General features: G+C 41.3%; 1 protein-coding gene and 1 non-coding gene across 7 annotated transcripts; both read right to left on the bottom strand.

Annotated features, from left to right (window-relative positions):
* Positions 1–96,284: 96,284 nt before the first annotated feature.
* TBC1D4 (TBC1 domain family member 4) lies at positions 96,285–275,031 on the bottom strand. Of its 6 annotated transcripts, XM_036011289.1 has the most exons (21): positions 273,801–275,031; positions 165,554–166,141; positions 163,806–163,895; positions 160,618–160,722; positions 153,883–154,015; positions 148,149–148,240; positions 147,760–147,870; positions 145,813–145,932; positions 138,409–138,483; positions 136,670–136,896; positions 134,726–134,890; positions 123,537–123,697; positions 120,938–121,147; positions 118,637–118,639; positions 117,356–117,514; positions 113,965–114,123; positions 110,776–111,020; positions 106,629–106,788; positions 104,169–104,338; positions 100,537–100,713; positions 96,285–98,548 (listed from the first exon to the last, which is right to left on the bottom strand). In XM_036011289.1, exons 1-21 carry the CDS (start codon positions 274,293–274,295, stop codon positions 98,315–98,317), a joined length of 3,879 nt encoding a protein of 1,292 aa, XP_035867182.1. In that variant the 5' UTR covers positions 274,296–275,031; the 3' UTR covers positions 96,285–98,314. The 6 variants fall into 6 exon arrangements, with proteins under 6 accessions (XP_035867182.1, XP_035867184.1, XP_035867183.1 ...); XM_036011291.1 differs by lacking the exon at positions 134,726–134,890 and having other exon boundaries at positions 273,801–275,026; XM_036011290.1 differs by lacking the exon at positions 118,637–118,639 and having other exon boundaries at positions 273,801–275,023.
* On the bottom strand, positions 112,962–113,068 carry LOC114508984. Its single transcript, XR_003685561.1, has one exon. It is a non-coding gene; the product is annotated as a U6 spliceosomal RNA (small nuclear RNA).
* Positions 275,032–288,358: the final 13,327 nt, after the last annotated feature.

Here is a 288,358-nt window from a genome sequence, read left to right as displayed (position 1 = left end):
CAATATCTGGGTTACATTTGTTGCAAAGTTACCCCTTTCCATTTTTTATTTGAAACAACTTGAAATTTTTGTAACGGCTCCCATCATTCGACAAATGACTTTGAGAGCATAGTCCTAACAGGCGATATAGCAGGAGCTGAAGAAACACGCCAGAGAAGTCCTTGCTCTCATGCAGATCAGTCCACAGAGAGGGAGACAGGCAGTAAACAAGTAAACAAATAAACAAAGAAGCCACTTTCAGGAAACAAAGTGCTGCACACAGAACCAAGTGTGGCGGCTGAGGAGAGGTGGAAGAAGCGCGCTAGGCCGAGGGAGCTGGCCTGTGGAAGACAGAGAGCAAGGGTAGCTCACGCAGGAGGACAGCAGATGGGAAGGCCCGGAGGTGGGAACTGGTGGGCAGTCGGGCAGTCTACTGGAGGTAAGATGGCAGGAAGGCTGGCGTGCCCAGGGAATGGTGGGAAAGCTAAGACGGGAGACTGGACAGGCCCACAGGTTTCATAGTTCCCTTCAACCCCCAGGTCCACTGAAATCAGAATGCCAACAGCACTGTGGCTGTGGGAGGCAGCTGGTTACTGCTGGGATCTGAATGGTGTCCCCATCACCTCCCCCCAAAATTCATATGTTGAAGTCCTAATCCCAGTGTGACTCTTTAGAGACAAGGCCTTTAAGGAGGTATCTAAGATTAAATGAGGTCATGTTTGGGCCTTAATCTGATAGGGTTTGTGTCAGAGAGAGAGAGAGAGAGAGAGAGAGAGAGGTGGGGGAGAGGGAGAGAGAGGGAGGTGGGGGAGAGGGAGAGAGAAGATGTCTCTTTTTTCTGCATTCAAACAAAAATAAGGCAATAAAAAATAAAAACAAAAGGCATCTGTCTGCAAGCCAAAAGAGAGAGGCCCCACCAGAAATCAGCCCAGCTGGCACCTTGTTCACAGACTCCAGCCCCCAGAACAGTGAGAAATTAAATTCAGTCGTGTGAGCCAGCCAGTCTGTGGTACTTTGTTGTGGCAGCCCGAACATAACTATACAGTTGCCATATCTCAAACAAATTTTACAAGATAGTTTTCACCCATGTTTATTCAGAATCACACCTGATTCACTTAGAAACAAATGGCTTTGGTAGCAAAGAAGCCTTAGGGATCACCTTTCAAATCCACTCATTTTACAAATAAAGGAAGTTAAGATTTAAAGTAAAATGATTAAAGAGGCAAATCAAATTAGTATCCACAAGTCCCCAGCAAACCCCGTGATGCTGCTGGCTCATTACCAGCTGCGTCTGGACCCTGATGCAGCCTATCTTCATGACCGCAACAAAACCGCAAATTCAGTTAGAAACTACACTGCATAATCACCTCTGCAATTAAAAACAAAGCCCAAAAATGTGAAAGAGTAATTACAGATTAAAAAGTTGCATTAACTATCACCTATTAAAGTTTCTATTTAACACATAGAAAATACAGATATATTTCGACAGACTTCAAACATTCAAGGAGAGAAAGATGCCACAGCTAATTCAAATATAAATAGAAAAATTGTATGGGAAGACATTCCACCAAGATGGAGAAATTAAAATGAACACAACTTCAAGAAATAATTTTATACTGTTAACAGAAACAATTTTAGACTACCTGGTATTATTTTAGTGAAACTGATACACTGAGTAAATTCTGGTGAAGTTAACTCAACAACCCCTCTGAGGAAAACAAAATAACAGCATGTAGCAGAAACCCTAAAGATATTTGTATCGCTTGTGTCAGATTATTATTCCTGAGAATTTCAAGAGAAGCAAAAAGATAGAAGCATACAGAAGTTCACTGCAGAATTGTGATGTAAAAATAGAAACCTACCTACATCTTTAATATTACTGAAATAGTTTAAGAAAACCATTATATACCAGAATGGTAAAATGTTATAGGGTCACTAAAGGTTACAACTAAGAATTTTTGAGAAAGTTGGAAATGATACAACATAATGATTGAACACATAAGTGTTGAAATCAGATAAACCAAGGTAAGAATTTATAGTTCTGTCCCTGCCAAACACAAATTACATGGACTAAACTTTCACAACTGTAAAATGGAGATAACAAGGTACCAGTGAACATTAATTGAATGCTTGCTGTGTGCCAAGTAAGGTTCTAAATTAATTATAGCCGACCTTCATTATTCAGAGATTCCGTGCTTACTGCTATTCAATAACATTTATCTGTAACCCCAAATTCAATACTCCTGGTGCCTTGAAGGCCATTTGCGGACATGTGCAGAGCAGCAAAAATAGAAGGAGCCTGAAATGCACAGCTCAGCATTCTTGTCGGCTCTCTCGGAAGGAAGCAGGCAGAGGACGGGGACGCTAGGGGGCAGTGTGAGGTGGCTGGAGAAGCCCCCACTGGGAGTCAGTGGGAGGGGGTTTGAGTCACAACCCTAGCAGCTGTTCAGTGGGGTGGCCCTAGGGTAAGTCAAGGCAAACCACTCATATATTTGTTCTTCATTTTCTTTTTCGTAAAATAAACTAGAATCTACTAGGAGGAATTATTTTTAGGAGTTAAGATTGTGGTCCACGTGAGAGAAGTGTGCTGTGTGCATATTCCCTCCAGGGGCAATGGTTCCGTATTTGCTAATTTCGCGTTCCCACGATTTGGTAGAATCTACCGCGCATTGTGAGAACTGGATGTTTGTGTATTGACTCATTTAATCCTCACACAAATCCTCTGAAACAAAACTGAGATAAAAACTGGAGGAAACAGCTTCCTCCCTGAGACTGCCCTTAGGTAAAGGAAGAGGAGCAATTGCGGAAGCCTGGCACCCAAGAGCTTGGAGGGGGTGCTCCAACGGGGCTATCGCCCAGCTACAGCTGCCGCCTCTGCACACCTGGAGCTGGTCAGGGGAACAGCAAAAGAAGCTGGAGGCCGGGGTGCTCTAACTGCCACTGCTGTGGCCAGATTGTCAAAAACATAAAGAAGGCGGGGGGGGGGGGGGGGGGAATCTTTTCTCCCAGCTTGTTTTTTCAACTTCCCATTGCCCTCCAGGCTTCCTATTGGCAGAAACTATTCGCAAACTGGCAAAGCCGTCTGGGAAATGCAATTTGCAGAGTCCCATCCCCAGAATCTCCGGGGAGAATGAAAAGGGAGGTGTGGAGCTGAAAGGTTTATGAGTATGTATGTTTATTAGCATGGGTTCCTCAGGAACCAGAGCCCGAAGCAAAGCCTTCCGTGGCTTTTCATTCTGCTCTTTTCTTAGAACCTTCAATCCCAGGAAACAAGAGTGAAGGAAAAGCAGAATGAAGCAGGAAAAAGGGGAGAGTAAATGGCAGCATTATCATCAAGCTGGGCACCACTTGGTATCATGTGCACTGGTCACTCCATCTCCTGCAATTATCTGCCAAGAATCTTATCAACTCCTGGGTCTCAGAGGGCAAAGAGGCGTAGAATGGATTTGCTCCTGTCCCTGCACTGGTCCATACTGGGCACATAGATAACAACATCCCGCATTCCACACTGCCTGTGCAAGGGGGCCAAAAGGGCTCTGCCAAGTCTCATTCCTCAAGTGCAATGGGGAGAACTCAGAGCAGGAGGGGAGAGGTGGAAGATGTGGCATGAAAGGCACCGTTTGGTTGCACTCAAGTAAAATCAATTGCTCCACATGCAGCCGGGTAGCATCACACGCATTTGGCTTCACAGGTGGCTGGGAGACCAGGTGGCCAAAGGCTCAGAAGACACCTGAAGCCAAGAGAACACCAGGCAGGGTGTGAGAATCATCTGATAGAGATATTGACAAAGAGTGAGTGTTCGCACAGGTGTACGCACCGCCACATCTGGGTGCATCTGACAGCAGGCAGGGTTCCAGGACTCACGTAACTCACAATCCAAACGAGATTTTTGTCTAGGACAAATGCTCAGACAGACGGGGCTCCGGGGCAACTGTCCAAATTAGACCACCAATTTGTTCAGTGCCCTGGACACACTAGGAGGTCTGTTTTCTTTAGGTACAGCTAGAAGAACTACATAAAAGTTAAATGTCTATTTAGAGGAGGCCTAAGAAAGAATTTTTATGAAAATATTTATCATTTTTTCTATAAAATTCTTAATTTTAACATTGAACTTAATTTTGAAAAATCAGTGGGAAAGTAAGTTATAGAAATGATAGGCCATATTTATAATATTACATATTTATAGGCACTTTGCTGTGGGCATAATTTAGGTACTGTCCCTTCTCTCACCTCCTGGTGATCCTCTCTCTTAGCTCTCATTGTACTGAAGTTCCAGCTGTTTATGAATCAGCCAAAGAGAAATGAACATTTCTGCTCAGGGCACTCCTGAGTGCTTTCTCAAAACATCCACCTTTTCACCTTTGCTCATTATAACTAGGCACAAAGGATCCCAAACAGAGAGCTACATAGTCGAAAAAAGATGTCTAATGTTAAAGAAAAAAGTTATTCTTATACCTGTTAAAAGGGTAACGAAGACTTTAGTTGGGACTGCTGCAACAGGGGAGAGAGACTGGGCTCAACTCCGAATGCAGTAAGGACAAGTGGGGATTTACAGCCAAGATGTAAACTGAGGGATCAGTAGATGGAAAGTTACTAAGAGAAGACATCCAGGGAGATTTTTGCTAAGCCAACTTAACAGGATTCTTGTTGAGGGCAGGCCAAAGGGACCAAATATCAAGATCAAGGGTGGAGATTGAGAGATTTTTCTCAGATACAGAGGGTGAGCAGAAATCGGGGGGGGGGGGGGGGGGGGCACGGGCTGGGGGAGTTCTCCCTCAACTGACTCAGCAGGATTCCTGCTAAAACTGGACTTGGGTCGGACAGACACAGAGGCCCAAAGTCAAGGCCCAGTCAAGAGGAAGTCTTAAAGGAGCCTAACTACAAGTTGGTCCAGAAAATAATCCGTGTCACTCAGAAGGTGTTATGGTAGGGACCCATAATGCATGGAGTCCCTCCTCCCCATGTATATCCACCCTACTCCAGGGTGGATACTAAAGGGCTGTGAAATTATGGTAGGGACCCCGTCTTTATTAATACCTTCCCGTCCTTAAGTTCATTCTTTTAAAGGATGTAATTGGCCTTGCATTTTCACGGGCAGGTACTTCTGACATGATTTCAGAAAGCGCAATTCCCTTTTTAAGGAAAAGAGGAATGTGATATGCGAGAGCGCTAATGGGTTTCAGCGGGAAGCCCATCACCCAGCATTCCGCCCGAACAGCACTCAGCTGGACAGCACTCACGAGCCCAGATGCCAAGCCGTGGACAACTGTCTCCGGGCAGCGCCATCTGCTTCCATGGGAATCTCCCCAGGCATTCGGCTGGCAGCTTCGGCTTGGCCTTGAGGTCGGCCATGTGGGGAGAATGCTGCTGGGAGGCTGTCTGGCTTTTCTGAACACTCCGGAGCTCATTTCCTACCACTTACCAGAGTTAACATTTGATTAGATTTTCTTTCTTTGAAGACAATAGTAGACCATTGAGTTCTCCTTAGCAGGAATTTAGCAAAAAGTAAAACTGACCTCAGTTGTACCTCATTACTGTTGGGAGAACTGTGTTTCTTTCTTACGACAGCCAGACACAGTGCTTCTCAAACAGTGTGTTGCAGACCTCAAGTTTGCAGAAGAAAAGAATCCAAAAGTCAAATACCATTTAGAATGGAAGGGCAGCTAAAGTGCTTCCCAGACAAGGTAAAGCTAAAGGAATTCATCATCACCCAGCTGTTATTACATGAAACGTTAAAGGGATTAATTTAAGAAAAAAAGATCAAAACTATGAACATTAAAATGACAACAAACTCACAACTATGAACAGAATCTAAAAAATAAAAACAAACTAAGCAAACAACCAGAACAGCAACAGAATGATAGTATGGGGATCATTTGGAGGGTTATCAGCTGAGAGAGGATGGGAGAGAATGGGGGAAATGGTGCAGGGATCAGGAAGCATAATTGGTAGGAACAGAATAAACAGGGGGATGTTAACAATAATGTAGGAAAAGGAGAAGCCAAAAAACTTACATGCATGACTCCTGGACATGAACTAAGGTAGTGGGATTGCTGGAGGGAAGGGGGGTACTGGGCAGAGAGGGGCAAAAGGAAGAAAAATTGGGACAACTGTAACAGCATAGAAGCATTAAATATACATAAAAAAAAGAAAATGCTGTACATCACATCTCTTGAGAGATTCATTATGCAGTGAGTAGTAATGCCCCTGAGAAGTCCTACAGAAAAGCAATCTCTCTAACGTGGTTTAACCCTGTTATTTCCCAAGTGTAAGAGAACAGAATTTCCCTTTAATTCAGCTACATTGCAACCTGTAAGTTGTGTAACTTGCTCCCAGGAAAGGGATCATCAGAATGCAATGAGGCACAATCAGTCATCCAAAGAGCTTGGTATTCTTGAGAAGCCAGCGTGGACTGCACGAGGGATGACGAAGGCCCTCCATTTTATTTTATCGTGTGCGCACACGTGTGTGTGTGTGTGTGTGTGTGTGTGGTTGTCAAAATACCACATGTATTCCAAGATGAGCAGAATTCATTTATTCTTCTTTTCCTCCATTCAACAAATAGGGACCATGCCCCAGCTGACCCGGGGTGCCAGGTGAAACCAAGCCAGAATCCCTTCTGGACAAAGCCCCCACCACCCCCAAGTTTCTTGCTTGCAAGAGACCAGACCCTTTACTTACATTACCTAAATCCACTTTCTCAGACATAAATCTGGGTCTTGGGCACTAGACCCCCCTCTAGAATTGCAAATCACATGTTGACACATACCTTGTGTCGTTTTTACAAACCTCCACCATTTACAGAAGGGCTGACTCTCATTGGCCACCATCACATCTATGCCCACACCAGCAGGAGAACTGATGACCAGAACTCCTAAAATATCTGTTACTCCAGCTCCAACCAATCAGAAGATGCCCAAGAGCTGATCTTGCACTGAAGACCCCTAACCCAGTTTCACCCGTTAAAACCAACTGCCAGCAGGCAGAGAGGGAGTTTGAGCTTTTCAGCATTCATATTCCCCTTCTCCTTGTGTATCATCATCAATAAAGCAAATCTAATTTCTCCATTGCAGTTCGGAGTTACATAAGCCTATAGAAACAATCCAGGTAACATTGTCCCACTTAAACTCAAACCAGAAAGATGCACGTTAGAGAAGTGGCTACAATGAAATGCAGCGGGTTACCTTAGAGTCAGGACTTGCCTCTGGGCATTTTCTCTAGAGCTCTCGTTGATTAGCAAGGGCTTACCTGCTCTGGGGAACCGGTTTCGGCCTCTCGCCAGGAAGCCCCTTCCAGCCCAAGGATCCAGCAAAGAAGTCCATCACGTGGCAACACAGAACAAGGGCAGGGTCCCTGACAGGAGAGATGAAAGACAGGAACAGGTCAGGAGTGCTCTTTGGGAGTTGGAACACAAAATTCCTGGCAACTCAACACAATTCTGCACAATACTACAATAGATTATTTTAAGGCCAGAAACCATTTCAAATAGCTATTTATCCTCTTAATCACTCAATTGTGTTGGGCACACAGTAGACACATTGTGAATTTTAAATAAAGTATCAGACTGTATTTCACAAAGGTACTAGTAATAATGCCATAGTCACACAACAGGCATTCAGTAACTGTTTAGAGGGTGAACGAGAGAAACATTTCATTTTCATACATCAAGGACCACTCACAGTTTTGCAACTTTAAGGAGTTTAAAATAAGAGACATACCTCAGCATGTTTTCAAAAATTGAGAAAGTAAAGAAAACAGCATTTGTTGAGCCTCTTATTCGCCAAGCAATTTTTTTAGAATTTAGACATTTATTTAATGTGTGCACTCCCAGAAGGCAGTGGCAAGTTTATGCAGATTGCCCTGGGTAACCCTGGTACCTGGTGCTGTGCTAGTGCCAGTGAGGACAGGGTAAATGTTTGCTGAATGGAGGGAAAGGAAATAAATGCATTTTGTCCACCTCATGATTTAATCCTCAAGGTAAACCCGTAAGGAAGATACCACATTCCAGAAACATTATCAGGCAAATATCGCTTATCCTCTTCCCAAGAGACCTGGTCTTTGAGACACAGGTGTGTGATAATCCAGTTAGTGCTCCTCTTATTCTAAACCGCCTCTTAGATGATGGTTTATTTCACATTCCTGCTCTACATGAATGGAGTGTTAATAAGCACATCCCTCTCACCTTGTCAGATGTAGTTTCCAATTCCTAGCTAACAATTTGAATTCTTGGCAAGGACACACAGGATTCTAAGTTACATGCATGCGGCATGCTGGCCTCCATAGTTAGTCAGGAAAGCGCATCTCCTCTTTGTGCCAGACCTTATGTAATGTCCCTCGCTTTCTTCCCTGGAGCTGGCCTTGCTCCAGGGACTCAGACAGGCTCAGTGCCCCTTCAGTGACTTTTTCTCCTTCTCTAGCCATGCCCACCCCAACCCCTTGAATGGCCCTGACTCTCTTTATATGTGTGAGTGCACACATACATACACCTTGTCCTCCCGAGCTGTTGTATCGTAGGCAAGTCCTTCACGTACTTTGACTCGACAACTTAGAATTGGGGAATTGTAAAGCACAAAAATAAAAACAACCCAGCAAATGAGTACAGTAGGTATCCTGCTATACTGCTAGTTCATTCTTTTGGTTTTAATGTAAAGGCCCCTTGACCATGTTTACTTTTATTTTTTATTGAATTTATTGGGGCTACATTGGTTAATAAAATTATGAGTTTTAAGTGTACGATATGATAATCCATCATCTGTATATTGTACTGTGTGTGCACCATCCAAAGTCAAGTCTCCCTCCATCACCATTTACTTCACATTTACCCTCTTATACCTGCAGCCCACCCCAGCCCCTGTCTGCCAATCCCCATACTGTTGTCTGTGTCTAAGAGGGATGTACTTTTTTTGGCTTAATTCCTTTACCTGTTTCACCCAGCACCCCCAGCCCCATTCCCCTCTGACAGCTGTCAGTCTGTTCTCTAACTATGAGTCTGTTTCTACAGTATTTTGTTTATTTGGTGAAATAGATTCTACATATAAATGAGATCACACTGTATTTGTCTTTCTCTGAGTGGCTTATTTCACTTAGCATAATACTCTCTAGGTCCATCCATGCTGTCATAAAATGTAAGATTTCCTTCTTTGTTACTGAGTAGAATTCCATTGTGTAACTGTTACCACAGCTTTTTTTTTTATCCACTCATCTACTGATGAACACTTGGGCTGCTTCCAAATCTTAGCTATTGTAAATAATGCTACAATGAACATAGGAGTGCACATATTCTTTCAAATTAGTGTTTAAGGTTTCTTTGGATATATTCCCAGAAGTAAAATCACTGTGTCATAGGCAGTTGCATCAAATTTTTTGAGGTATCTCCATATTGCTTTCCACAGTGGCTGCACGAATCTGCATTCCCACCAGCAGTACAAAGGTGTTCCCTTTCTCCACATCCTCACCACACTTGTCTTTTGTGGATTTATTGATGAGAGCCATTCTGACAGGTGTGAGGCGACATCTCATTGTGGTTTTAATTGTCATTTCTCTGATGATTAGTGATGTCGAGCATCTTTTCATATATCTATCGGCCATCTGCGTGTGCTCTTTGGAGAAGTGTCAATTCAGGTCCTTTGCCCATTTTTTAACTGAATTGTTTGGGGGTTTATTTGGTTTTGAGTTCTTCATAAATCATAGCTGTTAACCCCTTATCAGATGCATCATTGGTAGGTATGCTCTCCCATTCAGTGGATTGTCATTTTGTTTTGTTGATGGCTCCCTTTGTTGTGCAATAACTTTTTAGACTGATATAATCCCATTTTTTCTTGTTTCTCTTGCCCAAGCCAATATATTAGAAAAAAATACTGCTATAAGAAATGTCCAAGATTTTACTGCCTACATTTTCTTCTAGGGTGTTTATGGTTTCGATTCTAACATTAAAGTCTTTAACCCATTTGGAGTTGATTCTTCTGTACGTGTAAGAAGGTAGTCTAGTTTCATTTTTTTTTTTGCATGTATCAGTTTAATTTTCCCAACACTATATATTGAATAGACTGTCTTTACCCCATTGTACATTCTTGCCTCCTTTGTCAAATACTAATTGACTATAATGGTGTGGGTGTATCTTGGAGCTCTCTCTTCTGTTCCATTGATCTATATGTCTGTTTTTATGTCAGTGCCATGCTGTTTTGATGACTACATCCTTTCAGCATAGTTTGACATCAGGTAGCATGATATCTCCAGCTTTGTTCTATTTTCTCAAGATTACTGAGTCTATTCAGGGTCTTCTGTGATTTCCTATAAATTTTTGGAGTATTTGTTCTATTTCTTTGAAATACACCATTGGTATTTTGATAGGAATTGCATTGAACATATAGATTGCCTTGGGTAGTATTAACATTTTAATGATGTTAACTCTATCCATGAACACAATACATTTTTCCATTTGTTTGTATCTTCATCAATTTCTTTCTTTAGTATCCTATAATTTTCCCAGTAGGTCTTTTACTTCCTTGGTTAAATACATTCCTAGGTACCTTATTTCTTGGTTGTTGTGATTGTCAATGGGATTGTTTTCTCAGTTTCTCATTGTGATAGTTCATTATTGGTATATAAAAATGCCACCAATTTATAAAAATTAATTTTGTATCCTATTACTTTACTGAATTCATTTATCAATTCTAGTAGTTTTTTATGGAATCTTTATCTATCTATATATATGATATATATATATAGTATCATGTCATCTATAAATAGTGACAGTTTCACTTCTTCCTCTTCACTTTGGATACCTCTATTTCTTCTTCTTGTCAGATTGCTATGGCTATAATTCCCAGTACTACATTGAATAAGAGAGGTGAAAGTGGACATCCCTGTCTTGTTTCTGATCTTAAGGGAAACACTTTTAGTTTTTGCCTATTAAGTATGATATTGGCTGTGAGTTTGTCATATATGGCCTTTATTACATTGAGGTATGATAATTCTATTCCCATTTTGCAAGAGCTTTTGTCCTAAATGCATGCTAGATTTGTATACTTTTAGGGATTTATCCATTTTGTCCAGGTTGTCCAATTTGTAGGCATATAGTTGTTCATAATATTTTTGTACAAGTGTGTGTATTTCTGTGGTGTCAGTTGTTACTCCCCTTTCATTTCTGATTTTATTTATTTGGATGTTCTTTTTTTTTCTGTAAGTCTGGTTATATGTATGTCATCTTATTTATCTTTTCAAAGAAACAGTTCTTGGTTTCATTGATCTTTTGTATTGTCATTTTTAGACTCACTTCATTTATTTCTGCTCTGGTCTTTATTATTTTCTTCCTTCTACTCACTTTGGGCTTTGTTTGTTGTTTTTTCTTTCTATTTTTTAGGTGTAAGTTTAGATTGTCTATTTGATATTTTTCTTGCTTCTTGAGGTAGGCCTGTATTGCTATGAATTTCCCCCTTAGAACTGCTTTCTGTGTGTCTCATAGATTTGGGGTTGTTGTATGTTCATTATCTGTCTCAGGGTAACTTTTGATTTCTTCCTTGATCTCATTGTTGACCCATTCATTGTTTAGTAACATCTTATTTAGCCTTTGTGTGTTTGTGTTTTTCTTCTGACTGATTTCTAGTTGTATACCATCATGCACTGTGGTCAGAGAAAGTGCTTGATATGATTTAAAATTTCTTGAATTTTTTAAGATTTGGTTTGTGTCCTAACATGTGGCCTATCCTAAAGAACGTTCCATGTACACTTAAAAGGGATGCATAATCTGCTGCTTTGGGATGAAATGCTCTGTAAATATCAATTAAATCCACCTGATCAAGTATGCTGTCAAAGACTGCCACCCCCTGTTTGATTGTTTGTCTGGAATATTTACCCATCGATGTCAATGAACTGTTAAAATCCCCTACTATAACTCTATTACTGTCCATCTTTCCCTTTATGTCAACCAAGGTTTTCTTTATATATTTAGGTGCTCCTGTGCTGGGTTTGTATATATTTACAACAGTTATACCTCTTCTTGCATTGATCCCTTTAGTACAATGTATTGTCCTTCTTTGTCTCTTGTTATGGCCTTTGTTTTTAAGTCTATTTTGTCTGATATAAGCATTGCAACCTCACCTTTTTTGTTTCTTTTTACTTGCATACAGTATCTTTTCCATTCCTTTACTGTCAGTATGTATCTTTTATTCTGAGGTGAGTCTCTTGTAGACAGCATATATATGGGTTGTGTTTTTGATCCATCTACACTACGTCTTTGATTACTGCATTTAATCCATTTATACTTAGAGTAATTATTAACGAGTATTTGTTTATTGCCATTTTATTTTTTATACCTCCTTCTCCTTCTCCCTTCTCCTTCTTCCCCTTCTCCCTTCCCCTTCTCCCTCTCCCTTCTCCTTCTCCCTTGTTATTCCTTCTCCTTCAAGAAGGCCCTTTAACATTTCTTGTAATATTTGTTTTGGTGGTGATGAACTCCTTTAGCTTTTTCTTGTCTGGAAAGCTTTTTATTTTGCCTTCAATTATAAATGATAGCCTTGCTGCATAGAGTAGTCTTGGTTGTAGGTCCTTGCTTTTCATTACTTTGAATATCTCATGCGAATCCCTTCTGGCCTAAAGTGCATCTGTGGAGAAATCAGCTGAGAGTCTTAAGGGAGTCTTTCCCCTGCTTCTCTTAGATTTTCTTTATTCTTTAACCCTTGTCATTTTGATTATGATGTGTCTCAGTGTGGGCCCCTTCGGGTTCATCTTGTTTGGGACCGTCTATGCTTCTTGGACTTGTGTGTCTCTTCACCAGCTTCAGAAAGTTGGCAGCCATTATTTCTTCAAACAGATTTTCAATCCCTAGCGCTCTCTCTCTCCTCTTCTGATACCCTATAATGCAGCTATTGTTATACTTGATGTTATCTCAGGGGTTTCTTAGACTTCCCTCAAAATTTTTTAAACTATTTTTTTCCTGCTCTGCTTGGGTGTTTTATCTTGTCCTCCAAGTTGGTGATTTGACCCTCTGCTTCATCTAACTTGCTGTTGATTCCTTCTAGTGTATTCTTCTTTTCAGATACTGTGTTTTCAGTCATTTTTGACTAGTTCTTTTCTTATGGTTTCTATGTCTTTTTAATGCTTACTATCCCTTTGTTTAAGTTCTGAGATCAACCATTCTTCCACTAAGGTCCTTGAGCATTCTTATAACCGTTGTTTTGAACTCTGCATCTGGTATCTTTTTGGCCTCCATTTAATTTTTTCTAGGGATTCCTCTTGTGCTTTCATTTGTGGCATGTTTGTTTGTTTCTCTATTTTGTCTGCCCTTTTGTGTTTGCCTCGGTATTTTAGGCAGATCTGCTATTACTTTGAAATTTGTTATGGTAGTTTTATGTTGTAAATGTCTTATGGGGCTCAGTGGTACAGTTTTCCAGGTCACATGGGCTAGGTTCTCCAGAAATGTCTCTTGTGTGAGTTATGTATGCCTTTTTCTTGCAATTGAGTCTTTCATGCTGTTGGCCCATTTGTGGGTGGGGCTAACCCTCAGGCTAGCAGACTATAAGGTAGATCCTATATAGTACATGAGCCTCTGTATGGGGGCTGCCCTCTGAGGTGGAGTTATTTCCACCAGGGTCTGATGTCTGCCTTTGGGTGTGCCACTTGTGTGGTTAGCTAGGTTGAGCTCTGATATGGTTGGAAGCCCACCACCATTGTATTGGTTCTGAGTCCACTTGCGTGGGGTTCTGATACAGGTTGATGTCATACACTGCCTATAACCAGCTTGGGATACCCATGGGAAGCTACCATGCAATTCACAGTTTGTGGCTGCCTCTCCTGGGCCTGGGTGTACATGAGAGGGGCCAAGCTGTGTACAAGGGTCAGCTTCCTCCAGCCCCGAGTCAGGGAACAGATCAGTAAAAGGTCCAAGGCACCCTGAGGTCCACCACTCTGAGGTTGCCTGGTCTTCCTCAAGAGCCTTCCAAATAAAGACTGTAGAGTGGGCTGAGGCTAGCTGCACCGCCTAAACACTTCCACAAGGAGGATCTCTATAAGCAGGGTGATCAGGGTCAGGAGGACAAGGCTTGTGAGTCTCCTGCTTGTGGGCAGCATGGTCAGGCACTAAAGGGGAGAAAGCGGCCCCTACTTCAGAGCGATAGAATCAGTCTCTGCCTGAGTCTCCAACCCTAACTACCCCAGAAGGAGCTCACCACAGGTACAGGTTAACTCCAGTCAGCCAGCCCCTCTGCAGAAACAAGCTCAGCAGGGTGTGCCTTCCCAGCAACAGAGGGACAGGTCAAATGAGTCTCTCATTGGGAGAGCAACATGGGCTGAGCTCACAGAGTAGGTAAGAATGGTCCCCTGTGGCAGAGCCACACAACCCAGAGCTTGAGTCCTGGACTGGAGCCTCCCAGGGAGTTATGCTCCAAAGGTCCCAGCTCTGCACAGCACTCTGACCTCCCTGCACCCCCCACTACTTCCTTCACCTTATTTACATAGCAGGGAATCTCTGTCATAGTACATCTGTAATGAGGTTGCTAATGCTGCAGATCCAATGGAATCATCCCTTACTGAACACACATGCCTGACAGGCCAATCACTTCAGGCATTAAAAAGGCTTGTACCCTCAGTGAGGAAAGCTGGTCTTTTAGTCCTAGAAACTAAAGTCTGCATCTCAAGCTTCAGAGCTTTTGAATGCCACAGTTAGAGATGGATTACTTAGCAGATACATTAGAATTCTTGCAAATAATACAAACCAGTTAATTATGCTGAATGCTGAATCATAGAAAGCTGATTTTTTTAAATCTCTATGCAAACAATAATATATGAGGTACAGAGATTAAATGAACATCTTATATCAGTATATACATCAACTATCTTGAAAAGAGAGTAGAGATGCCTGTGTCTAGTAAAATCTTTTATTTTCTCTGTTCTGTACGAAAGAGAAGTGTTAATGAGCACCAAAATGTCTTGAAGTGAGGCACTAAAAAGGAGGGAAAAAATCAAAGAGTCAGGATAACTCTCATCAAGATTATTCTGCTCCCGAAAAAATGAGGGTTGATGTTCAATATGAAAGGTGAGCTTTGAAAGGAACAGTATTCTTTCCCACACATCTGTATACGACTGCTGGAGATGAGGCAGATTGGGACCTTCCTCCCTCTCCTTTGTAAGGAGGGACAAATGAGTGGTGTAGGAGTCCCCCTGACTCCCTCTCCATGACAGGCAGTCATTTCCTTCTTTGAAGCAGGTTTAATTCTGTGAAATTTATCCTTCGAAGAGCATAAGGCAAAAATCCAAATTTCCTAGAAATTCAAAATATTATGTCTTTTGTTAAAAGACACTGATTAGGGACCTGGCTGGTGTGGCTCAGTGGACCGAGCATCAGACTGAGAAGCAAAGGTTCGCCAGTTCGATTCCCAGTCAGGGCACATGCCTGGGTTGCGGGCCAGGTCCCCAGTAGGGAGCACATGAGAAGCAACCACACAATGATATGTCTCTCCCTTTCTTTCTCCCTCCCTCTCTCTCTAAAAATAAATAAATAAAATTTTTTCAAAAAAAAAAAGACACTGATTGGGTAGAGGCCGCAGTCATCTGTAGCCACCTCCATGGGTTGATTGATGACACCACGGTGTGCGTGGCTGGTGGTCCAGAAGACAGGCACATTGCTGAAAGGAGTCCCCAAGCTCCAATTGTGCAGCACCTTGGAGCGACACAGATTCATGGGTAGAAAAAATCAGCAGCAATAGAAAATGGACTGATTGTTGAGACAAATCAATAATGATTTTAAGAAAATCAAACCCTGGCGGAAAAAAGCAAAAATCACCTTTTAAAGCTCCAAAACTCTAAGGAAGACCTAAATTTAGGACTCCTGGAGCGTTCTCCCCATCCTCGGTGCTTTGGTCCCTGGACCATTCCCTAACTCCTCATCAGCTCTTTATTTCAGACGACAGGGTTCCTGGCCTTCATTGTACAAACAATTGCTTAGGCAAGTAAATGGGGGTGGACCCAGGCTGTTTTTACTCACATCTGTGGGTTCTGAAAGCACTGCTAAGTGAAAGTCCTGGTGTTCTTTCAGGGCCCTAGCACAGGAGCACACAAAACAGCCCAAAGACATTTTTAGGAAAGAAGGAATGGCACGAATCATAAGTATCATGATTAAGAATATCCCCCCTCCGTGTTTGTGACCACCCATTATCTAACATGTCTCCATCGGCCGCCAACTGTCTATGTTTAAGACAGACACGCAAATGAACAAAAAACCAAGTCAGAGGAATATTCAACTCTTAAGACCCTGCCTGACTGTATATAAAGGCTACTTATTGATTATCACGCTATTTAATTCCAGCCTCACAAATTAAAGCCTACCTTTGTTTTTATGAGAGCATGGCAGATTGTGAGGGATATAAATCTTTTCTATTGGAAAATTTCTCCAGTGTTCCATCTGGCTCTAGAGCAGAAAGTGGTGGAACTCCTAAAGGCATGTAATAAAATATCCCTCCCTCATCGACCTGCCCATTCGCAGAGACCCTCTGTCAGAATGTCTGAATTTGCCCTGGCTGGTGCACAGTGGATTGAGTGCCAGCCTGAGAACCAAAGTGTTGCTGGTTCGATTCCAAGTCAGGGCACATGCCTGGCTTGCAGTATCCCCAGTAGGGGGTGCACAAGGGGCAACCACACATTGATGCTTCTATCCTTCTCTTTCTCTCTCCCTTCCCCTCTCTTCAAAAATAAATAAATAAAATCTTTTCAAAAATAAAATAAGAAGAATGTCTGAATTTGTTCTTAGCTGTGTTCACAGCAATGCTGGCTTTATCTGTGAGAGGCTTGGAACTACACTGGTAGTAAGGAGGGTGTGGGAACAGGACAAAAGAGGGCGTGAGACTGAAGCTTTGAAGAGGACCCTCGTATTAATCAAAGTGCATACATGCATGACCCATGGACATGGGCAATGGTGTGGAGATTGACTGTGGGAACGGGGTGGGCTACGTGGAGGGGGGCAAAGAGGGAAAAACTGGGACACTGTCAGAGCATACACAACAAAATATTTAAAAGGGAAGAAGAGACAGCCTTGGCCCCGCCGATCTGCCCTCTCCAGGTGTCCTACTGAAGGAGTTCAGGACTGGCCTCCCCAAGCTGTGCTGCTTCTGCCTGTGGATTATTTTGAGCTGAAGTCAATCAAGACCCCATGGGCTCCAGAGGAACTTTTATCTCTCCCTTAAAAAATTTAAATTAGGGGCTTTGCCAGACCTATCTGTAGGGCACAAAATTACTGAACATTCTAATTATTGAACATCTGCTCTTATTAGCATCCTGTGAATGACCTTCCCTCTGAAGGCCCAAGGCGCCCTACCTCATCCTTAGCTCAGAATGTCACACGTACCTCATATTCCCTTTCTGTCTCTGAACCTCTCACGCGGGTTCCTATATGTATGCTTATAATTAAATTTGCTTTTCTTGTCAATCTGTTTCATATTGATTTCATTACTAGACCAGCCTGAAGAAATGGTAGAGAAAAATTCCTTCCCCACATTACACCAAGGCAAACCCCTCAAACAGCATGTGATGATAACCAACGGGACCTTGTATTTGTTTGGTTTTGTTATATGCAAAGCATGTCCATTCCTATTATTCAACTGATGGACACAGCAATCCTATGAGGTAGGTGAGACAGGTACTTTTGGTCACCAGATAATTTAGTGTTTTTTTTTTTTAAATGCTGTATGATTTGCCCAAGCTCTCACAGAAAGAAAGAGGCAGAGTTTGTGTGAGAACTCAGCTCTGATACTTGGTCCAGTGTGGTTCTGTTACAGGCTTGCTTCCCATAATTCTTTGCAAGAGGAGGCTTAGATCATTTTCAGGAAATGCAGAGAACTTTAAAATCATCCCCAAAAGAGGGGCAGATGGACTCAGTTTCCCTTTTATTGCCTAAGAGAGTTCAGTGGTAATAACACAAGCTTTGGCTCTAATAAGAAACTCGTCATGTGGTAGACTGAATAACAGCCTCCCAAAGACATCTATCTCCTAATCCTTGGATCCTGTGAAGGCTACCTTACATGACAAAAGTCACGTTGGAGATGTGATTAAAACTCTTGGCTGATGACGGATCCAGTGCAGTCACAAGGGTCCTTAGAAGAGGAAGACACAAAGATCAGACAGTGAGGTAGCCCTGAAAGCAGAGGCTAGAAAGAAGTGTGAGAGACTGGAAGATGCTACTCTGCTGGCTTCAAAGATGAAGGACAGTCATCCTGAGCCAAAGAACTCAGGTAGCATCAAGAATCTGGAAAAGGAAAGAACATGGGTTTCCCTAGAGCCCCTAGAATGAACGTAAACTTGCCAACTGAAGTCCAGTAACATCTGTATCAAACTTCTGACCTGCAGAACTGTAACACAATACATTTGTGCTGTACAAAGCCACTAAGTTTGTGCTAATTCATTCCAGCAGCAGTAGAAAACCAATACACCACCCCCCTGCCAGCTTGCTCTCTCATAGTCACAAAATATTTTTCCATAGAACTGAACCCAAAACTTAAGCCATTAAAATCTGAAAACTGCCAATGGCAATTATTTGGGTTTACAAAAAAATTACAGTCGATATTCAATGAATGCTTAGTATGTGCCACGTCATGTTCTACATCACATGTGTGTACTCATTTAAGCTTCAACAGAGCCCAAATTATTTAACTTTCCTGTGTCTCGTTTCTCCCAACTGCAAAATAGGCACAACAAAAGGACCGACTTCATATTTTGTTGTGGTACCCAGCCTTCAAGTTAGCCTACAGTAGTCACTTGTGATGTTGTAATTTATATGAAGTATATATTTTGGTCTTAGTCTATATATTTTGTCATGTAGCTCTCAAAACTTTTGGAACTTACTAAGTAGTTAGAGCAATAAGGGCACCTTTTTAAAAATAATATTTGGGTATTTTCCTCAGGTCCTGAAATACTTCCAAGTGATAAAGGTGACAGGTGTCAAAATTGTTATTCATAACAAACCCCTTTCACCCACACCTGAGCCCCTACAGATGGAAGCTAGTTGCCAGGGTGACCAACCGTCCTAAGAGGGTTGGAACTTTCAGGCAGCCCTGCCCCTGGTCACTGAATGAATCACCAATGACTGATGATCCAATCGAACATGCCTGTGTTGTGAAGCCTCCAAAAGAATCCAGGAAGATGGGGTTCAGAGAGCTCCCAGGGGGGTAAACCTGCGACAGTGCTGCCAGGGTGGCACCTGGAGAAGACCTGACAGCTCTGTGCCACGCCCCTGCCCCCACACCTGGCCCCATGCATGTCTTCTGACTGTCTCTGAGTTGTATCTTTTGATAATAAATCCATGATCAGCTAAGTAAACTGTTGTTCCTGGATTCTGTGGGCTACTCTAGCAAATTAATGGAGCTTGAGAAAGGGGTGGTGGGAGCCTCCAGTGTACAGCCAGTCAGAAGCACAGGTAACAGCCATCTGGACTCGTGATTGGCAGACTAAGAACTGAAGCCTCCTGCCAACAACCAGCAGTAACGTCAGGCTGGGGAGTGAACCCCTTGGGAAGCTGTTCTTCCAGTCCTGCTCAGGGCTTCAGGGAGCTGCAGCTGCAGCCAACGTGACTGTGACTTCAACCTCGTGAAAGGCCCTGAAACCACACCACCCAGCTGCATTGTTCCCAATTCCTGACCCTTGGCAACTGTGTGAGACCACCGATATCTGCTATTGCTAGAAGCTCCCAAATTTTGGAGTCATGTGTTATTCAGAAATTGATTATTAATACAGTTGTTGTGAGTATAAAAATAGCTACTATTTTAACTAATATAGAGAGTACTTAAAATAGTGCATGGCACATAGATACTTAGGTGTTTAAAAAATAAACTCCTTCATTAGAAGTATGGATACTAATCACTGGATCCTGACAGGTAACAGCATCACAAAAATGACACACCCATGATCCCCACCACAAATAGCTCACACTTAGGGGCGGAGAGGAGAAAAGAACACACAGATGCAGAATTCCTGTGTTTTATGCAGCACAGCTACAAGAGCATGAGGAAAGAGTCAAATGTATGAAAGGTTTAATAAGCCATTACACTTTATACAGTTCAACAAATTTATATCACTATGAAATGTTTCAACAATTAAAATGAATGTGCCAAGTGGTTTAGTTTTTCTGTAATTGGTATTCTCTCACTTCCACTTACTTGTTCACTTAAATTATATGCCAAATAAATTAAGAAAGGGTGCTATCTCTATATAATAGTAATTGTACTTGGTGTTTTCAAGGAGCTTTGAATATTAAAATTGCTATTATTAATTTATACTATTAATGTTTGCACTCTCTTTTTGGGCCTTGTGTCGAAGCCTTTAAGAAAACATCCTACTTTTTTTTTCTTTATAGCCATGTAGAATTCCATGGTGTAAATGTACCACAGCTTTTTTAATCACTCATCCACTGATGGGCACTTGGACTGTTTCCAGACCTTGGCTGTTGTAAACATCGCTACTATGAACATAGGGATGCGTATATTCTTCCTGATTAGTGTTTCAGGATGCTTTGGGTTTATTCCCAGTCCTTTGTGACAATATGGATGGACCTGGAGAATATTATGCTTAAGTGAAATTAGCCAACCAGAGAAAGGCAAATACCATATGACCTCACTCACAGGTGGAATCTAATGAACAAAATAAATTGATGAAGAAAATAAAGTCAGAGGCATGGACACATGGAACAGACTGGCCGATCTCAGAGAGGAGGGGTAGGGGGTGATGGGAAGAGATTTGTCAAAGAACATATGTATGCCCATGCAGAGCGCACGGACACAGACAACCATGTGGGGAAGGCCGGGTGGGCGGTGGAATTGGTGGAGAGGGGAAATGGGGAACATGTGTAATAGCATCAATGATTTTTTTTAGAAATTTAAAAAGAAAACATTCTAAATCACTCAAAAGGTAAAATAAGCAATACTTCAAAGAGAATTGAATTTGTTCCTTATTCTCTCCTTATCCCATGAGCACTCAGAAGAGAATCTGCCACACCAGCCTCTATCAAAGTGATGCTGGAAAACAGAGACTGTCTATTTTCTGTGGAACACGAATCAAAATGATCCCTATGAGTCTAAATGAGAAAGAAACCCCATGTCCGTTCCTCCCTGCCCTTTTCTGTGGCCGGGCACCCAGCAATTCAGAACACTGATCAGCACACCCCTCTTTCCACAGATCGTCTATTTTAGCTTCTGCTACCGAGGTTCTCATTACATTTTTTCAACTTCCGAAGTTGACGGAGCCAAAACCAAAATATCCTTTCGGCTGCTAAATAACATAAATTTAGCATTTATTCTAGCATGGAGGAACGCTCTAAGAGAAACAAGGGCAGAGAGAGAACACCTGTGATTCTACAAGGACAATCTCGGTTTCATGGAACACTGAGGATGTCAGAGCTGTCGGCTCCTATAATACCTGCCTGCAGTTAATTTGATTTCTCCATTCAAGTTAAAATGAATTGCATAACTGAGCAGCCGAATACTTTCCATCTTATTAAACCAATGAGGACGTTATACACTGTGCCCTTGCCGTCATCCTAACGGAGCTCTCCACTCACGGCCCAAAGGTTTTAATTGCATAACCAGCTGTTATTGTCACTTGAGGCTCTATGTGGAGTAATTAGTGAGAAGACACTAAGTCTACCCAAGAGAATGCTGGTAGAATTACATTCTGCCCACAGATGTGCAAACCAGCGTGTGTGTGTGTGTGTGTGTGTGAGTCTAGATAGTGACAGAAATACAGCTTTAGCCTCTCAAATCCCCTACATATCTTCAAAGCTGTTTATTTGGGCCTGGTGTCAATTCTTGGGCAGAAAAAATGAGTGTTCCAAATGATGGGGCCATTCACTTGCACGAGGAAAAAAAAGGACAATAAAGAATTGTGAAACAATCAGGTGTATCTGAGAATAGCAGGAATTCATGATGCACTTAAATGGCTGGATCCCAATTTGGATTTAATGGCAAACCACAAATGTTTAAGTGTATGTGTGTGCATGTGCACATGCATGCACACACATGCACATGTTGGTGAGCAGAACATTAGCAACAGGCACACTGGGAAGAGAAATGGGAATGTACTATCAGAGGTGATAAAGTCTTGAGCCAAATAAATAACTGGCAATATTATGTAAGTTAATACAAAGAAACTTTACATAAACTCACTTTTGAATAATAGAAATAAATAGCTCTTATTAAAGTAAATAAAGTAGAGCAATTAGGAAGAAAGGGCAGAAAGAAGGGAGGAAGGTAAGTGGAGAAAAAGAAAGAATGGAGAGAATTTCTAAAATTCAAAATCAAACGTACTTGGAGGCCAATTTTTGTGAGAAGGAGTGAAGAGCCAGGAGAAGGATGCCTGGATAATTAGCCTGCGACTCAGTGGAAGAGAGTGCGGAGGTGCCCTGAGCAGGCGTAGCTGGGTGTGTGTGGTCTGTGACTGGCGATGTGGTTCTCTGGCTTACGAGAGGTCGCAGCTGAAGACCTGGTAGTCACCAGAATACAGAGCACTGTGTTCAGTGAGCGCTCATTCCTTTCCAGGAACTCTGCCGTGTGCTTTACACGCGTGGTCTCATTTAATTTAAAAAATCGTTAATATTTTTTTAAAAATTACCTTTTACAAATAAAAAATCAAGATCCGGGAGGATAAGTAAGCTGCTCAAAATCATATGGTTAGCATGCAATTAAGCTAGAATTCAAAATCAGTAGATATTCAGTTTAATTTCTGCTGAATCCATCTCAGTACTTTAGAAGATCTCTTTCAGGATGAATAATTGTTGATTAAAGAAGGGAATCATTAAAAATGGTTGCACTTAGATCTTATTTTATTTTAACTTGAAATATATATGTATATATTTTTTAAGTTAAATGTGAGTGTATATGTGTGTATATAGTTAAATGTGAGTGTATATGTGTATATATATATGTGTGTGTATACAGTTAAATGTGGGTGTATATGTATGTGTGTGTAAATAGTTAAATGTGTATGTATAAGTATGTGTGTGTATATAGTTAAAAATGAGTGTATATGTGTCTGTGTATACAGTTAAATGTGCATGTATATGTGTGTATGTGTGTGTGTGTGTGTACAGTTAAATGTGTGTGTATATGTATGTATGTGTGTGTCTCAATCTTTAGATGTTGGGCCAAGATCTCTTCTGTCAACATGGGTTCACTCATGAAGACATGTACCTCCATAAACCACATGCATAAATTATATACATCACTTATTGCCTATTTTGTCTACTTTGTATTTCTTAAGATGAAATAGAACTTAAACATATTTGTGAGGCAATGAGTGCACACAGCTTTCTCAATATATTTGTTTGCACTGCCCACACCTAATTTGATAGCAACTTTTAGGAACTCATTTTTATCAAATTTTTCTAAATCATTCAACTTAAGTTTTATAAGAAATACTTTTTTCTTTCTGCACTCAAAAGTTTAACAGTTTATTTTATATTTAAATAAATATGTCCTAGTAAATACTTGGAGTGACCTGACTTTGAAATCAGCACAGTTCTCTGGGTAAGAAAACAACTCGACTACTAGGAAGCAGAAGCGTGCTGACACGCGTCAAAACCGCGGCCTGCAGTGCACAGGGACACCCACTATCGCCTGGGCATCGGCACTTCTGAGCCACAAGAGGATGTGGGCGTGGAGCTATCTGGTCAGACAGTTCAGCGAAGATCTGTTCAGAGAGCTCTACTCTAGCCTCATGTCATTGATGAGAACTAATACTTGGGATGATCATCCTAACTTGTAACTATTTTGAGCACATAACCATTGCGTATTAAAAAAAAAAAAGCAAGACCTTGTTCTTGGCCCCTGGACAATTTAAAATCTAGTCATTGAAATTAAAAAAAAAAAACCCTAAATCATAAAACAAATATGCATAATGCTATCTGTTGAGTGCTCGTGAATGCTCCCAGGCATTAGTCTAACTGTTGTACATGTATTATTTCATAATAATCCTTGAGGTGGGTATTATTAAGATCTTCACTTATTATGCAAGGAGAATGAAGCACAGAGAGGTAACTATCTATAATTTGCAGAAGGTGATCCATTTGTTAAAAATGGGTAAATTTCAAATCCCAAATTTCTTATCGACACAGCCTAAGCTATTAGCCACCATCATATATCAGTAAGCGGCCACGTGCCAGGAAGGGAACGGTGCCATTCACATATATTACCACATTTTGATCCTCAGATAACACTGCAGGACATATATTAACAGTCCCCTCTTATAAATGTCATGTCACAGAGCTGTGAAGTGGCAGAGCTAAATTCAAATGCAGACAATTTAACTTTCATTTTCACATTCTTTAATCTATGCATCACTCTCCCACAATATTATTTATAAATAACCACATGCTAATCTGTGTGAAAAAGCCTGAAGAGAGCAAAGAAGCAAATAAATTATATATATATATAATCTCCAACTCTCAGAAAACAGTTGGGTGGCTTCATAAAATCATGGGGCGCCATAACACTCAGATTACTTACCAGGATTCTAAATCATAGAAAATTATTTTCTCGCAATAAATGAATAAATACAATAAATGTAGACATTTTTTCCGATATGCTTACTATAGAAAAAATTAAAAATCGAGAAAAGTGAAGAAAGTAAAGACTATTCATAATTCCACCATTAAATATAATTTGTGAACATTTTCTTACATTACTGTCAAAGTTTTTGAGAGCGTGCACACAGGAGTTTCTCCTACAGATGATTTCTCAGATGTGACTCGGTGATGATGTAACTGAATGATCAGGGAGCTTCACTGTATTGTGTGGAGGAGCGTCTGGTTATTCTGTGCTTTGTTTATCATCCTTATGGGTGATTAATGCGATGAGAATTCGAAATTAATTCTTATAAAAATGGGAAACATATCTTGGCTTTCCTTTTATCTCATTCTGGCTGCTGCTGCTTATTTTCTTTGGCACGCTCCTCCTTCTCTGATAGCCAAACGCTGGTTTGCCGCAGGGCTGCGAACTGAGCACTCAAGTCTGCTTACTCTCTGTTTTCCCCAAAGTGATCTGATTCACTCCTGAGGTTTCCACGTCATCTGTGATCTGACAGCTCCCTCGTTTGTATTTCTAGCCCATCCCTCTCTTCTTATGTTTACAAACATCTCCGTATCTGTTTGGACATGTAAAATCCAGCTACAAAGTCAGCCCTTGCAATACCCCTAACATCACATCTATTCCCCTTCTTGTCTTTCTTCCCCCACACGGTTCATGAAACCAGAATTTCCAGAGGCATATGTGGCCTCATCGTGCCTCGGGATAGTAAGTAATAGTTTTATGTTTTACTATGTCCACTCTTAAGCCCTAATATCACTTTTACACACAGAAACTAACATGATCTTTCAAAAAAAAAAAAAAAAAACAGATCAAGTCATTCCATTTCCTAAAATCTTAACATGCTTTCCCATTGTACCCAGAATAAAATTCAAGCTCCATAACATAATCTATAATGTTTTGCATAACCAGCCCCTCCTACTTCTCCAACCTCATCTTACTCCATACTCAGTTCCTTCCTCTTAAAATGTCTCTTCCAGTTCCTAAAATACAGTAGACCATTTCCAGGGATAGAGAAAAAACATGGTATTACAAAAGTTGAACAGTGACTTCTGGTCTACACAAGAAGCCATAGACTCGCTTCTCCCTGTTTTTTCCCGCTAGACACTATATATATAAATCCTGGAACTAATGCGAAAGGCAACCAAAGGGGGACTCTGAAAGGTGGTACGAAGGCAAACTTGTCTGGAACCCCGGCACTGACGAACAACACAGAGGCAGGGTGTTGTGTTCCTCTTGCCAACAGAACTTCCAAGTCACCCAGATCCAGCATGTTTAGACCTGCAGCCCAGCAACAAAAGCCCCCCTGGGAAGGCTCCTTCCTCCCCCTGAAACAATGGGACCCCCTCTGACAACATCAGGCAAACCCAGAAGAACTGACAAGAGACATCCCTCAGGAGCCCCACTCACAATAAGTGGCCTGGGGAACCACTCTCCTCTCCTGTTGGGACTAAGATGCGCCTCTCCCACTGAAAGATGAGAGACAGACAGCTGCCCAGCAGGGCTGGAAGAGGGAGCCAGGCACAGCAAACGTCAGAGCCCAGGAAGCCCTCCGACCTCACAGGCCGGAGACTCCTCTCCCTAGCTGGGATCCGCCACCCAGTGGCCCAGCCTGGGGAAATCCCTCCAAGCCCTCAAAAGTACCAGCAGGTACAAGTGGGAGCCCCAGTAGCAAAAGATAAATCAAGTAGACTTAAATAACACTGCAACAGCTCTGAAAATTAGGCTGTCATTGTGACAACAGCCCAAACAGTAAGGTTAGGATATGCATGTGAAGAAGGATAACAGCCTGCTAAGGTAAATATTAATCAGGACCCAGAGACTCAACACAATAGACAAAATTTTGAAGATACAACTGCATCCCTTGGCTTGTGGTCCCTTCTTCCATCTCCAAAGCAAGCAGCATAGCATCTACAAATCTCTAACTTTCTGATTTCTGTTTCTATCATCCTTTGTATGACCTTCTCTCTTCCTATTGTAATAACCCTTGTGACTAAATTCGGTCCACCCAGGTAATACAGGATGATCTTTCCATCTCAAGATCATTTGTTTAATCACCTCTTTAAAGTCCCCTCTTTATGTATTAAAATTAATGTATTCACAGGTTTCCAGGATTCAGACATGGACGTCTCTGGGGGATGGGGAAACAGCCTGCTTTCTATACCAACAGATTGTGATGAGCCATGTGGCACATATAACCACTATAAAAACTATAAAAGATATACTTAGACACACTATAAATAATTCAAGATGATATCCTAAAAAAATGTTTAAGTCATCCACAAAAAGAAAAAAAAGAAATAAAAGAACAAAAACAAAAAGGAGAGAAACAAATAAAGCATAAAAATGGCAGATCTAAGCACTAATATATCAATATTACTTTGTATGTAAATGGTCTAAATGCACCAATCAAAGACAGTAATTGGTAAAGTGAATTTTTAAAAAATGATCCAAAATATGCTATTTGAAAGGAAGTTATTTTAGATTTAATGACATATGTTTATTGAAAGTAAAGAAAGAGAAAAGTTATATCAAAGATATGAAATCATGCAAACATTAAACTTTAAAAGCAGGAATGGCTATATTAATATTTGATAAAGTAGATTTTATAGCAAAGAAAATTAGTACAGACAAAGAAGGGCATTATATAATAAGTAGCAATGCACCAGGAAGACATAACAATCCTAAATGTATACTCACCAAATAACAAAGCCTGACAATACAAGAACCAAAAACTGAGAGAGCTGAATGGAGAAGTAGACAAATTCACAATTATAGTTGGGAACTTCAAGTAGTTTCCCAATAGCTCAAGAAACCTCCTCCCAGAAACAGATAGACTCACTAGAAAGAAAATAAGAAAGGATATAGAAGATATTAACAATACAATCAACCAACAGAATCTAATGGGCATATGTAGAACACTCCACACAACAAAAGCAGAATACATATTTTTTAAGCACCCACGGGACAGCCATGACCTTATACCATATCCTAGATCATAAAACAAACTCAAGAAAAAAATAGAATTAAAATTGAAGAACATATTTCTAAATAAGCTAGGGATCAAAAAAAATGTCTCAACACAAATTTTTAAAAATACATATAGAATTGAATGAAAACAAAAATATATGTTGTTGCTTAAGCAGTGGTGAAAAGGAGATTTATAGCATTAAATGTTTACATGAGAAATGAGAAAAAGTCTTAATGATCTAAGTTCCTACATAAAAAGAACAAAAGTAAAGAGCAAAAAACTAAAGTAGAAAAAAGGAAATAATACAAAGAATAAAATTAAAAATGGAAATATAATAAAGAAAGGAAATGAAACAAAACTAGTTCTAAATCCAGAGGTATCACACTCCCTGTCTTCAAATTATACTATAAAGCCACAATAATCAAAACAGGATGGTATTGGCAAAAAAAACAAACACACAGACAAATGGAACAGAATTGAGAACCCACAAATAAATTCACATGTGTATGGGCAAATAATTTTCAACAAGGAAGCCCAAAATAAAATGGAGAAAAGAAACCCTCTTCAATAAATGGTGCTAGGGAAATTGGAAAGCCATATACAAAAGAATGAAACTAGACTGCTATTTATAAAACCATACACAAAAATTAACTCAAAATGGATCAAAGATATGACACCTGAAACAAGAAAATACACAGAAGAAAACATAGGTACCAAACTTGTGGATTTTGATTTAGGATTTTATGAATTTGACCTCAAAGGCAAAGGAAGTAAAACAAAAATAAATGAATGGGACTATATCAAACTAAAAAGCTTCTCCACAGCAAAAGAAACCATCAACAAAACAAGAAGGCAATCAACCAAAGGAGAGAAGATATTTGCAAGTAACACTTCCACTAAGGAGTTAATATTCAAAATACATAAAGAACTCATACAACTCAACAACAAAAAAATCAGATTCAAAAAAAAGGGCAGAAGACCTGAACACCTCTCCCAAGAAGACATTCAAATAGTCAACCAACATATTAAAAGATGCTCAGCTTCAATAGCTATTTGGGAAATGCAAATCAAAACCACAATGAGATACCACCTCATACCTGTTAGAATGGATGTTATCAGCAAGACAGGAAATAGCAAGTGTTGGAGAGGTTGTGGAGAAAAAGAAACCCTCATTCACTGCTGGTGACTAGTACAGTCACTGAGGAAAAAACAGTATGAATGTTCCTAAAAAAATTAAAAATAAATTGACCATATGACCCAGCAACCCCTCTTCTGGGTATCTACCTGAAAAATTTGAAACATTTATTTGTAAATATATATGCTCCCCTATGTTCACTGCAACATTATTCACAGTGGCCAAGACATGGAAATAACCACAGTGTCTCTTCATAGATGACTGGACAAAGAAGACATGGTACATATGTACAATGGAATAGTACTCAGCCGGCCCTAAGAAAAAGTGAAATACTTCAATTTGCAACAACATGGATGGATCTTGAGACTATCATGCTAAGCAAAATAAGACAGAACAAGTCAAGAACCATATGATTTCACTCAGATTTGGGATATAACACTGAAAGCAACAAAGAAATGAGTAAGACAGGCAAATGAAACCTCCGACACAGACAACAGTATAGTGGTCACCAGAGGGAAAGAGGGTGCAGGGAAGGCAGAAGAGTTATAAAGGGGTCAGATATGTGGTGATGGAAGGAGACTTGACTCTGTATAGTGAACACACAATGCAATATACAGACGACATATTACAGAATTGTACACGTGAAACAAATACAATTTTATTAACCAGTGTCACCTCCAATAAAGTTAATAAAATTTTTAAAAGCTAGTTCTTTTAAATAAAACTGATAAACACCTAGAAGCACTGACAAAAATAAAGAGGTAAATGACATAAATGACCAGTACTGGGACAGCATGACAGACCCTGCAGGCACTAGACGGGAACTGGGGAATATTCTGAACGACTTCATGCTCATAAGTTCAATAATTTCAGAGAAATGGACCAATTCCTTAAAAAACATGAACTTTCAAAACTCAGCCAAGATGAAATAGATACCAAAACAAAGATAGTAAGAGAGAAGATTGCAGACCAACGGCGCTCATGAACATGGATGCCGCAGTCCTTAACAAAACAAGAGCAGCTCAAAGTCCAAAAATGCATAAAAGGATTATGTGCTGTGGCCACGTGGGGTTTATTCTAGGTATGCAAGAGTGACTCAGCATCAGAAAATCAGTCACTAAAGGGGACTAAATGGTAATGGAAATTAAAAAAATACAGGAAAGATTAAATTAAAAAAATAAATGAAAAAGGAAAAAAGAAAACCAGTTGAAGTAATCCATATCAACAAACCAAGCAAAATTATAATGTCAATTGATAGAGGAAAAGCATTTGATAAAAATGTAACACCATGATAAACCTTTCAGCAAGTAAGAAATATAACGCTGTTACATAAACTTGATAAAGCCAACCACAACAAAAACTAAAGATAACAACATACTTAATGGTAGAAGACTGAATGCTTTCCCAGTCGGTTTGGAAGCAAAGCATGAGTGTCCACTCTCATCACTCTTATTCAATGTGCTATTGAAAGCCGTAGTCACTGCGACAAGCAAGAGAAAGAAATAAAAAGCATACAGACGAAAAAGGAAGAAACAAATCTGTTTCTATTTGCAGGTGACACGACTGTTTATGTAGAAAACCCCAGAGAAGCTACAAAAACTCCCATAACTAATAAATGATCACAGTAAGTTCACAGCATAGAAGATCAACACACAAAGTCAATCATATTTCTATGCACTGTCAATGAACAGGTAGAAACAAAAATGAAAATATACTATTTACTGTATTTCCAAAAAAGATGAACTTCTTAGATATACACTTAAACCTGTACAGAATCTATGATAAAAAATTACAAAATGAGAATGAAAGAAAAAGACCTAAATAAATAGACAGATATACCATGTTTGTGGGTTGGAAAACTTAATGTAGTATAAGTTGTCAATTCTTCCAAAACTGACCTATGGGCTTAATACAAAGTCTATCAAAACCCCAGCAAGGCTCTTTGCAGCCACAAACTTATTCTAATATTTATATGAAAAGGCACAGCTCCCAGAAAAGCTAAAGTGATCTATAATCTAGATAAAGAAGAATAAAGTGAGAGGGATTAATCAATTGTAATAGGTTGACTATTAGCCCCCAAAATATAGGCGCATGTCCTAATGCCTGGTGCCTATAAATATTATATGGCAAAATAGTAAATATTATCTTATATGGTAAAAAAAATGTGGTTAAGGTAAAAAAGTCTTGAAAGGAGGAGCTCATCCTGGATTATTGGGGTGGCCCTAATTACAATTACATGTATCACAGAGGCATGGGGAGTTTTGGTAGGGACACAGAAGACATATACAGAGGAGAAGGTGATGTGAAGACAGAGTCAGAGATTGAAGTAATGCAGCCATAGTACAAGGAAGCCAGAGCTCAGCAGTTGCTACCAAAAGCTGAAAGAGGCAAGGAAGAATTCTTCCCTAAGGCCTCCAGAGGAAACGCAGCCCTGTCTGTGCCAGGATTTCAGAAGTGTAAGAGAATACATTTCTATGGCTTTCAGCCACCAAGTTTGCAGTAATGTGCTGTAGTGGCCCTAAGAAATCAGTACATGATATTAAGAGAACTTAATACACTAATACAGCTACACTAATCAAGACAGTGTGGCAGACATGAATCAATGGAACACAGAGAACCCTGAAACAGATTCATGCAAATATCCTCAACTGGTTTTTAACAAAGGTGCTAAAGCAATTCAAGGGAAGAAAGCCTTTTTCAACAAACAGTGCCAGAGCAATTGGACACCCATAGGAACAGGAATGAAAACTTAACCTAGACCTCATACCATTAACAAAAATTAAAATGTATTATAGGCTTAAATGTAAAATATAAAGTATAAAACATGTAGAAAAATAAATAGAAAATCTTTTGAGATTTAGGGCTAGGCAGGGAGTTCTTAGACTTGACATCAAAGACCCTAGTCATAAATGAGTGTGCTTCTTAATCATGATATCCATAAATTGAATCTTATCAAAATTAAAAACTTTTGATCAGTGATGGCTCATGCAAGAAAGATGAAAGGGTAAGTTACATGCTCAGAAAATATATTGGTAAACCACATACCCAACAAAGGACTAGTATCTAGAATATGAAGAATGCTAAAAGTTTAACAGTTAAAAAAATTATAGCATATGTAAAGTCATGCATGGACATTAAATGGAAGAGAATATATTGATGACAAAAAAGCACATGAAGATATTTTAACATCATTAGCAATCAGGGAAATGCAATGAAACCCGATGAGACATAACTGCAACATTACTACACATTTATCCAAAAGGCTTAAGTAAAAATAGTAGCAGACCCACATGTTGCTGAGGATGAAGAGGACCCTGGTCATTCATGCATTGCTGGCGGCAATATAAAATGGTGCAGCCACTCCAGAAGAGATTTGGGCAGTTTCCGATTAATCTAAATACACAATTACTATATGACTCAGCAACTGCAATCTTAGAATTTTATTCCAAAAGAAATGAAAACTTGTATTATACAAAAACCTATACATGAATGTTCAATGAAGCTTTATTATAACAGCTGAAAGCAGGAAATAGCCCATTACTCTGCAACAGGTGAATGGCTGAACAAACTGATATACGGAGTCCATGGGATATTGCATAGAAACACAAGAAACTATTGATATATGTAACAACTCTAATGAATCCCCAGGGCTTATGCTGAGGTGAAAAAGAAGCTAATCCTAAAAAGTCACACACTGTGTGATTCTATGATGTGACATTTTCAAGTGACAACATTTTGGAAGTGGAGACCAGATTAGTGGTTGCCAAGGTAGGGTGGGGGTGGGGCCACGGGGGCAGGAGGAAGGTAGGTGTGGTTATAAAAGGGCAGCAGTCGGACACTCAACTGAAAAGATTATAATCTTTATAAGATCATAAATAGAAACTGCTATTGTTAAAAAAAGAAAAGTATGCTGGATAATTTAACTTTTTAGTGAGCATTTTTAAGTGATTTGTCAATCCACAATTTACATAGGTAAATTTTATTAGACTATGAGAGTGAACTACCATTTTGTTTTGTAGACAAAGATTGAGTTTACATCAGTTAAATTCCTTTCTAATATACATTTGTTTTCAAGTAGAGAAATCTAAAATAAGTGTGGTAAAGGATCTTCTGAAACTCTCATAGCATTTACTTGTGAACATTAATAGTGCGTATGTACTTTACTACATGATTTTAAAAGTTCACTTAGAATCAGATCCAATAAAATGCCTCTCATTTTTGCTCCTCCAACTGTGCAGTGGTTTTTGCAGATCTGAGAACACTCACAACTGCTGGACACCCATTGCTCCTCACACTTGACACGGGGAACACTGGTTCGCCTTTCCCCTTCCATGTTTTTTAAATTACTAATGACCATCAGTTACATCGACACCTTGAATGACACCAGTCCGAACAGCAACGCACTGCCTTCATTGACAGGACTACTGCGGGTTTGTGAGTCTGCCACGACTGTCCCAGAGGTGAGGGCCGGTTTAGAAAGTAGTTATTTAACTAGGTATTCCTCTAAAATGGTAGTATTTTAAGTCTTTTATTCAATGAAGTTTTTGTTCTCTAATACAAGAGCAATAAAGTTTCACTGATGAAAATGGGTAAGAAATTAAAATGCAAATAAATCCATAAATTTTCCTACCCACAGAAAGTCACCTTTAACACATTTGGTCTCTATAATTCAAGATTGTTTGTATGTCTAGATATATAGTACCCATGGTTATTTTAATAACAACACTATAATGTCTGCCTACTTGTATATTTGATCATTTGTTTCAAAAAAACATTATAAAACATCTTTCCATACAAAGAAAAGCATTTGGGTACCATCTGAATAACTTTTTATAAAGTGTTTCATTATGTGAATGCATCTTAACTTACTTAATCAATCCCCAATGATTGAAACTTAGGAGTTTTTTTCAATAATTTGCTACAATTAGCAAAACTAGAGCTAAATATTTTATACACCACTATTTATTTCCTTAGGAAAATTCCTGAAAGTAGAATTGTTGTATAACCTATTGGCATAATAACTAGCAGAAAGAGTTCAGCAATCTGTGACATTGCCAATGACTTTTCAGAAGGGCAGGCCTCGGGAACAACCCTGTCCTCACCTTCCCTGTTACCTTGCTGTCACTAGTACATGTTCTCTGGTAATTTGCAGGCTAAAAATCATATGTTGTTTTTACTTTCTTTAATTATTGATGATACTGAACAAATATTCTTTTCACCTGCGTCTTGGATTTTTTAGCACTTTTGTGATTTGTCTCTGAGTCCTTAAGCTAGTTTTCCGTAATGACTAAGTAGTTTATATAACAAAGACTTATGGATCCTTTGCCACATGTTGTGAATATTTAACTTTCAATTTTATTTATACCATTTGGATATTTATTGGATATACAGATATTTTTCTTTGGGGGGCTATCAAGTCTATCAAGCTTCTTTCAATTTCTTCTTCGGATGAGAAAAGTTCTTCCTCATTTCTAGGTTACATAAATACTCTCCTGTATAAAATCAGGAACTGGAAGCTGCACTTAGCTATTATAGGGTTCAAACCCACCATTTCATAGTTAAGAAAAATAAGATTCTTGAGAGATGTCATGACTATACTGTGGCCACACCATTAATTTCTACTACTGCCATGATTAAAATCAAAGTTATTTTACTCCCCTAACTCCTAGAGAATTAAGCAGATCAATGATCTCTTTTCCTTCTGAAAGGCCATGAATGAGATGCTTTGGCTGCAGACAATTGCAGGAAAGTCTCCATGCTCACTGCACACACTGTCTGCCCCGGTTCAGGCTATGCCTCCCAGTCCTCTGGTTGGGGCGCGACTCAGAGACCTGAGCATGCCGTGAAGCGGCTGTGGATAAAGGAAGATGGAATCTCCTGGTGGCCCCTTGTGCTGGTAGCCATGGATGTGTGCGTGCAGAGTTTTATGGATGACCACTGCAGCCTCCTCGGTTTGAGAAAAGAGAAGAAAGGGCTTTGCTAGTAGATGATCAACAGTTATTTGCCTTAATGTCCAACGCAGCGACTTTCAACCCCTGTGCCACAAGGATTTTTAAAATTTGCAATACCTAACTATTTAGTCAGGGGCACTAACCTCTTTTCCCTGAGATTGTCAAATTAAAAAAAAAAATGACAACTGCCAACACAACAATAGCTGACAAATGTGAACAAATCAAAATCAGACCTATTTTTGTCAGGTCAGCAAAAAATAATATAATTTTTAGTGTGCTGCAGAATTTTAGTAATTAGTTTATGTGTGCCATGAGATGAAAATTTTGAAAATCGCTGGTCTCATGGATGAAGACAACATGGTAGAAAAAGCAAGGGAATGCCAATAGGGAGAAGGGGGTTTATAATGGAAGGATCACAGTAGTTCTGAGAGACTGGCAGAACTCCATGTGCTTCCTCAGCCAACATGCGCTCATTTGCGTCTGGCAAGCTCCTTCTCCCAGATTCCAAACCACTGAGCTTCCTTAAGTTTGGCCCACAAAGAAGTGTTTCCAAGTCCTCACGCTTTCCATGAGGCCAATAATACTAAGCCTGGAATCCCATTCTTGGAATTCAGGAATTAGTGGAGGCCAACCTTCCTCTGTTGTCCTTGCCAACCAGCTGCACAGTGAATGCCAAGCAAGGACCATGTGGTATTTTAAAAGCAAGACACGCATAAAACACCAAGAACAGTCCTAATTTTCAACCCGCACCTCCCCACCTCATCAGGCAGCATGGCTGATTAAGATTCGTTGACTCTGCTTTGCAGTAACTCCTTCAGAGAAGACAGAAGGAATGTACAGATGAGGCAGCACTGGCAGTCACTGTGGAATCTCTTGCTCACTGAAATCACCCACTAAGGCCCCTATCGCTGTGTCAATGCTCTGCGGAGAAAAAGGCTCGGAAGGTCGGGGCAGAGCCCCTTCCAGCTTGTCAGGAACAGCAAACACTGTCCAAGAACCTGACTTTAAAGGGCTCGATTATCCAGCCAGAGAGGTAAATTCTCCAAGAGACTCAAGAGAGGGAGAGTGTTTTTGCTGTGACTTGGTTAAGAACAGAGGCAGAATGAACGCCAGACAAAAGGAGTAGGGGAAAGTCTGACCTTGCGATAAGTTATTGGAAAGAGGGATGGGGCCAGGTAAATAATATTTTTGGATGAAATAGAATAAATCAGAAACTTTCTTATTCATTCACCCTGTTTGCTGGCGGGGGGGGGGTGTTTTTAAACATCTCCGAGTCTCTGAGCCAAACCAAAATTAGTTTCCCTCTTCCCTTCCCCCCAAAAAATTGCATTGGGAAAAAATCCTTCTCTGAACCATCGATGCACGCCTAATTATAGCATACACTACTTAGTGCTGTGATAGTAACCATTTTAAGGAGATGAAGATTCTCTTTGCTCTGTAGGGGAGGCACAGAAAGGTTTGATTTTTCAGGAAAATATAGATTGCCAAATGAATGTGACTTGAAATAAAATCAGCTTTAACTCTGCTGGAAACCGACCCTGTGACCTCCTGCTTTCCAGCCTTCCCCGCCACACCCACAGGCCTGCATTTCATGTATCACCCTGGCGGGTCCCCAGGATACCAGGGCTACAGATCTCCCTCCCATTAGCTGCAGGATTCCAGAATATCCATGGCAACCAGTCTCTAACCCCAGGGAGAAGGCAGCAGAATTGAAAGGCTCCATTCTGTTTCCACATCTACAGCTCAGTGAATTGACAGCTCGGTGGTGCCCTTAGTTCCAACAGATTAGGATCCACTTTTCTCCCTTCCTTTGTGTCATCTTTTTACCTATGTAGGATTCAGCCAAGGTTAAGGAATTTTTCAAATGTGCATCTCCCCTCTCCAGCTACTTCTGCACCCAACCAGAAGTATACTCCTTGAACATTCCTGGCTGTGCCACACTTTTTCTAAACAAAACAAAAGAAAACAAAACATAGTTCTGATACTGGTCTTTCTACCTTCCTACAAAAACGTTCCACATTTGGTGTGCTGTTCTGCAAATTACAATGGATATCTGATTTCTAACAAACTGAGTCCTTTGTGTGACAAGATCATATAAAAACAGGCAGAGAGATAATAAACACATAATTTTATCATGAAATCAAGTTGTGGCGTCAAATAACTATAATCATGTTTAAGTGATTGTGTGTGCCACAGATATTTAGACGGGGTAGCAGATTGCAGTGCTCTCGCTGTTTGCCAGGGGAGCCTGAATAACTAATTTGCACTCCATGCCCTGTGGAATGGCAGCTGAGTCCCCAGTGGGTACAGGGGGAACTTAACAGAAGCAGACCACTTGGTCTACAGAATCAAAACAAGGCAGAAGTGTTATGTCATGTACACAATTTAGATTCATATGTTGCATCCATAGTTGCCTAATAATAGGGTTGTCAAAGGGGGTCAATCTGCCAGTCAGGCCAGGGTTTTTAACACTCTTGAGTTAAGAGGACCCCTTATAAAGCCAATGAGAGCTGGAGATGCTCCTCCTAGGAGGATGTATATATGTGTGAAGTGGAAAGTTAGACATGGCATTCTCTGTTGCTCAGAATTTTCACAGAAGCCACAAAGGATGAGTATACACAGTCAGCATCAGGGCCCCCCACCCCACGGTCAGAAATGGAGAGGTCGCTCCCAAAGCAGTTGCTACTGGAGTCACTACTTGGTGTACCTGGAGGTATGCCAAGACTTCTAGAGGGGCACAAGGCCACAGATGGTTTTATAAAACTAATGTTAGATTATGCAAATGTATATATATTGAATTACATATATATACATTTTAATATATTATAAATAATTTTATACATTTAATAATAAAAAGATGAAATACTCCAAGTTTACTGACAAAAGATTAATACTATCTTTGAGTCAAATAGAGTATTAATTTTCTTGAACATTTATTTAGATTGTTAAGAGAAATAATTTAAACTTTTGCCAGAACATCACTGAACAGTCTAAATATCTATTTGATTTTGCCCTGGCTGATGTAGCTCAGTGGACTGACTGAGCACAGGCTGTGAACCAAAGGGTCATCAGTTCGATTCCCAGTCAGGGCACATGCCTGGGTTGTGGGCCAGGTCCCCAGTACAGGGAGCACAAGAGGCAACCACACATTGATGTTTCTCTCCCTCGCTTTCTCCTTCTCTTCTCTCTCTAAAAATGAATAAATAAAATCTTTAAAATAAATAAACAAATATTTGATTATTACTCCTTACTATCATTTTTTAACCTCTTCTCTCCTCAATTGCTCCCTGTTAGCATGTAATTTTTTTATTTAGATTTCCTTAATGGGAAGGCATTATAGATGTCAGTGCAAATAATGTCATTAAGAATTGTAATGAATCTTTTGCAATCTTACTTCCTCAAGGCCCCATACTTTCTTTTATTGTTGCTGCTGATTTCCACTGAACCCTTCCTCATCCCTAAAACTGGAAGAAGGGGAAAGAGGTGCAGGAGGAAGAGAAGAAAGGCCTCATTTCTCTTTAGAAAGCAGATTTCTGATAAAGTTTACTTTTACAGTCAGGAGGTATTTATCAAAACTTACAATATTTTTTAGGCTTTGACCAACTTAGTATCAATACTTGTAACACTTCAAAAGAAATTTCCTAAATAGAACCTTATGATTACAGGAAATGAAAAAATTTAATTTAAATATGTATTTTTGTTCAAGAAAAGTATAATGAGATTAAAAAACTGGAAAGCTTCTCAATATATCACATAAGGGCAAATTCTTTGGATGAAATGAAATAAAAAGAAGAGTTCAAGAAGGAAAAAAGAACAATGAAAAATCTCTGACTATTAAAAGAGTTACTTATTTTGCTGTGGAGGTGGTGGTGATTTATTTAAAAGATGATAGTGGGCATCAAATTGCTATGGTATTTGAGTTGTTGGCATATTTAAAAGAGTAAACATTTTATTTGAAAATATTGATATTTATAAGAAGTAAAAAAGTACATCCTTCGGTACTACTTAAATTTGTCATTGAAATCTTAGACAGCAGCATAAAAATGTGTAGAAAGAACACGGTTCAATTTCAAAGTAAGCCCAGGTGGTCTGGCCTCGGAGAGTGGGATGACCAGTGCCCTCAAAGGGACCGCCCAGGTGTGCCAGCCCCTGCCCAGGAGCGACTGCCAGGCTCTCCGAGGAAGGAGAGAGGTCAGGGAGGGAGGCTTTCCTCAGCGGGATTTCAGTGGGATGGGCTTCATTCCTATCACCCACCATGGGGGAGAGTAGAAGACATTCCTCACCTGAACTCGCAAGAAGCTGTGGCCCCAGCAACAGCAGAGGAAAGACAGGGGCAGTGCTGGGAGTGAACACACTTCCAGAATTTGGCAGAGCAAATGCTATGGGAATTCTCTGCTCAGCAGATGTCCACCCACAGGAGAGGGTTGTGGCGGGTCATCCTGAGGCAAAGCCTCCCACAACAACACTGGGAGAATGACACAGAGGGGCAGTCACAGGCACTGGGGGCCACAGGGTCCGGGGGTGAGCGTGGGGGTCACATGCGGCTGCCACAGCAGGTGAGCCTGGAGTGAAGCAAAAAGCAAGTCGGCAATTACCAGCCACAGGGCAGTCTCCGAAAACACATAAATGAGCCCCAGGAAAAAGAGTCAGTTTTTGATATCTTTCACAGCCAGAGACCATGAACACCAAATAAAAACTGAACCAGGAGTAAATCGCATTTTTCCCCCACCTCTTTCCTTCCCTTCGAAAACAGCTGGCCAATGAATGAAAAATAGAGAAGCCACTATTCCTTCCTCCCACTGCAAGATTTCAAGGTTTATTACAAGGCTCAACAGAAGATTCCAGTCTTTTATTCCCAGTATACTTTCCTCCAATAAAATACATATTTAAATTTAATTTTTTTCTTTTTTTACACTATTTCTTTTTTTAATTTTATTTTCATTGTTGTTCAAGTACAGTTTTCTGTCCTTTACCCCTATCCCAGCCCCCCCCAGCCTCCCTACCTCCCTCTCATTTCCACCCCCCACCCCTAGTTTTTGTCCATGTGTCCTTTATCCTTGTTCCTGCAAACCCCTCCCCTTTTCCCCTGAAATTCCCTCCCCTCTCCCCTCTGGTCACTGTCAGCCTGTTCTCTATTTCAGTGTCTTTGGTTATATTTTGCTTATTTGTTGTTTAGATTCCTGTTAAAGGTCAGATCATATGGTATTTGTCTTTTACCACCTGGCTTACTTCACTTAGCATAATGCCAGTAAATAAATTTCACTTTTAAAAAAATATTTTATTTCTTTTTAGAGAGCAGGTAAGGGAGAAAGAGGGGGAGAGAAACATCAGTGTGTGGTTGCCTCTTGCATGCTCCCTGCTGAGGACCTGGCCTGCAACCCAGGCATGTGCCCTGACTGGGAATCAAACCTGAGACCCTTTTGGTTCGCAGGCCTGCACTCAATCCACTGAGCTACACCAGCCAGGGCTAAATTTTACTTTTATTTCCTGTGATCATAAGGTTCTACATATTTAGAAAATTTCTTCTGAAGTGTGTTTTCATAAGAAATTATTAATATTCATTTGATCAAAGCAAATCACTAGGGAAGGGGAGAGCCAAATTGGATTGGAGGTTTTTGTTATGTGATTAATAAGTTGGACTGGATTTTTTTATTATCTCAATATAAACAGAAAAGTCTTGAGTCCTGGACAAAATTTCTTCTAGTGAGTAGAGAATAACGAGGAGAGAGAGTGGAATTGAATGGGGTATGGTAAGAAGCTTTCTGCTTTCTTAGCTGGAATAGGACATTTTGCCCAGGGAGAAATCGTCTAAAGACGGGAAAAAGTAAGGCATGTGTAAATGCCGATAGGAAAGAGGCGGTATGGAGAAAACGCCGTAGGGTACGTAAGAGATGGGATCCTGAATGAGGCAATAATCCTGAGAAGGCAGCAGGGGACTGACCTCTAAAACAAATGAAGACAACTCGCCTATCGGATGAAGGCCACTTCTCCCATTAACAAGAATTAAGGAGAAAAGATGGATGTGGAAAAACATTAACTGTGCAGGGTAAGAGTGGGTAGAGAGTCGAGATGGCATCTAATTTCATTGCACAGAGGGAAGGGAGACTACTTGATAAGGGCCAGGGGAAGGAAAGCGAGGGCAGGAGGGGAAAGGGATTTGGGCTCATGGAGGACTTTTTTTTTTTTTTTTTTTTTTTTACATACTCTAGAGAACCAGGGAGAACAAGTCATATGAAAGACAGTGAGCAGCATCGAGGACCGAACTGAGATCGGAGACCATAAAACTGTGTTGCAACAACATTCAGTTGTGTGAGTTTTCCCAGCTCTGCTCCTCGCACAGAGGTACAAGTGGGGAGGCCAAGTTGGGGCCCCACTAAGTACACAGGGTGGAAGATTAACTAGGGAAGGACTGAGGGTATTGGCAAGAAGTACTGAATCCAGTTTATCACAAATGTCAGAATTTTACCCTTGCCCTTCAGTTTTCCTATTACATTGGCTGTCTTAGTGTGTCTATAATACACTAACTCCTTTATTTCTTATAACAACCTTGGGATTATTACTTTATAATTATTTTACATAGATAAGGAAATTGAAACTCAGATATTACATAATTTAACAAGATCACCCAGCTAACAAGTGACAGACTTGGAACAGAAACCTGTGTCATACAATTCCAAGTTCAATGGACTTTCTTCCTACCACATCCCTGTTGCTCCTTTCTTCCTCCCTCCCTCCCTCCCTCCCTTCTTTCTGTCCTTCCTTCCTTCCCTCCATGAAACTCCTCATTTTAAGGTTAAGATTGCCTATAGTAGAGATTTTCAAGTAGGAAATCTAAGTTCCTTAGCAAAACATAAAGGTTCCAGCTAGCAATTCTAATTTCTTCCCTACATTGTATGAAGCTAATCCATCTAGCCATTAGAACAGAGCTTAGCTGATGCCCCATTCCCTTCCCCACCCCTCTTTCTTATGCTTGTTGAAGAAGCAGAGAACACATTGAACCGAGCTTTTTAGGTCATCGCTTTCAGCCACCTGTTTTAGCTAGGACAGCTTCAATTAAAGAATCAAGTCAGGTGGCCGGGTCAGAAACCCCCCAGCAGCCAGGATGCTCTGCGTCACCAGATTTCAGGGGCACTGCTCACATTCTACATGACTGGTGTTCCCCAGAAGTATGCAGCGTGCACCCACCCTGCCGATGTCCCTTGGCGTGAACGTGTCATATTGCCAATGCTCAGTTGTTGACAGTGTGGATAGAAGATGCCCCAGACTGGGCAACTCAAAAATTTTGTATTCCTCCAATCCTGGAATCTCCATGTCTTTTTTCCTTCTTTCCCTCTCATAAGATTTACCTGAACCAAAGTCCTTTCCCTCTTTCCTGCTCTTCTAGCCATAGAGCCTCAGACAGCTTTCCCTTCCTTAGGTGATCCCAAGATGTGGTAGAGACTGCTGGTGGCCTTTCAACATTCAGTCCCTTTTTTTCTCGCTTAATAAAAAGGTTGGGCTCCCCCTGTTAGGAATAGATTACTGATATTTTAGCTGAGCACAAGGCCTCCAAGAATGAAATATTAAGTTACCAATCTTCCTTATAGATAGGTTTGGTCATATAACCAAATTCTGGTCAAGGAGATAAAAGTAGGATTGTAAGCACATTTCAAGTATACTTAAAGGAATCTGACTCAGAGTAGCCTTTTTATTTCCTCCTGCAGGGAGGTGAAGGTGATGTCTGGATCTCCAGCAGCCACCTTGGATGCTAAAGTAAACTCAATATGATGGTGCCAAAATGAGTCTGAGTCCCTAGGGGCTTTATAAAACTTCCTACTTAATAATTATTTTTTTTGCAAGAGAAAAAACCCTTGTGTTTTGAACCCACTGTAGTTCAGATCTCTATTACTAGCAGGTGAATGTACTTCCTAAGTGGTACAGAAGACAGATGGTGAATTCAAGGCTAGATTTCTATTTCTTTAATACTAAATCGATCTTGTTTACAGCTATTTTAAAAGTGAATCAAAATTTAAAAAAGCAAATGTGAAGCAAAAACCAACCAAGGTATATAGAGGGGAAAGTATTTTCAGGTCATTTTATCTAATAACATGCTATTCACACAAACACCAACCCTGTTGGCTGTTTGTCCTTCCTCTGAAATCTCCCAGCTTCAACATGGCTGAAGTTAAAGTTTCTCAAGCACACACTGAAATTTGATAATCTCTTCATTTGTTGCAATTTAGGATGCACAGTTCAATACAGAAAGTAAACTGGGAGGGAAAATACTTCTGCACAAAGAGTGGCCATCCTTTCAGTTCATTCAGAACCGTGTTTTTCCCCCCATCTTTGAGTAAAGCAGTCAAACCAGTTGTTCATGCCCTTCACAATGGATAAAGAAACTATATTTTTGGATACAAACTTTCACTAATAAAATAAACAAGTCCTGTACAGCATGTACTGTACAGCACGGTGAGTACATTTCACAACATTGTACTGCATACCTGACGTTGCTAAGACAGTAGGTCTTAGAAATTCTCAGCACAAGAAAAACGTAACTATGTGTGATATTGGATGTTAGCTAAATTTACTGTGGTAATAATTTCATCACATATATGTATATCAAATCATTTTGTTGTACACCTACTACTAATGCATACAACACCAGGTCTCAATTATATTTCAATTATACCGCAATGAAAAAAAATGTGTTCGCCAAGCTATAGGTTGTTCTGTCATGGACATCAGCATTAAAAAACTTACTAAGGTCGAGAGATTGGAACACTACTCAGCCATAAGGAAAGATGAAATACCGCCATCTGTGACAACACGGATAAACTTTGGGCATACCGTTCTAAGTGAAATGTCACACAGAAAGAAGTCAAGAGCCATATGATTTCACTGACATGTAGGATATAAAACTGAAATCAACAAAGGAACAAACAAAAACTCACAGACACAGACAACAGTATGAGGTTACCAGAGGGAAGGGAGATATAGAAAAGGGTAAAGGGCATCAAATATGGTGACAGAAGGAGATTTGGCTTGGGGTGGTGAACACACAATGCAATATACCGATGCTATATCACGGAACTGGACATTTGCAACCTATTTACTGGAATAAATTTAATGGGGAAAAAAAGATTTTTCCCTAGGTCACCCAGTAATTTACTGCCAGAACAACACATCTAGGTATTGAATGTCGGAGTTCCCATCACATACCTGTGTCACGGCTCTCCTAGACATAGTGTCCAGGTAATGAATGAGTATAACAACGTTTTCCTGACCTGATCCCCAAATAAACAACACTAGCCTCTCACTTCTCCTGCGTGCCTGGGGCGGTAGAGGGTCCCTGTCTTCAGATCACTCCCACTAGCCAAGCTTACCCACAGCTGAAGGAGAGAAAAGTCACTCTAGCTACTGGCAGCCCACACAACTGCTGAAAAGTCTGCAAGAGGACATACGCGTCCACCCCCTTGACACCAAGGGACAGCAGAGGCTGTCGCTGATGAGCATCAAAGCTGTGCTTCACCCCCACGTTCCTCCCTAAGAGCTCTCACATGTACCAGCTACCACTTCCCTTCCCAGTGTCAGTGTTCAGCCCTCGAACTTAAATGTTTCCAGGCTCCTCCCGCCTCTCCACCTGATTACTAAAACACTGTGTCCGTAAACCATCTTCCCTCTTGTCTAAATCTAAACAACCTAATCTGCCACTAAGGGTCTTCATGGTCTGATGCCAAAGTCTCCTAGTTTACCTCTCTCATTCTCCAAAACATGGCTAGGCTTTGGTGGAACTGAGCTCCTCCCCTCCAGACTATGTCTGCCCCGAAGACTGAAGCTGTAGCTCCCCCTGGCCGGGAATCCCCTGGTCTCTCTTCTACTCACTGTGCTGAAAACACTGGCTACGCTGGGGAGCACTGCATACGTGAGAGGAAAGCTGTACTTTGTTTTGTTTGAGACTATTACAGGCTAGAGGGGAAACCCTGGAGCTTCCCCACCCACCCCATCTGAGTAAATCTGCTCTCCCCCACGCCTGTTTCACTGTCCGGCTGCTGAACGGGGCTGCAGTCTCTGGTGCAGCAGAGGGCAAGCACAGCGACTACCCGGGTATTGTTGAATTCCTACTGCCTGACACAGTGCTTGACATACTTGTGGAATGAATAATGTTGAACGTCTGTAACTACTTAGTAAGTTGCAGAAACAGACTTTAACCTAAATCCTTGACACCGTTTCTCGGGATCTCTTTATCTGTAAAACAGGAAACCGTTTTTCCTAGAACAAATCCAACTTCTGCATCCAACCTGTACTTTTCTTCCTGAGATTTCCTCGTAATGTAGTAAAGTGTCTTTGCTCACCAGGTGGAGGATGGCAATGCAGAATAAATACTGAGGTTGTTAAGCACCTAATACAGCTACTGGTGTACATAGGAACTAAATAATATTAGGGGAAGGAATATAGGTGAGAAAGTAAAAAGACGAGATTAATTAAGGCCAAAAGGAAGAAAGAAGCAACAGAGACTACTGATGATTCCCCATACCGATTCTTCCCATTCTATAATTATAAAACTTTTATCTGGGTACGTGGTTAGCCACAAGAAACACTAATTTTCTAGCTTCATTGTAGGTAGATGTGACTATGCATGTAAGTTGTGACTAATATGTAAAGGCAAGTTTTGTGGAAACTTCCTCCACGAAACAGCTAGCTTATAGCCTTTCCTTTGCCCAATCCATCTTCATCCTGTTGCGTGACAGGTGGTGTCAGCACCCTGGGCCACATCCTAGGGATGGCAGTGAGGTGAACTGAACAGCAACGGAATCCCTGAGGACTTCGTGAAGCAAAGCCGCTGTATCAGACCTGCCACTTACCGCAGGCCTTTCGCATGACAGGAAAGGAAACTTCTACCTCATTTGAGTCCCAGTTAAACCTATATCCTCACAAATCAGGAAGAAAGGGAGCTCTGGCCAGTGTGGCTCAGCTGGTTGGAGTGTTGTTTTGTAACCTATAGGTTGTGGGCTCGATTCCCAGTGAGGACAACACGCTGAGGTTGCAGGTTTGATCCCTGGCCTGGGTGCGGGAACATACAACTCCCAGTGCAGACACATATTTAAAAAAGAGAGAGAAGGAAGGGATAAAGGTGGAAACAAATGAAGAGAAATAGGCAGTGAGGCAATTTTTAAACAGAGCAATAGGAAAAACAGTAGGATGGAAACAGAGCACCGATCTGTGAGCTGAAGATTAAATTGAGAAACTCTTCCAGAAGGCAATTGGAAAAGACATTTACCAAAAGCGACCTGGATGGCCATGTTAATAACTTGACAAAAGGTTTATCTAATGTTACACAAAAAGTGTAGCCCCAAACCAGGACTCGGGGCAGATCTGCTGGGCCACCAAGTCTAGTTTATGATCCTCTGTCTATGTTACAAGCTCCTTTGCATAAAACGTCCAAAAGAGGCAAAGATGAGAGAGGGATAAGCGCAGTTCTCACAGGTGTGCCCCATCACTTCCGCACATCCTGGCAAAATTTCAAGGTACAGTCAGATGTTAGGACATTTAAGTAGAGGCAGGTTGTCATCATGAACTCCTAGCCATTTGTTAGTCTGAGGCCTCAACACCCACTTTGACAACATCTCGGAAGCCGCCATTAGGCAAACCACCTCTAAGTCATCCATCTGATGAGACTAGGGAGGAAGTGTCTTCCTTCCCTCTGCAGCTCCTGCCTGTACGGATGCGCCCTCACGGGGAACGCAATGCACTGTGATGTGCACAAGACTGAACAGCCAGCCAAGGACAGGGGCAGTGCCTGGCTCATAGGAAATAGTCAGTAAGCGAGTTAAATTCAGCCACAGCACATGCAGAGAGGTTGTTACATCAAAAAGCATTGTTGGGGTGTGAAATATTCCTCTCCATAGAACGAAATGTAAGTATTCTAAAAGAAGATAAACGGACCCAAATATTTAAAAACGAGGACTGTCACACAACATGCAGAGGGAAGGCTATCTGGCACAGCACTGTGAGCACAGAGGATGCAGTTGGATTCGAAGCATAAGTCTAGACTACCACGTGCTTTCACGGTAATTCACCTGAAGCATTTTTTCAAATTGAACCAAAAATTAAACTTAGCTATGAAAGAAACCCACCGACATTACTGGAACTTCAACTTTCATTACACTGTTCTTTTCAGACGCCAGCAACATGAGAAAGTATTTTGCTCACCTTTCAAACATTGACCAAACAGTCACCGAGGAAAACCTACTTCAAAACAAGAAAAACTCACCACTTAAAAGTTTCCAATATCCACACCAGTTCCAACAGCTGGACATCTGTTTTCAAACACATCAAAGGGTTGACTCAGGTCTCCCGACTTGGGCATGGCTGATGGAGCCATTGCTTACGCTGGGGAGTCTCTCCCCGTATCAGCACGAACTCTGTGTTTTCCCTGCTGTCATCAAAGCCGCCTGCGTCTGAAAAGGAGCCGCTCCTGCCTAGAACCCGACTTCTTCCACTGGATGCTGCCGTGAAGCCATCGGAATCTTGTTTTTACGCTGCCACGGTCTCTTGCCATGAAAATAATTGCAAAGTCATAACTTGGGGCTTTCAACTTTACAATGGGATCAAGGAGGAAACGACGATGAGGGTGTTTGAAGGGGATGGTTCAAGTACTTCTGGAAATCAGCTGGAGAGGGTAAAATGCACAGGGTAAATGGACAGAGGAGTCCAAGGCCTTCGATTTCAGCCACAGGGCTGCCTTGCACGCTCCCTTTGAAGGCTGTAACATGTGGCCCCTCCCCCATGAATGCCTGTGCACCCACGGCAATGCCAGTGGACCCCCACCCACCCACCCGCCCTCCCTCCGTGAGCTGCAGCATCTGTTCTCTGAATTCAACACTAACACCTTGGACCCAAGTTTGAATTTATGAGAGAGTCACTAAACCTTTGACAAGAGAAGGGCTTGAAACGTTGCACTTAGGGCTTTTTTCCTATCTCCTTAGAATATTCTTTAACCTCACTTTTAGCAGAATGTACTGCTGTGAAGAAATACAATTTTGGAGACCAAAGGAAAAAACATTACTCCCAGATTCATGAACCTTCAGAAGCAGTTGTCAGGCCTTTCGCTCTCTCTGGTGTGTGGAAACAGGCCCTCCTTGTTTGATATTACCATTTTCATTCTTATGTCCTTAGATTTGTGTGGGGGTCATGGAACATTCTTCACAGGGATAGTGGGAGAGGCGAGAGTTAACCTGACAGAGAACAGATGTTCAAGAACGGTAAGTGCCTCCCTGCCTCCTGGCCTTCGGTCTCGTGCCCCTTAACCTCTGCAACACCTTCCAGCTTCTGAAGGGCTCAGCGATGGCTTCATTCATTGCCTGTTCTCGTCTGGCCGACCATTTAGATGTAACGTCGTGAACTTCCATGAACACACTTTCTTGGCTTGGGGTCATGTCTTCTCTTTTCAGGTTCGTTCTTCCCTATGTGATCGGTAAGTACGGAAGTTCCTCAAGGCTCTTCAATGTCTATGGAAGTCCTCATCTCTTCTGTGTACACTCTCATTCCCAATCCACACCTGCAGGTACCAGCTAGATAGTGATTGATCAAAAATGTATTTCCTGGCCCAGCCAGGTGGCTCAGTGAGTCGGAGCATCATCCCTGACACCAAAAAGGTGGCGGGTCTGATTCCAGGTCAGGGCACATACCTGATCTTGTGGGTTCAGTCACTGGTCGGGGAACGTACAGGAGGCAACCAGTCGATGTTTCTCCCCCACCCGCAACACACACAATTTAAACATATCCTCAGGTGGGGGGGTTTAAAAATGTATTTCCGAACCCAAATGTCTTCCATGAGCTCATGACTCATCGACAGAGACATATCTCACATGGCATGCCCATCTGGGTTACTCAAATGTACGGTACATGCTCACGTAACAGCATCAATCGGTTCTTGGAAACTGCGACTTTAAGCAAAATAATGAATAATGGAACCAGTTTTACTGTAGGCTAATTGATATAAACAAGAGCTGAGTTCCTGTGGTATATTTCTAGTCACAAAAACATCACTGAACTTCCAAATACAGACTCAAAACACTTCTAACATGATTCCCAGAAATAAATGTGAGCTAACTACACATTTAAGAAAGATGAACAAAAACAAGTAAGATCGTTATTTTCCAAACCACTTATTCCAATCATGGCGATCAGAGGCTAGCCCAGCAGCTTGGGGTGCAGGGTGGCAGCTCCCCCTGCACAGGACGCCCTTCTATCACAGGGGCATGACACCCACAGGGGCTTGCACTGGCACAAGTGAGACGCCAGTTCACCACTCGCGCACGCCTGCAGACGCGGGAGGCAGCTGGAGCGCCTGCAGAAAACCCTGACTGACCTGGGAGAGCATGCACTTCCCACACAGACAGTGGACCCTGCAGCAAACCTTTCTCTTTTTAATTAATGTTATAATGAAACAACACTGAACCAACAACATTATTCGAGGGCCTGCTGCCCCTCACACACAACTTTTCAAAACCGAATCTGGCCTCTTACCCTGAACTTGGCCCTGCGCTAGGGGCCTCTGCATCAGCAAATGGCACTGCCGCACAAGCCGAAATGCCCGACTCCTTCCGCACTCACACCTACCCACCCACCTTCAATCCCTGCCCGCTGTCTCTCCCAGCAGCTCCCAGACCCATCTGTTTGATGGCATCACCTCACACACCGTCACAGCTCACACTGGACACGGCGGTGGCCTCCAAACTGGCCTCCACGCCCATTCTGATTCTACCCCCCGCCGTGCTGCAGCCAGAATATACGCTCTGCCCGCTTCCAACCCTTCGCATCCTTTAGAAATAAAGGTCCAGCCTGAACCTGCACGACCTGATTCCCGCCTCCGTCTCCCATCCAGCCACCCAGTTTTCTAGCTCGTCAAACGTACATGTCCCTTCACCTTGGGGCCTTTGCATGTAATGTTCCTCTTCCTGAAATGTTCTTCCATCTCTGCACCCCCAACCTTGCACCTGGTTCACCCCCATTCATCCTTAATATCACACCCCCTGGGAAGCCTTTCCTGAGTCCAGGCATAGGCAGTTCACTGTATTATAGTCCTTTGCAGAATAGCATTCCTTTCCTTTAAAGCATATATATCGATGTACAATTATTAGAAAAGCTATGTGATTACCTATAGTTATTTAATGTAGTGCTAAGCTACAAAAAACAGGCAAACTGACTTTTTTGTCTCCATTGTATCCTCAGCTCCTGGCACAGTGCCCAGCACATAATACATGCTCAAGATATTTTTTAAACTTATGATTAGTATTCTGATTGCAACTGAGATGTTATCACAAGTGACACTGCAAAAACTATTTTTTTAGAAAGGTAAACATACATCCACCTACGAGACTACCCACCATTCCTGCATTCCTGCTGTTACATAGTCATAATAGTTTTGTTCACAATAGCACAAAAAAATTCATTGCAAAGCTACAAGTGAATAAACAAAATGTGAAATATTCATATAATAGTCCACAGTAACAATATATGCTCAAAAATGTCTTATGCTCAATAGATATTTTTAAAGAAATTAAATATTGATACACAACACAATGAATCTCAAAATCTTTACACTGAGCGAAGAAAGCTAGACACACTAAAAAGTATATGCTGCGTGATTCCATTTTTATGAAGCCCTAGAAAATGAAAAGCAAACTATAATGACAGAAAACAAGTCAGTGGTCTCCTGGGGACAGGGGACAAGGAGGGATGACTGCAGAGGGGCACAGAAAGACTTGGGGGGACAGCGGAAATTTGTCATCTTCATGCGATGGCCCTTTCCTATGTGACCGTATATGTCACACACCAACCACCACACCCTTCCACCTTGTGCATGTTATTGTGTCAATTATACATTAGTCAAGTTGCGAAAATGATATAAATTCAATAGGAATAATGAAGAGCTAAATGCAATTGGTTCAGACTTAACAAACATATTATATATTAAAGATATCAGAGGAAAAGTATTAAAAAAGACATTAATTCCAGGAATGTGTTATTACTTCATTATTTAATCACTTCCACAAATATGTTTTATTTCTAATAGAAACTAGGAAAATGAAACAACTGAGAAAGTCTAGAATTTGTAACTCGGAAGCAGCTCTAAAAATAACATTCCCTCTCAAAAGCTTTTGGGTAATTTAAAGATAGCAAACAAAATATTTTACTTAGATATTTATTTGCTGTGGGTTGCCACAGAATATCATAATTTGAGTTTAAGGGTCTTTGGTAATATATTATGTACAATGGCCTTGGCTGTTGGGCATGGCCGGAATTTAAAATAAATTACAAGAAGCGTAATTTTTAGGAAGGTAGTATTTCCAACGTCAACAATAATAAACAACTCGCCTACTCTTTAACAGCCTTTCTTTTTGTTTTCACTGGAGTCCCGTCATGTGTTTAAGTAAAAGCTCTGAGCGTTTTTTAGCTACAGGCAAAATTTTACATTCTCTTAGTTCTGGGATACAGAGGCGTCAGCCCTTTCAAGTTTCTGCAGACCAGATAGAATATTAATGGCCCTAATGATTTTTAAATACTACTTGCAAGGTTGTTGAAAACAACTGTGTCATAGCGACGATCAATAGGATAATGAATGCGACGACACTGTGCCCGCGGTAAACGGCGACCTGGACGTAAGGGAGAAGGTGAAAATACTCGATTTGTTCATGTGGAGGAACAGCATGAATGGCAAACAATCACAACCTCTTTAGGCAGAGGAAGTGTTAAAAACCAAAGCCAGACTAGCCTAGGTCACTTCGCAAAATGGAAGTCCATGGTCAGTTGTTTTAAAACAGGGGGAGCTGGTTTCCCAAACACAAAAATAACCCATCCTGAAAATAGGCAACGTGTTGAAAGGTCGGACACAGAACGTCCCATCGTTATCTCGGCTGAGCGGAGCCGAAGTCTGGAAGAGCGCTCGTCAGAATGCTTCCCTGGAACAGTTCCACAGGGACGGAGGGCTTCGGAGCCAAAGCAGTCCAGGCCACTCGGAGTTCAATGGAGTTTAAAGGGCTGTTAGAGAGTTTCCATGAACTCCAACAGGATGGTAATAATCACATGAAAGCAAAGAGAGTATGGACAGAGAAATACATTGTGCAGTCCTTTCAAACTCACTTGACGACAGAATTACCTTGTCTCGGAGCCTACCGTGGGCCTGGGAAAGGGCTGCCGTTGGAAATGGAGCAGCAGCATGTCCTGCATGCACGTTCAGAGAAGCAAAACCTAAGAGGCTGAGAGACTGGTTTCCCAGAAATGCCTGACTCACATAAGACCAAAACTTATCTCTAGACCACCAAGCACCTGCCAAGAACCTCCCCCAGTTTAGAGCCCATGAACTCACTGCGTGGCGCCCGGCCTGACTTCCCCCTTTTAGTCCTCCTGACCCATAAAGGCAACCCACCCTTGGCCCTCACAGACTGGCCTGTAGCTCACGGCAGTGTGCATGTCCCCAACTGCCGTTCCTCCGCTATTCCCAAATAGACTCTCCTTCTGGTAACTGGAGCTTGCCTCAGTTTAGCTCTTTTCTTTTAGGTCAATGGGTCTAATACAATCCATCTTTAACTAGAAACGCCATGAGTTAATGTCATAGATGCTTTAGGAATTCAGGAACCCTGATGAAGATCAGAGCGTACAAATCTTGCAAACACACAGTGTAACTTGGACTGGTGTGGGGGAATGAGAAGATTGCTGATTATCAGAGTTCGGCAGAGAACAGGCTCTGCAGCAGGATTGGGTAGCAGGGAAATACGGGAGGCGCCTGCACCTAAACGGAAGAGCAAATTGTGGGAATCAGTGTTGCCACTGTGTTGGCCAACTGACTTCTGTTTTGTGAAACCCAACCTGTGCGACAATGCATAGCTCCAATTAAAGCAAATTTCAAAGGGCAGGATATAGTAAGAATTCAAGAATCCAGGGACAGCTACAGCTACGTATTTCTCAAAACAGGTATTCATGGAGCGCTGGCCACCTATGGAGTTTGTGACTCTGTCCTGCCCAGTCCCCAGGGGGCTGTATGCAAAGCAGCTGGTTCCACCCTCCACCAACCACTTTCCTCAGCACTCGCCACCTCCTTCCGTGGCCTGGGAAATCTCGGCCACTTTCTCAACACCACACTAAAACAGGCGGCTGGGGGAAGTGGTTCTCAGCTGCAGGCTGGGGTGCACAGTTGAACCAACCGCTCGTGCACTGCGCAAAGACCTCTAGCCAGGGAGCAAACGGCGAGAAGTCCAACCCGTGTTACACTCACCAGACTGTGTCCTGGCATTGCACCGTCTCCATCTGGAGGGACAGGGCCTTCAACTTTTGCAAAAAGGCACTAGTCGGATGGCCACATGGGTCCCTACCACGTCCACACAGAGGGGGTAACTTTTTCTAATGCTCACAAAGCCACCAGCTCAGCCTGTGGCACCCTGCCCAGGACCATCAGCTGGGACCCCTGGAGCAGTTACTGCTACTCCACTGCCCGGGAAGTGCCTTGCGGCTCTGCGGACATGAATAAAGGGCTTTCTCCCGGGCGGGACACCCACCTGAACTTGTCAGCCTGGCGAGGCCAGAAAAGCTTTTCTACTCTCCCCCCATGTTCCTGGGCAAAAATAGCAGAAGGACTTCAGAGAAAGAAACAGGACTGCTGAAAAGTTAAAATGCAGTAGGGTGCATTTCAAACATGAAATCCCAGGTACAGAACCTATTGGCCTGACCCAGTCTTTGGATGAGACATCCCTGCGCCAAGCGCCCACTGCTCTAGCCAGGCAGCACGGCCAGGAGAGGTGGGCAGAGCTGTGGGACGCAAACAAGGCTGGCTGCCGGCGGTGCGGAGAGGGCGGTTCGGGCTGAGAGGCAGTGAACAGAGACAGTGGACGGGTTCATTTTCTACGTCTCTCCCACTCCTGTTTTTCTCCCCAAACATAACTAAGTCGGTGTATGTGCTTCTGGCCCCTTCTCTCTACATTGAAGTAAATAACAGGTTTGTCCTAAAGCTATTTTTCTGCTTGTTGCTTTTCCCCATTAACACCTGTGAGGGCCCTTCCATGTTAGTACATACAGGTGTGCCGCACTGCCTTTCACAGCTGCTTCGTAGTTGTGATTTGATAGAGCAAGTTGTAATTGCATTCTCACGGATGGGGCAGCCACACCATAAGGAATCTGCTACTACATCTCTTCAGTCTTAAGAATAAAAACAATTCTTATATAAATTAAATAACCCTGCTTCCTTAACGGACCACATTGGATTTTTATGTCCCAACCCTTTGAATTGTAACTTGAAGTCTCCTTTTAGGTGCTACACAGAGTTCTTCTATAAGCACTTTGGTCAAGATATATATCAGAGAGTGACATGGTGAGTGGCCATGGTGTGTGCCCATGTCCAGTTCCTGGCGGCAGGGACAGCCTTGAGGAAAGCATTTTCACACTGATGACTGCCCACCCCTGCCCACGGGAAGTTTCATGGAGGAGCAGCTCCCTCCAACACCCTCCCACACTTCCCTGCCAGTTCCGTTCAGTCTGCACCAGGGAATGGTCTAGACAAGACTTTGCCTCTCAGCACAATATTCAGGGAAGGAAAAACAAACAAACAAGCAAAAGATTCCGTTAGACACTGACAAGATAAGCAGGCTTCCTCTTTCCCAGGAGAGTGAAAGGACTAGGAGCTACACGCCCTGGGGTCAGGAACCACCCCTCACGGGCCTGCTCGAGGTTGTGCAGGACGCTCTGACTGAGGGGAGGGGAGAAACGGGAGGGGCTGGAAAGAAAGAAGGAAAAGCAGCTCCGGTGCCCACTGAGAACCCGCTGCACGGAGGCCTGTAGCAGCGACTCCCCTCAGCCTTCTAAGGATGGGGACGGGTCACCGACACCAGAGAAAGTGGGGCGTCACCAGGGGAGACAGTGGAGCTCCCACAGTGCACACAAAATCAGAAAAGCCTTCAGCCCAGGCTGGCGCCCTGGGAGTCCCAGTGCCGTCCCTTTAGAGAGAGTTCCCCACGCTCATCCCTCCCACGTCGGAATTCACCAAACGCTCACTTCTTCTGCCCTCTCTGCGCACCAGGGTGTTTTCCATTCACCTCCACGACGTCCTGCTATTCAAGGAAGGTTTCGCTGCTGGAAAAGGAAGCAAACGCCAAGACCCACGGAGGAGCCGGCAGGACCCCCAGGCCTCATTCTCCCGGAATGCTCAGTAGACGTCTTCCCATAGCCCTGTGCAGACCGTTTGCAGCTGGGTGTTTGGCTAGCTGTGAAAGAAGATCGTCTTCCCAGCAGCACAGGACCTATCTGATGATGAATGATGACAGAGGGCTAAGGTGGACGCGGATTTTGATTGCCTTGATTGCAAGAATCTAGGCGTTTAAAAGTGACCCGGACGCCTTAACCCCTTCTTCTCTGTGCTACACTCAGTGATGGCACAAGAGCAAGAAGCCACACATCCGCTCTGACTCAAAGCAGAAGACAAAATAGGTTTCCTCAGTGTGTAGGATCCCATGTATTGTCACTCCCTAAAAACTGTTTTATTACATAAATAATTCATGAACACATTTCAGAAAAAAAAAAAAGATTCGAGCAACATCCAAGTACAGAAAGCCACATGGATGAGTTCATTTTTTATGCCTCTCCCACTCCTATTTTTCTCCCCAAATGTAACCAAGTCGGTGTATGTGCTTCTGGCTCCCTTTCTCTACATTGAAGTAAACAAAAGGTTTGTCCTAAAGCTATTTTTCTGCTTGTTGCTTTTCCGCATTAACACCTGCTAGGGCCCTTCCATGTTAGTACATACAGGTGTGCCACATTGCCTTTCACAGCTGCTTCGCAGTCGTGATTTGATAGAGAAAGTCGTAATTGCACTGTCACGGCTCGAAAGAACTTTGAAAAAGAAGTGTACGATTTGCCCAGTTTGCCCAGCTTTGTAGTAACTTTTGGAAAAATTAACTGGTAGGTGGCAGAGCCATGCTTAAGCTGCTAAACCCTGAAAAAAATGTCTGCAAAATGAACCACAGAATTCACGGCTGCCAGAGGCCCCTTAGCACAAACCCACCTGCCTGGAAACCTAGCTGGTCGGGGGCAGGGCAGGGGCCAGGGGTGCAGGGGGTGCCATGCAGGTGAGCAGCACTTTGCAGTGCCTCCTTGGAACTGATGGAGTTCAAGTAATTTCCAATCCTGACAATGTTTTACCTATGACCTGTATTTTCCCATGACCCCGTGAGTGCTTAACACAAGGAGAAGGTTGTTAGGTGGAGAAAAAGGAAAACAAGAACCAGGAGAAAGGCAACTCTGATTTGTTAGGGTGATTTCCCTGACAGTCCTCACTTGCTTCCCATAAATCCCAGAATGGTTAGGCGATCTTTCATGAAATTGGGAGTTCTTGATTGGGTTACTCACCTCATTACAACATTGGCCTCTATTTTTCCCTGTGAATTATTACTCTCTGTTCTGAGCAAGTTAAAGATTCTTTCACCTTTCAGGTAACCAAGTTTCAGTTACTGCCACAGAAATATCATAAGGGATTTCATAGTGTCTTCCTTTTCTTTTTAAGAAAGTAAAACAGGCCTTGGCTGGTGTGGTTCAGTGGATTGAGTGCCAACCTACAAACCAAAGGGTCGCGGGTTCAAGGCAGGTCAGGTCCCCAGTAGGGGGCGCACAAGAGGCAACCACACATTGATGTTTCTCACCCTCTCTTCCTCCCTTCCCCTCCAAGATAAATAAAATCTTTTAAAAAAGAAAGTAAAGTGGGCCTGAAGTTTAAGAGAAAGAAAAACTAATTGCATCCTATAACACCTCAGGATCCTACACTTTTAAGTGAAAATATATTTTAGTTTCTCCCCAGGAGCTAATACATTGGTCATTTCATGTCAGCGGGTAATGAATTAACACAACTCTTTGATCAATGCTGTCAAAGGCTATCAAGAGTACCAATAATATAGATGTGAGAAAATTTTGCATTGATTTAATGCCTGATATCAATCAACCTTTCACCATTCGATATCTCTTCCACTGGCCTTGCAGACGCAGATAACATTAAGACCCTTATTCTCCAGAACCTTCTATAAAGAGGGGCTTGGGATCCACTGGAGAGGCTACTATTCTACAGCTTCTGGATTTGAACCCATCCAAAGCTAGAAAGGGCCATCTTACCAACAACAATAAGAAACTCCTCCTACAGGGAAATGTCAACACTCAAGTGGTCGTGGCACTTCAAGATGGCCTTACTTAGAGAACTTTCTACTTTCATATCTCTGGCTGTCCACTACGATGACCCCAGAACCATGGTCCGCGGCAGCAGCCAAGCCGGAGCCGGAACGCAGCTCAGGCTCCCCTCCACATTCCATTCTTCCAAGTAACTTTTCCAGGGCTCTGCAGTCAGGCCAATTATCTTAGAAACAAGCAATTATAACCACATTCACAGCTCCCTAAAAGGGTGAGTGCATTCCAGTAACAATTTCTCATGAAAGAAAACAGTAATTGAAGGATTGGCAAGGCAATTGCAACAGAACAAGACCTCTGGAAGGACGTTTAATAGCACATGTGCACGCCTACACACACGCAGATTACTTGCTTTCCCACCAGAGGAATTTTTCCTCTCCATCCAAATCCATTAACTATTTTCTGGGGGGAAACACAGGTAATAGGAAGCAAAATGGATGGCATGATGGCTAGCATCTGGGTTCTGGTCACGAGTTGTTATTTTTTCATCTCCTGCTTACGAATTGCTGAAAGTTAAGTCTCCACAAAATCTTTGCCAAGTGTTATCTTGGAGATAATACACGGCAGACAGGCTTGTTCTATCAACCTAAGGTACATTTAGTCCTTTCCAGAGCCTAATTAACATCTTTGTCCATATACCGCAAGACTCACTCAATCCAGGCGTGGTGATTTGAGCAACGAAATCATGCTGCTTATCTGGATATATAGCTCTAGGTGGAAGACAGCTGCCAGACCTCGATCTGACGGGAATGTGGTCCACACACCAATGTGCACAGGCAGCCTCGGTGCTCGTGTCCAAATCCGTACACACAGCGCCCTGGCTCTAATCGTCCAGAGGCTGTGTTTCTAGGACTATGTGGCAGAGTCCTCGAGGGTGAGAAGGCACTTATCTGAGGATTCCCCACAACACAGATGCAGGACTTTGTACATCCCCCGTCAGTACCCGGTGGTTCAACTGATGACCTTTCAGACTGTGGTGATAATTTTTCAGACACTGGGCCCCTGAAATGGCATGCAAATGTGCACTGAGTAGACAGGTGAAAATATTGTCCAAACGCATTTGCTTTTGTCCAAAGAAAAGGCCTATGTCCCTTTATTTATATGTGCTGGTGTATTTCTTCCCGCTGGACAGAAGTATGCGTTTGTGGAATATCTATACACAAACACACACACGTTTATATTTGGGCAGCAGGCCTCTCGTTCCCTCCGGTCCTGGAAAACAAGACAGACCACTGTGAAAGAAGAAGGGGCTGTCTGACCTTGCTGCTCTGTTTTTCCTGCATTCAACCAGAGTATTAGGACAGAGGGGAGACAAAAGGTAATTGAGCTGGGATTCTGGGGAAGCATTTTGTAAGTGAATAAAAGGCCACGGTGATGAGTTCAGTTGCAGAGGGGGTTTCCAAACATATCTCCAGAGAACCTGGAGTGAACCTGAATAGAAAGGCTTTCTTTCTCAAAATGCACAAAATGCTATGTTTAATATTCGCCTCTTGCCTGCGTAACACCGGTTTTCACTTTGGACCACAGAGCCCAGCCCCGAAGCCTGGGCCACCTGCACGGCTGAGTGGTGGCGGAGCGCCACCTACTGGCCACAGGTGGGAGGAGCGCCCCGCATGACAGCAAACAGACCTGGACCATTTTGTCAGTAGGGCTTTTGGAACCCAGCTGCTCAAAGTTAGGATCCAAAGAAAAATGATGAAGTGCAGACTCTTTCAATAACCCCTTCCCTCGTTTTCCTCCCCCAAATATCCTAGGGAAGAAAACGCAAAGAAAAAGAAATGGAAATGTCCCTTTAGAAAAGCAGGGGCTGGCATAATGTGGCTTGTCTGAGGGCAGGGAGAGAATGGGGCTGGTTTGGGCTTTGGAGGCCAAGCTTTAGAAAAGGTTTAACTGCGGGCTGGGCACCATCCCCTCCACTTCAGCCAGTTGGGCTGACCAATGAGAGCGCTGGTTACCTGGGGGCTCAGGAGTCACCTGCAACCAAGGCGCCCTGGGGCAGGGGTGTGTGCAGGGCCATCAAGAGCTGCACTCTGAGGCCTGTCAATCCCAGCAAAGAAGCGCTTTCACTCCTGAGTGTAACAACAGTCCAGCTGCCTCTCTGTCCCAGATTTCTGCCAGGCTGAGGGGCGGCCCTGGAGCCGCCCAGAACTCCCAGGAGCCTGCCGAACAGTCTGAGCTTCACCACCTTCCTTGACCTCTCAGCCAGGGTGGGGCTGCCCGACCACAGGCCAACAGCCCTTACTTACTACCCTCAGCAGCTGCATTTTGACGTCTTCACTTTCAAGGAATCCGAAGAACCACAGAATACTCCATTTCAAAGGGCTGGCGTAAGCAAAGCCAAAGCACACTGCAAGACCCAAACTGGGAACAATTTCTTAGCTGTCAAGTCGAGTGAGTAGCACCACGGCTCCCTTCTCCCGGGGTCCTGACGTGTGACTGTGTCGAAATAAGGGGCCCATCGTTCACTCACCCCCACGGAGCACAGGGGCATCAGGTCAGCGAGCGTGGGCTGTAGCGAGGTGGTTCTCACTGCCTCTCAGTCTGCTCTCCCCCCACCACCCCCTCAGGGAGCTCTGATGCTGGCCCCCCAACACCCACCCTGCTCTTCAGCAAAATCCCTGCAAATAAGTCTCAGAGGCTGGCACGTCTTGGACACCACTGACCTGGGGCAGCCATGTCAAAAAGATGCGAATTTTTTTTTTACAGAGAACCAAAAACACGTGTTCTGCGAGGATGTGATGACTCTTGCTGAAAATGAGGCCAGGGACCTTGTAGTCGATGCATCCCAGGTTGTCTTCATTTTGCCAAATACCCTTAAACATAATCCCAAGAAAGCAAGCAAAGACACACACTGCTGATGTATTTTTCAGCCTTACAAAACTGAGCAGACAGGGCCATGTAATCTAATTGCTTGTATTTATAACTCAAGAACAATTTTTAATTTTTTTAATGTGAAAGAATCAAGTAGGGATGGTTCTGAGGGTGATGGTTGCAACATAAAGTTCTAGTGTGTCTATGACATTAAGAAAGTGAAAAATACCTGTTCTTCGTAGGATACTATGTCCCTTTCTTCTTTAAAAAACTGCAATATTTAAGACTGTTTAAGAAACGAAGCTATGCCTCGTGGATTCACTAGATGAAGCACCACCTACGTACAAATGCTCAGGGTGATGTTGATTGCAGGGGGAGGTGGGGCCAGCAGGGGGAGGTGGGTCCCGCAGGGAGGAGGGAGATGAGTCCTGATGTATACACGTGTGTCCATATGTGTGGGCACACCCCTCTTGTTAAAGCGTCAACTCCTCCTGGAGAGAAAGACTTTGTTTTTCATCCTCCTTCCTATTCAGGCACCCAACACAGTGCTCCTTGAATAGCAAGGACTCAGCGATGTCTCGTTTCACCTGCTCAGCCCTGATTGCTAAGCGAATCCATTTCTTAATGGGCAAGCACAGAAACAACCTGCTGGCTCAGCAGACACTTAAATGACCATCCCCAGATCAGGACCAGGTCCCTTAACAGCAAGCCCAGGTCAGCTGGCATTCTCTTGGCTCCTATTTGGGACCTGGATCTCCAGGAAGGTCAGTCCTGTGACCCCAGAGTACGTTAGCCGCCACCACCACCTCCGTTGTTGGCCTTGTCACAGGCGGGCTCCTGCTATAAGCCTTTGCCTAGATTCTGGCCAGTAACTCCATCCTGTATCCCCATCACTCCTGAGCAAGAAGTTTCATCTCGAGTTCCTAGATCGCTGAGCTTTGCTGTTGCATGATGATCAGCCATCTGCTTGCCTGGACGGCCAGACACTGAATGTCTTTGTCTCTTTGACTCAACTGGCCACTCTCTTCTTATCTTTGTCCCCATGTGTGCAAATGATCTGCTCATTTCGACTGGCAATGTTGTGGTTCTTCGCATGTCTTTGTAAGTGCCCAAATGCCAGGCACATACAAGAGATGCATGTACAATAAATGTGGAAAAACAAATAAATTAATAAATGGATGATACCAGTATTACCCAACTGACAGCACTCCTTGGGTACCCCAAACCAATTCATCCCTAAGAGGTACACTGTATGCCTGGTCCCAGGCTCTCCTGCCACCTGCTTTTCTTCTGCACATGCAAATCTAGAGAAAAGTTAGTGGTCCCAGTCTTCCCACCAAGTCTTCCTGCTGAGCCAGGTTCTCGATCTTGCAGAAATGCCATCCACTCCCGAGAAGTCAGCCATATCCCTGGTGAGCTCCCAAATTGTGGCAGGTGTGGTAAGAGACAGGTTCAGACCCAGCAACCCCGAAGACCCACTAGTTCATTTAACCAGCACCTACAGAGTTCTTACTACCTTGTACACGGCATTCACCCAATCTTTAGAATAGCCCTATTGGTTATCATCACACTTGATCCACAAGAAAACTGAGACACAGTGGTGTTAAGTTGCATGCACAAGGTCACACGTGGGCAGGGACGGACTCTGAACTACAGCTGGCTGGCCCCAGAGCCTGTGTTATTACCCCTATACAATGCTGATTCTCCATTCTGTGACCACCCTTGAGCTATGCCAGTCTTCCCACCAACAAAGACAATGGTAATCTGAGCCCACCCGACATATGAGAAAATTCAAACTTACACCAGTATGAAAATAGTCTATTCATCCATTCGCTGACCCACAACCAAGTACTATTTCATTCCAAAATGGGACTAGGTTGTAGCCTTTCAGCTGAGAGGTACGACTCGGGCAATGGATGGTTCAGAAGAAGGACAGGCTGGCTTCGAGGCATAGAACTGGAAGGATGCGCTGTCCTGGTGAAGGGGGAGCTGAGAGAGCAGTAGAGCCCAGGATGGCTCTAATAGTCTTAAGGCTGTTGATGGGCGATGAAGGCCCTTGCAATACAGTTTAGGAGTATAAGGCTAAGAGCAGGCTTGGACAGGAAAGCAGTGAGGGCGACGGCTTACTTTGTGTGGGCTGAGAAACACATAGGTGATTGAGACATGCCTTTCCCAAGAAGTGCAAACCAGGTAAAAACAGGCCCTGGGCAAAACTGCAAAGCAATCTGAAAACACTTTAGACCCATAGAAATGTTCATTGACCTCAAGCTTGATTAACGTTCTGCTCCCAGCATCACCCAAATATTTCATCCAATGCACTCCATTCCACACACTCTCGTGACTTCACGTTTTTGAACTTGCACATGGACATGATTATTCTCATCAAGTCAGGGCCATGTTCTGGGCAGGGTGTTCTGGGAGACAGAGGCCCAGCTGTGCTCCAGATCCTTGCTGATCTCTCCAGGAGGCCTGCAGGGACCAGGCTGTGGCGAGGGGATGCCTGCCAGGCGGGCCCCAGGTGGGGAGCGCATGCCCAGACGTGGTCTGTACCTCACCCAGGACGGGGAGGCCCAGCTGGGCCCTGCATAGGGGGATTCAGGCCTAAGACCAAAAATCGGATTTAAAGCAGGAGTAAGGAGTCTGGAGTAAAGGAACCACGAGGTCTGATATTGGAGAGATGCATGGGACGCCCCCCAGAGGCTTCGGCCGTCACTCAGCGGAAGTGACGAACGGCACAGAAACCTTAGAAACACACTAGGGAGGGGCAACTTAGAGAGCCCGTCTCTCAGAAGGGACATTGCACGTCAGTGACAGTAAACTACAGACCCACTTGTACGTTTACACCACGTGTTCACAATTAGCCAGTTTCCCACGGATTTACACCCGGCTCTTTGGAGTCATCCTCCCTCCTGCTTTCCCTCCTCCGGCCTCCCAGGAAGCTCGTGTACCGGCTACACCCACACCTTCTCCTACAGACAACCGGTGTCCACAGCAATCCGCCATCCGCAGGCCCTGCGCTGGGTCTGCCCTGATCTCAGTGCAGCCCATCAGCAGTGCCTCCCTCGCGCATGTACGGAAGGCTGGAGTCACCTGCAAATAAAAGTGTGGGGAGCCAAACTAAGAATGCCAAATAAACCAGGATCTTTTTTAGTATAAGTTATGTTCCATGCAATATTTGGACACACATATAGTGAAAAGAAGTATTTGTTGTTCATTTGAAACACACATTTAGCCAAGTATCCTATTTTTAATCAGGGGACCCTGTGGGGTTCCCAATGTTTCGACATTGACAGCTTGAGGGATGAAAAGAGTCCCCTGCAATGGGCAAGAATCCACAGGAAAGACAAAAACATATGAATAAATAAGCTGCTATGATTTTGTAAAGGACTGGGAAATCAAATCCACTCAAAAGCTGCCAGAAACTTCTCTTCTTCCAGTCCCTTAATCTTAATTAATGACTCTACCAATCACCCAGTCAGAAATTCTGGAGACCATCCCAACCCCCACACTAGCGGGGCTGCAAATCCACCCCCTCACCGGCTTTGAAATTCGCCCCCCTCTCCTCCGGCCACACTGATGGAAGCTCTGAGGGGGATGCCGCTGTTGTCCTCTAAGGGGGGTCTCCACCTCCATCTGACCCTGGTAAAGTGAGCCTGGGGATGCAGGTCCTTCTAAAACCCAAACCCAACTGGGTCGCTTTGCTTAAAGCTTTTCAACAGTAACTCCTTGCTCGGACAGTGAGGTCGTCTTGGGTGGGCCACCACCCTGCGTAGGAGCAGGCTCACCACCCATGTCCTTGTCCACTCACCTCTGCATTCGGTGACTCCATGCTGGCTGCTCGAAACTGGCCAAGGTGCGAACACGCACACCACAGAAAACCAGCAAGAACGATGATGCAAGGCTTTGTTTGGTCTTGTGTTTAAATAGTAGAGCTGGTTGTTAAACACTTACGAGCCACCCAGTACTGCCTCTGTTAAGACACATTCAGGTACAAGGGAAAGAAAATGCAGCCAATGGCAGAAAAACCACCTGGGATTTTCAAAATGTGGTCCCAGGCCAGCAGCGACACCATCATCTGGGAACTTGTTAAAAATGCAAACTCTCAGGGCTTACTTTCCAAGGGTGTCCAAGCTTTTGGCGTCTCTGGGCCACACAGTAAATACACAAACACTAACAAAAACTGATGAGCAGAAAAAAGAAAAAAAAAGGTTTTAAGTAAATTTACAATTTATGTTGGGCTGCATTCGTAGCCCTCCTGGGCCACATGCGCCCCCAGGGCTGAGGGCTAGATATCCTGCCGACCTTCTAAGTCAGAAATGCGCGGTTGGGCTCAGAAATCTGTGCTTCAACAAGCACTCAGCTGAATGTTATGCTCACTAATATTTGAGAGCTACTGACTGAACTCCCCCGTGCTCAAAAACCCTAATGTTCACATACAACATCTGTCCAGAAGGTATCCAACTATGTAATGTGAAAAATAGAGACATTTATTGAAGAAGGTACGAGATACAAAAAACATTGTACACAAGACAATGATGCTTCAGTCCCCTTCAAAGTTGGCACTCTGGGACCTCACACAGTTTCCCAGTCACCATCAGCTGCCCCATCGTATTTTCCTGACTCTCATCAACAGTCTAAAATCTCTTCCCTTCCCAAGGTGATTTTTGTTTGAGGAGAAGCCAGAAGTCACAGGGCACCAAATCTGAGCTGTAGGGAGGCTGAGTCACCTGGGTGATTTGATGTTTCACCAAAAAACTCTGCACTAGACATAATGCATGACTGGGCTGTTGTCATGACAAAGCTGTCAATCACCAGGTGCCCATAGCTGCAGCCTTCTGAATCATCTGAATGGTTTCGGTGAAGGAATGTTCAAATTTAATATAAAATCTGATTCAGATTCGTTGCTCTATTCTCAGTCATTTTGAATGTGACATCCACACAGTTCACATGCTCACTCAGTGGCTGTGTCTACTGCCCCCACTGACTAGTACAGTGAAGTCATCATTGTTCACACATGTGCATTCCAGCCCCCACTCCTTGTCTGCCAGGTCACATTGATGTCACACCAACCATTCTTATTGTATTAACAGTGGCTGGCCTTTCACCAGACAGACCTCACATTTAACTAGAATGCTTGTTCAAATGCAGATTCTGATGGAGTAGGTCTAGAGTGGGGCCCGAGATTCCGCATTTGCAGCAAGCTCCCTGCTGATGCCAGTACTGCTGGTTCACCAATCACATTTTTAAGTAGCAAGAACTTAACCCCACAAAGACACTTGTAAGTTGTTTAATGAGATGACCAGAATCAAGCAGTTCAGGACTGCTTCTGCGGCTCTGTGACAGAGTCACGCACCCTTTCTCTCTGTCCACTCAAGTGGTGTGCTAATAAACTTTAACAGCTGCCTGGGGTGGGGGCACCTGCTGATTTGTATCATTTTGATTGGTAGCAACTGACCATTTCCATGGTGTAAATATTCCCACAATTGTTCTTTTCAGTCTCTCCACGTGATGCTAACCGGTCTGCAAAATCCCTGGAAGGTAAACAATCAGATCTCACGAGCCTGCATGGGTTGGCTCCTGTACACCACCAGATGTTGGGCGGTGGGCCCAGGGCAAAGGGAGGGGAACCACTGGTGTGTGTCCTCGGCTTTCCAGGCGCACAGCAAGGGAGCAACATTTTACCAAAGGCCTACAGATAAATAGCAAACCTGATTATTGCTTTAAATCATTCTAGACAGATGAGGACTATCCTATGTTTGGAAATTCTGAGTTTCTTTATGAAGGGTTGAGGTGCAAAAAAAACCTGTGGGAAATAAACACGGTCCCTGAATTAATCCCCTGCACAAAATGTTGAGTACTTACTGCATAGTGCACACCAGGTGCAATGCTACAGTGGACAGCTAGAATTCCTTTCTTGAAAGTGCTTACCATCCTGAAGTGGAGCTGACATTCCAATTTTAAAAAATGAAGTATTCATTGAAAGAACATAAGCACCCCTATGTTCATGGCAGGGTTACTTATAATCGCCAGGATATGGAAGCAGCCCAAGTGTCCATCAGTAGATGAGTGGATAAAACAACTATGGGACATTTATTTACACAATAGACTACTACTTGGCCCTAAAAATAGAAGAAAATTTTACTCTTTGCAACAGCATGGGTGGACCTGGAGAACATTATGCTCAGTGAAATAAGCCAGCCAAAGAACAACAATTACCATATGATTTCACCCGTATGTGGAATCTAACAAACAAGCAAGCAAGATGGGGACAGACTCCTGGATGGGGAGCAGATGACACCTGAAGGGTTGGGCAGGGCAGGGGGCGGGGGGATTGAACCAAAAGGAAAAAGGACACATGGGCAGCAGTGTGGTGACTGTTGGGGGGAGGAGGTAGAAGGGGACTAAGTGGTAATGGGGAAGATACAATAATAAATAAAATAAAGGCAGATGAACTGTCAAAACATGATGAAGTATTCAACGTGAAAGGACAACCATCACACGAAGAAAGCACCAAATATACATACAAAGCACAAGAATGTGAGCGAGCTCCATGAGAGCAGGAATTTTTTTGTCCATTTTGCTGACAGCTTTATCTCAGCACCTCCCATTGCCTGGCATACAATGCTTAATAGCGACTTGTTGAAAAAGAAAGAAAGAAAGCCACTCTCCTGCACAGCGTCAGAGCCTCGGCATTCAGGCCAGGGGACGGCGGGGGACGGTGAGGGACTGTGAAACACACAGCGGCATGAACAGGCCAGGACGCACTGCACTCACGGTCTTCGAGGAAGCCACAAAGTCAGGAAGAGGTGTCTGCTGCCCTGTGAGGCTCTACAATTGTTCAGGAAGAAACCCCATCAAATCGATAGTGAGACCTAAGCAGGACAGATGTTTAGAGGCAATACCCAGAGCCGGGCAGCGGGCTCTGAGTCCCCTCATTTCTGGCACTTCCCCACATTCACAAGAAGTTAGCCGGCTGCAAAAGCAGGCCATTTGGCCCTCAGTGCATCTTTCTCTGGGCTTAGACTTCTTTCTATGAAGGACGGTTTTTTCCCCCTTTTTAATGTCTAACTTATTTTTTCTCTCCTAGTCTCCAGAGCTAATCCCAAACTTTATCTTCTAGTACACTTTTAGTCTGCTCAGGCTGCCATAACTAAATACCCTAGACCGGAGGGTTCAAACAAGAGAAATTGATTTTCTCCAAGTTTTGGAGGCTGGAAGTGCAAACCCACGGCGCCAGCAGGGCTGGTGTCTGACAAGGGGCTCCCCCTGGGCTGCAGGTGCCGGCTTCTCGCAGCGCGCTCTCACGGTCTCTCCTCCGTGTGAGTGTCCGTGCGCGCGCATGCGCGGGCAGAGAATGAGGTGCAGCAAGCTCTCTGCTGTCTCGTATTACAAGGGCACGGATTCTGTGGGATCACAGCCCCATGCTTACCACCTCATTTAACCTTCATTACTTCCTCAGGGGCCCCAAAACTAAGGGTTAGGGCTTCAATGCATGAATTTAGGGGTAGACACAATTCAATCTACAGCACACACCCTTTGCGCAATTTAAACTAGTTGAACAAACAATAAAACTCTAAAATCTAAGCCCTGAGAATGAATAATGAGCTCTGAAGAGTGGAGGTGAGGCGGACTTAACCCCTGTGATCACTCTCGGCCCAAGAGGAAACTCATCGGCTAGTAGAAGCCTCTGTTGGCAAGAAATCCCAGTCCACTGAGATTCTCGGAAAACTAAGAACTTCTTTAAATTGATAATACTTAAGTGAGTCATTTAACAAACAAGCTCCCTCCCCCCTTGTTCTAAGAAATGGGTTAGGCAAAGGTTCAAAACAATTTGAGTCACACAGAAGGCACAGAACTTGAGGCTACTTTGAGGAGGTGGGAACTCAGGCCTCCTTCCCTTCCCGGGCACCGAATGTCCCCGGCACAAGCCGCCACAGGCCAGGGAAAAAGGCTGCCACCTCCTCTTCCCTCCTAGAGCTGAAGACTAGTGCAAAGGGTTAAGGACATTCACTCAACTCCTCTCCACACACCCAGCCTACGGGAATTCCCTATGACGAGCAGAACACTACAAACAACACATTTCTTATTCTGCTCCCATCCTTCCTTACAGGAGTCTTAACACCTTCCACCAAAGGTCCCTGTCCGCCCCCTGCAGTACTACTTCCAAGTGCCCCTGGAGGAGAGCTGGAACCCAGACTTCTCCCTTTCATAGACTCCTTATGCTGACTTGTTAATGAGACCCCTGAGAAGCCAGGGCACCTTGAATGCACCCCATGTATCTCCCAGAGCCTTCCCACCCACTTTGCTGCTTTTGAACTGCCCACAGTGGCATTTGCTGGGGCTGTCACTGCAACTCTGTGGCTCCAAGTAGGGGAGAAATGTCACCCACCTGCATCTGTGAGTGACAGTGCGACACCACGTGGCTTACTCAATGAGTGTCCCCTGAAAGCAAGCTGGCATGTCTTGATTCTTGCTGCTCAAAACGTGGGCTCCTTCCTCAAAGGCTGCGTGTTTTTTCTAGCACACAGGAAACTTGTAAGCCCAACGGTACTCATGTTAGTTGAACACAATTTAATCAAGCTGACTTTCTCCCTACCAAGAGAACCCAGGGGGAAAGCCTTAGGGAGAAGACTCTGAACTGAAGCGACAGAAGACAGTTGTTTAAAAACAAGTTCATTTAAAACAAGTTCAAAATAGAAACAAAGAAAGCATTTCCAACATGTCAAAATAAGGACTTCCAAAAATTTACTCCTTCATAAAAGCAACAAGCACAACAGCAAAATTGGTTAAAATTAACTTTCCAGGAATCCAGAAATTAACCAAAGGCTTCCAACAATCCAAGGAGCATTATTAAAAAACAAACACAATCACCGGGCTGACTCTCTTCCCAAACAGCAGGCTTTGTGCCGTTTGAACCTTTGTGCTATTTCCGTCAAGTCCTCCGAGGTCTGCAGTTGCTCTGCAAAGCAGCAGCCCCACAGCCATGGCGGCTGTGAAGACCAGCAGCCCAGCAGCCACAGGGGAGGGGTGGAAATGCACACAAAGCTTCCCAAAAAAGTCCCCTTCCCAAAGAACCGTCCCAGCTGACCTGTCTGGAAGTCCCTGGAGAAGTGCCATTCCCAGAGCTGGCCTCTGTTTGACCTGACTCAGTGGGGAAGTACTATCTTTGTAAAAAGCTGTTTGTAAAAAATAAAATAGAGGCGCCCTGGCTAGGTGGCTCAGTTGGCTGGAGCATGGTCCTGCACACCAAAAGCTTAGTGGTTCGATCCCCAGTCCCGGCACATGCCTGGGTTGTGAGTTCGATCACCAGTTTGGGTACCTACAGGAGGCAACCAATTGATGTTTCTCTTTCTCCCTCCCTCTCCTCCTCTTTCTCCCCTCCACCCCCCACCCCATTCCCCTCTCTAAAAAATATAAACATATCCTCAAGTGAGGATTTAAAAAAATAAAATACTTAAAAAAACAGACAATTGTTTAAAAATTGCCATTGCTTCCGGTGCTGAAACCAGTTGGTACAGACAATGGAACAGCTAAACAATTTAAAAGGAAAATGTGAGGAGTGAAACATCCATAGGGGGCTTTACAACATTCAGGTGTATTCTGGGAGATGAAGCAACCACCCTCCCCTGACACACACACACACACACACACACACACACACACACACACGGTGTGTTCATCAGAAAGCCCGGAGAGGCCCGCCCTCTCGCTGTGGCCTCACTGCGCTGCACAGGCAGGAAGTAAAGGCCAAGGCCGTGTGGTCGCCTGCTGAAGCCTGAAGGTGTGCCTGTCGTTACTTTCCCGTTGCTGATACAAAAACGACCACAAACTTAGTGGCTTCATGAAATAAATTTATATTCTCATATTTCTGGAAATCGAAGTCCAAGCGGGTTTCACTGGGCTAAGGCAAAGGCAACATGTAGGCGGGGCTTTGTTCTTCAGGGTGTTTCTAGGGAAGGATCTGATCCCTTTCCTTTTCCACCTTCCAGCCGCTGCCCAGTTCCCTGGCTCAACCTGACCTCTGGTTCTGTGGCCACATCTTCCAACTCTGACTTTCCTGCCTGCTTCTTTCATTTTCAAGGACCTTGAAGGGGACCCTGTGCAAAGCTACACACCAACAAATGACACAGATGAACTGAACACATCCCTAGAAAAACACAAACCACCAAAACTGACCCAAGAAGAAATTAAACATGTGAATAAAGCTATGACCGCTTCAGCTTCAGACAGGAAGACTGTAAAGAAAGAAGTAAAACTCTGTATAAAGGGAGGTTATAATGGAAAAAGTAAACCTATATTCACAAATAACGTTGTCCTATGGACAGAAAATCCTAAGGAGTCCACTACAGACTGTTTTACAGCTTATGGACCATTTCAGCAAGGTTGTGGGGTGTAAGGGCAGCATACAAAAGTCAATTATCTTTAAAGCACTGGCAAGGAACAATCCAAAGATGAAGTTAAGAAAAATATTTCATTCACAATAGCATCAACAATGAATAAAATACTTAGGAATAAATTCAGTAAAAGAAGTGCAAGACCTGGACACCGAGAACTACAAAACAGGGGGAAGTGGGGGATCTCTGCCGGTGGGTAAGGAGCTGCTTTAGGGGCTCAGGAGAATGTTCCGGAATTAGCCAGTGGTGGTGGCTGCGCACCTTTGTGAACACACGAAAAACCACTACAGTGTGCACCACTACAGGGTGACTGTATGGTGGGTGAGTTATCTCTCAACAAATTGTTACTGTTTAAAATAGCGGCAAAAAGGCAGGAAGAACTATCCTCACGCTACATACATTAAGAACGACCAGGGGCTTTTCCAGGAGAACAGCCTGGGTGCTGTGTAAAGATGTGGATTCTGAAGACTTCTAGGAAGAGACCGGGATCAAGCAGTTTGTAGGCACACCGCCATTAAAGAGCAATTCCTCCACAGGGAATATAAAATGCAAAGGACACAGTCCCTGCCCTCAGGGAGGTTATAACACAGTGCTGGGGAATGTGTCCCTAGGCCTGGGTCTCCGGTCCTCACATTCCACTTCCCCTCGGGAGTCACCAGGGGGATTTAAGCCAAGATCACTCGGGGAGTTCAGACAGTTCAATTACCCTCCAAACGCTCCGCAAGAGAAGAAGGCCGAGCTCAATGGGTACATTTTGTCCATAACTTACTTAGGTCTCAAGAAATGCTATCCCCCAAGACAGTATTTCACCCTCTTCCCCCAATTTCTGACCCCTGTGTGCACCGCTGCAATCGGGCAGAAAGGCAATCATCAGAATATGGCGGGGGGGGGGGGGGGGGGGATTAAAAAATGTCACCTAAAATTTGAAACGGTCTTCTGCAGCCTTTTCTCCTTGAGTATGTTTTCTCTGAAAGGTTTCAGAACCTCCTGGCACTGAGTACGTGGCTCAAACACTGATCACATCCGATCCAAAGGCTTGTTGTAGGCCCCTTGTGTAGGTACCGAATCAGCCAGGTAGGAATCAATCTGTGAAGGGAAGTCTGGTTTCCTAGCACCTACACGCCAACCAAGATAAGGAAGGTGCATCTTTATCCTACATATGAATGAGGAAAAAGGCATTGTAAGAAAATGAAGAGTGCAGGGTACTTCCGAATGCCAGGTTACAGATAAAGAAACACAGAATTAAGGCACTGCTTAACGCAAAATGACAAGAGGCTTATCAGATGCCTCACTTTGGAAGACATAAAGAAAAATTTTTTCCAGAGTTGAATTGATACCTCTTTAAGTGGAAAATTCATATTTCCCCATTTCCAAAAGGTGCTTCCTCTGTTTCAGCCTCCCCAACATATAAAACGGAAGTATAAACATAATACTAGTTCACGGTAGCAAATAAAAGTGGTCCCAGAATGAAGGCCCCTTTCCTCTGCGGAGGCTGAGGCCAGGGGCGGGGGAGGGTGCCCCATATCACAGGGCAGATGCACCTTGAACCTCAGGGTACAGCGACAACCACTGTATTTGGAGTCTGAGGTCCTGAATTTGAATTTGGAGTAGTACTGGCTTATGGTGTATTTACTGGCTACAAGAAAATATTGCAAAATCCCCCTACCAGTCCTGGGCCTCCATTTCCTCATCTATAAAATGGGGGTCCTCTAAAGATTACTCTGAGGACAACAGGGTTAGTAGGTGCTGTGGTGCTTCCCTCAGATCTGCCCCCTCTGGGGTAATACTGACGCACTCCTTCATCCTCTCACCTGCGGAGAGCTGGGGACCGTCAGCTCACCTGAAGTTCCCACTCCAGAGAGGTACCTTTCCCAAAGACAAGCCTCCTGGGTGGAAGAAGGGGAGCTGTTTGCATCCAATAGGAAGTGACTGCACTGAAATCCAAGGCCCTACCCCAACTCCCCACAACTGCACCGAGCCAGCCCAGCTACGGGGCAGGGGAGGCAGGGTGATCAGGCTTTGTCTTAAGGGCGCTGCAGCCCAGCGCCTCGCTCTGCTCAGGCTTCCCTCCTTCCTTTACTCCCACAGTTAACTGCCTGCCTGCCAATCCCAGAGTCCACCTGCAGGACTCCTACAAGAAAGAAGATTATGTAGATGAATTGCAAATTGTAAAGTACTACTCAAATGTTTTATGCGGTAAGGCCAGCCTGTGGGTGCGTTAAGAAGTAAATAGGTAACAACAGCTGCAGTGCACGCCCCAAAGCTAAGGGGACCAAACTCCCCCTTCTCTTCACCACCCTCACACCAACACTTCCTCGAACCACTAAGCAGGGTGCACAACTTCCCAGACTGACGCTTCAGCGGCTAAAGCTCCAAGAGCAGTCGGGCTACCGTGGGCACCTCTTCCTCCATTACAGTCTCCAGGGCTGTCGCTGCCTCTGCTGCACTGTTGTTACCAGCATTCGGGGCCCTTGGGTTCCCCAAGATAGAAGTCAAGAGGAAATTTCCAGACAGGTTTTATTAAGCTTATGCTCGAGCATAAGGGAGGCAGCAAAGAGGAAAGGAAGGTCCTCTGAACTGACTCGGGGCTGGCTCCATTGGCTGCTTTTATAGGCTGGAAACAAAGCGGGCTTATGCAAAAAGATGGGCCTTTTGTAAATGGAATCGTGCCTATCCCAACATCATGAGAAAAGGCCTCTTTAAATAAGCTATTCTGGGAAGTAAGGGAGGGAGGGAGGGAAAGAAGGAAGAGGTGGGTTTTTGAAAAAGGCGGGTTTGCATGAAAAGGTGGACTTGTGGAATCTCCCATTTGAGGGTTGGGTGAATCTTTTTCTACTCTTTTGTCTAGTAACTACATTCGTGCCTGTGCTGTGGGGGCAAGATGGCAGGCTGCTCTCTGCTGCCCCCCTAGGGAGGTGGTATAGCTACCCATGTGGGTCAGCAGGTTCCACATCTGCAGGGAGCAGGCAGTCAGAAGGGAGATAAAGCCAGCTATGTCGGGGGGTTGGGACCACTGCATCTTTAGTCATTGTCATGAAATATGCGCAGTGATTTAAAATGTAAAGTTGTAACATACACATTTAAAATGGAAACGCAGCAAAAAGCTGTGAAATGCCCTGTGTCTTCCGCTCCCTGTATTTATGTAACTGACGTGTCTTTTACCACAGTGTGGGTCCAAGGACTCCTCTCCAGCCAATTTGCATCTGTACTCCACAAAGATTCTGGGCAGCTGCCACCTCATTCTCTTCTCCACATTATCAGAGTTTGGTCTGAATAAGCTATATAGTCACAATGAAAAAAACCAGCTGCCTCTGCATTTTTGAGGAGGGAGTGGATGGGTGGTGACATTCTGCAGTCAGCTCATCTGGCATTTCTTCTGGCCACCTGGGCTCCACTTGGCCTCCAGACTACCCGGTAGTTTTCCATGTCCAGGCCCCAGCCCCTGCACGGTCTCACTTTCATTTGCCAGCACCTTTATAATTCCTGCCCAGCCTCTGCACCCTCGTCCCACCATCCCCGTTCACCCAGCCTCTTCCCACAGCCCACGGCCTTACTTTCTAGCTCCTTTCCTTCTCCTTGGCAGAGGGCTCTCTCAAAGAGCACAGCTGCCGGGTCTCGGGTGTAAACCCGGGCATACACGGGGCTTCTTCCCTGTACCCACTCCCAGGCTAGGCAGTAGCTTCGACCCTCCTCCTGGCCCAGGATGGCAGCTTCCAAGGCACTCACGACTCCAGCCTCCCTCCACTCCAGAAATCTGCTCTCCTCATTCCCCTTTGAGTCAGCCACCTTCCCTCTAAGATCCAAAACACAAGGTCAACTCTGCTTTTTCCCCCCACTTTGGGGTTTGTGTAGCTCCCTCTAATGATGAGTAAGCTCCGAAGAGACAGAGGCAGAGTGGGCATCACAGGAGAGGGCAGTGGCATGAATAAAGATGTGAAGAGAGAAGGGGCGTAACCTGTCCTGCAGCCCCAAGACGACTGTTGCCAAGGCAGCGTGGAGACAAAAGGCTGGAAGAGGGTGGCGGTCACGTTGTCGAGGTTCTTCAAGGCCAGGCCAAGGAGGGTGGACTTCTCACCACAGACCAGAATTGTCAAACCGATGCCCCATGAACCTAACCCCGTGAGACTCACCCACGGTGGAAGAAAAACGCCGTGAGGGTGGACAGTGGAAATATTTTATAGACAAGGGTGGGAAACAGGCATCGCCATCCCCGCTGCCCCCTCGAGCGTACGTGAGGCTCACCGAAGTCCCACGGTGAAAACCTCCCCCCGCACAGCTCATTTATTTTACTGTGTTTACCCACGTGCTTTCAAATCTAAGAAACCTTTATTTTAGTTCAAGGCAATTAATGCGTTCTGTGGGAACAGGCTTTGGGAAGTGCTGCTGTAAGTTAGTCATTAGTAACTGCCAGTGTTTGCGAGAGGAAACTGACACACGCAGCTAACACAACCGGAAATTAATCTGAAGTTCAGAGGGGTTTCACGAAAAGAAGGGAGAGAGAGATCGATAAGTTTTGGCAACAGTCAAAATAAAGGGTTATACATCCAAGCCAGAGGGGCTGTATTGAGAATGGGGAGAAAATGAAAATGAATAAAAATTAAAACTTTGTGGAGTCAGCAGGAGTTGTTTGCTGGCTCAGCTGAGGAAGACACACTAAGGGACAGAAAGGAGAGAAGGTTCAGCACCTGGTTTCTGGTTAAAGGGACACTTGTGTGCAGACAGAAACAGGACATCAGAAGGAGAAAGGTGACCGATTTCGTTTTAGCTGTGGAAATTTTATTCCCATGTTATCTGGGAACTTGTTTCTCTTCTTCTACTCTGTATTTCCAAAGCTTGGCCCATGGTGAGTTCTCGATGGATGTGAGTGAGTGAGTGAGTGAGTGAAAAGGGACTCCAGTAAGAAACATTAGTAAAACACGTCAGAAAAACCACTGCTGTGCCCAGGAGCAGTGCCAGGTCTGCAAAAAAGGCTGAAGATAAACCAAAAGTGAGTCGTTTTAGTCCTGTACATCATTTCATTCTTTTTCAAAAAGATGTTATTTACTTATTTTTAGAGAGAGGAGATGAGAGGGACCTGGCCCGCAACCCAGCCATGTGCCCCGACCAGGAACAGGACCAGCGACGCCCCAACAACGGAGCCACACCAGTCAGAGCTGTACATGGTTTCATCCTAAATCCACACGCAGAACAGGAAATTAGGGGTCCTGATGCCCAGAAAAAGCAATGCTGGAGAGTGGAGTATCCCTTTTTGAACACTGAGTTTTATATTCAAGAAGACAAATAGGGAAAGAGAATCATCAAAGGAGATAAAAATAGTGATCAGTAGGGCATGGGGAGGGATAGAAAAAGCTAAGGTAGTGATTGCAATGAAGCCAAAGAAAAAAATAAATGACTAAAGCTAAAACCCTAAGTACAGATGGGATTTAAAAATATACTTACTTGATATGCTCATATTCTTAAAGCTGATTATTTTTTATGAGCAAAATACCCTCAACCTAAAGAAAGAGAAGGAGAGAAAGAGCTTTAAAAACTGCATGCTTCGCGCTTGTGGAAATGTACTGTCTGCCAGCAGCAGACATGGTATTTACTACAAGCCATACTCAGCCACGTACAGTATTTCAAAACTGCCACCTAGTAATTTAAAATGACAAGAAAAATAATATAATGGATGCGTGCCCGATTTCTCCCTCTCCCATCACACAATAAGGGTGAGGGGTCTGAAGTCTCTTGATAATTCTCTCCACAGAAATAGCAAAGACTTGGAAAAGAGCAAAGTTGGATTCGACTTCTCTTTGTGTGTCGCCGTCAGCCGTGTGGAACTCATTGATTCTCCTCCCCGGGCAGAGAAGGAGCTCGCTATGCCAGCACTAGCTCGGGGCAGGGCGGACGCCCTGGTGGAGTTTGTTTCCTCTGCGCCCAGTCCTTTCCCTCTCAGGGATCTGTGCATAGGGCCTTCTGGAGTGCAGTAACCTCATCACTAGTTACAGATGCTGGAAAACGCCTTACATGACAGGACGTTTCAGAGCAGGACCCAAACCCACATTTTCCTGAGCTTATCCCCCATCTGCTCGTCCCTGGACTCTACTCCGCAAAACACATTCACCCTTCCTGGTGGATTCATGCTCGTCCACGCTCTCTCGTCTGTGCGCATTCTGTTCCCTCTGCCTGGGATTCCCTTCCCCCATTCCTGGTTCCTACCTTTCCTTCAGAGAAATCAGCCTCCTAGGGAAAGCGTCTTTACTGTTGCACTGCAAAGTGAAGTACCCACAGCCAGGGAACATGCCAAAGGAGAGGTGAAAAGGAAGCCTAGGAAAAAATGAGGCCAATAATATCCAATTAATATGCAGAACTCACCCTTCATTTAAAAAAAAAATCAATGTCGGCAGTGACAGACAATGGTTGCTAACATCAGGAAAAAAAAAACAGAGGCCACCAGGCATTGAAGTCTCTTGATGGAAACTCACACCATCACCTATGAGGTATTGTGACCAAAAAGATCAAACCTGTGTCTAGCGAAGCCTGTAAATCTAATGCCTAGTAATAGGAAGCACGGACAACAGCAGCACAGAATATAATCAACAAAATCCAAGGTACTGGAAAGGCCAGGAGATGAATGATCACCTTTCATCAACGATGTAATTAGGAGGAAAATAAAAAAAGAACTTGGAGAACAGCTTTAGAGGAAAAGAGACCTTAAAAGACATCTCGACCAACAGCAATATGTGGTCCCCATCCGGTTACCCGTTCAAACAAATGGTTTAAAAATATGTGAGACATCAGGGACCTGAATCCTGGATGTTTGTCAATATTAAGCAACTATTATTAATTTTTAAGGGGGAAGTATTGATGGTCATGTTTGAAAAATAAGGGCCCTTGGGGTCTCATCTGACTCTCCACCCTCCTAAACTCACCCCTACCCCAAAGGTGAGGCCATAGGGACATAGGGACAAGGTGAGGTAACTTAGGGACATCAGTGTAGAGCCCAAGAAGAAAGCAATAAATTCTTGACCTCGAAGATCAAAAGGCACCATCCCAGTGGAAGACAGCAAATATCTGAAGGGGGACATACACAGTTTGCTAAACGATAATTTTCTTTTTTTTTTTTAATTTTGATAATTTTCAAATTATTAATAACATGACTGCCGGGCCACTTTGAAATCAATATCTCAAAAATTTTATTCAACTTGTTCATTTATGAGGAAATGAGTATGATGCTAAAACCAGTTCAAAAGAGAATTTGGTTTTTATCTTATAGGGCCATAAAATAAAATGTTTGGGGTCAATATTTTCTGTAAGTAAAACTCAAAAGCCCCGCTAGGGGGGCAGAATTCATTTGCATTGCAGTGGACAGGAACCATCTGCATTACTATTAGTTTTTAACAAGTGAACTTTTTACCCTGCAGCGATGTAAAACAGTCTCATCAACAGAAAAGCAATCAAAGAAACACACCCCTGTAAGTCACACAGAATCCCCATAGAATCCAAGAGACCGTGATTTTTTTTAACCTTGGCACCACTGGTATCTGGGGCTCCACAGTTCTTTGTTGTAAGAGCCTGTCCTCTTCACTGTGAGGTGTTTAGTAGAAGCCCTGGCCTCCACCCACTACGTGCCAGGAACATCCGCCTTGCCCAGTTATGGCAATTGCAAATGTGTCTAGGCACACCTTAAGACTTATCAGGAGGAAAATAAAAAAAACTTTTGTATGTATATGAGATCATGGATGTTAACAAAACTTACTGGGGTAATCACTCAACAATATAGGAAGTCAAGGTGTTGTGCTGTACACCTTAACTTGTGCAGTGAATCTATGCCCATGACATCGTAATGAAAACTGGGGAGAACGTCTCTGGACATTGCTGCACAAGAACCACCCTTCTAGACAACGCCCCCGTCTCTAGTACTGTCTTTTACCCACTTCCAACTCTTAGACAATGTTTCCTGACAAGTCAAAACCAATTTTCTCCCCACATCTTTTGCACCAACTCTAAAAATAAGGGCTAGAAAAACCCTCTAAATTGGATAGAAGTGGAGAGGGTTCTTATAGAAAACCAGAAATATCTGAACCTCTGCTCTCTTGAGTTAAGTACCAGGAGTGGAGTGGGAGAAAGGACACTTGACTTCCTTTAAATAAAAGGATTCAAGAGGAGAGGGAAGCTGAACTGTGGCTCCCAGGTGTATTTCAGAAACATGACACCTCAGAGAAAAATCTGTACCTATGTAGTGAAGAGTGGAAATACCAGCGGAATTCCATAGGCATGGGGGAGTTGAGTTTTATAAGGCCTAGGTGTTCAAGCCATAATTGGGGCCTAGGTTTGAATGAGGGAGATGGAGCCAAAGGGCCTAGATCGCAGCTGAAACAAGAGGAGGATCCCTCAGCAGGGTGCCGTGTGGGCTGGTGGGACAAGTTGTGATCATGTCAGATGACTGCTGGCACCACTGAGCTGAGGGCCCCTGTCAGGGCCGGCTCCACCTCAGTGTGCATTCCAGGAAGCACGCCCCCACCTTGCCTCTGCTAGAGGGCCAGAGAAGCAGGCGGTGAATGGGAACCGGGCAGAGTCGGCACAGAGAAGGGGCGACTCTTCCGTCTTCACCACCAAGCTCTGTATTCCCACTGTGGAGTGTAGCCTTGAGTCCAAGGGGAAAGGAAAACAAGCCCTAAGATGTCTGAACTGTAACTTGGTTAAGTTTGAAGTGGCTGACAAATCACTGAATATGACCAAAATTCCCCAGAGGTTAGTGGATTGACGTTTTTTTTTAAGATTTTATTTATTTATTTTTAGACGGAGGAGAACGGAGGGAGAAAGAAGGAGAGAAACATCAATATGTGGTTGCCTCTCATGCATCCCCATGGGGACCTGGCCGGCAACCCAGGCATGAGCCCTGACTGGGAATTGAACCAGCGACCCTTTGGTTTGCAGGCCAGTGCTCAATCCACTGAGCCACACCAGTCAGGGCTGGATTGAGTTTTATGCTACCTTCAGAGTAGGAGTTCCAGGCCCCAGAATAAAAATTTATAGAGAATAAAGTTACATTTTTGCACACTCTAGTTAGTGACTATAAAATTTGTACCAGTGCAGGGATGAGAATGCTAGTCCCTGCACTGTCTAAAAACCTGAGGCTTTTCTACAGATAAATAAAAACCTCACTGTGGAAAAGTTAAGACTGAACTCAAAAAAACAATAGAAAAATCTGGCCTTTCTAGGAACTGAATCATTCCCCAAGGTAAGAGACACTGCATGGTTGTGAAGTACCACAAAAGCCTGCAGCATAAAATCTAAATAACAGCTGCTTCTCTTCATAGCATAATTTCTTTCTCATGCATTTTAGCCATCATACCACAGACAAATCAGTTATTTTCAGAAAATAGAGACATCCAGAAAACAGATATTCCAAGACTTCGATCTACTAATGGAGTTTCCATCAGAAGCCTAAACCATTTATAAATTCAACAACCTGTTGCTAAGCATCTTATGTGCTCCCTGCTGGCCTAGGCCCTGGAGATAGAGGAGTAGCAACTGGATTAACACCCTGCTGTAGGGTAAGTCAAAGATGCAATATGGCTCCAGCAGTAAGGCTTCTGGGAAATGGTGAACTCTGTTTAAGCTTCTGTGACTGCTGAAGTCCGTCATCTCAGGCTTGGCCGACGACCCAGAAAACTGCCCGGAGACAAATGCCATGCCCCCAGGAAGGAGGCTAGTGAATGTGCAGAGTGTGATAACTGCCGGATGTGATCTGTTAACTTAGAGGTGCATTGTTCTTTCTGGTGGTCTACGTGACCACCCACCATATCGCTTAACTATTAACTTCTTATAAAAGAGACCATGTCCAGGGAGAGGTGCGGATTTCTTCCTGGCTGGCCACTGCTGGGAGCACGGCTGCTTTGCCCGTGTGTGTGAGTTTCCCCTAGTAAAGCTCTTGCAAATGTGAGTAAGGCTATGTGTCAGTTATTCCACATCACTCCTCACAGGGGGGTGGGATCGAGAGAGGGAAGTGGGGGTGGCTGGGATGGGGGAGAATGGCAGGGGGAAAATGGAGATAACTGTACTTGAACAACAATAAATATTAAAAAAGACACTACACATTAAAGTTTTTATTAAGTTAGAACCCTCTTGCTGCATTACATTTTGGGGGGAGAAAATTCTGAATTTAGACTTTTGGAGTTTCCCCCAACACCTGCTCTGCTGATATTCATACTCTAGGGGGAGAGACAGACAGAAACACCCCCCAAAAAACAACTGTATAACGTGATAGGTACTATACAGAAACAGAGAGCAAGGTAAAAGGACATAGAGTAATACACCAGGTAAGAATTCAGGGAAGAATTTTGAGCAAAGTCATGAATGAGGTGAGGGAACCACTTACAGGCTATCAGGGAAAGATCGTCCCAGACAGAAGGAATAGTAAGTTCAAAACCCCAGAAATGTGAGTATGCTTGGCCTATTTGAAAAATGGCCAGGAGCCCCCTGGGGAAGGAGCAAGGAAGAGGCAGGTAGAGGTTAAGGACAGAGAGGTAGATGGCACGAAGTTACGTAGCTCATGGGAAAGATGTCCGGCCCTTAGTATAATGGGACGGGAACCCACGGGAGAGATGCTGAAGATGAGCACGAAATGATCTGGCTTACGGGTGTTTTGGAAGAGATGACAAAATTTCCAAACAGCAACAAGCAGTCTACCTAGGAGGTTTTGCAAGAGGTTTTACAGGATGAGAGTGGTAACAAAGGAGTTGGTGAGAAAGGGTCATTTTTAGGATGCAGGATCTGCTGGTGAATTTGAATGTGGGGTATAAAGAAAAGAAAGAAGTCAAAAACAACTCCCAAATTTTTGGCCTGGAGTTGTCATTTATTGAAGACTGACAAAAACAGTTTGGCAGGAGACATAAGAATTTGGAAATGTTATGTAGACATTGGATATTCAAGAGTTGGATTCAAGAAAGAAGTTGAGGCTAAACATATTCATGGAAGTCAGCAGCATATGGTTGATATTTAAAGCCTTGTTCCTTTATGAGTTCCCCAAGAGCATTTTTGTCTTGAAGGACTTCCAATGTATGAAGGAAGAAATGTTGTCAATTTACAGTTTAAAATTCAAACTCATAGAATAGATATTTTTTAACCTTTTATACATATGTCAAAGGAGAATCTCAGCTAGATATGAAAAATTCATTTCTATCATGACAGATGGTACTCCACTTAGGTCAAAAATCTATATTAAAATTTTAAAACAAGAGACTGACATTTTCCTTCCCATCACCTTGTTCTGTTGTATGATACGTATCAAATATGTTTGTGCTCGGCTCTCTGAAGCAGACTGTACAAAGAGCATCACAGCTACAATTGTTAAAATCATTCAGTAATTATGTACAAATGATTAATCATTGTTAGTTAATAGAGCAATTAAAACAAATCATAGGCAATAGATTAAAAGAGCTTGTATTCTTGGTTAATACTGCATGTTTGAGGCATGGAAACGCTTTGTAAAAATGTATTGTACTGTTAACTTCTATTCAAGATTTTCCCGAAACATACTGAACACTTGCCAAATATGCAATAATCAAAGACAACAGAGCAATGTGATTTACGATTTCTCATAGATATCAAATTGTATATGAATGAGCTAAATCTGAAGCACCAAGGAAAAGCTTATTTGTGACTAAGCTAGACAAATATGAAAATTAATATTACAATTGAAATTTTTCATAATACATACAAAATTTTACAAGTTTTTCTCACACAAATCAATATGCAGAAGATTTTCATTGCAATTGACAGTGTTACACAAATTGCCTCTGAAACCTTCAAGAAAACTTGAAAAACATTTTGTTTATAAGGATAAATTTAGAGTTGCTTTTCAATGTATGCAATTCTCTTTTGAATTCAATGTTAACAGTACTGCACTGAGACAGAGTGATTGAATTTACTTAACTTGGACAGATGTAGTTTTGAAACATCTGGCTTCAAATCAAATTAATACTGCTATAAAAGATAAACCCATTTTGCCAATGTGAATGTGAATTTAAGAGGACAATTAATTTTCAGTACTCAAATCCAATTTAAACCTCCCCCCTCCCATCTAGGGACATGCACAGAAAGCTACAGCAACTGAGTGGACTCTCGCTACCAAGACGAGAGGCTGGTGCCCAACAGGATGAAAACCAAATGGACAGTCCCTTCTCGGTGATTCAGCTGGGGACCCGTTTCCCTCTGGAAGAGCTACAGCGTGCCCTAACACCCACTCCCAAATCAGGAAAGAATCATGACATTAACACTTGGACTGTTAGTATTATACCAATTCCGCCGAATAATACCTGGAAGAGGTAAGATCACATATACAGTTCAAGAGGATCATCGTCAAGAGAACATGACCGCTGGTTGACCCGTGAGCTGGATGGGACAAATGGAGCCTCGTCACCCCCTGCCCTGTCCTTGGAATGTCTGGTCTGTCCACTGTTCCCGCACTGGAAGCCACTTCAAAGGTGCAGCCTTGAGAGAGCACTGTGTCTTTGAGACGGTCTGGACCACATGAAGGCTTTTTATATATAAACTCTTAAGATTCTGGCAGGCAGGGTGGAGCCATCTTTGTCTGGTGACCACCCAAGACAAGCCTAATGAGTTCCCTTGCTTATTAAAATTGTCACCTACTCGTCGGGAGTGGCCCACCTCTCTGCCTTCATGCCTCCTCGCCCTTCCATGTGTGGGGCCAGTGTCAGATCTCACCTGGAGAACGCCTGAGGCTGCAAACCAAGTACAGCCGTACACCACAGTCATGTTCTGGGGGATACCGGGCTGCATAGGTGACAGAGGTCCCACAGGATTATAGTGGAACTGAAAACGTCCTATCACCTGTTCTACCACAAGGCATGAGTCCGTGTCTGTGCTGATGCTGGGTAAACAAACATGCTTAGCACAGCTAGTTACAGTGCTGGGCTGCACCACGTAGATGTGTGTACGTGCCCTCCATGCTGTTCACACAACAACAGGATCACCTAACAATGCGCTGCTCAGCACGGTTTCCCGTTAAGGGGCGCATGACTCTGTATTTGCCTGTCTGACATCCCCAGTAGATTTTAAAGAGAGATGGTGTGAAAATTAGGCTCTGATGGACGGATATTTTACCTCTCTGGATTTTTTTTTTCTTCTTTCACATGAAGATAAAGTTTATCATTCTCAGCCAGAGGATCCCATTAGAATCCCCTAAGAATTTTTTCTAAGTAAACATTCCCGTCTCTAGGTGACTACTGCCTGCCGGGACTGGGGAAGTTAGGAGCGGCCTGGAAGAGGAAGTTTGTTGTGTGGCTTTGAGAGAAACTCCCAGGCTGAGTCCCACATGCTGCTCACCCTGTACAACCCCCACCCCCCGCAGTCCCCAGCCAACTAAAACAATCCCTGATTCTGTGACTCACTGAATCATGAAATAATCTAATATAGATGACATGACAGAAAACATCTCTCGCCCACTGAATTCTGTGACATTTGACTGCAAAGAGCCTATCGGGGATAATGAAGTTGCTATGACTGAGCACTCCCACTGCTCACCACCACCCCCCCAAAAAAAACTCTTAATGCCCTCCCTTGAACTTATTCAAATTAGTGTCACATGCAAACCAGAGCCAAATGAGAACATTAAACCTTGCAGACAGAAACAGGCTAAACATTTGCAGAATAAGCACATGGAAAATACAAAAAAATTCCGTTTTTATTATAAAATTTGTAAAGGCAACTCTCTTCTGGTTTGGAATCTGCTTCCTAAGGAATCATCTCTCTCACCTCCCGCAGCTGCACAGGAAGTGCGAGGCGTGGCGTTCCCACTGCCCAGCCCCGGTTCCACCGAAGGCAGGGGAAGGCAGGGGACAGAAGGAGCTGCTCTCTCACCGCCCAGAGAGATTTAGGGGACTCTAGATTCCAGAGCCCACGTTGCGTGTGTTGTCTGTTTCAAATGTGCGACGTCAGTCAGCCTATAGAGCAGTGCGACTGACAAACGGTTTAAAGTGTGCCTCTCTTCTACTTTGCATTTGAACAGCAGTGTTGTTCCAGGATGGTTTTGTTTGGAGGATAGGTCTGGAGATAAAAATCAACAACTAAAAATTGCATTTCTAAATAACAACATGGGAAAGAGATTGCCTGAAAGATTTGGCTAGTCTTCCTGAAAAGATGGCAGGAGATGCGCTATCTTAGACAAAGTTTAGATTGAAAATAAAATGATACGTAAACACAACCGGAGGCCACAACTTTCTCTCTGTCTGCAATAAAAGTTCTGAAATTGCTTCTCCACCTATGTGCTTTATAAAAAAAAATAGCACATTCCAAACTGGAAGGTAAAATATAATTAAAATTGATATTCAAAGTCCCAGCAAATGGCACTAAACTGTGTATATGGCTTTTCACCATCCCTGCATTTCAGCAAGGAAACAAGAGTACAGGTGCTCTAGTATTTTTAGAAACACACCTGAAATTGAGTTTGTAGTGAAAAGGAAGATAAGAACTATAGACAATGTCATGTTTTATTTTCAAAGATATTCCAGATTTGGCATATGTGGTTGATACCTTTTACTCTAAAGTTATTTAGTTTACATATATTTTGATTTACATTTCTTTATTTTAGTAACTTAACATTTTATTGTTCAAATAACATGTATTGATGGGGGAAAATGGTGGTGGGAAAATGGAGACAACTGTATTCAAATACCAATAAAAAATTAAATATATAAATAAATAAAAATAAAAATATTACTGAAACACATATTTATTGAGGTAAATAAGAAAATAAACACATGCTTTGCCATCTTGTTATCCAGAGGTTTGGGTTTCATTTTGTTTTTTTGCTTTGTTTTGTTTTTAGTTGCCATCAATAAGAAATGTACTTGTTTCTAAAAAATCCAAATGCTGGCATTATCCAGAAAAAAATTAAGAGGTTTATTTATAATTGTCGTAAAATTCAATTGCTGAACCTTATTCACTGGAACATTGTGACTTCCATTATTTCTTTATGTCCTGGCATTTATACTAAAAATTCACACACAAATGAAAATGGAAAAACTGCCAACACCTGATTTCTGCCCTCTACTTTCCACTTGAGTCATACACTTAGGTAACTTTGGGTGCCACAGAAAAAAATATCTAACGTGCAGAACTACCAATAACAGGAAGGAGAGAATGTTTGTGAAGAATGAGATGTTTCCCAGAATGCTAGATGTTTAAGCATATTCCCCACACATGCGGCATGCTAGCAGAATGTCTTTGGCATAATTGTTAAACGTTTGGCTTGGACAGCACACAGGTTGGTGTCTTCAAAGCGGCCAACCAGACAGGCCTCGCTTGCCTCCCGCAAAGCACCAGCAGCTGCCCTCCAGGAGCGCAGATCTGTTTTGAAGTCCTGAGCAATTTCTCACACCAGACACTGAAGGGGAAGTTTGCCAACCAGGGGTACAGTGGACTTCTGATAATCTAATTCTATTGAGTGCCACAGTACCAGGCCTATAAAAATGATGCTTTTTCACGCTTCCAGTAGAGGGCGCATTTTTGTCCACAGCTCGTATAGCCAGTCGCTCCTTCCATGTCTTAGAACTTGTGGATCTGCAGGCAGTTGACTTTGTCATGGAAGTAGGAGCCATGGAAGCCAGATCTCCTTACTATGTCCTTCTCCTGGAGCTTAGGAGCTAGAGGCCACACTGGCCTTAGAGATCTATGGCCACGGTGAGCACAATGGAAAGGTGGCAGATGCCAAGGCTGTCCCCAGACATGTGCTGCGTGCCAACCAATCACACACAATGGAGGAAAGGCTGGACCCGCCCTGCCCAGTCCTACCCTCCAGAGATGGTTATTGTTAACACTCCCTGTGGACATTAACTGCGCAGGCAGGCATGTTCCTGTGTGTTGAGAATTAAAATGGCATTTATTACAAAACATCTTACATCTACAGATGAACATAAGACATCTTGGAATAAATTTTTTCCCAGAGAACAGTCACTTGACTGACACCACTTAGTTACACAAAAATAAGAGTAGTTGCCCTGACCCATGTGGCTCAACTGGACGTCATTCCTCAAAGCAAAGGCTGCCAGTGCAGTTTCTGGCAGGGCGCACATCTGGGTTGCAGTTTGGTCCCCAGTTAGGCTGCATATGGCAACCTATGGATGTCCCTTTCTTGCATCGACGTGTCCCTCTCTCTCCCTTTCTCCCTCCCTTCCCTTCTAAGAATAAATAAATAAAATTTTAAAAATAAGGGCAGCAGGCCCCTATTGCCCAAGGGAAATATATAGCAAAACCTTCTGGCAGTGTCACCCTGCCAACACCTGATTTCTGTCCCCTACTTTCCACTTGAGTCATACACTTAGGTAACTTTGGATGCCACAGGAAAAAAAAATATCTAATGTGCAGAACTACCAATAACAGGAAGGAGAAAATATCTGTAAAGAATGAAATGTTTCCTTGAAATGCAGAGTCAGCACTTACGGAGAAGGGATACGATTTTGAGTAAGGGTCTACGAGTCTTCTAGGAAGAAAGGAAGGTGAGCATTAAATTCTCCCTTCTTGAGGTTCAATGTTATTAGAATATTTGGCATGGTCCTGAAAATGACCTGGTGGTAGGAAAGAACCACAAGGGCGTCAGGACGGCAGGGGAAGTCTGGGGGAACCCCTTCTCTCACAGTGAGGGCTTAAGGCCCGGACACCCAACTTGTTATGTGAGCCCAATAAAATGCAAAAGAGGTAACGAAGCTCTGAGGAGGGAGCCCCATGTGGCCTGTGTACACATCTGAAGGAGCCAACAGCTTGGTGCCTCACTACAGCAGGGCCCACAGACACATGAAACAGTGACCCAGAGCAGAACCCAATAAAGGACCAGGGAAGGAAGGCGGGCAAGAAAGCATATAGACCAATCAAACAAAAGTAATGACTGCTCAAGCCAAGGCCCACCATTGACCCAATTGGGCTACACATAGACCCACTAAACTAAGTAAGCCCCCGAGGTTTCTAAATAATCTGTGGTTGAATAGTTTTGAAGAAAATGATGGATTTTCTCCTAAAATACTACTCTGGAATCCCAAAAGATTTAGAGGTGAGAGGCATGTGACTGTATTTGTAACCCAAGCTGGTGAAGTGACCATACCAGTTATATGTATGAATATGTGTATTTCATTTATTTGAGAATTTTTGTCATATTTTCCATTACCATTTAGACCCCTTACTCCCCCCTCTCCCTGCAGTCAACACACTTTTGTCCATGTCCATGAGTCCTTTTTCCTTTTTGCTCAATCTCTCTACTCCCTAACCTCCCCCCACCAATAGCTGTCATCCTGCTCTGAGTCTGTCTCAATTTTGCTTGTTAAACAAATGATCTAATTTTAAAAAGGGCAAAAGACCTGAATAGACACTGCTCCAAAGAGGACATACAAATATCCAACAGACATATGAAAAGATGGTCAACATCACTAATCATCAGAGAAATATACAATTTAAAACCACAATGAGGTATCACCTCACACCTGTCAGAATGGCTATCATCAATAAATCAACAAACAACAAGTGCTGTCAAGGATGTAGAGAAAAGGGAACACCTTTTCACTGTTGGTGGGAATGCAGACTGGTGCAGCCACTGTGCAAGGCAGTATGGAAATACCTCAGAAAAATTAAAAATGGATCTGTCTTTTGACCCAGCAAACCCACTTCTGAGAATATATTTGAAGAAACCCAAAATACTAATTCAAAAAAACAAAAGCACCCCTATGTTTGTTGCAGCATCATTTACAATCTCCAAGATATGGAAGCAGCCCAAGTGTCCATCAGAAGATGAGTGGATAAAACTACTGTGGGACATTCACACAATGAAATAGTACTCAGCCATAAAAAAGAAGAAGGGGTTACCCCTTGTGACAGCACAGATGGGACTGGAGAACATTATGCTAAGTGAAATAAGCCAGTCAGAGAAAGACAAAAATTGTGTATTTTAACACCGAGCATCATATGAAACAAATTCTTATAAATTGTTGGTTATCATTTAGGTTATTATATATGGATTCAAATATTCATTCATTTATAAATTACACCAAAAAGAATAAAATACCTAGAATAAACTTAACCAAGGAGCTGAAAGACCACTACTCTAAAAACTGTAAGACATTAAAGAAATTGAAAAGGACAGAAATAAAAAGAATATACCATGTTCATGGATAGAAAGAATTAAAGTCGTTCAATTGACCATACTACCCAAAGCAATGTCAATGCAAAAATCAATACAATTCATATCAAAATGCCAGTATTATTCTTCTCAGAACTGGAACAAATACTAAAATTTGTATGGAACCACAAATGACCTCAAATATAGCCAAAGCAATCTTGAAAAAGAATAACAAAGTTGGAGGTATCATGGTTTCCAATCTCAAACTATATTATTATACTATAATAATCAAAACCATGTGGTTCTGGCATAAAAACAGACACATAGATCAATGGAACAGAATAGAGAGTCCAAACAAACCCTCGCTTATGTGCACAATTTATCCGTGACAAAGGAGGTGCAAATATACACTGGAGTAACAACAGTCTCTTCAACAAGTGGTATTGGGAAAATGGGAGATAACAGCAAAAAAAAAAAAAAAAATGAACTGGACCAGTCTCTTACACCATATTCAAAAATAAACTCAAAATGGTTTTGAAGACTTATTATATGTAAGGCCTGAAATCATAAAACTCCCAGAGGAAAATATAGGAGGTAAACTATCTTACATCAGTGTGAGTAATAGCTTTTCAGACATGTTCCATTGAACAAGGGAAACAAAAAAAACAAATGGGACTACATCAAACTAAAAAGTTTCTGCACAGCAAAAGGAACCTTCCACAAAACAAAAAGCAACCCACTGACTTGGGAAATATATTCACAAACAATATACCCAATAAGGGATTGATATCCAAAATACACAAGAAATTCATAAAACTCAGTTACAAAAAAAATCTGATCAAAAGGGGGGAAAAGACAGAAAAGACATTTCTCTGGAAGAGACAAATGGCCAACAGATATATGAAAAGATGCTCAACACTCATCATCAAGCAAATGCAAATCAAAACCACAATGAGATACCACCTCACCCCAGTCACAATGGCTACTATCAAAAGAACACAAATAATGTGTTGGAGAGGATGTGGAGAAAAGGACACCCTTATGCACTGTCGGTGGGACTGCAAACTGGTATAGCCCCTATGGGAAACAGCATGAAGGTTCTTCAAACAAACTAAAAAGATATACCATACTACCCAGCAAATCTACCTCTGGGTATTTATCCAAAGAAAATGAAAACACGAATTCAAAAAGATACATGCACCCCTACATCCATTGCTGCATTATTTGCAGTAGCAACATATGGAAGCAGCCTTAGCTGTACATCGGTAGATGAGTGGATAAAGGAGTGGTGTGTATGCACACACGCACACACACACACACACACAATGAAATCATTACACAGCACTAAAAAAGAATGAAATCTTGCCATTTGTGACAACATGGATGGATTTAGACAGTATTATGCTAAGTAAAACAAGTCAGGATTAGAAAGAAAAATACCATATAGTTTCACTTGTTTGTGGAAACTAAAAACAAAAAGAAATAAAAAAACAGACTCATAGAAACAGATCAGAGAAATGGTTACCAAAAGAGAGGGGTTGGAAGATGGGTAAAAAGGAGAAGACATATATAGTTAACAATATTGTGGTAAGTTTACACAGTGACAGATGACTACTAGAATTAGTGGAGTGGTGATCAAAGTTGTAAGATATAAAAAACATTAAATTATTATATTGTATACCTGAAACTAATATGACCAGTATAAGATTGTATACACAAAACTAATATAATCAATATAAGATTATATACCAACTATGCTTAAATAAAACTAAATTTAAGTATTCATTCCATACACATTTATGACTTACTAGGCATGAGGCACTGCCTAGCCCCCAGCATTTTACCGCTTAATAGACCAGCACGATAAATTACCAAACAACTTGGTAAGCACGATTGATGAGAAATGAAAGCAGTATGGAAGGCCAGATTTGTATTATATCTGGTAGATATAGAAGTAGTTTTACTTCCTAGTTCTCTGACCACTATCCAATCTCCCTTTTTCTCTGCCCACATGCAGGGAAGCCACAGAAGGGAAGATGGTGGAGCTGGATGCTGGGCCTGTCCAATGGCCACGTCAGATGGAGGCTGATGACATCATTGCATTCGGTACTTAATGTTGGTGGTTAAGTCATTCAAAAAAACAGTTTGTTTCAATACTGCAATCGGCACATGTCAGTGAGTGAGGACCCAAAGTGAAGGGGCTATTTGGTGGAATTTAATGAAGAAATTTTGCCAATCTTTTGAACCATTATACAAATGGTAGTCATTATTTTTATAACTTTGGGTCTCCACCTCCCTCCTCTCTGCATCAGAGCAAAGAGAATAACCCAGCCTCTGCCTGATGGGTACATTCGTCCAACTAAATTTACCTGCTTGTCATGGCAGCTGCCCACTCAATTCCCCTTTTAGAACTCACAGATGTGTGTGGCAATCACTGTAAGTCCACCAGCAGCTGAGCCGTTTTTACAGCCTGAAGGAGTCACCATCAAAAACCTATAAACTGTCACAGTCTGTCATCATCGCAAAGATGCGACCATTACTTAAATTAGACTATGAATGTTTTTTCCCCTCTGCGATGGCTTTTCAGACGGCGATATGTCATGAGCAAGTCACAAGAAACTGGCGTTAAGCATTTTCAACCCATTAGTCCTGCCTATAATTTCAGGTGCTTTCAGGAAAGCATGCAGATGATATAAAAAAGATTTTTGTCTCTGTTTATGCCTGCCAGGAAAAAAAAAAAAGTCCAAGGAAATAACTACCTGAATACGAACTGGGCATTATGGCTGCTGTGGGAGGAAAAAATAATCGGGCCTCACTGATCGCCAGCTGGGACGCACGTTTGGCACGAAGTCTCTCTTTGAGTGAGGGCAAAAGTGATTGCACACGTGCTCAGGATTCAAGCGTTCCTAAAGCCCTAAAAAGACGCCATTCCATTTCATTTTCACAATACTACTACGCATCGTGGACACACAGTGTTACCAGGGTTCTCATTCTCCAATGAGGAAACCGAGCCCTAGGAAATTTGGGGTGATTCAGCCAAGATTACAGCAGAGTTAGCAAATAATAGAGCGACCTAAACGCAGGGCTTGCGCGTTCAGAGCTCCTCGCTGCGAAAGCTTGCCGTTCAGACTTTCTCGCTTTAACCTCTTTTATGGAATGGATTCACTTTTAAGTGTTTCAGGGAGATGAGCAGTCAAGTTCCAGAGACAGCTTCCGTCTCCTCGTCTGTAAAAAGGAAATGATAGTCGTGCTTACCTTTGAGAGTCGCCTTGATTAGGTGATACAACGCCGTGGCTGTGGAAGTGTATCCCCGAACCGGCAGCCCCAGCCTCACCTAGGATATTGCCAGAAACACAAAAGTCATCAGCCTCACCCACACCTTCCGAACCAGAAACCCTGCGAGTGGAGCCCACCCGTCAGGACGGGCGTACCTGGGAGACGCTGCGGGAGACGCTGGGGGTTCGGCTCCAGGCCACGGCAATTAGGCAGGTATCGCGATAAAGTGCGTCGTAAACCTTTTTTATAGTGAAGGGTCTCGCCTTCAATTTGTAAACACGCAACAACTGTGAAGCTCAATAATGGGAAGGCACTTAAAGGAGCTGTGCCTGGACTTCACGAGGAAAGCGCCCCAGGTGATGACGGCTGTGCGCCCCGATGTGGACCCAGGACGGAATGCTCCCAGGTGGCTGGCCCAGGGCGTGGCGCACCGGGAGTGCCCCACCAGGGTTAGCTACGTTGTTACTATCAGCGTCATTGTTGTCATCCACATCTGTGCGAAAGGTTTCTAAAGCAGGGTGAAATAATCTCCGAAATAGCAGCTGGGGATGAAATTATAACCCGCCAAGAAGAGCAGTCTCAGTGTCGAGATTATCAGCGCAATTGTCAGCACCAACAGCCTTGTCCTCAGGGACCACTCAGCATTCCTGGTGAATTGTAACCACCTGAGTGTATCCTATCCCCCTCCAAAGACCCGTCAGTGGTTTTAGTTGCCCACAGCACTAAATTGAAAACCTGGCTTTTCCTTTTGTATCAGACAGGTGTGTACCACTCTCTTCCTCCCCATCGGCATCCCTGGCCTTGTTTTCAGACTTCTGAATAAACCCTGCCCCTGTCTATCTCCTGATAATGGCCCTACTAAGGAAAGGAGAGGATGCACAGTCAGAAATTAGTCCATTTGTTAAACCAGGCCAACCAAGTCCACACCATGTGCCTGCTATATCCCCAGTAAAAGTGCTGGGACTTCGTGGGGGCGGGGAATGGGCCTTAGCCCTAATTTAATAGAGGCTAGTAGAGGAAAAAAGACATCAAAACAGGTGTTCACGAATAATTATATTGCTACACGTGTGCAAAACTCTATAGAAAAGAAGGGCAAGGCGTTAAGGAAGACTATTCTGGGGCACGCGCCATGTCAGCAGGGCAGCAGGTGCTGGCTGGTAGGCTCCGGGGATGCCGCCTGGGGAAACAGCGTCTAGCCTGCGAGTGAAGGTGTGCGGGAAGCAGGCAGACTAAGGAGATGGGGTGCGGATGTTGCGACAGTCCTGCAGGAGGAAGTAACCAGGTCGAAGGTGGGAAAGGGCACAGCGCATTCAAAGACGGTTTGGTCAAGACAAGTCAGAGCTGGAGACCATCTGTCCACTCTGGTCTCTCTGAGCGACATCAGAAGGAAATGCGGTGACTTAAACCAACACTAGCTTTATTCTCTGTGTTTGTCTGGGAACCCAAGAAACCATCGTTAGGTCCTATCGCTGAAACTTTGGAAAACCAGTGAGTCAGCCATGCACAGAAACCCAGAGTCCTCGGAACATTTTGGATTCCAGCTCTCACCAAAAAATAAGCAGAATGAATCCCGAGAAATGTGATGAAAACTTTTTAAAAATTATATTATTTTTGCCTTAAGGGAAAAAAGATGAAAACCAATTTTATATGGGTCTTCTATATATGAAAGATTTTTATATATAAGATGATTTGTTTTTCTTCATCTCCATTGAGAACAGAGGAAGAAATGTGTTTAATCAGCAGTATTAAATATATAAGTTTGATATAAAAATGCCTTGACAATAAAGAGAATCAAATTTTAGGGATGTTACAAAGGGAGACTTAAGTGCTTTCCCCAAAGGCATTTCGAAATAAGCCAGACTTCGTATATTGGAGATGCTTTACCTGGAAGCAGAATGGTGAACTACTTTTTTTTTAAGTAGCTTGCTGTCCCATGAAGCCCATTCCCCAGAAAGTGAAGAACAATGCAAATAAATTGAAACAATAGTGCCATCTAGTGTAAAACTCAGTAATAACACCCAATATACCAATCCAGGATTGAATAAATCCCTGTGCACTTCAGGTATGGACAACAGTGTGGTGATTGCTGGAGGGGAAAGGGGGATGAGGGGACTACATGGTAATGGAAAAAATATACAAAGATTAAATCAAAAAAGCTAATTAATCTTTTTAAAATCTAGATGAAAACCTGTTTCAAGATTGTGTTTCCCATTCATGATTCAGCCACATACATTTAAGGGAGAAACAAGGCCAAAATCACCAGCCCAGCTGAGGACTAAACCCTCCAGAGGAGACTGGCCAATTGTGAGGGCTTCAACAGTCAGAGTAGAAAGACTGAAGCCAACAGAATTGGAATGAATTGATTAAAATCTTAACAGCCATGCCCCTAATGCATGCCTGGGGTTTCCTAGGTTTGAAGTCAAGGGCAAATATCGGTGGCTGAGATAAGTCGTCTGGAAGCTAATATGGTGGGCAGGGCCCTGTGGCTGCCCTTCTACTAGGCCCTTCTAAGCAATCTCTCTCTGACAAGGTCCTTTAGCAAACACCCCGTTGTTTTAAGGGGTCTTCCTCCCCGGGCATACAAAACTCCAGTTTTGTTGGTAGTCAGGAAGTCTTAGGTTCACGAGCTGCATTAGGCTGGATTAGTCACCACAGAGGTCGAGTGTTTTGAAGAGCAGCTCATCAAGGAATGTCAGAGTCTGGCTAATAGTCCTTATGCCTTTCTGACTTCCTCCTTTCACCCAACCCCCCAACACACACAGACACATGTATCTCTCTGTTGGTTCTCTTCTGACAGTCGGAGGCTCACTTAAAATTTTCACAGCAGCGTTACAATAGCCAAGACCTGGAGACAGCACAGTGTCCATCAGTAGACGAGTGGATAAACACAGTGGAATACCACACAGCTGTAAAAAGAAGGAACTCTTACCCTTTGTGACGGCATGGATGGATTTGAAGACTATTAAGCTAAGTGAAATAAGCCAATCAGAGAAAGACAAATACCATATGATTCTACTTACATGCAGAATATAATACACAAAGTAAACCAACAGACACATTAGAAACAGAGGCATGGATACATGGAACAGACTGACAGCTGTCAGAGGGGAGGAGGGAGAGGGGGACTGGAGGAAGGTGAAGGGATTAGCCAAAGAACATGTATGCACAACTCAGAGACACAAACAACAGTGTGGGCATGGCCAGAGGGAAGGGGTCGGAGCTAAGGGAGAGATGGAAAAGGAGGTGAGGGGGAATGGGGACATCGGTAATAGTGTCAACAATAAAAAATAAAGTTTAAAAAAAGGTTCTCTTGCTTTCCTGCCTACCCTCCTGGAAACAACGAATTGTGTCCTCACTGATGTACAATTAAAACTTCGAACCTATCTGATGATGGAGCTCATTGAGCCAAAATGGAGATGTTCGTCCGGCCTCTCTCCACAGTCCAGGGTGCACGCTGGGTGTTCAGGGACTATTGTACAAATCAGCTTTAATTAAATGATGCGATTTTCAGACACATCTGTGGTTAGTCTGTGCTTTTCAAATCATTGATCAATTGATTATTCCTCCTACTCAAAGTTCTGACAATGCAATTATTAATAAAAAATGAGGTAGTGATTCCAAATTTGAGTTCTACAGACAGTAATCCTAGATTGCAAAATGCATGTGTCTAACTAATAACTAAAATTCTCCTAAATTACAAGGGGAGATGCAACTCTGAGGTAAAGAGAAATTAGGTGCCAGAGAACCAAATACATCTATAAAATATTTTGAAGTGACTTTTATTTAAGTGATATTAATACTGAAGTTAGAGTGTCAGTAAGTCATTGTCCATCTTTTATTCTCCCAATAAAAAGGAAGCTCATTTCCTAGCTAGTCTATTATCATTCTGTCAAGGGAAAATGGCCCAAGATTTTTTTAATCATACTGCTCAGTTATCAGATACCAGTGCTCCAAAATATTGAAATGTCTTCCATTCACTCACCAAGTCTTCCAGTCAGTCTTTACAGTATGATGCTAAGTGCAGACATAATCTCAGAAATCCCCCATTCTAACCTGGAAGTCCTTCCTTTCTCCACTAAGCAAGGCATTTTCTACCATACACCTTACATGTCCATAGAAATCTTGAAATAGATTCTAATTCAGTCAAATCACACAGTTTTTTTTTTTAGACGCACACAAACACCTGCAATGAGACAGGTAAGCCTGATTTATCATTCATTTCGACAGACTGTGGTAGAGGACTACATACTTTGGAGGACGGATTTCCTGGTCTTAATCTAGTGGGGGGGGGGGGGGGGGGGCGGGAATGGGGAAATGGTGATGAAATGCGTTAAGTCAGCACAGATATTAAGAGACCATACTACACAAGCCTACATTGACGCTCAAAATGTTTAACTGCTATATGTAGTGCAAAATACTTAAAAGCTTTAATCCTACACTTAGCAAGAAGATAAGTGTCATTTTATTAGATTACAAACATACCTAGGAATATTCCAAAGATATATATTTTATGTAAACACATCTGTATCATAGCCACCAAATAAGTGCCTTTAATTCTTATTTGGGAGCTAACCCAATTTAAAAATATGCTGTTTTTCTCTTTTTTGCTATTTGCAAGGGGGGCATAGACAAGAAAAGGGGTACAATGCAAATCTGTCAGTGTGGTTGTCTTTTTATTTTTATCAGCCAAAGTCTCCATTGGAAAGAAGTTTAAAATTGGTAACTGAAAATGTACTTTCAGAAATGTTTCTAAAAATGATCTTTGTTGTCTCTGATGGTATTAAAAAGAATTATCAGTGAACCAATTTTAAGTAGCAACAATGCAACTCATGCAGATTTTGCAAAGCACTCTAACCAAGAGCTTCTTCTCTCCTATTAGAACAAAAGTAAAACAAGCAAGCCAAGGAAACTGTAGCAATGTATTTATTGGAAATGAACTAGACATTACATATACCCCATGAAGATGTAACAATGCATGAAGCATAACTGATGCAACATTTACAAAATCAGGAAAGAAAAGGAAATTCATTTTCAAAAGAAGTATTATATCCAAGACACCTCAACCTGTCAACTCCATAATACAACTCATAACATTGCCTTGAACAGCCAGAATAAAATTAACTCCAAACTGAATTGAAAGTTTCTTTTCCCAACTTGAAGATTCCTTGGCTACCACCTGTGCATCACACACGTCAGGTAATTTTCATCACAAGAAAAAATGAAAATAAAAAACTTCTCCTACAAATAGAGACATTCCAGGGATAACCAAGCAACAGATCATTTGGCAGCCCCAACTGAATAGGGTACCTAGAATCGGCATTTTCTAGAACCTAGAAATTACATTAACTTGACTAACAAGACTTCATTTTCTTTTAACAAACTGCCTGGATTCGAGGGCCCGTTGATTTGTAGCAAGAACCATTACAATCACACCAAGTAATGACGCGGAGGGACACAGCGGATGTTTATCATCTGCTCATCAAGGTTTTCCAAAACCTTTAAAGCTCGACTCTTCTCTGCAATGCAGCCTAGCTTGTGTAAAACAAGCTCCCTTCGGAGAAGATTATCCCAGAGGATCCACCTGTGCTAACGTAAGTACTGCACAAAGCAGTGATGACAAATATCATTTTGGAAAGGCAGAAACGCTGCACCAGCTTCCGGAGGCACCATCCCAGAGCCATCTCTGACGTGGAGACCTGCATGCGCGCCGTGAACATTCCTTCCATACACCTGGCAGGCGAGAGGGTCCTGCAACTCGCTGCCTGCGACCGAGACAGCTGGCAGGGCGAACGCAGAGACGCATGCGCGAGAAGGGCCTGGCGCCACTTTCCCCTTCCCTTCCAGCAAATTCCAACCGTGTGTTTCCGACATTTCACAGTTCTCAGAAATGTTCACATTGAAGGGGGAGATGGTTGTGAGCTTATCACAGTCGATCACCTGTCCCAAAAAAGTATCCGATCACAGCATATATATCATCTTTAAAAAATTTATCATAATTGCATTCCCTTATCCTTCATTTAAGGTAGAGAAAAGTAAGAACTCCCACATTTTGGTGGGAAAATGGCAAATCCTTGCCACCAACTGTGGCACCGAGTAAAGGGGAGGCGAATGTAGGAGTAATTTAAATAAAAAGGGGAAACCCTGAACGGGACAATTTAGGTCCTAAATGAATATTGTGAGGCCTGATGTTGGATTACAATGCTGGTCTAATTTGCTACAGAATTAGCAACACTCTCTTTCACCTTGAACTGGGTGGGTAGACGCAGCCACAATGTCTAGCTTTTCCACATGCATGCAGACACCCACGCCCGCAGGCACAGAGCAGGCGGGGGCAGAAGGCCCCCACCTTCCCGAAAGGACCTCAGAAGCAGCACTGACCACCAGTCGTGTTCCTCGGACGTACAAGGTCAATGCGTTTTCAGACAGACACACACAAACTTACACAAGTGTCCCCCCCTCTCTGCTGTTGAGTGAAACATGCTGCTCTTTGGAGAAGAAAAATACATTCATTTTTGTCAAGTGTATTTCAATATATAAAGATTCTCTAGCTTTGTTTCGTGACAAAGATGAAATGATTTCACACGTGTTAAGGGACATTTCACGTTGGCTTCCCTTTGGTGTGGATTTCACGAAGTTTTTCTTTTAAAAAATTGCTCTAAATCTGCATTTACTCTTTTTATCCGAGAGCATGAATTCTTAATGTCCATTTTATACCTGTACATAGTCAACAGCAATAACAAAAGCTAGTCTATCTGTGTACAATGGCTTAGGATCGGCAAACTCTACCGAGAGCAGGCGCCCGGCCGGCCGCGGGCTCAGCACCAGGCCCGGCTGGGGCAGGCCCAGCACGGGCCGCGGCATTCAGGTCCTCTCCTGCAGGGGGCGCCGGGGCGCGTTCTGCGGGGCGGCGCCAGCTCCACCTCCGCCTCCGCCTCCATTAGGCCTTGCTCCCCGTCTGGGCTTTGTTGTTAGGGATACAGGTCATCTCTCTCAGCAGCGACTCGCAGTCCGCCAGAGCGTCTGCGGGCAGCAGCTTGCGGATTTGCTCCACCGCCTTCTGGTAAGCCATTTTCTCCTGCTCCAGGGTCCGGATTAAAGATTTCATTTTGGTCTCTCTGGTCAAAAGGTTTTCCAGGCTGGATTCCAACGTCTGGATTTTAGCATGAGCTACCTGTTGGAGACGGGGGTGGGGGACAAAAATCCTCCAAATCAAAAATTTGAAGACTATGGCTCTAAAGGGTAGCAGCAGCCAGACCTTCCATGTATTAATAAGCAATCATATCATGTGACTTAATATGTGAAGTGAATACTCTGAAACCTTCCATGAAATGGAGATTTATAGGTTTCTCAAACATGTAACTACAGTACTAACAAAATACCCCTCGCTTCACTGAACACACCAAAATGCAGCATTAAGTCATTGCCCCAGGGCGGCTAGGGTCCTCTCTTCACACACCTGTGCTCCTAGGAGTGCACGGATCCGGTGCAGAAGGTCCGACTCTGCCTGGAGGTGCACAGGCGGGCTTCCTACCTCTAAATGGAGATGCAGGGTTTTCTAAACACATAGTTAGGATCCTGTCAGGTTTTGAGGGGTGTCAGGGGTAACCCTGTAACTTGGGAACCCAGACAGGATGACAACATTGTACTGTCAATGGAAAAAGTTTGTAACCACTAATAAAAATCATTATAATATAAAGCAGGTTCAAACACACCTCCCTAGTAAGGAAGTACTGTGTTAACTGCCACTGAAATACCCATGTGATGATGAACAACATCCCAACTGTTTATTTTTTGTTTTTGAGAACAAACATTGGCTCTTTTTTTTTTTTTTTTTTTTTTGAATAAGAGAAGGCATAACACTTTCTATGGGCCAGAGCGAATGTAGGATGAAAGTAAGAAAGTTACTGTTCCTCTTCCTGGCGAGCACTTACTCTGGAGCTCCCTCATTTCTGAGCTATTTGTCTCCTAGTTGGGCCAGAGGATTCGCCACCTGGAAGCAGGCTGTTGTGTTTTCTAGTTCGGGACTGGTGCAGGACTGGGAAGTGAGGGAGGGATGAGCAGGAACCAAGGGGACCTGAAGATCTAACTCAGATCTCTTCCCCCAGCCCTCCCAGCAGGTTCACCTTCTAACCTCCGCCTCCCACCCTCGGGGCTGGGAATACACAGCACACCTTATATAATTTGCAGGCGTGAAACAGTAATCTTTATTAAGTTATTTATTGTACTTGTAAGTGTGCCTTTATTTATAAATAAACATATAATGTTTTATATCCCTAACAATTGTAAACTTAATGGCAGGGATTGTGGATTACACGCTTGCATTCCATTCTCTCAAACGTGTCTCCTTTTCTTTCCATTTCTGAGAGTTTTTCTCTCATCATCCCCAATCGGATTTATGCAAGTGGTTTCTAGCTGGTCTCCCTACCTTCTCTCCCCATTCTCCTCTGTCCTCATCTAAGTTTCCAGACCGGTCTTCCTAAAGCCTGGCTCAAACACTTGGAAATATTTCCCTTTCAACAGGATCACAGCTCTTCTGCTTCACATTGAGAGTTGTCTACAGTTCTGTCTCCGTTGCATTTATCCCATCACTTCCAGACACAAATTGTGAACTGACACCAAGCTTACCCGGCTGCTTAGGCCATGGCCCCCTGATTTGCACCGACCCCCTCCCACTCCTCACTCATTTCTTCCACCAACCTCTGGGAGTCGGCTCAAGCCCAAGTTCCCCAGCGCGTTCCCCATTCCCCGCATGCAACCCCTCCTTCCTGGAATCTAACCAAATACAGGCTGGGGCAAAAGTTTACCACTGTGAGCACCGAAACAGAGTTGATCCTTGTATTATTGTTTCTTGTATTATTTTCCATGCAACTGCAAAACTACTTTTGCCCCACCCTGTATGTGCAATGCACTTTAGCTATTTAACCAGATTCTACTTTGAATTGCCAGTTCACTATTTTGTGAGTGTGCATTTCCTCTCCCAAGCCACATTTACATTGATATGTGCGCCTGTAGCCCCACAGCACTTGGGCACAGCCTCACACATAGTGGCCCGTGGGGAACGATGGTTCAATCCACGTCACACCCCAAGCATTCCCGGGAGAGCTCTGGACAGGCAGCAGGCATTCAAGCACTCTTTCAGTCAAATCTTTGTCTCTTTACCTGTAGTTTTTCAAGGAGGTCCATGTTTTGTCTTTTCAGCTGGCTATTGGCCCTCTCCAGCTTCTCCATAGGCTCACTGTACTCGCAGGCGTTTGAAGATTCCTGAAGCTCATCCTGCAGCACATGATATTCCACCTCATAGGCATGTAGCTGCTTAGAAATATCCATCTCCAAAACCTGCATGAAAACACCACAGGTTAGTCTAGTCTTCGGTATGTGTACAAGGAGGCAGTTGGTGTACCAGCTGTATTTCATAGAGATTTCCAAATCCTTATTAATGAGCAACAGACATACCGAAAAGAATAACAAGTGTGACTATCGATGTAAGGACAAATAGATTATTGATACATGATGAAACATTCTCCTAATAAGGCCAAGACACTACAATAAGTTAACATTCAAAGGTATTTTATAACGAAAGTACACATAATCTGATAACCATCTCCCCAAATGCAGCAACCAGATAAACAACATTAGTTACTGAGTGATTCCTATGTTTGTTAGAGATCCTCTGTGCTGACTAGTAAGCAAAACTGCATTGGGTATTTCTATAGTAATGAACCCCAGAACCCCTCTAATTATTTGTCTGTGGGGCAGAAAGGTCTTATCCTAAACATTTTCATCCATTTGCTAATCCAAGTGAGCCTCTCTGGAGACATCTACATGTTCTACCCCAGAGAGAATCCTCGGAATTGCACACCCCGAGCTGTGGGCTGCCTCTGCTGTAATAGAAAGACAGGAAATTTAGCATTTACAGAGTAGCTAATGCCTCACTTGTGAGGGGAGGGGAGGCAGCCACTGTCATGTAAACAATGGTGTCCACTCTAAACGCAGTTGACAATCAAGGAGTAGACAGAGGAGGTCGGAAAGGAAAACACTTTCCTTCATGTTAACTTAAAAGAAAAAATAATAATAGCAGCTTATGTGAAGAAAAGAAACCAAAAGATTACGTTACTGAAATCAAACTGAATCTTATCAAATATTGTATCTATTTTATTTTTTAATTTATTTTTATTGTATTTTTTCATTACCATTTATATCCCACTTATACCTCCAGACCCTACAATCACCACAGTGTCCATGTCCATGAGTCCTTTTCCCTTTTCGCTCAATCCCTCCACCCACGAACTACCCCCACCCCAGAGCTGTCAGCCTGCTCCCTGAGTCTGTCTCTGTCCTGCTTGTGAGTTCCCACAAAGACTCTGACTTACCCTACTGTAATTAGATATACTCAAATCCTAGAATTTAAATGAGATTTCTAGACAACCTTGCTATACCTCCCGAATACATACCACTTTTTCCCTACTCGAGTGTTCGGGCATAATGGACTATTACACAACCGTTACAATGATGGTATGGATCTATATGCATTGGCATAAAAATGTCTAATACTCTACAAATATTTTAATTAAAAAATCAGGTTACACAAGAACATGTACGGTATGATTTCACTTATGTGAAAATATATCCACATTTATACGTGTACATAAGCAAAGAGAGATGAGTGAAAGGAAGTTGAAAAGTTTTTAAATCTCAAGATGTCAAAGGTGAAGGGAATAAGAAGTACAAATTGGTAGTTACAAAATAGTCACAGGGACAAAAAGTAGAAAATATAGTCAATAATGTTGTACTAACTGTTAGGTTCCAGGTGGGCACGAGGTTTATTAGGGGAATCACTTGCTAAGTTACATAAATGTCTCACCACTGTGGTGTATACCTGAAACTAATACCTCTGTATAATATTAAATGTCAACTGTAATTGAAAAACATAAAAACTTTAATCTCGAGGTGTCGAGATTTGTAGTTACTTTTATTTCTCTCTCTGAGCTTTTCTGCATTATTTGCATTTTTTATGGTGACCATAAATAAAGCTTATCAAAGTTTGCCTAATATCAACAGTTCTTTCATTGGTTGATCAACTCTAATTGCTGGAAAAGTCTTCCCAAACCAAGTCTAAATCTACCTGACTGTACATTCTATCCATTAATCCTAATATTAATCTCTAAAGCAGGTAATTCCCTTGTTATTTTGAAATCAGATATCAGCACTCTCTAAAACCACAGTCTCTGACTGCTTGCCAGTCCAAAACGATATTTCTGAAGAATAAATAAATACATAAAAGTGTGGAAAAGCTATACTTTCCAGCTTACCAAGCATTTGAGCAAGAAAAAACTGTTCACAGATATTTACAGAATAATCTGCTTGTGATTTAGATTCTACATAACAGAAAGAAAATGTTATGTGTAATAATATAATGACTTCACATTCTCATGTGAATTCCAGTACATAAAAATTTTCAACCCAATCGGCTCCATTTGCTCCTATAAACAGCATGAGAAAGTAGCAGGGTCACAGCTGTCATTCCCACTTCGGAGGGGAGGAAGTTGAAACTCAGGGAGGTCATAACTTGCCCAAAGTCACACTGCTCGTGGGTGGTAGGGCATCCGGGCGAGATCTCAAACCCCTTTGTCCTGCTCTAAATTCGGCCTTTTATCTGCCATCCCAAGCGCTTCTAGGAAAGGGGCGACCTCTGTCAATACCCCTGGAGGATGACAGCCTTATTTGTAGGTATGGTCCTAAGGCTTCTCATGTCACCTGAGCAGCATCAACACAGAACTCCCACTAGCCTGGACCTGTGAACAGCTGGCACTGGACCCAGACCCATTCTCTGCCCTCATCCATTTTTCAGGGCCCTGGCGGCACGCCTGGCTCCCCCGAACTTCCCTACTACACTTCAGTTCCCATTGATTTCTGTTGGGTGTGGCCCATGGGAGGTGCTTGCAGGAGGTCAGAGGTGGGGGGGCGAGGAAAAGGTCGGTGTTTCTTCCTTGCTCCTTGCCTGCCTGCCTCACCCACAACCTGCAGAGACCCCTCCCCCACGGTTCCTGCACTCGCTGGGCAGGTAACCCGAGGACCACCTTCCCTGCCCTCTCAGCACCGTGGGTATGAACATCCTCCCTCTGTTATGAGGTCCTGGGCACCTAGACATGATTTTTGGTTCCCTTCTCACTGAGCACAACTCTGTAAACGGACCTTCATTTGAATCATGAAGGGCAGACTCTGTTTCCCACAAGGGACCCCAGTTGCTACACGTCTCCTGATTTAAGCCTCACAAAACCCCGGGATCAATGCTGTCGCATTCTGGAGGGGAGAACACTAGGTTTCCGAAGAGCAGGTGTGCAAGCCAAACATCCACTAGAAGAGCTAGAAGACGAGGCAAGTGCCATATTGTCTGATCGCAAAGCCTATGCTCTCGCCTCATGCACTCCTCATGTTTTTAATCAGAATTTTAGCTAGTACAAATATAAGTGGGCCTCACTTTCATTAGGTCTTCCTAACCCTGTCAGTTCTATCTTCAGTCTTACCATTGGCCTAAACTGAAAGATCCCTGAAAACTCATTACGTAGCATTGAACCACTTTTACCTGTGCACAGGCCACATAGAAAATGGTACAATGTAGAAGTTTCACAACAGTCCCATCTCTAAGTAAAATACATCTGATCAAATAAAAAAAACCTGTCAAGCAAACCTACATCTTTATGCTGAAACATTTAATATATAATTATATATTAATATATAATATATAAACTGTTATATAACTATATATCTTATTACTATTATTTAAATCATACCTGGGTGATAATTTTTTCCATCTCAGATGTATTCATATCAGGTAGTGTGTTTTTAAGAAATTCAACGATGTTTTCAAAGTTTTCACATTCCATTATAAGTGTCTCTTGGCTGCTCAGTAGACTGAGTGCAACCTTAAATATAACTTCAGTTCCCTGAAGAAAAATAATATCTAAAAAAAGAGATACAATTTTTATAATTAAAATTATGTATTCACCATTGTAAATAGCATGCTCTTGGTGCTAATCATTTTTGTGTGTATATTTTTATTGCAGTTGTTTTTTTTTTCATTACTGCAGTGGAACCACCAAATATTTTACAAAAAAAAAAAAAACTGGTCAAAATCATCTAGATTTCAAAACAACCAAAAAATATGACTGAAACAAACAGATGTGCATTCTTCTTGCTAGAAGGTTCTCATTAAAACATCACCCTTAAATAGTTAGCTCTATAAAAAAATACATTAAAGCATCCAGCTACACGATGAATTCAGCAATGGTCCTTTCCACAGCACAAAACTGAAATGCAAAGTTCTGCATATGAATAGAGCAAATTACTTGTTTGATCTTTGTAACACACGTGTGGACTCAGGTTTGACACAAACTGCTAAAGGAAAGAAATAGCCACAGGAAGTCACAGCTATAAAATAAGCCTAGCGACAGGCAAACAAACATAAGGGTTTAAAAAAAGGAGATTGCTATCTTAACAAGCCTTGTTGGAAAAAAATCATACATTTCCTTTAGGCCATTTACAATTTATAAACTAGACATACTTATTTATGGAAATAGAAGTCGTGTCCACAGAAGTTATGCCGAAGTACTTTGGTAGCACAAAACCAGAGAAATCAAATTAGCAGAACATAAAGCAAGCACAGCATCAAGAAGAGCACTCGGTTCCCTCTGGAGTCTTTAAAAAGAGGGAACTGTGCAGCAATTCCTTCAGACGTGGTCACTCCCCTTGCCCACGCATCGCTCCCCTTCCTGAGGGTCTCTATCCTTCACTGAACTCAGAGGGAAGGACCAAGCAGCTATGGCAGAGCCGACAGCATCACTCATGCAGGTTCTCGTAGCAAAACCCGAGTTCCTTCCTGAATTGCAATACCAAGCTTCCAAGGGTAAGTCAAAGAGAGGAAACATTGTAACATCACTATATATAAAACCTACAGAGGACCTATTACTAAGAACCCAAGCTCCAGAGAAAGCTTCCCTGGAGAAAAGCAATCATGTACATTCAATAAAGAAGATAAATTGGATGAACGCTTGATTCCGTGCATCTTGAATTTACTCTTTTGCCTCACTGTCTATAGAGTGTATGGTTGCTGATACAGCGTTTCACTTTGTAAACCACGGCCCCAACAAGGAAGACACTGAACATTGTAGTCTGGTATGGGTGTACATATTACACAAATGCCTGAAAAAACTGAAGTTTCCCCAAACAACTTTCCCTTATTATTTGCAAAATCTCTCTGGTATTTTCACAGTATTCTAGTCATTTCATTTTTTTTCTCATGCGGGCAATAACCTACAACTGGGCCAATACCACTCGACAAAAAGCATCAGGTTGGCAAGAGCACAGTTGTAAGTGCTGACTGCTTGCACCAGGGACACCAGAGGGAAGAGCAGAACACAGACACCGTGGGAGCCCCTCTGAGGCCATCGAGTCCCCAGACAGCATTAGGACAAACTTCTATTCAAGAGCTATTGATTAAAAAAATGTTGCCTCTTAATGAACTGAAGACAAATCTAACTAACGGGGGGAAAGGTTTAAGGGCCCCAGAGGGAGTCTATCACATCACACCTCCGTTTCTCCCCTGTGCCCAGCACTGTGACGGAGCTGGACAGGGACCTGTGGACCTGCCCAGGCCCTATGACCTGTGCTCAGGGCTTTTCCTTCCGTGGTGGAGGGACTGGCACCACCACAGCTGGTGTAAGAGGGGAGTCATTTAAGTGATGGGCTTACATTACCTAGTTAACAACTAAAAGTCAGATTAAGGGGCCATGGGAAATAACATTGAGATAGCTGCTTCCTCTGAGCCCGACAGAGAACTGTCTCTGCATTTTGCATCTAGGGTGAAGAGGACAATGGGGAAGGGGAAAATAAAAACAAATAATAAACAAACAGAGGTCAAATGATATGTATGAAAATTTAGAAAATTAAACAGGGTAAGTACTTAGTTTGGATTTTTTTTAAAGTACACTCTGATTTTTAGGTATAAATGAAAGTAAGTACTCCAATATCGTTTATTCAAATACAGGAGCCCAATTTCTCTTCATTCCCTTGTAATATCAATTTTTTAAGACTGATAATGGTTTTCAACTACTCTCAGAATAGAGCCAGGCACATTTATTAAATTCCACCAGCACTTTGCTATTTTGTATAACACATGATACAACAATTGGCTAGAAGGATATTCCTTGGGAGACAACATAACCCTGTTCCATTTGATCACAGGCATCTCTTACCAAACACTCTGGCTACAAATCCTAGTGGAAACTGAGAGGCAAACAGAGTGAGGAACCAGGGGGCGGCGTAGAGACTGGGGCTGATTTCGTTCTCTTCGAGGTGGTTGTAGAGGTCTCTGTGATAGTCGTGCAGGAGTCTGGACAGTTGGTACATCTGGATCTGAAGTGAATTCGGAGGAGAGAGTAAAATAGTATGCATTTGTCTGAGGGTGCATAACATGCACAAACTTTGATTTGATTGCTCTAATATTTAATGACAAAAATCACATACATTCAATAAATAAGAGCAGTATTATTTTATTTTTATTGTTCCATTAAAGTTGACATTAAAGTCCAAGTTCACTTAGGTCATAAAAGCAAGTCACAGAAAGGCCATCTAAGATTATTGAGCAAGTTTTGCTAAATGTGTGTTTTTGCTTTAACATGTATACAGAAATGGTCATTTTTCCTCATGGTGGAAGGCATTGCTTTTGGAATTTAATCCGAACTTTCCTGGGTCAGGATGCTCGTGGAAGGCCCATTCTAATTTCAGGCCAATCCCAGAACAGCCTCCATTCTAACGAATGTCCCACATTCAGTTCGGAAGCAAAGCCTAACGCTGTTTACTGGGCTCAGCACCTGACTTACGATGCAGCTCTGGCCCAGACCCACCGGGCAGTCTGCAGTGTGAGGACACTGTCAGGCTTAGAATTCCACGGAGCCAGAAGTCTGAGACGTGATTCCCAATGTCCAAGGTATTCCAGCACTTAGTTCTCAGGACAAAGGGGATTAAAACAAAAGGTGCAATCTGAATGTTTCTAGTATTAAAAAGAAGAAATTATTTCACATAGCTACTGAGTCGATTACTGGAATTTCAAAAAAATTTTAAAGATAGTACATAATAACTTTTAAACTCTTATGTCTGAGGAAGCTAAAGGTTAAGCAGTAGCAAATAATGAACAAATTTGTGAGCTGGGCTTTAATTTCTATTTTCACCCATGCAGTAAGAGATTAAGTAGTGGTTCCTTGATCAGTTATGTCAGCTTGACATTTTGGGGTGAAATGTTTACAATGTCTTATAAAATCCACCAGAACTTCTCCCACTAGATGTTACCATCAAAATATCGCCCTTAAATAATTAGCTCTATAAAAATACACTTAAATATCCAGCCACTTTGTGAATTCAGCAACTGTTATTTCCAGAGCACAAAACTAAAACTCAAAGTACTAGATAAAAATAGAGCAAATTATTTGTTCGATCTCTACCTGTAACACATATCTCTGAAAACTAAGGTTTGACGGCAAACCATACGAGAAAGGAGCCACAGCACGTCGTCGCTATAAAATAAGAAACTGAGCTACAGGCTTAAAAAATGAGATTATTATCTTAAGAAGGCATATTGAAAAACTGTTTCCCTTAGGCCATTTTCAATTTTTAAACTAACCATACAGAGTTATGTCAATAGAAGTTATAAAAAGTACTGCGATAGCACAAAAGTCAGAGAAATCTAAATTAGCAGAATGAAAAAAAGCACAGCATCAAGAGCATTCTGTGCTTGTTCGGTTATGATCAAACTTCAGAACCAATACTTCAGTGTTCAATTTTTTTAAAAGGACCTTACTTTTCCCCTACATTCTCAACTAGAGGCGGAAAACATTCCATCGAGGCATATTTACATTAAATTTCTTTTGAACAAGGCAAATAAAAACACGACTCAGTGCTCTTTCAAAGGAAGCTTGAATAATAAAATGCCGTTTTCTAAGAATAAATAATTCTTCCATCTGCTTCGCAGGTAACATGGCACATCTTCGGACGACAGAGGGGAGGTGCAGGGACAGATGCGACAGGTGGGGACAAGAAGGTAGAATCAAGCAGGGACCAAAGACTCCACATAAAAATTTAACACTCGTGTACTCAACAGAGGAAACAGCAGGAGCACAAACAAATCAGGTAAAGGAGGCAGAGCCTGCAACGCCCAAGCTCACGCTGCACAGAAAATCAGAAATCCCGCCAAGTGATCCCAAGTCCATGTTGCTTCCACTTTTGAAATTCACACTGATTGGATAAAAAACACCTCTTCCTCTAGAAAGTGGAAAAGTGTTGTATCTCACTCACTCTGCAAAGCAAAAAGGACCCACTCTCCAAGAATAGGCCCCTATCATGTGGCCTATAGAAATGCTACCACCAAAGGTTTTAAGACATCTACATTTTTTAAATATATAATCTTTATTATATTTTTTCCATTACCACTTACTCCCCTTATACCCCCCTCTCCCCAGTCATCACCACACTGTTGTCTGTATCCATGAGTCCTTTTTCTTTCTTGTTCAATTCCTCCACCCCTTAACCTCCCCCTGCCCCCAAGCTGTCATCCTGCTCTCCGTCTATGAGTCTGTCTCTGTGTTGCTTGTTAGTTCAGTTTGTTCATTAGATTCCACACACGAGTGACATCATATGGTATTTGTCTTTCTCTGACTGCCTTATTTCACTCAGCGTAATATTCTCCAGGTCCATTCATATTGTTGCAAAGGGTAAAATTTTGTTCTTTTTTCCCGCCAAATGGAATTCCATCATATAAATGTCCCATAGTTGTACCACACCTTTGTTTTCATGAGTATAGATATAGTTCTTGGTAGTAGCAAGTCATATGAAATTAATGTATAAGTACCAATCCAATTGATATGAATTTTTAATGTCAGATTGATGAGATTTTATAAATGAGTCACTGCATTTTTAAAGTGAGAGCTCTATCCTTCTTTTTATCTACCAAAATCAACTATTCACAGGTCCCCTCCAGTCTCTGAAATTCTAATGATAGCTACCAAACTGGTATTCCCGGAAATCAGAGCTATTTAATTCCCTACAAGGGCGCCGACACTTCCTGTCCAATAGGAGATGCAGTAAATTATTTAGAAATAGAGTGAAAAATCAAACCTTCCACAGTCATTACTGTCTCTCTTGTGGGATGTTTACAGGCCTATGAAGAGTCATGAATTAGGAATCAGGTCAGTGTGTCTGGTTCATGTGTCCTGGTGAATGCACTGCACGTGAACTGACTCCTAGAAACTGAACACTGAGAGCAGAGCCCGTCTCCCTTGCAAAATTTCATCTTCATGAAGAAAAATGGAGCATTCCCTCTCCACTCAGCCTCCCAAGGAAATCCCATGTACTGTAATATTCATAAAGAGAAAACACAGTCTTTTTGGACTGTGGACTGGTCACTAAAATATTAAATGAGAAAACTGATCGCTGGGAACCAGGAAAAAGAGTATGTTTTAGACTCATTTTTAAATATTTCACTTCTTACACAAAGCACAAAAGTATGACTAACTGGGTGTCATGCCGACTTCCCTTCAAAGCAGGAGAACCTGCACATTCCTCTCTTTAGAGTCTTTCTTTATTATTTTTACTACTAAAAGCTTGAAATTGAAAGGTAGTAGTTCTTTGGGATATCACATCTACACATAAAATTTGAACTTCTTGTTAGAAACCTCTACACTAAGGAAAGTGAAGTTTAAGGTAAAGAGGAGGTATATGTAAACAGGGAGTTTGAAATAGGTCGGAGATAGCAGGAGCAGCAAATACCCTACTTAACAAAAAAATGTTACCAGTGCTTCTTCAGAGCATGCTAAGAAAAGCCAGCTGAAACAGTGCCACCCACTTTGAACACTTTTAATGTCTAAGGACCTGTCTGACCTTGAGATAAAAGAGGGAGAGGGAGGACACGGTCAGCTCAAGAAGACCATGACATAGATATCTGCCACTTATGCACTCAGAGTGAATAAAAGAATAAACACATGTCTTCAGATTTTAAACAACATATCTGTGATTCTTTGCAACTGACCGGTAGAGAACAAGTGAACAAAGATGACTCATTCCATGTAACATGCAGTCTTAGGGGATGGAGACGTGAGTACGCACAACCTTTCCTGAATTGCTTATTTACTCACTTCAGGAACTTATGGAAAAGTATTCTGCATATGGATGTCATAGACTCAGAGGTTTAGCAAAACTGCAGATTCCATGGACTGAAACGTGCTCTCCATTTATCTAAGTTCCAAGACAACAGGCCCAAATTTCTTTGAATGCACCGCAATTTGGAAGAGGGCTGCGCTAAGATTTCTGGAGACAACTGTACGCATTCCTCGTGAGTATCTACAGCCTCACCTGTAGTGACATCATGTCGGGTCTGTACTGCTTGCGGAAGCCCAGGTCATACATGAGGAATTTCAGCATTTCGAAGGCTTGCTCTTCACTCATGTGCAAAAGCAGGACTCCCGCCACAAAGCTGATCCCCTGACAGTAACCCACTTCCTTGTCCAGCAACGAGTAGGCTTTCAAGAGGTTGAAGAGCGACAGCTGCCCTGCGCCGAGCTGGGCTGAAAAGTAGGGGTGAGTGGGAAACGTCCTCCCTGCAGAGGAAACGAAACATTTGTGAGGTGTCCCACGCCTTGGAGACCAGAGCGAACTGCCATTCGGGGATGCCTTTTCAAACCAGGGGGAGTTGCTCAGAGTGCCCACGGAACTGAGTCTGTTGTCTGTCTCTCTCTCGAGTCCCAGTCCCACCTGCCAGATCACCGCCGTACCTCCACAGGTAAGACGGGGAAGGAAATGTTCTATGCTAACCGGAACGTCTATCCAGGAAGAAGGACATCTACCAACAGATCAAGGATATATACAGAAGAGATATCGAAAGAATAAAATACAGAATCTCTTCTGACGACAAATCAAGGCAAATTCTAAGGTCACATAAAGACCACCCGCTAACTGAAACAAGAATTCTGTGAGCGGTATCATGTTGTTTCAAAAGAAACCCTAACTGTACTTGAACAACAATAAAAAAATTGTGAAAAAAAGAAATCTTCATAGTCTCAAGCAGACTTATTCTTGCTTCTCCTATAATATGACATTGGAGGGACTTTGGGTTTTTTTGTTTGCTTGTTTTATATTCAGTCTATCATTCGGGAAATACTTATTTTTTAAATACCCTTTGCTCTCTCTTTCTTAAACCACCTCCATAAGCCATGCAGACCTCTTCTTTGTTTTCAATATATCCCACAAGGACAAGGAGAGTAAAGGGTCAAAGTGATTTCAAAAAAAGTCCCCTCCTCCCAGCTGGTGTGGCTCAGTGGATTGAGCGCTGGCCTGTGAACCAAAGGGTCACCAGTTCGATCCCCAGTCAGGGCATATGCCTGGGTTGCAGGCCAGGTCCCCAGTATGGGGCTCAGGAGAGGTAACCACACAATGATGTTTCTCTCCCTCTCTTCCTCCCTCCCTTTCCCTCTCTCTAAAAATAAGTAAATAAAATCATGTTTAAAATTACCCTCTAAATTCACCTTTGGGCATAAAATGACCATAGACACAGATCACCAAGCACCACAGTCAGTCCTGGATCACTGAAAAGCTGCCACTACACAGGGAAACAGGCCCGTCTCCCACCCAAGCCGTGCACACTGGTCCAGGCCTCCTTGTGCCAGGAGAAGCGGGTGGGGGTGGAGGGGGGGTGGCCTGGGGCAGGTGTTAGCTTCCTTGGGAAATGGCCACTGAAGTCAGTTAAAACTTATGTAAGAGTTCCAGATTTTTCCATGTTTTCCAGCATATATGCTTAAAAGTGATTTTCTCCCCCAGGAAATGATAAGGTTAACTCTGCAGACCAAGTAAGGAAAAAATACAAGAAAATACTAAGAACATGCTGAGGACACACAGATGGCTGCAAGCAGAGTCAAATAAGCACTTTTAAAAATTATTTGACTTTCTCAGTTAACAGTTTTGCTAAAAAAAACCCTATAAATAAATTATATAAATAAGTCCCTGCAATCTGATCTCATCATCTCCTTCTCTTCGTTAGGCCAGCTTGACTAGCCCTAAATGTAGCATCCCAATTTCTAGCCTCCGCATCAGCTTCCGGCCAGAGAGCCGCAGAGCTGCGGAGACACACGGGGATGGTCTCATTCCAAGTCTTCATGTCAGAGAGAGGGTCGGGGCTCAGAAGCAGAGTGATTTCCCTAAGGCCAGGACAAAAGCTGAAGTTTTCAGTTTCTTTGTAAAACTCTCGTGTTAATTCTTTTTTATCTATTTTTAAATTTTTTAATTGTTGTTCGATTACAGTTGTCCCAGTTTCCCCCCTTTGCCCTCCTCCGCCCAGCCCCCCCCTGCTCCCACAGTCCATCCCCACACGGTCGTCCATGTCCATGGGTCATCATACATGTTCTGTGACTAGTCCCTTCCCCTTCTTTCTCCTCTTTAATTCTGTTGAGCTCAAAAACATTAACCTATTTGGGACCCTCTCCCAATAAAAGCTGTCATCTAAAAGGAACAGGGAGGTCCAAACTAGGGTTTGACCGGTAATTTTTTTTAATATGGAACACTTCACGAACATGCATGTCATCCTTGCGCTGGGGCCATGCTAATCTTCCCTACATTGTTCCAATTTTAGTACATGTGCTGCCAAAGCGAGCACTCGGCCAGTCCCTTTTACATGCCCTGATACCAGGTGACTCCACGTACAAGGTGACCCTTGGTTTTCGCAAATGGGCTCAAGTGACACATCTACCTATTTTAAGCAAATCAGCTTTAGGGATGTAGACGAAGTAGGCAAATGTAAATGTGCAATATTTAATCCAATAATTTTGATATTTTAAAATCATAAAATATATATTATGTTAGAGAAAAACTAGATACAATAATATTTTAAAAATCACACTGTCTTTACTTTCTTAAGTTATCTGAAGTTCAGCATTTACAGAGATAGCTGTGTGATGCTGGGTGAGTGGGCAATTCTCCCCCGGGTCACCATCGCCCACGCACACGGCATCACAGCTGGTGATCTTCCCGTCATCCCGTGGGGCTGTTCTCATGGCTTCCTCGACATAATCGTTTACTGCACTGCTTCTTAAAATTATATTCAAAGGATTGTTTTCAGCAATATGTCCAGGTATACTTAGAGACCAAAGTACAAAATTTTTTAATACTTCTTTTAAAAAAATTTAATAGCCTTTTTAAACAGTTCTAACCCATTTCAAAATCAGTGTTGATTGAGATGACTGTTTTGTTTTAAATAACAAAAATCAGTTATTTAAAACACAGGAACTGAGAGTATCTGATAATACGGCCTTTAGTCACGATTAACATATAAGAGAACTCCCTTTTCACAGGACAAGCTTGGGGACAAAAACTTCATTTCACACTCAGGCAAGGCATTCACAGATCTTCACCGAGATGGAAAGCCAGCTGGCCCTCAAGAAAGGGCACAGCCCGCCAGATCCTCTTTCTGGACAGCAACAGGCGAACGAACAGCTCCACGAAGGAGCCTACTGTTTCCCCTTTTGGGAACAATAACCAACGGGACAAACATACCTAAATCCACGAGAATAGCATGCTGCTGAGCCGTGAGCTGCTTCAGAAGTTCTTTATAGGATATGTCAGGAGGCTGATGCTTAGTCGGCAATCGGTGCCTTAGACGATATTGTAAAGCTAAGAACTGCCAGATTTCTCCTCGGCGACTTTTGGGAACACCTACGATCAAAGATAAAAAAGCAAGGTCTTGACCTCTGGAGTGAAGTTGCTGCATCATAGCTGGCAAAGTACGGAATGGTTGAAAACAGGCCACTGCAGCGCGCTGAATGCCCCCAAACGGTGCACTGACAGCACGGTGTGCAGACAGCACATTCTGACAGGCTTAATCCTATAGCTGCTGGTGTCTTGCAAAAGAAAACTCTCAAATAACAATGATAATAATGGCGATATAAACAGTCAGTCAACACTGAGTGAGCACCCAATGCAATATGTATTGAAGGTTCCTCACTACTAAGCAGGTAAATGTGCTCAGAAAACAACCCAATGAGAGAGGTCATTGCTGTTATCCTTACTTTATAGATGAGGCCGGTGAGGCTGAGGCAGAAAGAGGCTAAATTACTTGCCCACATTCACACAGCTAGCAAGTGGCAGAATTGGAACTCCAGAGAAATCTGGTTTCAGAGGCCAAATTCTGATATCCTGAAATGTATTATTATATACTGCCTGTGTGCACCTTTTGTTTAGTTCGAAGCTAGTAACAAATGCCAATCTTCATGTTATGACTTCTAAATATTTGTCATAAACAAGTAACTTTGTAAAAGACAGTTAAATACCATTCTTGTGTGATCATGGAAGAATGAAATAATAAAAATGAGAAGTACAATATGAAGGTATATAACTGGAGTGCTACAGAACAATCTTTAGTCTTTAAGAAGATAATACCTAGCCTATATAATAAAGCATTAACTCCATTATGCTGGAAAACCAAAGGGTACCACAAGCAATTCAAAGTATGCTAAAACCGTGCTTTGTCTGCCAAAGACTAGGAGGAAGTAAGCACTGGGAAGGACAGAATTCAATTCTTTGCAAAGCAGCTCATTTTATTTCACTAAGTTTTTTCAATTCAGACAGACTAGATCTGTAACAAGTTCCTGAGTTCCAGCTGGTTAAAAGAAGGTTTAATGGCAATAATCTTTTTTGGACTGCAAGGCCACAGTCTGCATAAACTAAAAGTATTCTTGTCCAAAAGGCGTAACTCAGGCTCTCTGGAAGGATTTACAAGGCCTCCCACACCTCCAAACCACCTTTTTCAGTTCAATTACCTCCCACTCCCCACTATGCACTAAGTATAAGAAGCTTAAGGTTGCTTTCACAGCCCCAGTTTCTCACTGTTGCCTTAGGGAAGTCCATGCTCCCCGGCTTGAATGCCTTAGTGTTTTTCTGTTTGTCTTTTGTGGAGGAGACAGAATGCCATTCTTCCACTGCAGGTCTCCCTGACACTGCTAGCAGTAATCGCCCCCTGTCCACATGCTATGTGACTCTCGCTCTGCTCATCTCACTGCCGTACTGGGTCCCAGTCAGCGCCACACTGTGTGTTTGTCTATTTCCCCCACGTCAATGGTAAGCTCCTTGAGAACAGTAAGCATACTTGCATCTTTGTATGATGAAATCCAAGAATGCATCTTGCTCTTTAAATAAAATATCTGTTGAATGAATGAATGAGTGATCTCATGTAAAATGTCCTTTTCAGAGGGTAATTTCCATTAGCTTATTAAATGAGTCACTGATGCTGGGGGTGGGCTGTTTTATTATCCACCCAATAACAGTTTTACGAAAGGTCATTCACTTCAGTTAAACAAATATTTATTGAGCAGTGAGTACAGAGCATGGCACTGAGGGTACTTCATCAATAAGAGATGAAGAAATTAGTTCTCAGAAAATTACTCCCATTCATTCATTCATTCATTCACTCACTCATCTAATCACTCATCCACTCAGCAAATAACTTGTACAAGACACTGTTTTAGATGCTAGGCATACAGTGGTGGGGTAAGAAAAATATTAAACAAATACACACACAAACACAAAATTATGATAACCACAATTAAAGAGAAAGAATCACAAGAAAGAACAATAAAACGAAACTAATTCCTTTTGGTGTAGGAGAGGGACAGGCATTGATTTGTGAAGAAAGAGGATTCTCCAGACTGGGGGGAGCCTGGGCAGCAATCGCTTCAGGAGGAGGAACGTGGGGATGCCCTGAGGCGGGTGGGAAGGAGCAGTGAGAAGGAGATGCGATGAAGAGAAAGGGAGATGGGAAAGGGGAGCAGGGAGCATGGGAAGGAGGAAGGAGTGTAGGGAGGCTGCAGGCTTCCGTGCAGGAAAGAGCCTGGGACACACAGGGACGCAGTCACTCTGGGGCACACGCTATAAGGTAGCAAGAGGCAGAAAGTGAGATCAGAAAGGTGAAGGAAAGACTATGGAGGGCCTTGGACATAATGCTCGGGAGTTTTAACTGTATCCTGTTAGGAACAGGAAGATGAGCACCCCTAAAGCATCTTTAAAAGTCATGCATCTCACACACATTCTAGAAACCACTGCTTTGTCTCCCAAATAAGGCATTCAGGGAAAATCTTTGGGACTTCCTTATCTTCAAGGAAAAATACCAATATATTAGGCTTGTAAATGTAGCATCTTAGGAAATTAATCTTAAATTAAACTCAGGCAACAGTTTCACTCGTTACCATAAGCTTTTAAAACAAGATTCATCATCACGTTTCTTTGGGTACGTTTGGATTTTTATTTGACACCCAGTTTATGCAGGCTATGGAGATTCTCAATGTATGTAATCTGGGTCACAGAAATGCACCTAAAGTATTCACATGTTAGTTTTAGTTTTAAATTTAAGATGTTTAAATATCAGTCATCTTATATGACAGAACAACAGTGCAGTATAATGGTTAAATAAAAGTAATTCTTCTAAAATAAATAGATGGAAGGAAAACTGATTGACTAATAAGAATATAACTTTATATATATAAACAGACATGTAGGTGAGTATGTGTACACATGTACATGTTTACATGTATGTAAATAAACTCTTCTGACCAAACGATGGACATGAGTCAAGTTTGTGAGTCTGAATTATTTTTACGGCTATGATCACAGATCTGTGCCAATGAATCCACTCCTTCCCTGGTAAACAACACAGCACTGGGAACAGCTGGTCGAGGGAGGCAGGGAAGTCTGCAGAAAAGGGGTTTGCTAGCTCCTCAGGCATAGCCTCTCCATTAGCACCCCTTCTTACCACCCGAGTCACTGACTGACGGCAGAGATAATCACTTTCCTTTTCTTCCAGGTAAAGCACAAAGACAACAGCATTCCTGAGTTGCACACACCAAAAAAAATCTCTGTAGCTTCTCCAAAAAAAGACTGAGAGGTTCCAAAATACCTTCTTTAAGAGAAGCGTAAATGTCTTCCATATCACATCTGAGTTTTCCTCTGCAGTTTAGTAACTTCTTATCCCAGGTTATTATGACCTCCTTCTGACATACGCCAACCTCTTCATAGTCCAATTTAACTTTTCTGGTATGGAGTTCATCTCTGCTTGCTGAGAAAAACAAGGGCATTTATGTGAGGCCAATGTGTTTTTAAAACATAGTATTTTTAACATTTTATCGTATTCGTAAAACCACAGCAAATGACTTTTAGGGATCAACCACTAACATTTTCTCAAAACGAAAACTTTAAAAAAACTGAGGATACATAAAAAAGGTTCTCACACTTTGAGTCATTTCATACTGAGCATACAAACAAACCACACTTGCTGTGGTGCAGGTTTCAATTTTGTGAGAAATGTGACAGCCTCAGGCTTGACAGTTCTCCTCGTTTCAAACACCATTAGGGTGTCAGTATTTTGTATTTGACACAAATGAGGAAACAATGCCTCATGCTGACCTTGACTCCAAAACACCTGACCATAATAACCTGATACATTTTTATAACTATTTCCAGAGTTGGCAACACTGCCCTCAACAATTCTGAGTTGCGTGTTCCCGTGTTCAGTTTTAATAATCTGAAAAAGGAAAATGCGTGTTACTGAAGTTATCACTACTTCCATTCTTTAAATAGTGAAAAATTTTCTTTCATTTGATCGTCCAAAATAAAAGCCCAAGACTCATTAAAAGAAATGCCTATAAAAGTAATGACTATCTTGACTTGGTCTTTATTTGACTTCAAAAGGAAGCAAGCAGAAAAATCATGTAAGTATATATCTTTCTCTTTCACTAGTATCACACTGAGCAGGAGTCTCTCACCGTAATCTGCATTCGTTCAAGCCCACAGGACTCGACCACCTTACCTTCTGCAACACAAATCTTTATCATGCATCCAAAGTCCTCGACAGCACAAAAACAATAGCAAAATGAGTATTACTCTTAGTTTGCTTGAAACCTTTCCAAAAGAATTTAAATATCTTATAATGCACTGGACTTAAAAGTCCAGACATAATCAAAAACTAAATTGCACTACAAAAATATTCCTCCTGGATACCACTAGATGGCTCTCTAACATAATTTAGCTTTGCTTCAATACTTGCTTTATATTTCTCTACAATAATCAAATAAAAGTTCATTACAGTTAATAATAAATATAATTCTACATTTAACTTCACCAGTGTTCTTTTCACAATGAACAGAGCATAATATATCTTCAGATTTTCTTTTTGTCCTACCTTCTCTAGACCATTTTTCATTTAAAATAATAATAAAGACCTGGCCAGGTGGCTCGTTGGTTGGAGTATCATCCCACACAAGAAAAGGTTGCAGGTTTAATCCCCGGTCAGGGCTCATACCTAGACTGTGGGTTTGATCCCCAGTCGGGGTATGTACGGGAGGCAAAGGATGTATGTTTCTCACATCAGTGTTTCTCTCCCACAGCAATGCCTGTCTGTCTGTCTGTCTGTCTCCCTCTCCCCTCCCCTTCCTCTCTCTCTAAGACCATTAAACATATCCTTGGGTGAGGGTTAAATAAATAAGTAAATAAATAAATACATAGATAGATAGATAGATAGATAGATAAAAAGCACCTCCCACGTGCCAGCTGCAAGCCCTGAGGATAAACTGCTAAGTAAGAGCAGTTAACCTCTGCCTTCAGCTGGTTAACTGGGCAAGAATACAGCACCAAGAAGAAATGATCACCCATCGGCTAGACCTGTAATAAGCAAAGCTATTTTTTGTCTTTGTACAGAAGTATATATAAAATTGATAAAGGTTTCTATAATATATTCTAAAAGTCACCTCCTTTCTTATTTTGTCCATATAGCATAACTGACCTTAAAATACACAGTCATTTGCATTAAAATGTCCCATTTCTCTATATTAACATGCGTAGTTGAGAAAAAGCTGTGGCATACTGGAAGAGCCCAAGAACCATGAGAAGTAGACCTGGGTCTTACTACTTGTCTGCCAGGATATCACTATGTGACTGTGGGTTAATTCCTTACCCTTCCCAAGCCAATCACCAACTCAGCTGCAGAGTGAAGAATGGAAATTAACGATCTCTAAGGCCATTTCCAATTTGAATAGTCTGTGATACTAAAACTATCCTTTGAAATTCAATGTAAGATTCTACTTGTACATATTCCCAAAATGTTCATGAAATATAACTTCATATGGTAACTGTTTTAAAGGAGTAACAATCATCCTCTTTACAACCTTTTTCCTATCTATGAGTTTGTTCAAGATGTAACCAACTGCTTAAAAATATACAGGGTTGGGCAACAGTAGGTTTACAGTTGTGAGTATGTGAAACACAGAGTTTACTCTTGTATAATAATTCATGAATCATTGCATTGTTTTATACACAAAGAACTGAATCTACTTTTGCCCCACCCTGTAAATTCAATCCCTTTCCAAAATCTATGGATGCTCAAGTGGGCACTTGCTATGCCAACAGCAATTGCATATTTATTTTAAAGAAAAAATTTATTTTCCAGGAATATGAAAAATTGTAGTACTTCTTATTCTGCTACAAAAATAACAATAAAATAAACTGCACTCGTAAACTAAATATTTTTGAAATTAAAAATTGAAATGAGTAACAGGTATACTAAGAGGAATCTTAAGATAGATAATGAACATAGAAATGTTAACACCTGTATTAAAAAAACTTTTTGGGAGACAACACAATAAAAGCAACTCAGAGAAAAACCCAAACCATACAGTTCCTAAGACTCTGAAAAGTCAAAGGCCCCACTTAAGCTAAACCTTTCATTTTACAAATGCCAAAGGCAAGGCTCTTTTATGTTAAGTGATTTGCCAAAGATAATGGCATTAATACACATTGGCACTGATGATACGCCTCCTTGTGTATGAGTCTGTCAGTGCTGGAGTAAATAACAGTAATACTTCAAAGTTTGGAAAACACATTCTAAAGCATTCGGTATTCATAAGCTTAGCCATAAAGCTCTATAACTAGCACAATAGCTATTATAAATTATCCAATTATAAATTCAATGATTTGATAGGATCTTTTAAATAGAAAATGTATAAAGCAGTAAAATATACACTTTGATTTGATAACATGTAATTAATTACATAGCTGACTTAGACACAATTTGAAATAGTCAATTTATCCTATTATAAAAACAATTAGACTCCAAGTTGAAAATCATATTCAACAAGAACAAAATTTGCTTTATGTTTAAGAGGGTTTTTTTAAATTAAAGCACAATGATATTTCAGTCATATCAAATACATATCACTGTGTTACCATTTTATCTACATTATCATCCAAATATACCCTAAGGGTGCCTGATGTTTTAAATCTGGCAAACCAAAATGCAAATATCTTAAGCTACTTTCCCATGTCATAACCACCTCACAAAAACAAATGAACAATTATCAGTAGATAGTCTAGTAAAAGTGTGTCTACAGTCCAAGTATACGTGTCAGTTTGCAGGGCAGAAAGACAGTTCCGACCTACAACCTTAAATCAAAGTAGCATATCACTTGGCCCTGTTTGAATGGCTAACCTTCAAGTTTCTGGTTCTCTTTTTCCATTCGAAGCAACAAAATTTGTTGGTGTATAGCTTTTCTCCATAAACTCCTCAGTTCTTCTGATTTTTTTCTTTTTCCAACTTTTTCTGGGTCATCGTCCCCAGACACAAACATAGCCAGAGGTTCCTCTTCCATGGTGGGAGCCAGAGGGGACAGCGGCAGCAGCTCATTCCTGTCCAGTCCATCTGCAGAGAAGAAGACAGTGAGAGGCATTCCGCAGCAGTAACCCAGACTACAGAAACGTTCTCCGGAGCCGACGTGCTCTCATCCTACAGTCTGCCCTTACAGCTCTGCACCAACCCACTCTCCGGGGAACTGTTCGTTTCTGGAACTCATGGCTTAAGTAAACTCACTAGACTGAATTCCCCTTCCAGATTTCCCTCTCGCCGCGAAATGAAAGTGTGGGCCATCTCACCACTTCTCCTTTCTGCACGAAATGACCTATAAGACAGGTGCTCCAAAACAAACGGGCCTTTCCCCAGCGTCTTGACACTTCTGCAATTGACCTGCGTGTGTTCCCTGACTGTGCGTAACGAAACACTACGTGAGGCGGTCTGCGGGACCTCCCAAGGCTACAGCTACCACCAGAATCCTTCACGAGAAAAGCGCAGAGCCGCTCTGGGCGTGTCTAGGCTCAGCGGCCCTCTTCACTCCCCCTGCCACACTCTCTTACCCAGTTCCTGGAGCTCCTTTTCTCCCTCTGTTCCAGGCCATCTTTTGTTCTCTTGCATTTTTTTTGACACATTAACACACTTGATCATGTCTCTTAAAACAGTTCCATGGTTGCTTATACCCCAAAGAACTAAGTCCAAACTCCTGGGGACAGCAGACAGATCCCTTCAGACTCTGGCCTCAAGTAACCTTTCCAGCCTTGTCTCCACCTCCCGTCCGCTGCTCCCCTGCTTCATTTCTCATGATTCTCTGACCTGCAAAATTCCCGTCCTTGACTCTGGCGCTCTGCTAGTTCCTCTTTCTGAAACATACGCGTGTCGACAATGAGTTTAAATAAATACCTAACTTTTCTGTGAAGCTTTTCCTGATCAGTTAATTTTATTTTTAGTAATGTTGTTTTCTTGTTTTTTTTTAATTTAGTATTTGACCTCCATTTTTACCCTTATTTCTTAGTAAATAATTTAAAAACATGTTTTACGCTGTTGTTCCTGTTTTAGCTTCTTGAGTTGACTATTTAATACATTTGAGTTTTGGCTTTCTTAACTTTAGAAATGCCCTCTAAATATCACTCGATGTTGATAGGCAGGCCTCTGGTCCTGTCTTCTCCCTTCTACTTTCCCGCAGTTTTCAGTTTCCAGGTGCACAAAATATTTAGTTTTCCTCTAATTGTGGATTCCTTCCTTTCTTTTATCTCTTCATTTTTCTTTCTTTTGTGAAATTATTTGCCCTGTGACCAGAGAATATAGTATAAATGATCGTGACCGTCTGGAATTTCTTAAGAAACCTTTGTCGCCAAATGCATAGTTAATTTTTATGACTGCTCCCTGTGTGTTAAGAATGAGTTTTCTCTCTAGGAAGCAAGGTAATCTCAGTAGATTACCCTTGTTTAATTTTATTTCTCAATTTGTATCTGTTATTTAATTCCTCTACATTTAATTTTCAGGGAGGAACATAGCAAAATCTCCCACAAGAGCTACTGACTCATGTATTTCTGCCAAAAATGCTGTTATTTTTCTAGCTCCCAGGTCTGCATACTCATGTGCATTCTCATTATTGTTCTATCTTTTTGTTTACTGTCACAGTCACTTTGCCCCTCTGCATGCTCTCACTTTAATTTCTAAGAGGCCTCACACTGAAGGGAGCTGCCGACTCTCTCCGCTGCTTGATGTTTGCCTCGTGTATCTGCATCCTCTTCTTTATTGTCCAACACGTTATAGCGCTGCTTTATGTGCAACTCTTAAAAGAGAGCACATTGCTTTCCTAAGGCTAAAAGGTCTATGACTGTGCTCAGTGTCGACTGTGATTGACTAGAACATACTGACAGCTCTCAGAGGGGAGGGGGCTGTGAGGTTGGGAGATAAAGGTGAAGGGAGAGCAAGCGGGGGGGGGGGGGGGGGGGGGGGGGGGCACGACACAGAGAGGAAGACAACAGTATGGCGACTGCCAGAGGGGAAGGGGGTGGGGGGAGGGGCAAGAGGGCAAAGGAGGGATGCAAGGAGGTGGAAAGAGACTTGACTTTGGGTAGCGACCGCATGAGGCAGGGTGCAGGTGATGTGTTTATATACAGCTGTGCACTTGAAACCAGCCTGGCTTCATTGACCAAGGTTACCCCAATAAATTTTTTAACTTTCAAGATAAATAAAGTTTTTAAAAAATACCTACTTTTCTAGCACTATCATAGTTCCCAGTCTGGGAAACTTGTTTACTCATTCATTCCTTCATTCACCAAGCATTAACTGAGTGTCGAATAGGTTCTACTCATATCTGAGAAGTATCGGATAGAGAAGGAGACATTACTTCCCCACTGTAATCCAGGCACCTCCTTGTGCACAAACCCCTGCATTCCCTTCCCCAGTCTACGATGCTAGTGAGGCATGGTTCGCGAGCGAGCACCACACAGACCCTGCTGCTGCATGGCCGAGGGAGATCTGTTCATGGGAGAGGCAACCCTGAGGAAGATGCGCTGCCGCCAGGAGACTCGGCGAGGGGTGACTGGGGTGCCGCCCGCGTTCAGCGACTCATTGCTGCAAGTCGACGAGGTCCTTTTTCTCCCCTCTCCATCGCTGCAGAAAGCAAATAAACAAATAACTTTGTAAGGACTGCTGCGTAACGTGGTTCTTCACAACGATCCAGAAGCACAAGCCATTCACAAGTCCCGTCACGGGCAAGCAAAAGCCACGAGAACACGGAGCAATGCATCAGCAGGCACACTGGTCACCCAGGCCACAGCCCAGTCATGAGAAGCTCACCTGTTTCTACTCATTCCATATAGCCCACCTTTTAAGTCCTAACGTAAGGAATAGAAGCATGTGTGCAGACAAGCAAAGGTTGTGAAGTAAGGAACTCATGCCTTTTTCAAAATTTCAAATTAAGAGTATACTCTAAACAATGTAAATATTCCATAAATGGAATATTTACAAGATATGAGAAGAACAAAGAGCTCTTCTCATAGTTCTTACAGAATAGGCTAACAAGGATGTGTCTGTTAGGGTCTGTCCCCAACTCGCTGGCCACCAATAGCTGGATCGTGGCAGAAAGTAACCTGAATAAAGGCCGAATGGTCAACTGTGGGATTTTGTTAGGGCACGTGTTTAATAAGACTGGCTAGGTTACATTTAAAAATATTAAACATTCTTCACAGTAGGGCTTCACAGAGACTGTAACATGTTGGCATGCATTGCCACTCTCCAAGGGGGAAATAGTGTACAAAAATGCCTTAACTTACTCAAGTTCAGAATCACCTCCCCCAGCTTTGGGGGGGGTTGGGAGTGTCACATCTTTCTATGTCAGTGTTTTTGAAACAAACATGTGGAAATGTTGGTCTGCCCTACAAATGTCATTTCCTAGCAAAGATCACGCACTGTCAGGCCAGGCCCATCTGCAACAAAAGGTCATTCTGACTCAAACGTACTTCTGAGACCTATCTGTCAGCAGCTGGAAATACCATGCACTAATTGCTGCTGTTCGCGGTGGGAGCATTTTACTTTTTTTAGTTTCAAGGTCTCTGAGCTTTTCTGAGAGAATGACGAAGACGCCCATGTTTACAAGTGGTGATACTAGTAAGTAAAGGTGCAGAAAGTCTGATGGCGTCAAGTATCCGATCTTAAGTCGGAAATGAAACAGCTTGACCAGCCACAAGCCCACGGAGGCAGTCAGAGGGACGCGGCAGTGCTGAGGCCAGCCCCAGTCAGCAGATGCCTGCTGTGTTTTCATTTACTTTAGGTACACACATATCAGGTAGTTCAGTGATTTCTAATCTCGGGCTATCCTCTTGGAAATACTACTTCTGGATTACTTAAATTATGCTGAGTGAAATAAGCCAGGTGGTGAAAGACAAATACTGTATGATCTCACCTATAAGTGGAGCCTAATCAACAAAACAAACAAGTGAGCAAAATATAATCAGAGACATGGAAATAACGAGCAAACTGACAGTAACCAGAGGGGAGGGGATAATGGGGGTAAAAGGGGAAGGGTCATCAAGGAACACGTATAAAGGACACATGGACAAAGGCAACGGTGGTAGGATTGAGGGTGGTAGGTAGGGGTGGCTGGGGTGAGGGGAGTTGTGGGGGGGAAATGGAGACAACTATACTTGAAAAACAACAAAAAAAAATAGTTAAGAAAAAGCCATACCTTCCAGCCGCTATACAGGTAGTAACTGTCATGATGTATTATGATACTTCAGAAAATAGCTAATACATACATCTAACATAGTCAAACCCCCTTTGTTGTATATCCTGGATAAAATGATAACCCCAATATGTGTGCGTGATTCAAAACTCCCTGAAATAGTGAATAAATCTGTTCATCTTTACTTGCACTTTGGAAAGTAATAATTCAAGTATTACTCTTTTAGAAACTGTCATTCAAATGTTCTGTATACAATGGTCACATCCTGACGAACACTTTCATTCAGTAACACTCCCTCCCTGGCAGCTATCTGCTAAATGCCCAGTTCACGGCGCCCTTCCAGCTCCTCCTGCGGTGACGGCAAATAACAGTACGCGCTCAACACACATCCATTGAATCAATTAACACTGTGAAACCCTATGAAACATTAACTCAGAAGGTTATTAAAATGGACAAAAAATACTACTGGCTAGGCTAACAGGACAGGAATAAATAAAAGATCAGCCTTCTCAAAACCCTTTGTTGGAAGTCACGACTTTTAAGTCTTTCTGGCAAAAAGTTCTGATTCCCAAAAGTACAGACTGAGCCAGTGGTGGCACCGGTGCCTATCGACAATGAAAACAGCGCAAGTAAACAGCAGGAGGCATCTTTTTTCCAAGTAAGTGCTGCTCCTGTCCTGTATTAAAATATCTAATTTATAAGTTAAGCCTGGAAAGCTGAATAAAATGAATGTAAAAGCATCCATTTCAATGCCTCACAAGGTGAGTTTCTCTTAACCTCTTAGTAGCTCCTGTATAAAGAATACAAGAGTAAAACAATCCAAAAGATTCTGAAACTTTTATATTTTAATACTGGGAATAAACCGTCTTTTAAAAATCACCTTCTGATTCACTGTTAATAACATATCAAGTGTTTAGAAAGTACTACAAATAAGACCAAGGAGTACCTACATCACCTTTACTATTACCTGTAAAAGAAACACTTTGGGAGGACATGTTCTAAAACAAGGACATAAAGCACCCTCAAATTAGCCTTACATATTTGAAATTGTCCTAAGGTCTACAATTTTATACCCTGTAGTCCAAACAAAACGCTAAATGACCCATTGTCCTCCTAGGTCTGGAATGTAATGGCGAGTAATAAGCCAAAAATTAGCAGTCAAAATATAAGATAATAATATACCGAAAGGAAAAACTTACATAACAGACCATGGACCTTTATCTCGCACTAAAAAACGACATCCTGAAAAGGCAGCTTGGTGGCGGAGATAAGGCCAGAGCTGCGAGAAGACCTGTACTCAGCAGCCAGGTGCCTCCCGATAAGTGTTGCAACAGTCGGTGCGTGTGCGACTTACAGTAGTTTAACTTCTGATTTGCGTTTAGTCAGCAATCTGACATTCTTAAGGTAGTAATCTCAAGAATCAAAACCATGTGAAAGACAGTGCATGAAAATTCTCACATTCCACCTTGAAAACTACACGGGATGAGGTGAAAAAACTTGGGGTTTTGGTTACTATTATATCTTTTGGTTGTTTTTGCAACTACAACACTAGTGCTCACGTTGACTTCCTCTTTAATTAATTTAGCAGGTAGCCAAGTACAACGTCCACTTTTTGAATGGAAATAAAAATAAAACAACACGTGTGGTATTTACTGTAGCAATAATTAAGCTAATACGAAAAGCACATACTGTGTGCCAGGCATTGTTCTGAGCATTCTACAAGTACAGCCTCATTTCATCCTCCCAGCACTTTACAGGGACGGTGTTATTGCTATTCCCATTTCAGTGAGAAAACTGAGGTAGAAAGGAGCTAAGTAATTTGCCACAGTCCCACAGACAGTAAGTGGAAGGGCGGGAATTCAAACCCAGGCCATCCACAACCCAGACCCGTAAGTACGGCAATTTATCTGCCAACGTAAACACTCTTTGCGTCAGTTCAGAAAAGCTCTACAGAACCCCAAGAACAAAGGTGTCAGACTCCCAGGATACACTATATTGCTAGTGAAAAAAATCGGTCTCTAATTAGCATTAAGTCTTTCAGTCAGGACTTCTCTTTTCATATTTTTGAATATAATAATGTCACTTACTTCAGCAGAGAAGTAACTTCAGAGTATCATTAGATGCTCATTTATGTAAATGCTTCACTTCTTTTTCTTTGCTCTTGAAATCACTGCATTCCAAGTAAAGACCCTTTTTCTTTTTAAATAGGATCAAATAAAAAATGCATTGGGCCCTGCCTGGCGTAGCTCAGTGGATTGAGCGCGGGCTGAGAACCAAAGTGCCGCAGGTTCGATTCCCAGTCAGGGTACATGCCTGGGTTGCAGGCCATGACCCCCAGCAACCGCACAATGATGTTTCTCTCTCTGTCTCTCTTTCTCCCTCCCTTCCCTTTCTAAAAAAATAAAATCTTTAAAAAATGCATTAATATGGTGGAATATACATATATTATCATTATGTTTTTTAAATAATGAAACAAATCAAAGCTATTCCCTTATTTTTTTCATATAATCTTTTTTCTACTTCTGTATTTTGGGATATCAAGATGTGCCTTATAAAGCTGCTTCCCAAGAAACATATTCAGTAGAAGTATTCTATGCCAGTGTTACCTCCATTTAAATTTATTAAATTAAAAATGAATACCCCGGAGGGAAGCACAATGTGGAGAACTCCCGCCTGTTTCTGTACGGGTGTATTTTATACATTCTTCCTGTCACTAGTCACCAACTGATCAAGAACCACAATCCGTGAACAAAATGAGGGGTTGCAAGTAGGGAAAATATAATGTGTGTATCAGATTCGGGCTGGGAGGCATTTCCGAGTCCTCCTGGATGCAGCCTTGATCAAAAGCTATGGATATGACATGAACCACCCCTCCCACAGAGCTGCAAGATAACTTTTTAAAAACATATCCTTGACCAAGCAGTTCACCACATCAACTATTAAATTAACACTGTGCTTCATAGTAGACAAAATTTTTCATGCATATTTGCCTGCTTTGATAACAATTAATTTCCTGGATACTGTACAGAATGAAGGCATTTTAGTGACCAATCACAGGGACTTAACTTTTAAGAAGGCTGTCGTCATGCCTTATTTCCCATGAGGGCAACCTAGATACACTTCCTAGAAGTAAACCCTCAGGCAGGGTCAGCTTTGCAAAGGCGTTGTTCCACTGAGCAGCAAACCGCCCCCCGCCCTTCAGCCCTGAGCACCCACCTAGAAACTACCAGCTTCACAAAGTCCAAAGACATGACCACACGCTAAGTCCATAGCTAGGTCACAACGTATTACAGCTCAGGATAGAAACAAAACTCGACTAGTGTTAACAGCAACTATTTAGCAGAAACCTAAAAAGGTTTTCTCTTTGTGAATGCCCCCGAGAAAAGCTGCATAGAACAACACAGTGATGAAACTTGTTTTTTTCCATGGGACACATAGTACAGTTTAACTCCAAATCGCATCAGATGCTGACAGTTTATCTAAGTCCTTGATTTCAACTGGGCGACCATCTACCATCCTGTGGAAAATCTTTACTAATTAAAGGACGTGGAGATTGAACCATTCTAGTGGAAATCAATATACAGCATCTGAACTATGAGTCAAAAGGGACAGATTAATCAGTGGAACAATATGCAAAATGAAACAAAAAAAAGAATGAAGAAAACAAAGAGTTTTATTTCCTAAACTCTACACTGAATGCAAATTTTTTTTAAAAAATTAAGTTTTTTACAATGGAATTTAAAATGTCTGTGAGTAGCTTATTTACTTACACCCGTTTAACCTAAGATTAAGAAAAAGATAGCAAGCAAGACATTAAATCTTTCTGTAGCTCAATTTAAACATATGTAAAATAAGGATATTATGGGCCAAATGATATCTAAGGTAATCAAGAGATCTAATTCTATTCTGTTGTAGAACCTAAAAGTAGAAAAAGTAAAACTAACATTTCCATTAGGCTTTTAAAAGTAGATAAAAATTATTATTGAAATGGTCTTACAGCTAACCCTAAAAAAATACAGGTCAACTACAAGGATTAAAAAAGTCGCTTTTATCTTTCCAATGTGGCCAAAATAATTTTTGGAGAACACTTTTTCTCCCTGTACATTTCATTCTAGTCCAATTTTTAATACTATGCTTTTACTCCAACTTGAGCGCAATCTAAATGTCAGTGGTCCCAAAGGGGAAGGCGGGCATGTCTGCCTTTCACTGAGCCTGTCTGTGCTAGAAGCAAACCACAGAAACTAGAACAAAGCAAAGGAGGACTGTTCCCAGTGAACACGCTCAGCAGTGATTCTGGGTGTTCGCCGCAACGAGCACGCTGGGCAGAAGGAAGAACTGCCACCACGTGTGTGGTCAGACATCCACATGAAGGAAGTAGGTGTTTTCCTGTGTCCAGACCAGTGGGGGGTCTGGAAGGTCCCAGATGTGCTTCAAAGGGACCACTGTGACAGAAATTAGAATGAGCAGAAATAGATTAATTATCCTCTTCAGGTCAAAAACAGGTTCAATTTTAGGAGTATGTTCCTTTGAGGTTCTTATTTCTGCCTCTTCTTGGGATTTAGAATAAACTCCTTATACGTACCTCTAAACTAGTTTATATAAGGAATTTATATGTACTAATTCTACTAATTCAAAATTAAAATTAGGCATTGATTGAAGGATTGAGCACAGTTTTAAGGGAATCTCAGCATGGAACAGAGTAGAAACAGGATTTCTGTTTGCAACCCACACTTCACATGATCATCTGTGATCTTCGGCTACACCAGGCACCACCTTTTTTCCTACTACGTAACCCTCATAGCACCAGAAGGATGGCATGCATTCAGGAGACAGCCAGAATGCAGCTGGAGGGATTTATGAAAACTTTTAATGAAAATATTTAGACCTCTAGTCACCTTGATTCTGAAGCAGTGTCCTGTCTAGTACAACAGGAAAACAAGGAATGGTATTAGCACAAACAAAGAGACGTGTGTTCAAAATCAGGATGCAGAGTAAAAAAGCATTCCCATAAGTCAATAAAGCATAAATAAGATATTTCAATAATGAACAAGAATGAGTGTTTATACTATTTTTGTCAGTGAACACGAGAGAACCACAGAGGATCAAAGCTGTGTAACAGAATACTTCGTCAGCAAAGATCTTAGTTTCTCACTGAAAAGTTTTATAAGTAAATAAAAGCAATGACTACCATTTTACTTTTGACAAATAAACTTCAATATTAATAATTTTTAAATTATAGGCTTAAAAGCTAAGAAGCCAAAATAAGGAGTGACAAGGTGCCTGTTGATAGAAAGGACATATTACATTTGATAAATGGATATTATATAAATATACTGTATCATCATAGGCAATGCTAGTTTAGCTACTAAACAATGAAATAATATCAAATTTAAAAAATGATAAGAAATAACATAAACACACACTTATTCCCTTTCCTTTATCATTTTAAGGCTGTGCAAATGACCCTACTAACCAACAAACCATGATATTAAAAATATCTTGGCTCCTTTCTCTCAGCCTGCTTAAAAACAGTAACCCTGCGTGTTTTTAATAATTCAGAATAGTGGTCCTAGAGAAGGATGTCTAATCTGAATTTCAAATTTCAAATTAACATGCCTTTAAAAAATAGTATCTGGCCCTGACTGGTGTGGCTCAGTGGACTGAGTGCCAGCCTGCAAACCAAAGGGTCACCGGTTCAAGTCCCAGTCAGGGCATATTCCTGGGTTTCGGGCCAGGTCCCCAGTGAGGGTATGCAAGAGGCAACCACACATTGATGTTTCTCTCTCTTTCTCCCTCCCTTCCCCTCTCTCTTAAAATAAATAAATAAAATCTTCTTTTAAGTAGTATCTGTTGGCTTATATGCTAACCCACCTTACACCTTACTTGACTGCATATATAGAGACTTGTTCCACAAAACCAGTAAAACATGAGGTGCCCTAGTGAAAAGAAAACTATAACCCATCATATTAGGAGCCTCCTCCCCTCAGTATTCTGAGCAGTTCCAGATATCACGGTAATTGTGTAAGTATGATGTTCTCTCTGAAAGTAGTGATAATCAGAGATATAGAGTTCAGAAATCACTGGATTAAAACCATGCTCTTGAATATCCTTCTTAGAAAATACACACTAAAGTATTTAGAGTAAGGACACATGATGTATGCGACTTATTCATAAATGGCTTAGAATTTTAAAAAGCACATATATGCACATATAGCATGTATACATTCATGTGTAGACAGGCAGAGAGAATGATAAAGCAACTGAGGCACATGTTAAACACAGATGAATCTGGGGGAAGAGTTAGCAGCTGTTCTCCATAACATGTTTGCAGCTTTCCTATAAATTTGAAATGATTTCCAAAAACAAATTTGAAAAGCACTCTCTTCAAAATTGTAACTAGTAAATTTATGTCTAAATGACTTACTTGTTGAAATACACCTATTAAGCGTTCATTTTGCCCAACAATTTGATTACTGTGCAGACAGTCATCAATAACGCACAGGAATAAACCCAACCACGGCCACGAACAGTGCTATCCAGGGCAGGACTCTTTAGAAGCCAAAGAGCTAGAAATTACCCCCATGTCCATCATCAAAAGAATGGATACGCTGTGACATGTCACCGAGAATACCGTACTGCAACATAAACGAGTAGACTGAAGAGTACATAAAAATAGAAATAAATCTCACAAAGTAATGTCCAGGGAAAAAAGCCATGTATGAAAGAATTCATACTGTATCATGCCATTTACATAAAGCTTTGAATGGTATTTAAGCTACGGTGTTAAAGATCAGGACAGGGGTCCTGCCTGGGTGGGAGCATGACAGCAGCCACAGGGCTGCCAGTGGTGTCACGCTCGGGGACAGGGTGGCGGTGACGTGGCGTGTTCACTCTGATGGGCTGTATGGGTGGTTTTAATAAAACATACTTTTAATGAAAAAAATGTTACATGTCATTTTTGTCTATTGATTCTATGCTGTCAAATTATTAAAAAGCGTACAAAAGTATCCAAAAAAGTGCTTTCTGATTTTTAGAATTTCTTAGAGCCAAGAAAATATTACAAAGTAATACAAAAAAATAGTGAATTTGTTAATGCTCCTACAAATGTAAAAGTTCTCCTCATGTTTAAATATAGCACTCCCAAGAAGGCAACAAGAATGCGAAACTTTTCAATGCCAAGTGAACACACAGTTGCCCTCTGGACTTCAATAGCCTTCTACAGAATGAGATGTAATGGGCCACGGGGACGCTAGGAGAAAGAACAACACACACAGCTCAGCAGAAGAGGAACTGAAGATGAACATATAACTTTATATTAAGCACTATAAATAATCCTTAAAAAGTCACTCATCTTGTACCCTGCATGCTATCACAGATCACCTGTGACCTTCTTCTTAATGGCTAATCCTAATGGTCACTTTTAGGCCTGGTTTTGTTTCCGAGAAGGAAACCGTGATTTTCCAGATGCTCATTTTAACTAACATAACAATCAATAAACTGCAAATAGAGTTCACCAAAAGTGTTGTGCTCTTATTAACAGGTGGTACTATAGAAATAAGGCAAACTGACATTTTTATGTGTGTGCATTCAGTTCTCTAAACTCATTGCATCTTCTATATATATTATACTATTTTTTGTGGCTAACTTCCTTTAAAATTTCTTCCATAAGGCTGTCCCTTAAAAAGCCTTTTAAAATCAATTCTTCATCAACTTTCTTCACTAGAAATTCAGTTTAAACATGATTGTACTAAATCAGAGAAAAGTTCAGATTCGAAAGTTCATTAATCCAATATTAATAATCTTTGTTGGAGTGAAAAATACTGGCACACAGACAAAGTATACTCAGAGATAATTCAAGAAATACTCTAATTCAACTAGTTAGGGAAGGTTACCTAGTTATATGTTAACTTTGGGGACTTCCTAAGTCTAAAGAAAATAGGCCAAAAAAACATAAAAGATTTTAGTGGCACACAGGCTAATTGATAGCATGTATTCTTCTCTTTGATTGCAAGAATTGCCAATTATCAAACTACTCAAAACAACCCAAATGTCCATCATCAAGAGACTAGATAAAGTGTGATGTGTTAATTGAACATCATACAGCACCTTGGATGGTGTAGCTCAGCTGGTTGGAGTGCTGTCTTGTAAACTGAAAAGTCACAGGTTCAATTCCCAGTCAGGGCACATGCCTGGGTTTCAGTTTGGTCCCTGGTCAGAGTGCGTGAGAAAGGCAACCAATCTATGTTTCTCCCTCACATCAATGTTTCTTCCTCCCCTCTCTCTAAAAATCAAAAAGTATGTCCTCAAGTGAGGATTAAAAAAATGAATACTGTATAGCAATAAATATAAAGGAGTCAAGCCATATATAAAGAAAGAAGTGAGCCCTGGCCGGAGTGGCTCAGTTGGTTGGGGCACCAACATGTAAACCAAAAAGCTGCAGGTTCGATTCCCAGTCAGGGCACATGCCTAGGTTGCCAGTTCGGTCCCTGGTCGGGGGCACATAGGAGAGGCAACCAATTGATGTTTCTCTCTGACATCGATGTTTCTCTCCACCCCTCTCACTCCCTTCCCTTCTCTCAAAATCAGTAAGCATGCTGTCAGATGAAGACTTAAAAAAAGAAAAAACAGGCACAAACCTCATAAACTTCTAAGCCAACAACCATCTCCTTAGAAAAATTCCCAACTGAGCCCTCCTCTTTCCAAAGGTGGAAAACAATCCCCTAAGAATGTTAATGATCAATAAGAATTCATAATTTCAATTTTTTTAAAAAGGCAGTTTCACAAAATCACTACATCTAATTTGGTATAGCTCTAAGAGCAAAGAACAAGACTTAAGGGGCAATACATTTCAGTACTGGGACCCAAAACAAAAACTCAAATGTCCACAAAACTCAAGAGATCTCTCACACTCTCTGAAGGCTGTTGCTGTCACCATGACCCTGCACCCGTTATGTGACATTCGTGAGACTCAGAGAAGTCGCTCTGTGTCACTGAAAAAAACAAAGAAATGCCTAGGAAATATTCCACAGACGTAAAAATACAAATATATCCACCCCTTCAGTGCATATGTTTGCATCAGCGGCTTCGGGGGTGCAGAAGACACACCCAGAGAGGCTGAGAAGAAAGGCATGGTCAGGGGAGGGTCGCTTAGTGCGCGTTGGCCCCGGGGCTCGTTCCCAACAAAAGCAAAGCTTAGACTGTGGAGCCAGGAAACACACACATGGTATGAAAATAATAATAATTTTAAAAGCAAGATTATCATGTACTCAGAAAGCTCGTTTTAAAAGTTTTCTTAATAACGTTAAGTGGAATGAAACCCAAAACATTAGAAACAAATTAGAACAAGCACAGGCAGAAGGATGCATAAATGTCACTCCAGAATTAGCCACTTTTTTAGTAACATAGCAGTATATCACTGTGGAAGATTTTGCTTTGCAAACAGAGGACACTGATCTCACCTGATTTCATTTTCATACTGTGGGGACAGTCTACCTGAATTCTGGTAAAAGCTTTTCAGGAAAGAGGGGGCAGTGAAGGAAGGGGCAGAGGAGGAAGTGTGCAGACTCGGAAGGCTGGAGGAAGAGTTACTCTCCTTGTGCATGCGCCGAGCAGGTGGAAGAATGCTGAGTACAGAAAACACAGCAGATTTGTCTCAATTTATATTTTGGCAAAACCTTCATTCGCTATGAAAAAGTACATAAACAGGTTCTCATTATTAATTTAAGCTTTCCTTTAAAGACTCAGGGCTGGATCTTAAATGGGGAGGGGGGAGCATGCAGTTCTCTCCACTTAAAGGTATGACCTTGTTTCACCCTCTCACAAACCGAATTCCTCCTGGGCCATGCAGGACGTGTTTGTCTCTAACAATTTCTTAACAAATCTACGACAAAAAGTGTTTGTTTTTACATGCAAAAGATTCTTCAAGGGGGAAAAAAATAGGAAACCACAAATAATTACAGGAAACAAGATCCAAATGGAAAAACTGATTATCAGTAGTTCAAAGACTTAACTATTTGAAGGACATAAACCATTCTAAAAGTTTAAGAACAAGATGTTCGGTTGTTGGAAGTCATCCTACTGCCTTCACCTAACGAACGTCAAGGTCCAGCAGAACTGTGCAGCCACGGGTTTATCCGAATCCCTAATCTCCAGCACAGCTCTTTGTATTTCTAGAAGATTCTTTCCCAGCAAGTTTTTACAATGATACAAATAGCATCTTTTTATATTAATAGTAATTATTTGAGCTTACACATGATAAAAAGTAGAAAGCATAAGGAAGAATAGAGACATCATTTATGGTTAAAAAATATTTTAAATTCTTACAAATAATTTTTCCTGGGAGGGGGGAAATAAAGAGATTTACTGCTTTGATAAATATAAAGTGACTATTAAAAAATTCTTGATTCACACATGAATACTTAATATTCTTCATTAAAAAAATCTGAGGATAATTAATTCTGTTAATTCACTTTATTTTTTATATATCCTGAATATCTTACTTTTGGTGTGTGAATCATTCAAAACATAAGGAGAATAAAATTGTATCCTTAAAAGAAATGCTGTAAATTTGATAACAATATAAAAATTAATCTCTTTTTACTTAGAGTTCTGGTTTGTTTGTTTTTCTTTTCTCCAACTGAGATCCCTATCAGACCATTTCCTGTATCAAACTCATAGGAAAAGAAGAAAAACAAAATTAGTCCTAGAATATAAATTCTGATTTGTGCTGCGCAGTAAGAAGTATAAAAATTCTACTATTCCAGATTTACCTCCTTTACCATTTCTTATGAAGTGCCAACAACGTTGTGGAGTTATATTTTAAACACCATGTAAGAGAATTCCTAGTGGCTACTTCCTGTCCATTATGTTCTATGTATTCCTTAGAGATATCAGGTTATTCTAGATACAATATTTAACAATTTTCTCATTGGGCTTTAATCTATGATGAGATGACACATGGCCAGGTTTTGCCTCTGCACGAGGGTGGCTGAGGCGATGGTCGGAACCCTGGCACTGCGCTGGGGGCTGACAGGAAGCGCCGCTGCTGCTGTCTGCACATCTGCTGACTCTGCTGCGTGAGGCCGTCACCCAGAAGGCCCTGATGACATGTGCTGTCAGCACGTTTTTCAGGCAAAGCCACATCTACAATATCTTGTTTTCTCTCTTTTTCTGGAAAAAAAAATATTTCCATCCAGAATGCTTTAACTCAGCTCTTGGGTGGTGGCTTAAAGCTTGCCTCGAGTCCCTCACTAAGGTTTTTACAATTCAATTTATTTTCTGGTCTTTCGAAAAACTAACTGTTGGCTGCAGCATGAAGGCACCACAAATCTTGACTCCACAGTGACCAAAACGGGTTGGAAGAAGAACTTTCTTTCGCATTCCGGACAGGGGTTTGGACTCACCTGCACTGTTCGCTGGAGCTCTGCCTCAGGAACGGGGAGCGGACCCCGGGAGCCCGCCCATCCTGTAGATGCAGCTTTCTCTTGGTGCTCGAAGGTGGGTGGCTGAACGTGTGCGCCCGTCTTCGGAACTGCGGGGAGTCGGAATCCTCTTCAGGGAAGGTCTGCCAGGCTGAGGACAGTGGGGAGGCTGGGGGGGTCCCTGGTGGGGAGTCGCCTGGTGAGTAGTCCTGAAAGGCAAGCAGAAGGGAGGTCTTTCCTGCCTACGTGGACCATGGCAGACCCGCTTCACCACGGAGCTCAGGGTGGCGGGGTGCCTCTTCTTCCTCCTGAGTCTAGACAAAACTGGTCTTTTTTTTTCTCTCTCTTTTACTCAATCCATGCTAAAGGCTAAGCAGCATCACCACAACCCCCTTCTCCTGATAAGCAGCTGTCAGACAGCATCCGCCAAGATAGGCGAGAAAGTGAAAGGATGATAAGAAAAGGTATTCTCTTCCCTAACCCTTGGTGGTAAAAGGCTGTAGCTACTGCACGCTTCTCGCTGTGGCCCGAAAGATGAAAAGAGAGCGCGGCCCAAAGAGGTTGGAGTCTGAGTTTACGTATCTCCTGATTTCCGTGACACATCGGCAGCACGCTTCCTGTCCTGTCCAAAGAACATCACAATGTGTCAGTGGCCACGTCTGGTGGCAAAGCCTCCAGGAAAACAGAATAAAGGCCGTTAAGTATCTTCCTTCACGATGGATGTTTCTATCCAACTACATGTTCCCTGATGTAACATTTTTTTAAGAGACATGAAAAACAGGAAATAAATGAAAAGTGACTGATGCTGGAATGCGTCTCATATTGCATGCACAGACCTCGTAAATCTTTCCAGTGAGACAGGTATGCTGTTTTATACTTTACAGGACAAGAACCCCTGCAGAAATGCTCAGCTTAATAAACATGGGTTAGGACTAAAAAGACTCACAGGGGAACTAAGTCTTCCGTTTTATCAACAGAAAGGTTAATAAAAACATTTTAATATTTTTCCATGAAAAAAGCAGGTTGCATATGCCTCAGCTTACATGTTGCATGATACAGGAAACAGGAAACCAAACCTACTGAGAATTGTCTATGAGATAAAGAGCTTAATGTTGCAGTTAAAAGGGTTAAAAATGGTTGGGAGATAACACATGGGGAGAAAGCAAAAGACAAAAACATCACTGTACAAGTGCAGTAATTACACGGCTTTGGAGCGACATTGTTCCGTGGCTTTGGAGCAACAGGTGTTCAAATGCTGTCCTCCAAATTTCACTAAGTCCAAATGGTAAATGGCACGAGAGAGCAGAGTTAAACTGCAAAGGTGAGTTCTGCCTCGCCATGAGAAAGCTTCAGCTGAATAAAGGGCACCACACTGCCCTGGCTGGTGTGGCTCAGTCAGCTGGAGGCTGTCCCATAAGCCAGAAAGCTGCCAGTTCAAACCCCGGTCACAGTGCATGCCTGGGTTTTGGGTCCACTGATCAATGTGTTTCTCCCCCTCTCTCTAAAATCAATAAGCATGTCGTCAGGTGAGGATAAAAAAAAAAAGGAACATGCTCCTATCCAGAATCTTCTCATTTTAAATAATAAGGCCTCAAATATTTATTTTCTAAAAAATCATAAAGGACTCAGAACAAGATAACTAAGCACGCAAATTACCATATCAGTACCAGTTTGTGCCAAGTCCCATTTAGCAGTGAAAACAGGCAGCTCTGAATAGATACCTTCTCCGAAGCCAGGCTGTTGGCCCGTTCGAAGCTGTCCATGCTTCCAAGCCGGCCTCTCATTCTGTTAGCCCCCTGAACGAAAAGAATAAAATTACATCAGCCATATGGTCTGAATTTTTACTTCAAAACTACTGTAAAAAGCAGTTGCTTCTTTATGTCAGCACTCAATTGATCCTTTTTGCGGTTCACTCCATTTTCTTGGTAGTATTGACAGCCATTCCGGCACAGGAAACAGAACTATTCACAATCTATGTTCATTATTTCTAACTCAATCATTAGATAACTAGATACTCAGGCCAAGCTTTTTTGATGTTTTTGTTGTTGTTGTTGTTACGAGGTTAAACATCATTCATCCATACCATCAGACTCCCGCAACATCAGTGAGAGCCCTGGTACCTCTGCGTGCCTTGTACACGAACACAAATGTACAAGGTGCAGCACAACTCACCACAACATGGTTCGATATACACAACCTCCCTGCAACCAGATTGCAAACACCGTAACTCACAATTTTAATACTCCTTTCTTGCTAAGAAGACTAAATAACAGTCCACTTCAATATTGGTGAATTGGATTTTATTTTTGTTTTCACAGAGTCCTTCAGTGTGGATTTCATACATGATCTAAGAAAGAAAAACCTAAGAGATCACTGGATAAACAAGGTGGGGCAGGTTTACAGTTGTGAGCACATGAAACAGTTTATGCTTATTATTACTTATTTGTGACTGTGTTATTTCCCATACAAACAATTGTAAACCCACTATTGCCCCAGACGGTATTTCCCTCACATTATATAGGAAGAAACCGAAGCCAGTTTCTGAAGGAAAGAGAAGGGAAAGGTAGGCTGGGAACCACATCCCAGAGAAGGTCTCCAGACAAAGCACCGACTGAGGAGGGTTCTGTGCAACTCTAAAACACACGGACATGCCCGAAAGAGAGTAGCTTTCAGAGCTGCAAATACATGTCAGCGGGACTGTGACTCTGCAAAATAAAAAAATGCACAACTCCTGTGTAGCAGTTTACAGTTTTCACGTTTGTGGCCAGACAGTCTTGGGTTTAATTTTTTGAGGGAAGGGAGTTCAACTGCATTTTAATTTTTAATCAAAGTGATACCTGTGCAATATTTCAAAAGCTGAACTGTGCTACCAAGCTCAAAACGAAAGGTGACAGTCACCGCCCGCCCCCTCTCTCACACGCTGAATCCATCCCCCAAAAGCAAACACCTGAAAGTTCGTTTTGATGCTTCCGGTATTCAGCTTGCATTGCCACTCCTTACTCTTTCCACTCCAGGCACTATTTACTCACTTCCCACTTTGGAAGATGAGGCATTAGTACTCTTCCTTCATTCCCCACCCCTGTGCACACGCTTCTTCTCTTCTCTCAATACAGTTATGTCACAAACTTCAGTTAAAACAATAATTTGTGATTAGATGATTATGACCGTAAATAGTATTTACATCTGAGCTATATATTTGACTATTACTACAACTCATAACTTGTACAATTTGTTCTTCAAAGAATTAACATCCACTTCAGAAATTACTAATGTATTGTAAAAGTCACCAACAGATCTCCAAATGGTCAAACATCGGATAACCCATCAATTACAATTTTCTTCTTTTTCTCTGAGCTACCTGTTAGGAAGGCCTCTGTCCTCCTGCCCCAGTCTGGCCTGGTAGCAGTTTAGGCTTGCTGAACAGATCTTCCCAGGATGTTCCTTCACCGCTAACCTAGAAATATCCTTTAACTCTCCCGTGTTGGCATTTCTGTTTCCTTGATCCCATGTCTTCCTCTTTTTTAGTTACTTCTGCATTTCGGTGGAGCACAGAATCCAAAGGCTTTGTGAGAAAGGGAGGCTGGAAACTAATCTTTTTTTTTAATTTACCTATCTGTCAATGTCGTTATTCTATCCTTCAATGTCATTAAAAGTTTGGATGAATATGTCATTTTGGTTAGAAATTGTCCTTCAGAATGTTAGTATTGCTCAAGTGTCCCTGGCATAGAAGTCTAATGCCACTGAGATTCCTGAGCCTTTGTGTGACCTGCTATTTCTCTCCGGAATGGATTCTAAGTTTACCCTTGGCATTCAGAAATGTCACAATTGTGTGCCTGGGCATGGCTTCATTCAGTCGCTCTATTGCACATATTCTGAGCCCATTAAACTTGAAAACATATCTATTAGTTCTGAGAAACTGCTAAAATGATTTCTTTGAAAATTTCTGCATTCATTTGCTGTTTCCGGAACTCCTACCATTTGACTTTTTGGAACTTCAGGCTAATCCTTTAACTTTTTACCCTGTTCTCCTATTTTCCATTTCTTTTATCATTTTGCCTTTTTTTTTTTGAAGATTTCTTTTAACTCTAGCTTCCTAGCCTTCTATTGAGCTTTTGTTTTTCATGTCTACTATCAGAAAGTTTTAAAAGTTCTTTCTAGTTCTCAATTGACTGTTTTGTATTTATGGTATCCTATCTTGTTTCATAGAAGCAATATTATTTGTGTATATGAATTAGAGTTTCACATCTTTGGTAGGTCTCTAAATAACAAGTATGACCCTGGCTGGTGTAGCTCAGGGGATTGAGTACTGGCCTGAGAACCAAAGGTCACTGGTTCAATTCCCAGTTAGGGCACACGCCTGGGTCACATGCCAGGTCCCCAGTGTCGGGTGCTTGAGAGGCAACCACACACTGATATTTCTCTCCTTCTCTCCCTCCCTTCCCCTCTCTAAAAATAAAATCCTAAAAAAAGAAACTAATTATGTAAACAATAAAACTAAGAGCTACATCTATTATTACAGAATGCTTATCATGTGCTGTGTACTACAGTAAGCATTTTACACTGCATTATCTCATTTATTCCTCACAAAGATTCTATCAGGTAGGTGTAGTTTTTAGCTGAACTTTACAGATAAAGAGATGAAGTTCTGCTACGACCATGTCCCCGAGGTTTACATAGGTAGTTAAAGGACAGAGCAGCGATTTGAACCCGGGGAGCACAATTCAGAAGTGAAGCTTTGAGCTCTTCCCTAATACTCCCTCCTGCAGACGGACCTTTGTGAAAAGCAGAATTATAAATAAAACTAAGTGGCCTGCAATGGTAAAGTGTAGGTTTTGCAAATGCTCAGACTCTGATCGAGGTTATTTCAACTTTGCAGTTCCACACTATAACATGACACACTTCCAGTAATAAACTAGGTTTGATTGACAGATTATTGGGTTAGTGTGTGTGGCCAAGAGGTAAATATTGCAAAGACCAGGTTGCTGTCTGCTATTTTTTTTTTAGCTGCTACTTACATGTCGACCTGCCTGGTTATTACTTAAACAGGCTGTTTGGTCGCAGTGGTAAAAGTAGTCAGATGGGCATCAAGCCACGGGCATTACTACAACAGCAATTTAAATCACACATTTTACTCACAGTGGTGTTTTATCCACATGTTTTGTGTGTGTGTGTACACAAAGAAAACCAAACTTACTTTAACCAATTATTCACACATTTTCAACAAGTAAAGACATTGGATATCACTCTGAAGAAAACATGAAATATTTTCTGTTTTCCAATGACTCACACTGTATTTTATATTCCTTCTTCAGAAATGTGCATATTAATGAATGCACTCATAACCATTTCCCTTTTGGAAAACTTCAACTGAAGAACTAGCCACAAACCCCCAGAACACAAGGCTGTCTTCTCCCCGTCGCACCGGCAGCTCCTTCAGTTTCACTGTGTCACGATTTGGCAACACACACGTCAGGCCTTTCCCTTGGACCCACTTTTTAGTTGCCAGTGAGCTGAGCTACTGGGCTATTTAAAAATGGATCCTATTTCATCAACAGCTGTAGTTAGATAAATAAAATATTTTGATATTTAAAAATGACAGCAATTATGAGCCAATCTTTATGACTGGGGTGCCAATATTCTACTTTTTACCCAACAAGGAAAAAAAAAAATACCAGTGAGTTTTAGAAGCACGCCACACACTTTCCGTATGTAACCTTTGATACGACAAGGCTGGCTGCCAACCTCCCCAGTACGTCCATTCTGCTGCACGTGGTGCCCGCAAGACTTTGTCAGGTCACATCATTTATGACACTCGGCAGCATCTGTGACACGAAAACTACAGCAGCCACCTCGACCAAAATAGATGGGCCGTGCTCTTGCGTAAAGTGTCATCACCGCCATTCACCGCTGTGTGCGTGGCACTTCAAAGCCAGCGGCGCGGGTATCATGCAGAATGGCAAGGTGCCGAGTGGGGAACAGGAGAGTCACTCGGCCAATGAGGAGGCTTCAGAGCTCGCACGGTCTGTACCACCTCACGTCTCCACTGTGATACTTTCCTGATAAACTGACATTTCATTCCACAGCAATGCGGGGCCAGCAGGTATCAGCAGGCCTGCCTCACAAGTGGGGAAACTATGGCTTAGAGAAGGCAAAGAATCTGCCCCAAATCAGAAACGTAAACTCTGCGAGGGCCGGGTCTAGAATTCAGGTCCCACGACCATGCATTCCAATGGGGTCTCACTAAAGCACCACAGGAGAGAGGGACAGAGGGGAAGGGGGGGGGAGGAGATATGGGGGAGGAGAAGAGGGGGGCAAGGAAGGAGGGAGGGGAAAGAACATAACTAATTTAAAAATTTTCAAGAAAATGACATAGTAAGTTTTATGAAAAGTTCCATTAACACACTTCTGAATAATCTCCTAGATACTTTCTAGATTCTGCTCCTGCTGATAAAATAATAGCACCGACAGCTCACCACGCCTGCTGCAGGGCTGCTGTTAGAATTAGGAGAATCTCAATCATTAAGAGAAATACCTATAAAAGTATTTTGAGTTCTAGCAAAATAAAATTTAAAAAAAAAACATGAAGAGTGCCCTGTATCAGAAGTTACTATGCCCTCATGCTCTACTGTACTTTCTTGACCTGAACACCTCTGAAGATAACAGGCCAGTTATTTTGCGCTCTGTAAAAGTAACTGGGGTCGGTTGGTATTTCCTCATGATCGGCTTCAGGGACGGCCCTTTGGCAGGAATCCACAGGCGTGGCGCCGTGTGCTTTGCATCGGGTGTCCCACGGCTGATGGTGTTTGGTTTGATTATTTGATTAAGGTGTTGTCTGCCCGCCTTCTCCATTGTGAAGTTACTATCTTCCTCTTTGTAAGTAGTAAGTATTCACTAAATCCGGTCAATATCCAGATCAAACTCCCACTGTATGCATTTATTTTTCATGTCAGAATAGACTCGGGTTTCCTGTTTTACGCACCAGGTTATAATCTGTTACCACCATTTATTTTGATGCTCGTACTGTCTCGGGTATCACCAGTGGGAGCGCTCCATGGTTTTTATGTCTTTATGACACAGCAGTGCCTTCCTTCAGGCACTCCTTTACGATCTAGAATTCCAAGAGGCTCCAGTCTTATTTTCTACTTTCCCTGCAGTCCTGGAACAAGCTATGTTTCCAGGATCCTAGTGCCTCCTGTAGAATGATGTACAGAAACCCAAATCTGGGTGCTAGCTGTCACCCAGCAAGGCTTAACTTATTATCGGGTATTTGCAGAAAAGCTGGCCCCAGCTCCTATCAGTGGCTAGAGCCAGAGACCATATGTACACATTTACACAAACACAAACTCAAACACATATACACACATGTTAATACATAAATTATATGAGTCCTATCCCAAAAGTATCCAGCCATGCCCTATGTAAAATAAAGACATTTATTGAAGAAGATACAAGATACAAGGAACACTGTACTTAGGACAATGATGCCTCTGTCTCCTTCAAAGTAGGTACCTTGGGACCTCACTCACTTCTCTCAGTTGCTATCAGCTGCTCCGTTGTATTTTCATGAATCTCATCAATGATCTGAAATCTCTTCCCTTTCAAAGGTGATTTTAGTTTTGGGAAAAGCCAGAAGTCATAAGGTGCCAAGTCTAGGCTGTAGAGGGGCTGAGTTACCTGGGTGATTTGATGTTTTGGCAAAAAACTCCACACAAGAGGTGATGCATGAGTGGGTGTGTTGTCATGATGAAGCTGCCCAAAGCTGCAGCCTTCTGAATCATCTGAATAGTTTCCATAAAGGAATGTTCACACTTAATGCAAAATTTGATGCAGATTTGTTGCTCTACTCACTCAGTCATTTTAAATGAGATGGCCACACAGTATACATGCTCACTCAACAGCATCTACCACCCCCACTGACTAGTACAGTGATGTCATCACTGTTCACACAAGCACATTCCAGTCCCCTCTCCTTGGCTGCCAGGTTTCATCTATGTCACCCAGACAATTCTCGTTATATTAACAATGGCTGAACTTTTTCCAGATAGACCTCCATATGTATAATATATAAAGTTCTATTCCTCAAAAATATAGACAGATAGATTAATAACCAAGATTCCACACTGTGACCTCAGTGCTGAATCCAACAACACAGAATTCATTATAATGTCCTCTCTCTGCCTATTTGTAATTTCTTTCTCCTAATATCCCATTACCCTTAATACATTTATATATGTGATCAGTCCCTGTGTGCAACCAGTCCCCACAACTGCCACCTCACAGACACGCTCCTCATCCTACACAGGTTCCAACACCCGGCTGGGGCTGCCACGCCACCCCAGACACGGATGCCGTCCTCACCCTGCATGGCCTCTGACTCCTGGTATCGGGCACCTCGAGTGCTTTCTCCCCTCCGTCCCTGGCTCAGCAGGGATGGCCTCCTCACCACCTCAGGCTGCGACTTCCTCAGGGAGGCTGCCTCCCTACCCCAGCACGCTCCTCACCACGCTCTGGTTTCCGCGTGCTGCACTGGGCCACCCCCACACAGCACCCAAATGGCTCTGTCTCCCTGCACTGAGCCATGTGGTTCCCGCCCTCCAGCCCCGGGGCACCCACCTTGCCCGATCTCATCTACCATCATTAGGACTGAGCTGTTCAGGAAGAACAAAATGAAGGGGAAGAGGAATCACTATGCTTATTTTTAAATAGAATATTTCCTCTTTTCAAATTTACTAAAAGGAATACATAAATTTCTGTTAACATATACTCGCTGTTTTCAACATTTCTTATCAGCTCCTAAAATGAGCAATGAAGGATTTCTTTATAACTTTACATGACAAATGATAAAAAAGTTCCTATGGTATTGAGCAAAAATATTCTATTTTCCCTTTTCTATATATACATATCTCTATTAATAAATCTCTATTACTCAAATTCAGATATTATAAGCACCAGAATAAGGCCATATCTGAGAATGAAACTTAGGTTTAGAGAGTATTTTAAATAAGTGTACCTAAATTAAATGATCTTAGTAGTTTCCTTCTAAAGAACTCTTCTGTGAGCCGGATGAGATGAAGCAAAGCAGTTAAAAAATAGACATTAATGCCCAAGTCTCAATGTCACCTTACCCTTGAGAAGATATTTTCCAGGGAGCTAGTTAAGGATCTCTTAGCTTTATTTTTCAGAATGTCAAGTTTGAACCTTCCACTGCTGGTCGCATTTTCTGGGATTGTACTATTTGAAATAGCCTATAGGAAAATAAAACAGACAAAAAATTTTAGTTAGGACAACTCAAGAGTGTATGTCCAGGGTCTGCATGCAACATGGTCACTTTTGGTCACTTCTGGTCACACAGCTTCGTGCTCAATGTCCTTTGCTTAAAACATACTCCTCCAACTTCTCTGATCAGCAAACTTCATCCCCCTTAAAACTCTAGACCCCCTCCCCCACCAAAATCTTCCTCTTGAATTCTTTAATTCTCTCCTCTACCCTTACTCTCTACTCCAGCTCCAAAGCTAAGGCATAGCTACTTTTTTGCTCACTGCACACTCTCTTAAAAAGCTACTTTGTTGCCTCTCTCATATGTATCATTTATCTGTCTGCAATCCCTTTTGAAATATTTGAGCCCTTCTCTGGGCGGGAGGGGGGGGGAACATTATTCATGCACCACATTTCTGTTCACCATTACCACGCAGCTTGGCTCAGAGCAGTTTCTCTAGAAAAGCTTGTTTGGTGAATAAATTAAGAAATCACTAATACAGTGATGTGTGATTTGTCCTGAATAATGTGAAATAAAGACACAATTTGCATTAGTGTTATTAAGAGGTAAATATGTAATCATCTCTTTACATGCTGTTGCTGGTGGTCTTTATGTGTATGCAGCTGGAAACATGGTCTAAGCCACATGCACAAAAGTATCATCCCTCAGTTTGCAGCTAGAAGAGCTATTTGCAGGATCCTGCGACTGGTTTGGGTGTTTCTATTTACCACTCAAGACTGTGTAAGATTTTTTGTTTTAAATAATCACCTGAGGCTATATGTATTGCTTTTAGAGAAAGAGAGAGAAGAGAGTGCAGTGGGGAGCGAGGGAGAAACATGGACGAGAGAGAAATATCGATAGGCTGCCTCCCACACACATCCAGCAGGGGATCGAACCCACAACCTTTTGTGTACAGGATGACAGGATGACACTCCAACCAACAGAGCCACCTGGCCAGGGCTGTGTAAGCTTTTAATGAAACACAACGTCTGAAGGGGTTCAGAGGAGGCCTCCGCAAACTGTGCTACTTTGGCATGTGGATTATTTTAAGCTGAAGACAATCAAGACCCTGTGGACTCACAAGATACTTTCACTTCTTCTCCCTCAAAGAACTGAAATAGGGGCCTTGCGCATGATGCGAGTTATCACCAGAGATGACTTATGAACTATCTGTGGAGCGGGGAAAACTTCTGATTACAGAACATCTGCTCTTCTTATCTTCTCATCGTCCTGCAAAGCCCGTCCTCCCCCCAGGAGCCCAAGGCACCTAACCTCATCCTCTACCCCAGAATGCCACGCAGACCCCATTTTCCCTTTCTGTGTCCCACCCTCTCCTGTCTGTGGGGTCTCTGACTCTCTCCAGCGTGTGGGGTTCCCATACACACGTATACAACTTAATTTGGTCATCTTCTCTGATTACTCTGTCCCATGTCTCTTTGATTATGAGACCAGCCAAAAAAACCCTAGAAGGGTGGAAGAAAGCTTCTTCTTCCTCCACATGTTCATATAAATTTAAAATAAAACCATGGATGGTTGTAACTAAAAATTCACGTTCATTCTAAACCATCAACATGTTACTAATGTTTTTATGCAAAAAACACAGATGTTTTTTACCTTTTAAAGCCATAATTATTTTATCTCAATATGCCAATTCCTGTGAAAATTTCCCACAAATTTAGTGCTAAAACATAGGTGGGCTAGGACTTCAGCCCTGAAGATGAGACCACAAAGGAAAGAAAGTCCTCCCCGACTTCCTGTGATAATGTGACTAAACAGAGGGGCACAGCAGGAGCGGGCCAGGGGAAACCTCTCGCACCGCCGGGCCTTCCCCGATGTGAACGTGGGCCTTCTGCTTGGCTTCGCACAGCTGCCTCAGGTGCAAAATCACAAGCTCGTTCTCCTCCTGGTCGCTCACTGGCTTCATTTTCTGTTGAAAAGACAAAACCGAGAGCACACTACGGCAACACGGCTTCTCCCGTTTTATTTTGTTCCCCCTTGGTTTTTGTCTGCCTGGCAGGCAAACACAAATAAAGCTCAGCATTGACTGCCCTTAGATGCAAAAGTAACAATGGCATTCTAGTTACTATCCAATAGTACAACAGGATATATATATCGTAACTTCAGATACAGAAGAGGAAATGAGAAAAACAGGATCTGAGTCTCATTTCTTACATCTTTTTGTGTGAGACTTTTAGGTAATGTTACCTGGACTCGCTCAAAGATGTCGGCTTGCTCGTTATCTGTCAGTGATGACAGATGCCTCTGAATGACCAGTTTGGCTCTTGGCGGGTAGAGACCTACAGGAAACGATGGGAACATGTATTAAACGGAGTGTGGCTGCAGAAATCAGACGTCAATAACGTATTGCAGCTTATCCCTTCGCCAGCAGGCTCTGACGTTAAACCTTCTCCAGGAGCTGCGTCCCCGCCTACAGCAAACCTTGGAACACTGCGATGGAATCACTAATGCACAGCGGAAATCCTCCTCAGCCAAACCACTGGCCCCTGTCAGTGATCCTGAAGTCAGATTCACTAACAACACATTTCTAAGCCATGCCACGCCCACCCCTTAGCCAGGTACCACGAATATAGTAACAATCGAACTAGATACCATAGAAACGTTTGGTGAATTAACTTAGCCTCGTTCCTGACATGGAAATAAAAGCTCGATGCTCACCTTGGCTGAAATCTCTAAGAATAAAACCTGACCTTTGAAAAAGAATAAATAATAATGTTAAAAGGCAGAGCTACGGCTTAGACAGGTATCCCTTCCTCCTCACCCAGGTGCTAGTCTGTGGTAATAAAACTTCAAGGACCACGTGAAAATTTAATGACATTTTTAATGTTATTATTTTTCCAAGAAATTGTTCAGTTCTTCATGTTATGTTATTTACATGTCTATCCTACTGTTACACATAATTTATACGAAAACCTTGGGCAAAAATTCTTTTCCATGAAAACATTTTTTGATCGTATAATTGTTTAAAAAGGGAAAATACAACTCGTGTTTAAAGTGATTCCCAATGACCACCTGTTTTTAAAGAATGCGTCTCCTTTACATAGTTACATGCCACTTACAATACTGCTGCTATACTCTGATTGGAAAGAGGAGACGTAGCTATAAATCATATTTAGTGAACCTCCTAGGTAACCTAGCACTTTAAAATCACTGACAGAATCACATCCAAACACGCAGTTTGAAAAGAACTTGAATTCGTCTCCGGCCGTCGGAAGGTGCACAGTGCCGCCGGGGAGCCTGCTTGAAACCACTTGCACGGTCCCCAGTGGGGACCGGCAGGAAGCAAGCGTTGCTGTGCGGTGTGCCACGCAGTCCTGAGGGGAGCTCTGCAGCTGCCCACAGGGACAGCAGGCACCGCGGCTCATCCTGACACGTGCCGACACGCGCTGCCATCGCTTCTGTGCTGGCAAAGTCTCCTGAAGGGGTTCCTTAGGCAACACAGTAAGAACCTCATTCACAAGGCTGTTTGGCTTTGGCTGTTTACCATTCCAGTGTCTTATTAACATGACTAGGGGGATGAAAGACTTAACAGGGAAGAAGTAGAGAGGGCAGTTAGGTGAAATGTGTAACTAAATCCATAGCCCCAGAGGTTTCTTCAGACCTTTGTTCCAGGACAGAAACTGGAAACAGCTGGAGTTTACTTTCAAATTATACAGGCCGGCTCCACTGCTGCGAATCTGATTCGACTTCCTTCTCCCCGTTTCAGAGTCGCAGATTAGTGAATCAGGGACACTGAGAGGCAAATGTACTGTTTATCCCTCATGCATGCGAGTGTAGGAAAACAAGACTGAGGATAATGCTCCATCTCCACGATGTTCAGCATCACTTTCGTTTCCTATTCTGACGCTGCCTCCTGGATTCCCGTTGGTCCACAGGCACAGCTGGCCCTGCTCCTCCCGCCTAAATGGTGAGACTCACCTGACACAGGCAATCAGCATACTTGTCAGCTCACATCAGCATAGGTATCTACTTTCTTTTTTTTTTTCAATAAAAACAGAACTCATTAACACGGCCAAATTTATTGACAGGATACTATAAAGCTCAGGAAGTGATATGAAATATTATCTACGTGCTACTTATAATTATCTTCCTCACTCAATTTCTGAATGAATCTAAATGCAGTCCTCTTCCCAGCCTTACACTTTGCACCTAAACATGAACAAGCTCAGAATCCATGCTGTTACCTTACTCAGATGAAATAGCTCTGGGAAACACAGAGATGCCCAGGCTTCAAGGCAGCCTGGCCCTGAAAACCCCAGCCTCCTGCTAGACCCTCAGAGAGAAGGCATTGGGTTGCCTTGGAAACAGACTGAACAAGTTCAAATCCTGGTTCTGCTCCTTCCAAGCATTTCGGATGTGGCAGTTATTAACCACCTGTGTCTCAGTGCCTCAGTGTCCTCATGAGTAAACTGAGGATAAAAACAGTACCTATCTTTCGGGGTTTCCCCATGGATTAAGTGGGATAACAAACCGAGCCTAGACAGAGTGACTCCTGTTGTTGCTACTTTTATTCCTTCTGCGACAGCACTGCCCCATGTTTGCTCTCTTTGCCCAATGTCACGGGCAGCGGAAAAAGAAGGTGTCATCCAAGGCCTTTGGAAAACAGCCTGCGTGAATCGTTTTCCAGTCACCATGCATCCCTTGAAACTAGGGAAGCTTAAGTTTTAGAGTTCCTTCAAGATCTTGGCGGGGTGGGCGGGGGAGGGCTGCTAATTCTGGATTCTTAATTCATATGCTTTATCTTTAGAAAGGTCTTTAAAACTATAAACACTTCAGATGCCACTAAACTGAGGTCCACTCCTATAAATAGAGTCCGTCCCACCACTATAGCTTCCCTGTGTGTTAGAGCCTGTTTCTGACGGACTATCTATTCATTTGAAAGTTTAAAGCTTCTTTTCTGTAACAGAAAATATATTTTAAAACACATCTACAATGTAATTTTTTAAAACAGAGATACAAACTTGCTCCTTTACTCCTAACTCTTTAGCTTTGTCTACATAGACATAATTTATTTTTATGGTGTGAGGTTTGAAAACTAAAAATTCAAAGGTAAAAATATTACTCATCATTATTCTATTAACATTTGGAACATATTTGATGCCAAATGCGAATATAAAACATACATATATATGTTTTATATGTTATTACCCAAGTAATATACATTCTACATCTTAAAAATATGAGAACATTATAAATAGAGCTAAATTTGCCTTTTATAGAATCAGTGGGCAAGGGGATAAGAGAAAAGAATTTGTGTAGATTCAAACTGTCTTCCCTAAAATATCTGTTAAGTCTGGAAGGAACGATAGTAATTTTACAGTGGGAAATCCCAGAGACCACCCCGACCAGGTGATAAGGTCGCCAGACCAGGAATGAAACGGCCTCGTGAGCCCCACGAGATGATGTGTTGAGAAGGATGCGGCACGGTCCCACAGTGCCAGGGAGGAGGGACCTCCGTCCACGTGTGAGAAGACATCAAGACAGGCCACAGTGATGGGCATTCAGCAAAATGACTGAGCTACACTCGTGGGGGAAGGTGAGGCCATAAAAGACATGGAAAGACTCAGGAGGGCTTGCAGACTGCGGGGGACCAGGGCGAAATAACCACGTACAATGTGGGATCCGGCCTGAGATCCCGGAACAAAAAGAAAGGACATGAGTGAAAAAAAAAAAGGTGAAAATCAAATGAAGTGTTTAGTTGGGATAATAATATTGCACCAATGTTAAGATCCTGTCCTGATCATTGCACTGGACTGCAGAAGATGTTAAAAATGCTGGTGGATGGGGGAGGAATATTTTGAAACCCTCTGCAACTTTAATGTAAGTCTAAAAGTAGACCAAATTTAAAAAAATTTATAAGAAATACGGGACAGGGTATCATTTTATGTATTTCTCTGAATATATAGCATCAAGGTATGGGTGTTCTTCAGCAAATTATTTTCTTCACTAAATAATGTCATTGTTAGATGTATCCAAGTTCATAAACAGTTAAAATTCACTCCCATTAATTGCTCCATTATATGAACATACTTGAGTTACCCTATTATGCACATTTAGGTTGTTTCCAATTTTCCATTATTTATAAAGAATATAACCTTGGAAATTAAAGTGTCACCTTCTGAACCTAGATAAGAGTTTCCCTTATTAAGACACGGAACTGCTGGTTAGCAGGGCATATGTAGTTTTCCGTTAGAGGGTTTCTATTAGCTGCCCCCAAATGCCGTGCTGACTGCACTCCCATCAGCACCTGCCTAAATGCATCCCTGTCTCTGCAGTCTCGCCAGCCGGCTGCTAATCCGATGCATATCTTGTTGATTTGATTTGCGTGCCTCTGACATACAGTAATATCGAGCATCTTGTCATTTTTATTATCGGGCCTTTTAATTTCCTTTTCACAGGAGTGTATTTTAATATGATTTGCACAATTTCTTACTGGTGGTTTTCTCTTTTTCTGACAGCTAATAAGAGTCCTTACAAATTCTGAATACCAACCTGTTATTCCCTCATTTGTCACTTATCATTTAACTTCCAAATAAGCAGTCATTGTCACATAAAGTTTTTTAATTTCTATAAAATCAAATCTGTCAAGGTCTTCTTTTAATAGTTTTGCATTTTTATATCTTAATATAGACTTGTTTAAGGACAGAACAATATTCTTATTTTCTTTGAATGATTTTAATAGTCTGTTTACTACACACTAAGGCCTTCGATCCACCTACAGTGAAATGCAGTATTTTGAAATGCAGTGAAATGCAGAATTTTTATCTCTTTAAATAGCAAATTGATCCAACACCATTTCTTGAGTAATTCAGCCTTTCCTCCACAGATTTATAATGTTCCCTGTACCATACACCAAAAAAATGTTCCATTTTTGGAAAGGTTATATAATATGTTTGAAAATAATGTGCACTGTAATTATAAAATTATAATTACAAATTTTAAAATCTGAGTATTACATGTAAATAGTCCCTGATTACAGAGTTGAATTGATATTCAATCAATACTTGCTATCCATCATCGATTTTGCCACGTGCCTACGGTTCTGCTACCTACTCAAGAGGAGTCACAGTGTGCATTTACATGACCGGACCACTCTCCGCTCTGTCCTGGAGTCTGCACTCTGCCCACCTATTGTAACACCTGTCGTGCTGAACTGCACTCACTGGCTCCAGACCTGCCTTCTCCTCTCCACTCTGTCAGCTTTCTGAGGGCAAGTCCTCATCTCAACCACTTCTGAGTCCCAAGGGCCCAGCACACTGCCTGGCACATAGGAGACGCTTAACAAGTGCTTATGAAGTTGTGCTTCTTCTCTTACACAGTATTTTTCAAACTTTTTTGTTAGTAAGACCATTAGGAGAAGAAAGGGAAGGTAAGTCAGTCATCTCTCCCTCATGCCCCTCCCCTCCTAAGAATACATTTTTTAAAAAATGCTTTATAATATCACACCAATTATCTCTCTCATGTTTAAATGTCCCTCAAAGTCACACAAGTTTCATTCCCGTCTTCAGCCTTTAGGGAAAGGGAATAATCACCAAGTGAAAGGGGCTGAAAAAGAAAAGACTTAAAACAGCCGACATTCTGAAATGGTTTTGCCTCTCTTCTTTCATTCAACAAATATTTGGTCAGTTCCCGGCTGTGTACATAGCACAGTCTTAAGAACTATGGGAAATACAAGTCCCTTCCTTGAGTCTGCCTTCAGGGAAAAAAAGAAGTTAAGAGTAAAGAAGACGGGGAAAAGAAGAGGGGCAGGCACCGGGCGCCTAGGAGAGACTGACAACGCAAATTTGACTGGTCGTGAGAAATGATCCTTTGGGCCCTTGATTTCCATCGAAACAAAGAACCTTTCAATGACATAGCAACTTTCTCACTTCCCCAGTGCCAAAGCAAACTTCTCTTTTGCAAAGGCCAAGTTATACTGTACCTTCAATCCTTTCACAGAGCTTGTGCAGCGAGTGCATAGGGCAGGCCTCGCACAGCTTGATCTGGGTCTTGGCACTCTGCAGGGCCGCCGCCGTGCTGAAAGCCTGTTTCAGAGTTAGCATCACCTCATCCACCTACAGGAAGCAACAGAACTCAGGTCTGCACAAGCACATGAGCAAGGTAACACACTGAAATCCCAACAGCAATGTCAGACTTTGTTGATGCTGACTAAATAAATAATGGAATTTTGATGACTACAGAACTCTCTTTTTTTTATCCTCACCCTAGGACATGCCCATTGATCATGGAGGGAGAGAGGGAGGGAGAGAGAGAAAGAGAGAGAGAAACATCGAAGTGAGAGATAAATATCTATTGGTTGTCTCTCACACGCGCACCGACTGGGGACTAAACCGGCAACCTAGGTTTGTGACCTGACCAGGAATCAAACCTGTGACCTTTCAGTTTACAGGACAATGCTCCAACCAGCTGAGCTACATCGGCCAGGGCATGACTACAGATCTGAGAGAGAAAATACTCTCTTGAAGCTAGATCTTTAATTACACATTTATTTGAAAGTTGGATGAAATAAGACCATCTTTTAAATTTAATCTTTATTGTATTTTTCCATTACCATTGAGTCCCCATATACTCCCCTCCCCCCTGCAATCGCCACACTGTTTTCCATGTCCATGAGTTCTTTTTCCTTTTTGCTCAATCCTTCTACCCCCTCCCTCCCCTCCTCCACTAGCTCTCCACCTATGGGTCTGTCCCCATTTTCCTTGTCAGTTCAGTGTGTTCATTAGATTCCACATATGAGCGAGATCATACGGTGTTTGTCTTTCTCTGACTGGCTTGAAACAAGACCATTCTAATGTGTGTAGTATAATACTGATCTGTTATTGAATGCTATTTTTTGAATCCCACCAAATGCTATGCTCTCCCAGGCGGGTTGATAGTCAATCAGGTCTCTCTTTAGGTATTCAGATAAAGATCTCTTTGGAATTTTACCTGCAACATATAATGAGCAACAAAGTAGGTTTACTATTCACTTGTGTTGATATGTATCCTATTTACTTTATCCTCCTGGATAATTTTTTAGTGCAAAAAAAAACAAAACCTATTTAAGCAGACTTCTGGGGAGGAAACAAGTTCAATTTATACAATGTTGGAGAAGTCTACAAACATTGCTCATCCTGTCTCTGCGGCCTCTAGTTCATTATCATTTCACCCCTGACTGGTGACACTAAGAGGTCCTGATGTCGTGCTTTCTAACAGCTGGTCTCAGCCCTGGGCCGGCAACCTGAGAACAGCCAGCTGCTTCCTTCCTCGCCCTTCCAGGGACCCAGTCAACAAGTGTGAATCTAGCATTCCAGTTTCCCGGCTGCTGGTTGCTTCTTCAGTCCACAGACAGCTCATCCTCAGGCTCTGTTAAACCCACTTCAGGCCGTGTTGCCTTCTCTGGGAAGCAAACACCCGTGTTCGGCGTGGCTTTCCCACACGCTGCACAGCTGAGATCGAAATCTAACACCTGCACGGAGAGCCGTGAAGCACTAAGGGGCTCATCGGAACTACCTTTAATATCCAAAACCATTTGCCACTGCTTGTAAACTGTTTCTTTTTTAAAGACTCTTATTCCCCTTTCCCTATGACCCAGTTGAAAAAAGATCTAATACTTAAGGGATTTACTCTACTTCTGCATTTGAGTGTATGCGGAACCCAGAATAAAATGAAACTTTATTCTTCTAATATTACTAAAAGGAGAGATCAAACACTAAGTAGCCAGTCATTAGTAGGTTACGTTTTACTATATTACCAACATTTTAAAGGGCTTATGGATACTTTTATATCACTCCAGGAATTAAAATGAATTATTCATAAAGTGTGTTCTTTTACACTATAATTAAAAATAAAGATTTCTAGTTCTTGAAAATAAAAGCATTACATGTTTAATCCCTTCCAATTTTGGTTTCATTTGCCTTATTATGTATTCAAAAGCAATTTCAATTACTTATGCAGAAGTTTATTTATTGCTACATTCTTGCTTCTCATTTATTCAGGGCTCAGCTTTCGTGTAGATTTGTTGTTATTTAGTAATACTGCATTGCAAAAAAGCCTCCAATTGAAATAATAAACTTTCCTGTTTTCTTTTCTATTTCTAGATGAAACAAAAGGCCCTTTTAATGTCTGAAATGTGATTACCAATTTCTTCCAGCCATAAATATTACTAAAAACTTTAGGTGACTTCTGAAATTTTAAGTGGTTTATTTTTTTTAATCCACCTATAAGTTTTAGTCATGGGATCAGAGCAACTACAAGTTCAAATTAGTGTAATATGAATAACTTAATTGCTTTTATTCAGCTATAAAACAAAAAATGTCATAGGTTGTGTTAAAAGGTTAAAAGTTAAAAAATGGGTAAAGATAAATCAATCATATACAAACACAAAGGAAGTATTCTTAGCATTACCATCAAGCAAAAGCAAATTTCCAATGAAAAGTATGCGATGGGACAAATAAATCCAATTTAGGTGAAAATCCATTATGAAGCAATGCTCATAAGCATTTATACACTAAATGTAGGTAGGTATTTCATAGCATTGTAGCATAAGCCTAAGAATTACAGAGTGTGTAAGGACTGCAAAACATTACTGAGTCTACATGGATGGAGAGCAGGAGGACAGTGAGTGGAGGGGGAGGTTAGGGGGTGGAGGGATTGAGCGAAAATGAGAAAGGACTCACGGACATAGACAACGGTGTGGTGATTGCTGGGGGCAGGGGGTGTAAGGGGACTAAATGATAATGGAAAAAATACAATAAAGATTAAATAAAATACAAAAAAAGATTATTGAATCTAATCCTCTGGAAAAAATTAAACCTGTCTTGGTAGCCCGGGTCTTTATTTATTTTTTTTGTTATACTTGCCCTGGTGAAGTATAACAAATACTTCCCCATTACTATGTGTATTTGTGGAATTTTACCTTTTCCTTTTCTATAAGTAGTAGTAACTTCCATTTTTTTCACGCCTCTTAAACCAATTTTGGAGAAAACAGAAATGGCATTGTCTCCAAATCTCAAGGGTTGGTTAAACAAAATCAACCCACTTATCTGCAGCTATATTTCACAAAAGAAGGAAGGAAGGAGTGCTGAGCATCTAAACTTCCAAAATAACCCTCTGGGGCCCATCAGAGAGCACTACACTGTTTATCAATTCATAGCCATTGCTACAGAGAAGCAAAAGAAAGTGCTGATTGTGTATTCTTTGTCCTCAGAGAAGTCAGCATGCGTGGTTTTACCATATATTGTCTTACACAACTGCCAAGCCACATCAATCATATAACGCTGCACAGACCTATAATATTTGACTGTTTTGCTTTGTTCCATTTGTCAGCTGCTTGAGCCATCCTCTGTTATGCAGGAAATTCACACCTAATTTTTCTCCTAGCTTGCAGTCCTGACATCTCCCTATTCAGTTAAGATGCCTTCCGATAAAATTAAACAGGGCTTCAGAGGCTCGAGTGCGGGCCTGTTCTTAAGAACAGCGGTGCCAAAACTGAGATTCTCGTCAAGTTCAGTGTAGGAGGAAGACATTCTCAGCCAGTGCAGTCTGTTGCCCTAGTCACAGAGCGTCTTAAGGTAGAAAAACACAGCATGTTCCCAGACCTTCGACTCTGAATCGCTGTTTCAAAAACTCATTCATTCCACATGCACGAATGCCAAACAAAAATACAACTACACACAAAACAAAATGTGTAAAAAGGGTTGGAAATAAGAACGTTTTGCAGTGTCTTCCTTTTACTGTAGACAATCCAGGAATGAGAGAGTTAACAGCACCCAGAAAATGATCACCTGAAGTCAGGAGTAATACATTCCATCAGTCAAAATACCCTTCACAGGCACCCAGCTAGCATCCTAGAAACACTCGCTGGAGCAGATGACAAGAATACAAAGGGTCCTAACTCTGTGGGATTCATAACCTCCTGGAGTAGAAAGGTGTGAGCCAATACATAAGTGTGGGGATTTGTAGGAGCTGTGAGTGACCTGTGAATAAGGTGTCACAAGAGCTCTGACGACAGAGTGACTACAGAAGTCAATTCCTGAAAACAGGTGTCAGAAGAGCCTTCACTAGGATGTGACATTTAAGCTGGGTCCCAAAAAAGTACCAGGTAGAAAAGAAGAGGAAGTAGACTCAGATTATGGCAGGGCAAGGCCAGGCCTGCTTCCCATCCAGTGAAGCAGCATGAAAGGGACTGTCAAAATAGATAATGAAGGCACACGCCACCTCCTTGTGTGGTGGCAGGGCAGACCCCTGAGGCCCACCTGGTGTCGGTCCCTGCCCCTGCCCAACAGGGAGCCCCAGCCACTCACTGAAACCCTAGTGCTCCTGTGTCGCTCCTGTGTCGCACATGCAAACCATTTGCTGATTCAGCAGCAAACCAAATGAAAGCACTGTCACAGCAATCATCACACCAGCCTCCGAGGTCCGGCCCAGAGAAGTTGAGCGGACAGAACAGCATGTGTGAGGACACCATCCTGGAAGGGGGGGAGGCCTTCAGTGAGGATGGAAGAACAATAAGGCAGGCCCTTCTGCCATGCTAGACAATGTAGATTTTGTCCCTTAAAAAAGAGGTCTAAACTGGGTTTTTTTGTTTTTGTGTGGTTTTTTTAGATTTTATTATTTTTAGAGGGGAAGAGCAGGAGAAAGAGAATGAGAGAAACATCAATGTGTGGTTGCCTCTTGCACGCCCCCTACAGGGGACCTGGTCTGCAACCCAGGAATGTGCTCTGACTGGGAATTGAACCAGTGACCCTTTGGTTTGCAGGCTGTCACTCAATCTTCTGAGCCACACCAGCCACAGGGCTAAACTAGTTTTTGATGAAGAAATACTGAGAGAAAGAAGACTATAGCGTAATATAGAACGTGGATGGAGGACATCGAACCAGGGGCAGGGAGACTAAGATAAAAGCCCAGAGTCAGGGAGCAGAGAGAAAAAGGAGGTAAGGCGGATATAAGGGACATTTCCGTGTTGAGTCGATGGACTTTGGTGAACAGTAAATAGAGAAGGTGAAGAAGAATGCATTGTGGCTTCTAAATTGGGAAGTTAGATGAATGGAGCTGCCAACAAAAAATATGGAATATATGACGGTTTTGCGGAAGACAGGGGAGCTAAGGCTCCAAGAACACGGGGGAAATCAGTCTTAGCTCGAAAGAGGAACAGGGTGGGGAGGCAGTGAGGGGTGAGCCGGGCAGGGGTTGGAGAGGAGCAGGCATGGGCAGCAGACTACCCTGCATTATCAGGCTCTACCTACCTCCTACTTGGTTGGCATTTTTCAGTTTTGTATCCTTGGTTCTCTTCGGCGTTCTCGCTCTTCCTTGCCCCTGGCTACTCACCCCCTCCCATGCTTCAACTGTCACTGACGTCATAACAACCCTGCATTTCCATCTCCAGCCCTGAACTGAACTGTTACACAGGAGTCATTTAGACATCAACACTTAGATTTTTCACAGGTGTGGTCACTTACCTAGAGCGAGAACAAAACTCAAATGGATCTCTCTTGAGTAAGACACTGTGGGTGATACAATGCTATAATCCCTAGAGGAAAAGGGTGGGATCCGGGAGGCACCCCCCAGGAAGTATATTTGTACCAATTCACTTCCATGCCCTTATCATTGCTACACTAAGTCTCCACACGGAGTCTACAGAAAGCACGAGTTACACAGGACTCGTGCACCAAGGACACAAAGAGAATGCTGCCTGGCTTATTTAAACACATTTAAGTGGCATGTGGTAGAAGAAATATTTGTGGGAGGATTATCTGTCCAAGGAAATTTTCTTCTTCACGTGTTGGTGTTATATCTAAAGGTTTGTGTTAAAATGGTTAGGAAAGAGAACACAAGTAGAAAAATAAGTAAGAAATTATAGGAAAAATATCAATATACTTTTATTTACTCAGCTGTATTTCCAAGTTTGCCTTACATGTTTCTTTTCAAACTCCAGTAGCCACCATAAAAGGTGTATGGAGTGTGTGTGTGTGGGGGAGGGGGGGTGAAGGGTGGTAAAGACAAGAATGATCTTTACAATTCCAAAGAAAGAAAATGAAGGCTAAAATAAGGCCATAAAAAATGAAGTATTTTTAAAATAAAGACAGGGCTAATGAAATAAAATAAAATCATTTTTTGCCCTGCTGTATAAGCACTATCTATTCTGAGATGTTGCAGCAATTAAGAGTAAGGAGTCAGAGGCCTTCCTTATCTTCTTACACGAGCAACGGAAAAAGTCACAGCTCTTCTCCTATCATTAGACTTGTCCTTGCCTCCTAGTAAGATGACTGGATTCACTAAGCTCAAGAAAGTATCTTGACTTAAAAATTACCGTGACTTTTTAAAAAGATTTTATGTATTGATTTTAGAGAGAGAAAAGGAGAGTAAGGGAGAGGGAGAGAGACAGAGAAACATTGATTTGTTGTTCCACTTATTCACACATTGTCGGTTGCCCCTCGAACGAGCCCTGACCAGGGAGCAAACGCACAGCCTTGGCGTATCGGGTCAGCGCTCCATCCAGCTGGCCCCGGCCAGGGCCCACCATGACAAACTCTGTTTTTCCTACTGTTGTGTTGCTTTGAAGAGCAGAAACCTATTTCTAGTCGTCCCCTCCTTTTTCCGGTGATGGCTGCTCTGCGAGGCTTGGCTCATAAGAGACTTGTGTGGCCACCTGGGCAGGGGCGATCGTACCACTTACCAGAGACTCGCTGGCACACTGGAACACGTAGCAGATATACTGGCTCAGCCCGGGCTCTGCTGACTCCCGGCAGATAAAGCCGAAGTGATCGACGTGCTTTATACCCTGGAGGGGGAGAGAAGGGGGCGTTCATGGGAATATGTCCTTTTGAACCAACACCATGGAAATCAACATTAGTTCTGTGCTGTCACACTTCTGCAAATCTCCCTGCAGCGCTGTGATCGGGGACGTAATGTCATAACAAATTCATACGGTGGACTTTTGATACATAAAGTAAAGGACACGAACAAAAACTTATTTTTTTTTTCAGACAAGCACTGTTTACTCAGGGCCACAGGAAAAAAAATATGATGGCATGATCCACAGTCTCTTGTAATAAAAGTGCTTCTCAGTGTTTGCAAGTAATGGAATTTACAATTTATTGGTCTTCTTAGAACAGGCAGTCTGGTGATTCATCATAAACCCTGTTCTTGTCTATACGAGGCTAAAAATCGGAAAAATACATCTAACAATGCTCCAATGAAATGATGCCATTTCCAAAAGTGAGCATGAAAAATACAAGAATATTTGTCTCCTTATAGACATTAAAGAGCCACACCAGCTAGAAGAAGACACATTAAAGAAATTGTTGCAGATGTCAGTTATCCAAATCCACCAATCACCATACTTCCTGAATGCAGGCTAAAGAACCTCAGATACACTTAACAAAAAATTCTGAATCATTTGTGAATCTCAGTCAGCCTGAATACATTCATAACCAATTAGTAGACAGTACCCTGTTATCTTAATAACAAGCCCAGGACTTTGAAAAGCCAGTTAGGCAATAATTTATCGTTGCTGTGCAGTCAGCACGCAATGATAAACCCCAATGAAACCCCAATGAAAAAATTTGTAAAAAGAGGACTTGGGAGGCACACAGATCGGAGCTTCAATCTCAGTTCGACCGCCTGCTCAGTATGAGGCATCACACTGGGCTGCTAGTACTTACCTATGAGGCCCCATTTCTCCCGACTGTAAGAAATTTTTGTGATTGGGAACTAAGAAATATCGATCATTGTTTCTGGCACATTTGATAAATGGTAACCACTATTCTTGTAATAATAAGCTCAAGCTATCCAACAGACAGGAAAAGGGAAATCAACTCTGATAAAAAGGAAAAAGTCAATAAAGAGGAGTGAGGTGACAATTCATGAGGTGAAAGTCAGCTCCATCTGGTACAGCTCATTAGTGATTGCAGAATATCTTTTACTAGCTTAGTACTAAAGGGGGAACATTCACAGGGCCTCATTAGCTCAGGGAGTCTTCGGGCAGTGGCCCTGCTTCCAGTAAAGGAAACCACTGTCTTACTCCCCATGCTTGCCAGGGACACGGCCCCACAGATTCTGAAGAAGGAAACATTAGCAGGTGTGCATGTGTTGAAAAGCAAGCCTATTCCTGAACGTGGCCACACTGTACCCGTTCAATGCTGTGGATGGGAGCAGTAAGGAGCAGAGCCACTCAGCAAGGAGCAGAGGTTAACTGGACAATTATTTCTTTCAAAGACTTTCCACAAATTTCTGTTATATGTTCGTTCAATTCATTTTCTGGTCTAGGATGTCAGAATAGAAAGCTTACTTAAACATGTTTTACACATTTGGTTTGGCTGGTTCTTTTTGTTTTTGGCTCCCCACCCCCCTTTATCTATTCTTCCTCCTTGGGTGTTCAATGAGCATTACCAGTTTTCTCACTGAAAGGCTTGGGGACTGTGCGGGTGAGAGGCACTTTTTTAGGATGATTCTCTGTGCTCCGGGGCAGGGGGCAGTCACTCCGCTGGTTCATATGCCACCCTCTCCCCAGCTTGGCACAAGGACCTACATGTGGAAATATCCACTCCACACTATGGAATACCCAAGTGTGAAGATCTGTCTTAACGCATCTTATTCTGATGCTCTACAGAACACGACAGACGCCACAGACTAAGCCACCTGCCCTCACAGAGCTTTTGACCTTGCAGGGACTCCCAGTAAACAGATAATTATGACAATGCTATTTAAATACTTTTTCTGTGAAAGCGGATAATCACTCTACCCAATTTTTTGTCCTTTAAATAGGAAATTAGCAATTTGCGATATATTCTTCCTATAGGGAGATGCTGCCTCTTTTCATTATTAGAGGAGAACATTTTTACCTTTACAACATAATTTTATGTCTCCACATAACAGAACAAAATGAAACACCATTAGCTGAGGCTGAGGTGAGTAATCAACAAGTTATATAAAAACTTGTCATTTTCAAAGGGGAAGATGTCTGACTATCATATCTATGGCACCACTAACTCCAAATTAAAACAACAAAAAAAGGCAGTCTTGACGTTCCAACATTGAACTATAGGAAGGGATCCTGGTGAGACCGAGTTTCCTGTAGGTACATCTAAGTCACCTTGCTGGAACAGAAGTTAGTCCTTCTTTGTTCCCGTGACTTCCTCAGAGGCAGCGTTGCATTTTTAACCTGCCCATATTTAGATTTAGAGGCTCCCTCTACTGCAACATCTTCCTTTTTTTTTCTATTTCTACAATATATTTAGGTAGTTTTACCTTCGGCATATTCTAAATTATTAGTATGGTACTGAGGACACTAGTCAGTGCCAAATACGACCTTGTACACATTTAGCTGTACCACTTATTCAAACGACTTTCAAATATACAGTGCGTGAATTAAAAATAAACAAAAGAACATGAACATTCCAAAGCCTGGTTTTCAAAATTTAGCGTTTACATCAATAGAACTTGAAAGTGCTGGTTCTCCTTTCACTGCCCGGTTCCCGAGTACAGAGCAAACATGACTCAGTGATGCCCACAAGTCCCACTGCCCGAGAGTTGGAGGAACGCTGTCTGTGAAGGCCTTTTCGGGAGAACTCGTCACCACAAAAACTCCATCGGTGGAAGGAGTTTCACGAAGTGACGCTATGAAAAGAAAGGGCTGAGGAAAATGAGGCCAACTGTTATGACAGGAGGAACCTGGGCAGGACTTCGCCACTGAGAAAGACACAAACACATCAACACACTTGGCTGAGGACACAACCACTTGAATGATTACAACTAAAAAGAATATTCCAGTTTGAAGATGTGAAAGCCCAGTTAACTTTGTGGTTAATTTAGAAACAACATTTAGCTGGTTTCCTCAAAACTGTGCTCTACTTCAATACATACCTGTGAACAAGAAGAGATATCTTTAAAATTCTTTTCAAGCACAACTGACTTAGTGTCTGGGCTGATAAGGTTAACCTCAAACCGTCCAACCTTAAAAATAAAAATCAATAAATTCCAGTTAATTTCAATTCACAAGGACCTAACATCTTACTTTACAATTAAACATTCAACTAATAGTATAGATTCCAGTGCCATATCCAGATATACATAATGCATGTGTGCTGCATCATCCAATCCAACCAATATTTCAACTCCAAATAGCAGCTGCCTCATACTTCTTTCTTTTGTCTAAAAAAATCATAAACATTATGTTGGTCTTCATTTACAAGATACAAGAAACTTTTTTTTCAGATTAAAAGTGATTCTCTATTCAAAAAAAAATGAAACCTTTCCTTACTTTGTGATTTCTAAAACTACCAAATTATTTCATTTTAATTTATAATCATACTTTCTCCCAAATGGTGAATAAAAAGGTATACAGGGGCAGGCAAAAGTAGGTTAAATTACCAGCTATCAGTACCTAAAGGATAAATCATAAGGAAGAGTACAAAATAATAACATGAAGAGGACAAATAGGACAAAAAATACAATAATTAATCAATAATAATATAAGAATAAACTTGTGTTTCCTGTACTCACAACTGTGAACCTACTTTTGCTCACCTCTGTATTTGCCATCAGGCAGATAATTTTTTAAAATTTTAAGTAAACCACCATTCAGAAAAATGAACAAACAGCAAGGACTGTCTGTGGCTTGTTCAGAAAAAGAGTAAATCCGGGGGCCCAAAGAAGAAGGAAAACAGGTAACACATCACCAAGGACAAGATGATAGACATTTTATATGCCTAGAGTTATTTTTTTAAAAAAATCTAAAGAACTCATGAACTTCTGATAAAGCAAATATTACACACAGGGACTGTTTACCAAGGTGTGGAATTTCCTTCTCCTGGGTTTTTCACAGCAGGATAAAAGGGCAGTCCTTCTTCCCGCACCGCCCCACCCCGCCCCCAACAAAACTCCAATCTTACAAACTCAGGATTAGAGAAACTCGACATACAGCACTTTGTGACAAATTAAGCTCTTTTAAGTGGAACTTATTTTCTATACCCTGCACAACTTCAAAAACTTTTTACACTTAAGACATTTTACACCTAGAATAAATATAGCTTGCACCAAATGAGTTTAATCCCCAACCCAGTCAATTATCAGGCCTATAGGAGTTCTTTAACATTCTCTTTTGTGTGCAATCTCAGCTGAAAATAAACCTGTGAGCCTCTGAACTTTTTTCCTCTAAAATCTTTCTCTCTCCTCCGCGCCTATTCACACTCCCCAGTTGCATCTTTACATCCTCTATAAAACTGGCTTCCTGCAGTTGTTTAAAAACCAGCAACCACATTTATTGAAGAACCACCTAAGGCAAACTGCTGGTGATATCAAGAGTAATCAACCGTCTCTTCTTATTCCTTCCACCAGCTTTCCAGGAGGCTCCTTCAGTCGCTTCTCTCTCCACCTCTCCCCGCCCTGCCCCCTCACTTCTTACAATCCACATTCCACCTCCGCCTTTCTCTCCACCCCTCTCCCCTTTCCTCTGCTCCTTCTCCTCCCGCCCCCCGATCTGCTTCCCAAGGGGAGAGAATTAAAGCTGGGTAACTGCAGAGGGAGGAAATGGGAGGAGCCGGGCGCCGGGCTGCTCTGCTCCGGCAGCGCACGGCGAACGAACGGCCCAGGGCACGGCGCCAGGGCAGCACCTGAAACAGCATGGTCCTGTTCTTCTCCGAGTCCGAGGGCTGTACGTGACTGGGCGCGCTGGCGTGTCTCCTTCGCAGCTGTGGTTTTTGGCTGTTCTCATGGACTTTCCTTTGCAGGACTCCGGTGACGCTGCTGCACCGAGACCGGAACTCCTGCTGTTCATCAAAGCCAGAATCTTCCAAAATCCGCTCAGGGAAGCAAGATCGGGAGCTGGACAACGCCGGCTGGCTGGCCACGTTTGGTAAGGCAGGGTGGGTGTTGGTGTCGCCATCCTCTTCCTCCAACAGAATGTCTGAGAGTGAACTGGGCCCCTCGACTTCGAAGATGACTCGGTCATTGCCGGCCTCTGGCCCACGCTGCTCGCCCTGGATCTTCAGGCGCTGCTGCTCGTGCAGGCTGAACTTTTCAATGCAGTCGTCAATGAGGCTGGACGGGGCATTCTTGTGGGTCACGGTCACCTTGCCGCAGTACAGGACCTCGAACTTCTGCGAGTTGTAGAAGGCATCCTCCGCGTCCTTGCTGGGCTTGGCATCCTCCTGCATGGCAGCTTTAGACAACTGCCTTATGCTGCTGATCACCTCAGGAACCTAAAGAAAGTAATTAAAACACACTTATTTCGGTTGACTCTTTAGAAATAGTGTATGTTGACCCAGACCTGTTATTATCACACAGAATGCATTCTCCTAGGAAATGATAAAATACGAAAAGTAACTGTGAGACCTTGCATAAGGGAAAACAAATTTCGATTGCACTCAGACATAAATGCCTTAAAAGATGGACATCTAATGGTATCAGTATTACACATTCCCATTTTAAATGTATTCATTTCCCAGGAACAAAACCATGAGATGATATAGGCCACTACTAGCCTTTAATAAATCAGAGTATATCCTTTGAGTACTTTCAAAAGTTATTATGAAGGGCATCAAAAGTTAAAATGAAGGGGAAAAGATAAATTTTTTAAAAGTGTAATAACTGAAAATACATGAATGAATGAACAGATGAATAAGTGTTATTATGAGTCTCAGCTGAAAGGAATGAAAGTTTCAACAAAGAACATGAAATAAACTTCCTGGAGGGACAGATTAAAATCCAGACGCCCTTCATCAGCATTAGCCATCAGGGAAAATACAACTTAAAACCACAGTAAAATAACACAGCTACAAATCCATTAGAGTGGCTACCATCGAAAAGGCCAAAGCCCACCGGGGCAACCATGGAGCAACCGGAACTTGCATACACTGCATTCAGAAATGTTCAACGGCACACACCATGCAGAAAACTGCTCAGCACTTTCTCAGGACTTAAACACAGGCTTAACTCAGGACCCAACCATGGCACTGCTAAGACTTAGCCGAAGCCTGAAAACATAAGCCCACACAAAAGCTTGTGTACGAATATTCACAGCAGCCTTGGTCAAAAGAGCCCCAAACTGGAAACAGCCCAAATGTTCATTAACAAGTAATACCTGATTGGTACAGCCACTATGGGAAACAGTATGGAGGTACCTCAAAATATTAAACATAGAACTACCACAGGACCCAGTGATTCTATTTCTGGGTATAAGTACAAAGGAAACAGAAGCACTACCTTGAAAAGCTGTCTGCACCCCTGAGTTCACTGCGGTATGATTCACAGTAGCCAAAATTCGGAAACAACCCAAGTGCCCATCAGTAGATAAGCAAATAAAGAAGATAGGAAATACATGTGCACACAAATACACAGGAATATTATGTAGCCATCAAAAAGGAAATCCTGCAATTAGGGACAACATGCATGAACCCTGAGGGCATTCTGCTGAGTAAGGCAGACAAAGAAAGACAAATACTATATGGTCTCACTTATAGTGGAATCTAAAAATAAAAATTTAAAGAAACAGGTTCATAGAAACAGTGGAGAGAATGGGTAAAGGGGTCAAAGGTACAAACTTCTAGTTATAAGGTAAGTAAGTTCTGGGGATGTAATATACTTATTACTAGACTTATTGTGGTAATCATTTCACAGTGCATGCATGTATCAAATTATTATGTTGTATACCTTAAACTAATACAATGTCATATGTCAATTATATCTCAACTATACTGAAGAAAAGAGTGAATGGATAAACAAAATGTGGTACATCCACACAATGGAATACTGCTCATCATCTCTCATCTGGTTTGCAGCAATAACCTTGTAACTGGTATTCCTTGGCCCCTTCGATCTATGCTCAAACGTCAAAAGGATCCTTCTCATGTCACTCACCTGCAAATCCTCCAAGCTCCCCATTTCATAAAGGGTGAAAGACAAGCTCCTTACAGTGTCCTATAGGGCCCTTGCCATCTGCATGACATACACGTGGATTAAATGTGCACTGTGGCTATGCATCCTCCATGTTATCGTTAGAGAGCCACCCTGGGTTTCCACCTTTCCATCCCTCCCTCATTAGCTGTGACCTTACTCCTAGGTGACACTCCCTCTCACTCACTCTGCTGCAGCCACCCCAGTCTCCTAGTTTTTTCCCTGAACACACGGGACACACTCCTCTCTCCGGGTCTCTGACCTCCATGCTCCTCCCCCACATAACTGCAAGGCTCACTCCCTCCCCTCAATTAAGTCCATGTGCTAGTATCACCTGTGAGGTAGCATCCATTCTCCCCCCAAGCCCCCTCCCCCCCCACACACAGCCAGCATTGCCCTGGACTTTTTCCCTACTTCAGTACTCTGCATAGCACTTACCAACAGCATTCTGTATAATTTGTTTGCTAAAATGTAAGCTCTAGGAGACTGGTAGTTTCTGTCTCTTTTTTTCCTTCTTCCCTTTTCTCATTTTTTCCTTGTTGAATCCACAGAGCCTGGAATAATTCATGGTACAGAGTAGACCCTCAGTATGTGTATTGGCATAAAACACTGTTTTGGTAACTTTTATCTTTGGAAAAAGAGGAGAGCATCTTATCTACAGTGTTGCTTCACACTCAGACATCTACGGTGCATCTTCAAATGTTCCAGCACCCATTCTAAATCCAGAATTTCTTCTTTTTCATGTGATTATTTGGGATACATTGTCAGAGGATTCACAATTTAAAAGCCACAAAAAAGCCCTGGCTGGCATAGCTCAGTGGATTGAGCACAGACTGCAAACCAAGGCATCACAGGTTCCATTCCCAGTCAGGGCATATGCCTGGGCTGCAGGCCACGGCCCCCAGCAACCTCACATTGATGTTTCTCTCTCTCTATCCCCCTCCCTTCCCTCTCTAAAAATAAATAAATAAAATCTTTAGAAAAATAAAATAAAATAAAATAGTGATTTAATTTAAAAAAATAAAAAAATAAAAACCACAAAAATTTCAGCTGGCTGTGGTGTTTCCTGTGACTCACCCTGAACACCTGACATGACTCAGAAAAAAAGTCAGGTGTTTTGTACTAAAGCATGACAGTCACCCTTAGCACTGTGACAGTTTCCTTTTTATTGTTATTATTTTCTCATGATAGAGAGAGAAGAAGGGAGTGACACCTGAATTTTGGGACACAGAAACATTGCTCTCTGACATTTTCTTTCTTTTTCATTCCAGAGAGAAGGGAGAAGGGAGGTGGGGGAGAGAGAGAGAGATCAATACAAGAGAAACATCGATCAGCCAACCACAGGATCCCCAGCTGGGGACTGAACCTGCAATCCATGCATGTGCCCTGACTGGGAATAGAACCTGTGACCTTTTGGTGTAGGGCACTACCCTCCAGCCAACCAAGCCACACCAGAAAGGGTTCTGACGTTTTCTTTTTACTTTTGTACCCGACAAGGTTCAAAGCTGTGGAGAGTGAGCTAGTTGACACTAAACCCTGCTGAAGGTAAGATAATTCTAGTGCACTTGGCAAAGCCCTAAGATAGAGTGACCCCTTCTCCCTCAAAAACATATTTTTACTAAATACTTTCCATCTGATTTTGCAACCCAAATGCTCCTAAATTTCCAAACATGTCTCTATAAAAGCATGGAATCAGAAATATTATAGGTAGGATATTTTGGGACCTGAAGAATTTTTATCTTGTTACACATATTTAAATTATTTTGGTGGGGTACTAAAGTTATATTGTTTCCCACCATTGAAACTGCAAATAAAGTCAATTCCAACTCAGCTGTGTCACTTACTCCCTACTGGTGCTTGCACATTTTCTCTTCCATTATAATGAGAGCTCTTACATGAATGACTGGTTAGTGGCTGGATTTCTGTAGTCTCACAGGACACTCCCTGTGACCACGGGTAAAGGCCCAACACCTAAATGTACTGAGTAATTCAGTTAATGATCCAGCTTATATTGGGCTGGTCAAAATTTTCATTTGTTTTTTTCTGTAAGATGGCTCTTGTAGTGCTTAGTTGTCTTTAACTTCACTTGAAACAATTTTGTTAGATTGTATTGTCACAGCTATCATACCAGTGTGCATTTAAAAGAAAAAACATCAAAATTGGTCAATTTTTATGCAGCCATTTTAATATAGGAGATGGAAGAAAATACACATTTTCAGTGTATTATGCTTTATTATTGCAAGAAAGGTAAAAATGCAACTGAAATGCAAAAAAAGATTTGTGCAGTGTATGGGGAAGGTGCTGTGACTGATTGAAAGTGTCAAAAGTGGTTTGCGATGTTTCATGCTGGAGATTCCTTACTGGACGATGCTACATGGTCTAGTGGGCCAGTGAAAGTTGATAGCAATCAAATGGAGACATTAATTGAGAGCAATCAACATTATACCACATGGGAGATAGCCAGCATACTCAAAATATTCAAATCAATAAAGTTATTAGTGAAAATGAAAAAATGTGTCTTTTATTTTACAGAAAAAAACTAAATGAACTTTTTGGCCAACCTAATTCAAGCAAAGCTCATCATCTGGACTGAACTGAGTAATTTAACCTTCCAGTGATTTGAGTTGTTAACTACACCATGGAACACAAATTCTAGTTACCTGTAACGCCATTTCTCAGGCCATAACCCACCACAGCTTTCAGTGGCCTGGGCTGCAGAGGCTCTAACTGCGAGGCTGATCGAACAACAGTCACCTCTGCTTTTGTCCTTATGTGGAAGACACATAGGAAAGTCATCAATATACAGCCCCTGTCTACACACTCAGAGCCCGCACCAGAAGGGTCACATGGGTAAAAACAGTAAAATATCCATGGTGGGGAAATGAGTTATCAGAGAATCATGAAAACCTTCTATTGAGGTGTTTTTTCCAAGGAGCAATCAGAACCAGCAGAAGAGAAATGAAATCTCTATCTAGTACTTGCACATAAAAATATTTTGGGAAAGCAGTATTCTCCCATAGGACAGTGTTAACTGAATAAACATATATATATAGGGGATATATATATATGTGCGTATATACATATTTATTTATTTAATAGCTGACTTCTTGTATATATTGTGCCTTGTTTTTTCCATACCACTATACCATGAGCTCTGACGTGAAAGAATGGGTTGGGGTGATTCTGAATCGTACTTGGGGCTCTTCCTATGACCCCTGGGGAAGTCTTCTGTGCTCAGAAGAAAATGGGTGACCGCTGTCAGCAAACAGGCATACAAGTAGTGGTGAACAACTAGCCAGAACCCTGACACAAGCTCTCTGGGAGCGAGAGAGGTGTATTAAATTCCTATTGATAATTCAAGACACCTGGCAGTTCACAAAACACAGAACACGGCTTTCCACACTGCTCAGTGCTCACCCCAACTGGGAAGCCAATGTGTGTGTCAGAATCATGTCCAGATGCCACTGAGCACCTCGAGCTGCACACTCGCGCTTCAAGCTCTGGTTACCCACACTCTGGATACGAAAAACGCTGTGGCTCAGAATCTGCCTGCATCCCACAGAGCCCGATGAGGACTTAATGCCAACTCAAGGCAAGGTTTTTATTCCATGGTAGCACATAATCTTTAACATGAAACAATAATAATGACAAAAAAAACACTCTACCAAACCAGAGATTGAGAAAGGTTTGAGTTCTATCCCTAGCTCAGGCAGAAATTTTTGCTATTCTGCTTCCTGCAGTTTCTTCTCTGGGAAAGGTAAGGGGGCAGATAACATAGCCAATCAAGGTCTAGATCCAAATTTCTGTGGGTTCATTTCTGTCACAATGTCACTAAAGGAGATAGAAAATTACCTCTATGGTTAAGTTAGAAATATTGTAAGTCATTGAACTTACTCATCTCCAGTGACACAATAATCAATTCAAGAAACAATAAAATGAACAGGGCTTTTTTCAAATGCCTCATGATTATTTCGAAAAAGCACAGTGCCACCTTTAGATAGTACTTTGTCATTACACTTTAATAATCTCACTAAAAGAATTTAGATTCAACTTTCAAATATTCAAACATTAAAGCAATTCCTCACTCCAGATTAAACGAAACTTCCCACTAAATCCCTGAATGCCACACTGTTATTTCTCATTAAGTATCATAATTATTTATCACACTTCAAGCAATCCAGTGGTATTGCAGAAATTACATTTTGCCTGATGAAGAAGCAAATTCTACAACTACAACACAGTAATGTTTAAACAGTCAAACACTGGATCAAAATCTAGATTAAAAGCACTAAGGAAAGATACCTTCGCTCAGGAAGTCAGGGGAGAGTCGGTCTCCAAGAGCAACGAATAAACCAACCCGATGTAATCCTCAGCATAAACTTTCTGTCGCACTTAAGAAGCTTTCTTTGTAAGTAAGGCAGCAGTAATTTCACTGCATTTGTTGAAAGTCCACGTTATCACTATGCAGCCAACTATAAAACCTTCCAGGAATAACCGTTATTGCTTCAAAAGTAAAGTATTTCCTGACTCTGCACTCAGGAAACACCCTGATTGTTCAGGACTGAGGCAGCAGAAGCTTTAGCTTTCTTTAGAAGGAACATGTTAAGTTGGCTAACCATTGTCTTTCTGATGCTATTTAAATAATCGCCAGAGCCCAGTACTCATTAGAAATGAAGAGATTAATCTATAGTACACTGTCTATTTTCCTCAAAGACTTCATTGATAAACAGATTAAATTCAGCAAACAATTAAAAATGGATGCAGATATGAATGTGAGAATAAGCTGCTTAAAACATACTTAAAGCAAAAAAAAAAAAAAAAAACCTGGGTAAATCCTTTCACAATTAATTGATATGAGCTTAACCACTAGAATCCTTATTAATCTTTTTTATAATAATTAGAGTAAGCCCAGCAAGATATAGATAATTTTTTTAAAAAAAGAGGGATAGGTGTAAAAAGAAAGTGAGAAAAAAACCAGGAACATTTAAAACAAACTAAAGAAAACTGCCCAATGAAAAGAACTAACAATTTAAACTGGTCTCAATCAGATAGAGACAGTATAGAAAAGAAATATATTTGCTTTGGAAGTATTAAATGCCTTTAGGGGAAGGGAGATTTTTAAAAAATATATTTATCGATTATGCTACTACTTTTTAAAAAAGATTTATTTATTTATTTTTAGAGAGGGGAGGGGGAGAGAGAGTGAGAGAGAGAGACAGAGACAGAGACAGAGACAGAGACAGAGAGACAGAGAGAGAGAGAGACAGAGAAAGAAACATGAATGTGCGGTTGCTGGGGGCCGTGGCCTGCAACCCTGGCATGTGGCCTGGCTGGGAATCAAACCTGTGACACTTTGGTTTGCAGCCCACGCTCAATCCACTGAGCTATGCCAGCAAGGAACCTTTGGCTTTTTAATTATGATGTGTCTTGGTGTGGTCCTCTTTGGGTCCAACTTGTTTGGGACTCCATGCTTCCTGAACTTGTATGTCTATGTCCTTCACCAAATTAGGGAAGTTTTCTTTCACTATTTTTTTCCAATAAGTTTTCAATTTCTTGCTCTTTTTCTTCTCCCAGCACCCTTATCATTTGAATGTTGGTACATTTGAAAATGTACCATCTGGGAGCATGTCCCAGATGCTCCTTAGCCTATCTTTGGTTTTTTTTTATTCTTTTTTCTTCTTGCAGTTCTGATTGAATATTTTTCTTCCTTGTATTCCAAATCATCGATTTGATTCTCAGCTTCACCCCCTCCACTGTTGATTCCCTGTAAATTTTTCTTTATTTCACTTAGTGTACCCTCTACTTCTGCCTCAGTCTTTTTTATGCTGTTGAAGTACCCAATCATTTCCTTGAGTGTCCTAATAACCAGTGTTTTGAGCTCTGCATCTGATAGATTGCTCATTTCCAATTTTTAGTTCTTTTTCTGGAATTTTGTTCTGTTCTATCATTTGGGCCATATTGCTCATTTTGGCAGTATTTGTTCCTGTATTTGTTTCTATGTATTAGGTAGAGCTGCTTTGACTCCCTGTGTTAGTTGCATGGCCTATTGCAGAACAGTGCACCTGTAAGTTGGATTGGACAAAGCCTTAGGTAATCACCAGGGGTATAGCAACCTGGGTGAACCAGGTCGATGGATCTGATATGGGTAGCTGCTCTATGGCCCTGTGTTTGGGAGGGCTCAGAAAAGGGACAATGGCTGATGCCTGGCCTCTGGAGTTTTGTCCCAGATGAAGCTGTCCCCCAGCACTCACCCTGATGTCAGGGACTTCAGTTTCTCCCTGTATGCCACTAGTGCCCTTCCCAGCTGCTGCCCTGGTGCTGGAGCCCAGAGGGAGTGAGTCTGCATAGGTCCTAAGGCCATTGCAGGCCCTTTAAGAGGAGATGCCTGAGAATCCCACAGTTTCTTCAGCTGTCCCAACCTCCACTGGTTTTCACAGCCAGAAGTTATGGGGACTTATCTTCCTGGCACTGGAACCCTGGGCTGGGTACTCTAGTATGGGGCTGGCATCCCCCACTTTTGAAGTATCCCTCCCAATTTTTATCCACCACATGTGGGTGTGGGACTGCCCATTCCGTGTCTCCACCCCTCCTACCCATCTGGATGAATGTGACTTTATTCCTTGGCTGCCAGGCTTCCATACAGCTTGATTTTCTGTTAATTCTGGGGGATAGTTCTTTTGTCATTTAGTTTTAAGTTTTGCTGTGGTTGTGCAAGAAGGCAAGCTGTGTTTACCTATGCCTCCATCTTCACTGGAAGTCCTAGATTTCCTTTCTAATTATGTTTTACTTAAATCATTAAGATCAGCTCAGCATGTTGAGAAAAGTCTAATTTTGTCATTTAAGGTTATAATTCCTATTTGGTTTCATAAAATCTCATCTTCAGCCGATGGAAAGTCATCAGATGGTATATACACATCCTGAAATAGCTCACGCCCGTTAAGGAAACACTAACCATTACCTAAGAACCCACGAGGTTTTTCCAGTCCCAGTTACTTTAAAAGTGCAGTCTGTTATTTTTAACATGAGCCTGTCTGAACATCTTAATAAGAAATAAAAATGAGTTTTAAGCCATTTTCACTTTTATCCAGAAGTACTTCAGTGACTCTTTGTATTCAGTTAAAATATGAACTATTACTTTAAGAAACATTTTGCACAGTAAAAAGAGGTCTAATTTTCACTAGAGCTAGACTTTAAATTCACCGGAATAATATGGTGATTTAAAATTACAAAAATATCAAACTAGATGTGCACTATCTGGTTTTACAGATGTGGGAACAAACCATTTAGATCAAAAGTTGAATCAATAAAGAAGAAAATAAGGAGGTAAGAAACTCTCTGGGGCCACTGAAAGCAAAGCATCGCTGAGACTGACATTACTTGGCTTTAGATTCTTGGGCTTGAGCCAAAACAGTTTCCTCTCAGACCAGGCCTTAGTTCTTAGTATTTTCTCTTCTTTTTCTTGCCCTTTATTTTTATTTAATGTAAAATATATGTTTACTTGCTTTTTAGTCAATTCAATGGTTTTTATTTTATTTTTTTTTGCTTGAGCAAATGCATTTTTTTATCTTTATTGTATTTTTTCCATTGCCATTCAGTCCCCTTATACCCCCCCCTACCCCCAACAACCACCACACTGTTGTCCATCTCCATGAGTCCTTTTCCCTTTTGGCTCCATCCCTCCACCCTCTAACGCCCCCTCCCACTAGCTGTGATTCTGCTCTCCATCTGTGAGTCTGTCCCCACTTTCCTTGTTATTTTAGATATTTTCAGTCACTTTGCCGCAAACTCATTTTTTGGTCCTTTTTTAAAAATTATTTATTTTTAGAGAGAGGGGGAGGGAAAAAGGGAGGAAGAAAGAGAGGAAGAGAAACATCAGTGTGTGGCTGCCTCTCATGTGGCCCTCACTCGGGGACTTGGCCCACAACCCAGGCATGTGTCCTGACTGGGAATCAAATTGGCGACCTTTTGGTTCACAGTCTGCACTCAGTCCACTGAGCTACACCAGCCAGGGCCTGCAAACTCACTTTTGGCTCTGTGACTCTCTAACTGCTGCTTTCTTGGTGGTTTCTGAGTTTGTTCAGGAATCAAAGAGAAAGAGATTCCTTAAACCTTTCAGCTCAGTTCCCCCCTCCCATTCCATCTCCCTGATCATATCGCTGACCTCCTTCTCTGGGAGGTGTGACCTGTGCCTTTCTGAACACTTCAAATTTGGGAAAGTGGCCATCTACTCAATATACAAGAGTAACTTACAGAACAGAGGTGGGGAGTCATACAATTGGATGAAGAGAATAAAAAGTCCTCAGTAACGGCTGAGTTAAGTGTCACAGGAAAAGATGGGCACCAGACAGGAGATGACGTAATGAGAAGTGAAATAGTGAAGGATGGATAAGAACAGTCCTTTCCAAATTCCCTTTCAAGAGCAAAATCTTTACTTTTAGAGTGGATTAGTCCACAGTGTGGCATATCAGAAAAGGACATAACATGCAGGTAGAGGTCTTGAGTTTAAAGCCCCATTCCAGTATCTATTATTGTCTAGAAAAAAGACACCGTATCCTCTCAGCCTCCCATTTTTCTTCTGCAAAATGGGAACCACAATGTTTGCTTCAGAGGGAAGCTGGGAAAATTAAATTAAATGTGCAAATGTCCCTGGTACACTGCTGGCACAATGAAAGCATTCAATGTTGTTCAATTAAATTAAAAAAGTAAGTCTGATTTGCACTGTGTAAGGAGCTGGAAGATGTGAAATGCTGTTGCTAAATAAGAAAACATTGCCTTCATGAAGCTTCAATGGTAGCTGAGAGTGTATGATAAATAAGTAAAATATAAAGGATTCTAAATAGTGAAAATTACCAAGAAAAAAAATAATGCAGGGAAGAGAGACAGAAAATTTGGAGGGGGTGGTGGGAGATTTGCAGTTTTAGAGAAAGGACTTTCTCTAAAATATTTGAGTAAAAACTTCTATTGAGCAAGAAGGTGAGCCCTACAGTTATATGAGGGAGGAACTTTCTGGACAAACAGAACATCGACTACCAAGGCCCTGAAGCAAAAAAATTGCCTGGCATGTTGAGGGAACATGGAGGAGCCAGTGTGGCTGAACATGAGTGAGTGGGTGAGTGGGAGGAGATTATCCCAGAGGCCACTGTGGGACAGGGGGCATCTAAATCATGCGGGACTTTGAAAGAAGTTTGGCTTTTAGTTCTAGTGAGACAGAAATCCAAGGCCAGGTGCTGATTTATGTGTTTAAAGGATCCCTTGGGCAGTTGTGCAATTGATGAGACAGCCAGGGCGATGGGGCGGGAGCCTACCGCGCCCATCCAGGGTGGGACAACGGTGGTTCACACAGGATCAGCAGCAAGAAAGTGAGAAGAAGCTGAAGGCAGCTGGATACAGTTGTACACGCACAGCCAAGATGATCTGTTGATGTACTTACTTAACGTAGTGTGTGAGAGAGGAGAGGAGGAATGCGTGAACTTTGTGGGTTTTGGCCAGAGGAACTAGGAAAATGGAGCTGAAGTGAAATGGGTGGGAAGAAGTGGGTGGCTTACGGGAGCGGGAGCTTAGTTTGGGGCATGTTCATTTTGAGAAGCTGTTCTGTTTCTCCAAGGGGAGATGTCAGTAGGCAGCTGAAGATATGTGTCTAGGGTCCAGGTGAGACAAAGGAAAACTGGAAGGTATTAGCACGTAGATGATATTTAAAGCCATGAGATAGATGATTTCATCAAGGGAGTGAGTACAGAAGACCCAGTGAGCAGGAGGGAGCAGGGCTAGGCACAGGAAGAGAGACAGAGAGAGTGAGCACGGAGAGAAAGATCTCTAAGGAACCGACTGCTGAGGCACACGATTCTTGTAGTTCGGGAGATGGACAGATGTGAGAAAAGGAAAACACAGCGAGAGCCAGGGGTAAAATCAGGTGAGAACGGTATCCTGAAGCCAAGTAAGAAGGTTTCCAAGAAGGAGCAGCTAATGAAAATTGAGTCATAGGTGACTCCGACAAAATTTTGATGAGGACTTAGGGCAAAAGCCTTACTAGAGTGGGCCCCAAAGAAGGTTTCAGGAATGAAATGCAAAACTACACAGACAATCTATCAGGGCAGTACCTGGAGGTACAAGTGAGCCAGAAGAGGGTTCTCTTATAAATGGAAGAAATGACAGCTTCCAACAGGGAATACTCAATAGTGAGAGGGATGCTGATGGTCTAGAGCAAGAGGGTTGAATTGCTGGCCACGACCTTCAGTAGCCAGGAGGGGACGGGATCTAGGGTTCAACAGAAGAGTCTGAAGTGACCTGCAGCAAGGACAGTTATCTCAAAGGGGAGGCACAAGGCTTTAATGTCCTCAGAAAGCATGATCATCAGCTGAGGATGTGCAAAAAAGATCTGAGTATTAAACACTGAACAATTAATTTGGTTCAGTGCTGACCACAGGCAAAACTGTGAGGTGAAGTTATCTTTAGAACCCCAGGGCCACCTTTCTGTGCTCTAGTGACGTCAACATGTGAGCCCCATAACCCCTTCAGAGGGAAATGTGCATTTTAACCCAAGATTTATTTTGAGAGCTCGAGAATCAGATGAAACTCAGGAACCAGTCAATAATTAAAAGTGAGATTTTTTTTTCCTGGAATAAAGCCATGTATGTAAACTGCTTTTTCTGACTACAATGAGATTGGGACTATCTTATATAAGTACTATTTGTCTAAGGAACAAACTTTGGAAAAAGATTGCATGTAGGTAGGCAAAAAAATACAGTTCTGTACCTTACCAAAATAAAAATAACATAGTTTGATTATAAAGTAGGTGTGCCCCTTATGAAAAATGATTCTGTATTTCTTTTCATGGTTATGGGTATTTATACAGACATGATAAAAAAAAGTAAAATAAGCAAACTCATTAGCATGAGAAAATCACACTTCTTATATAAATGTAATCAAGAAAGTCAAATCTTCCATTTTCTCACGATAATTACAGAAAAGGGGCATCTAAGAAACACCCCGAAGAGATGTTATTTATTTATGCATGCCGGCACTACACGACTCAGTTTCAAATGCAGCAGAGCCCCTTGCCCAGCCATAAGGCACTTTCAATGTGAGGTCAGCCTACTACCCGTTTATTCAACTGGATGCCTTCTTTTCATCAAATTAGTTCTGTTATTTCTTCATGCTCACATTCTTAAAAGTATAGAGCTCAAAAATCAATAATCCTCTAGCCAGGCTTACTAAGAAAAGAAGAGAGAAAACAAATTACTAATATCAGAAATGAAAAGGGGACACCATTACAGATCCCACGGAAATTAAAAGGATAATTAAAGAATACTATGAACCACTCTACGCCCAGAAATTTGATATCCTAAATGTAATAGACCAATTCCTTAAATGGCACAATCTGCCAAAAACTCACACTAGAAGAAACAGATGATCTGAACAAACCTCTATCTAGTACAGAAATTGAATCAATGCTTAATAACCTTCCAAAACAGAAAGAACTAGGCCCACATGCGTTTGCTGATAAATTTCATAAAACATTTTAGGCAGAAATTATACCAATTCTCTCTATATAATCACTTACAGAGTAAAAAAGCAGTGAAAAAAACTATATAGACCAATAACTTTCATGAACATAGGTACCAAAATTCTTGAAATATTAGCAAATTGAATCCAAAAAAGCATAAAAAGAATTATATGCCAAGACCAAGTGGAATTTATCTGAGGTACACAAGGCTGGTTCAACACCTGAAAAATCAATAAATATAATCCATCACATCAACAGACAAAAAATAAAATAAAAATCATATGACCTATCGATAAATGCAGGAAAACATTCGACAAAATTCAACACCCATTCATTATAAAAACTCTCAGCAAACTGAGAATAGAGGGAAACTTCCTCAACTTGATAAAGGTTATCTACAAAAAAACTAGAGCTAACATTATACTCCACAGTGAGAAACTTGACGCTTTCACACTAAGATCCTGCACAAGGCAAGGATCAAGGTACCTAGTAAGATCACCTCTCCATGTCAACATCACACTGGAAGCGGAAGTCCTTGCTAATGCAGAGCAAGAGAAGAAAGCAAAAGGTTAGAGATTGGGAAGGAAAGAGCAACACTTTTTTCCCAGGAGACATAATCATCTATGTAAAAAATCTGAAAGAAGGAATAAAATTAACTCCGGGAGCTAACAAACAATTATAGCAAATTTGCCAGATACAAAGTTGACATACAAAACTCAACTGCTTTGCTATTTGCCAGCAATGAACAAGTGGAATTTGCAATTAAAAACACAATGCCATTTACATTAGCACCGCCCCCCCAATGAAATACTTAGGTATTAAATCTAAGCAGTTAGACACAAGACCTGTATGAGGAAAATGACAAAACTCTCGTGACCATAATCAAAGAAAAACTACATGAATGGAGAGACAGTCCATGTATATGGTTAGGAAGACTCAATATTGTCCAGGCGTCAATTCTTCCCAACTCAATCTACAGATTCAATGTCATTCCTATCAAAATCCCCAGTGTGTTATTCTACAGATATTGGCAAACTGATTTGAGAGGCAAACGACCCAGAATCACCAACACAGTCCTGAAAGAGAAGGGCAAAGTTGGAGGACTGATGCCACTTGACTCCACAGTTTACTGGAAAGCTACAAGACATCAAGACAGTGGGGTCCTGGTGAAAGAACAGACAAACAAATCAATGAAAAAGAAGAAGCACCCCAAAAAGGCCCACCTGAATATAGTCAACTAATCTCTGACAAAATAGCAAAGGCAGTGCAATGGAACAAAATAGTCTCTTCAACAAACATATGGTGCAGGAACAACTGGACATCCACATGCAAAAAAAAAAAAAGGAATCTAGGCCTTACACCCTTTATAAACATTAACTCAGAATGGGTTACCTACCTATATGTAAAACGCAAAAATATAAAACTCCAGGGAAAAAAACCTAGATGACCTTGGGTACAATGCCAAAGACACAATCCATTAAAGAAATAATTGATAAGCGCACCTCATTAAAATTTAAAACTTCTGTTCTGCAAAAGACAGTATCAAGGGAATATGAAGATAAGGCACAGACTGAGAGAAAACATTTGCCAAACACACATCTCCTAAAGGACTGTTATACAAAATATATACAGAACTTTCAAAACTCAACAATAAGAAAACAACCTGATTAAAAAATGGGTATGAGACCTTAGCAGACACCTCTCCAAGGAAGATATACAGATGGTAATAAGCATATGAAAAAATGCTTATTACCACATCATATATCATCAGACAAATGCAAAGTAAAACAATGAGATACTCGACACCTATTAGAATGGCCAAAATCTAGAACACTGGTGTTGCCAGTATTTTGGCAACACCAAATACTGGTAATGATGTGGAGCAAGAGGAACTTTCACACAGTACCAATGAGAATGCAAAATGATATGGCCACTTTTAAAGGTAATTATACAACTAAAAATACTGGTTTCTCACAAAATTAAACATATTCTTACCAATTGATATAGCAATTCATGTGCCTGGGTATTCACTCAAAAAACTTATATCCATACAAAAACCTGCACACAAACGTTTATAGAATATTTATGCAGTATTTCCAAACTTGGAAACAACCAAGATGTCCTTCAGTAAATAAATGGATAAATAAACTGTGGTACATCCATATAATGGAACATTATTCACCACCAAAAAGAAATGAGCTATCAAGCCATGAAAAGACATAGGAGGACCTTAAATGCATATTAATAAGTGACAGAAGCCAATCTGAAAAGGCTATGCATGACTCCAACTATATAAGTGCTGGAAAAGGCGAATTGTAGAGACAGTAAAAAGGAGTGGGGAGTTGACTAGGCGGAATGCAGAAAATTTTAGGGCAGTGAAAATGCTATGTCTAATATTATAATAACATTGTTATACATTTGTCCAAGCCCAAAGAATGTGCAAAACCAAGAGTGAATCCTAAGGTACACTGTTTCCTTTGGGCGATCATGATGTGTCCCTGCAGATTCACCCTTGGTAACAAACACACAATCCTTGTCAGTCATACTAATAATGGGGAAGGCTATGGATGTGTGGAGGCAGAGATATATGGAAATCTCTGTACCTTCCTCTTAATTTTGTTATGAATCCTACATTGCTCTTTAAAAAATCTACCTTTTAATTTGATGCAGAAAGTGGAACCTAATCAACAGAACAAACAAGTGAGCAAAATAGAACCAGAGACATGGAAATAAAGAACAAATGGACAGTGACCAGAGTGGGGTGATAGGGGGTAATGGGGGAAAGAAGGGGAAGGGTCAAGTCAAGGAACATGTATAAAGGACCCATAGACAAAAACTAAGGGATGGGGAGGGAGCCAGGACTGAAAGTGGAAGGTGGCAGTGGGCAGGGCAGGGGACAGTAATGGGGGAAAATGGGAACAACTGTAACTGAACAATAAAAAAAAGTAAATAAATAAATAACAAAAAAAGCCTTTACCACACAAAAAAAGATCAATACATTTCTATTTACTCAAAGGAACACTAGAGGGAGCTTTCCCACATGAACTAGTTTACCTAAACAAAAAAAAAAAAAAAAAGGCTTCTTATAATAAGAAAAAAATGCCACTGTCTATAAGATATCATTACTACGCTCCCATTTTAGGCTTATCAAATTAATCACTGGCAAGTAAATTAACTGGCATTTTAACTGATTACACAAGTTTGGCAATAAAATTAGTAAGTTAATAAAAGTTACACTGAAAAAACTAGAGAATATCAAAATAATCAGCACTTGATGACATTTAATCTGTTAGACATGATAAATCTAATAAGAACATAAGCCTGGGTTCTTTTATCATGATCCATAAAAGTATAAAGTCATCCGAACAAAAGGCTAAAACTGGACACTTAATAAGCAGTTCTGACTTATGAAACGTCTGAACTCACGAGGGGCGCAGCAGTTAGGCAAGGCTAGCTGTTGAATGGAACGGCCCTTGGCAAGAGAGGCAAGGGAGCCAGGGTTGAGCCCAGAGGGACCTGGACGAGACAAGCTCTGGCTGGGATCAGTGGGTAGGGCTGTAATATTATCAGGAAGCAAAAAACACCATGGATTTCCCAGAAACCTATTTTCATCCTGGCTGTCTGCATCACTGCAGATATTCCCACTGCCACAGCAGATTTTCCACCTTGCAAATGAAATAGCTCCACCTTCCTGAGCTTCTGTTCAGAGACACCAAGTGTCTTGTGCATATTATCACTACCCACTAAATATGCCGATGTCTCCCTTCCTCTAAGAAGAAAAGTCCTAGCTGCCTGCTACCCAAGGACATGGAGGAAAACATACGTTCACCTCTCTCCAAAATTAGGCTGGAAGGAAAGGCAATGGCAAGCAACCAGATGCCTCATCTCTGAGCTGGACCTGCCCTTTCCGTGGGCGAAGGAAAAGCACTGTCTCCACAGTGTGACTACTCACAGCAGAGCTCTGCAATCCTCTATGTCCAGCCCCCCCAGCAGAATTAACTGTCTGCAAATAAAATTAAGTCATCATGGAGTGTGCCTGATTCCATCCCTCCTAGTGAAATAAAAAACTAATACAATGAAACCTTGCAGCAAGACCTGCCTTTCTGGCTCTCACTCCTCCTTCCTGTTTGCAACCAGGATAAACATTGCCTAGGAAGGTCTCTGCTCAGAAAAGTCTTTGTTCGGAGCTGATACTGGCTGTTTAAAGATTTTCTTCCTTGTTCACTGAATATCAAAGACTACTGCCTCCTCCCCTTTTCTTATGTGGTCTGGCTAAATGATACCAAGGGAAGCTTATGAAGATTTCCATGACTCAAACAACCTATTTTCCGGTCATCTTTAATTGCAGAAAACAATGAAAAGCTTTAGCCTTTCAGAGTCCTGGAGAAAGAACATATTCCTTCTACGCACTCCACAGATACCTGACTTGTAACCGCATTAATGAATGTAGTAAGTCTAAAGGAACAAACCTCTACCTTTGAAGTCTCTGTAATGTCACCATATTGCTTGAAAGTCACCTGGGAGAGTGGCACCAACCAGAACTAGAGGAATTCTTAGCAGCAACAGAAGCTAAGAATACAGCCCTAACTCTGCATGGGCACATAGCTAGTTAAAATTTCTATTGCTGAAGGAGGGAGAGCAGACATCAGGAACAACCAGCATTCCTGACATAACTGTCAGTGACTCATCAGAAAGGCATCAGTCAGAGCTCTTCAACAAAGAAAAGCTGGGGAGCTATGCCAGAGTATCGACATCGTGTAATGGTTCTTTAAAAACAGGACTCATGTCAACACTGCAGAAATATGTACTTAGTAAAGATAAAACTGAACCAGGTGTCCCCCTTCCAAAAAAAAACTTATGAACAACCTTCATGGGACTATAGTTTCTCATTTAAAGGTAGTAGAGAGCACTTCTGATCATAATAGTTAGCTAAATCAACACTCATCACTGAAATTTCTCTAAATTAAATATTTCTTTCTAAATAGAACTATATTGGTTTGGTGGTCTTTAAGTTAATTTGCACATTTCTATGGAGACAGCGATGGGGCAACAACCCACAAATAAGCACCTAATACTTATTACCACCTGTAATGTGCACCTCCACGTAGTATTCTGGTGCAGTCACAAAGCAATGAGACTAGTTAATAAATATAATAAATACAGTAAATATATTTTAATTATGTTTTATCTTGGGAACTATAGAGTCAAGTCATTCCAGTGAGCCAGGAACAGGGAACATTATCACCTTTTAAACCAGCATTTACCTTATTACAAGAATTTATGGAGCAGCTGGGGGTTAAACGTGCTGTCTGTGACCTTTCATTTTAATCATTTGGGGGGCGTGGTATACACATCTCTGTCTGTCCTCATCAACAGTAACACTGTGCGTCATGTAAATGTTTCTGTCTGTTGTAAAATGTGCACATCACACCTTCAGTGTCACACAGCAGGGTCCCCTGTTCCTAGACCACTGCTGAATAAATACCAAAAGTTATTTGCACCATGAAGAACCTTCAACTTCAAACAGAGCGAGGCAGTTCAAAGTCAGATATGATGGCCCCATATTACTTCCACCATATACAGAGTTTGATGAGAGCTGAGTGAGAGGAACTGCTACGGCCACCTGCTTGCTTCTGCAGACCGCTCTCCAGAAGTCTGGGAGAAGGGCTGTGACGTGCAAACCACTGGTCGATTCTTGACTCTCACCATGCTTGTTTCTAGATGTCTCAGAAATTTTCTTTTTTTCTTTAATAGACTTTTTTTACTTTTGTATATTGATTTTTTCATTAAAGTTACTGGGGTGACATTGGTTAATAAGAGTACACAGGTTTTCAAGTGTAGATTTCTATGATACATCATCTGCATATTGTACTGTGAACCCGCTACCCAAAGTGAAATCTTTCCTATCACCGTATATTTGATCTTCTTTACCCTTTTCTACACCCCCCGGCCCGCCTTCCCTCTGTTAGCCACCATAATGGTCTGTGTCTATGGCCCTGAGAGCCAGCCGGAACAGAAAAGCCCGATTTCAAAAATTATCTGATGCAAATATAATTGTACTATCCCTTGGACACTACAATTGTTTCCTGAAACACAAATGAGCAAAAACAAAGACATTCGCTTACACTCCTACCAGTAAGGCATGATTTCACTGATAAAGACAAGTCAGAACTTGCAAGAACTTAAATTACAAAAATATTTAAGGACATTCTATTATACTAAAAATACTATGTGTGTCAATTAAACCAGGCCTAATAGAACTCGCCTGGGAACTCGCTCCAAAGAAGCAATTTAATGTCTTAAATTTCTTTTAAAATACAAAAATCTTATGATTTAGGGTTTTCATATTTGAAGGTCCATGAATTATAATTATTGTAGTATATTAAGGAGCAATACATTAGTAATATAGTATGTCTAGCATTTTTTTAGTGACAACCCATCAACATGATTTTACTCCTTATCTTTTGTTCAACCTTAGCTTCTGTTTTCAATAGATCCCAATTTATATAATATTTATCAATATATTTAAATTTTTATTTTACTAAAAGTTAGCTGAAATTATTAAAAATTCTTTTTTAAAAGATTTTATTTATTTTTAGAGAGGGAAGAGAAAAAGAGAGAGAGAGAGAGAGACATCAATGTGCGGTTGCTGGGGGCCATGGCCTACAACCCAGGCATGTGCCCTGACTGGGAATAGAACCTGTGATGCCTGGTTCGCAGTCCGAGCTCAATCCACTGAGCTACGCCAGCCAGAGCTAAAAATTCTTTAAATGCATATTACATCTATATTAATGATTAGAAACTGTTTTCAAATGATTTGCATGTGAAAAATATTACAAAAGTCACCTATTCATTCTTATGTTGCATTCTTTTAATTCCTAGATTTTTATAAAGCCCCCTGGTTAGAAAAAGGAAACAAAATCACTGAATTAATTATGAAATGGCGGAAAAGACTAACGATGACCATTAATGACACCACAGAAATTTGGGGCTTACAGTAAAAGTTTCTCTTTTATTAACCTACATATGCATATAGATAGCTCTCCTTCAGTGCAGCAGTTGACGGAATGATGAAGAATAAGAGACAATCAATCACAATAACAACAGCAGCTTAAGAATGAAAACCTGTGCTAAGACTTTTACATTCATTCGTTCATTCCCACAAGTCTCCAGATTAGGCTCTATTAACCCCATTTCCAAAAAAAATATTGGACGATCTCCTTAATTTCTCTGTAAATCTAAACCTGCTCTAAAAATCGGGCTACTGAAAATAAGAAACGGGAAAACTGACGATCAGAGGTGTCCTAGGTGTCTGTCTGTCTCAAGGGTAGAAGACGCAAACAAAACGAATGTGCAGTTTAAGAGGATCAGAAGGTTTCTCACACAGAATTTCTCGGCACTTTTCAAGCCTCATTTGAAGCATCTACATAACTTTCAAGGTTTCCTATACAGAAGCTTTACCGCTATTGATGCTGACTGGGTCAAGTGGTCATTGAGTGAGTCTGAGTTTCCACTGTAAGGGGAGAACAAATAAATTTAGGATTTTAAAACACTTCTTAAACAAGTTTATAAACATCCCAATCATGTAACCCCATCACTGAATTTAATTAAATCAGAAGAGTTCACAAATATCCTCTATAAGCTACTCTGTAAGAAAATGAAAACCTAGAGAGGCTAAGTGAGCAAATGATGTTGAGCAAAGAGTAAACACAAAAGATATGTGATGGCTAATTGACACCAGAAGTCCTTGGAGCCTTTATATAACCTATTTGGAAAACGATTCATCAGCATTAAAGAGTGCCCTTTCACCCCCTGGGTCAGACCAGGCTCCCATTTCCAGTCAATCAAATCCACCTAACACTTACCATTATTGGTAACAATAATGATAAGACATTATTGTTGTAGTGATGTGACATTACAACAGCCAAATGAAAGCTAGTGTATTAGTTTTGTTCATTTGACTTTTTATTAAAAGGCACTTTTCAGTCTGAGGAGTCTGTCTCTCAAATGGTAATAAACTAGGTAAGCACGATGAAATGTTTTAAGTCTGCAAGGGATGTATCATAATTTATAAACAATTAACTTTCCTTAATTCTTCAGGTAGAAATTATCTCCCTCCCACCCACAGCAGAGAGTAGGCACTCAGTAAATATTTATCGAATAAACTGCTAAAACATTTTGTTTTTATCCTCATGGTACTTATTACCATATGTTCTGACTTGGATATAATTTGTCTTCTTCCCTCGTGGCTCCTAGAAGACACTATAGTCAAATTCCTTTCTGGGTACTCTTCCCTATGTCCTTGCATACTGCCTGGGCACACTCTGGCCACCTCCCTGAACTGTCCGTCCCCACCTCCCGCTCTCCAGCCCTTAGACCATTTCGAAACTTCTCTCCAGCGAGCTAACAGACTCCTTTAAGGACACCCCTGCGGCACTGCCTCAAATCGACCTGACAGTGACTCTCTGGGCTCTCAAAAATGATACTTGGATTTAGAGATATAAAAAGAGCAAGGGAAAAAATAGGTTTAAAAAGATGTTACTGCAAAAGGTAAACACGAGCCCCCAAATTTGAACATTTAATTATAATAAAAGATTTCTTTATACAGATACCAGTCAAATGCTTTCTTGATGATTAATCTTGTGGACTCTTCAGAAAAAAATATAATAATTTGGGAAGGAGTATTCCCTCAATGTTTCTGAAATAAAACAGTAATGATCATTAAATTTTTAAGAACTCTGGTTATGGTTAAAAGAACCCAAGGAAAAAAATCATTCAGAAACCTTTTTGCCTTTTTAAAAAATTCCTAAACCTTTTGATGGCCTGTGATACTGGGAAAACAGAAAGCACAGCACACATGGCTCACACTCAATACACGTTTGCACAGTGAATGAATAAATGAAGAGCCTACTGACTAGAATATGAAGAACATAAAAACATCACTAATAAATATTCCATGCAAACTGCCTCCAGGGCATGTCAGCAGACAGACAAAATGTCCTGGGAGAGCTGGAACAGGTGAGAAGAACAAAGCCACACTGGCTCTTCCACCCCGGAGGCCCTTTTGCCCACACTTTCCAAAAGATAACATCCTTCCCCTCGGGGAAATTCTCCCCCAGCACCCTTTCCAACTGGTGCCCGACCCAAGAGCCCAGGAGCTGCACTGGCCCCTGTGAACCACCCACAGAAACAACAAACCATATTTAGCCACCCGATGGCATCTGTCTCTCCCACAGATGTCTCACGCCTTTATATCTATTCCTAACACAATCCATAGCACACATGGCTCGCACTCAATATATGTTTGCACAGTGAATGAATAAATGAATGAGCAAACAAACCATCAGAGAAAACGCTCCTGCTCACTTTCCTAGATCAGAACACTGCAAAGCTTCTCGCTGGAACCCTGAGTATGTTCATTTGAGAAAACAGTGCTAATCAATTTACGAATGCCACCTAAAAGCAAGTGCCTGCTCTAAAAAGAAATGCTGGTAAAAGCCTTTGTGTAACCACTGCTAATGTAAACACTGAACAATTTATAAATGAATATTGGGGAAAGATAGCTCTTTGTAAACAGTGTTTGCTATGGACTCACTCCGTGCCTTTCCTAGATAATAATAATAGGACTTACTTTATGCACTTCCTCAATAATTTATCAAGTACTTATTATGCACTCGGCACTGGTCTAAATACTTCAGATCTTCTTCAATCCTCACAGCCATCCTGTGAGGTAATTCTATCACGATTCTGACTTGACTGATAAGAAACTGTCCTAGATTCTGCAAATTTGCTTAACTCACTCACTAAATCATGTTAACTGCAACAAAATGAATATGACAATTTCCAAACTTGAGAGAAATATGAGATAGATCGAACAAACTGGACATTGAACACTGGGTCTCCGTGACAGGGTTTGCTTATGATTAACTGCACACACCACAAGGCCACCATGTCCTGCTATGATGTCCAAGTTCACAGTATCTTTACAAACACCCTCCGTATAATTCTGTCTCACAAAGCTCATTCATAAACACTAGACAGAAAACAAAAGGAGTCAAGTTCATGCACAACTGCACTGCCAACCATCTAATATCAGTATCTAATGGGTAAAGCTACCAATAACACCATCTTAAATATATTGATTCAAACTACCAAGTTAAATTGCTGGGTAATAACTTTGGACAACAAACCATAACTATTATTTAGCATTTCTAAAAAAAGAGAATATACTTTAAAAACACATTCTACACTTAGTGTAGAACAATAAAAGACCACTTGCTGTGATACAATAAAATGTGGTTTTTAATATACCTTTGTTGTTTTCTTTAATGATTCCTGATCTTTGTAAATAATAAAATCAAAAAGACAAGCACAAATAAGATATATAGGTTATAAATGTGATGCCTTACAAAATTGTTTAAACGGGCTGCAATACCAGCTCTTTCATTCACTACCTGTGTGGCCTTATATGAATGTATCACAAACTTCTCAAAAGCATTAGTTTTATCTATATATAAAATGGTTTAATGACGCTCATTCCAATGACTGTTGCAAGGAGTAAATGAGAGTGTATACATGTACTTGCTTGGCACATACCAAGCGCTCACTAAGTGTTGCTCACCATCTATTCTCAATTCGAGTATTCTGGCTTTTTAACAAAACTGCTAGGCAGGCTGCAATGTGCCAGACTCCTCCTAACTCAAATCAGGACCTCAGTACGCTCACTCAAATCCTGTTTCTGTGACGGCTAGAACCACTCACTCTCCAGGCCAGACCTGCTCCTGTCAGTCACCCATGGTGCAGGCAAAACGAGTGATAAACAACCTTGAGGGGTGAGCTGGAGAAAAGACAAAATCATTGATCATACTGGGTGCATTTCGTACTAAAATTAAGTCACAGCTACATCTCTTTTCTATGTAATTTTATTTATTTCAAAGCCTACCATCAGTGTTGCTTTCTTTATTGCTCTTTCAGAAAAGCACTATATGTAATAAAACAGATTGGCTCATAAAAAGCTTAGTTTTACATCATGATTATATTTTCAGAGTTGGTTTTTGCTTTATTTTTAATACTGTAGATCATGAGACACAGTTAAACTGACTAAATAAATACTATAGAATTTAAAAATCATATTTTGACTAGTTAAGTTATTTCATAATTTTAGGAACTCATTCTGATCATTTCAGGAATAGCAATTATTGAAATTTATACACCCGATTTAAAAATCCAATCAATTTTGCTACAGTCTAATTAGCTACTGCATACTAATTTGAGGCATCAAAACAATTATGTTTGTCAGATGCAGACAAATATCAGCAAAAAATGTGAGCCAAAAAGATCTGAAAGTTAACAAATTAAAACACAGAAGACTGGAAAATTATCAGGAAATCAGAAGTCTGGGGTCCCAGAAGTCACAGAAAGATTTAGTCCAGAACACAGGTGATTAACACAGAAACTTAAAGTTAAAATGTCAGAACAGAGATTACATGGAAAGTGAAGTTTCCATGGTCAAAGGTCCAGCATCCAGGAGACTAGGTGCATCCGCAGAGTGACCTGGCTTTGGAATGACCGAGACACGGCTTCTCCCTCACTACCTCTAACCCAGGGCTTACACCCAACAGTGTTTTTCAAAGTGTTTCTGACGCCAGCAGACTCTCTCTCTGCCACCTTCAGCAGTCTTCACTCACCCGAGTGGTTCCAGTTCTTACTTGCTCTGGTCTACGGCAGCCTCGGGCTTCAAACATAACCAGTGGAAGTGAACGGGAATCTAACTCTGGTATTCCACAGTGATTGCGGCTTCCTAACAGCAAGTCCTCAAGGTTTGGAGTGAAAACTTAAGGATGCTGCATGTGAACTTCAAAGAGATTTACAAAGAGACCAGAAAATTACAACGGAACTCAAGATATATGAGTCAGCAATTGTCAAAAGACAAACTCTTACTTCTCTCTTCTACTTGGTTTGTCAGAATTGTTGTGTTTGTATCTGTATGCATGTGTGGGTGGGTGGGTGGGTAGATGGGTGGATAGATAGACAGACAGACAGACAGACAGACAGACAGAGGTATGCATGTAAACCAGTGATTTTCAACCTTTTTCATCCCAGAGCACACACACAGAATTAGTTAAATTCGGCAGCACCCTAAAATATTTTTTGCCAACCTGACCAAAAAGAATAGGCATGACTTTGATTCACTCACACCAGGCAGCTACTGTTGTTTTGGTGGTTGTCATTTTTTGACAATCTAAGGGAAAACAGGTCAGTGTCCCTGACTAAACTAAATAGTCAGGTATTGTATGTTTTAAAAATCCTTTCAGCAAACTGTTTGAAAATCACTGACGTACGCAAATGGATAAAACACATATTGTATTTGGATATACACTCAGAAAGTTTTCACAAGTTCCTCCTTCCACATCTAATCAAATCACCTGTCTGCATCTGAGCCTGCATATAGTCTGTCCTCTCTCCTGGGACCAGGAAGGAACATGCTGCTGGCTAAGGCCACCTTCCACTACACACACACACACACACACACACACACACACACACACACACGTGCCATGCATACCAGATACAATTGCCTACTGCTTACTTAAGGACCCTGCTGTGACAACTGTCCCCTCTCTCTGCTGCATCACCAATTTTTCCTTTCTTCGTCTTTCCCATCAGTTTATGGAGTGCTGTTTTGTTCTCCCATCCTAAATTAATTCTCTCGACCCCATTTTCCTAGCTCCCAATGCCACCGCTCTCCTTCAATCTCCATTAAAATGCTCGCAGGGCTTACCTGTGCTCGCTGTCTCTAACTGCTCTTCTCCTTTTCCTTCTGGAAATCACATCAGTCAGGCAATTGCTCCCATCATTCCTTCAAACAAGAATTCGGACCACCACATTGCTGACTCCAATGGCTAATTCGCAGTCTTTCTGGGTGCACAGACAGCATCTGACAGATACTATCACTTCCTCCCCCCGGGAACACTTTCTTCACTTGGCTTCTAGACACCACGCTGTCCTAGTTTTTCTCCACTTTCCTCGCTCTCCTTTTTCAGTCTCTTTGGCTTATCCCCTCTCATCTCCCAGACTCTAGCCCTTGGAGACATTCTGGGCTCAGCGATCAGTCCTCTTCTCTTTTCGATCTATACTCACACCACTTAGTAATGCCATCTCGTCTCACAGCTTACAAGCCCCTTCGCTATCTGATTCCCACTACTTCTCTGAGCTCATCTGCTACCGCTCTACCCGACTCGGTCCGCTCCAGCCAAATGGCCTCCTTACACCCCTCAGCAGACCAGTAGGCTTGCTGCTGGGGTCCCTGAAACTCCTGTCCCTCTCCTGCACCTCCTTTAATTCATGACTCCGTGGTCATCTTCTTAGCGAGAACTTCAATGGCCATATTCCCCAAAACCAGCTCTCTCACTTTTTCTATATTCTCTCCCCTCCCTCCCTCCCTTTCTCTCTCGCTCTTCCTTCCTCCCCCACTTCTTCCTTCTGCCCTCATCCTTTCTGCATAATTTTTCTCCTTAGCAATTATTACTACTAACAATTTAACATACTATAAATTTTACTTTATCTTTTCAACATGTCTTCCCATGCTAAAATATAAGCCCTATGAAACCAAAGATGTTTAATAAAAAATATTTATGAAATAAATAAAATATTTGCTGAATTAACAAACAAAAGATTGGATTTTTAAATGCACCTATAAAACAAAATCCAAAATGGCAGCAGAGTAGATGGAAGCTACACTCTGCTCCTTCCAGGACCAAACTAGAATACACCTAAATATTAGATCAATCATCCTGAATAACCAGCTGAAGCCTAGCAGGAGAGAAGCCTTATAACCAAGGATGGACAGAACACCACACTGAGACTGCTAGAAAGTGCAGAGGCACGAGAGGGCTAGCTGGGCTTGCACAGCATCTGGAGGGATCGCTCAGCTGTGAGGGTGTCCCCTGAGAAGGGTGGGGTCTAAACCCCAAGCCAGGTTTCTCAGCCTAAAGAACAAGAACCAGGAAACGTGCCCACATGATATCAGGCTGTGAAAAGCAGCCAAGGTTTCTCTCTGCCAGTGAGCAGGTAGAGATGCAACCACCCTCTTAAGGGGCCAAAACACAAAATTTTATTTGCAGCCAATTACACTGGGCTCCAGCAGAGGGAGGGCAAAGAGACTAGAGCTGCATGAGGACAGTCTGGGGTGGGTGGCTCTGGGGAGAAAGCTGAAGGGTCAGTCTCCAGGATCCCAGTGCCAAGTCATCCCCACATAATACAGAAGTCATTTTCTCAGGCAGAGTTCTCCCTCCATGAGGCATGAGGCTGGGGGAAGCAATAGCTTCTACTGCAGGAATTCCTTCTCACCTCTCCCTCTGTGGAGCTTAAATTGTGCTGAGGAGTACAGCACGTCCTGTACTCCTTGTACGGGAGGCTTGTTCAGTGACTAACAAACAGGCAGCCTTTAGGCTGAGGTTGATCTCTGGGTGCTTTGAGACGTGTGCAGACCTGCCCCCAGGCCCAGTGCTGGTAAAAGCCAGCCTTGGTGCACACCTGGGTCCTCTCTGGACACACCCAGGCCAAGCAGAGTGAGCCACAAGCTGTGGATCACTGACAGCACCAAACAGGTTGTCCAGGACCAGTCACAGGCAGTGTCTGACATAGTTCTACACCAGAGTTCCTCTGAAGAGGCAGGCCCAGAATCAACACATCCAGTGGCAAGCTTCAGAAAACAACAGAGCAGCATGCAATAAACTGCACAAGCAGCAGTTCTACAGGAAGATCTCCGCAGGCACAAAACCATGATGAAGTAAACTCCACTTAGTGTGATCAGTGCCTGCACAGCAACTTGCACAATGTCTTGGGAGCTGAGCTTCACAGTAAGCCCGCCTGAGGGCTGATCCAATGTGCAGATGTGCCTAAAGCCATTAAGACTCAATTACAACAGGAAGGCCCACATAATGTGGACAGGTGACATTCCTAGAGCACCCAGCTCAAATGATCAGGGAGACTACACCACTGAGTCCCACAGAGGACCTACTAAATAAGGCCACACTACCAAGACCAGGAGTCATAGCAGATCTATGGAATACAAACAAACAAAACAAACAAAACAAAATACACACACACACACACACACACACACACACACACACACAAAGGCAGCCAAAAGAGGAAGACAAAGAAACAGGCCCCAAATGAAAGAGTGAGAGAATTCTCCAGAAGAAAAGCTAAATGAAATGGAGGAGTGCAATTTATCAGATATAGAACTCGAAGTAATGATAATAAGGATGCTCAACAGCATGAAAAAGAATATAAAAACCATAAAAAAGGAAGAGTCAGAAATTAAGAATTCAATATCTGAAATAAAGAATACACTGGGAGGAATAAACAGATTAGATGAAGCAGAGGTTTGAATCAGTGATTTGGATGACAAGGTATTAGAAAATGCATCCAATCAGAGCAGCAAAAAGGAAAAAGAAATTAAAAAATAATAATAGTTTAAGGAAACTTTGGGACAACATGAAGCATAACAGCATCCACATGACAGGGGTATCAGAAGAAGAAGAGAGAAAGCAAGGGACCGAATACCTATCTGAAGAAATAATAACTTCCCTAACCTGGTGAAGGAAAAAACACACAAGTCCAGGAAGCACAGAGAGTCCTACAGAAGATGGGCCCTACAGAAGAGGCCCAGGTTTGGGCCTCTTCTAAATGTTGGGCCCCTGTCTAAATGATACATGTCAAAGTCATATTTAGAATGGCAAAGGCTAAAGACAAGGAGAAACTCTCAAAAGCCACAAGGGAAAGGCAGTTAGTTACCCACAATGGAGCTACCATAAAATTGTCAGTTGATTTTTCAACAGAAAGATTTCAGGCCAGAACAAAAAACAAAGCCCGAAGTGAGTAGAAGGAAAAAAATAATAAACATCAGTGCAGAAATAAACAAAATAGAGTCTAAAAACAATAAAAAACAATCAATGAATCCAAGAGCTGCTTCATTGAAAAGATAAAGAAGATGGACAAATCTTTAACCAGAATCATCACAAAAAAAAGAGAGAAGACCCAAATAAATAAAATCAGAAATAAAAGAAGAGAAGAAGTAACAACAGACACCGAAGAAATACAAATGATTGTAAGAAAATATTACAAACAACTATATGCCAACAAATTGGACACTGTGGACAAAATGGATACATCCCTAGAAACATACAAACAATAGTCCAAAACTAAATCATGAAGAATCAGAGAATCTGAAAAGGCAGATCACAACTACTAGAAATTGAAGCAATAATCAAAAAACTCCCCAAAACAAAAGCCCTGGACTGAATGGCTTTGCAGGTGAATTTTACCAAAAGTTCCAAGTACTAACACCTCTCCTCAAGCTATTCCAAAAAAATTCGAGAGGAGGAAGACTTTCAAGCTTATTTTACAAGGCTAGCATTATCCTAATTCTAAAACCAGATAAAGACACCACAAAGAATGAAAACTATAGACCAATTACCCTGATGAACATATATGCTAAAATCCTCAACCAAACAGCAAACCAAAACAGCAATATATTAAAAAGATCATACAGCATGATCAGATAGGATTTATTCCAGGGATACAAGGTTGGTACAATATCTAAAAATCAATAAATATGATAAACCACATAAATCAAATGAAAGATAAACCACATGATCATATCAATAGGTACAGGAAAAGCATTTGATAAAATCTGGCACCAATTTATGATCAAAACTCTCAGCAAAATGGGAACACAACTCACCATAACAAAGTCCACATATGACAAACCCACGGCCAACTTCATACTCAATGGGCAAAAAACTAAAAGCTTTTCCCTTAAGATCAGGAAAAAGACAGAGATGTCCAATGTCACTGCTCTTATTCAGCACAGCACTGAAAATGTTGGCCACAGCAATCAGACAAGAAGAAATAAAAGGCAACCAAATTGGAAAGGAAGAAGTAAAATTGTCATTATTTGCAGATGACTTGATACTGTATATAAAGAACCCTACAGATTCCATAAAAAAACTACTAGAACAAATGAATTCAGTAAAGTAGCAGGATATAAAACTAATATACAGAAATCAGTTGCACTTTTATATGTCAATAATGAACTAACAGAAAAGGAAATTAAGAAAACAATCCCATTCACAATTGCTTCAAAGAGAATAAAATATCCAGGAATAAATTTAACCAAGGATGTAAAAGACCTGTACTAGAAAATTATAAGACACGAAAGAAAGAAAGTGAAGAAGGTAAAAATAAGTAGAATCATATACCATAATCATGGGTAGAATGAATTAACATCATTAAAATGTCCATACTACCCAAAGTAACCTATAAATTCAACACCATTCCTATCAAGATACCAATGGCATATTTTATAGAACTAGAACATTCCAAATATTTATATGGATCTACAAAAGACCCTGAACAGCAACAGTAACTTTGAGAAAGAAGAACAAAGTTGAAGGAATCATGCTACCTGGTGTCAAACTATACTACAAGACCATAGTAACCAAAACAGTATGGTGCCTGCATAAAAACAGACATAGAGATCAATGAAGTGGAATAGAGAGCCCAGAAATAAACCCATGCCTATACAGCCAATTAATATTTGACAAATGAGGCAAAAACATACAATGGGATAAAGGTTGTTTAGTAAATAAAAGGTGTAGGGAAAATTGGACAGATACATGCAAAATAATGAAACTAGACCACCTTCTTATACCACACACAAGAATAAACTCAAAATGGATTAAAAACTTAAATGTTGGACTTGAAACCATAAAAATTCTAGAAGACACAGGCAGTAAAACATCAGATATTACTCATAGCAACATTTTTTCTGATATAGCTCCTTCAGCAAGGCAAACAAAAGAAAAAAATAAACAAATGGGATACAGTGGCACCTTGGTACTCATCAGCTTCAGAACTCGCCAAGCCCCATACTTGTCTCACTTTAACAAGAAAAAAAATGTTTCAGCACTTAGTGCTTGCTTGCCATTCATCACACTTGCTAGAAATTGTATGAATCATGATGCCACCCAGCAAGAGAAAATGCTTCATCAATGTTGCCTGCTCGCCACTCTTCGGAATACATTAACCATGAGTATTGAGGTACCACTGTACATCAACTAAAAAGTTTTTGCACAGCAAAAGAAACCTTCAACAAAATAAAAAGACAACCCACTGAATGGGAGAATATATTCGCCAATACATTTGATAAGTGGTTAGTATACAAAATTTATAAAGAACTTCCAAAACTTAACACCAAAAAAATAAACATCTAATTAAAAATTGGGCAAAGAACCTGAATAGACATTCCTCTAAAGAGGACACACAGATGACCAATAAACATATGAAATATGCTCAAAGTCTATAATCACTAGAGAACTGCAAATGAAAACACAATATGCTTCACACCTATCATAATGGCTATCATCAATAAATTAACAAACAGTAAGTGTTGGGGAGAATGTGGAGAAAGGGGAACCTTCAAGCACTGTTGGTGGGAATGCAGATTGGTGCAGCCACTGTGGAAAGCAGTATGGAGTAACCTCAAAAATGAAAAATGGATCTGTCTTATTACCCAGCAATTCCACTTCTGGGAATTTACCTGAGGATAAAATTCATGTTCACTGCAGCATTATATACAATAGCCAAAATTTGGAAGTAGCCCAAGTGCCCATCAACAGAAGAGATAAAACTATGGTACATTTACAGAGTGGAATACTACTTGGCCATAAAAAAATAAAATTTTTCCCTTTGTGACAGGCTGAATGGACCTGGAGAACATTATGCTAGGTGAAATAAGCCAGTCAGAGAAAGACAAATACCATATGATCTCACTTCTATGTGGAATCTAATGAACAAAATGAACTAGCAAGCAAAATAGAGACAGACTCACAGAGAGCAGGCTGAGAGCTCTGGGGAGGTTTGGTGGGGTGGAGAGATTGAGCAAAAAAGCCAAAGGAAAAAATAGAGAGAGAAGGAACTCCTGACCGTGGACAGCAGGGTGGTGGGTGCAGGGGGGGGGACAGTGGGTAGAGGAAGGTGAGGGTCTGGGGGGCCAAATGGCAGTTGAAAAAATGAGAAAATTAAAAATAAAAAACAACCAACCAACAAATAAATAAAAGAAAACTATGTCATTGTTTTCTCGGGGTCATGTTTTATTTCTCAGTATAAGTCAAGTTAAATATGTTTTTCCCGATGACTCTGAACACTGGGAGCAATGCCACTGTGTTTCAATACACTAACCAAGTGTGCACTTCGAGTTAAAGGGAAGCAGTAATAGGAACAGGAGCGCATCTAACTGATGTCATCCAACAGATATTACTGAGCACCTCATATGTGCAAAACTCCTGCTCGGTTTGCCAGCATACACAATGGGGGCAAAGTCACTGCCATCGGAAAGACTGCATCCAGTGTAGAAATTGCCAGGTAAACAAACAACCATTTATGGAGTTTTGGGGCTGAGCACACAAAGTCTGCGTGTAGAAGTGTGTGAATTAAAAAAATGATTTTATCATATTTTAATATATTTTCTGAAAAGAATACTGCTGTCCCTTTAAGCAGTAAAGTAGTCTTGTGAGGGGATTTTCAGAACAAAAGTAGAACTTCTCTGAAATCCAAAGGGATTGGAGGATGGCAGGTGCATGTACTTACTGGTCTGGACCTCCTTGGCAGTGGATCAGGGTGGGCCTGGGAAGTGTACATCCACCACCGTTTCTCCCCATTACTGCTCACCACGGAGCCGGGGCTCTTGGCTCTGTGGGGTATCTCAATGGGACTGACGTGTAAAACGCTGACTACACTAGAAGACCTCTTTCACAGCGTGTAAAAAGTGAGCAGTGAAGTTCACAAGTCATTATATGAAATGCATTCCTCAAACATTATAATAAAAAATATATATATTATCAAATATATGTATATTTGTATAAATACACTATGTATATAATATATATACATACACTATGTATATGTACATACATGCTACCAAAGGCTGTTTATGTAAAGGTACCTTGCTTTGCCAGACACAGCAAACCTATAAACAGTTTATGAAGTTCTCAATCCACTACAGGGGAAAAAATGACACCTTGGTATATGTATCAGGGCCCTGGGACCAGGTAATGTTTGTGTTCCTTCCATTGTAACTGGCCGGCTTGTTTAAGCACCCTCATTTATATACAGGCTCGGGTGGGCTTTGCAAGCCACTGGCTCTGGACGTTCCAACCGAGCACCTCGCTGGTCTCATGACCTGCTATTAACGTAGTTCCTGCTTTCAGGCAATGTTTTCCACAGTGTTACTTCACATGTTTATAATTTATGTAAAGGGTGAATGCTTAATCCAGTTTCCTTCCTTACAGATCACAAGCTTCAAATCTGACCTCTCCACAGGCGTTGAAAAACTTCAGTAGTGACTCACAGGCTGTTCCATTCACTACACTAACACATTAAAGGACATTTTTCTTCCAGGCATGAATGCTTCTAGTGAATTGTGTATTTCAACCATTTATTTTCTTAACAGTTATTTCAAAGGGGGGATAAGAGAATTGACCCAAGAGTATCACTACAATGGGGGTCTAAAATCTTTTTAGATCTTGTTTACTGTGTTTTTGAAAGATATAGCTTAAGTTCACCTGCAGGGAAAAACCTTCCTGAAATAAGAGTTTTAAACAGTGCCACCTTATCTCACCTGTTAAAAAGTAAAGAGATTCCTAAATAAGGAATAAGAGGAGATACTCCAAATATTTTTGCAGTCTTAAGTAAAAGCCTATCTATTTGCTTCACAATTATGATTTCCATTTCAGTAAAATGTTACAAGTTTGTCATCTAATGTAATTAATTACCAATAAATAAACCAACTCATGTCTGCAATTTCTGATGTAATTTCTACAATTCAAAAACATGGAGACCAAAAAGAAAAAGCAATGATGAAGTGGACCGATGGAGATGATAACACAGACTTGTGGGGAGCAAAACAAGGAATTACATCCCCTTACATTTATTTATGCACAATTAAGATACAGTGTTCTAAGTACTTAGGGATTTTGCTTCCAGCAATGCTGAAATAAACTCTGATCAGAACAGACATATTTTCAGATGGGAAAGATTCAGAAGGCTTCTTATATAAGCATTTTGGAAAAGTTATTTGGAGATATTTTTAAGTAAAATTTAAAAAAAAGAAGTCATGGGAACCTGGAAATAGTGAACCCAAACTTGAGGGCTGAGTCACAGACAGCAGCGCTGTCTGCCCTAACTGGGTCAGGGGTCAGAGGGCTCCAACTCAGGAGCCCTTGAGATATTGGGAAAACACAAGAATACAATTAAAGAAAAGAAGGCAAGAAAAAAATTGGTAGAGACTTAGAGGGTCTCTACCAATTTATACAAAAAATGTATAGTTATGGCACATTGACTCTTTATTTTTTTGTTGTTTTTTTTTGACTCTTTAGTGAATATTTACATAGTCACAGTTGCATAAAACCTATCATTAATGATCCAACTTAAAAATCAACCTACAAACAAAGCATGGAATTAAATATGGACACATCGTGATGCATAATATAGAGCTTAACAACATAAAAAAAGTACAGACACCAGAAACCAGGAGGTAGAAGAGATAAAAGCAAAGGTGGTGGAGATGATGCAGAAATGTTGAGAGATATTGCCAACAGCTGGCTGGCAGAAGAGGAAACTCAGGTCGTGGGTAGAGGACCTGCAAACCGTAACAGATCTCTATTGTGAGGACAGGGCAAGGGGAGGGAGAGCATGTGTGTCTACATCATTGGCAGAATGGGTTTCATCTTCTTTTTGTTGTGGTTGTCTTGTTTTGTTTTGGACTCAGTTTTTAAAATGTGTCCAAAAGTAAAACATGGCCTTTCCCAGAAAACCTAGTCAAAGTGAATAGTATCACAATCTACCAAATTTACCTGAACCGGAATCACCTGGGGACGATCCCCGTGCAGTGCATTTGTGACAGCTTCAAATTCTTTGTAGTTCTCCCACTGAGAGGTGAGCGCTACCTGTCTCCCCTTGAATCGGGGTTTGCCTTTTTTACAAATAGAATGCAACTGAAGTAACAGTCCGGGCTTTCCAAGCTCAGGCGCTAGGAAAGCCTGGTTTCCTCTGTGTTTGTGCTCTGGACATAAACGCCAGCAGGTACACATAAGAAGTCAGACACCCGTGAGACCACCATGGTCTGAGGAAGCCCTCGCTGGCCTTGTGAACAGGCTGTATAGAGAAAAGAGAGATGCTTAGCCAGGCTCCAGATGTTTCAACCATCCCGCTGAGGCTCCTTACATGACAGTGAGGAAGCCACTGGGGGCGTTCCAGTCCCAGCGGATGCCTTGCAAGAGCAGAGAGAAGCTGTTCGCACCAAGAAGAACCAGAATTGCAGGGTGGTAATTAATAAATGTTGTTGTCCTTTGAAGCCACTAAGTGTGGGGGTGGCTTGCCATGCAATAGCGATGCATACATCGGTATCTAGAAATGCAGTGGTTCCCTGACACAAAACTGAAATGCGTGGCATTGGCTTTGGGAGTGGACATTGTATGGGGGCCTCGAGGACGCCGTTCGTGGAAGCTGCAAGGGCGGGGAGAGAACTGCCAGCGGAGGCTGGAGAACAGGGGCCCACGCCGTGCACTGGCAAAACCAGTGAGACGCTCTTCACAGACACGTGCGCCGGAGGAAGAGTATCGAATGAATCCAACAGTACCTGAGGTCACAGAGATTCCAGTCAGAGGGTTAACAGTGCAACTGGCTTCTTTTAGCTGCCTGTAATAAAGTAAAGGGTGAGCGAGATAAACTAAGAAGAAAACTTCAGTTTTCAAAGCGTAAGTTAGAGGACCCAGGACTTTACGGGCCTAACAGTAAAAATGTTTCTCCTCTGCAGTCCCTCTCAGCAAAAGAGTCAGACAGAGTCTCTCGTCTCTAGAAAAAGACCAAAATAGGGTTCGGCCAGTAAAAATGTCTGCAGGATAAAGATCAAGGAAGTAAGACTCTTTTCAAAACCTCCAGGATCTGAGGACCTGCCTTCTAGACTCTCTCGCCTAGACGAAGGTGATTCGGAGACTCTGACAGCGCTGTCACCCAGCAGCCCGACAGCCAGCCTGCAGCAGGGAAGGACAAACCCCTCTCCAAAGTGTCTGTGGGTGTGGCACTTGTCCCACAGAGTAGACTGTCCTTTCTCTGACAGGAAGCCCTTAACAGTTTGGAAATGAAAATAGGCCTCGGGGTCCCCAAACCTTCATGGGCTGGAAGCAGGCTGAAAAGCTGTTCCGTTGCCAACAGACTCATTTCTCACTGGAAAAAAAAAAAGAATGACCCAGAGGATGGAAGCAGCAACTGCAGAAATCAGTCCCGGTGAGAACTTGGCCCGCATCAACGTGCGGGGGGACCCCCCTCTCCCCCAGACAGGAGGGACTGGCTGGACCTCGGAATTGCTATGGACCGCTCCCTGCTACCCAGCCCCGCAACCCACTTGTGCCCGTCTTCCCACTTCACGTTGGAGGAGGGGTAACTTGCCCTTCTAGTTCACAGGTCTCCGCACCTGAGAAATCACACCCAACACACTTCACCTGTACCTAGACATGTGTCCATGGATAAAATTCTGGAATTTGAGTCTGAGTGTGACACTGTCGTGGGATGAGGCTGCTAGGTGAGTGTATTTTGCCCGTGAAAGAACGTGAATAATGTGTGGCCAGAAGGCAGATTGTGGCGAATGTAATATGTACCCATAAATTATTTGATGGGGCTACTTCCTGTCATCTTGAATCCCCTCTAGCCTGTGACTGCTCTGACCCATAGAATGCCACGACAATAAAGTTGTGGGATTCCTGCACTCACTTGTTAAGAAAGTCTTCAGCTTCTAGTTTGGCCTCTGAGGAAAAGCCAGGTGCCATGTAAGAAGTCTATGAGACTGCCATGCCAGGCGGAAGCTAAAGCTAACCATGTGGAGAGACCACAAGGAGAGAGATTCCTGGCCAGTCCCTTCACCACAGCAGTCTCAGCTCAGGCACCAGACAATAAAAAAGCCATCCTGAATATTCCTGCTCGGTCATACAGCATATAAGATGGAAAGCTGTCCTCATAGAGCCCGGTCCTAATGCAGAATAATGCCCAAGTGACAATAGCTATTGGTTTGAACCATTAATTGGTAAGGTGATTTGTTCTACACCCTAGAATATCAAAACACATAATTTCTCACTCTCCTTTTACTTCCATCTAGCACTAATATTCAAATAATCATTAAATTTTGTCTCTGCCTCCTTATATTGTTCTTACAGGTCCACTCTTCTCTTCACTGTTTATATTCCGCCTCATAATTTTTAAATGGACTACTCCATCAGCTTCCTAATAATGTCTGTTCACCCATTCCCAATCATCCAGGCATAACCCATTCCCCAAATTACAGCAGGCCCTCAAATAGCATTGTTTCATTCAGCGTCAGTTTATTGTAACATTGACGAGATGCCTTAGGAACCTAACTCTTGTTTATATCAATTAGCCTATGGTAAAGCTGGTTCCATTGTACATCATTAAGTGAGGGCTTAGTGTACACAGTCACAAAGTTGTTAAGTGCACATCTAACATCACACCCATGCTTAAAATCATCGCTAGCTCACCGTCACACAGAGGAGAATCCCTCAGCGTGCACTACAGTGCCTTTCATGATTTGGTTTGAGACTGCCTCTGCAGCTTCACATCCCATCCCCTCCCACAGGCAATCAGCACCTCAGAAGAAAAAAAAAAATCCAAGACTAGGCTCTGGAATCTGGATGTGTATATCTTGCCACTAATTAACCATGTGGGCCTTGACAAGTCACACAAAACAGACTGCAGCTTCCTTTACCTAGAACACTAGACAAAAACTAGACAATCCCTTGATCTCTTTAATTGGCTGTAATTCTCAAAATGGTTTTTAAAAATCAGAAAGGGAAAGCACATTTCAAAAGGGACATCACACACACCACCCTCATGCCTACTTGGGAGCCTGTCTCCAGGATCAGCTCCTTTAACTGTTCTTTTCATTTATTTATTTTATTTTTCAATTACAATTGACAGCCAATATTGTGTTATATTAGTTTCAGGTGTGCAGCATAGTGGTTAGACAATCATATACTTCACAGAGTGTTTCCCCTGGCATGTCCAGTGCTCACCAGGCACCATACACAGTTAATACAACATTACTAACTGTATTCCTTCCCTGTGCTGAACTTTACATTCCCCCGTCTATTCTGTAACTACCTATTTGTACTCCTTAATCACCACACCTTTTTGCCCCGACCACCTTCCCCTCTGGGAAACCATCAGTCTGTTCTCTGCATCTATGAGCCTGTTTCTGTTTTGTTTGCTGATTCCCCCACCCTTTCTTCCTCTCAAGTGACATTATCTTCACAAAGCCAAGCTTCCTTCTCACAGTGGCTCCCACGATGTGAGGGCAGGCTGAGTGGGGAGGATGCATCCTACAATTTGCAGGCACTGTTTATATGAGTCAGGTCCTTCGCAGGCAGCACCACCTCGGTAAGCACTTCCAGGCAGTTCACAATAATAAATGACCCCGCATTAGGCTGCCTGCTCACCAGCTGGAAGTGGGAGCAGAAAGCACACAGTGCTTCACCTCAGGGGCACAATGAATGCCTTTGGATCACGAGCGGTGCATAAAATTTTAAAATATAACACTCTGGCAATGAGAAAGTCTCTTCTGAGCGATAATTAACAGAATCTACAGATTCACATACATTTTCTCACCCGCAGGATGCAGCGGATTTATGTTCCAGATAACAAAACTGTTTTTGGTTTCAACTTGTACATTTTTCTTAGCTAATGAAAAACCAAGTCAGGAAGTTCAAACTAGTTTTAGAATGCATCTACCAAACTAGAAATCACAGGGGAAACTACATTGTCAATTCCATGAGGACAAACACGTTTTCAGTCCTGGAGGCTAGAATATTTGTCGAATTAGTGAATGAATTTATGAAAAGTGGACATGAAGCACTGAGGCATTGCTCAAATCATGAAAACGTGTGGACTTTTTGCTCGAACGAACACTTCAAGTGAAAATTCTGCTTTGCATCTCCTAAACCATGCAGATCTTGAGCTGTTCTTCCTGCATCTATTACAAAGCTATTTAAATGAAGCTATGTTAACAGTCAACCAAGAGTGTCCAAAGTCAAGGATAGACCTGGCATGTATTCTAGCAGAAACACTCTTACCTGTACATTGGAGTGGAAGGGTTAATAATTTTATTAATAAGCAAACTAAAACATCTTATATTAAAATAAACAAGATGTATTATAGAAACGGTTAAAATCTGCACATATTCTTAATACACAGCAAGTCTTAAAAGTCACACAGAGCTTGTGGCAGACTGCAGAGCTTCGCCCCCAGCCACCCCGGGTGTGCACCTGCACTCGCCCTTCCCCCTAAGATTGGCTGAAAATTTCAAAAGGACTGAATAAAACATCTCACAGAACATTTCACTATTATATTACTAAAGGCACCAGACATTTATATAACAATGACTATAGGATAAGCACTACCATTCTCGGGTGGTAGCTTGAAAAAAAATAGGATAAAGTATTTAAACTTTCAGTTCACATTTCCCATTTAAAAGGTCATTTGTTGCCCTGGCTGGTGTAGCTCAGTGGATTGAGCATGGGCTGTGAGCCAAGGGGTCCCTGGTTCGATTCCCAGTCAGGGCACATGCCTGGGTTGCAGGCCAGGTCCCCAGTGGGGGTCAAGTGAGAGGCAACCACACATTGATGTTTGTCTCCCTCTCTTTCTCCCTCCCTTCCCCCTCTCTGAAAATAAAAAAAATATTTTTTTTTAAAAAGAGGTCATTTGTTGTCCTGACTCCATATATTTTATTTAAGAAACATCAATCAGTTGCCTCTGGCACCCCCCCACAACAGGGGACCTGGCCCACAACCCAGGCATGTGTCCTGATGGGGAAGCGAACCAGCGACCTTTTGGTTCACAGGCCAGCACTCGATCCACTTAGCCACAGAAGCCAAGGTGAAAAGATTTCTAATAAGTCATTTCATATACATATTTTAATTCAGGTGAGCACAGGATAAGTGGTGAAATTTACAGAGAATGTAAAAATGAAAGGGATACAAGACGCTTTTTATATCTAAAATCATATATTGCCTGAGCCCAAAAGAGGAAAACAACTCACAGGGCGCTAATGTCACACACACACAGGCACACACACTCAAGGCTTCTGAACCTCTGTCTGCAACCAAAACAAGAGGAAGCACGGAAGCGTGCCAGCCGCCAGGCCTGGGTGAACGGGCTCCATGCTCAGTTTCAGAGTATGCCTGGCATTTGCAAGTCACGGGGAAGAAACATGCAGCCCGTGGGCTCCAGGGCCCCTCTCTCTCAGGGGCAGCTCCAGGCATGCAGATCCAAAATAAACCGAACCCAGAGACTGAACTGCCTTTCACCCGTGGCTGATCAGGTATCACAGATCCAAGGTCACTGCATTTTCACTTCTCCATCCTCCACCACATCCTCAGCTTCACATCGTTCCTCATTTTATATTTCAGAAAAAAGTTTGTGGGTTCTTTTGGTGGCAAAGAGAGCATTAAAATAATGACTGGTTCTAACTTCACAGGTACAATCAAATCATTTGCTAACAACTAGTTTTTCATCACTATTAAACAAAATATTATTATAGACTCTATTATTTATATTGCTTAAACTACATTCCATACAATCTTGTGGGGGGTTTTGCATATTACCATATGGTCACAAAACTTGACAGTTTTGATCTGGTAGATCCCTTAGTGAATAAAGGCAAAACGTGTAAAGAATTTTACACGTTGGAGTGTTGTTAAACACTCCGACATTTCCAAAATTCACATGTTGCTCCAAAATAATTCCCCATATACAAGGGAAATGACTAACTACTTACTTCATTTGTCTTTCTGAGATTTAATTGACATATAATGTTGTATTAATTTTAGGTTTCCAATGATGGTTTGATTATTTAGCATTATTTCTACCTCTTATGATACAAATTTCAATTACACTGGATTTTGTCATAACAAATTATACTTTTCCCTCTTTGTAGCTGCAGTATATAGCACCATAATAAAGGAGTGCTTATGACACCCAATATTTCACCTGTTCCTGTGTTCACAGTTAAAGTTATGTTTCCTATTTTCAGAGCTCAAGCAAAACTGACAAGAAAACCACAAATTTAAGTGGGACAAAGGTTGTGAACAGATCATTGTTAAGAGAAGTAGCATAATAAAAAGAATGAAAAGATTTTTGAATTCAAAAGTGATTAAAGAAACACAGATTACCTCAATAAGATGCTAGTTTTTTAAAAAGATTTAAGAAAAAGAGATGATCCCCAATGCTAGAGGCGGTCCACGGAGCCGGGCACCTGTCTACATTGGAGGTACGACTACAAATCAGAGTAGTCTTTCAGGGCAAAATGTTTATTACCGCTTCATTTAACGTGACCCAGTAACTCCACTTTTAAGACTCTATCCCCCCCCAAAAAAAGTTAATATGGACATATATTTCTGCAAATTACCAAGTTCTTAAAACATAATTTTTTAAATTCTTTTAAAACAGGGGCACAAATGATATAGCTGTCTATCAGAGCATTTCTCATTACTAGAAACAATTTATATGATATATATATCCCACATGAAACAGATGAGTTGTAGCATATTTGTTTTGAGAAATAGTAAACATTCATTATTTTTTAAAAAACATAACACAATAAGGAAAAGTAAATATAAAACTGTATATACTGTATAATTATAATAGTTTGAAATTTTTTAATTTTATATAGGATTGCTCTGACTGGTCTGGTTCAGTGGGTCATTCATGGTCCTGCAAAGCAAAGGGTCACCGGTCCAATTCCGCTCAGGACGCACGCCTGGGTTGTAGGCCAGGCGCCCAATTGGGGACATGCAAGAGGCAACCAATGTTTCTCTAGCACGCTGATGTTTGTCTCCTTCCCCTCTCTGTAAAAATAAATACATGAAATCTTAAAACTTTATATAGAATAGTTTCAGGTTTACAGAGAAGATGTGAAGACAGCATCGAGTTTAAATATAATCCAAACTCGGTTTCTCCTATCATTAGCGCCTTCCTAGAGCGTGGTGCTCTTGTCACAGTTGCTGTCCCCGTACTGACTCGTCATTACTATTAACTGAAGTCCACGCTTTGTCCCGATGTCCTAAGCTTTTCCCAAGTGCCCTTTTTCTGTCCCAGGATCTCCCCCAGCACACCACCTTCTTGGGGTCCCCGGGTCTCCTTGCGCTGCCCTTGGCTCTGATGATTTCTCGGATTTACCTTGTCACTGATGACCCTGACGGCTTTGAGGCACAATCAGCTCCCATTTTGTGGAATGTTCCTTAACGGGGCTTTTCCTGATGCTTTTCTCATGATCAGACTGTGGTGATGAGTTTCGGTGGGGAATATCACAATGCTATCTTTAGCAACACATTTAATACAAGGCACAGAAAAAGGAACTAGAACACACTGTTACCAGTAATTAACCTGGGTAATGAGGGTCTATGGCTAACTTCTGTCATTTATCTAAGTCATCTTTTAAAAGCATTTCCCTAAAAGCCATGTTTATGACTATAAAAGGAAACACCTAAAGGAAAGCATGGTTTTAGAAATGGACAACAGCAGAAATAGGTCCATCTGCTGTCCCTCCTCCCAGGCACAGAACTGAGGTGGCTGTACTTGTCTGCCAGCTGCCGCTTCTCCTCCATGTCACCAGCAGACGTGCAATGGATTTGACAGCTGCCGAACGACTTCTAGGTTCTGGCGCATCTAGTTAGGCTGGAAGGAGAGAAGGGCCAAGTATCTGGGGAGGCCGGTCTTTCTTCCTGACATATTCCTTACATACAGGCCAACGTCGAAGACACTTACGCATACTAAAAGGGAGAATTCAGCTCATTCAATTCTCATTTATACAGAGAGAAGATTATGAACTATTAGGTGGAAAAATAAAGTTACAAAATAGTATAAATAGTATGATGCAATTTTTACAAAAGAAAATAATATATACATCTCCAATAAATCATATATATGCATTTTTTAAGTCTAGAGGGTATTCATCGGTCTATAATTTCCTGAGAGGAAGAAAAATTAAGTTTTTTACTTCTTATATTTTTAGATTATATAAACCTTACCGTAAGCATCTTCTATTATTACATTTTCAAATTAAAAAGCTTTTAGCCAAAAACTCACTCACATAAAAAGTTAAATTAAATACTACATACAAAATTAGGCACAGTTCCAAAGAATAAATTAAAAAAAGGAAGTTTCAATAAATTTCAAGCATGGCATACCAAGATTACAATTCTTCATTTATCTTTTAAGAGTGCAAATGCCATTTTTATGTTTTGTCCCTTTTTTAATTTCAATGAAAAGCAGCCACATGCATTCCTTGCACACCTCCCTCCCCAGCCATCATTTAAGAGGGATGCCCATGACAAGCACCAACACCAGGGAGCTAGGTCTCAGCCGTAATTAAATTAGTTCACCCAGGCCTCTGAAACAGCTGCAGCATCTAAAGGCATCCAACTGTGAGGGTGATGCTACTTGTTGCTTTGCTTTTTAACAAGCTGATTTGACACATGAATCTCAAGAGAATCTGTTAAGAAATCCATCCAAGAGTCCCACCCAGAAATATAGCTCTAATCAGGTCCATGGCCATTCAGAGAGTAAACACTGTGCTCCTTATAACTTTATTATTTTCATTCCTTTCCAATTTCTAAAATCATTGCACTATCACCTGGATTTGAAAAATGGCAAAAGCATTCAAATTTTCACCCAACTCAACTTCTCTGAGTCAAAGCCTTTTGCAGGTCTTTGTTTTCGCTCTTCTTGTTTTTTTTTAAATTATTATACCTTTGGTATTTCATTGTTATTTTTATTATTTAATTAAAAATGTGTTTTTTCGGTCTTTGTTACAACACAAACAAATCTGTTGTACTGAACAGACAGCATATTTTATGCCTTTGTCCTTCATTTCTATCTGAGCACAATTTCATAGGACTAAATGTTGCAAAACACAGAGAACCAAGGAAACAAAACATGGGAAGGGAGCTGGTGATGAGGATAAATGGATCAGGAAGGATTTAGCACAGCACAGTTGCTGGCCCAGGGCAACCCAGAAGCACTTTCCGAATACAGGAGGGCCTTGAGAATTCATTTTTGTAAGATATATAGTTCTGTTTACCAAGTTTTCATGGTTCCTAGGACTGAGACTAAACAAAACTGATTTATTAGAGAACGGGGGGGGGGGGGGGGGGGGGGGAGCTCAGGAAAGACCAGGCAGCTTCCCCCGTATCAGACTAGTAGCTCCTGCATGACAAGATTTTATCTCATATATGTGATTTGTTTACCCACAAGCAGGGCTTGCTTACGAAAAGGCCATGGACTTCTGAGACACAGACCCAGAATCTATGGGTCAATTAAGGGTCTATCAAGACTCACTCAAGTGCATCTAGAACCCAAGCAACCTAGATCATCAATATCTAGGATGCTAGAAACCTACAATGGTGCCATCACTTCACAAGTTCTTGATAAACTGAGGCAGGTATGCTGAGCAAAGACTTCAGCAGTTTCCGATCTGCATGTGTCAGGTGGAAAAACTATTTTTCCGGAACCCCTTTAGGTCAACGTTGGTAAGTGGGTACTAGCTGTAAATTCTAGGTCACTTCTACTTAACCAAGGAATATTTATCTGGGCGTTAATTAATGCCTTGGCCTGTCCCAGGTGCTGTATTTAAAAAGATTAGCAAGCCACAGGCTCTTCCCTCTAGGATACTAAAATTTCCTGGAGCCCATACTCTGTGTTTACCAGACCACTTCCTTCTAAATATCTTCCTCAAATTGTCTGAAAGATTATACTTCTGAATTCTACAAAGAAAGCAGCAGCAATGGAAGCACATAAAAAGAAAATGATATCAAAACCAAAACCTTTGGACAATGCCACAAGAAAATTAGGTGAGAAGGTCTCCTGTTGGATTCCAAAATTCAAATGTTTTGGTACAAATCACATACACCGACAAGACTCACACCATCTCCCTACCCTTGAGGAACAAAGGAAAAGGGAAGCAACAGGTGACTAAGGGTCCAGGGAACAGAAGACTCCAGAGCAGCCCGCAAGTCCTCCCTGAGAGCCTGCTGGCCAATCTGAGAACAGCAGCTGAACTGGAAGGCTTCTTCTGCCTTCTCCAGTACCAGGCCAGTTGGAGGGGCCCAGAGGTGTGACTGATGGTCTAACAGGGGTGTCCAACCTTTTGGAGTCTCTGGGCCACATTTAAAGAAGGGTTGTCTTGGGCCAAAAGTTAAATACACAAACATTAATGGAAACTGATATGCAAAAAAAAGTTTTAAGTAGATTTACAATCTTGTGTTGGGTTACATTCATAGCCATCCTGGGCTGTGGGTTGGACACCCAGGGCTGCCCTAGGACTCATGTTCAAGATAGGAACCCAAAACAATTAAGAGGCTGCTGGACACAGAAGCAAACTTGAGCAGAACAGGGAAAAGAGAGAAAAAGGAAAGAGAAGGTCCAGATCAAAGAGAAAGACAGAAACAAACCAGGAAATCTTAGGAAAAAAATATATTTTAATAGCTTTATGAGTATCATTTACAAACCATAAATTCGCCTTTTTAAAGCATACAACTCACAGGTGTTTACTATCTTTACAAAGTTCTGCAATCATCACCCTTACCCGACCTTAGTACATTTTCAATACCCTGAAAAGAAACCTTGTATCTACACATCTCCATACCCTTGACCTTCTTATAGGGTATTCCTTCAGTCCTGGGAACAGGACTATTCTATTAATCTATTTTTGCTGTATATAGATTTGCCTATTTTGAATATTTTGTAAAAACAACATCATGTGATCTTTTGTGACTGGCTTCTTTAACAGCACGTTTGAAAGTTCACCTATGTTGTAGCATGATTGGTAACTGATAAATTTCATTCCTTTTTATTGTCAAATAACATTCCATCATACAGATAAACCACTTTTGTTCATCCATTCATCACTTGAGGTACATTCGGGTTGTTTTCACTTCTAGGCTATAATGAATAATGCTGCTATGATCATTCATGTATAAGTTTCATACACAGTTATATTTTCATTTCTCTTGAGTACACACCTGGGAGTGGAGATGCTGAGTCATATGGCAACTCTGTGACCTTTTGAGGAACCACCCGACTGTTTGACATAGCGGCAGCCCCATTCTGTATTCCCACCAACAGTGCACAAGGATTCCAATTCTTCCATTCTTTGTCAACATTCGTTACTGTCTGTCCTTTTTATTATAATCGTTCAGGTGCGTGTCAAGTAGTATACCGTGGTTCTGATTTACACTTCTCTAGTGACAACTGATGTTGAGCATCTTTTAATGTGCTTATTGGACATTTGCATATCTCCTCTGGAAAAATGCCGTTCAAATATTTCGCCCATTTTTCAACTATATTATTTCTCTTTATAATTGAGTTGTAAGAATTCTTTATATATTCTGGTTACAAGTCTCTTTACATATATGATTTGCAAATGTGTTCTCTCATTCTGTAAACTGTCCTTTCACTTCTTGACTAGAAAAGCACACAAGTTTCTAATATTGATGAAGTCCAACTTATCAGTCTTCTCTTTTATCTTTGTGTTTTGGAAGTCATATCTAAAAATCATTTACTATCAAAAGTCATGAAGATTTACTCCTATGTTTTCTTCCAAGAGTTTTACAGTTTTAACCCATACCTTTAGATCTATGGTCCACTTGAAGTTAATTTTTGTGTATGGTACAAAGTAAGTAGGGTCCACATTTATCCTGTTGGATATGATTATATGGTTGTTCCAAATCAATTGTTGAAAAGATAATTATTTCCCCATTGAACTGTCTTGACACTCTTGTCAAGAGTCAATTGATCATAAATGAAAGGATTTATTTCTTGACTCTAAATTATGTTGGATTGATCTACTCATATATGTCTCTCTTTGTGTGAGTACTACACTGTTTAATTACTGCAGCTTAGTAATAAATTTTGAAATTGGGAAGTGTGAGTCCTCCAACTTTGTACTTTTCAATATTGTTTTCAGTATTCTGGATCCCTTCCCCTTCCACTTGAATTTTAGGATCAGCTTATCGATGTCTGCAAAAAAGCCAGTTAAGATTCTGATACGGATTGTACTGAATATGCAGATCAACTTGACAATGCCATTTTGACAATATTAATTCTTCTAACCCAAGAACATAGATGACTTTCCATTTATTACAGCTGCTTTATTACTTTTTAAAGACATATTGTAGTTTTTAGGGTACAAGACTCGTACTTCTTCTGTGAACTTTACTCCTAAGTATTTTACTCTTTTTGATGCTATCATAAATGTAATTGCTTTCTTAATTATTTTTGGCTTGCTTATTGCTAAAATATAAGTGTGTGTGGACACAACTAGGCTCACGTGCGTGTGTGTTTAAGCTAGGAAAGTGCACTCCACAGTCTTAGCAGTGTTCTGATCATTAGCAATGGCTTGGTTGTGGGCAATTTTTTCCTCTTTGCTCATTTTGTTTTTAAGTTTTTTCTATAATAAATATGTACAATTTTTTCCTATGTTTAAATTTCTTATCCATTTTTAAACAGAGTGCTTTCACTTCTGTCCAGGGAGTTTATAAACTGCTTTAATTTAAGAATAGGGAAATAATGACTGGGTTCACAATTATCTGTCATTTCACTTCAGTTGTCTTAGAAAACATTTGACTCTTTTCCAATGTGGATTTATTTTAAGATACTCAATAGGGGTTCTTTTCCCCCCTTAAAAATATTCCGGTTAATAGATTGTTTAAAGTATGGGGGATCCTCTTGAATTTTTGGGAGTTAGTTTAGTTCACTTCATTTTGAAGTTCATAGTTTGATTAAGATTGACCCCTGCTGAAGTTCAGAGTAGAATAAACAAAATCCTAGATATAATTTATGTAACAAAATCACACATCTCCTTAACAGATTAATATTTTGCTGCCAATAAGCATCTTTGAAAAAGTGATGTTCTCTACAATCCCAGCTTGTCTTTCAACATTTGTGTAATTTCAATGAATAAATTTTGCAAGCCTTTTTCTAAATAGCTACAAAAGTTCCTTCTAATCTTAGGTTGTTAAGGTACCAGAGTCACTTGATACTTGTCCTGCTATATCACCTCTTGAGAAAATGAATCTGAATGCAAATCTTTTAAACATTATGATCTATTTCACAGCATGCTTTCAGTTTGTCCCCCTCTCTGGACAAACCACACCCACCATAATACATAGCTCAAGTGTAAACACACCTGTTTATTATACACATGATAGGACACGTGTCTTCTTCTGTCTCATTCTCCTCAGCTGACCCTTAAATATTGCAACTCATGACCCCAGTGAGTTATGCCCCAAATAAACGAGAAGCCAATGAGAACTAGGTGTCAGGACTATAAATAGACCCCACGTGAGCTGCATTTGCTAAATGAGATGGGTCATAACACACGATGCAAAAGAAGGCTGCTACGTGATGTGCAGATCTACGTTTGGTCGCCAAAAAATGAAACACCTGTCTTTTTTTCCCCTGAGATACTAAATGGAAATTAAAAGCTAAAATAACTACCTTAGAAATACTGAAGGGGAAAAAGTACACCCTAGGTTCTTGTATTCAACCCATGTCAAATGCCAGATACTTCACACAAACCACAAATCCAAGAGGCAAAGCTGCACCAGATGAAGAAGTCAAAAGTGCCCTCCAATCGTGCCACAGATTTCACAACCAATGACTTAAATGACTGTCTTCTCCACAACTTCTCCTTTGCTTCGCTGAGCTTCTAAGGCAAGCATATGGTAAACATGACAATAATTCAAATTCTAATGCCTATCATTAGAATTAAATAAAACACACAATACCACTCTTTCCACCTTTTCAATGTAATACAATGATATGAAACTTGGTACCATTGAGTATGAAGCAAGGGTCTTCGATTAACAGTATCATTATTATAATTGATATAATTATACACAAAATATATCAGTAAAGGCCTCTGCCCCATAAGGCCTTTGGGATCCCTCTAAAACTCATAAACGTTTGGGAGAAAGGACTTTTCTCAAAATGCTTCAGTGGCAGGAACCACTTGACCAAGTGTTTTAAAAGGACAATGCTGAAACTGTTATATGAAGGCACAGCAACAGCCTCTACTTACTGAGTCAGTCAACCACAGAACGCTTACAGTCTTTTAAGATTAAGACCATTACGGACCAAAAAGCACTACCTCCATTTGCAATGTTCACTTTAATCCCGTAAATGTGCATAAGGCGACACATGAAGCCTTATGAAACCTCAGTCAGCCTGCCCGGGTATATTCTCAGGTTTTGACATGAGGGTAAGGGGGATTCCAGGCCTCGCCCAATGGACAATCCTGACTGAGTTCTGGATGATGTCACAAGAATAGCTGCCTTTATTAGAAGTCCCAATAAAGAGCACATAAATCTATGTACAGAAATTCAGGGGCTGGCAGAGGAAGAATCCTCAACAAAGCAAAATAGAAAAGTGAACTGCCTACAAACTCAGACTGAGAAGTCCAGACAACACCCTATCAGCATGCGGAGCCATCCATTAAAAGGTTTTTAGTATGTTACAATGAATGGAAGTATTTTAGGAACATTCATCCGACCATGAGCTAGATCAATTACAGTGTGTGTTTGTGTGTGCGCATTCATGTGACCTTGTTCCTGTGCGAGAAAGGGATAGAGGGGGTATGGTTTTCAGTGTGGTCTGTGTAGGAGTCTGAGGTAGTACGTGTGTGTCAGGGAACAGAAAACAAAAGAAGGAAGACTAATTAGGATGCTACATCAATAATTCAGAGAAGAAATGTTCCAGCTTTAAAGTACAGATTTGGAAGTGGAAAGAAAGAAATACACTCAAAGTCAATGACGTGAAGATATTTTGCATACAGGGGTGGAAAGAAAAAAAGTCAAGGGTAAAATATGAGGCTTGAGGATAGGCCACTGAATTATTGCCATAAACTGAAAAGAAGATGTCAAGTGAAATACTTAAGACTTAAAAAGTTGAGCTGATTTTGGACATGCTCAGTTCACATTCACCTGAGACATCCAATCGCAGCCAGTGCAGGTGGCAGGTGGGATGGGAAGAGTCCCAGTGACCACAAGACACTGACAGGTGACACCAGGAGAAGTAGAGGATTGATAAAATTTCTGACTCGGGTGATTAAGCCATCTTCAAAAACAAGTCCATGAAGCCATTTTTCATGGGCATACCCTTTCACAGTACTTCTCATCTCAGTATTGTTTCCTCTAATTTTTTAGAGATTTTATTTATTTATTTTTAGAGAGATGGGGAAGGGAGGGAGAAAGAGAGGGAGTGAAATATCAATGTGTGGTTGCCTCTAGCACACCCCATACTGGGGATATGACCTGCAACCCAGGCATGTGCCCTGACTGGGAATCAAACCAGTGATACTTTGGCTTGCAGCCTATGCTCAATCCACTGAGCTACACCAGCCAGGGCTGTTTTCTCTAATTTTTAAACTGTGCTTATGAAGACATAAATATTAAATAACAGACCACCAAATGCAGTTCTGGCAAATAGTGGTAAAGGGTGTTATGACATTATTAACATGAAATTGATTCTGCTGCTTGAGTCTACTCAGGGCTTTTGGCTTCCAAGTATTTTTCTTGCATTAACTGACTTTTTCTTTGCAGTTACTCATTGAGGAAGACCACACGGTTTGTTTGGATCAAGGATATAAAGGCTGGGCTATAGAGAGAGGAAAATTTCTTAGACTGTAAAGTTTTACTTGATCACTTCCTGATATTTTACGGTTTTGAACAAAACCACCTGAACTAAAAACAATTTTAACTTTCAATTCGATGTTATTTTTGGCAACAATATGTAACACACCATCATGGACTGAAGAAGACAGCAGCTCACAGAAATATCAAGTTCCTCCTTGCTCATTTTAAAGAAAAGCACGACTACTTTGTGAAATTCAAGGGTCGAGGGACTTAGTGGTATGGCTCACTAAGAATTCTGCAATATTATTTGATTTATAGCTAAAACTACGAAGAATATTGCTTGTAGAAAGCAAACTCATGAAGAAGTTTAATAGTACAAAATCTTGATCCAAAAATGGCTACTCTTTGAAACACTTAAAAGAACACTGTTGCATTCTTCCCTGTAGTGCCTCATACTGTAGGAAGTACAATGTGTACAAATAAAAAGTAATCACTGCTTCATCAGCAGTGACAAAGGCACCATACTAAAGTAAAATTTTAATGATAGGGGAAACTGGGCAAGTATGCAAGAACTCTGTGCTATCTTTGTAACTTTAATATAAATTTAAAACTACTCCAAAATAAAAGTTTTGCTTTGAAAAAAAAAAAGTAATCTACTGTACTCCTTTTTTTTTATTTTTAATCCTCACCCAAAGATATGTTTGTTGATTTTAGAGAGAGAAGAAGGGAGAGAGAAACATCTGGGAGAGAGAAGCATCAACTGGTTGCCTCCGGCATGCGCCACAAGCAGGGATTGAACCCGCAGCCTGGGTATGTGCCCTGACCAGGAATCAAACTCCCAACCTTTTGGTGTATGGGACGACATTCCAACCAACTGAGCCCCCCAGCCAGGGCCATTGTACTTCTTTTTACTTAAAGGTCACATTTTGCTTAATCTCATAAACCAGTCATTTATTCAATAAATGTGTATTGAACAAATGGGTGCTCAGCTCTACACCATTTATAAAAATAACTAAGACCTGATGACAAAGACATCATTTCCCTCTAATTTCCAAACTACCATAGCCAAAGAACAACATCCAGGAGAAAAAAAAAATCAGACTCAGGACACTGTAAGAGCGATACACAGAAACCATAAAACAATGTTTTTCCCTTTCTCATGCACCTCTAGAAACCTATTCTGCCGGGTTTCTAAATCTTTCTCTGGCCCTGGATTAAATCTAAGACAGGCCCCAAAACCGTGTGCCAGGTGCTGGATAAATAAAAAGTCCCAAAGATAGTCTCAGCCCAGTGATTAAATACCCAGTCCATGTAAAACCCAACTCTGGACTTCATTCAAAAGTACAGCATTGCCTCCAGGGCTCTGGCCTGCTGCAGTGAGGCTGGGGCGGGAGGGCAGGCTCGGCTTCCTCTCCTCACTTGGACAGCAGATCTCCCCAGCCCCCTAGTAACTGATGAGCAGTTGCTTCTGACCCCCTACGCGGAGCTGAAGGGGCAGAGAAAGTCATACCTGCCCTGCAGGTATCTGACTGGTTTGCTGTGCAGATGCTCAAAGCTGAGCGCCTACGTTCAGGTGGGCCCCCGGGCCCGTCCTTGACAAACATGAATGCACCCCCTCCGCATGGTCACTCACAACTTCACACAACATCTCTGGGCCACTGCCAGTGGAAAGCGGGTCCTTCCCATCCACTGTCCTCTACTCTCTGCCCTGGCTACATCCGCCAGTTCTTCCCCTTTAGATTTCCCTGGCATGGCTGACACTCGGTCCCCTCTGCTCCCCAAGCTCCAGGGCACACACACGAGGCTCTCCTAGCCACCTCCTCACTGGGAGAGGGTTCACAGAACACAAGCCACATCATCTCCTATTTCCAAATCTCTTTCAGCCTTGGCAGCCTCATTTACAGGCTGAAGGTGGGTGTGGAGCTGGCATCCCCGAACCTCGTTCCTTACCCTGCCCTCAGCCAGTCCTGCTCAGGAGGTGCGGCACTGTGCTTTGCACCATGACAGTGATTGGCACTTAGGACCGCAGCAGCTCACACTGAATCCCATTTCATCATCCTGTTGACACTATAGCTTGGATAGAAAATAAGAGCCATACAATTTAAAACACGACACGGTTTCAAAATAGGATGTGGATTCTAGCTGAGGGGATTGGGACAGGCTTGATCAAAGGCCTGGTTTGGGCCTGACCTTGAACTTGTGGAGAACAGGAGTGAGTGGAGATGACGCAGAGGAAGGGGGCACATCCACAGAATGATATGGCCTCAACTGCAGCTTCTGTTTCCAGATACTAAGAATTAATTTATGAAAATCTATTTTTACTGGCCTTTTGTAGTACTTATCTTTATTCCAGTGATTTGTGAGTTATTAACCCTTATAAATAAATGTCCCAGATGGCTGCTTGCTTTGTTCACTTTTTAGTTCCAACTCTGCTGACAGATAAGCCAATGATTCATTATGTGACTTTAAGTAAGTCACATGATCTCTCTGTTCCACTCTTCCCCATCTGTCAATGTGATAACAACACGAACAACGCCATAGGGCTGGTGACAAAATTCAATGGACATACATACAAATCACAGTATATGGAATATAATATATATATATTCCCTATATATATTCCCTGTTTGGTTGACCACTGTATTTTTATTATTGCTATTATCACCATAATTATTGTTAAAATACTAAAAATCACATATTTTTCCTGAAATCATAAAATGTCACACATGGCAAGGACTGACTTAAAAATCATCTAGTAAAATTCATTTGAAATTAAGTTAATTTTATTTCCCAGTTTTTTATTCAATCAAAGTTTGAGTGCTAGGTCCTGGCTAGGTGAGTCAGTTGGTTGGAATGTTGTCCTGAACATCAAAAGGCTGTGGGTTTGATCCCTGGTCAGGGCACATACCTAGGCTATGGGTTCGATTCCCAGTCGGGGCAAGTACAGGAGGCAACTGATCAATGTTTCTCTCTCACATCGATTTTTCTCTCTCTCTAAAAATCAATAAATATACCCTCTGATGAGAATTTTAAAAAGTTTGAGTGCTAGCTTTTCATCACTGTCAATACTTAGCCCAAAAATATATTATTGAAGACACTACAGTATTTATCCTTACAGTCTATTGGGAAGTCAGAATGTTAAGAAAAAGTATCATGAAAGGTGTGAAAAGACCAAACTAAGTTAAGAATCCAGATGGAGAGACAATCACTCCTCATACCAGAAGGGGAAGAATCTGGGACAGTTAACAGGGCAAGTGCCTCTGAGCGGGGCCCCAGAGGTCAGTGGGAATCTGCCAGGTGAACAAGGAGAGAAGAGAATCCCAGCCAAGAACAAGCACAAGCAGTTAAAGACATACACTTAGCTATTAGGCTGAAACTTCTTGTTATTAATCTAAAAAGTGGCCCCTTAAACATTTCAAAAACATCTGTTTTTTTAAAATAGATTTGTTGCATGATTGCCAGGGTAGAGGGTGGAGGTGGGTGAAATGGGTGAAGATGGTCAAAAGGTACAAACTACCAGTGATCCAGTAAGCAAGTCACGGGGACACATGTGCCACACAGTGACTTCAGTGGACACTGCTATACTGCACGTTTTAAAGTCGCAAAGGGAGCAGATCTAAATATCCTCATCACAAAAAATATCTGCAACTATGTATGGTGATGGATGTTAACTGGACTTACTGTGTTGATCACGTTGCAATATACACAAATATTGAATCATTATGTTGTGCACCTGAAATTAATGTAACGTTGCTAATTACACTTCAATTTAAAAGACTTGAATTAATTGATTAAACAGAACACTTGCTTTCTAAATAAATATTTACTTGACAGTATTTCAAGCAACGTTAAATTAAGTGGAAAATATAGATAACATGAATACACAGTCCTACATGAATAACTGTTAACAATCTATTATAATTTGAATATTCTAATTATAAATCACAAGGCACTTTTACAGTAATTCAAATTTGAATATGACCTTTACTTAAGGAACCCCTTTATTGTGCAGCTAGTTTTACAATTCCCTCAGATGATTGCTTAAGGAAGTTTCACTGGAGCTTGTTTTGCTAGTCAAGTTCTGTGGAAATCTAAGAAGAGATTTTAAGTAATCATCTGGCCTCCTTACCATTCTGCCCCCTTCCCAGTCCAGTGCTGGAGGGGGGAAATAAATTGTTGAAATTTTATTCAACATTCTTACATTCTATTGCTTGGATTGCTAGCTAAAAATGCATGTATCTAGTTAACAGTGCAGATTTTTACCAACTTTTAGATTTATTAGTCTAGTACCAGCTTTAAGAAAATATAGATGAAAAGGAGCCAAGTATCTCAGTTCAGATTAAGCACACCTCAAAGTTATATGAAAAAAACTATTAAAATAATGTTAAATGAGAAAAAATTCTTCCACATATTCTAATAGATGCATTTTTAAATTACAACAGGCAGTGAATGAGAACCACCACACACTAGTAAATGGGTTTATAACAATTTACTGTTTTCCAAAGGATGAGATTGAAGCAAGCATCACATGTTAACTGCGGTCTCCTAGCCATCACCACCATATATGTGGTGGTACATTTGGGTGCCACAAATGTCACTAAATCCAAAAGTCTTTATGGTGCCATGCTACATACTATAGGGAATACAAAAATAAATTATATGGGTGTGGCTCAGTTGGTTGGGCATTGTCTCGCAAAGCAAGAGGTTGATGGTTCAATTCCCAGTCAGGGCACATGCCTGAGTTGTGGGTCCAGTCCCCTGTCTGGATGTGTGCAAGAGGTAACTGATGGATGTTTCTCTCTTGCCGAGATGTTTCTCTCCTTCTCTTTCTCCCTCCTTCTCCTGTCTCTAAAAATAAATAATTTTTTTACAAAAATAAAATAAAATAAAATAAATTCTATGATACAGCAGCTCTCCTTGGGCTGGTAAGATTCATACATATTGCCATAGCACAGCAAATATATAATAAGCACTAAAAACATTATGCCACTAGGACAGATCACAAGTTCTGGAAGGATCAGAAGACCTAATGGGGGAACAGACATTAGAGCTGGATTCTGAAGGAAAAGCAGGATTTCGCTGGGCAGAATTGGGAAGAACACCACATCGACAAACACAAAGGAGGAGAGAGAAGAATGTATTTGAAAAACCCGAGTAACACATTTTGGCAGAGACAGAATAGGCCAGAGCTTGTCAAAGAGTCTCTTTCGGGTAAATTCCTTAGTAGCAAACTAAGAGGTTAAAGGCCAAGAGCCAACGGAAAGGGGTGAGGGGTGAGTGCTGGGCAGAACAGTAGAAACAGGACTGGAAAAGAGACTTGTCTTCTTTGAGAAACACTTGACCCCAGAGTTGTTCAAATGAATGGGGGCTGCCACTACTCACCAGCTGCGGCTAGCTTTCTAACTTCATGCACTTTGCAAATTCAAAGAGCAAAAGTAGTCAAATATATGGGTTACCGTAATTTATGGTATGTAAACCATAAGTATGGAGTCAGCCTAAGTTTCAGATTTTGGAAAGTCTGAATTTCTTTTTAGAGTACCACTTTATTATGTGGATTACACCCAGATATCCTGCCTTTTATAGTTGGAAGTACATGGGTCTTAAGTGGGGATCTGGGTAGGCAAATAAGCAAGAAATTCAGAAGTACTTAACGCAACCTGAAATGCAGATACTTCTATTTTCAAGACGATGAGCAGCGGTCATAATCAGACTGCTACTACAAGTTTCTGGAACACAATCAGATATAACCAAGATTTTGAAATAATCTCACACAACATGCCAACCTCACACAACATACCAACATTAAGTTACAACCAATATAGTGGAGTATGCACATGTCGGGGAGGCAGGAAGAGAACAGTCCAAGGAAACGTAAAAGCAGGAAATCATTCAGGAAGAAGGAGAGAATAAATGCTGAAGAAGAAATGCAGCATATATAAGAGTTGAACAAGGCCTTTAGAAAACAGAACTTGAAGCCCTGGCTGGTATAGCTCAGTGGACTGAGCCCAGGCTGCAAACCAAAGTATCGCAGGTTCGATTCCCAGCCAGGGTACATGCCTGGGTTGCAGGCCGTGACCCCCAGCAACTGCACATTGACGTTTCTCTCTCACTCTCTTTCTCCCTCCCTTCCCTCTCTAAAACTAAATAAATAAAATTTTTAAAAAAGAAATTAAACATCATATTAAAAAAAGAAAACAGAACTTGAATGAACACAAAATGCAAAGCAGTTGGAATGATTTAAGCAGATGTATACCGGGTTGTTATTAAGAGCCAGCTTTAGACATTCCAACAGTCAACAAATAAAAACATCTTTATTCATTCAAAATTTAGATGTTTGCTTATCAACAGAAACCCTACCTGCATATTCAAAATGAAGCACTAATAAAATCTTCACAAACTTTGCCACATTTGCTTTCCAAGTGTCTCTCAGAAGAGTAATAAACTGGGAAAAACTGGGTGGCACCACCATACTGCAGGTATTTGAGGTGATTCTGCAAATCGCATGATGACACCTCGAAACAATGACAGTAAAACAAACCACTTTCTTTCTTCACAAAGCCTTTTCTTATCCTTCTGGCCACATGAATTTCTCCATCCTCAGAAACATCACTGTGGTTGGTTTTGGTCTCTCCTACCCCAGTTCTAGTTTCCCTAACCGTGTGCTCTTACACCAAACTGAGATCACACAAGTCCTGGAGCACAGGAGTTGGGTCACACTCGTTTGTGCAACCCCTGAGGGCCTAGTATAGAGTCCTCAGGAATTTCTTGAAGAATTGAAAACTCTGATACTAATTTTTTTCTTTGGAGTATATTTATACATGTTTTCCTGTTACAAACTGTTCTATAACAAGAACTCCAGAATAATTATTTTTGCTAAGAACAATTGCACTTCAAAGGAACACTAATGGTTACTCTACTCGTTGTGTGTAGAATCTTGGAAGAAAAACAGAATATGAATCAGCACATCATAGACTAGTCAAAAAAAACACCTTGTTTTCAGTAATACAATTCTGGGCTTGAAAAATACATGTACCTCATCTCCTTTCATATTAGAAACAAGTAAGGAATCACTCGGAAAGTGAAAACATCCTTAGCAAAAGGAAACCATATTCTACATCTATAAAGGACATATGTTTATTCTAAGGTTAATATTGTGTGACTTAGCTTCATCACTGACATTGGCATAGATCAATCACTTAAGTTCTTTGTTCTGCCATTTCATCCAATGTTGTACAAAGACATTTTCTGCCCCCCACAGGTACACGAGGTACAAAGATTTTGCACTAAAAGGAACATTTAATAAACTAAATGCTATTTTTAATGTCACCCCATCTTAATATCACAGACAGGCCTTATTCTAAGGGGCTAAAGCTGCTGACCCACATTATGAAATACTGAGCAAAGATGACTTCATCTGTGCCTGACTGCATGGAGCTCACTGGGATGCTATCTGAAAAATATAGTGTTAGGAGAAAAAATATCAGAATAATTCATGCCTGAACTTAGAAGGCCACTGCTTCTGTGAGAGCTACAGGATGTCCTTCCTTTCTCACAACCAAGATGAAAAGCTGTATGGAACACACAATCCCAGATACTACTTATCTCCATATTAAAATACTCTTTGATAAGCACATTTGTGTCAAGCAAAATCAGAAAATATTGGAAGTTCATTTTTAAATATTGAGAATTTGTACTATAAATTTTTCATTATCCCAGAAAATTCTTTCAAAAATGCAATCCCTTCTGAGATTGAAATTCATCTTTTTAAAAACTGCTATACTTCTGTTAGGCATTTATTGAATTACCTTTCATAATTGTTCCAGAAAGACTGGGAAAAGGATCTTCTCTGGGGATTTATTTACATTAAAGAGAGCATCAACATAATATGCCTCCTAGTACAAAGAGTTGCTGGAAAAAACTAGTCTCTTCTAATAAAAATTGGGACAGAGAGGGAAAAAAATCCCTTGATGCATTTCTAAATGTCACAAAACATTTAGAAGATTTTTAATTTGATGATTTTTCCTCACAAGGAAAATAGAGAATTCAATCAATTATCCAACTATTTTTGGCTTTTAAAATTGATTTTTGCCCTAGTTTTCCATTACTTTGTATGTCTAGCTACCATCTGTTTACCCATTCTACTTTAATTTACCTTAAAGTTTTTACTCAAATTAAATTTCAAAAAATCAGGCAAATTTTAGAGCTGCATTCCCTACTAGTTAAGAAAATGACCCAGATGAGAGAGAAAACACATTCTAATGGCATTCCACCAGAGTCAATCTGGGGAGGGGAGTTTCAAAAAACAAAATACTCTAAATTGGAAACAGAAGCATTAGACAAAGTAATCACAAATTAGGTCTAAACAGAGTGCTGGCATTTGTCCTCAATCAACAAAAAAGTAGATACAGTTTTATTATAATACATCTAAATTAATGTTTAACTTAAAGAGCTAGCTATGTATAGAGCTAGATGTGTATATTTACATTTTTCTTTGCTATTTAAAGCTAATTAGTAAGTTTTAGGGAAATATCTCAGAAATTTCTATATAACTTATTTCTAAAAGAATGCGGCCATGCATATTTCTCCCCAGTTATTACAGCAGTAAAAATACAGGAAGAACTGTTTTTAACAAGAGTTGGTTTGTTAGGACCACTGCCTTGCTTCAAAAGTTATATTTAAGAAGGAGAGAGTTTTCTTTAAAAAAAAAAGTCTGTAAAGCTGCTAAAAGAAAGGAGGAGATTTAATAACCAAGCTGTAAGGGGAATAAGCCCAAGCAGGTGGAGACATCAATCAGTCCCAGACATTAATTACTCCCCTGAGCCTAGGTACTGGAGGCGAGGAAGGAAGGCTCCTCCAGGAGACTACAACAAACACCGCCACCACCCAGTACCTCCACAGCTACTTTTTCTGCGGAGTCTCTATTTTAAGGCCTTTCTAACGTAATTCCTTTTGGCCAGGTCCTTGCTTTATTTTTATACCACAGGTTTTTATTCTCTTTCAGTAAAAATTAATTTTTAAAAATTATGGATGAAGAACTGTTCCAAGTAAAGTCAGGTAATGACTTTTAAATCTTTTAATTCTATTGGGGTTTTATAATGGCTTTTTTAAAAAAATCATTTTAGATAATATTTAAGCCAAATCATTTTTTTTTTCAGAACAAGTACAGGGAATGATTCCTGTTACTAAGTGATTTCACAGGAAGCATGCAAACAGCTAGTTAACTAGGAGTGGTTAACTTTAGTTATGATTGGCTACTGCTAACCCTGTGATTCTAGACCTATCAGGACAAACACACATAAATCAAACAATGCTTGCTCTTATTCACCTCAAATTTCAATTCATTTCCTAGCAACACTGCTATGAAATTCTAGGAAGTACTCAGCCACTGGTTGAACTTCTTAACTGATGGAGCAAACACCTACACGGGCTTGGAAGCTGTCTTGCCCAATCCAATGTCTGGAAATAACCACAAAAGGCTTTTGATGTCCTCTAAAATCTTGGAACAAAAGTAGAAAGAATGATTATCTGCAAAAACACTAACTTTGTTTTTGTTGATAACCCGTGTATATCAATATTATTAAAACAGAATTTTGAGAGCAGGTCGTCAACCTTATACCCCTGAAGCTTGAGCCTGGCTACCTTCCGTACTTACACCTCACTGGAATCTTACCTTACTCCTACCCTCACTCTCTCAAAGACACTGAAGCACCACTCTCCCTCACTGGTCTTAATGAGGCCTCAGAAGGGATGGGGCCCCTGGTCTCACTCATCTTTGCATCCACCTCAGCATTTCCAACAGTGCTTTACTCATTCTTTCACTGAAAACTCTTTAACACATAACTGTACATTTCTGTTCTCTTTCACTGTGTTGGTTAGAGAAGCAAAATGAAAATGCTAAATTACTTTTCCCATAAAAGTTAATTTAGTAAGTTTTTCATCGATTTCTGTTGTACTCCCGGAAACATTCCTCTAACAATTTATAACAGGAAGAAGGACTGAAATGAGGAATAGACTATAAGAGTATGAATCATAAAAATAAAGTCAGAAAGTACTTAATACTTGGCATTAAATAATATAAAACTTGGGATTTAATAACTGGTAGTCTCTACAAGTATAAAAACTTACAGAGGACATAATATACAGCCTTTACTCCTGGGATGCTTCCTTACTGTAGGGCTTGTTTGTTTATTATGGTTTATTAAGGGTTTTTTGGGGGGTGGGAGACAAGAAATACAGCAAGCAAAGCACCCACACTACTGTATAAATGCTTCATCTCAAGAGACAGATCTCAAACATGTATCTGTTTCTGTATATTCTACACTAATTCCTGATGTGAACTATCAAGTCAGACTTTTAAAGAAAAAATTGAAAATTTACTTTCCCTTTCATGAAGATTTTGGACATCAAAAGCCTTTTGTGGTTATTACCAGACATTGGATTGGGCAAGACGGCTTCAAAGCCCATGTAGGTGTTTGCTCCATCGGTTAAGAAGTTCAACCAGTGGCTGAGTGCGTCCTAGAATTTCATAGCAGTGTTGCTAGGAAATGATTCTTAAGGAAATTTTCACATTTTTGCATGCCCTACCCCAGCATGTTTCTGCTCCATCCTTACTTTTTAAAATTAGGTATATAATAATAAATGCTAGAAAACAGGAATGATGTTCACTGACCTGAATCTATATTAGATTTGTCTAAAGAACAAGCCAGGAATTAATACATAATAACTTCATTTAGCTCTTAATGAATAAAAACAATACTTCTGTAAGTTAAAACACCCTATGTATAGAATTAGAGATTGAATACAACAAAAATGAAAATATAATAAACAATCGAGGAACAATTTTTTTCCAAAGTGTATTCTGGTGGCATAGTTCCCCGGATTAGCTCATTCTTCCATTTTGAAATGGAATCACACTGCACCTGAGACAATATCACCAAACCAGGTGCCTTCTTGGACAGAAGTTTGCCATAAACAGCTTCAGGGCAGGTAGAAGAACACAAGGCGTCACTGAGAACCCCTTCATCACCATTTCCTATGGCTCCCATGTTGCCTTCCCCCCTTACAGCTCTGGTCTTTAGGGGTTAACTTTCAGAGAATAATGGTGGTGGGAGCCCCACTTCTAAGAATGCATGCATTCAGGAGAGAAGAGTAAATTTAGTACAGAAACTGCCCCTGTTGAATCACCCAACTATGGCAAAATCTCACACACCAATTACCATTACACAGAGTTGCCAGTGGCGACGATCCTAGCTTGGTGTGAATGTTTTTTGTTTTTTTTACTTTAAGCATCATTGAAAAATTAAAGCCATCAGATTATGTTTTTGTATCATTAAATCATCTGCTACAATAAACAAGGACACCTATAATGAGATACCATGCCCCTATTCAGTTAATGAGTATCAAGAAATATCACCATAGTAATTTGTTCGAATTTAGCGTTTTATGCCTCTACATACACGTGGATGTGTGTTTTGATACAGCATGTTTGTGTAAATTAATCCATAAACAGAAAGGAAAACAATGCAAACCGGCATATGATATTCACTCATATTGGAAGTCATGTCCATTACCAATGGGCATGGATGGAGAAGAGCAGATAGGCATGCATCTTTATATCCTTTCCAGTTTGTCATTTACCATCACACAGCATAAAAGGCAAATACCCTCGATTATCGAAATCTGTTCAGTTCCTATTTAGGTACTAGGGATACACGTATTCCAGACTGCTGAAAAAAGACCCACTCTCATCAAAGGCCAGCCTCTCCACTGCCAGTCTCCCTCCTCCTACTGGCTATAAATATCCAGTTTCTGCCCCCGCCCCCACCTTATGACCAATGAAGAATCAGTTCCATTACATGTGCCCAAAATTTTAGGCCAGTTAATACAAAAACTATACACAAAACCTATACACATCTGATATTCCTTAGTCTGTTTAATGGTCAATACTAATGTTGCAATTTTATTTTTCATTTTAATAAAAAGTAGGTAGAATATATCACAAGCCATAATGAAAAAATAAAGCAAACAGAAAGGTTTGGTGACAACTAAGTTTTGATACAGATTCTTAGTATTACTTTTGTTTAAATTATCTATCTGGTAACAGTGTCTTCTAAAACTCCAATGTAAAAATGATAATTAAACACTGATATATTTAATCAAACACCAATAAATTAAGGTACCAATGTTAATGGGAACTGGTTATATAAAGAAGTCCTATGTTGTAATTTATTGTAAAGTTCAATATCCTTCTAAAGAATTAATAATCCATTGTAGAGGGGACAGCATTTATTGAGAAAAAATGATTCTGTGTTCTAATTCCAATTCTGCCACTCGAGTTGCTGTGTGATCTTCAGCATGGTATATAACTCACAGACTAAAGCTATTTTTCACATCTGTAAAACTGAGATAAAGACTTTTGTCCTGACTATTTACCAGGCAGTAGTGAGACTCAAATGACATGATTTATATGAAAGCGCTCTAGGCCTGGCTGGTATAACTCAGTGGGTTGAGGGTCAGCCTACAGACTGAAAGACTGCTGGTTCAATCCCCTGTCAGGGCACATGCCTGGGTTGTGAGTCAGATCCCCAGCTGGGGGCACCTGAGAGGCAACTACACACAGATGTTTCTCTCCCTTTCTTTCTCCCTCCCTCCCCTCTCTCTAAAAATAAATAAATAAAATCTTTTTTTAAAAGGCTTTAAAAATCATGCCCAAATACATTTACTACTTCTTTCATTTTCTTCTAGAGTTAAAACAAATTAAGACAGACTGTCAAACAGAAATACTTCCATTTGAATGATGACTGGGTAAATGCTAAGTGTTATCCCAGGCCCATCTTTGGAGAAAACCTGTGGAAGAGTGGAGCTAATAAACAGCCTGCTGGCATAGCTCAGTGGATTGAGCATGGGCTGCGAACCAAAGCATCACAGGTTCAATTCCCAGTCAGGGCACATGCCTGGGTCGCAGGCCACTACCCCCAGCAACCGCACATTGATGTTTCTCTCTCTTTATCTCTTTCTCCCTCCCTTCCCTCTCTAAAAATAAATAAATAAAATCCTAAAAAAAAAAAAAAGAGTGGAGCCAATAGATTCAGGAATACCACATTTCACAGAAGGGTCCATAGAGTCGGCAAGGTATCCTGATCAAAACTAATGTTCTTTAACATTTTACATGGAATGTTTTAAGTTATTTGTCATTAATATTTCATAATCATGACTACTCTATGCTTGATGATATTTTTCTTTGAGGTCACATAGCAAGCAAAGTTAAATGTTTATAAACATCTTACCCTACTCTGTAAAGTAAGTCAATATGGAAATCAGCAGCCTAAAGAAGATAAAGCAAAATTCCTCCCTTCACTATCTCCATCACTGAAAGTAATGCTATGTTTATCTAATGAGTCTAGTTCCACCATTCAATTAACAAACCCTAAGTCCTAGTACAGAAGAGAATTCCTGGGATGTGAGTATAAAACAGAGTGATCCAGGCTTGACCAGCGCTTTCAGGATCTTCTGGGCTGGCCTTGCATATCCAAGGCTTCAGAAGCTGACAAACGTTGTGCCACTGGCCATTTCTGGCCATTGGTATTTCCATTAGATAGGAAGGTCTATACACTGTTTCTTAAAAAAAAAATCATTGGTAACAAAATAAAAGGTATTAATTTAAGTGATCCCAAAATGCTTTTCAAAATTTATTTATGTAAAACTAGCACTAAAAAGAAAAAAAAGGTAATGTTAAAAAAACATCTGGGGCAAATTAGAAAACAAATTTTAAACATTACGATACACGCCATAGGCCCCCTTGCCCCAATTCATATGTTAAAACTTATTCCCTCAATGTGATAGTATTTGGAGATGGGAACTTGGAGGGTGATAGGTCTTAAGACTGGAACCCTCATGAACAGTATTAGTGCCCTTAGAGATCCCAGAGACCTCCCAGCCCCTTCTGTGAGGTTATATAAAGAACCAGGAAGCATCTATGAACCAGCCAGGGGCCCCAACCAGACAATGAACGTGCCAGGACCTTCACCTTGGACTCCCCAGCCTCCAGATTGTAAGAAAAAGGTTTCCGTTGGTTATAAGCCACCCAATCTATATTTTCTTACAGCAGCACAAATGGGCTAAGACAACATGAAATGTAAACAGGAACTTAGAAATTCCTCAGTCTGAGACCCACAGGACTTCAAGGCATAGAGTAATCCTGAAGGCCCTGAATAGAATGAATAGATTTTTAGATTAATTTTGTACTGTGCATAATAAAGCATTCAAAAATACCCCCATGGTAAAGGGGGAAAACTAGAGTTAGTCCACCTAGAATGAGCAAGAGTCAATCAAGGCATTTCACTCTAAAACTCCAGACAAGGCTGGTTCAGGAAATTTTATTCATTTATTGCAGCAAGGACTCTGGTGAACATAACAAAAGAAAATTATGAGAAACAGATATGACATTTGAGAATCCAGCTTACATAAAATATCTTTACAGTGTCTGTACATATATCTTACTAAGATTTACTTGGCAACTGGAAATTACAAAATTTACTCTGTAATCTGGATAAAGATATGACAAAATTTACACTTAAAGTTGAAAGACATTCCTTTTTCAGGAATGTGAAACACACATGTTCTTTACAGGCTGACAACTTTCTACTCTGAAAAATGGAGTTTAGTTTAGCATTGTTACATTGCTTTGCAATTAAATACATGAATTTTGTGAATTCTAAATTAAATAGGCCATTTTCCAAAATTCTACACTGTTCCCCTCCTCCCATCCCAAACACACACTCCAAAATCTCTTTTCCTTCTTACAGACCTATCTTCTCTCCAGACATAACCAAAGGGCCACCCGTGGCACTTAGAAAGCAGGATGAGAAACTGGCTTAACTTGGAAACAAGCCATTACAAGGGCTTCTCTTGTTAAGAGTTGTTGCTTTATAACAGTTTAGTACTCCCGCCCATTAGGGGACAGATGGAGAAGTCACAACTTACCAAATGTTTATGATACGTGCAGATGGCTGTTTCTGTTTTGACCCTTTCATTCTTTTGCTTCCCATTTGGTCTGTGTGGATAGGAACACTTGCCCCACAGGGCTCGTCCTCCAGCACAGCACCCCCTCTCTCTCGCCGCACCCCTCCTTTCAATACAGCCAACACGGCTTCAGCCCTAGGGGTGCTTGCTCACACTTGCCTTCCTACACAGTCCTCCACAATCCCACCACCATAGCTGAAAAAAATCTTTGCTGTTTCCCATTCAAAGACAAAGTGAATTTTAAGCCTGGTGGCTTATAATGTGCGGGACTCAAACTCGGCTCCTGAGGGGACCCCAGCCAATGAACACCCACGGCACGCTTAGGCTGAGCTATTTCTGGAGGTGTCCCAGACAGAAGAAAAGGGAAGCCAGGCTGCAATGGGCTTTACAATAGCTTTATTAAATACTTCTAAATCAAGTACAGATGATCTGGAAATTTGGAATTTGCTAGGTGATTTGTAGAAGCTAGTAATAATGCATACAAATTATGAGCAATCTGAGTATTGGCTCTTTATTTCTGTGTAATTTTCATTCTCAAGAAATGAGAAAACAGATGCCATGTCTATCAGGCATACGGACAGCAGGATTATGACAAAGTTTTTATGCATTTTTTAAATGATCTTCATTACTCTAGTGATCAGGCAACAGATGTCATGATAAAAATAAGTAAAAGGAATATTATGTTGCATTCTTGTTACCAAAGATCTTTCCTAAGGAACTATTTGCAGATAGTTAGAAGTAGGCGATCCTTGCCTTGTCATTCAATTAATTGAACAATGAATTATTGAGTATCTACAATGAGTCTGAATCTGTATTAGCACCAAGAGTTCAGACTATGTTGCACAAACAGAATATGGTAGGAGGCATAGACTTGTAGACATTTCAAAATAACACGCTATGTGTTAACGAATCAAAAACTTACCATCTTACCACCATCACAGCAATACTGGATTAGGCAAGAATCATCAGTGAATGCTAATGGGTAATAGTTTGAAAGTATCTCCTCACAAATACTTATTATTAATCTATAAGTACAGAATCTCATTAACTTTACACTACAGAAACCATAGACACCATCTTAACAAACTGATAAAAGTTAACACCACCATTTTATTGTATGTTGATTATAGCTCAAACTTTTCGAAGAGTTAATATCACCAGTAATGTGACAAAACAACATCTTATGCCCCCTGATATGATGCGCTGAGAAAAACACACACCTGTGGAATTTCTTCTAAACAGTCATACCCAAATGGAGACATATCCTTATTAAGGAAGAAAAAAGGGAAGAAAAGACTAAGGAACTACTCCAGATTGCAGGAGACCAGAGAGACATAACAAACAAATGAACTGGGTATAAATCCTAGACCTATGAAGAGTATAATAGAGACCATTGATAAAATGTAAATGGGGCCTGTGGATTAAACGGAAATAATAGACCAATGTTCATCTCCTGACTCTGATGGTATTACTGTGGTTATATAAAAGTATCTTTGTTTTCAGGAAAAACACACTAGTGTTAATGGGGTAGTAGGGCATCATATCTGCAGCGTACTCTCAAACAGTTCAAAACACTCATGAAAAATATATAAAAATGTGTGAAGAGAGAACTGTAAGCAAATTTGGCAACAATGTTAACAAACAGGAAATCTGAGCAGAAGAAATATGATTTCTTTGTAATGTTCTTTCAATTTCTCCGTAAGTCTGACATTATCTCAAAAGTCAATAGAAATACTTGTTTTTTTTTAAATCTTCAATCAGTTGGCAACAGTATGCACATTCCTTGAGTCTGGCAGGAAAATTACTCCCTTGAAACAAATTCCTTTAAGTTATATTCTCATTATAGACAATAAAAAATGTAGGGTTATTTCTAGCTCCTCCACCAAAAACAACATACAACTTTTCAGATTTAATACACTAAAAACTTGCTGATGTCTTAAAGCAGTTGGGCAGTTCTCCAATGAATAACAGCCTCTCCCAGAAGAGCTAGCTCACCAGTAGCAGCTAATTCCTCTATAAAACTGAGCAGGCTGCTTGCTAACTGTCCTGACCTTCTCACTAAGAAGTCACTGTCATTCGCAGTGAACATGAAGGTGCCTTAACTCTTTCTAGTTACTGGTAGGGGGCTGCCTGAAGAGTGGAAATGTGCTTAACATCATTAATAAAACTGTATTTTTGTAATCCCTTCTAAACTATTTTAGAGAAACTATATCTGCAGTTATTGCTATTTGGGGGAAAACATTCTCAGCCTAGACCAGCAATTTTCAACCTTTTCCATCTCATGGCACACATAAACTAGTCACTAAAATTCTGTGGCACACCAAAAGATGTATTTTTTGGCTGACCTGACAAGGGCAAAAACAAAAACGCGTAATTTTGATTCATTCACCCTGGACAACTATTACTGTGTTGGCTGTCATCGCTTTTTCATTTGACAATCTAAGGAAAAAGAGGTCAGTGCCCCTGACTAAATAGTCGAGTATTGCATGCTTTAAAAACTCTTGCAACACACTGGCTGAAAATTGCTGGCCTAAACGATACTCAAAAACAGCTCAAGAAATATGGCAAAAGAAAAAAACAACCCTGCAGACTCTCCATTCTCAGCCTAATTTTTCAACATTATAAACTTTTTCTCATTCTACTTTATTGCTTTATCCAGTAATTAAAATGATGATGAATTGTTCTTTCAAAAGACAATTTCTGCCTTTTAATTTTCATAGTCAAACCTTCCTCTTGAAATTATACACAGTCCATTAATTAAATTTTCTACGCACTATTAGAAACTTATAATTAATAAAGAATAAACCTACTAAGCATTTCTATTAATCTGCCCATGGTAAAAAAATTTCTTAATAATTAGTTTTTTAAGATTTTATTTACTTATTTTTAGACAGAGGGGAAGGGAGGGAGGAAGAAAGGGAGAGAAACATCAGTGTGTGGTTGCCTCTTGCACACCCACTACTGGGGACCTCGCCCGCACCCCAGGCATGTGCCCTGACTGGGAGGCCAACCTGGGAGCCCTTTGGTTCATAGGCCGGCACTCAGTCCATTGAGCCACACCAGCTAGGGCAAAATTCCTAATAATTAATTCAAGCAATGTTTATGTTCAACTTTCTCTAGAAACATTTCATTAACTATGCCTTTGAATATTAGCTGCTCCTGAAATACCCACCTTAACAAAAGCCTCGTCACTTACAAATGTCTACAGATGAAAAAAAGAGAAAGTTCCCTCCTAGATGCAGAGAAAGGGGCAGATCCAATCAATGTCCCCCAAAGCACCTGTTTTTTAGGAAGCATCACCAATGAGCTTGCAGCTGAATTCCCCAGCAATGGTGGATCTCAAAGGCAAGAACATGCAAGGCCCTATAACACTCGTAACTGGAGATTCAAGTTACAAAGAGTAAAACCTTATGGAACACTTTCACAATGATGAGACTTTCATCTGCAAACAGGGCATGGCTCCTCACGTCCCGTCTGTAGCAGTTCAGTGTCAGCCTCCTCCAGCACGGACGGACAGGGGTCAACCCATTCCTTCAGACTCCTGCTCTGGAAACTGTGAAATCATTTCCTACAGTTATGTACCTGTACACTAAAAAAGGGCATATGATGCGGGAAAAATATCTACCATTTAAGGTAATTTAAATGAAGAGTTACATTTTCATTACCAAATGTTTGATGCTTTATTATACAGGGTGGTGTGCGCCATATATTTGAGAACAAAGAGCTTAGCTGCTGCAAGTGAAGGTAAGCTCTGGCAGCATAACTATTACTGTTTCTCGGTGAAGATTCTGTAAGTATGTTTGACATGGGGAAAACCTCCAAAAAATTGCCTTGCTCCTCATACAACAGATAATTTCAGCTTCTTGATGGAGAATTTAAGCAAAACTTGCCACATCTAAATATCTCTATGCTAAATTTTACATAAAATTTAAGTTCTTACTGTGTGCATGCTGATGTTTATTCACGTAAGGCCAACAACTGTGATAAAATAATTTTTACTTTCAGCAGTTCATATTTAATACTTTGTCATCATGCTGGACACACTACTTACAACTGTAAGCCTCGTATGCTTGCCCTTTTCACCTTTTGTTCTTTCTCCTACGCAAACCATACTGTTCACTCAAAAATATTATAGTGATTATACCAATTAATAAGATAGGCATGGAGAGTATTTAACAGAAAGTATAAACCACTGACTATGTCTAAATCTTGGTATAAATTGATAAATACTTCACTTGTAGTTGCTTAGAACCCATTCTTCAATCTGCTCTTCTTTCTGTCCAGTACTATTTTTGCTTTGCTCACTGTTTAGAAAAACAAATAAATTTTTGTTTTTCAAATAAATAAACTTCTTAATAAAATTCTTAATTATTAGGAATTTTGCCCCAGCTGTTGTGGCTCCATGGATTGAGTGTCAGCCTGCAAACCAAAGGACTCCCAGGCTAGACTCCCAAGTCAGGGCACATGCCTGTGTTGTGGGCCAGGTCCCCAGTAGTGGGCGTGCAAGAGGTGTTGGGAACTGCCCTGCCTGGTATCAGAAGCTGTAACCCCGCCAAGCCTAAGGCTGAGGGAGTGGCCTTGGACCATAAGCCAGCAAGGAGACAAAAGCTTATCTCCCTGGCAGGAGTGCTGCTTCTGCTGCTTCATTCATAACTGAACCCCAAAGCTTGGTCAGTTAGCCAAAGATGGGTAAGATTCCCCAAGGGGGGAATGATCTAAGACAGGCAGAATCACGTGGGAGGCCCCCAAGAAAGGACTTTGGGGGCTACAGCAAAAGGGGGTGATGGACCCTCACTCCTCGGCTTTGACATAGCCTGAGTTCTCATCGTCTGGGAGAAAATCTCCTTATCCCTAGGCTGCCTTACTTCCCTTGCTCCACCTAAGCCTGAAACAATGACAGGGTGGTGCAGCTCTGTGCTGAAAAGGGCGGGTTCCCCGGGTAATCAGGCCTAAGAAAGAATAGGTAAAATCCTGTGAAACCTGCTTGTTTAGAATGCTCTCAGTTGAATGATAAGGGTCCAAGGAAGAAGTAAGTGTGTTCCTCAAAGTTTTACAGCTCTTTGACCCTGACTCAAAATAGGCCCTCAGACTTCCTTGTTATCTATTGTTTGATCCTTACTTCCTAGCAATGAGTAATGAGCTTTTACCTGAATTCTTATGCAAATGAATCCAATAAGAAGCCTCTCCAGAGGGGGAAGGAGGTGCTCTCCCCACCAGGGAGGGTGGCCAAGCAGCGCGCTCGCTCCCCACGTGAGGAGTGGCCCTGCTGTTCGTATTCCCCCACAGGACCTGGTTGTCTCTGTGTATGTTTTTCTCACGTGTTGACGAACATCCACAGCCGAGATGGATACTGCAGGCCGGGATCCATCCACAAAGAGGCAACCACACATTTGTTTATCTCAAACAAATAAACTCTCTTAGTTGAATCAGTGTGGCAGGCAGAATAATGCCCCCTCAAAGACATCCGTGTCCTAAAGGCAACAGGGACTCTGCAGGTGGGATTCAATTAGGGTCTTGAGTTTGAGAGATTACCCTGGATTATCCCAGTGAGGCTGATGTAATCACAAAAGTTGTAAGAGAAAAGGGAGGCACAAGTGTCAGGGAAGAAGCCATAACTGGTAGAAACAGGCATCAGAGTGACGTAGAAACAGGCATCAGAGTGACGCAGTTGCTGGCAGGAGCCACAGACCAGGGACTGACTGAGCAGCAAGTCAGGGGTGGCTCCTCCCCCAGGGCCTCCAGGAGGAGAGCAGCCCACGCACCCACGTTAGTCTCGTAAAGCCCATTTCAGACCTCCGACTCTCAGAACTGTGAGATAATAAATGTGTGTTGTTCTCAGGCTCTAAGTCGGGGGTAATTTGTTACAGCAGCAACAGAAAACTAATACAGTCATTTTTAGTAACGACCAGTGTAAAATGTGTCCGCATGAAAAGAAGCTGGTATATGTACAAAAGTCCAAACTCCTTGGAAAATAGTATAGTAAATGTTAAAATTAGTGTCTGACTTTGAACTGTATCTTTTACAAAAAGATTCTTTATACTTAATGAACATAAAAACTATGCAGGACTCTGAAAATTGCACACAATTATTAGACAAGCATTTGTTTTATCTACTATGTGTCACACACTGGTATTTAAAAGATGAACAATATAAATATATAAAATCAGAAGTCCCCTTCTTCTGAAGAGCATTATGCTAAGTGAAATAAGCCAGTGAACCAAAGACAAATACCCTATGATTTCACTTATATGTGGACTCTAATGAACAAACTCAATTAAAAAGCAAAACGGAGACAGACTCATAAATAGAGAGCAGGCTGATGGCTATTAGGTCCAAGGAGTGGGGTGCGGAGAGGTTAAGGGGTGAAAGTACCAAGCAACAAGGAAAAAGGACTCGTGGGCATGGACAACAGTGTGGTGCTTGCAGCGGGGGAGGAGGCACAAGAGGGGTTAAATGGTAATGGAAAAAATATTTTTTTAAATATTAAAAATTAAAAGAAACCCCCATCTTCAAGAAGTTCCAAAGAGTCATATAAGTGAATGAACACTTACAATAGGGTAAAAAGTGCTTTAATTGGGAGGAAAGAAAAGGGCATTTCAACTGGGAGTGGAGGGTGCGCAAATGACACAGTTCAGTCTTCCGGCAGGAAGGGGTCCCAGACGTCTGAGGCGGAGCTGAGCCAGGTCACGTCGTGAAGCGGGCGGCAGGCCATGCACAAAACTGGGCTTCATCTTTCAAGCAATGAGAACACAGCAGGGGGTTTTCACCAGTGCTGTGATTGGCATGATTAAATTTTAGAAGAAAAAGCACTGCCTGTGATGGAAGGAATATGAAGACTACACTAAGAGCAAGAAGTACATGTTGAAGACTGAATCTATGTTTACACCTCCGTATTTTAATATTAATTTACATTCAGTGAACATTTACTTCTGTCAGGCAGATGATAAAAAGGGAAATAAGACATGATTATTATTTTTGAGATATAAAAAACTATTGCTTTATATATACAACAATATGCAAAGTGTATGTGATAAAGACAGCTATACCTACTTCAGGGGACTCATTAGAAACCATATTTTCAAGGGTAAACATCAAACAACCACAAGAAACCATGAATTAATATGAAGAAACAATTACTATGTTCATACTTTTCAAAACTACAATCTAATCAATCTCAAAAATAAAAATTGAGGAATTACATCTTACAAAAAATTCAAATAGTGCCCCCAGCAGATCACCTTAGAAGCATTATGTTCTTAATATTAAGAAGAAAATTAGGTTCGATTCCCAGTCAGGGTACATGCCTGGGTTGCAGGCCATGACCCCCAGCAACCGCAAATTGATGTCTCTGTCTCTCTCTCTCTGTCTCTCTCTCTCTCTCTCTCCCTCCCTCCCTTCCCTCTCTGAAAATAAAGAAAGAAAGAAAGAAGGAAAGAAAGAAAGAAAGAAAGAAAGAAAGAAAGAAAGAAAGAAAGAAAGAAAGAAAGAAAGAAAGAAAGAAAGAAAGAAAGAAGAAGAAAATTAAAAATAGAGTTTCTTATTTGCCATAGCCCAGGAAGGTCTATGTACCACAGGCACGGATGGCACCCAACACCTACTACGTTGCAAAGTGATGGAGGCATGACAATTTGAACTAATTTAAAATTACAAGCTGTAACTTGATCAGCTAAATCCAGAAACAGAATAACAACTCTAAAGCCTTCCTCAGTCTTGCCAGGAAAGATCCATCATTGCATTCTCTTCCCTCCCATCGCTGTTTCCCCCCTGAATTACAGCGACCATCACAGTCTGACCTGTGTTGCAGTTTAATTGCATGTGTCTGTTTCATCCATAAGAAGACAAATAGCACCCACTTTACACATCTTTATATCTAACGGTCTGGTGTAGCTGGACTCAGTATTTAAGCTCAATCAATGTGATGAAGAGAACTCAGCTAAATGTAGTTATTAATAATGATTAGTCATAATTCCATTCAAGGGCTACTCAGTGGTTTCAGCACATACTTGGATAATTTATAGTCATAATAGAAGATATATATATATATGATATATATATCTTCCCCATTGTATAATGAGTAATCTCAAAAAATATCAGGTCTTAAAGAGGAAGAAGTGATATTTAGTTAGTTTTTGGCAAATGCTATTTTACATTTAACCTCTTGAAACCTGTTTCTTCTTCCATGAAATAGGATGAATAATAAAACTTATTCATAGAATCATTTCAGAACTAAACAAAGTGTCCCATAGAGAATCTAGCGCATACTGATGTTCACTAAACCTTAGCCATTGTAGTCATTATAATTAGTGTTATTATTAATAAGATACTAATGATCAACAATAATAAAATACAGCAATGCTAGAATATCCCAAAAAAGAAGGCAAGTGTAAAATCACTTACACTGGGTTCTGTAATATAATCTAAAACTAATACTTATATTTGAGTGTGACTTATTTGGGGGGAAAATGAAGAAAAGATAGTGGAGACAAAGGAAAACAAACAAACAAACAAACAAAAAGAACACAGTGCTGAACCCTATCCTACCAGGGCTGAGGACTCCTCTCTGGGTCCTGGTCTGAGCTAAAAATACCACCGCCACTTAGCCTGATGACAAGCACCATTATGGATAAACTGCTACATGTATCATTGATCTGTTATTTTATGAAGTTGATCATAGCTCCCCTGGGCTTAGTTACTTCATCTCAGAGGCCCCTCATCGACCGTGGGCAGATGAAAAGTGAGTACAGTGGCCAGAACACAGCAGTGACAAATAACTGTTGACTGTTTTCCTTCCCCACTGTTGAGTTTAACTGTGAAGAAATTAAAAAGAGAGATTTGTCACAGAGTTTCTCGTTTTTATGCAAAGAACATAAAAACCAGAATTATAGACACAAAGGCAAGCTATATTTGCCAGATAATCTGGTTTCTAGCCAAACAATGTTGGAACTTTCCATATGAATTTATGAAGTGTTTCAGTACTTTGATTATAATCATCTGAAAGTGCTAAATATAGTGTTACAGAAAACAAAAACATAATTACATATAAATCCAAGCATACTGCCAAGCGTGGGCAAGATCAGGTCACCGGCTGGAAAAGTCCTCATCGTGACATGAGCAGAGCAGAGGGGAGCAAGAGGAGGGGTCAGAGCCTTCCAGTGCCTCCGGATCACCCTGCCGCCTTCCCTTCTTCCACATCAGTGACTCTCCATGAAGGGGAAACGAAGACTGTTCCTCGGATTCACCAGGGAGGCTTGTTCCTTTACCCCTTCCACTCTACAGAGACAAGACAGTCCCTTTTCCACCCCACACCTGAGAGCACCCCTTCAAATTTCCCAGGGAGCCCTGCTCAGAACCGTAGTCACCGGCAATCACAGGGACCAGGAAAAACGAGGCTGCAGGGGCAACAAGTCTTCAGCTGCCTTGCCAGGCACGCCAGACCACCACCAACTCTGACAGTGACAAGGGAGTCACTTTCATAGTTTGCTTACAGCATTTTATAAGCAGATAAAGGGGGGGGGGGGGGAGGGAGGAATACCTGAAAAAAAGCTACAGTTGTTAGAGTAACAGAGAACAAAAGGCAAACTAACCACCGATCCCAGACATGCCCAAATGCCCAACGAATATACTTACTTGTTGGGGAAAAGGTAAAAGAATGTAGTTATATAAATCAAATGATAGTCCTTAGTATTATATATATATATATACATATATATATATACATATATATATCACTATATATAACTATAGTTATGTACTAGTGCTCATAGATTTAAAGGATAAAAGAATAATAGCTCTGACCAGTGTGGCTCAGTAGGTTGGGCATCGTCCCACAAAGCAAAAGGTCACCGGTTTGATTCCCAGTCAGTGCACATGCCTGAGTTACAGGTTCAGCCCCCATTCGAGGCATGTACAAGATCCACGATTCTTTCTCATATCGATGTTTCTCTCTGCTTCTCCCTCCCATCCCCTCTCTCTAAAAATAAATAAAATCTTAAAAACAAGAGTAATAAAGTACATCAAAAGTGTAATAATTTCACATCGCAAATAAGAAATCAATTGTTGATCTTGTCTCATTTATTATATTGAATACCCTGATGAAGCATGAATCTTGGGATTAAAACAACTACGGTGTATTTCCCAACTTTTCTATAAGCCACCTAGAGAGTTATAAAACAACTCAAGAGACAAAGAATAAATTAAATAAAATGCCTTTTTCTGTAAGGTTGATCATTTATCCTTGAAGTCCATATGTTTGCTTATAAACCTAATTTCAAGTTTTGTGTTGGTATTAATACATTAATTTATTATGTGATTTAATTATGACTTAAGGGTTATAACAGATAACGGGGAAAAGACAGTTTCTTCAATAAATAATGTTGGCAAAATGGGATAGCCATACACAAAGGAACAAAACTGGACCCCTATCTCATACCACTCACAAAAATTAACTAAAAATTAATTATACACTTAAATGTAAGACCTGAAACTGTTAACTCCTAGAAGAAACAAAGGGAAAATGCTCCCTGACATTGGTCTTGGCAACAATTTATTGGATACAACAGCAAAAGCACAGGCAACAAAAGCAAAAATAAACAGTGGGACTACATCAGACTAAAAGCTTCTGCAACAGCAAAGGAAACCATAAACCAAATGAAAGGGAACCTATAGAGTGGGAGAAAAATTTGCAAATCAAATACCTGATAAGGGGTTAATATCTAAAGTATGTAAGAAATTCATACAACTCAATAGACCAAAAAAAAAGCAAATAATCTGATTAAAAAATGAGCAGAGAACCTAAATAGATATCTGTCAAAAGACATATAGAGGGCCACAGGTACATGAAAAGGTGCTCAACATCAGTAATCATCAGGGAAATGCAAATTAAAACCACAGTGAGATATGATTCATACCTGTTAGAATGATTATTATCAAAAAGGTAAGAGATACCTCTAGCTGGTGTAGCTCAGTGGATTGAGTGTGGGCCTGTGAACCAAAGCATTGCCAGTTAGATCCCCAGTCAGGGCGCATGCCTGGGTTGCAGGCCATGTCCCCAGTAGGAAGTACACTAGAAGCAATCACACATTGATGTTTCACTCCCTCTCTTTCCCCCTCTCTTCCCCTCTCTCTAAAAATAAATAAATTAAATCTTTTTTTAAAAAGTTAAGAGATACCAACTGCTGAGGAAGATGTGGAGAAAAGGGAACCCTCTTGCACAGGTGGTGGGGATGTAAATTGGTACAGCTAGTATGGAAAACAGTAGGGAGGTTCCTCAAAAATTAAAAATAGGACTACCACATGACTCAGCAATCTCATTTCTTGGTTTATATCCAAAGGAAACAGAATCAGTAACTCAGAGAGACATCTGCATTTCTCTGTTCATTGCAGCATTATACACAAAAGGCAAGATATGGGAACAACCTAAGTGTCCATCAACAGAGGAACGGATAAAGAAAATGCTGTGATGTTATTTAGCCACAAAACAGAAAGAAATCCTGTTTCTAAGAATCATATGATTGTTATGTGGGATATAAAACTGAAAGTAATAAATGAGCAAACAAGAAAAAAAAATTTTTTAAAAGACACAGACAACAGTATGTGGTTACCAGAGGCACGGCCCCAATGCAAAGCATGTTCCTTGACTGAATTCTGAATTAGGAGCAAAAAAGAAAAAGAAAAACAGCAATAAAGGACATTTCTGGAACAACTAGGAAGAAATTTTGCATACAGATTGTGTATAGATAACTTTCCTATAACAGTGTTAAGCGTCTTGGCTATGATAATTACAGGGTGGTTGTGGAATAAAATAAAATATCCTTATTTTTTAAGAATACATGCTGAGCCCTGGCTGGCGTAGCTCAGTGGATTGAGTTTGGGCTGCGAACCAAAGTGTCGCGGGTTCGATTCCCAGTCGGGGCACATGCCTGGGTTGCAGGCCACAGCCCCCAGCAACCGCACATTGGTGTCTCTCTCTCTCTCTCTCTCTCTCTCTCTCTCTCTCTCCCCCCGCCTTCCCTCTCTAAAAATAAATAAAGAAAAAAGAAAAAAGAAAAAAAAGTTAAAAAAAAAAAAAAAAATACATGCTGAAACATCATGTCTACAACTTACTTTCAAATGGTCCAGCATTTAATAAAGGAGGCAATACAAATGTCCCAAAATGTGACACTTGGCCATTCTACACAAAGGGAATACTGTGTGAATAGTACTATTTTTTCCAACTGTTATAGACTTGAAAATTTTGTAATCACAGCCTTCAGTTTCCTCTTCTATAACAACAGTAACAATAACAATGAGCTTTCAGAATATATTTTAAAAAGTGTTAATGATTATATCCAGTGCTTACAAATATGCAATGAAGCTGGAACTCTCTTAACTGATAGTTGCACTATAAATCTGTGAAAGCTTTGGGAGAAACAACTTGAAAGTAGGCATAGCTGAGGGAGGACCCCCAAAATTTCTTTATTAAAAATTGTGTATTGATTCTTACATGTTTAAACTTCAGTCACCTTCAAAGTACTCTCCACTTGATACAATACACCTATCCAGACATTTTTTTTCTACTGCTCAAAACGGTTTTTGAACTCATTGATTTTGACGCCTTTTAGTGCTTCTGCCATTTTTTCTTTCACCTCTTCCACACTGGCAAAATGTTTCCCTTTGAGGACTTTTTTCATGGGCATGGGAGTCGGGGGAGGAATCTCTCCGGATGAGATCAGGTGAATAGGGAAGGTGGGGCATGGAGATCATACCATTTTTGGTCAAAACCTGCTGACACGTGTGAACAGGTGCACTCGTAAATCACCCCGCATGAAATGGGCTAACACGTTAAAGTAGTCTTCAAAAAAGTTTTACTGAAGCCCAGCGTCACCCTTCCCAACAACTGCTGATACACTGACACAGAGGGCTTCCTAGGACACTCTCCAAGCAGGGGAAGCCAGTACTACAAGGGGCCCGCCCTCCAGAAGATAATTCCTGTTTCTTTTTTGGGTCCCCCTCCTAGAAGAACCAATAAAATCTATTTTGATCCTTCCAGATTTCTACTGCTGGTAACAAATTTGCCAAATCTGAACAAGAAAATTTTTGCCTATAAACATCCCCCAATTATTTCTAGGTTTGCCACCCACCAAGCCCACTCACTAAAACAAGTAACTTCTTGGCTTACCCTTGTATCATCTATGCCTCATTACATAAACATATAAAAAAAGAAGTAAGCCCTCAAACAATATTTTTGCAAAATATGCCCCTGGCACAACCAGGCTCCCACCCCCTCAGGACCTGCTGACAGGAGCCCCCTAAAGGTCTCTGCCAACCTCACATCTGCCCCTTTCTAGTTAAAAAAAAAAATTATCTGGACTAATTTGAGATCAAGTAAATGGAAGTCAAATATTAGTGATTCTGCCATAAATAAAGTTTCCTATCATCGCCTCCCAGAGTCATACTGTGCCCTTAGCTTTAATTGAACATTATTGCAGAGAGAGACACATTAAAAATGCTTTAGCATCCACTGTAAAGCTGTAGTCAGTCATGGTTACGCCAAGTCCCAAATAAGAAATTTCAGTTAGAACTAAGTGTCAAGAAAAACTGTTTCCTTTGAGGAGCCGGTTTTCTTTTCTGCTTTCAGATTTCCTATCAGGTGTGCCTTAATGTTCTGCTGCTGCTGGGATGCCCAAGAGTCAACTGTGACGTTGAGTAAAAACAATGGTAGCATTTACAGATTATATATTAGCTTCCTTCTCCTTTCCTCGGCCCTGATCTCCATTTCTATTTTATTCATGGTCTTTATTAAATGGAATTCCCAAGGTCTTTTTAGAAAAAAGTCCAGTATAAATAAATTCAGTAAATAAAATTTAAAAGTACAACATAGTGATTGATGATTAGGCAATCATCACCTCTGTCTAGTTCCTATGCTACTGAACTATATTTTTTATTTAAAATAGGTGATTTCATATTCTAAAAATTTTATCTCAATATAAAAAGTACAGCCCTGGCCAGTGTGGCTCAGTTGGTTGGGGCATTATCTCATACACCAAAAGGTGGGGAGTTCAATTCCCCGTCAAGGCACATATCTACCTGGGTTGTGGGCAGATATGTTGTCTGCCCACACTGATGTCTCTCTGTCTGTCTGTCTCTCTGTCTGTCTGTCTGTGTCTCTCTCCCTACGCCTCTCAAATCAATCAATAAATATATATATATATATATATATATTTTTTTTTTAAGTACAGCATTATCCCAGCAAGTAGCATATGGTTAGCAGCCAAAGAGTCCTATTACATTCTTCACACTGTCAGCGGAGAGAAAGTGAATCTGTCTTCTGCCATCTGCACTGCTTCCTCCTTCTACTTCTCTTTTATTTAGTATAATTTCCAACTGCTCAGTTTATGTTTAAAGTCCTTAAACATTCTCTTAGACTAGGGGTTTCTAAATCAGTCCTGGTTTGGGACTCAGGAGCACTCTTTTGGTGGGGGGGGACATCATTTATCTAATCCCAGTATATAAATCAAATAAAACCAGCCACTCTGGGAAAGAGGTTGAGTGAGAAGTCAGAAACCTCCAGACTCTATCGCCCAGGGTTTCCTCCCCAGGTTTCCCCAGCACAGCAGCAGGCTACACAGAAAGCTGGAAATAGACACTTCACAAAAAGAGGGGAAGATTTGCAAAAGACGTTTCTAGATAACCACAGCCAAAACTGCATCTTACCTCCTGTGATCCAGGTAATGACTTCACTGCTGCACTCACATATGAGGGGTTAAAGTGTTTTGAAAGGTAATACAGTATAACATCTACTTGTGTCTCCAGTAAAAATTACTTGTGCCGATTCTAATAACTTTTGGGGGAACAGCTATGCAACAGAATATGAGTTAATATTTAATCATAAACATTAACTGATAGGCTCTTAGAAAACTATGAAATAAAAATTATTTTTCTATAAAACTCTCATTTTATTGCTCCTATGACAATTAATAAATATTTCAAATTATGTTTCCTCATTTTCTTTTTTTAATGGGTTTTTTTAGATTTATTTATTTATTTTTATTTTTAGAGAAGGAAGGGAGGGAGAAAGAGAGAGAGAGAGAAACATCAAGTATGCGGTTGCTGGGGGCCATGGCCTGCAACCCAGGCATGTGCCCTAACTGGGATTCAAACCTGTGATGCTTTGGTTCGCAGCCCTCACTCAATCCACTGAGCTACGCCAGCCAGGGCTTGTTTCCTCATTTTCATTGCTGTTATAATTCAGTTTTGTAAGCCAATGTGACAAGTTTTAAAAAGATATGCTCACAGCCCCAGAGACATATGAAAGATGCTCAGCATCACTAGCCATCAGAGAAATGCAAATTAAAACCACAGTGAGATACCACTTCACACCCATCAGAATGGCCACCATAAACAAATGAGCAGACAAATGCTGGCAAGGATGTGGAGAACAGGGAACCCTGGTGCACTGTTGGTGGGATTGCAGACTGGTGCAGGCACTGTGGAAAACAGTATGGACTTTCCTCAGAAAACTAAAAATGGAACTGCCTTTTGACCTGGCAATTCCACTGCTGTGATTATACCCTAAGAACCCTGAAATGCCAATACAAAAGAACCTATGCACCACAATGTTTATAGCAACACAATTTACAACAGCCAAGCGCTGGAAGAAACCTAAGTGCCCATCAGCAAACAAGTGAGTCAAAAAACTTCGGTATGTTTACACAATGGAATACTATGCAGCAGAGAGAAAGAAGGAGCTCCTACCCTTTGCGACAGCATGGATGGAACTGGAGAGCATTATGCTAAGTGAAATAAGCCAGGTGGTAAAACACAAACACTGTATGATCTCACCTATAAATGGAAACTAATCAACAAAACAAACAAGGAGCAAAATATAACCAGAGACATTAAAATAAAGAATAAATTGGCAGTAACCAGAGGGGCGGTGGGGGAGGGGATAACCAGCAGGGGAAAAAGAGGAAGGTCCTCAAGGAACAAGTACAAAGGGCACATGGACAAAGCCAAAGGGGGGTAGGATCGAGGGTGGGAGATAGGGATAGGTAGAGCAGTGGGGAATGGTGGAGGGAAAATGGAGACAACTGCACCTGAACAATAAAAAATGGGTTAATTAATTAATTTAAAAGGTAAGCTCATATCACATATTCATGGTTTCTGAACAGATGGAGCCATTGTATAATAATTAGGGTAGTTTTGGTCATATACTCCAATATGGTATCTTTGTCCTTTACAGAATAAGTACAGAAGTTCATTTCATTTCCAATTTCTGGACAGACAACAGCATGTACTGAGCAATGCCAGGCATTATAAAGCGATTATAAAACATCTGTAATGTAGAGCAAGTTTGTCTGCAAAAACAATAAATTCAAACAGGTGCATAACAAATATAAGCAACTAAAAAATAAAAACACAGTCAAATCTCAAGTAATTGAACTCCTCAAAATATGGTCCAAAAGAGGTTTGTTTACTTATTTAAAATTACATCCTGTGTTGAGGGATTAATTTACAAATGTCACCCAAAAAATATATAACTAATTCAAGTAGAATAGTTTAAAACACGAATCATTAGTTTGCTTGACAAAAACTGCCCAAGTGTCAAAACAGTTATATTATCAGTTTCTTAGCTAAATGCTCCTTTCTATATATACATTAAATATATGTCTATTTAATACATTTAATAATAAATATTCATATTTATTACAAAAGCATTTATTAATATATTTATATAACAAACATATAGGTAATATATATTTAATATAAATATTAGTCTCTATATGTTTAACATAAAATATATAATATATATAGTATAAATGTTACAAATAAGAGCCAAATAGGACAAAGAAAGGCAGTCCTAGCAGGAACAAAAAGATCTAATGCAGCCCTGGCTGGCGTAGCTCAGTGGATTGAGCACGGGCTGGGAACCAAAGTGTCCCAGGTTCGATTCCCAGCCAGGGTACATTCCTGGGTTGCAGGCCATAACCCCCAGCAACCGCACATTGATGTTTCTCTCTCTCTCTCTCTCTCTCTCTCTCTCCCTCCCTCCCTTCCCTCTCTAAAAATAAATAAAATCTTAAAAAAAAAAAGATCTAATGCTTTTTTTTTAATGCTTATCATTTTATAGAGCACCTTTTATGTGCAGGCACTCTGTAAGGCACTGCACTTTTTCTCCAATAAGTAGGTCCTATTGGCTCCACTACACAGACAAGAAAACTGAGGCTCAAACAGGCTGTGATAGACCCACGGCCACATAACCAGTGGCAGAGCAGAGTTCTGAATCAAGAGATCTCACTTCTCGCTGCAATTCAAATATGTTGAAGAAATGATGCATAGTTCAATTTTGCAGGCACCAAATAAGACACACTTTTGGGGAGAATAGAAGAGTCTCTACTAAGAATTTGGTTGGCTGTTAAACTCTGGGAATGTCCCAAATGAAAGAAGTATATTTCCCAGTAGGCCTCAAAGACCACACTTTACATTTGATAGTTTATCCTAACGAGGTAACTCATACCCCTTAAGTAGTTTATGCTACAGGAAGACTCACCAGAAGACCAACCATGCAATTAGAGGGCGAGCTTTGTTAAAGAACTTAATACACATGTGAACAAAGGTGTGGGCACTGCCTGAGGGAGTGGAGGTACTGAGTGGGGGGGGGGCAAAGGGGGAAAAATTGGGACAATTCTAATAACATAATCAATAAAATATAATTTAAGAATAATAAAAATAAATAAAAATGAGGCCGGGCTTTGTGATATCATGTGTCCCATGATTTCATCAATCTTGCCTGTGCAATGAAGCCTCAGTGAGACCCCAAGATGCTAAGGTTTGTACCTCTGGTGCACCTGACAGAAATCAGTCACAGTAAGTTACTTCTGAATTAATTAAATCTGATATTATATTGCTTTATAAACAGGTAAATAGGATTTTTTAAATGTTTTTGTTTCCAAGTACCCTTAAACACACCTAGTCACACATATAGAATTAAGCTGGTTACAAGATTTTCTTGGCTATTCAAATCCAAATTCCCTAAGAATCTCTCACAAGCAATACAACATTTTATATATCACAGACTTTATTTTCAACACAATAATTACATTATATAATTAGAACTTAAATTTGAATTTTTTATCAATTGAATTTTTATCATATTCCCTCCAAATACTGCAAAATAATTGAGTTATACCCATACACATTTAAATCAATTTTATGTAAATTATATTAATTATAAGTATAGTAATGCATATGCTTCCACTGGGACAAAAAAATTCTATTTAATAAAATTCTTATTTAAAATGGTGAACAAGAAAAATCACATGTGGATCCCTGTACCTGGAATCATCAACAACAAATTAAGCAAAAATGAAAATAAAAGGAATAGCTTGTGAGATACAATTTTTTCTAACAGTGTATCATAAAATAAACCTACGCTCTGAAACGTAGCTTAAACTATCTACTCATATTCTTTAATAGAGTTCTTTCTAGGGTTTAAAAAAATACTGATACAAATACTAGCATAGATGTTCCATTTTAAATTGTTACAGGACTTCTACAGTATACTAAACTATTATGTGGAATTAAATCTGGATGCAAAAATTACTTCCAACTTTTAACTAAAATATTCTGAGTAAAAGATACTATCATTTCCAAAATTAAACACAGAAAACATGGAGGAGCTGCTAGACTTTATTAAGCAACACGCAGCTTCAAACTGGCAGAGCGCTCTCAGCAGAGCGTGTGGGGTGGAACCTGGCTTGTTACCACAAGGCTGACTGCAGACACAGACAAGCAAGACCTAACAAGAGCCTGCAGGTCCCAGTCCTCCCACCCAGGACTCACAGTGGTTTCATCTAAAGGCACATAGATTGTGCTTTGAAAGTACTTTACATAATTACATTGGATGTAACCAAACATAACCTTTTATACTTGCCAGACTCCTCTGTCTAATCCCAAACTATTATGTTAAATTTGAAAACTCAGTACTCCACAGGGGAAAAAACACAAACATGAACATATGTTTTTCCTAATTAAATATATGGCTATTCTTTTACTCACTTCTGGTTCTTTTCAGGAAATATGAATTGGTGAAAAATCCAAATTTAAGTGTTAATTGTCCAAATGAGAGGTTAGAAAAAGTAGACAGTTTCTATGTACCTAATCAAAAAGATTTAAATATCTGGTGTTCCATTCTTGTCATCCTGTCTTTCAAACTACATGGTTCCATGAGAACTGGAGAAACTTTTTAATCCAACTCCCCAAAAATGAGCTGATGAACATAAAACAGGTATGTCCCGTGGGACCACAAGTTCACTGGCTCCTAGTAACTCCAGGCCCCCCTCCATACATCAAAGCCTATCTGTCCCCATCATGCAATCCAATGCTTATAGGTCTATGGTGTTTTGTCCCCAGTCCTATTTGTACTCACTCTACAGCTGCTGTAATTACATTCCTGTAACTAAACAGAATGTAAACTGATCAAATATGAGTCCCAAATGAAAAATGAACGTGTCTTATGGGACTAAGGCAAGTCAATAAAACAGTTTGGATTGTTGTCCAAATCAAGTATAGACTGAACAACCATAAAAGAAAATCAGAAAAACTGTAAAAATAGAGGATGACTTTGTACTCAGACCGATAACACAAGTGTCTTCACATTCTGACTCCACTTTAACAGAAACGTTAATGTGTGATTTAGTTTAAAAACGGATCAGAGACTCCACTCTCTACAATGTACCTATCCACAAAGAAAGGACCCTGACCTGGACCCACCTCAAGAGACTAGCAAAATATATGCATACGTACATGCCAGCTACTCATTTGGCCTTTGATAGGGGGTCCAATGTAAACCAACTGCATTGTACCAAAAGGAAGCAAAAACCCATAGTCGCTTCAAATCTAGTTCACTACAAAGGTCAGAGCTGACACAGCAACCTGAACATCAAAAGACCTCAGGGGTTTGAGGCAGGCCATATTTTCTCTTACACCGTGATTTTCAACCTTTTTCACCTCAAGGCACGCATACATTAATTACTAAAATTCGGCGGCATGCCAAAAACTATATTTTTGCCCATCTGATAGAAAAGAGATATAATTTTGATCCGTTCACACCAGATGGTTATTGTTATGTTGGCTGTTGTCATTCTTTTATTTGACAATCTCAGGGAAAAGAGGTCCGTGCCCCTGACTAAATAGAAATTCCCACAGCATAACAGTGTGCTGCAGCACACCTCGGTTGAAAATCGGTGTTCTGACAGGTAACAAAAGCATTAAATATAATAGAAGACTGATAAACTGGATTTAATTAAAATTAAGAACTTGTGTTTCACAAAAGACAAGTGCCACACAAGAACAATATATTGCAACACACATATCTCTGAAAAAGGACACGTCTACAGAATATGCTTTTAGAACTACTACAAATCAATAGTAAAAAGACAAGCGAACCCACTTTTTCTTTTTTTAATTGAGGTATAAGTGGTATACAATATTTTATAAATGGGCAAAAGACTTTGAATAGGCATTTCACATAAGAGAATATCCAAATGGCTAATAAGTCATATGAAACAGTACAGTGCTTAGCACATCATTAGTCATCTGGGACATGCAAATTCAAACCTCCACAAGACACCACTGCACTCGCACGAAGACGGCTAAAATGTAACAGCTGACGCTATCAGACAGCAGGAAGGAAATAGAGCTGCTCCAGCTGTCATGTATCGCTGATGAGATCTAACACTCGGGAAGCCTGTTGGGCTGTATCTACTAAAGCCAAACAGACACTATCCCAAGATGTAACCATTCCACTCCTAGGCACATACACTAGAGTAGTGATTGCCTGTGTCCACCAAAAGACGCACACAAAGACGGCCGTGGCACCGTGATCATAACTGCCGAGAATGGGGACCAGCACCACGTCTACCAACAGTCAAACGGGAAACAAGGTGTGGTGATGCGTACTGCGGTTAACAAAAAAAGGACGCAAGTCTGCTATATGCAGCAACACAGAGGAAGCTCCCAGGTATAAAGCTGGACAAAAGAAAGACACAAACAAGTATACACTACGTGATTCTATTTTAAAGTTCAGGCACAAACAAACTCACCGACGATGAGCTAGCGCAGTGACTTCTGCAAGCAGAATGGGTATCTACTAGAGGAGGCACAAGACAGAGTGCATGTTTGACGTGTCACTGTGGGTGACAGTCACATGAGACACATATTATACCTCAATTTAAGGCTAAGTTCATTGACTATTTATTAATTAATACAGACAGATCTTAGGGCTAACCAGGCTCCCTTGACCTTGGCATTGGGGCAAACTAGACAATACCTAGTTTGTAAGAGGCTGTCCTGTGGACTACAGAATGCTTAGCATATCCATGGCCTCTCTACCCACTAGGAGCCCATGGCACCCACATCCTAGTATAACAACCAAAGATGTTTCCAGATATCACCAATGTCCCCCGGGAGATAAAACCCACCCCTTCCCACTTGAGAACCCCTAAGCTAAACTCTAGGTGTAACTAGGAGAATACAGTAAAATTTTCTTATAACTTCCTAAAGTGTGGGCCAGAGTACAATCAGATCATGACTTACAAATTTATCACTAGAATCCTTGACCTACAAGAGTAGAGCCATTTCAGTCTTTCATTTGACACAAGCAATACTTATCCAAGTTGCCTAATCCTAAACATGTACCTGGGATGCTTAGAAGTATGAATTCCCATGGGCTTTCCCTAGAAATCCAGTAGGTCTGGAGTAAGGCCTATAAATCTAAATTGTCTAACGAGAACCTCAGGTGATTTTTAAAAACATGCAAGTCTGAGAACAGTACTCCAAGACAGCTGTATTTAACGTATACACCTTAGGCAGAAAATGTTTTGGCTATATTGCATGACAAAAATCCTGAGCATTTCCACAAGCATAAACAATAAACAAGACTTTCTTTTTATTCAAATCTCATGCTACAAGAAAACAAAAGTCTACTAAAGCTGAAATACTGTGCCTAGGAACTGTCTCCCATTTGGAAAAAGACGGCCAAGCGAATGTGGTCTCCCCTATGGGCCCATGAGACTGACTCCATTTCTGGACTGCCTGCCATGCTTTTCCAGCCTCGGCAGTAGACAGGGAAAGCACTAGGTAAATTTAAACCTGGATCCTGTTTCTAATAAACCTTTTAGCCATTTCTACACCTCCACAATATCCCTACTTCGCTCCATCACTACTCTATCTCTCGTCACTGTCTGCCCCTAACTGCAATTCCCCACTTTCCACAAGCCGCCCTAATTAGCAGCTCACTCTTTCAGCACACCTGCTCCCATCAGCAGGTCCGGAGCTGGTCACGCTCCCTGATCAATCCAGTCCCAGCAGAAAGCAGGTCTTTTTTTTTTACCAGCCTCAGGCAAGCACTGCCTTAGCTTCAAGGTCGTCTTCTTTTCACTAGCTCTTTGTGTTCTGCTCTTACCTGCTCTTCAACTTCTCTGCCTTTCTCTTCCCCAAACACTGACCTGATAATGCATTCATTCCCAACTTCCTTTTGGCTAATCTGATTCCTGACACTTTACCTTTATCCTCTCTGACTGTATTTCTACTTGACTGCATGATTCGCTTTCTATGATTCCTTCATAATGCTATGTTTTTATGCCAGGCCACTACAATTTAATGACAAGTATAACAACAATAATAGTAACAAAATGCTATCATGTGAACACTTCCTTTGTTGTAAGCATTGTGTTAAATGCTTTATATGACTTATCTCACTTCTTTTTCTTAATTCTGTGAAGTTGGTACTAATAATATCCCTATTGTATTATAGAAGAGGAAAAGAGACTTAGATTAAGCAATGTACTAATTTTCCCAATCCCTACTAGTCTCCATACTCAGGTACTGCAGTTTTTGTTTGTGTGTTTGCTTATTGTTTGCTTGTTTTTTGCTTTCCTACTCCAAAATGCATGCATCCTCTCCTTCCAACTTCCCTGGATCTCTCCTGTTCTGCATAATCATAGCATCTTTTACACAGTTCTCTATGGAGGACCTAAGTGCTTTCTCCACATTCTTTTTCTTAGAACAGTGGCAGTACAGTTCACTGTCTTTAATTATTTAACATTCCCCCATGCATCCTTCTCTTCCAACTGCAATATAAACCTCTTAAGGCCCAAGTCAAATATCACACTTCTTATACTCCTGGACACATAGCCTACTCAAAAACAACAAAAATATATATTTTGTTCAAATTATTTCAAAAAGCATTAATGAATGCCAAATACATATCAGTCATTGTGCTAGATGCTAAAGATACAAAAATGGCACTGTCTCAACTTACTTTATTTTTCGATTACAGTTTACATTCAATATTATTTTGTTTTAGTTTCCGGTGTACAGCACAGTGGTTGGACAATGTCTCAACCTGCAATGAGTTTACGAACTAGTGGTGGAGAGAGGCTTGCAAGTGAACAATAAGAATACTAGACAAGTGCATAATAAGGCGATAAATAAGAAGTATGGGAGCGAGAGGAAGAGGCAACCTTTAAATGGGGGCTGGAGGTTCATATCAAAGATGTTACAAAAAAAGAAGTGACTTGAGTGGCATTTGTAAAAATTAGGGACCACACCACCAGAATGGTGGCTAAGACAACATAAAGATGTGAAAGGCCAGGTGGGCATGAGAAATGGTAAGTTCAAAGAGGCAGGAAGACAGAGCTGGAGTACCACCAGGTGGGGGAAAGGGGAAGGGGCCGAACTGAAGCCATGTTAAGGAGCTTGGGCATTCTATGAGCAACTGGGCTGGGCCTAAGAAAGGAGAGAAACAAGGACTGAACTAAATGGTTGAGCCAAATACCCCATCAATGACCATAGAGTCTTACACACCAGACACTAACATTATACAATATAAGATTAAGCTGCACCCATTCATAATCTGTTCCTATGAAGAGTCCACAGAGTGTCTGATTATCATCTTCCATACTATCATGATTACCTAAGCCACTAGATTACAAAAGAGTGCATCTAACATTCTGCACAGAGTTTGGGGTCTGGTGAGTGTACTATTGAAAGGAAGCAGCAAAACAGGAGCTCATATTCAGTTTACTACTTTTGTTAAAACATATTTAATACTTCTTAGAATCTTCAATACATAATGGCATAAAAGAAATGCATGTAAGGGCTTTAAAGAAAAATGGTTCACGCTATCTATTTTTGTTTCTTGCCATAGTCAGGAAAAGACTTCAAGTGAAGGACTATGCATGGATTTCAATTACCATATGTTTTCAAGCTCCCACTTCCATATATAATGGAGCTATAAATTTCTTTAATACTACAACTTCAAAAATTACTAGGGGCCATAAACTTTCCAGCTCTACCAATATGTTCTTTCAAAATGGCATGGTTATGTTGCTGAGCAACTTGGAAATCATGATGAAGCTACTGAAAGAAATGTATAATTTGATGAAACTCATAAAATGACATATTCTTTCTATTGATAGAAATTTTCAAATGGCAGAACCATTGCCATTAAAATTTCCTAATAACAGCCCTAGCTGGTGTAGTTCAGTGAATTGAGTGCAGGCCTGCAAACCAAAGGGTCGTCGGTTCGATTTCCAGTCGGGGCACATGCCTGGGTTGCAGCCCAGGTCCCCAGTAGCGGGGCACATGAGAGGCAACCACACATTGATATTTCTCTCCCTCTCTGTCTCCTTCCCTTCCCCTCTCTCTAAAAATAAATAAATAAAATCTTTTTTAAAATGTCCTAATAACATAGTTCTTCATTTCCTTCAAAGGTAGATGTATTGACTTCAAAAAGTCTCAGACAGACTAAGAGCAACATTTCACTAGAGCACGAAAACCACGATTGTTAAAAATGATCTGTCATTTCTCTCTAAACTCTAGAACCAGCCCCTGAAACACCCAAGTTCCTCAACACATAGTGCAGATCTCGCGTCAGAGACTATGGAGTGACCAGCAAATGTGTCCGCTCAACAGCATCCCCTCATATTTAAGGCAAGCTTATGCTACTCCCACTATTTGCCTGTTGCTGTAGAAATCACTTAAATCTCTCGTGCCTGGTTGCTAACTCGCTAATCTTACACTTGATTAACTCAACCAATATTTGTTCATGGCCATAGTGGAGCTGGTAACAAGGGTGGTGACAAGGAAATTAAAACACTCTGGGGATTATGAGATTTTCACGGCTTCCACTGTCCAGCATGTAACCAAAAATCATCTTCTAAAAGTCCTACATGGACACCATTATTACTGTTATTTTTCTCAGATCAACTAATTTTTAAATATAAAAGCCAGTTAATAATGGACAGTAAAGTGGGCCAGAGGAACAAATGCAAATATGTCCAATGTTAAAAGTTCATATGATACCTAAGAGAACTCCCGAAGTATATATTCCCTCAAAAATAAATAAGCAAAAACAAATAAGCGAAGAGAAGACAGTTATATTTACAACTTGATTTTTTTTTTCTTTCTGGAGAATTCAAATCAGAAACCTATCTCTTACTAGGTAATAGAGATAATATGCTGCCACCTCCTTCCAGGACCAAATGTTCTCCATCCACCACTCAAAAACCTACAAGGGTAGAGGTTGAAGGAGGAAAAAAAAAAAGATGTGGCAAAGAAGAGCTAAATTTCCCCCAAATGCCTGCAGCATCATTGTCCAAAGCTGAGTCAAGATCACCATAAGCAAATTGCCCAGCTGCCAATGCAGCCCCAAAGGACCATAAATAAAGCCTTAATTGTATTAATTAGAGCAATTTCTTTCTGCAGAGCACCTCATTATTTGGGGACCCTGCCTCAGCCTTGAAGCTAGCACCCACCTTGGCTTATCCCCATCACAGATACCTCACTTCCCCACTGCTTGTACGGCTACTCCCAATCCTGCCTCGATGTGTCACTGCCTCATTTCTTGTCTGGGACAGCCTCTCACTGTCTGACCACAAATGTCTCCCGTAGGTATTACCTCGCTTGGGCAGAGCATGGGTGGTAATGTCCATGCAATCACACCCTTCTGATTAGAGGTGGATCTAGCACCTGATTTCTCATGGCGCTTACCCAGCTACTGATATGTAAAGCAGCACTTTAACTGCTGTTTAAGTGACAGATATTCTAATAACCATCAGTCAAACACCCAAGAGTTTGATACCTGTTAATACACTCGCAGTATTGCCAACACGTGTGCAGTCAGATGCAGCATTTTGACAATCACTCCGGAAAGAAGACACGTCACAGCAATCTCACCAGAGGTAGCAGACGCAGCAGTGCCAAGGTGGCAGCTAAGGCATTTTAACAAGACGGTGCTGCGCCTACTCCTGCAGCCCTGCCGTCTCCTGAGCTCACATCAACTGAAATTGGTTCCTGGAGCTGTCATCAAAGTCCTGTACAGGAAAGGGCCTTGCACCCCCTAATGGAGTGGTTCCCCAAATCCAGGCTGCGCACAAGTGCCAAGCTGGCTGCATTCCAGTTACCAGTTTTTAAATCGATTCCCAGGTCTCACCCTAGAGATTCTGATTCAACATATCTGGGGAGGGACCCAAGAATCAAATAAATATGTACACTTTTTTGAAACTCACCAAAAGGTTCCCATGTGCTCTCGAGTAGAAAAACACCTGCACATCACCCTCCTCACCCCGCTAAGATTCTTATTTCGTTGGCCCCACATTCATGAAAATGGTTGCCAATGCTCTAGAAATCATAATTACTGATGAAGGATGTCACCTCTCTCAGGCATCTACAGCCAGAAAATGAAAAAGTGTGCAAATCACTGCTAATACCCAGCCCTTTCATTTTACAAATGAAAACTCCTGATTTTTGTCCCTATAGGCTATTTCTCCTCCTCGGCCTTCCTCATATCTTTCTGTAAATGGTAAGAAACCCACCCATTATCAGCAAAGCTGCGAGTTACTCTGAATCGTCACCTCCACAAAAGGCCTTCCTTCCCTAACTCCTGTCTTGCTTTTGTCTACAAATACCAGAAAATTCAACTCAACTCTCACAAAGTGAAAAGGCCTAAAGGTGCGTGTGATCAGGCTTGCGCCGATTGAAGTTCAGGGGCAGCATCGTCCCTCCCCCTCCCCCCCACCCCACTGTCCCTGAGAGCACTCTCCTTAGCCCGGCAGTCCCATTCTCCCTCTGGTCGTGAAGGAACTCCAGCGATTCCAGGCTTTGGGTCTATACACAACAACCCAGGAGAAAACGCTCTCTGGAGCCCCCCGCTGAATTTCTGTCCTCGTGCAATGGCAAAAACTGAGGCACAATCATCCCTGGATCGCCAGGTACAACCTTACAAACGAGCTGGTGCCTGGACTCCTGAATGGTGGTATTTTCCCACCTTGAGGCTGAGGGTGGGGCCAGCATCCCTGGAGCACTCGGGCTGAGTGGCTGAAGAAGAGATAACTTGAAGAAATATCTAAGATAGCATTAGGAAAACCAAGTTTAAGAATCTGTCTACTAGTCCTCCCAATCTAGAGTAAGTTTTCCGTTTTTACTCTCTCATAGCACCACATTCTTTCTCTCCATAGCCCCTGTCACAGTTGGAAATGGGATCTTTGGGGATACATAGCTAACATTTGCAGAGCACTTATTATACGGCACGGTTCTGAATGCTTTACATGAGTGAGTTCCCTTCATCTTCAGAACAGTCCTACCATCCCCCTACCATGGGTGAGGAGAGCAAGGCACAAAGAAGGGCAGCTTGCCCAGGGCCATGGGGCCCGGATCGGGATCGTGGAGCCTTGAGTCTCAACCACCAGGCTCCAGAGCCCAGGCCTTCAGCTACTGGACATGTGGCACTTTCTCCTTAGTTTTGCCCCGCTCCTCCACAAAACAATCAGCTATATGAAGCAGGGAACACCTTTATTTTGTATACCATTCCTTATCAATGTCCCAGGTAGTACCAGGCACTCAGTCCACCTAACATCTGAACAAATTAAGAGATGGTTGAAGTGAACGAATGAATGAGGTAATGAACAAGAGAACACCTTGGAAAACCACAACCCAGGTTTACAGGTCGTTCGTGTCATGGAAGACTGGGGTCCAGAGCTTCAATGTCCTACGTCTGGCTTCTCTACCTGGAGGCTCACATCTCTGTTCCTCACGGGCGGACCTGAATAGGCAATAATAAGGTCTCTTCTCCTTTGCAAGGCCGCCAAACAGCAAATGAAGATGCAAGCAGGAGTCAGGCACTTCTCTTAGGACAGATCATGAGTGAACGTGTTCTAAACACAGAATAATGAGTTAAGGATGAAATATTCTCACATTTACCCTATATCTGCATTTGACAAATGAACATTGTGTCTACTGAGAGTAAGCACCCAAAACTGATAACACATACAAAGCCCTTCACAGCATCAGGTACTGAGGAAATTTAACAAAAATTTTTAAATCAACAATATTTAGTTAACTAATCAGTTCAAAGTCTCCATTTGATTTATGGAGCTCTAAGTATGCGCTAAGTGTTTTTTGTGATTTTTTCTCCCATGATGGCAGAAGGACTTTTTAAAATGAATCATCTGGAAAATATAAGTAGATAAGGGAAAATTACAGGGCATACCTATGTCAGTTCCCACTGTCAATGTCCAGAATTCATTCTGCTCCCAGAAGAAATAGCAAAGCAAAATCATAGTGAACGAGATTTCCAGAGGAGCTATTAATTGCTACAATCACATGTACACAAAAGCTATTAAACCAACTGGTTCCACAGCCTCAGGGTAACATAAACAGGGTAACAAATCCAAGGCTAACCAGTATCAACTCTCAGGCTCAGCATGAACAGCACAGCTTGTCTCTCTGCAGAAGTGACTCCTGAGTTTATCCCCAAGGGCAAAAGAACACAGTGTAGATGGGCAAACAGGTTATGAAACTATTTACATGTTTGCCTTTTCCCTCAAAACAGCTATACTTGCTGTTTTGGACAATGCACCATCAGCAGCATCTGTCTTCAAGCCAAGCCTACTAGTGTACAGTAGGTTTCCAAAGATCACTTCAACCATTAATAAAGGACAACGACAGAACAGAGAAGCTCATTTGGAAAACACACGTGGCTTCATCAATGAAGCCAATGGCAATCTCCTACCCCGTCAAAGGGAACAAATACTGAAGGAACATGGAGATGCATGTAGGTAAGTAAATTATATCTGAAGGCAATGAAGGAATGAGGGAAAAACGCCCTTTTCTGATGGAAGGGGGAAGAAGCAGGGGGCCTGTGCTTGTAAAGACAAATGGCCACGAAGCCTTTTAATTTTTCCTGGAAAAATGAAGTCATCTTTCCTCATGTACACATTCTCTAAGGTAGAGCCCCACCCCACGGGAATATTGCAATGCAGAATGTGAATATCGTCTTACTTGCAGCTTCTTGGTTCATGCACCTGTGGCCACTGAAAATTAAGATCAACCTATTAACTGCTGTTATTCTAAACATTAGATACAATGAATACCAGGGAAGTAATGACTCTGTCACAAGGACATGCAATTTAAGCAAACAAAGAAATCCAGAATACAAACCCTGTATCTTATTATCAGTAACAGTTCACTGTGGACATCGGCCACAGTTTTGGGGGTTTTCTTTCTTTCTTATCCCTGGCTCATCCTGATAGATCTCCCCACCATTCATTCATTTTACTTTTTGATTAAAAAAAAAAAGTTGGAGACACCTCTTGAGTCTTCCCTGCCCTTTTTAGGATAAGGCTTAAAATTCAGGGCCTAAGAAAACCCTCAATTTTAAGGCTTTGTAGTAAAAATTTATAGAATCCATTCAAAGCATTGTGTAACTATCTTAAATAGCCTTCCAAATGAGATCATTTTTCCACTGAGAAGCCAAAATAACTGAGCTGAAATGAAAGTGAAAAATAATCCAATTATTGCAAGGACATAGTCACACCGCCCTTCTGATCATCTTCCAGATGCCCGACAGCTCAGTCCACATTATCCAACACAGAGGCCACACCAATGTCTGCTCTCCTGTGGACAGCATTACTAAACTTCCTGTGTTTTGATGAGCGGGGGGAGAAAAAGTCCATCTCAAATTAGTCTACACAGTTTTTCAAAAACTACATAACTTACTTATAATCCCACTTAATATTATAGGCAGTATGATGTGTCTAAAATCATAAACATAACAAAAAATATTATACAAACAATACAACCAACAGTTATTAAAGTTAATGATAACTAAAGGCAACAAATGCAGGAACATACACATATCCTTGCCAGGAAACTTTAAACTCTGCCTGTGGATTTAAATTCCTTAAGGGCAGGGACCAATGCTTCCTGAATCTCAATTTGTTCAAATGAATCCCTGCTGTAACACCAGGTCCTGAGCACACAACTGTGAACAGACAAGATTCTAAGGGTGGTGACAGTAACATCAGGAAGCGTTAAAAAACTAAGTTTAAATGTATTAGGGACAAAAGGAAAACAAATAAAGGGCTGAGATAGAAGTGCCAAATGGGGATTCCTGCCTCTTTATTAGATAGAAGGTCACTGGTGGCCAATCCGAGAAAGTGACATTAAAGCAAAGAAAGTGAGTTAAGCGAAGGACTGAAACCTGAGCAAAAGCTGATCTAGCAAAGAATGGGGAGCACACACGCTTTGAAGTAATCTAAGAGTTGGGTTTGTCGAAGGATGGCTAAAATGTAGAGAGCATGCAGGAGAGAAGCCCTCTAAGAGGGGACTGGAGATACTAAACAGGGAGTTGTACAGGATCAGGGGAGAGGGAATTTGCGTGTGACTTTAATTGCAAAGGCACCCTAATCTGCTTTGAATTGTACAGCCACCACTCCTACTGCTCCACAGGAGAAGGGACTGAAGGAAGACCAGAGGAGAGCAGGGGGAGTGGTTGAGAGGAGTCTCAGTCCCAGTGGGAGGGAATGGGAGTTTGACCAAGGCTGCAGGCAGAGCTGATGGAGAGATAAGGGCATATTGAAACTAAGTGTTGGAGGCAGGAGCAACACAACTTCCCTCCGAGACCACAACTGGAGAGGGAAAGGTAGGACGCAAATACAATTCCTAGGTTACATGAATCAGCAACTACAAATTCAAGTGCGAATGTGAAATAAACATTTAGATACTGAAAAAAGCTTAAGCTTAGAGATGAGACCTAGGTTGTAACAATAAATTTGAGAGACATGAATAAAAACTTTCAAAGTGGGTTTTAGAAAGTACAGGGTTTTGAAAACTCAAAACTTACTTGCTAACTTGTATCCTTAGGAAAATGACTGATTTAGCTTTCTCACCTATAAAATGGTATCTGAAAAGACCTATCTTTAATGGGATTATTTAAAGCAGAGGCCAGCAAACTTTTTCTGTATAGGGCCAGATAATAAGAATTTTAAGCCCTGGCTGGTGTAGCTCAGTGGATTGAGCGCGGGCTGGGAACCAAAGTGTCCCAGGTTCTATTCCCAGCCAGGGTACATTCCTGGGTTGCAGGCCAGAACCCCCAGCAACCACACATTGATGTCTCTCTCTCTCTCTCTCCCTCTCCCTTCCCTCTCTAAAAATAAATAAATAAAATCTTTAAAAAAAAAAAAAAAAAGAATTTTAAATACAATTGTGTTGACAAAATAAAGGTCATAGTTTGCCAAGCTCTGGTCTACAGCAGTAGTGGTCAAAGTGTGGTCCAGGACCAGCAGCATCAGTATCACCTCGCGATTGTTAGAAAAGCAAATTCTGAACCTCACGCCAGACTTACGGAAAGGGAAACTCTGGGGGTGGCATGGTGGCCCAGCAGTCAGCATTGTACAAGCCCTCCAGGTGATACATGCTAAAGTTTGAGACCCCCCATACATATATATGTATATGTATAATGCATGTATACACATACACATATATATGTATGCATATATACACATATATGTATATATATTTCATGTGTGTATGTTTCTTAGAGCTATTATTACTACATATCTATTATTATCATTATTAACCTAGAAGCTTACAGTATAATTCCTAAAGATAGAATCAAATGTTGGACAACTGTGGTGGGTCAAGCAAAAGAGAGATAAAAAACTCAGCTAAACTATGAGGTGGACTTACATAAGAATACTTGAGAAATTACGTGAAAGTGAACTTCATCAATCCGACAAACAGTGAAGCTGAACTCTGGTGTACCTTTTATGTAGTAACGTCCTTAAGGAATGGAAGGGAAGTAAAAGATGACAGTCTATTTGTAACCTTTGTAACTACTTCAGTTTAGAATAAAAAATCTTTAGGATATGTACTTAAGAAACAGGTACAACCAGGCATCTGAATGTTATTGAATCATGAAGTACATAAGTATTACAAAGTAAAAACTATAAAAGTATATTGTGACAAAAGTGTATCATTATATAGTATTAAATGATAAATATAAAAATAATGCACCTAGGCCCTGGCTTGGCGTAGCTCAGTGGATTGAGCTCGGGCTGCAAACCAAAGCATTGCAGGTTCTATTCCCAGTCAGGGCACATGCCTGGGTTGTAGGCCATGGCCCCCAGCAACCGCACATTGATGTTTCTCTCTCTGTCTCTTTCTCCCTCCCCTCTCTAAAAATAAATAAATAAAATCTTAAAAAAAAATAATGTATCTTACCATCATTATACAATATATACAAGGAACAATGGCAACAAGTTGTATGATCTTAATTACTTGGGTTAAAGAGAAAAAAATATATCAATTTTAAGGTTGGTTAAAACCCAATGACCTGATTGGCTAATGTATGATTTTGCAGGAGTTCAAGTGGAAAAAAGTGGTTCGGAAAAAAAAAAATCACAGGGTCCATAGTGGTAATATCTGTATGCTGAACTTGTGCTATATATAGAATCCAGTGAACAAAGTCATGTGTTTGGAAAATCACCTCTTTTATCATGATGAATTTAGTTGTTAGTATAACTGTGACTAGTTTTATACTTGTGTTTGTGGGTATTTTATAAATTGGTTTTGTTTTCAGAGTTGCTTAAAAGCTAGAGCTATAAGTATATAAAGTTTTATCTAGATATTTGTGAACATAAAGAGTAAAATAATTATGTTAACATCTTATTTACCTTTAAAAGGATTCTGAAAAACTTTAAGTTAGGGAACCTCTGAGTTTAGACTTTTATATATTATTTAATATGTTTCTGATACTCTATGATTAGTTGAGAGAAAAAGAAAAAATATGGTATTAAAATTTTTAATGGTTTAATTTCAGATAATCTTGACACAAGTTTTTGCAATCCCACAGAAAGGATATGGGAGTTAGTATTTTTTAAGTTATTGATGTATTCCAAGTTTCATTTCTTGTAAGAGGCTGGGAAAGAAAGAGGATTTCCAAGTTTTGGGATCTTCCTGGCTAAATATAGGACCTGAATTTGCTGCCCTGGATCCTTTATTTTATGGGGGTCCTTAACCAGTTGAATAGTCTATACTTTTGAACTGTTGTGGATTTTTGCACAAATTTCTAAAATTCTCAAATACAGAACCACAGAACATTGTATTATCAATATTATATAACTTGTCAGTAATTTGTTGTTCTAAGTCAAACAGTACTTCTGGTTGAGCAAATCAAGTGTCTTGTGTCTCACAATTGGTTTTGTTTTTTTTTTTTTGTATCTTACTATTGTATCTTCCCACACATTTTCAGTAATAGGTTATATAATCTGAAGAAATAAATACCTTTCTGGCTTAGACTTTTTTTTTTTAAGATTTTATTTATTTATTTTAGAGAGGGAAGGGAGGGAGAGAGGCGGGGGAGAAACATCAATGTGCGGTTGCCGGGGGCCGTGGCCTGCAACCCAGGCATGTACCCTGACTGGGAATCGAACCTGGGACACTTTGGTTCCCAGCCCGCGCTCAATCCACTGAGCTACGCCAGCCAGGGCTTGGCTTAGACTTTTCACAAACCAATAAACAAATCTGTTTTCAGCCCTAGATGGTTCCCAGCTTTTTCAATTCACCTATTGCCCTGGTTTTAGCCATTTAATTCTCATTAACTGGGCAGCCCAAGAGTTCTTCCTGAGTTTCCCTGAAATTAAACTCATGGTCTTCCTGCTTGGTTCTCCAAATATTTCCTCCCCTTAGGTGTCTAGTAGCACACTCTTTAGGCCTGCTGGGATACTTCACTCCTCCATGTTGGACAGCCCGGGTTCGGTTGCTCACTTTGAAGATGACCTAATGCCTATTGCCTAACTCTTTAAATATTGTGAACTGTCTGCTTCACTGAGTTTCTTTCCAGTTATGAGAATTGTTCTTCCCTGTTCTATGAGATGGTCTGATCCTGTCCCTTCCCGTTGGCTCCTTGCAAGGCTTTTATTTTACTGTTTTAGTTTACTCCACTGTGTACTGCTTTTATTTTAGTTTTTACATGGCTTTTACAAAGGCCTGTTGGCATAAACATAGCCTAGTGGTGGTAGTGGGTACCACCCCTCTATATTTATCCATAATTCTTTTTTAATTAAATTTATTGGGGTGACGTTGGTTAATAAGAGCATATGGGTTTCAAATGTGCATTTCTATGATAGATAATCTGTATTTTGCATTGTGTACCCACCACCCAAAGTCAAATCATCTAATATATAATCGTCTTTTACCTAATTTGAAGTGGGTTCAGATCTCTGTCTAGTTCTTTTAATAACAATATTAAAGCAATATAAAAATGGATAGTATTATATTCTATTTCTTTTTTAAAGATTTTATTCATTTACTTTTAGACAGAGGGAAAGGGAAGGAGAAAGAGAGGGAAAGAAACATCACTGTGTGGTTGTTTCTCACATGCCCTTTTCCGGGGACCTGGCCCACAACCCACGCACGTGCCCTGACTGAGAATTGAACCAGTGACCCTTTAGTTCATAGGCTGACACTCAATCCACTGAGCCACACCAGCCAGGGATTGTATTCTATTTCTTGACAGCCCTTTGTATTTTAACTTTCCCCTTTGATCCTAAACCTTTTCCAGTGGATTAGGAAAAGGTGAGCTGGTTAGTTTCATCAGCCTAACAAATAATATAACTTTTTACTTCCCATTAAAAGAAGAGCACATAATGGTATAATGATATTGAAGCATGCATTCAGGATTAATTATTATTTTACAAATGTAATAAGCATATTTAACTGTGGAGAATTCCAACATACAAGCGGGAAAAATACAAATACTCACCTATGTGGAATCTAGAATCCATGACCTCACTTATAAATGGAATCTAAAAACTCATAAATGCAGAGAGTAGCACAGTGGTTGCCAGAGGCTAGTGCACAGGAAGAATGAGGAGATGCTGGTCAAAGGGTATCAACTTTCAGTTATGCAGGATAAACAAGTTTTGAAGATCTAATGCACAGACAGCATGGAGACTATAGTTAATAAAACTACACTGTATACTTGAAATTTGCTAAAAGAGAAGATCTTAGGTTTTCTCACCACAAAAAATGAAAATGATAGCCACATGAAGTGATGGGTATGCTAATTAGCTTGATTGTGGTAATCATTTCACTTTATACATATATCAAAACACCAGAGTGTACCCTAAAATACATATACATTTTATTTGCTGTTATGCCTCAATAAAGCTAGAAAACATAAAGCTCCTATATTAAAAAAAGAGTGGGGAAAAGTGATGGCATAAAAGTTCATAACACTAAAAACAATTTTTCAACAACTGCATTCCAGAGCAGAAGGTAAGCGAACAGGCTTGAGAATCTGTCGGCCTGAACTGGAATCTGCTTCTATTATCAGAAGCTTCGTGTCCTCGGGGGAATAACTTCTCTGTACCAGCTTTGTCAGCTGTAAAAACCAGGGAGAATGCTGCTGCATACCTGACGTGGTTACTGTGAAGATAAAATGAGACAACCTAGGGAAAACCCTAAGGACAGTGACATCACCCAACAGGAGCTCAGTAAATGTTAATTTTTAAGGAAATGTGTTCAAAATCTTCTCAGGTAGACAGGCTGTGGTGTACAGCATCGCATCACGGCCTTGGAGTAACGAGCCAATGACATCTTTAGTTGATGCGTCCCAATGAGTTATTAAATTTGTATTAACATTTTCTGTAGACCATATTTGAAGTACATCCTTTTCATCATCAATAATTCTGAATATATGACTAAGTTAAATTATAATTAATCTGCCCCTCAGTGTACAAGGTGCTACATCTAAGGAACTGTGTGTTAACTTGATTCAGACATGCCACCATGGCCCAAATGAAAGAACTATCCAGACAATTTAACAAAACAAAGACCCTGAAGTTGAAAAAAAAAAGCAGTAAACAGAATTATTTGCCGTAATTATTCAGAGAGGTGGCCATTATCTTATTCACCAAATCGTCAAATCTCTATTTCTTTTTGTCTGAGTTTCTTAATAGCAGGTACCATATATCAAACACACTGCATGTTATTATTTCTCTGGGTGCAAATAAGTAAAACTTTAACTTTTGCAAAAAGTCATCGTAACGTAACATTAGGATATATTCACACAAAAAAAATGTATTCCCTCCGCAGAACTTAAAATTTTTGTTTGAAAGGTAAAGTTTTTGTTCAACACATGAATGGTCTTACGATGAGTGGCAGAATGATGTGTATAAAGGAAAAAAGATAGGCAAAGCCATTAAGCTAGAAAATGAACAGTTTCCTAAAATCTTCTCTAGTCAGCTATTATCCCTCTTCACACTCACCTTGAACTTTCAAGTCTGAGAATAACTGTAAAAATAACCAAAGGAACATTGTGGTCATATAACCAACCAACCAAATGAGCAAAATCACTGAGAGCTACAGTTCTCACACTGTGGTCCCCAGGACAGCAGTCTGAGCATCAACCAGGGAACTTGTAAGCACCAGAAACTAAGGATGGGATCGAGAAATCTGTTTGCACAAGCCCTCCAGGTGATCCTGACACATAATTAAGTATGAAACCTCTGCCTAGTGATAGACAAGTCCTGATACTGAACAGCCTGAACCTTCATTACAGCTCTCCTTCTTAACTGGGAAGCTCTGGGCACACATTTTTACCTTCCCCCAGGTACTCCAGTAAAGAGTGCACCACGGAACTGAGCACATCAACCTCCACCTCAGTTCCGAAGGAAAGGAGAAAACAAAAAAATGACTACGCCAAACATGAGAAGGCAGAGGTCTACCCATCCAGAATAGCAAACTACTGAGTAAGCAGAGAAAGAACTGTGAAAACTTCCACATTTCTATTTCTGTACTTACCTGATTGGTATCATGACAAAGCTACTGAGCATCAGCTATGAGGAAGAACTGAAAAGTGACCTTTTTGAAATAGACCGATAAAAATTAAGTTGAAAATTGGTTACCTGAATAAAGCTCAGAAAATATGTTCTTGCAGGCTTCAAAAATATATATAAACAAAATCAATGAAAATGATAGCAATTATGCTTTTTGTCTTTTGATTTTCATCCTATAGTTATGATATATAATTTTCCTACTAAGAGTCTCATGCAAATGATAAGTAACTCTAACGATGTTTATAAACACTAACAACTCTTGCTTTTCTAAAATATGGTAAAATATACATAACATAAAACAATTTCTGTTTTTTAATAGGAAAATTGAGAGAATGCTACATAACTTTTTTCTGAAATCAGATAAATATTTGACGAATTCTGGTGACTCACCCTGGGTACACAATCAGGTATTCTTGGATCCCCAATTGTTTTAAGTCTACAACTCAATTTATGCCAGTGGGATTTCTTTAAAGTAAGAGTTAGAGTTAAGCACTTTTACCAGCTCAGATATCCAAGTCTGGCTGAAATGCACGAAGGCTGACATTTCTCCTGTGCAAGACTCCACAGGCTTGAGTAAATGGGAACCAATCTGTGTTGGCATATATTTGATCTGGAACTGGTTGGTTTGCTCCCAGCCCCCACCTGTCTTTGCACGTGGGAGAAACAGCTTTGTATTAGACTATTCAGGCTGAGCACTCCCCCAGACACATATCTGTAAATTGACTCTTCTTACAGATCTACCAGGAACATCTGGAGCCAGAGGGCACATCACTATGGCAACCTCCCAAACCAGACCCAAACTAACAGTGCTATCTCTGAGGTTACACGTAGATTCATCCCCAGAAAGATGTGTGAATAGATATTCTGCAAAACATTATCATTTTATATATAGAAACCACTGAGTGGTTTCTATCTTCACCTTGTGATACAGCAAGAACACAAGCCATTTGTGTTCTTTGCCATTTAACTATGGTCACCATATGTCCCCGTGTGCCCTAAACTAGATAAATCTAGGTTTGTACTTGCCATGTTTGTGTAATTATGAGTGGTGCCCCTTTCCCCATGAAAACTCTCCCAGATTAAACAATACATTATATAGTCTTCTACAGACAGGCCCACTTCAGAAAAGGGACAGGCATGAGGGTGAAATCAGAAGCAAGTTTATTTGGGTGTGTTTGCAGACTTAACTGCTCTAAGCTACCTTCCCACACTTCGTTTGGTGATTGTGGAAAATACTTATGAGACTCTCTTAACAATGATCTTAAAAGTGCAACTAAATAATTCTCCTCTTCAAATGTACAACTAAGGGGCAAAGCAAACAAAGGGTCTTTTTCCTTCTGATTTCAAGGGTGCCCAGACCCACCCAGAGCCCACTCTAGATGAAGCATACCGCTGGGTGGTAATAATGTGGTGAATTCATCCCTTCGACAAGTGAAGGAGAATCATCACTTACAGGAGTTGTACTTAATCATGCTTCCCCAAAAATGTTTATCATGTTCTCTACTACAAGAGCCACATCGAGGGAGTTCAGATACTCAAAAGGAAATGTGGCAAACGGCACCCCATGTCTGATGACTGCAGCTGTCTGCTCAACAAATATTAATGCCAAAGATTGAAAGGGAGAGTCCTTAGTTCTCTGAAGCCAACCCTCACATGGGCTTTGTTTGACCCAGAGAGGATTCTTAAATGTTTAAAATATTTGCTAATAGTTTCAAGTGTGGGCTCGTTCATAAAAATCCCGATTCCCACTTTCTCGTGGGAACTTGGAAGCTCTGGCACCACTGGGCTAGCATCCTGTTAATACGATTCCTAACTGGAGCAGAACAGCACCTTAAGAAAGGACATCCACTACCTCGTCCCGCATAGTCGTCACTCAACCCTCTTCCCGGGCACTGGAATGTGTAACTCCTGATTTATGGTGGAGATAATCCCCAGAGGGACAACATCTGGCCTTTCAAACTGACAAACAGGATTCCATATCTTGAGATCAGCGATTTTCAGTCAGTGAGCCACCAGGAATTTTTTTAAATACACAATACTTGACTATTTTCTCAGGGGCACTGACGTCTTTCCCTTAGATTTACAAGTAAAAACAAGGAAAACGGCCCTTGCCAGTGTGGCTCAGTTGGTTCAAGCATTGTCCTGTAACCAAAAGGTTGCAGGTTCGATTTCTGTTCATGGCACATACCTAGGTCGCAGGAACAATCCCCAGTCGGGGGGCATACTGGAGACAATCAATCAATGTTTCTCTCTCTCTCTCTCCCTCCCCTCTTCTTCCCTCTCTAAAATCAATAAACTTGTTTTTAAAAATTAAAAAAAATGACAACAGCCAATACAACAATAGCTGTTGGTGTGCATGCCCTGTCTTGAACCATAAATACATAGGTCATATAATAGAGTTGCATCTCAACGGTCACACTGCATAATAAGAATGCATCTGGTTGGTTAATTCTTTGTACCATTTTAAAAAATCACTTTGGAACAAAAAGGGTAGGTAATTACTATTATTGTGGGGGAGGGATTTTGTAAATCAATCCAAATCATACCTATTTTTGTCAAATTGGCAAAAATTATGATAGGTTATGGTGTACTGCAGAATCTTGGTAATTAGTTTATGTGAGCCATGAGATGAAAAAGGTTGAAAATCACTGCTTCACATACAGACTCAACTGAGAAATGGCAATAAACGGGAAATGTTATGTTTGTTTGTTTGTTTGTTTGTTTGAATCAAAAAGCCATATGGCTTCCACTGTTCCTAAAAGGCCAAAAGGAGAAAATGAACCTAAGCATAGTATTATTTGCAAAGTCATAGCACATTCAGCTTCTAACACCTAAATGTATAAAGAGGCCTGCCAACTTTAACTGGCCTACCAATGAATCAAGGGGGTCCCAACAGCCACTGTTGAGAATTCAAGGTGCCATGTCCCCTAAGCAAACTTTGACCATCTGTGAAATTAGCAACCATGTGTCATGTTTCAGATCTGAAGAAAATAACTTCTACATAAACCACCAAGAATCACGAAATGCTCAATTTCTTCCTCCTTGCTGACAGAATCGAAGTTGGTGATACTTTCGGAAATGAAGAACACTCCAATTTCACAACACAGGTGAAAGATAAAGTGAGTTTTGAACAAATAAGCATAAAATAAAATTTATTTTAATCATGTTTAGGACCTTAAAACAAATTTTAATAATGTAGCTTACCATAGATATAACAGTGGTCACACAAGTTTAAATTGCTCTCTTCACTTTGGGAGCTCTGTTAAGATATTAAACTAGTTTACAAAGTGATGAAATCTAAGACAATGAGCTTTTATTTTCTTGAATTCAGCCGCAGGCCTTTTCTAAAAATCCACTAAATAAACACAAAGTCCTTCAATGACAGATACTAGAATGAATATTTTTAAAATTAAAGCCTAATTCATAGGCTATTTTTCTCATCTGACTATTAATTTTCCAGATACCAGAGGAACAGCCACATGGTGCAACTGAGACTTTATTTATTTGTTTATTTATATTTAGACAACATTTTTTCCAAAGGATCTAAAGTACTACACAAACATGAAATAACTACCTCTAGAACAGCATGTCGGTGGCTTTTAGCATTGTAAAAACCCTTCACACATTTTTTTAAAGCCTGTTTTCAATGACACTCACTACGGTAAAGTTTTGTTTAAATTTCTCTCACCACTAGATGAAGAACCACACCGGTTTTTAAGGAAGTGAAAATGCACTGCTTGGTAACAGGCACCTCGACTTAGTAAAACTCTGGAGAAACGATATTAGAAAACAGATGTTGAAGTCTTCTGCAACACTGATTTTTTAAATCACCCAAGTAGGTATTGATTCTGTCTTCAATTAGCACATAGAAACCATTTTTAACCAAAGTCTTTCCACTCAACAAGTAAACGCATATTTGTACTTTGCCGCGAATCTGACAACCTCTAGTAAGTAACTTTTCCTAAGCCTCGCTCCGAAAGAGCCTCCCAGACCTAGACCTGCAGGCACTGCAGTGACTAGGATACAACAATCCAAGTGGGTTAAGGGGCAGAACTCCACCAAGACCAAGAGTGAGCCCGGGGCCTCTGGAAACCCAACCCTCTCCCGCGTTCCCTCTCAAGCACCACAAGCACGCACGCAAGGCACAAGCCTGGCATGCCATCGCCGATCACAACCCAGACACCGCAATCCTCCCAGGACGCGCGCTGCTCTCCGCATCCCCCCCAGGGTGTGCCCACTCCTCCACCCTCCAGGGACCACTCTGCTTCCCTCTCTCCCCTTCTCCAGGGTGTCATCCCATCCCCCCACCCACCCCAAACACGCCCCCACCCCCTGCGCTAGTTTCCCGAGTCAGGGTCCGAGGATCCCCACAATCTAGCGCTCAAGCGCGCCACGTGTAGAGCGCGCGCCAGCAGCCAGACCACAGGCAGTGCTCAGTGTAGGGTGCCGGCGCCTCCAACCCTGCTACTCCTCCCGGGTGCCCCGGACCCTCCCCCATGCCCTGGAGCCGCCAGCTTGCCTGATTGGGGTCTGTGGCGCGGAAAACGTGGCAGGCCATCTGCGACTCCGGGTCGTCGGGCTGCGCCTTGATCAGGTAGGCGAAGTAGGTGAGGTCGTGGCTGTTGTGGATGAAGCGCGAGATGTTCTGTGCCTTGTGCTCAAAGATGAACACGGCTGTGCTGGGCTGCGCGGCTGCGGGGCCAGAACCCCCAGCGGTCCCGGTGCCGGGAGCCGGGACGCAGCGTAGAAAGGGCGCGCTGAGCACCAGAAGCACCTCGCGGGCCGCCGGGGCCCCGCAGCCGCCCGCCTCGGGCTTCTGGCTGCGCCGGCGGATCTCGGCCATGAGCCAGGGCAACATGGGCAGCGTGGTCCTGCGGTCCAGGCACGACCACCCCACGTACCACAACCGGAACCTCTTGTCGCCCGGCTTCCCAGGGCCCGACGCCGAGGGCCCGGGCTCCGGCTCCAAGGGATGTGGGAAAGGCTCCTCCTGAATGCAGCTGGGGGGCTCCATAACTCGTGCCTCACTGGGGCACCGAGACGGCGGAAGAGTCGCGCGGAGCCCCAAACTCTCGCGCCGCAGGCGCCGCCGAAACTATGCCAACTGCCCCACTGGGACCCCGGACCACTTCGGTGCAACCCCGAACTCCGGCTTCAGCGGCCCTGCCCCATGCGGCACTTTCCCGGGCTTGGCTCCGAGGCTTCGGTGGCGGGCACCTAGGGAGCGCCTGGCAGCTGGACTGGCAGAAGAGGGCGGGTTAAATCGTCATCCTCCTTCCTCTGCTCCCGCCTGAAGGCTGGACTTCCCCCTTTCCCCGTGGAGGTTCTGCTCGGCCAAAGGGGGACCACAGCAAGTCCCCTCGCCACCACCGCTGCAGCGGGTGGCCGCCTGCTCCAGCGCCGCAGAGCCGCTGCGGCCGTCGCTCGCCCGGCGGGCACGGGGAGGCTGGGCGGGGAATGCTCTGTGGGCGGGAGGGGGTGTCTGGGGGCGGAGTTGACTCCTACCAGGGTGACCGGCTGTCACCTGGAAGGTCGGGGCCTCCGGACTTCCATGCAATCGGTCTTCCGAAAGGGCCTGCTATTCGAATGGAAAATAACAAAAACAAAACGTGGCTTCGTGGGGGCCGCTCCGCCTCGGGTCGCCAGCGGCCAGCTCGCTGCTCCTCCTCCAACTGTTCCCGTCCCTCCCTCGCTCCTTCCTTCCTTCCAGGCTGCTTTTAATCCGGCTGCTACCCCGCCTCCCATCCTACGAAAGCATAACTGTGAAGTCCCCCTCCGCCTCCTCCGGCCCCTGTCCCAGCCCGCCCCTCGGGCAGCAGTCCTGCGCCCAGCGCCTGCAGCCTGCATTCTGCGAACCAACTCGGCCTCTTCTTGGCATCTCTGCCGCCCCCTGGAGAGGGGGCCACTCTCATTGGGACGCTGGGGTTTATCATCATCATCATCATCATCATCATCATCATTATTATTTACATGGTTTCAATCCCGTCTAAAGGCTGTATAACAATTTCTGAATCTAATCTCTTAATCTCCAAAATACTCTAGTTTTAAATCACAATATCACAATAAAATATTGTACTTCCAGTATCATGTTGGAGTATCACACATTGTATAGGAAATATGAATCTTCTTAGTTTAGTGCAGCCAACTTCTTAAAATATGGAAAACTCATATTCTGTTTTTTATGTATATTTCGTTCAGAACTAGTGTGGAGATTTCTCACCTTTAACATGTAGTAAAAAAATTAGGGATAACTTGATCATTCTAATTTTAAAACAGAAAAAGAAGTACTCATTATTCATTTTAGCAAATTAGACTCTTTTATTCTCTTTTTACTCTTACTGAATTGTAATTAAGAATTAGATAAGAAGTCTTGACCGGCATGGCTCAGTTGGTTGAACATCCCTCCCACAAAGTGGAAGGTCACCAGTTCAAATTCTGGTCTGGTCATGTGCCTGAGTTACAGGCTAGTCCCCAGTTGCAGGGCATGTGAGAGGCAGCATATCAATGTTTCATTAATGTTTCTCTCAGTAATCAATGTTTCTCTCCCTCCCTTCCTCTTTCCTTAAAAATAAATAAATAAAAATTTTAATTTAAAAAAATATTTTATTTGTTTATTTTTAGAGAAAGAAGTGGAGAAACATCAATGTGTGGTTGCCTCTCATGAGCGCCCTGCTGGGGACCTGGCCTGCAACCCAGGCATGTGCCCTGACTGGAATTGAACCAGCGACCCTTTGGTCCCCAGGCCTATGCTCAATCCATTGAGCCAGGGCTTATTTTTAATTTTTTTTTAATTCCCAACTGTTTCCAAAGTGCTTATAGGAAGGATGAAAGCCCAGGTTTCTCATTGTTTTTAGTTTAATGGTAGTTTAATAATTACCTATTACCTTTAGTTTAATAATTTTCTATTAAAACCCCAGCGAATATTTTTGTCATATATATGTGAGATTACTATGATAAACTGCCATTATTCCAATGCTGAATTTTTGCATGCAGCCTCATGGCTCTCTTGTAAATAAATACGTAAGCTTTGAGATGGAGACATTGATTGCTTAGTTTTAGTCTCTTGGTTTAACCACTCCACCATACTTTTGTGCAAAATAGGCCTATGTCTTCAAAAAGCAGTGAAAGGTTCTTAGAGTATAGAATGAAGCCTTCTAGGGCCCTGCCAGAAACTCCCTCATGTAAATCTCTAGGCCACATATCTGAGATCTACAAAGAGAAGTAGAAACACAGAGATCTGAGGAAGCGTGAAAGCCTGGTGGGTCCTACCACATCAACCAGCTTCAGGAGCTAGCACTGAACTGGGAGCCCCAGCAGGCCGCTTCCTCCTGGTAAAGAAAGTGAAGCAAAGAAACGGCTTCCACTTGCTGACAGAAAAACAGAAGAAGTGCTTTTTATTACAGGACATCCTAAGCGTGATTGCTTCCTGCTCTGGAATGCCCTTAGCCCTTTCTTTGTAACTTTCTGTGATGTTTCTCTTACAGTACATTAATGAATATTATCACTGTTTATCAATATCTGATCCTCTCTGCATCCTGACACGTGGGAAGAAGTTCTTCTTTGCCCCCTAAAGTTAGGCACAGTTATAAGACTTGTTTTGACAGTGAAATGTGAGAACTGACATGGGTCACATCTTGAGTAGAAGCATTAAGTTGCCAGTAGTCAGCAATCTAGCCTGCTCTTGCTCTCCAGCCCCACTCTCCCCTTCCAGTGGTCGGCATGAAAATAACACGCACACGTGGAAGGTGCTCCTGTCAAAGCAGCCCAGAATGCAGAGTGAACACAAGAAGACAGTTGTTGTCCTGGAGAACCTCCCAGGCCCAGGGCACACTTCTTATGCGTGAGAAATAAACTTTTTTTTTCTCTTAAACCACTGAGATTGTGCAGTTGTCTACTACCTTGTTGTTATCCATTCTGTCTTATTGAATAAAATTATTATACTATGGTATACAATACCTTGTGTCTTCTGCAACTTGTTTTATTATCATTTGTACATTTGACTAATTACATCCATGAACAAGATGGTAAGCTATCAGTTTCTTACCACCAGCATGCATCTGCAGAATCTTAGAGAATTGTGTGCACATAAAAAGTGCTCAATTACACATTTGATCATTTGAACTTAGAAAAAGATAAGAGAACAAGATACAATTTTCAAATGTTTGGTAGATATTGCGCACAATATGCAGGTCTATGTTTACTATGACGGGGCTGTAAATCAACCTCCAACTCCAAACTCTTCTGCTCTCAGCCCCACACATCCCCCCAAAAAGGGCCGAGAACATGCTCATGGGAAGAATTTCCAACAATCTGCCGAGATATGTCCTGAAGAGTCTTATAAGCACCTCTATCTATGATATCCAAAAGTAAACACATTTTTTAAAAATTTTCCTCTAATATCCCAATCTAAATTAATGGTGTGAGCTTGAGGTAGAAGTTATATCTAGTCAGATTCTAGTTTAAAAAATTTGTACTACATGATAAATAAAAGCACCTGAATAAGTGTGATTGTTTAAGACCACAAAGGTTGAAATCTCTAAACTTGTTTCTTTGCTTCTAGGCACAAGTGTGTTCTCTCTCTCTCCCCCCCCCCCACTTTCTCTCCGCTCCCTCCCTCCCTCCTTCCAGCTCTAAAATTAATAAACATATTCTTGGATGAGGACTTTAAAAAATTCCCCAGATGAAGATATATTTTCGAAAGCTCAAAGCACAAATCTCTCTAGTCGTATATTTGCTGCTTCGCTCTCCCCTCCTCCCTCATCCAGACAACCTCTCCATTCCCAATTGTCTTTCTCGTCTTCATGGGGCTTCACGGCTTTTTCTTATCCCCATTGCTTGCTACTTCCCCACAACCTGCATTTCCCCCATCCTTCACTACTTGAATTCATTGTTCAAGACCCAACTTAAAAGGCTTCTCTTTGGTGAAGATATTTCTTACTTCCTCAGTCAAAGTTAGTGGCCCTCTCTCCCACATTCTCTTTAAATAAATTTATTCCACTGTTACAGCTCTTACTGTACTCTTTAATTAATTATGGTGTCCTTTATCAGTGCTACCCACCACAAAGAGAGCATTTTGAGAGAAGGGATGTTTTGTCTCATATTTCCTCCAGCACAGTAAAGCACAGTAGCTGACACTTAATACGTTCTTAGTAAATATTGAGTGGATGAATGGAGTGAATAAATAGCAAATCAGCCCTGGCCTGGTTGGTTATAGCATCCTCCCCATACACCCACGACGGGGGTTCCCTCTCTGGTTGGGGCACATACTTAAGCTGTGGGCTTGCTCTCACATTGATGTCTCTCTCTCTCTCTCTCTCTCTCCCTCTCTCTCTCTTTCTCTCTCTCTCTATCTCTCAAAAATCAATTGATTAAAAAAAATGAATAAATAGCAAATTGGAATTTAAGACATTAAACATTAAGGGGGCAGATTTCATACCACAGAGGTGATGTAACCACATGATTTAATTAGCTGATCTGAGGAAAACATACTAAACATATTCACCAGGGAATTATAAAATAGTAGAAAGTAACAGAATGCTTCATTTCAGGGTTTCCCCCCAGTTGCTGCCGGTTCCCTGTGACCTTCCCCCGCCCAGGCAGCCAGGGACACTCACTGCGCCTTCACTGCTTCAGGGAAAGGATGACACAGCAGAACGCAGATAACAAAAGAGTCCATTCTTAGCTTTTAGGTTTCACAATCTAAGAACAAGGACCTGGCCAAGGCAAAAGATTTACAATTCATGCTTCGAGTTGGCCGCTCTGACTTTAGATACTAAGAACCCTTCCCCAGCTTGGGAAATGGTGGTAAAGAACGAGGGAATAAATAAGAGGTAGCTACTAGAAAACCAAATAGACAATGTATGACTTTCAAACCAAGAGAATATATACACATATTTTAATCCTCCAGCAAGGACATGCTTAGAGAGTGGAAGGGAAGGAGAGACAGAAACATGAATCGGTTCCCTGGTGGGGGATTGAAATCACAACCTAAGCCTGACCTGGACTTGAACCAGCGACCTTTCAGTCTGCAAGATGACACACCAACCCACTGAGCCACACCAACCAGGGCTCAAGCCAATAGAATATGGATCTATCCTGTGGAAAGAAAAAGGAATAAAAAGAAAAAAGAAAGAAAAGGAAACAAACATAAAGTGTGATACTTAGAAAATATAAAATAGTATTGCCAAAATAACTCCAAATATTCACCATAATAACTGTTAACTAGTTACTGTAACCAATCAAAAGATAAAGACTTAAAGACCCTGGAATGTGTTGTTTTCAGAGTCATTATTAAAACAAAAGGATATAGAAATATTGAAAATACATAGAGGAAAACATATCAGGCATACATGAATAAAAAGAAAGCCAGGGCTGTGCTTTGAAAATCAGATTAAATATAATTTAAGGCTAGTGAAGAGATCGCAAAGAAACACGTTCTGGTAAAAGTATTAAGAAGACATTGTAGACACATCTACACCAACTAAACTGCTCCCCAATACACAGAGCAGCAACTGAAAGAATGACAGAAACAGTAAACACATCAACACTTATAGTTGGCGACTTTAACACATCATTCTCAAATACTAGAAATTAAATATATTTTAAATAAATTAAATATAATCATATTTATAAACTTCAGTAACATGATCTGTAAGTTCAAGTATGCAAATATATATCCAATGAATAACTAAATAAAGAATACAAAATTTCTATAGAGTACCTGTGAAAGCAACTAAAATTGATGACACACTACATTACCCAGGAAACCCCAAAATTCCTAAGAACTGCTATCATGTAGGACATATTTTCTGATTGTTATTTCAGGTAAATTAGAAAACAAAAACATAGGTTTAGAAATCCATATATCTGTAAAGTAAAAATATATGGTATTAAATAATCCTGATTAAAGATAAAATTATAGGAGAAAATTGTGAATATATGGAATTAAATAATATAAAAAGTAATTTTATGTCAAACCTCATGAAATACAGAAAAATGTATTACGGCATGTTTATCGAAATTAAAAATGGAATGAAAATGAATGAACTAAGAACTCAATTTAAAAAAATTGAAGAAGTATGAAGAAACTCAAAGAAGTAATAAGTAATTAATAAAGTTTAGAAACTGGGAAAATAAAGAGTGGGAAAACAATAGAAAGGAAGAACAAATTATATTCTTTTAGTATGCATTGATCATCTGGTGGTTGTAACTTTTTTTTAATTTTATTTATTTACTTTTAGAGAGAGGGGGAGGGAGGGAGAAAGAAGGAGAGAAACCTCAATGTGTGAGAGATACATGGATTATTTGCTTCTTGCACACCCTGAACTGGGGACCTGGCCCACAACCCAGGCATGTGCCCTGACTGGGAATCAAACTGATGATCTTTCAGTTCACAGGCCACCGCTCAACCCACTGAGCCACTCCAGCAAGGGCACTCATATCTTTTACCTATTTTTTAAATTAGGGTCAAATTATAGAATCTCCCTGTATTAGAAATAGTAACATTTTGTCCAATATGTATTCCATATTTTTTTCCAGTTTATCATTGCCTTTTTTAGATACCAAGAGAAAGAATACAGAGTTTTTCAAATAGTCATGGTATTCAAAGAAATTATACCTAATGTTTTGATATTATTTAAGATGCCTTGACAAAAATTTAGGCAATTATTTATTACTTTAGGCCACATCCCAAACATAGCTGCCACTTCTTAATGCTCCTGACAGATAAATGGATGGTAAAAATTATAAACATGCCATTTTTCTTTTAGATTAGGAAAAATGAACTAGAAGCAGAAAATAAGTGCATAATGACAGTCATGTGATAGAAAATAAATGAGGCTCTGGCTGGTGTGGCTCAGTGGATTGAGTGCTGGCCTGCGAACCAAAGGGTCACCTATTCGATTCCCTGTTAAGACACATGCCTGGGTGGTGGACCAGGTCTTGAATAGGGGGCGCAAGAGAGAGAGGCAAACCACACATTGATGTTTCTCTACCTCTCTTTCTCCTTTCCTTCCCTTCTCTCTAAAAATAAATAAACAAAATCTTAAAAAAAAAGACAGTGAATGGAATACATAACAATTGATTGCTAATCAAATGCACAGTGCTTGGCACACAGGGTGATTAATAAATGTCTGGGGAATGAATGAATTTAGCGCTCTCTTGAATGCCAAAGAACGCCACTAGTTAGTTTCAGAAGTTACAAATTTCTACAAAGGAAACAGATTTTTCTTCTACCATAAGGCTGGGATAATTTTATAATACCCATTTTTGTCTTACTGCATAATTCAGAAGTGCCTCTAGTGGTCTGAAATACTCTAAAACCTACTTGAAGGTTGAAAGAAAACATAGGATTAAAATGAATATTTATGCAGTGCATCTTTCAAGCCAGAAAGCTCTCCATCAGCCAGTTATATGAGATGAACCACAAGTTATGAAATTCTGTATATTTGAATGAGGATATTAGTATGGAGAGATGAAACACTTCCCCCACCCTATACTCCTTTATCGCTGAGTGAAATTTCACACTTATGCTCTTCAGAATTTTATGGATTTTCACTGATATTATTAACTGTTTTCTCTTGAACCTAGTGAAAATTCTTACAACTGAAAGCAGTATTAATGCAGCAATAAAACTGCCCCTCTGTAAAAATACTTTTTTTTTTAGTCACTGTTTCTAATGGGCTACAAAAGCTTTAAATGAGTCAATATTAAGTGTGTCATGGATGAATTATTCCAAGTTTTTTCTTGATTTCAAAGTGCATAATTTAACCTACTAATATAAAATTCAAAAATATGTATCTAGTATTTTAAAAACCAATAAATGTTTTGAATAGGTAATATATGTATATGGTACAAAAGTCAAAGTTTTAAAAATATATAAATATAGCAAAATATAAGTTTCTCTTCCACGCCTTTCCCCAGCTACCCATTTTCTTTCTAGAATCAGCCATTTTGCAAGTTTACTAAGGAAATGGATCTAAAAATGAAATAATAATGGCCACCATTTATTGAGCACTTACTCTGCACCAAGGATCCTCATAAAAATCACATGAGATAAGCACTACAATTATCCTCATTTTGCAGATGAGAAAACTGAGACATACAGACATTCAGATTCCCTTTCAGGGTCATGCTTTGGAGGCTGAAGAATTTTGATTCAAAAAAGGGCCACTGCTTACTTGATATACACAAATCAGTGCTATTACTAAAGGGAATAGTGAAAAAGAAACTAGCTGCTAGAGTAATAGTTACTAAGGCAACAGAGATTTGATAAAATCTAACAGTGATACCTTTAAAGGATATTTAGAAATTAAGAATTCATTCACTTTCTCAGTAGTATATGTTGAATGCCTGCTGTGTTGCAGGCACTGGCAACAGACTGGCCATCCCCAGAGCGCTGGTCCAGTGAGGGACATAGACGAGTGAAAAGCTACGACAACATTGTGTGACACACAGAACCAGAATGATGCCATCACACCTCTAAAATACGTGACACTGAAACCAGGACCCTGTGGCAGACGGGAGAAAAACTGTTAGTGGAGCCTGAAAAAAAAAATAAGAAAACTATTGTAGGAGACTGGGAAAGGGGTGAGGAAACCACTCTAGAAACTGAAAGAAGAGTGGGTCGTGTCATGGAAGGGTGAGCTGTCACCTGCAGACACGTGAGAGTCCACGCAGTCACTCGATGGACTTTCGGATTTGGGCAAGGAGATCCCCAGGCACAAAATGGAAAGTGTCAGCTCATTTATTCCTAGCTGAAGTATAAGGAGCTTCAAGAAAGAGGTGGATTTAGAAAAGAACCAGTCAATTTGTGAGCAGAATGTCGAGAGATTATAGAGGGGCTAGCATTTGTCAGTCTGGAATATAAACTATGTCTTTTTAACAGCTTCTCAAGCAAATAAAAATTCAGAAATTAAGGCACGGCCTAAGGATAAAGGTCAAATCAAAGGTATGGCTATAAGAGAGGCTTGTTTGTTTTTTTTAAGAGTTCTAAGGAATTTAAATTGATGTTTTCTCAGCTGAACAAAATTGGTTCATTAAAAGCTTAAAAGATGTAGTCCCACGGAACCCTGATCCCAAAGTAGCAGTAACACAGTTGGGAAAAAAAAAAAAAAAAAAGCCTGTCATGAAAACAATTGTGGTTTTGGCTTCTAGGGCGTGAGTGCCCTGGAATCTAACATGCAGAAAACCCCATGGGTCTTAAGGAAAGAGTCCTAGCAGAAGCACTGGCAGCCTGGCCCACGGGGGGCGGTGACCAATCGGATCGGAGAGAAGTTTTGGGGCCCTGCCTTCAGACAGACAGGGACAGGCTGAGGGAGTCCTTCCAAGGCCACATGGGGAGATGAACTGGAATTGGACATCTGGCATTTTCAGTACCTGTAGACACTAGAGAAGAGAAATTGTGCATATAATGCTGAAATTCAGGCGACAGATCTGGGCTACAGATAAAGATTTGAGTGTCATTAGCACATGGTGAACATACGAAATTACAAATCCCAACTTTCAGCTGCGGTTGAAATAGAGGTGGAATCTCCCCCCCCCCCCCCCCCCCCCCCACTGCATAGTGATATTCGGTGAGAATCCACAAAAGAAGCAGAAAATCTTTGAGATGAGTGCTTTTGAGAGTGCGAGGTCCTAAACTAGTCTTCCATGATCCTGTCAGCCAGGCTCTGGAAGAACAGAGTCACCCTAGACAGGTTCGGATTAAGACTTTAACAAAAGGAGTATTAACAAAAGCGCGGGCAGAGCTGATGGGACAAACAAACGGAGAGGCTCACCACAGTGGGAAACCGTTATTGCACCTAGGGCAAAGAAGTCGAGAGCGAGAAGCAGTGTTAATGGAACCCAGGGGAGGCACTGCCCTGCAGAATGGGAAGGGACACCGTTATCAGGAGAGATACAGCCCTGCGCAGGCAGGGGGCAGAGAAGGACCCTGGCCTTCCTCTCCTCCTGCGTTACGGCTCCTGCCGGTGGACTTCCCATTGGAGGAGCCAGAGCAGCACAGGTGATACAGTCCTCAGAGGACAATGTCTCAGGGCATAAGGCAAGGGAGACAAGGGCAGAAAACATATCTGGATGAGCAAACAGAAAATAGCTAGCACAGGATGTGGCATAAAGGAGAAGATTTAATAATATTTATACATTATATATCATAAATGCACAAAAGAATATACAGCATTTATATAGATGGGGTAAAGGCCATGTTCACTATATGTATAGAGAGAGTTTCTGTGTATTATAAATCACTGGAGAACTTGCTAAGAAGGATTTCACTTTTAATTATAAAAGGAATATCATCATCATCTCCTCTGGAATGTAACATTAACTCAAGTCAATAGATAATACAAAGTTTGTTTTTCATGTTTATTATGACATGTATTTATGCATTACATCAGTAGTACATGTAACTGTCTGTTATAATGTTTGCTGTAAGAATTGATGCCCTGGCTAGTATGGCTCAGTGGACTGAGCACCGGCCTACGAACTGCAGGGTCACTGGTTTGATTCCCAGTTGGGATACATCTCTGGGTTGCAGGCCAGGTCCCAAGTAGGGGGCACAGGAGAGGCAACCACACACTGATGTTTCTCTCCCTCTCTTTCTCCCTCCCTTCCCCTCTATCTAGAAATAAAATAAATAAAATCTTTTTAAAAAATTGACCCTGAACATCCACCTTGTACTATGTACCCAGCATCGTGATGACTAAGATAACTATAAACCTAAAAACATTGTTCTGTCACTCTGCTGGTATTTAATTGGCATGAAATAGATTGATAATCAGGATTCATTAACACATTTATTCTGGCTTTCTCCTTATTTAAACAAGACAATCTTTGTGATTGCAACAATTTCATGTCTAAACACAAGGTCAGGTATTTTTCTTGCATGATAAGGATGATAATTATCATCTTAGGCGCTGATGACATCAGCCACAGAGTGCTGACAAAGGAAAGGTTGCCCAGGAAACCATAAAGAACATCAACAGATAAGGTAAATAAAGACTAAAACATAGCTTGCAAAATGATGAGGATGAACCAGGGACATAGGAAGATTGCAGTGTCATGGAAACCCAGTGAAAAAAGAAGTGGTCCATATCTTAGAATGCACAGTGAACGTGCTCTTAGTGAGAGCCCAAGGAGCAGAGGACAGAATGCTGTGTGGGCTGCAGAGTGAATGAGACGTGGAGATATAAAAATACTAAGTATGAAGCCCTGGCTGGCATAGCTCAGTGGATTGAGTGCGGGCTGGGAACCAAAGTGTCCCAGGTTCAATTCCCAGCCAGGGTACATTCTTGGGTTGCAGGCCATAACCCCCAGCAACCGCACATTGATGTTTCTCTCTTTCTATCTCCCTCCCTTCCCTCTCTAAAAATAAATAAATAAAATATTTTTTAAAAAATACTAAGTATGGGAAATGTTTTAGAGAGGCTTGGCATTGAAGAGAAGAAAGATAGGCCACCAGTAGATGAAGAAGGGAGCAAGGTAGAAGGAGGAATTTTTGTTTTCAATTTGGTTGAGCCTAGTGGGTTTTTAACTGGGACAGAGTACTGAGGATGCTTAGACACTACTGGAGAGAAACCTGTAGTGTGAGAGAAGCTGTGTCTGCAAAAAGGGAAAGAGTTACTCAGGGATGAAGCATGGGTTCTATTACAAAGTAGGTGCTCAGTAAGTATGTATGAAATCAGTGAGTGGTTCCCTGAGAAGACCCAAGAAGAGCAGTTAATCCAGAAATCAGGTGAAGGAATTATCTGTATACAGGTAGCAGGATATTGATACAGACACCAGCCCGAAGTGTCCATGGCATCAATGGATGAGACATGAGACATTCACACGGGCTACCGAGTCCTGTGGAGGAAAAGGGTTGGCACAGCTACCCTCTCAAGGGGAGGGTGCCTCGGAGCAGCCTGGCCACTGTCTCAAGAGGAGAGCACCCCGATCCTTCCTTCACAGGGTTTTTATTGGCTTTTAATTTGCCCAGGAATACAGGTAAATTTCCTTAATCATTGTTAGGCAGCAAGGATCAAACAATAGATAACAAAGAGCTCTGAGGGCCTATTTTGAGTCAGGGTCAGATAGCTAAAGAACTATAAAACTTTGAGGAACAAATTCACTTCTTGCTTGGACTCTTATCATTTAATTAAGAGTATTCCTAGGGAAGCAGGTTTCACAGGAGCTTCTGTATTCTTTCTCAGGCCTGGTCACCAGGGGAACCCGCCCTTTCCAGCACAGAGCTGCACCACCCTCTGTTATTGTTTTAGGAATAAGTCAGGCAGGGGATGTAAGGCAGCCAAGAGATAGGAGACTTCTTGCAGGCAGAATGAGGACTCAGGTTTTGTCAAAGCCGAGGGGCGAGGGTCCATCACCACCTTTCTCCATAGCCCCCCAAGTCCTTCCTTGGGGCCTCCATGTGATCGTGCCTGTCTTAGATCATTCCTCCCTTGGGGAATCTTACCCATCATTGGCTAACTGATCGAGCATTGGGGGCCAGTTATGAAAAGAGGAGCAGAAGCAGCACTCCTGCCAGGGAGATAAGTTTTGTCTCCTTAGTGGCTTCTGGTCCGAAGGTCACTCACTCAGCCTTAGCCATGGGTGTGGGGGGGGAGGGGGTTACAGCTTCTGAAACCAGGCAGGGCGGATCCCAACAGGATATCTCTTCCATCAAAAAGTATATCCCACATATGAGTGAAATTATACAGTTCTTGACTTTTGAAATAGAATAGGCATAGAATAGGCATGTGTCCTGACTGGGAATCCCACCAGTCGGGAATAGAAAAAGGAAATTTGTCTTGTTACTTTGTAAAAACAACAGGAGTCTTGAAAGAGTGAAGCTAGAAAACCTGACTTGTTGGACCTTCCCCTCCCCATTGTAAGAGTCCTGGAAAACTTACTTCATTTTCAAAATGAAGCAATAGAAAATAAGCAATAGGAGATAATTGTAGCCAAATGTCATCCAAAATTACAAGAAAAAGAAGAAGAAGGGGCAAAATAAAATTCTCACAAACCATGATAAAAAACACTTCAGAAAGATATACCAACAAATTGTGAAACTGTAAAACCTAATATTTCAAAAGAAGCTAACAGAAATTGAGAGAAGTAGAGAAGCCAAGAAAGAATACCGTAAATCAACATTAGAAAAACAAAAACATTGCAAAACCAGAGTGTGGGGTTAGAAAGCGAGGAGCCTTTGCTGAGTTGTGCCTGCCACCTCTTTCATCTGTCCCTTCAGACATCAACTCGAGCCCATTATTTTCACAGAGGCTTCGCCCTGTGGTGGCATTCAGCCACGTGGACACGCAGTGGCAGATTAAGCACATGACGTCTGTCACTGGACAAGAAGCCAATAAGAATACAGAAGAAATAGCAGCAAAGGCAATGTGAAATGTTAGAAAGGTTATGTTGTGAAAACAGACTAAACATCAAGGAAAATTATGAAAAAAGAGAAACTCAGTTTATATAGCAGAAGGAAATTCAGATGCCCACATTTGGTGTAACAATCAAGTTTAAAAATTCTCTGAGCCATCAATAAAAAATTTAATTTAATTTAAATTTTTGGTTGGTTGAAGGGTTGTCCCATGCACCAATAGGCCATGGGTTCAATTCCTGGTCAGGGCACATACCTAAGTTGTGGGTTCAATCACTGGTCGGGGCCATACAGGAGGCAAGTGATAAATGTTTCTCACATCAATGTTTTCTCTCTCTCTCTCTCACTCTCTCTCTCACTCTCTTTCTCCCTCATCAATTAAAAAAAGAAAGTCCTCTGAACCAGAAATGGTCTTGTTACAGACCTAAGTAAAGCAAAGCAGACACTCAAAAAGGTGATAAGATACAACCAAGCACCGGGTGCTGGAAGCACTGGTTCTCCAGGATTTGTACTGGTTGCTATAGCCCCTAATAACTAGCTACTCATTGCAGGAATCGGAACCACCTGGTAGAAGCCGAAGTGCAAATGTGATTCCTATATATTACAGACTCGGCAATGAAAAAAGATGCTGATGTGTAAATTGATCAGGAGGCCTAACTGTCAGAGTAAATAGTGGGCAGTGCCGACATCCATGACGGAGATCACGAAGTCAAGGTTTC

Source organism: Phyllostomus discolor, chromosome 11, assembly GCF_004126475.2.
Source record: "Phyllostomus discolor isolate MPI-MPIP mPhyDis1 chromosome 11, mPhyDis1.pri.v3, whole genome shotgun sequence".
Classification (NCBI taxonomy): domain Eukaryota; kingdom Metazoa; phylum Chordata; class Mammalia; order Chiroptera; family Phyllostomidae; genus Phyllostomus; species Phyllostomus discolor.
The sequence above is the reverse complement of the archived record's forward strand: the minus strand, read 5'-3'. Positions and strand labels throughout refer to the sequence as shown.

Excerpts from the sequence above, each read along its gene's own strand:
- TBC1D4 (XM_036011289.1), bottom strand. The coding sequence starts at position 274,295 with ATGGAGCCCCCCAGCTGCATTCAGGAGGAGCCTTTCCCACATCCCTTG. Across the intron at positions 166,142-273,800 it reads GCGCCACAGACCCCAATCAG|GTTCCTGAGGTGATCAGCAG; the intron begins GCAAGCTGGCGG and ends TACTTTCTTTAG. Across the intron at positions 98,549-100,536 it reads ACCTCCTTGAAAAACTACAG|GTAGCTCATGCTAAAATCCA; the intron begins GTAAAGAGACAA and ends CGTCTCCAACAG.